This window comes from Triplophysa dalaica, chromosome 15 (assembly GCF_015846415.1).
Source record: "Triplophysa dalaica isolate WHDGS20190420 chromosome 15, ASM1584641v1, whole genome shotgun sequence".
Taxonomy (NCBI): Eukaryota; Metazoa; Chordata; class Actinopteri; order Cypriniformes; family Nemacheilidae; genus Triplophysa; species Triplophysa dalaica.
This window is the reverse complement of record NC_079556.1, coordinates 8,261,712-8,509,456: the sequence shown is the minus strand read 5'-3', so window position 1 is coordinate 8,509,456 and position 247,745 is coordinate 8,261,712. Positions and strand designations below refer to the sequence as shown.

The 247,745-nt window shown below is 38.1% G+C and overlaps 17 protein-coding genes and 2 long non-coding RNA genes across 37 annotated transcripts; 7 read left to right on the top strand and 12 right to left on the bottom strand.

Moving 5' to 3' along the window:
• The first annotated feature begins 1,747 nt into the window (after nucleotides 1-1,747).
• cnksr1 (connector enhancer of kinase suppressor of Ras 1) lies at nucleotides 1,748-30,110 on the top strand. 5 transcript variants are annotated; one of them, XM_056768687.1, is made up of 21 exons: nucleotides 1,748-2,047; nucleotides 4,462-4,619; nucleotides 8,062-8,264; nucleotides 8,398-8,482; nucleotides 13,658-13,699; nucleotides 13,991-14,110; nucleotides 16,196-16,255; nucleotides 16,889-16,957; nucleotides 21,032-21,151; nucleotides 22,446-22,531; nucleotides 23,405-23,517; nucleotides 23,642-23,766; nucleotides 23,925-23,958; nucleotides 24,049-24,224; nucleotides 25,408-25,481; nucleotides 25,880-25,951; nucleotides 27,345-27,418; nucleotides 27,621-27,694; nucleotides 27,833-27,932; nucleotides 28,035-28,213; nucleotides 28,572-30,110. In XM_056768687.1, exons 1-21 carry the CDS (start codon nucleotides 1,996-1,998, stop codon nucleotides 28,899-28,901), a joined length of 2,346 nt encoding a protein of 781 aa, XP_056624665.1. In that variant the 5' UTR covers nucleotides 1,748-1,995; the 3' UTR covers nucleotides 28,902-30,110. The 5 variants fall into 5 exon arrangements, with proteins under 5 accessions (XP_056624665.1, XP_056624664.1, XP_056624666.1 ...); XM_056768686.1 differs by lacking the exon at nucleotides 1,748-2,047 and adding an exon at nucleotides 2,103-2,205; XM_056768688.1 differs by lacking the exons at nucleotides 1,748-2,047; nucleotides 16,196-16,255 and adding an exon at nucleotides 2,103-2,205.
• Nucleotides 30,111-30,463: 353 nt separating this feature from the next.
• cldn23l (claudin 23-like) lies at nucleotides 30,464-33,029 on the bottom strand. The gene is made up of 2 exons (XM_056768375.1): nucleotides 32,786-33,029; nucleotides 30,464-31,719 (listed from the first exon to the last, which is right to left on the bottom strand). The coding sequence occupies exon 2, from the start codon at nucleotides 31,615-31,617 to the stop codon at nucleotides 30,943-30,945; it is 675 nt and encodes a 224-aa protein (XP_056624353.1). The 5' UTR covers nucleotides 31,618-31,719; nucleotides 32,786-33,029; the 3' UTR covers nucleotides 30,464-30,942.
• Nucleotides 33,030-33,967: 938 nt separating this feature from the next.
• grhl3 (grainyhead-like transcription factor 3) lies at nucleotides 33,968-44,336 on the bottom strand. The gene is made up of 15 exons (XM_056767904.1): nucleotides 44,220-44,336; nucleotides 43,041-43,182; nucleotides 42,892-42,956; nucleotides 42,087-42,318; nucleotides 41,825-41,910; nucleotides 41,571-41,721; nucleotides 41,003-41,114; nucleotides 40,631-40,725; nucleotides 39,639-39,797; nucleotides 38,691-38,763; nucleotides 38,239-38,372; nucleotides 37,458-37,584; nucleotides 37,087-37,172; nucleotides 36,917-36,981; nucleotides 33,968-35,039 (listed from the first exon to the last, which is right to left on the bottom strand). The coding sequence occupies exons 1-15, from the start codon at nucleotides 44,234-44,236 to the stop codon at nucleotides 34,922-34,924; spliced, it is 1,662 nt and encodes a 553-aa protein (XP_056623882.1). The 5' UTR covers nucleotides 44,237-44,336; the 3' UTR covers nucleotides 33,968-34,921.
• A 15,416-nt stretch (nucleotides 44,337-59,752) lies between these two features.
• Nucleotides 59,753-64,454, top strand: nipal3 (NIPA like domain containing 3). Its single transcript, XM_056767704.1, has 11 exons — nucleotides 59,753-59,962; nucleotides 60,516-60,584; nucleotides 60,825-60,996; nucleotides 61,125-61,184; nucleotides 61,336-61,481; nucleotides 61,659-61,755; nucleotides 61,994-62,129; nucleotides 62,208-62,296; nucleotides 62,398-62,461; nucleotides 62,698-62,792; nucleotides 63,215-64,454. The coding sequence occupies exons 1-11, from the start codon at nucleotides 59,909-59,911 to the stop codon at nucleotides 63,394-63,396; spliced, it is 1,164 nt and encodes a 387-aa protein (XP_056623682.1). The 5' UTR covers nucleotides 59,753-59,908; the 3' UTR covers nucleotides 63,397-64,454.
• Nucleotides 64,455-67,364: 2,910 nt separating this feature from the next.
• Nucleotides 67,365-87,859, top strand: rcan3 (regulator of calcineurin 3). 5 transcript variants are annotated; one of them, XM_056768224.1, is made up of 6 exons: nucleotides 69,056-69,189; nucleotides 69,501-69,645; nucleotides 70,757-70,854; nucleotides 78,633-78,806; nucleotides 82,691-82,862; nucleotides 85,439-87,859. In XM_056768224.1, exons 2-6 carry the CDS (start codon nucleotides 69,591-69,593, stop codon nucleotides 85,591-85,593), a joined length of 654 nt encoding a protein of 217 aa, XP_056624202.1. In that variant the 5' UTR covers nucleotides 69,056-69,189; nucleotides 69,501-69,590; the 3' UTR covers nucleotides 85,594-87,859. The 5 variants fall into 5 exon arrangements, with proteins under 5 accessions (XP_056624205.1, XP_056624206.1, XP_056624202.1 ...); XM_056768226.1 differs by having other exon boundaries at nucleotides 69,063-69,189; nucleotides 69,501-69,565; XM_056768228.1 differs by lacking the exons at nucleotides 69,501-69,645; nucleotides 70,757-70,854 and adding an exon at nucleotides 67,368-68,960 and having other exon boundaries at nucleotides 69,151-69,189.
• Nucleotides 87,860-94,125: 6,266 nt separating this feature from the next.
• ncmap (non-compact myelin associated protein) lies at nucleotides 94,126-101,651 on the top strand. The gene is made up of 4 exons (XM_056767369.1): nucleotides 94,126-94,393; nucleotides 99,609-99,700; nucleotides 100,048-100,132; nucleotides 100,892-101,651. The coding sequence occupies exons 2-4, from the start codon at nucleotides 99,622-99,624 to the stop codon at nucleotides 101,169-101,171; spliced, it is 444 nt and encodes a 147-aa protein (XP_056623347.1). The 5' UTR covers nucleotides 94,126-94,393; nucleotides 99,609-99,621; the 3' UTR covers nucleotides 101,172-101,651.
• A 40-nt stretch (nucleotides 101,652-101,691) lies between these two features.
• On the bottom strand, nucleotides 101,692-109,530 carry jade1 (jade family PHD finger 1). Of its 4 annotated transcripts, none has more exons than XM_056767363.1 (11): nucleotides 109,395-109,530; nucleotides 107,621-107,704; nucleotides 106,483-106,547; nucleotides 106,179-106,336; nucleotides 105,894-106,078; nucleotides 105,573-105,784; nucleotides 105,313-105,480; nucleotides 105,027-105,143; nucleotides 104,426-104,941; nucleotides 103,948-104,065; nucleotides 101,692-103,866 (listed from the first exon to the last, which is right to left on the bottom strand). In XM_056767363.1, exons 2-11 carry the CDS (start codon nucleotides 107,670-107,672, stop codon nucleotides 102,986-102,988), a joined length of 2,472 nt encoding a protein of 823 aa, XP_056623341.1. In that variant the 5' UTR covers nucleotides 107,673-107,704; nucleotides 109,395-109,530; the 3' UTR covers nucleotides 101,692-102,985. The 4 variants fall into 4 exon arrangements, with proteins under 4 accessions (XP_056623341.1, XP_056623342.1, XP_056623343.1 ...); XM_056767364.1 differs by having other exon boundaries at nucleotides 109,391-109,509; XM_056767365.1 differs by lacking the exon at nucleotides 109,395-109,530 and adding an exon at nucleotides 108,192-109,230.
• A 366-nt stretch (nucleotides 109,531-109,896) lies between these two features.
• asmt2 (acetylserotonin O-methyltransferase 2) lies at nucleotides 109,897-115,079 on the bottom strand. 2 transcript variants are annotated; one of them, XM_056767368.1, is made up of 9 exons: nucleotides 114,719-115,079; nucleotides 114,154-114,251; nucleotides 113,022-113,196; nucleotides 112,734-112,863; nucleotides 112,423-112,491; nucleotides 111,835-111,953; nucleotides 111,542-111,679; nucleotides 111,246-111,368; nucleotides 109,897-110,877 (listed from the first exon to the last, which is right to left on the bottom strand). In XM_056767368.1, exons 2-9 carry the CDS (start codon nucleotides 114,232-114,234, stop codon nucleotides 110,666-110,668), a joined length of 1,047 nt encoding a protein of 348 aa, XP_056623346.1. In that variant the 5' UTR covers nucleotides 114,235-114,251; nucleotides 114,719-115,079; the 3' UTR covers nucleotides 109,897-110,665. The 2 variants fall into 2 exon arrangements, with proteins under 2 accessions (XP_056623346.1, XP_056623345.1); XM_056767367.1 differs by having other exon boundaries at nucleotides 109,899-110,877; nucleotides 114,154-114,254; nucleotides 114,719-115,078.
• Nucleotides 115,080-115,397: 318 nt separating this feature from the next.
• On the bottom strand, nucleotides 115,398-120,837 carry pgrmc2 (progesterone receptor membrane component 2). The gene is made up of 3 exons (XM_056768718.1): nucleotides 120,460-120,837; nucleotides 118,237-118,392; nucleotides 115,398-117,247 (listed from the first exon to the last, which is right to left on the bottom strand). Exons 1-3 carry the CDS (start codon nucleotides 120,809-120,811, stop codon nucleotides 117,150-117,152), a joined length of 606 nt encoding a protein of 201 aa, XP_056624696.1. The 5' UTR covers nucleotides 120,812-120,837; the 3' UTR covers nucleotides 115,398-117,149.
• A 514-nt stretch (nucleotides 120,838-121,351) lies between these two features.
• larp1b (La ribonucleoprotein 1B) lies at nucleotides 121,352-145,392 on the bottom strand. The gene is made up of 18 exons (XM_056767732.1): nucleotides 144,696-145,392; nucleotides 140,371-140,432; nucleotides 138,913-138,972; nucleotides 135,893-136,118; nucleotides 133,444-133,566; nucleotides 133,033-133,195; nucleotides 130,648-130,792; nucleotides 130,362-130,536; nucleotides 129,349-129,587; nucleotides 128,479-128,841; nucleotides 126,632-126,749; nucleotides 126,232-126,389; nucleotides 125,913-126,019; nucleotides 125,668-125,831; nucleotides 125,424-125,568; nucleotides 123,933-124,042; nucleotides 123,223-123,350; nucleotides 121,352-123,119 (listed from the first exon to the last, which is right to left on the bottom strand). The coding sequence occupies exons 1-18, from the start codon at nucleotides 145,051-145,053 to the stop codon at nucleotides 122,778-122,780; spliced, it is 3,186 nt and encodes a 1,061-aa protein (XP_056623710.1). The 5' UTR covers nucleotides 145,054-145,392; the 3' UTR covers nucleotides 121,352-122,777.
• LOC130436785 (uncharacterized) lies at nucleotides 145,274-150,332 on the top strand. The gene is made up of 3 exons (XR_008909110.1): nucleotides 145,274-145,406; nucleotides 149,682-149,823; nucleotides 150,166-150,332. It is a non-coding gene; the product is annotated as an uncharacterized LOC130436785 (long non-coding RNA).
• On the bottom strand, nucleotides 145,757-147,819 carry LOC130436784 (uncharacterized). The gene is made up of 5 exons (XR_008909109.1): nucleotides 147,300-147,819; nucleotides 147,003-147,104; nucleotides 146,728-146,823; nucleotides 146,395-146,466; nucleotides 145,757-146,303 (listed from the first exon to the last, which is right to left on the bottom strand). It is a non-coding gene; the product is annotated as an uncharacterized LOC130436784 (long non-coding RNA).
• Nucleotides 150,333-150,398: 66 nt separating the features above from the next.
• On the bottom strand, nucleotides 150,399-151,624 carry LOC130436721 (phospholipase B1, membrane-associated-like). The gene is made up of 4 exons (XM_056767649.1): nucleotides 151,401-151,624; nucleotides 151,181-151,242; nucleotides 150,776-150,866; nucleotides 150,399-150,529 (listed from the first exon to the last, which is right to left on the bottom strand). The coding sequence occupies exons 1-4, from the start codon at nucleotides 151,453-151,455 to the stop codon at nucleotides 150,399-150,401; spliced, it is 339 nt and encodes a 112-aa protein (XP_056623627.1). The 5' UTR covers nucleotides 151,456-151,624.
• A 1,051-nt stretch (nucleotides 151,625-152,675) lies between these two features.
• On the bottom strand, nucleotides 152,676-165,610 carry nrde2 (NRDE-2, necessary for RNA interference, domain containing). Of its 3 annotated transcripts, none has more exons than XM_056767121.1 (15): nucleotides 164,998-165,610; nucleotides 164,704-164,730; nucleotides 164,483-164,598; nucleotides 163,008-163,116; nucleotides 162,156-162,326; nucleotides 161,115-161,258; nucleotides 159,525-159,984; nucleotides 159,026-159,434; nucleotides 156,926-157,059; nucleotides 156,048-156,171; nucleotides 155,667-155,836; nucleotides 155,133-155,522; nucleotides 153,201-154,229; nucleotides 153,037-153,108; nucleotides 152,676-152,927 (listed from the first exon to the last, which is right to left on the bottom strand). In XM_056767121.1, the coding sequence occupies exons 3-15, from the start codon at nucleotides 164,541-164,543 to the stop codon at nucleotides 152,802-152,804; spliced, it is 3,399 nt and encodes a 1,132-aa protein (XP_056623099.1). In that variant the 5' UTR covers nucleotides 164,544-164,598; nucleotides 164,704-164,730; nucleotides 164,998-165,610; the 3' UTR covers nucleotides 152,676-152,801. The 3 variants fall into 3 exon arrangements, with proteins under 3 accessions (XP_056623099.1, XP_056623098.1, XP_056623100.1); XM_056767120.1 differs by having other exon boundaries at nucleotides 165,029-165,610; XM_056767122.1 differs by lacking the exon at nucleotides 164,704-164,730 and having other exon boundaries at nucleotides 165,029-165,610.
• A 496-nt stretch (nucleotides 165,611-166,106) lies between these two features.
• Nucleotides 166,107-174,582, top strand: calm1a (calmodulin 1a). Its single transcript, XM_056767123.1, has 6 exons — nucleotides 166,107-166,238; nucleotides 170,542-170,572; nucleotides 170,762-170,905; nucleotides 172,660-172,766; nucleotides 173,196-173,331; nucleotides 173,558-174,582. Exons 1-6 carry the CDS (start codon nucleotides 166,236-166,238, stop codon nucleotides 173,584-173,586), a joined length of 450 nt encoding a protein of 149 aa, XP_056623101.1. The 5' UTR covers nucleotides 166,107-166,235; the 3' UTR covers nucleotides 173,587-174,582.
• Nucleotides 174,583-183,332: 8,750 nt separating this feature from the next.
• On the bottom strand, nucleotides 183,333-214,625 carry ttc7b (tetratricopeptide repeat domain 7B). Of its 2 annotated transcripts, XM_056767404.1 has the most exons (21): nucleotides 214,467-214,625; nucleotides 213,387-213,544; nucleotides 212,356-212,524; nucleotides 209,728-209,861; nucleotides 207,673-207,794; nucleotides 206,254-206,332; nucleotides 205,399-205,571; nucleotides 204,786-204,849; nucleotides 204,446-204,583; nucleotides 203,651-203,734; nucleotides 203,323-203,427; nucleotides 203,072-203,189; nucleotides 202,314-202,371; nucleotides 202,147-202,219; nucleotides 201,626-201,786; nucleotides 198,865-198,981; nucleotides 197,687-197,784; nucleotides 192,700-192,750; nucleotides 188,572-188,712; nucleotides 185,970-186,172; nucleotides 183,333-184,793 (listed from the first exon to the last, which is right to left on the bottom strand). In XM_056767404.1, exons 1-21 carry the CDS (start codon nucleotides 214,585-214,587, stop codon nucleotides 184,572-184,574), a joined length of 2,589 nt encoding a protein of 862 aa, XP_056623382.1. In that variant the 5' UTR covers nucleotides 214,588-214,625; the 3' UTR covers nucleotides 183,333-184,571. The 2 variants fall into 2 exon arrangements, with proteins under 2 accessions (XP_056623382.1, XP_056623383.1); XM_056767405.1 differs by lacking the exon at nucleotides 192,700-192,750.
• A 1,653-nt stretch (nucleotides 214,626-216,278) lies between these two features.
• Nucleotides 216,279-224,444, top strand: fam149b1 (family with sequence similarity 149 member B1). 2 transcript variants are annotated; one of them, XM_056768713.1, is made up of 17 exons: nucleotides 216,279-216,458; nucleotides 216,540-216,698; nucleotides 217,014-217,133; nucleotides 217,596-217,713; nucleotides 218,066-218,208; nucleotides 218,303-218,419; nucleotides 218,513-218,671; nucleotides 218,764-218,942; nucleotides 219,020-219,162; nucleotides 219,670-219,738; nucleotides 220,119-220,234; nucleotides 220,373-220,597; nucleotides 220,668-220,791; nucleotides 220,939-221,064; nucleotides 222,346-222,427; nucleotides 222,522-222,659; nucleotides 223,282-224,444. In XM_056768713.1, exons 2-17 carry the CDS (start codon nucleotides 216,652-216,654, stop codon nucleotides 223,335-223,337), a joined length of 1,962 nt encoding a protein of 653 aa, XP_056624691.1. In that variant the 5' UTR covers nucleotides 216,279-216,458; nucleotides 216,540-216,651; the 3' UTR covers nucleotides 223,338-224,444. The 2 variants fall into 2 exon arrangements, with proteins under 2 accessions (XP_056624691.1, XP_056624692.1); XM_056768714.1 differs by lacking the exon at nucleotides 219,670-219,738 and having other exon boundaries at nucleotides 216,279-216,698.
• A 2,119-nt stretch (nucleotides 224,445-226,563) lies between these two features.
• ndnfl (neuron-derived neurotrophic factor, like) lies at nucleotides 226,564-235,157 on the bottom strand. 2 transcript variants are annotated; one of them, XM_056768124.1, is made up of 4 exons: nucleotides 234,956-235,157; nucleotides 232,148-232,339; nucleotides 230,122-230,246; nucleotides 226,564-228,705 (listed from the first exon to the last, which is right to left on the bottom strand). In XM_056768124.1, exons 2-4 carry the CDS (start codon nucleotides 232,312-232,314, stop codon nucleotides 227,261-227,263), a joined length of 1,737 nt encoding a protein of 578 aa, XP_056624102.1. In that variant the 5' UTR covers nucleotides 232,315-232,339; nucleotides 234,956-235,157; the 3' UTR covers nucleotides 226,564-227,260. The 2 variants fall into 2 exon arrangements, with proteins under 2 accessions (XP_056624102.1, XP_056624103.1); XM_056768125.1 differs by lacking the exon at nucleotides 234,956-235,157 and adding an exon at nucleotides 233,460-233,536.
• Nucleotides 235,158-240,925: 5,768 nt separating this feature from the next.
• sparcl2 (SPARC-like 2) lies at nucleotides 240,926-247,527 on the bottom strand. 2 transcript variants are annotated; one of them, XM_056768528.1, is made up of 9 exons: nucleotides 247,413-247,527; nucleotides 246,555-246,651; nucleotides 245,823-245,895; nucleotides 245,413-245,524; nucleotides 244,383-244,501; nucleotides 244,077-244,231; nucleotides 241,690-241,802; nucleotides 241,167-241,261; nucleotides 240,926-241,062 (listed from the first exon to the last, which is right to left on the bottom strand). In XM_056768528.1, the coding sequence occupies exons 1-9, from the start codon at nucleotides 247,430-247,432 to the stop codon at nucleotides 241,010-241,012; spliced, it is 837 nt and encodes a 278-aa protein (XP_056624506.1). In that variant the 5' UTR covers nucleotides 247,433-247,527; the 3' UTR covers nucleotides 240,926-241,009. The 2 variants fall into 2 exon arrangements, 1 of the variants encoding a protein (XP_056624506.1); XR_008909162.1 differs by lacking the exon at nucleotides 240,926-241,062 and adding an exon at nucleotides 242,629-242,696 and having other exon boundaries at nucleotides 241,176-241,261.
• Nucleotides 247,528-247,745: the final 218 nt, after the last annotated feature.

The following is a 247,745-nucleotide window of genomic DNA, read 5'->3' as shown; positions in this document are numbered from 1 at the left end:
TCCCCGTGCCTCGGGGGTTTCCTCCAGGTACTCTGGTTTCCTCCCCTGGTCCAAAGACATGCATGGTAGGTTGATTGGCATCTCTGGAAAAATTGTCCGTAGGGTGTGAGTGCGTGAGTGAATGAGTGAGTGTGTGTGCCCTGCGATGGGTTGGCACTCCATCCAGGGTGTATCCTGCCTTGATGCCCAATGACTCCTGAGATAGGCACAGGCTCCCCGTGACCCGAGGTAGTTCGGATAAGCGGTAGAAAATGGAATGGAATGACATTGTGTATCTCATGAACCCATAGTCCAGATTCAAACAATGGCTTTTGAATTACATTGTAGGTCTGGTCATCCCTGTTCACACAATGTCACCATAACTCAGTGAGACTTTTATCAAAAGGCTTCAAGGATATATTTCATATGGCCACTCAAAGCTCGGCCGCCTCTCCACGCTGGAATAGAATGCAAATCAAATCATGCACTTGGTTTGCTTTTGAAGTGCCCTTTTATGTTTCAACAGTCACTATCTGCTGTTGCATATCTGTTTGTTCTGAATCGTCGTCTCTGGGTTTTGCTAAAAACCAGATGCACTCTGTTTACAAAATGCTGTCTCTGTATGAGAGGCATGAATTATAGAGCTCATTTAAGGCAAGACTGCATGGTGCATTTCAAACATGCCTTATCTGGTTTGGAGACTTTGCACTATGAATAACTCTCATACTCGACCGGTAGGAGGCACTAAAGTGCAGGGCAATGGGGAAATCTCAACTTATTTTAATAAGCACACATGCCCCTCTCTCACAGTTTCTACCCAATTAAATATTTAAGAGCTTGCTTAACTTGAATAATATGCATTTGTTATTAAAAAAGAAAACTATAAATATCATAATCCTTTGTTGTTTTTGCTTGTAATGTCTTTGTCTTTTGTCTTACTTCAAACTATTTAAAGTCAACTTCAGCCCCCCTTTGAAGTTTGTTGAAGCCCCCTAGTGGGCCCCAGGGTTGATAAATGGTTTATATGGAATAGATTGGAATATAAGTCACATTACATTTAAAGGGATATCTGCCAAAAATGAAAATTCTGTCATCGTTTACACGCCTTCGAGTTGTTCCAAATCTGTGAACAGAGAAAGATATTTGGATGAATGCTTATAGCCAGACAGATAACCCCCACATTGACTCCCCCACAATGACTTTAGATCATTTTTTTGTTCTGTTGAACACAAAAGAAGACATTTGGAAGAATGTAGGACAGCAAACAGTTCTGGGGCACTTTTGACTACCATTCTATTTTGTCCTATGGGAAAATCTGTCTGGTTATAAGCATTCTTCCAAATATCTTTGTATGTGTTCATCAGAACCAAGATATTTAAACAGATTTGGAACAACTCGAAGGTGTGCAATGATGACAGAATGTTCATTTTTGGGTGAAGTATAACACCTTTTTATTGAATGGATGAAATAGTTATTAGTTGAGGCCATTACTAAGCTCGTTTACGTGCAAGCCGGAACCACGACTTAAATTTCAATAGCTTTTACGTTTTATTTTACACAAAAATTCAGTCAAATTTTTAAGCTCATATAATATAGGCCTACACAATTTGTTTTCACAATTGCAACAAGAGCTATTCGCAAAGTAAATTATAGCATTGCATCTATTTCAAAGTTCACCACAGTTTTCCACTACTTTAAAGCTACCTTTGAATATTAAGGTGAAGAAAGGGTTAAGGTGATAAAAACACATTGTGTTTGCTGGGGGGGAGTCGGGCCAAACTAATGTGGAATTAGGAAATAAAACAGGCTGTTTAAAACAGTTTCAGACCCCTCCCTGCAAACCGAGAAAGGCGCAGTTTGTAGCTCGCAATCTCGGCCTGACACGCAGCTCCGCACACCATTGGCTGACAGCGCATATCTTACCTGTAGGAAGGTGTGCCAAAGACCAGCAGGATGAACTTTTCTACGCTGTGAACTACGGGACACTTACGGGATTTTAATTCCTGCTCCCAAAATATGGAGCCCGTCGCGTCTTGGAGCACCGAGAGAGTTACCGAATGGCTCAAAGGTAATATCGTGTGTATGGGTTTAGGGCTGTGTTATTAGCGACCGATTGGAAACTTTGTGACGGTGGGGAGGGAGATATGGTCGAAGACAACAGGAAGATAAATCCCCGTGGAAGGGAAGGTGTTACAGGAATGAGGAAGCGCGTTCACGTTTGTTTATGTGAGTTGTGTACAGAACGTTTGCTCGTTTTTTACTCACGGCTGGCGAATAGAAGAGCGAAATTGTTTACAAACAGACATTATGACATTATGTCTTCACGTTTCCTTATGTACAGACTGATAAACAGAATGCTGTCATGCTGCTCAAGTCTGGACTGGCCCACTTCAGTATGTTTTTTACATTAACTCCTGTCCCATGATCAGTTTCATTTTAAAACCCGTAAAGCGTTATTTGAATACACTTTACATAGCTGTTCGTGTAACTGTGTATTGACAGTGTTGTTATAGTGTAATAATAATGAAACATTGTGCGTAATAAATACATATTTAGTTGCGTAGCTGTTTATTACAATTAATGTTTCAGGTGTATGTAGCCTAATAAAAATGTAATGGCTGTAATGTATAGTTTTATATTTGAAATTTTAGATTACGTTAGATTTTGTTGTTGTTGATTTGTTTTTATAAAGTGGCTTTTATTGTGGCCTAACTCCGCACCTATAAACAAGTTTTTGTTCCTGGTTTGTATCTCATGACTTTTTTGTCTTTCACCGATGAATTGTTCATGTCAGTGCTCTACAATGTTGCAAAAAGTTCCTACGAAAATTCCACAGAGTCCTTGCATAATATCAAATCTCCCTGCTTATTTCTTAAGGGATTTGTAAATTTAGCATAGGTTTTCATTGTTTTGACGTCTTATTGAACTGTGATGAAAGTTTCGAGCTTTTTATCTGACTTGTTTATTGTGTTGCTATATAAATGTTCGGTATCAGAATATTATGGTAAGCTAGCCAAAAATTGTCTCAAATTTTGTTACAGGATTGTTACATATTCTCTTATTTTTCATAGCTTTCTAGAAGCTTGTTGTTTGCACTGCTTGCTGTCGGCTTACTTTGAGGTTTATGGAATACTGTGCGTTGTTATGCATCTAGAAAAGTTGTGTAAAAATCACGCGCATAGGAATTTCCTTCAGGGCCCAAAATCCTTGGGTTGTCTCCAGGAATAAGCTTAAACCTGAAATGTAGGGTGGTCTGTTTGAGCCTTGCGGATTTATGTGCATACATCCGGTACTACCCAAGCCTACTCGCCTACAAAATACAAAAATATGCTTAAAAGATTCTTCACAGCGATGTCATAGAAGAACCATTTCAAGGGTTCTATAAAGAACCATCTCTTTCTTACTTTTTTATTATCTGAAGAACATTTTTTGCCACAAAGAACCTTTTGTGAAACAGAAAAGTTCTTCAGATGTTAAAGGTTCTTTATGGAACCATAAGGTTCTTCTATGTTATATCGAATAACCTTTTAAAGCAACTAGTAGAATTAGTTAAAAATGTAAGTAAATGTGTCTTTGTGTTGTGGTCAGAGATTCATAGTAATTTCCTTTTAGTGCATCAAAAAAGTATAAAAAAACGAAATATCCATCCTTTTTTAAAGTAGCATTATTTAGTTTAAGAAAGTTGCTGTGTAACCAGGTTTTGATGTTGGTAATACAGGCATTTAACAAGCCAAGTGGGAGACTGGGACTGAACATAATATGACCAAGGGATAGCAGATAGTTTTTGAATAAAACAGGGCCGAGTACAGAACCTTGGTGAACCCCTTGTGAGAGTAAACAGAGAGAAGATTCAAAATTGTGGAGAGTGATTAAAATGATGGATTATTTAGACTAAATCTCTTGCTAAATGACCTAAACACACTTACATTCTGAGTTGTTTTGAGGTGACATATTTGATGTACGTACGTGGATTCAGACAGTGAGTCTCCTCAGTTCAGTGCTTGCCATATCAGTTGTTTCAACCGTTCATTAAAATGAGTCATTAAGATGCGAATCGGACATTAGCAGATGCACTGTGTGTTAATCACAGCTGTTAGGACAGGTCAAAAGATAGAAGTTAAAACCGAAAACACTTCCTCCCAGGATAAGATTTGTTTAGTTTGTTTATGTCAGTTGTGAAAACTAAAATTCCTTTTTTGCGGCAAACATTTTTTTATATACTGTAGGAAAAACCCTGGCACAAAGAGAATTAAACTCACAACTATTATGAGAGTAAACAGTAAACAGCTCATAGAACAATTAAGAACCACTTAATGTTGTGTAAAATTCAAGAGGCATGCATGTCAAACTGTTTCATAAACAGCAAAACATTTGATTATTTTATATTTGTTAATTTTATATTTATAGCTCAGTAAATCTTGCTACTTGGTAGTATGTTTACTGATGTTGTGATGTATCTTTTTGTTTGTATGGGTGTGACAGGTCTGGATGCTCCACTGCATCAGTATTCATTCTCAGAGTGGCAGCTCTCTGGCTCAGACCTGCTTCATCTCACCTCTGCCAGGCTGGAGAAACTGGGAGTGCATAAAATCGGACATCAGGAGCTTATACTGGAGGCTGTGGAAAAACTATGTGCTTTGGTAGGACTTTCTGTTCTTGTTGGGAACACATTTCTGACAATATCATAACTCTGAAATCTAAAATAACAAATGACATGTTTATACTGTACCATTAAAGGTGTCATGAACTGGCCTTGTTTATTGTTTTATACTGTTGTATGAGGTGACGTTCACATGGTTTTTACATTCGAAAACATCAAATCAATAAGTAATAGGCAATTTTCTACCAGGGTTTTGAGGCCGGCTCGACAAACGCTCGTTTTTTTAATGCCATTAAAGACTTGGAAGTAAATTCCCACTGCTATGATCGGATAGCAGTTTGCGTATTAAACTTTGTTGGAGCCTTCTGTGAATTTGGTTAGGCACGTTATGCTAGGTTAAACATAAACCCTACTCGCACCGGATTAGTATTATTTGGGGACCTTGTGTTATTTAGAAATTTCCTTCCCACATCTGTATGTGGCGCATTTGCATGGGATAAGTGAAGCCTGTGATTTTACTCAAATTTACTGACTTAATTCCTGGATGTTATGGCAAGGCTTTCCGTATAGTTTGTATAGCCTATAGTTGTATGGTGTTTAATGATATATGACCATACCTTTCATTATTTGAGACCCGTGATCGTGAACCGGACAGAAGATTACTGGGTCTCACATGCTAAGAGAGTTTCCATGATAAATAAACAAACAGGAGACTCCAGGCCGGGTAATTTATGGATATGACCCAGCACCCGAAATAATACCAAAACACTTCAAAACAACCTCCATTATTCGCAAACAGTGGATAAAACCTTGAAAAATTTATATATGAGCCCCCCAAATCACAGAGATGCCGATTCGCACAGGACTAATATTATCACAGGACCTCAGTGTTAAAATGTGGTAGGTTATTTGTGGGGGAATTTTTAATTTACAAATTACAGACATGGGCGATTTGCACGGGCTTAAGATCACAGACAACCTCTGCAATTATTACAAATGACTAGAGGTCCCTGGGTTATACTAATCCTGTGTCAATAGGGCTATCAGGACATATCAAGCGATCTCTAACAAACCAATAGTGACGCATAGTACAAAATGTTTTGCTCACATAAAATTGCTGCGCCATTCTTGTCGGATCCAATATTGACAGCACAGCGCTGCTTTTTAATTTTAGTCTCTCCGCATATCCAACTTGGACCTGTGCCTTGTTCACAAAGGAATCTTCGGTGAAATGAAGTCAATAAACACTCAATGTTTTACCCAAATGAGCTGGAACGTCTTTAAAAAAAGACTTCAACCACGCATTCAGAATCTGAAGGAAGGTTAGGCAGCGACTCTGTTCTTCCACAACCAGGCACTGACAGCACAATATTTTGCGATTTAAAAACGGCACGTTTTTTGGCTGGCTTGCTCTATCTGGTTCCGCGCAACTTGTGTTACTTCAGTTCTGTTATGAGCGAACCAGTGGGCGGGGCTAGAGAAGTAGTCGTTGAAATTCTTCTGTGGAGGCAGTGTTCAACCATCTATGACATAGATAGGTTAATTTCAGTACCTTGCATTTGCTGGGCCTGGTGTCAATAACATTTGTAATTTCAGTAAGGGTGTTTTCAATTCTGACACTTACAGGATGTTCGCTTGAACACAATTCCCTCTTATATAACAAAAGCTTGAATTAAAATTGATGTCTTTATTCTTGACTCCTTTAAGGTCAGTGCATTTATTTTAGGCCTCTATTAATATAATTGATAATGTGGAAATCTCAAGAGGATAAAGTTTGTGAGCAATTTCTTGTGTATGTTTGTCTGTGTGTCTCTTTTTGTATGATATACAGTTTACTTTGATATTGAGTGTCTGTTATAGCGTTTGGGACTCACCAAGCTGATTTTAGATCGCTGTTTTTCAGAGGCCCTGTAACAACAACAATATTACTTCATTCAAATGTTCTTCACAGTGCATTGGACTTATTTTAGGGAACCTACACAACATACAATTAATTTCCCCTTTAATGCATAATTATGACAGCCTTCGTGTTTTTATTTTTCTTAGGGCATAAAAAACAAAAGCTAATAATAAAAATATCGAATTATTTACCAACGCAAACAATGGCTCGTTACTAGGCGACAGTGTATAAGATGAAAGGGTTGATGAAGTACTGTGGTATGTATTTGATTGTAAAAATATAGTGCTGTTTCCATTAACAACGTTTATTCTTGTCTGATACCTCTTCAAAGCCACAGATAGTAAGGCTAGAAAAATATTTATAGCATTTGTTGTATAATATATAGCATTTGTTGTATTGACCGTATGCAATGTTTCTTCTATTGCTTCTGCTGCCTTAATGAATGTTTTGGTAAACAGTAATTAGCGGACCCCTTGCAGTTCAGACACCTGGTTGAAGACCCATGCTTTAAATCGTTAATTTTCAGTGTTGTCTCAGACCCCTTTTGGACACCATAGTCATTTCACTTCTTTTCTGATTATATATATGTATTTTTTTTAAAGATTTGTTTTTGGCATTTTGCCTTTAATTGTACAGCTGAGTGGTAGAGAGGACAGGAAGCGAAATGGGAGAGAGAAGGGGGTGGATTCGGGAAAGGACCAGGAGACGGGAATCGAACTCGGGTTCGAACTCGGGCCCGATGCGCAGCCATGCCACAGGTCGGAGCACAGCCCATTAGGCTATTGGCTCAGACATATATATGTTAATTACTGACTGTGAACTTTCACTGACAGTGGATCAACCCCATGTGCTGTAAATGTTTTGCCTGCTTGTAGGATTAATATGGACCTGCTGGTGCCAGGACTCCCTGCATGTGTCATAACATCACAAGCCAGGCTTAGCTTCTTGAAACGAATCTGTTAATTTGCCTTCAAGAAAAAAGTCTATACATTCATTCAGGCATAGTTAGCAGAAATAATTAAGAACCAAAAGTAATTCAGGATTTACAATAAACTTTGAACCTTACTTTCTGCCGGCTTATGACTTGTTTTTTTTATTGTTTCCAATGAGTGGACGCGTTTTTTGAAAACGCGTGCATCTGGAGGTTTTTTTTCGCGCTCAGCTCCGGTGCTCTGCCTTTTTCCCATGTTCAGCGCCGGCGTCGACCGGGGTGCCCAGAGTTGAAAAATGCTCAATTTATGGCAGAATAAATCCTTTCACCCAAGCTTCTTCCGTTTTCAGCAGCGTAAAGCTGTGGACACAGGGGCTAAGGGTGTCTCTTTAAGAGAGAATAAAAAAGAGAAAGAAATGATGGATCAGTAACATACCAGACATTCCAGTGTTGAACAAACGTAACGTAGTATAGGTAATAATGAGTAGTATTTATTATATTTGTGTTGTGAAAAGTTTTATGACATAAGGTGTCTAAATAGTGCTTTGTGTTAGGATGAACTGTGATTTTTATATACTTTTGGAATAGCAGCCTTAAACCAACACATATGTACTTAGAAGCACACTCACATTCTCTGTCCTCTCTGCGCAGACATACAGCATTGGAGGAGAGACTCTGCGCAGTTTGGCAGAGAAACTGAACGCCTTGGCTCACACGCTGCAGATGACCATACAAGGCCGCTGGCGTGTTAATTCCAGTGAGGGACAGAGCGCCACCACTCTGCCACAGCAGATATTGCAGGCTGTGGTGGATGTGATCACAGCAACCAAAGGTCTTATATCTCTGCTCAACAGGTGAGGTGAAATCACAGAGCACCGTGTTTGGGCGTCTGTTGAAAACCCCACTTGGGGGAGAAAATATTTAACAATATATAAAATAATAAGTAAATGGATCTGTTTACAGTTACGGCATGTGTGTCTTTTACAGATATCAGTATTCACAGCAGACTGGAGACAAAGCAAGTGAGAAACTCATCGATCTCTGTAAAGATTTGGACACCACTGTGCATAAGGTGAGTGTTCATATACATTTTATATAAACTTATAGTTCACCTAAAAATGAAAGTGATGTCATAATTTATTCAACCCTTTTGTCATTTCAAACCAGTATGACTTTCTTCTGCAGAACACAAAAGAAGATAATTTTAAAGAATGTTGGTAACCGAACAACAGCAGTACCCATTGACTTGCATTGGGTTTGTTTCCATACAATAGAAGGCAATGGGTACCACCATTGTTCGGTTGAAAACATTCTTCAAAATGTCTTCTTTTGGCTCTAAAGAAGAAAGAAAGTCTTAAAGGTTTTGAAATTACGAAAAGGGGGAGTAAACGATGATATCATTTTCTGTTTGGGTGAACTATCACTTTAAAAAGATTGAGTATGTGTGCGTTCACTGGACTCAGTCAGAGCTGACACTGTCCGAGAGAGAGAGAGAGAGAGAGAGAGAGAGAGGAGGGGCATTTAAAAAGTCAAATAGGAGAAGTGAAAGACATATTAGCGTATGCTATTCACCTGTGGTAAGCGTATGGGACAAGTCACATGAGAATCCCTCCATCAAAAGAACATCTCTCATCTGGACCCGAAACAGTAGGAATTTCTCTTTCACTTTGTTACTTCTTATAGTTTATTTTCTATCTGTAATACCACACTTATTCATATAGCATATATAAAAAACATTGAGTCCTATACATAAAAACAGTATCTTACTTCAATCTCAACGTCTGGTGAATTTAGATACCGTCTATTCAGAGCAGTGTGTTTGTTTGGTTATTTTAAAACCATCTGAAAACAACTCCACCCAACTTTTTATGAAAAACTTATAATAAACACAATTTCTGGTTTAAAATTTTAACATAAGCGACTTAAGTGTACTCACAAAAGACAAAAATATATTTTGCACAGGTGTGTATCTTAAACATAGCTGGAGGTGTGATGTTTCATGTTTTCATGTTTCATGTGAGTTGCTGATGATATGACTCATTTCCACTTTGAGAGAAAACATCGTTGCTAAAGAGGGGAAGGAAAGTGTGTAAATGAGACCAAGCTAAGTGTGTGCAGAAACAATGTGCATTATACACAATAAGAATGTTGCTGTTTGATATTATCAGATCCTTTTTGTCACTGTCGCACACACACTTGTGCTCAGTTACACACATAAAAACACACAGTTTTAATCACCAAGGAGTTGTTCTCTACTGTTTGGTTGTTGTGTCTTTAAGCTTGTTTTCCTAGAGCCGATGGCATCCAATTAAAGTGCATTGTTGTACTTCCTGTTTACAATACAAACAAAATTCTGCTTGTGTTAGGTGTGTAAACGCTTTCCTGTGCAACAGTAAGGGACTCTTCAATTTGACAACAAAAGAAGAGTTAATGTACAAACTGCTGTCATGTTTTTCCCAGTAGCCTTTAGAGTTAATGATACTTCGGAGTTACTGAAATTGTGAGGAAAGCTAATTAAACTGCTTTAAATGACAAACATTTTTGAATTTTTTTGGTAATGCATGTAAGGTTTTTGAATTTTACTTATGCCATTTTTATTACATGTGCACATTGCATTATACACAATACAAATTACAATATATGATCTATAGAAAAAAATTGAAAACTGGGTATTTCAATGGAAAACGTGTGAACGTGCGGAGCTGAGAGAAATCTCCAATACTCTTTAACTGGTTCAGACATTTGATAGCTCACCCAAAAATATAAATTATGTCATCATTTACTCACCCTCTTGTCATTTCAGACCTGCGGGACTTCTTTTCTTTCGCAGAACACAAAAGATATTTTTTCTTAGAATGTTGTTAACTTTCAAATTGTTCACTTGCATTGGTTTTGTGTCCGTACAATAGAGGGAATGGGGGCCAGTGCAGTTAGGTTACCAACTTTCGTCAAAATATATTATTTTGTGTTCTACAGAGGCAAGATAGTCCTTAGGGTTTAAAATGACAAGAGGCTGAGTAAATGATTAACATTTTGGGGTGAACTATCAATTTAAGCAAAATATGGATGATCTTTAATATACTCTTCAGTAGAATAACAGACAGCAGTATGTATGTAAGATAATGTTTATATACCCAAGACATTTTGGAGAAAAGGTCACATCTAAGGTCAGACCGTTCCACTGTCTGTTAATCTTTGCAATGAGACTTTAACCTGAACACAAGACAATGCAAAGGTTTTCTGGAAATAGAGCATGCATTCTCCCTACTTAATAAGCTGTTGACATTTGAGGGAGCGCTCTGCGTCTGAAGGTGTGTTCGGACAGGTGTTCAGAGGTAGTTGGGCCTCTGAATTTCATAGGACACCATCGTCACCTGAAGCCAAAGTTTAACATGCCTGATGATAAACTGGTGTGTGTCATACGCAAATGACTGTGTCTTACAGCTGGTGTTGTGGTTGAAGTTTTGATGAGCATGTGGACAAATATTCTGTGTCCTGAGGGTCAACCCAGATAGGAAGGAAGCTAATGATAAATATAATGCCATGTTTGAAAGGAGTGTTTGTTTGTAATAGTAGCACTACCCTGTGGGGTTTGGAGTCTCAGCAGTCAGCTGATGAAAACACTTGGCAACATGCATAAAAATATTTGTGTGAATTATAAAACATGAATCACTTCATATATAGTTAATTTGTAATGAGGTTATGAAATGAAAATATATTCATTAAAGGTCTTTAGGGATTTAGGGAGACATGAGCGTACAGAGATCAAAGTAACACACATACACACACTGAGTACAGAAATAATATAGTACAGAATATCAAGGAAAAGGTCATGTCGATCAGACAGAGGTGTTGTGTATGATGTTTTTATCTTTCTCCCTACTGTGCCTGAAGTTGCTTTAGCACATTTTACTACAATTATTGCCTTTGTGTATTTTTTAATATCAAACTAAATCATGTTTATTTGAGAATGTAAAAATGCAGATAGGTTTGTGTGATGGTCAGGTTTGGGGGTAGGATAAGGGGTCAGGGATAGAATATACAGTTCGTACACTACAAAATCATTATGCATAAGTCCCCATAAAACATTGAAACCCAACATGTTTGTGTGTTGTTTATAAGAGTATAGCGAGAGGTGTAAATGGATCCACACAGAATGGCGCAGATCTTATTTTAGTATCTTCAGGTCTGCCAAAGGCCCTGTGACCCAGTAACATATCATTTGATTCAACTGTGTGTCTCTGCAGCGACAGTAAGATTAATATGTTTGGCTTGTACCGTTTTTGTTTTGCTGTGGTTTTTGTTTTGTATGCCGCGAAGCAGCAAATTCTTTAGCAAATGAACAGTTAAAGAAAGGTAAATGTCATGCCAGTAACGCACTTAAATTGAAAGAAGAAAGAAGGAAAGGACCAAAATAACAGAGGAACAGAAAACGCAGTACATATGACTGTATGGAAGATTCAGGAGACAACAGTGTTTTGCCGCAGAGAAAGACTCTCTCGTTCTGAAGTGTTGAAAACAGAGGTAATGATCATTGTCAGTATAAAATGAGGACTTTGTTGAGAACTAGATGATAACAAGGTCAAAGCTTTTGAGCTGAAAGGTCTTTTGTGTGAGGAATCAACCTCAATAGAGCAAAAATAGGAGAAAAACAGCAGGACTGGCGACAAAATAAACACCAGGTGTATCACAGAGATCTGCTCTTCTTTCTTTCTTTCTTTCTTTCTTTCTTTCATTCCGTCAAGATTCTCCCTGATTGGAGATCTTTTTATAGCTCACACCTCCTTCAAAGTTTGTTTTAAATCAGCTCTCAGATCAGCAGTATGGAGTAACCTATGCTTGAACCGTGTCATAACGATCTATAAAAAGACAATCTGGCAGTTTTGTCTGACAGGGTGTGAAAATGAAATTAATCACTATAACTGTTATTATCTTGAATCACATATAGAAACAGGAATAATGAGTATGTGTCCTATTTGGCCTCCCGCAGCTTATCATTGCAACTATTTTTACGTTTATATGCTGCATGTGTCCTTGACGGAGGCACATCTTGACTGGACAGGATGTGCATAAAAATTGCATTCTTGAATTGGGTAGAATTTTTTTTTTATTAAAAGCAAAATCCTATCAGGTATCAGCACCAGCTCATATCTCATATTGATTTACTCAAAGTGTTTTATATCTTAGATTTAACATTTCCAGAATAAAGTCTTGGTTGGCATTGTGTTTGGTTGTCAGGGTGTTACTAAGCAGGTGTTAAGTTGATTTGAATTGCCATCTTATTTCCAACTGCAACTGAATTTCAATTCCTCCTGACAGATAAAATTCTTCATAAAATGTCTTGTGTCCGTGTACTATACATGGCCATGTGTATGTGTGCCTTTCTGTTTCAAGAGGAAGTGACACACCTTTTTAAAGTAACGAGAAGTGAGCCATCAAACACAAAAATACAAACCGCCCACAAAATTCTACAAATATTTGCCTGGTTATATTTATGATATCATGTTTTTAAAAAAAATATAAAACACTTTTTCAGTGTATATATAATGTGTGGGTTTTGCGTAGTTAAAGTGATAGGTCACCCAAAGTATGAAATTCTGTCATCATCTACTCACCACCCTCTTGTCATTTCAAACCTGTATGACTTTCTTTCTTCTGAAGAACATAAGAAAATATTATGAAGAATGTTGGTAACTGAACAACGATGGTATTGGTTTTGTGTCCATACAATAGAATCGTATTATCTTATTTTGTGTTCTGTGGAAGACAGAAAATCATACAGGTTTGAAATGACAAGAGGGTAGTAAATGATGACAGAATTTTTATTTTTCTAGTATGGAAATTCTTTCATCATTTGCTCAGGCTCATGTCATTTCAAACACAACTGTTTACATGGTGTTACGTAAGATTTGTCTCACAAGTAAATGTGGGTCAAACCCTCTAATCCTTTAATAAGCTCCCGACTTACATCTTTAGGAAGAGAGTCTTGTGTAGCCTGGTCCTGTTTTGCATATGTTGTAATTCCGTGTGGACTAAACTAGTGGTCTGAGGTTAGTTTGCTAAACGTTAGCAGTATGTGTAGTGTCAGTCTTTTAAAGTGTGTTTAAGAAATAATTCTGAATGAGCTGAATCGTCCCAGGAGTGCGTGGAGTAACACAAACTCCAATTGATCAAGCTTCTCAGTAGGTGGAAGCATGTATGCTTTTAGGAAATGCTCTCATTTCTCTCTTTCTCTCTTCCCTGGTAGGACATCGCTGTGTTTGAAAAGGAGAAGGACGTCATCTCTATAGTAAGTCATTTTGGATCATCACTCTTTGTGTCTTAGTCTATACAACTGTAGATTGTTGGGTCATTTCAGTTTAAAGTAATATTTCAGTCAGCTATTGATTATATTCATTGTTTTATACGAGTTGTATATTATTTGTTGTGCGTTCAGTTTTATTGTCAATATAGTCGTCATATTTACGTCCCCATATTGAATTTCTGTCACCAGTGTGAATATATTGTGCTCATTGCTCTAATTTACCCAATAATTCATAATATACACAGTTAACCTATTGTTTTCTCTTTCTCTCTCTAGTGCCGTCGGTTAGTCGCAGTTTGTGATGAGATTTTGACCGTGAGTCCACAGTCTCTTCTTTCTCACACTGCACAACTGGAAAGTATCGACCTGGTCCCAGTCTCACCGGGAGATCAAGTGGTAATACATCTTCTTACTTATGGCTTCTTTAACACTAATGAATTCTATGTCTGGGTGTCTATTCTATCTTTTCTATTAGGGATACTGGTTTTGGTATCGGGCCCCGATGCTAAGTTCATGTACTCATACTCGGAAAAATGTGCCGATACCTCATGTGACATAACTGAAAGAACTGACTGTAATTTGTGCTTTGAAAGTTTGTGACAAGCACATAGAAATATTATTTTTTCATAATGTGTTTGAGATGGAGTTATTTGTTATTATGAAGATATCTTATTTTATTAGTCTTGGAAAAATTGCCACCTCACAAAAGAAATACAGATACAGGCATCAGCGAGTACTAAAAAAAAAGATTGGTTCATTGTCTTTAAAGGGATACTTCACCCGACAATGAAAATTCTGTCATCATTTAGTCACCTTCGAGTTGTTCCAAATCTGTATACATTTAGTATAAAGTATATTGAAGAATGCTTATAACAAACAGGTCTTGCCCCACATTGACTCCCATAGTAGGAAAAATGACTTCTATTGAAAACAAAATACATTTTGAAGGATGTAGGACAACAAACAGAACTGGGACTCTTTTGACTACCATTGTTTTTTTTCCTACTTTGGTAGTGAATGGGGGACAAAATCTGGTTACAAGCATTCTTACAAATATCTTTCAAACAACAACAGCACTTTGTTTTGTACGCAGCTGATAATTCATACAGAAGACAAGTTATTCTTTAAAGTGTTTGTGTGCTGATTACAATGGCTTATTAGGTTTATATTGGTATTCTTTTTTTCAACACATGAGTCAAAAAGGGACACACCCAGCCTGTAGGGTTGAATTAGCCAAAAGATTGTGCATATCTGACCCAACCACAAATTGAAAACAATCCAGCATTGTTAAGAGTATGCAGAGCACACAATCCAGCATCTGAACATTAATTTTGACATTTCACATAAGTCGCTTTTCCATAAACTATTTTAATGTGACAGTCAAAAGATCAGAAAATTCTGACATTCCTTTTGTAAATCTATGTCAGGATACAGGTGAGACAAGGAACAGAGGACCCATGTGAAGACAGTGGGTATGGGGACTTTAATAAAAATAAATTAAAAAAAACAACGCGGGGTAACATAATAGGACACGGGTAAAATCATGACGGATAAACAGGAACATAGACTAACTACACTAGACAAGACTAAGACATGACTTGATTTAAATTACAAATAACTTGACTGGACTAGTCTAGACTAGACTGGACTGGACTGGTCTGGTCAGGACTGACCTGGACTGAACAAGACACAGCAACTACACCACACAAATCAAAATGAACCAGCAGAGGAGCGAAAACACAGGGGCATTACAAAGGGATCAAAGCAAGAGGGGAACAGGTGCAGGGCATGAAATAATTAACAATCAACAATGAGGAAACGATGGGGCGGGGACAAAGATGAGACCGGAGAGTGTGTATGGACGGACATAAGAGCCATAATAGGCTCTTTTTACACAAAACACGAGGCTCTGTCATGATCCTGCCACTCAATCAAGAGAAACATGTCATGATGAGGCAGAATCATGACAATCTATATTTTGACACACTGCACGCTTGAGAGAATTTGATTGGTAGAGGAATTTTAAATTTCTCAGAGGATCAATTAATGGTTGCAAAACACGGTTGCAAAACACGGCTTATTCAGTTTGTCTAAACTTGAATTATTGTGGTTCATTTTCAGCTGAAGGTCTGCGGGGTGTCTATACTTACAGAACATTTAAAGCAATTTAAATCAATGCTGTTCATGCTCTGTCTTCACTAACATCTGATCCCACCGTTAATTTATTGATCAATGCTGGTTTCCACCGGTTCTTCTCTCCCTTTGAATTACCTTCTATAAGGCACACTGCTTTAGATGGCAGGAGGTCTGAATGTTAGCATGTCATCATAAATATTAAAGTGCAATGTCTATGGAATAATTAGCAATTCAGATTTTCAGCTGCCTTATACAGTATAAGCCCATATCACATCCAGTGCATTGCAGTCTAGCTGCGTTCTAAGATATTCTTGGCTTGATATGCCCATTATTTCTTTCACATAGGGAATTGAAATCACCACCACAGGATCCAGAAATCATTTTGTCTCTGGAACAGCAGCTGAGGTAGGACAGGTTAATGGTACCCCAGTAGTATTATAAAGTATTCTGTTGTTTTCCTGTGGCTCAGTGGTAAGAGCATGGCCCTAGTAACTCCAGAGTCATGGGTTTGATCCCAGGGGATTGCACACACTCAGAAACTGTTTATAGTATATGCAATGTAAGTCGCTTTGGATAAAAGCTTCTGCCAAATGTGTACATGTAAATTGTTTTGTTAATGTGTTTTTTTATATACTATTTATATAGTGAGGCATTTAGTGTTCATTAAATTGCTGGGAGATGTCTGCTTAAAGTCTTAATTTAATATCTTTAGTTAGTTAAACATAGACAAAAATTCATAAAAATGGAGTGAGTTTAAAGCTAACATACAACTCAAAGATGCTTGGGTTAAGGGGTGTCATCTATTCTTTTTTGAGGGGGCGCCAGTGGCAAGCTCACTCATGATTATTTATAAACCAGCCTTAAAATTTTGTTCCATGTGCCATGTGAGTGGAAAGGACATGAAGGTGGGTTGATGATGACCATTTAAAGCAAGTCCATGAAAGGATCAACTTGGTTTAAACGTTCAGCAACAGTGCTTTACCTACTATAATTGTAGAACTTATATGATGGTCTACAATCTTCGATCTTGTCTTACAGTCACCCACAGAGTTTTGTGAGAAGATCTTAGCAGGAGATGAGGTCCTTCAAGTCAACGGTCAGATAGTGGTGAGTGTCAACAGTTCAATGCTAATCATGGTTTACAGATAATAGATAACAACGATTTTATGTTGTGTTATTTACGTAAATACTGTTGTAAGAAAGAAAATTTGATGGGAATCAAATGAGAGATGCCAAACCCCTGCTTAGCACAGCAAGACATATTTGATGACTTGCTCGCTGTTGTTTTTGACCACTGAATTGGATTGTCAATGGTTTGCTGCCCAGTGTCTTACTTTGAACAACAAGTTATTTTAGACAAACAGACTGATCCAAAATGGACTAGATTTTATGTTTCTTGATGTTTTAAATACAACAGGGTTGTAAAAAATATATTTTTATAATGTCAATTTTTTGATACAGTGTGTGATTCAGGGGAGATTCTAGGTTTTCATCATTGGGGGGGCTCAGCCTCCAATGAGGATATATATACATATATACAGTACTACATACTTATTTACTAAAATGAATAATTAAGAAAGAATATGCAGAATAAAGAAAAGTTATTGTTATCAAAATGAATATCACATTAATCTATCAATCTGCAACATTTATAATTCAAAGTGACAACAACAGCGACAAATCCATATAATAAATGTCACAATCCACTGCTATTTAGTAGAAGGAATAACTTGATATGGTGTTTCCATGCCATTCATTCTGATAAGCACGAGTGCTGTCACTACTCTGCATGACTGCGTGTTCATCTATCATATACACAATACTGAAGCGGCTGAAAAACGACAAAGAACTTCTAGGTACACTTCTGTTTACACACAACTCAAAACATAACACAGCCGCTGAAGGCTGAACTAACTCTATCTGCCTGTCGTCTTTCCGGGGCCCTCAAAACTACCGTGAGCTCTCTATAACTAGATGCAGAAAAATAAAACAGCACTTTATCATAAATGACGCATTTCTGTCAGCTACAATTCATCATGATTGTTCTAGTATGCCATCATTGGTGTGAAGTGTGACCAGGGATGAACGCAGCAAAACGTTTTATAGTGGATGAGAAAGGGTCTTGTATCGCTCCTGCATCATATTATGTAAGCTGCATTTATAACAAAGAATTGCAAAGATGCAGACGTCATGTTAAAGGGGTCAAATTTGACGAATACGTGTTTTTATGTGTCTTTGGTGTGTTAGAAGTTGCCCATGCGTGTATTAGACACGTAAAATTGCAAAAATTAAAGTGTCGGAACAAAAGATGCATACTATCTATCCCCTGAATGATCACCCTGACCTGCCTGAAACATCTTGTGTAACCACACCCCCACAAATCTACGTCAGTTCGTGGTTTGATTTGACTAAGACCTCCCAAATGTATACGCAAGTAAGGTCGGGGTACCTTTCAGTACAATTGATTTGAAACCTGATGTTTAAAATATGTTATGAGGCGTTACATTTTCATACACGCTTGCAGTATTTCACCAATCACTACTCACTGGTTAACTGGCCAGTCATAGCATACCTCACTTTTCAGAGAGGTGAGCTTTATAAAAAGAGAGGTAGAGCAAAGAGGAGATACAAACATGCACGGTATGTGGAAAATACAGCGTTATACTAATACTAACCCAACCTTAAATCGTGTATACACATAGCAGTAAATCTAAAACAATTGATAATATTCTTTTTAGCCGTCTCATATGACACCTGGACAATTCCAGCGTTATGGACGTGACATTTTGCGATATGGACGTGACATAAAAATGTTTAGAGAATGAATTAGTTACAATTATATTGAACCATCTGTTTATATTTCACTGAATCCTTGTTGATAGAGAAGATGTCAGTCTATGAAAAATATATAAATTTAAAAAAGGGAAATAAACAGGCGTTTTTTTGGTGTTTTCTGGAAGACGATAAACTTTTTAGGATTTCTGTGAAATAAAATGCACAATTCTGAAGCAATAATACCCAATGAATGGAGAAGGGATGCCTCTTTATCGAACATAAAATAGTTACTTCATATTAATTTTCTTGAGTCCGTTTATAAGGTATATGTTACGTTATGGATGTGACAATCCTGAAAATGGCTCTTGCCTGACTATGAAAAATCATGCACTAAGAATAAAACAATGATTTACAAATTTGCTGGTAAAAACTTATTTTTTTCGTAGTAATGTTGACATTTTCACAGAATTGCCCAGCTACAATGCACACACCTTGTACTCTTCTTTTGACATTGACTCCACTCTGTGCCGCTGTGATCTGAAGAATGCATTAAATATTGCAGCCTGCCGCCGTTTTCATAATAAGGGCTTTAAGGAGAATTTTAAGGAAGTTTTAAGGAGAGTTTTAAGTGATCTCAAATTCCTGTACTTATTAACTACTCACAATTTTTAGGTGGGCTAAGCTAGAAATTTAGGGTAGCTAAAGCCCACCTAAAAAGGGCCAAGTGACTCCACTGGTGTTAACCTCTGTTCTCAGGCACATCATTTACACATCATTTTATGAATTTCAAGTATATGATTTTTTGTATTTATTCAAATGTATCAGTACTAATGCTTTAAATTATGTTTAATATACTGCAATATTAAATGATAAATATAAATACACTGTGATTTTCAGATAAAAATAAATAGATGTTCAGTATACAAAGTGCTTATATGTTTCCTTTAGTCAAAACCATAGAATTCAAACGTGAAATATGTGAATGTAAATCAGTGGTGTTGTCTATGTGATACGGAGCTAAACGCCCCACTAAAAAAAGATCAAGGATTTCCGTATACCTACTTAAAATAGCATGAAGAACTCCTGGCCAGCCTTGTGAAAGTCAGGCTAGAGACACTGCCAGCAATCTATTAGTGCAACGGGTGCTTGATAAAACTGCACAAATGTTCATTGTTGATTATTATAGTTCCCTATCAATGTCAATAATAGACGCAACTTCCACCCCTAAGTGTGACTCGATGTGTGAAAATTAGGTCAAAAATCTAGTTGTTAGTGACAAGCATCAGAGTTTGATTTTAACCATTTATTTCAATATGATTAATAAGCTAAATAAAATAAAATCATTACACTTTCCCAGTATATTCTTTACATTATGTTTGTTGCACTGCTGTTAAAATAAAAGAACCCTGCCCAAAACATAGTAGATGCAGATGGAATCAATAGAATAGCCATTAATGCCCAAGACATATTTATAGTTGTTATATTGTTATAGAAAAAAATGTTTATCATAATGGAATTTTAATGGAAACCACTAGTATTTACAGTATTTAATACTATCTTTTAGCAGGGTGGGTTTATGTAGAAATAGTATATCACAAATAAATGACTTCATAGCTGAGTTTTCACATGGATCACAAATGTCCATCGAAAATTGCCAGCTGATAAAAACCTGTGCTTTAGGGATTGTATACATATGCCATCTAATGCTATATGTATCTCTTAGCTGGCTTAGTTAGATAGTGATTAACAAAACCAGCAAGTCCCCCAAGCTGTCATTCGCTATTGAAATCTTGCTTGCAATAAATCTTTCAGAGTGCTCTATGCATTCGTGAGTGTGGTGGTCCTCATGGTTGTCAATCTGGGACGGGGAGTAGGGAGGAATCAGAGTACACTCACCACAAAAAAACTAGACTAATGTTATACAACTGATGTATATTATCTGCGTTTTTTATGTTTTTAAACATAACAGCTTACATCAATCTTTTATGAAGATAATTTTAATGCTAGATGTGAAAGCAAAGTTCGTTGGTTATTCGCATTGTTTCATCGCATCGCCTGCAATCTGAAAGCCCCATTAGAGTTAGTCACACAATTATTTATTCAGTACATACATTTTTTAGATTGTGGACAATAGTTATATTAGCATTCTTTTATAATACCCATATTTGTTGACCACTAACCTATATACTGTTGACCACTAACCTATATACATCTCCCACTGAGATCTGTCTTAGTTTGTGCATTTTTAAATGAAACAATCCAGTCACAAGGGGCACAGTTTTCTAAATTTAATTTACTCATAAGTTAGTTAAATGCTATGTGGAGCATCAGATCCAAAAATACACATTTTTAAATATAATATAATGTAATTTGTTCATACAATGTACACTGTTCATACAATTTCAGGTTGGCTGGAGTAGAGCAAAGCTTGTTAAAAAACTGGAGGAGAATCCAAATGGAGTCACTCTGGTTTTAAGAAGGCTTCCAGTGTTCCTGAAAGGGAAGGAGAGCCGAGCCAAGTCAGAGGTACAAACTACCATAATGAAAAGAATCAAATCAAATACATACTTGAAAATATATAGAATAATATATTGTTAATATATTAAAATATATACAAAATATTGAATAAAATGTTATGAATTGCTGCTTGCCATGTATTGAAAAATATAAGCACATGATTCCAATACACTGAAATGGATTAATTAAAATATATTGCATTATATTTTCTAGAATATCATGTAATGTTTTGTAAGGGTGTAGACTGTGGATTAGTGATAGAGTTTCTGCTTTTCACCCAAACACATTTTAATTATTTAAGCAAAATAGTTGTTGACATTCTGTGTATATTTTGTTATTTTTAACAATGGTAAAGGATTATTAAGCGTTTTCAACATCAGTTTATTCTAGACTGGCAGGTCAGTTTAGAAATGACAGGGTTGTTATTATAATTAAGTGTAGTGGATTGACAACATTAATGTTGATCAATAGTAGGCTAGAGACGCACATGAGCCTCATATGACACAGATACACTGCCAGCGTTGTACACTGTCGTTTCTTTTAGCAGTTGCTTTGCCACAGATAAATTGTGTCACATGTCGGCACCTCACATGTGGTTGTGTTTTTTTGTTGCACATATTTCCTCTTTGTGACATTAAATGAACAGACTTTATAGACAGTTTCAGCCATGCAATCCAAAAATTTTCAAAAGAAATAGATTCTGATAGATTTTTTTGTCTTTCGTGAGCATTGCCATGACAACACTACACACTTTCTAAAGATCTTCTGTCTCCTTTGACTTCAAACACTTACGTAAATGCATTTATATAAACACATATACCACCCTTTTTTGTCTACATTGTGTTGCTTTTGATCTTTTGTTTGTGTGTGTCTTTTTTACCAGTCGGGCAGTGTCTGATGTAGCAGTCATGTGGCTTTTAAAATTATTGGGTCTGTTGGTTATCCAGAAGGTCCAAGCTTTTTAATTCCCATTGTAGAATTAGAAACATCTATTTTATTTATGAATCATTTTCAAAGTCAGGATCTCCTTACAGGGTATTTTCATATTATTTGGCCTGGATAATAAATATAAAAAAAATATTATTCAACTAAAAATGCCTGGAGATAGTTCTGTCCCCTGGGAACATACAAAAGCAACTAAAAAGCCAGTCATTCACAAATGTGTTCACATACACCGTCAAACACATACACCACAATAAAAACATCCTATTCCCACTGGCCACATGACAATAGTTAGTTTCCATTGTAGTTGTATACTCTAGGGTTTTTCCAAACATGAATCTAAGATCATTCATTCTTTCAGAGGGAAGAGGAGGAGGGAGAGGAAGAGGAAGAGAAAGGCAGACATTCTTTGCTTGGGAGGGTCGCAGCCTCTGTGCGCTCATTCAAGTGAGTTCAATCGTCTCCACTGTATTTCTTTAGAAGCTGTTTCTGAATCTCTTCATTTTTCAACATAAAATATCATTTTATGTTCCGTTTACTGATATTGTCTAGTTAGGAAAAATATGTGAACAGTTTCATGAATTAGGTGTGTTTGTCTTACCTCGTTGTAAATTTTCTACATATATTGCTTTTAATATTTTTTTATATTATACATGATTTGCTTCACAAGTCAATAAACCTTGCTTTAAGAATGGTAATATATATTTTTTTAATGTAAAACAAAACATAAAAACTGATCAAGAAAATAAAATGAAAGTATTCAAGCTTTTTTGGGGGGGGATTATAATACAGTATTTGAAGATTTTATTTGCTCAGAACAACCCATGATGCGACCAGTGAGATGTTAAAAAAAGCATGCTTAGATAAACTAAACTTGGCTTTGTACACTGTAGTAGGCTTTGTGAGAGATGTTTTTATTGCTCTTAGGATAAAAGAGTCTGCTAAATGACTAAATGTAAATGTTTATGATTCATCATTTTCCGTATTTTTCTTTTTTATGCTGTCAACTCGCTGTATAAAAGAAGTGAAAGTTTTCATTTCTCAGGCTATTTGTTTCATAAACTCGATTCTTGTTTCATAACTATTTTCTTTGAGCTGTAGTGAGGACATGCAGGCTTTCTGGTATCTCAGGTCTGTGTTTGTAATACTTAAATGAAGCTGAATGTACAGCTTATAGTATAGAGGTGAATGTTTTAGCTTTTAGATCAATGAAGCTGCATATCACTGCAGTACCCAAAGGCCACTTTGAGTACTGTGTGTGTTTATGTGTTTTTTATTTTTTATAGGTTGCTAAATATTGTATGTTCTTGTGTACCTCAGATCAGGACCAGAGGGCACGCATCGCAGTAGACGGGAGAAATCACCGCTTGCTAGTGATCAAAGTCCAAATGGACATCAGTCAAACACCCTAAAAATCCATCAGTTTGGTACAGGTAAAAGAGTAACTTACTTTAATTCAAAATTATTTTATATAATATTACATGATGTATGTTAACAACTCTGTCTTTAGATGTCTTAGACTATGTAGGGTGTATAAATCTCTCTTCATTGTTGTAGACTCTCAGCGTGCAAGTACGAACAGTTTGGAAGCGAGCTCACCAGGAGACAGGAGCCCGTCCCCACAGAACTTGGAGCTCAACAGAGCCAGAACCAGCTCTTGTTCCGACATGGCTGGACTACGGGTAAGACCTCAAAAAACACAACTGTTATGTGTACTGTTAGTCATTTTGCCTAGGAAAACATCATATTTTGTTAATGCGTCAAATCAGATGATACCAACAGACTATCTTTTGTAAACCATGAGATCTACAGAGCATTGATAAGTTTTCTCTTACCACAGCAAGAAAAGGAGAACAAGAAGATCTCTACTAAAGGTAAGCTATGGATTTATTTATTGTAGAAGATCTTATTTTCAAAATGATGACATTGGTAACCCTAAACTTTGATTCTTGTGTATAATTCAGGAATGAAGACAGCGATGAGCCGCAGGAGGGTGTCCTGTCGAGAGCTCGGTCGTCCGGACTTTGACGGTTGGCTCTGGAAGAAGAGAAAGGATGGGAGCGTGTTCATGACTCAGAAATGGCAGAGATTTTGGTTCGTCCTGAAAGGTCCAACACTGTATTGGTATAACAGTCAACAGGTTAGTACGAGTTTAGCATAGCTAGAGTGACACAGTAGTTAAAGGGATAGTTCATATTTCATCATTTACTCACCCTCAGGTTGTTCCAAATATGTACACATTTCTATGGTCTAGTGAACACAGAGAAATACATTTGGAAGAATTCTTGTAACCAAACAGTTCTGGGGCACCATTGGCTGCCATAAAAGGAGAAACTAGTTTATACATTTCTTTGTTATGTTGAACACAAAGAAGATATTTTGAAGAATGTAGGGACATTGTAATTTTTCCAATTTATGGTTGTCAATTGTCTGTTTGGCTACAAGCATTCTTCCAAATATCTTCTCTATGTTCATCAGAACAAAGAAAATTAAACAGATTTGGAACAACTTGAGGGTGAGCAAATGATGACAGAATTTTCATTTTGAGGTAAACTAAAGGCCATTGCACATTGAGGCCCAAATTTGCGTCCGCAATTTCCACACGTTAAAAATAAATATGACCTCACGTTTACACATTACCTCCGATATATTCATCGAAAAATTTGGACTGGGTATGTTTTTCTGCGTTTTTCACATCCTTAGCAAGTATTTTGAGAGGCGTTTTGACAATTCAGAGACACCTTACAAACTCGAAATATGAAAAAACGCATACGAAATGTTCTGACTGTATGTGTAAAGACCCATTAACTTCAGCCCATAAATGACCATTCTGTCAAACCCTTATGACCTTCTTCTGAGAAATGATTTCTATGTCATAAAAGTGAACAAGGACAGAGGATGTATTATAAGATTTACATAAGAGCTTTATACCATCCACGTTATATAATCTAAGCGCTTTAATCCATATCTTCTCAAGCATACAGTAGGTCTGTGTGAATGACAAAAGAACAGTTGTTCACCACAGAAATTCAAAACATGCATAAAAAAGTTTGAAGTCCCAAAATATAACAGCTTTTGAATAACATAATGGTGTGTGATAATGAAATTTTTATTTTTGAGGGAACTGTAAAATTTTTATTTTTTTCTATTAAATGCATCCAACCATAAAAATCTATGAAAATGTTTAAATGTGTTGTAAGAATATTTTGTAACGTATTTACAGTATTTACTTTATTATCCTGCATATCGAATCAGAATCTGTACAAAGCTTTATGGTTTGAAAGAAAATCAATGGTGATGGTGAAACTCATGTTGTTGTGCAGGAGGAGAAGGCGGAGGGCTTGATCAAGATTGGTAGCTACAGTATTGAAAGCGCAGGGGAACACAAGAGGAAGTTGTGAGTATCCTAATGGAGATGACCGATACAGGTTACCCGCTCATTCCATTAGACAGATGACATTTTAAAAGGAAGTGTCATACTTGGATGGCATAAAGCTCAAACTTAATTGTTTGTGTTCACACTGTTATCAAGAAACAGAAGCAGCAGTGATCCTGGGCTCTGTGTTTGTGTTTGGCTGTGAGAGTGAGATTATCAGATGCAAGAGGGCAGTTAGTTGGGCATGTGTGAACAACAGAATTACACTTTACGCTCCTCAGATCTTCCCCCGCAGTCCTCAAACACAGCGGACCCTGCCAATATGACAAATGAGTTCTCGTTTTTCATTAAGCCGCTAAAGCCATAAATGTAATGGGTATTATCATCTTTATCTCTTTCTCATTTTTGTTTCATTCTAGCGTATTTAAAATGTGCCACATTCGCTTTCACAATTTCATCTTCGCTGCTGAGAATGTGAGCGACATGAGCAGGTGAGTTTGGTTGCACAAACATTTTCTTGAATGGTACGTCTGAAAGCAAAGGTTGCAGACGTTCGGTCCTCCTATTTTACTTTAGAGGCTATTTGGTGAAATGGTTGATGTTGGGTAGCTGTGATGTCACAACCACGCCACGCATCTGTGGTCTCTGTTCATGTACAAATAAATTTAATTTGACCATTCAGTTTAAATGAATGTTTTAGCTGCAACTTTTTGGATTGTGACACATTGTGAAATCCTTTCTTTTGTCTCATTCTGAATTTTATGGCCTGCTATAATTTTTCTACTTTCAAAGCTTGGCACCTCTGCAAATATTCAGGATTGAGCACCTTATGTAAGAGTACTATATATACAGTGTATAGAGTAAATCGGAGTTCTCTATTGCCCTCCACGATTTGGAATAAAACTCCCGAGTGTCCGATACCTTCAAACAGCTGTGTAAACATAGAACTGATGGTATGATGCTCAGAAGAGACCATGGATCGGTTCATGTTAACCCATATTCATTATTTTTCTACATTAGTTAATTAACAGATCAGAAGGAATAGTTGCAACGTTGCATTAGTTATTGCATTAGCTAGAATGAACTGAAAATCAACAGCTTTTAACAAGAGTGAACTAACATAAATAACCGTATATTGACATAACCAAACATAAACAAAGATTAATAAAAGCTAAAATGTATATTGCTCATAGTAAATGTTAGTTAATGCATTTACTAATGTTAACAAAAACAACATAATTGTAAAGTGTTGCTTTTTCTGAACAGATTTGTACAGACTAATGTATATTTTATCTAAGGAGAAAATATTTTCACAAAGTGGTTTTTCTACGAGTAAAGGCTGCACAAAGTGATATTGTTCATCATCTGAACTGTAGTCTCTTAGCAGTTACCAAGCAACACTGCAACTTGCCACATTTATATATATAATGTGTTTATTAACATTTTATGCTTTAATTTTAATGTGGTTATTTAATTTGAATTTTATAGTCTAATCAATCTGTTTTATAGTGACTCTTAATGTCTTTTTAAGTGTTGAGCAGCATTTGTTCAGAGCTACTGTATATTGCATCAATGTCAGACACAGAGAATAACGGTGTTGGTTTGTCTACAATAATGCAGACTGCAGTGAACGTAAATGTAAACAACTAGATTAACCCCCCGAGCTACTCTCTAACTGAAATGTAGTGAAGCAAGCACATGCTCAATCATTTCAGTTCCATTTGGTTTAATGGAATTGAGGTTTTGTCAAAGATGGTCAACTATGCCCCCTATTGACTATCACTTGATACTGCACAATACTAATGAAATTGGAAATGTGAAACTGCTGGGACATTTAGATCACAGATAATTTTTTTCTCTCACATACTGATTTTCTCTTAATAGATGGATTAACTGCTTAATAACTGCCATTCAGAAACACAAGAAATCTCTCCAAAGTCAGCCGGATAGTGAGGAAGGTACGGGAAGAAAACATTTAATGTTTTTTGTGATTCTCTGTGAAGCCATGTGATGCCATTCTAAGCTTTATTAAATTCCTCCAGTTCTGACCCACCTCACTTAATAAAATCTGTATAAATGCACTTGTTTCAGGGTGCATCTGCAGTCAATATGACCATATTTTCATGTTTTGTAATTGTTGAGTGTTGTTTTTGTTGTCAGACTGTTACAGTGAAACTGAATCTGAGGGAGAATCATCTCATTCACCTCTCACTCACCGGAAAAAGCCAGCTGCGGTGAGAATAGCAAACTCTCGAATATAGATAAACACAATCCTCTAATTCTATATACATACAAAACACATCAAACTCAATGCATAAAATAATCTGAATAATCTGAAAAATCTTTATTTTATTGCGTAATCGATAACACAGACTCAGTCAAACACACTCCCACGAACAAAGGCTAAAAAGAACAGGTCATCAACGCCAGAACCAATGACGATTTCACAGGCAGGGGGGCGTAAAATAGCAGGTAAAAAGGCCCTCAAAGGAAATCACAGATCTATATTGGCATTGATGTATTTTTTAACAAACTTCCACCTTCCTTATCTCTCTCTCTTTTTCGCACTCTCAGGGAAGGTAGATGAGATGGATGAAATGTTTCATAGCCTGAAGAAAGGAGGAGTGTCTCTGATTGGTCAGAATCAGCCAAAAACTCATGACCAGCTCCGTAAATCCTTCATCAAACGCAACAAGAACCCTGTCATCAATGAGAAAATTCACACGCTCCGTGCCCTCCAGAGTACACTCAAGGTTAGACATTAATTGATTATAAATAATAATCATTTATCAATTATTGATGATATATTATCAATTACTGTAAAATATGCCAGTAAAATATTACACTACCCCAATACGTTATTCATTTACACTAGCTAGGTACAAAATGTGTACACTGGAAACCTTTAGTTAACCTAAAAAAAAGATATATAAGAATTTTAACATGCATAAAATTGTTCTGAAACATTTATCTTGAGATATCTGGGTTGCTGATATGATATTAATTTATTTTGTTTTATTAAACGAGAAAGTAAAGTAGTGTTTTCTACCCAAAATTGGTCAAGCTCAGCTTCGGTTTCAGCATATCTCATTGGCTGTTTATGTTTTACAGGCAAAGGAGGCGGAGCTATTGCTTATTAATAAGATCTTAAAGGATTCTGAGCTCACACCACAAAATTTTCGTGAGTGGAAGCAGTGTAATGAAGAGCTGCTTCAGGACATTGAGAAAGGAAAGAAGGCAATAGCCATGCCCAGTACAGAGACAGTTTCCAGGAGTGACGACGAGGCAAAGGGACTGAACTTTAGTGATGGTGAACAGCTTGTAGATGCTGAAATATCTGATGATGGAGGCTCCGCCCCTAAAGATGCAACCGTGTTTTTGCAGACACACAGCACAGACATGGACAATACAATCCCTATGGAAAACTACTTTTATATATGAAACACGGGGATAAAGTCACCAAAAATAACCATTTACAGAGACTGACACTTTCCCTGAAATTCATCCCACCTGGGACAGAGCATATGTTTTTTGACATAAGTGAATATCATTTAGGGATTTTTAAAACTGCTGTATATGTACTATAAAGTATCACAGAATTTATGATAAAATGCCTTTACCTGAATGAGGAACAAATCAAACTTAGGCACTTGTTAAAGTACATTGATGATAATGATGTGTATAATTTTACATAAGTATCATGAGAATTATATCATTAGAAGAATTATAATAATAGGATGCATATTTGTTTTTAGTTCAGGTTTGAGTACCCTTGAATTGGCTATGCAAAGTCAGAAAAGGTTCTATGAATGCTTTTGGTATGTCAACACCTGAAAGTGTTTCTTTAATAAGATTTTATTTTTTTATTATGAATTAGATATCTGAATGGCAATATATCTCAGCAGCGATAACATAAACTATTCTTCTTGAAAAGTGATACCTCAGTTTGCATGGATGATTGCGTTTGGATTAAATGCTCAGCATTCTGCAGAATGGCCACACAGTGGCGCTATGCTCTTTATACTCGAGGTGCAGCATTTGCTGGCCACCTGCTCATTTCTATTCTCTATTCTCTTTCTATTTGTTTGCTGTGCTGTTCATTCATTTATATAAAAGCAATGATTAATGTAATGTTGCGTTAAAAATTCTGTTGGGAGCTACGTGTGCATCTTTAATGTCTTTCAATGTCTTGGTCTTCTTAAGATGTAAACACATTTCTACACAGAGAAGGCAGAGTGTTACTTTTTTCAGCAATTTTTGGCGCGCAGAAATTTGTGGTTGGTCTCGCGCTATTTTGGATTAACTGAATACCCCAAGTTTTCAATAATTTTGTAACACGTATTTTTGACGTGTAAAGCTATAAAGTAAAAAAATTGTGTTTATATTTTGTAATGATCGTAACGAAAATAGCTGAAGCGGTCTACTGTCGCTATGGTTACCTTCTCAGGCAAACGCGTGTTCAGGACAGCGCGTGTTTCGCTTGTATTTGACGGGTCAGTAGCCTATACAGATTACAGAAATATTATTTTAATTGCTTTATGTATGCCCAAAATTACTTATTCTGAGGTTATCAAATTTTGTTTGACAATATTTAACTGTACAGCAATTGTGCTCTGCTATTAAACAATAAATCCACTATAAACCAATCAATTAATCTGATGTCTGAATCAGTTTTTAAAAGTAACTAAGACCTATATAATACATTTCTTTTTTCCCTCTCTGTCAGACCTGGCATGGATTTTCAAGCTCATAATTGTATGGTGAAGCAAACTATCTCATCTCTGCATAATATGGAAATTTACAGGTAACTCCAAGACATTGGCGTATTTACCCAGACTAACAGTTCAGTGTAAAATTATTTCACAGATAAAGTAAAATAAATTTAAGCAGTCTGGATATTCACATGACTTGAGAGGAAAGCTGAGAATGAGCCTTTGAAACATATATTCAGAAAAAAGACAGAATAGTCAATACTTACATATATTTACAATGCAAAGATCTATCAAGTTTATTATCCATAAATCTTTAGTGAAAGTATGCGTGACCAGTCATAGAGGTAAAGAGCAAAATGCTTTTGAGCCTTGTGGCATAACCATCAGTGTAAAACACCTTTGGAAATATTTTAGAACAGCATTGTCATGATGTACAAGGAAACTCTGTCATAATACAAACCTTTTATAAGAACCCTCTTTACACACATCTTGCTTAAGGGACTGTTACTCATTAAATATTAAGCTAAAACTTTGAGCTATACTGAAAGCATTGTGTATACTGTGACCTGTTGACAATTATGACAAACAATCCTCACCAAACAAAAATGGCAATTGCACACTTACAGTATAATGTCGCCCCCAATTTTTTTTTCAATAGATCTTGTATTTAGGTTTTTTACGTTGACTGCTGTCAATCCAGTACAAGAGCAATCAATACACTGTTCTCCCATTGTACAAAAGAGTCTGTTCTGTTGTTCTATTTGGTTGATCTAACAGTTCACCTCATACATCTCTGCACTATCTTTGAGTCTCTTTTTGGGACAGGTCGGACACTGCATACTTTTAAACCCAAACAACAAAGCTGCACCTCCCAGCACCTGTACCCAAGCACCCACCCACCCAAAGTACAGCGACCCAGCCGGGTGTAGCGTTAGTCTCAGTGTTTTTTGCATGTTGACTTCCAGGGTCTCAGGTGGAGTTAAATCCACCTCGATCCCCAACTTTGAGAGATTCCGTGTGTAGACCCCTAAAGCAGCCAGACTGAGCACGCCCGCTAGCGCCACCAACAGGCCACCGGCTGCCACTACACTCCTGAGAGGGATATCGGTCCAGCAACGAACCCCCACGCTAGCGAGCACGATCCCCGCGCCACACAGGACGAGCGATGACAGCACCATCTCCTGGACCAGTCGAAGCCGAGCATCCTGTTGATATGAGCCCGACACCGGCCAGCATTCTTTAACCTCAGAGTGCACCACCTGCAGACAGCTTTCCCACAATCCATCTGTTCGAAGTAGGAGGAGCTCCTTTGCTCTGCCCCGCCCTGCCCCACCCACCCGCGCCTGCCCCTCCCTCCACTGGGGCGTGATTGCTGCGGTGAACACCAGCACAAGGCCCAAGGGAGCAAACACCACCCCCATCAGCATGGACGCGGGAGTGTGCATTGCGTGGAAGTCCAATTTGATGTGTAGCTGAGCGGACAGTCGCAAAATACTGTCGGGGCTAAAATGAAGCTGAACCAAATAGCTGTTGCCACCACCAAGGACCTGGTGAGGAAAATGAGATTTACATTAGAATAGATGATAAACATACTCGCATTCGGATAAAAGATTCTAGAAGATTCCCACAAATCATAGCACAGATGAAAATTCAGTCTAACGCCCATTTGGCGGACACAGATTTATGGTCTCTGTCGCTGCTGGATTAGTTGTCTGTTAGATCTAAATGAGAGAGAGAGAGTGTACATGCATGTCTTGTTAGCTGATGACTCTCCTTTGAGCTCTAAGACACATCGTCACTCTTGGCAACCAGCACAGTGGAGGTGAATGCCCGTCTGTTGCTAAGAGACAGTAACCTGGACGATTCCACAGCTGCATCTTTTCTGGTACTGGCTCTAGTTCTATCAGCCACAAGTATTTACAGTATGTCTGTGTGCTGTCGCAATCTGATGTTTTTGTAACCTTTGGTAATGCTTAGACGTTTGTCTTGTTGTGTCGTTGGAAATGAAAGTAGTGGGAGGGTGCGCTTGAAATTGTGTACTGGATAGATTTTGAATTAGTCTGAAGGGCATATAATGCGTCGACGGGAAACCAGACGTCTGGGAGACAGAGCAAGCTGATCCTTCACAGAGACAAGTACCAAAAACTACCCTTCTAAGAAATGTCAACACGTTGGTCATTCATTGTAACATTAGAGCAAATTTGCATCTTTCATCACATTCATTTTCAGCCTCTTTCCTGCTCAAGTCACTTTCGTTGCACGGCAACCCAAAAAACAAACACGTTAAGAAAACATACAGTAATGAAAACAACAGACTCCGCCACACCAGCATAATGTGGCTACTCGCATTCCTTCCGTCACCTATAAATGCAACTGAAAGCACCTGACACCTGTTTTCACTCTGCGCTAGTTATGAAATATCCAGAAAAAACAGCATGACGGTATGATCGGAAGAATGATGGTTTTTCTAAAAGGGTAAGCAGATAAAAATTAATTTTGATCTGCTATCATGACAGATCAACAGGATGAACCACTGCAAACTAGGCATTGACCTGCTCTGCTGACCCTGTTTTGAGATCATCACAACGAACAACACAGCTGTCATCCACTCACCTTCTCTTCTCCTCCACAGAAGAACGAGCAGACTGTTGACACACTTGCTCTCTGTTAATTTTGATGGATCTCCGTCCTCTCCCCGATTCTCTTTTCAGCCGTGTGGATGTGCCTTTCCATACACCCCCGTCCTCTAAACAGCGACACACACCAGAGAACAAACAGTAAACCTGACGTGTGCTGACTACAATATGCAGTCTGCTAGCTCAAGGCAGCAAGTGGATCAAAACAGAGGCACGGAAAGATAGACATGGAGATGGAAGGAGAAAAGGAGAGATGAAATTAAAGGGGCAGACTCATAGCATGCATTAGTCAGAGCCATCATCAAAGGTGTTAGTATAGCAGCTGAGATGACGTACGTGAGTTTTCAAGATGACACACATCGAAAATGGAAATCTAATATGGGCTTCTTTGGTGTTCTTTATATTTCTGATATGAAATATGGGAATCAAATGGTTTTACGGAGGAGAATTTATAAGCTGGGTTGAACAATCAACATACTGGTGGTGGTTTATAGGTCACCTCTTGTGAAGAGCGGTAGATTATTTCAGTGAACTCCAACCATGTCTCCTCTCCATCAAATCTGATGACATTTAAGTAGAGCTCACAAATTGATCGTGAAACGGGGTTTTGAAACATTTTTCACATCTGATCACATGGGTTAGCAGGCATCACGTGTCATGTACCAATGTTTCAACATATCCCTGCTGTCCTTCTGAAACCTTGTATCTTTCGAGATGTTTACTTTTTGCCTCAAATCATTATTATTGTCCTTCATATTTATCACTGGGTTGCAATCATACAACTAATAAAAGTAATATAAAATGCTTGTCAAGTTTAACAACCTAGAATTGAATCATTAAAAAAATCATTAAAAAAAGCTTTCCTGTTGTTCAGTGGTAAGAGCATTGCGTTAACAACGCAAGGTTGTCTGTTCGATCTCAGGGTATAGACATATAGGATAATACAATGTAAGTCGCTTTGGATAGAAGTGTCTGCTAAATGCATAAATGTATGTAAATGTAAAAAACACAGTGTTTTTATTTCCTGAAAAACATTGAACCAAGATTTCAGAAGGACAACAACAGGTTTATTTCCCCCTTTCGTCCCCTCTCTTTTATTTTTATATTGATTATATAATGATAATCTTTATAGTGTTGAAAAACAGATTAGACACATTGGTGTTTTGAATTTTCGATTTTATTTGCCTTATAAAAGCAGAGGCAGTAAAAAAGGAAAACACAGCTTTAGTATATCAATATTGAATGACAGCAATACAAAGCATTTGAAATGTACAAATTTGTGAACTGAAGCAACATCCACAAACTGAAAAGTCACCATTAATTATTTTGATGTTTGGGCAAGTTGTTTAAGCAGTGGTTTCTTTGAACGTCCTTGTCTAAAAGTCGAAGGATAAAGGGTCCGGTTGTCCCAGCAACCGTTCTAGCCACACAGATTAGAAATGTGTGTTTTTATATTGAGTGTCAAAGTCTTGGTGAACGAAACAATGACAGATATTCAGCCCTCTAAGGGTGGAAATGTGCGACTTTGAAGTCTGAAACACTCTCGGATGTGTGAAGCATTTCAGATGTGAAACTAACAGGCTGAAAGTAACAGCACCCTGACTGGAAGTGTACTGAAGTAACATGAGGCAAGATTAAAAAACATGCAAAACACCATTGAAGCATAAAGCGATACAACCACCTCACATCGTCTTCTATAAGTGATGGGCCTATCGTAAGCAGCGTAGAGGCAGCATATCAAAGGCAAGTTTATCGTTGAAAAAATAACATATAACTATAAAATCATGTCGACACACACACATAACATTATCATATTTTCGTCTATTTACAATTCATATTTACAGGCACTTAACCTTGTTGATCACAATTGATCAAGTTATAAAATAATTGTAGATAAAATATTTTTTCCAAAAAGTAAAAAAGAGGTAAATGGTGTTTACACCACAAGTATTGGTATGCGTTGAAACTGAAAACGTTAGAACGTGCAGGTAAGTTCTTTTGTTTCCATGACGACGCCTCTGGCACTGCAGAATCTGGCTCTCAGTTGCTTGTGCTTTTGATTGGAGGGGCAGCGAGAAGCTGCCGGCGGGGGCACACATCGTGATGATGTCCTTTATAACTCCATAAGCGTGACCTGGAAGTGGTTGACCATGACTTCGGAAATCTCGATGAGGAAGGCCGAGTGGTTGCTGTAATGCTCGATGATGTTGTCATCCATGTTCACAAAGATCCTGAGGATGTGAAGAAAGAACGTTAGAGATCAAACTCAATTGCTTTCTTTAAATGTATGCATTTTCCAGACAACTTTCCGTGCCGCTAGTACAATGCTCTACCAATGATATACTTATTAAGCCGTTTTACACGATCTCAAGAAGCCAAGTGACAGTGACTGACGCACTCTAAAAAAAATTGTAATCCGCCGACTGCTGAAAGAAAACCTTAAGCATTCCTTCACAACCTTCCTAGCATTCATCATTTCCTACCTGAGGGCAGACCCTGATTTAGAACCGTACAAAAAAAACCCAACAAACCATATCGAAAACATGTTAATCTCATGACTAACGCAAGTACGCACAATTCTCGACTCCACCAGTTATAGTACATCGGCCAGCATTTGAGTCTAACATAGACTGTATGTGCGTGTCTATGACAGACTAACTGCGAGGCTGTGCCAACTCTCCCAGCCCTGAGGGTGGAGGGAGTACGATAGAAGATCAACGCGAAAGAGAGAGAGAATGCGGCTCGACCTGTCCCTATCCTTCAGCCATATCATCATCTAACGGCCTGAGGAAAATTGAGCTCCGAGTTACACAGCTCAAGGCTATAGGATGATTCAGATAATAGAGTTCTGGACATCTTTCTTTAAGCCTGTCTAGGTCAGAGCTCCTCAAACGCTCCAGCAGTAGTGTGAGGTAGCAGGTGACAGATCGTCTGTTTAATCATGACCAAGAGGGACAATTATGTGCTTTACTTTAATGACATTTATTACACAGCTTCTGATTGGTCAATTGCCGCAGCCGAATAATTTTTTTTAATGATTACTAAACCGTCCCTGGGAACCAGTCAGCTAGACTGTGATTTCGTATAATTTTTGTAATCAATATGTAATGTTCACTTAATTTACAAATTTTGTTAGAAATGCAATCGAGTAATTGTTATTATTTCATTCTATAAGTCACATTGTGGTAAGTTATCCAGGCCAATTATACCCATACATGTTCTGATACAGATGAGTTGACAGCCAAGCACGAATGTCTACACAAAGTCACGGGTGATCACCAAGCAAAGAGATAAATTTGTCTTTCTCATTCAACTGCACGTCATGTCTCTTACAAAAACAGACGCGATGCTGCCTTCCTATCAGTGTCCTGATCTCTTCTGTTCTGTTCCTATTTGACCTTTATAAACCGCAAATAACATACACAGCTAAGATGACTCAACCCATGTTGAAATCTTACTGTCTTCCTCCTTTTGTTTAGCTTTTTATTCACCCTGTTTTTAAAGGGGAGCAGCAATCATCGCATTCCAAACACTACAGATCTCCAGTCAAGCCGGTCTGTCGACTTTTCTTCCAGGCAACTTGTTGAGATGGAGCTCAGATTATAAGAAAAGGGTTTAACAGTCGTTGGTCTCTTGAAAGAGGACATTTCAACATCCCTCTCAGCTCATGACTTCATCACAAAGAAAGTTTTCAAGAAGACACCGGACGAAGTCATAACGACAACTTAAAACGTTAAGTGTTTCTTAATGCAACAAACCGCTTGACGCCAAAGAGACAGAACATACAGAACACTTGGGATAGTTCATAAAAAAAAGAAAATTATGCCATCATTTATTCACTCTCTTTTCATTAGAAACCTGAATGAGTCTCTTTCTTCTGAAGAACACAAATGAAGATATTTTGGGAAGAAAGTTGGTAAACGAACAACAGTTATACCCAATGATTGCATTGTTTGGTTACCAAAATTCTTCAAAATATCTTCTTACAAGGGGTGAGTAATTCACCATTTTCATTTTTGGGTGAACTATCCCCTTAAGATCAAAATCAAAGTGGTCTCTCAAAGGTATCTTTGAGTTTGCCGTGAAACATCATCAATATATCACTCACCCTCTTTTGCATTTCTTGAAGATTTTCCCAATGGTGTCTTCTTGCATACCGTACTTTTCTGAAATCTGATAAGACAAAAGTGACATGAGTCAAGACTCATATACGATTCTTCTCAAGGTTTGAGGTGCGGTCTTCACAAATATGTGTAACGGAAAGAGAAGAAAACTTACCGCTTCTCTCAGGCCCTTAAGGGTTGGCGTGTTTAACATTAGGGCATCAAACACTTCCTCCGTTTCTCGCCTTACATACAGCAGAACTACAAAAACAAAGAATTCATCATCAAAATAGTTTAGAAACAGCAATTGTTGGTCGAAATATATATTATAACATATTATTTGTTTAAAAAACAATTTTATTAGTTTATTGGTTTGGTTTCTCCTGCCACACCATAGGACATATGGGCGGGTATATTGTCAACTACCTAAAAATGTTTTTGTTTAATGTTTGTTGTGTTGTTTGTATGGTTATAAGTGAATGTAGGTACGTATAAGTGTAAAAAAAAATGTAGTAAATTCCTCCCTCCAAAAACAACACATCATACCTCTCTGTTGCTCATCTCGACGTAGTTTTTTGCTTGGTGGGGAACTGGTTTTATCTGCGCTGTCCGTGTAGCAGTTGCCACGTTTCAATGAGTTCCTGTCAGCCTCCTCCACATTAACAGGGGGCACCTGTACAGTCACAAACAGATAAGATCAACATTTAAAAACACGTAATAAAAATTCTGCATCATTCCCTGGCTTCTGCGTGATGATAACCTTGATAGCGTCATTACCATAGGGACGGTATTTTCTCTGAACCTGCCTCCCCACTGTTGGGTTGCAGCTATATGTAAAAATGTCAAGCCACTGACAATATTATGAAATGATAACAGGTGCGAAACGCACAGACACACGGACTGTGGGAAAAAGGCCTGTCTCGACAGCATCCATTCCTCTTCCTCTCACAGTGTAAACATGTCTGAAAAGGATGTCTTTAACACCAGCAGAATAAAAGCGCGTGTGTACGCGTGTGTGTTTAAGATCCCACGGGTTAATCCCGGCGTCAGTCATCGTGGTCGTCCCCCTTTCTCGGGTGAGTTTCGTTTGTCATGTAAACTCAGCAGCGCACCAGTTAGCATGTCTGATCTCGAGATCACTTTCGCTCTTTCTTTTTTCCAGGCCCACTTTTTTCCCACCACATTTTTTCCCACACTTTCCCTCTCTCGCTCCTGTACTCGATGCCCTTGGGGTGTTGGTGAACATGACTCAACAATGCTGCGGTAAGCCGCATATCCAGGGATGTAGGGAAGAGCGTGTGTGTGTGCAAAAGAGTGGAGGACGTACCAGGCCGCAGCGCTGCATGGTGCTGAACTGCATCTCAGGGATGAATAAAACAGGTTGTGTGACGCGATCATCCAGAGTCTTGAAAAATGTGCAGTCCTTTCCAACCGAACTGGAGACCAAAGCCTGTTTAGAAGCTGAGGAGAGCAAAACAGGGTTAACATAAAATGCATGGATATTTATTTTATAGCATGAATGCTGTTCTTAGATTTTCAATGTTGCGGTTGTACGCCTCGTTGACACAAAAAATATCATTTATCCTTAACACACACATATAAATAGTAAATTTAACAATCTAAAATTATTTTTGAGCTGTTTAATGGTTTCAAATGAAGAGTTCTTAGGAATTGGAACTCTACTTTGCATAAGGAAACTAAGATATATATTTATTTGGTTTGCATTGGTGCTAAAAAGTGAACATCTTGGGCTTTAATTATGTAACTGTTGACACATACTATTATCTGCAGTAGTCTTGGTTCTCCTCTTGGATCTCTTCCTCTCCTCGTCTCTCATCTTCCTCTCTGCTCCCTGCAAACAGAACATTGAAACGTTTAGAATCTGAAACAAGTCATAAGTGAATCATCTTGACACATTTTTCTGGAACTAATAATTCCATGCTGAAACGCTAATATATAACGATCCTGTAAACAACCCCGTATCAGTTCATCTCTCAATCCAATGCCAGATGTGTGGTATGCATTCACTCCATCTAGAAAAACCACAGAAATGCTGTGATGTACTCGGTTCACCTGCTGCTGCTAAACCAGTCAAACATGTGTTCAATCAGACCATCCCATCACGCATTTCCCCCCACACGCTGTCAAAACAGCTAATTGCTATGGCCACCATGAAAAACGCAAACTGCCTTTAAGGAGATGAGTGAGATAGAGCAGTCTGGTGTTTATCTCATCTGCTAAACAAAGATTTCAATAGGAATCAGATGATCCAGACAGAGGAAGGGAGGGAAGGACACAGAAAGAGATAGAAAGATAGATAAAAACAAGCAACCACGCAAACCGAAAGCGATCAGAGAAAGCTTTCCTGTAGCTCAGTGGTAAGAGCATTGCGTCAACAATGCAAGGTTGTGGGTTCGATCCCAGGGGATTGCATATAACTAAGTATAAATGTATAGGTTAAAGCAATGTAAGTCGCTTTGGATGAAAGTGTCTGCCAAATGCATAAATGTAAATGCAAAATGTAAATCAGCGGCCAACAGTCAGTGTTAGGTTTGTTTCAAAGCTTCATGGTGAGCCAAACAAGCTACATCACGCTGATAATGAAACATATTCTTTGAATGCCTGTATGAGACTTTTCACGCTACCATGAGATTCGCTTTTGATTGTGAATGATTGGGATGTCAGACCTGCACAGTTAAGATGTTATAATATTGGACAACGACTCACCTTATCGCAGAAGATCTTGACCTGACAAACAGCTCTGTGAATGAGCTGGTTGTTCCCTGAGCTGTAATCGTAAGTGTCGATCTGCAGATTCAGAGGAAGGCCTTTAACCCCCTTTTGGGAGGAGAAATCAGTGCTCAGAGAATTGATGCCGATGTGCACCTGTAAATCATATTAACACGCATATTTTAATCACATGAAATCCATCCGAGTGGTTTTATCACAACATGAGATTTAATAAAGCAAAGTAAAACATGCACGGTTGGAACATGTACAGGCCTGTCATTTATACACTGCTTTAAAAGTCTCTTTACGTCATAACAAAAGGAAGGGTCAGGGATGAGACACATTAGATGTGTCATGCAAAGATGGCGTGAATAATAATTTTGAATTATTTCAAAAGGAAAGGAGTGGCCATAAGGAGGACTGGATGGCAAGAACGGACACGTTTGCATATGGACAAAACCAAAATAATTATCTGTGAAATAATTATAGATAAACTAACTGAATAATTGGGTGAACAGGTGATAAATCGCTATTCTCCAAAAATTCATCCTAGTTCCTTATTGCAGGGAATAAAATTGGCACTTAAATTGGCTGTACATTAGGAATTAGAGGAATAAAGGTTGGAGCAAAGTTTAATACGTTTTTTTATCAAAAGAAAGATGTACATTGGCTTTCTTTCCAAAGAAAGAAAACGTTTCCCCATAACGTTCTCTCTTTTATTTATTTCGCTGCTCCACCTGCTGCGAGTTTCGTTGTCCCACCCATCATTGCCCCAGGGGCATGCTGAAGTTTGCCCTTCTTCCTCGCTTTACTCCCTCCCTCCCTCTCTCCCTTTCTTATTCTCTTTTTATTCCCTATGATGACAGGTGCCTGAGGAGGAGGTCACATACCGCAGATACCTCCGCTTGACACTCCTCTAAATGAGCCTTTCAACTCATCGTTTAACAAAAACAGGTGACAGGTGGATCTGTGTATGTATGCGCTCGTACCTTCGCCTCCTCATTGGTGTTCCAGATGAAGGACAGTGCGTTGAAAGCAACCTCCTCCACATTACTAATTCCACTGAAGACTTCCTTGTAGTCGGCTAGAGTTGATAAAAACAAGTGTTAAAATAACCGGATTATACAAAAAGCTCAGATCAACCACAAACAATAAAAAATCTATGCAAACTTGTTAATAACAGTAGTATATACATTTATTACTGCAATAAAGTAATAATAATCACTCTTTCAAAATGATGAATTTAAGTCTTGTTTTAATTTTGTAAATTATTTAGGGGAAATTTTAGATAAATCATTTTATAAATAATCTAAATATTTCATAAATCATTTCTGAAAAGATTTTGACTGTTTGGTACACACCAATATCTATGACCCTTTGTTTAGCGGTTGGCTGTCGTGCGTGCCAGTGGTTCCAGTATTTCAGTTGCATCTCAGGACTCTTGTCATTCTCAAACACAGCCATGATCACCGTCTGAGAGAGAGAGATAGAGAGAGAGAGAGAGAAATAGAGGAAGTAAAAAAAAAGCATTATTAGAACCTGTCACCTTGTGTTGTGTTAGAGAGTGGAGACTCCCTTAAGGACAAATGCTTGCGTTTACCAAGTGAAGTCATATGTCACCATCCTAATACCCCTTTCTCTCTGCTTTGTCAATAACCATAGCCGTGTGCTTTGCTTTTAAACAATAGTGCCTATCTGTCACACCTTCTTCACCATCTCCAAAGGTTAAGAGCCTTATAATCTGCAGGGGCTGAGTTGCGGGTGGATTTGCATGCATGTCCTGAAGCATCATGGTTAGCAAGCACAAAAATAATCACGGTAAACTACAAAGCCACTTCAAACTAACCCTCAGTAATCTATGGAATGACTTCTTGGAAGAAAACAAGTTAGCATGTCTTAGATTTCATAATATGCCTTTTTGGAACTTACTTTTACTTTGCTGCATGACACTCCCGCAGTGCTGTCCACTCCCTGCAGAGTAATGGGGTAAAACTGACCCTTGTTGAGGTAAACCATGGGTATTTCTGTGGTCTTGTGATGGGAAGCTTGCGGGGAACCAAGAACGAACTGGAAATCATTCCTGTGAACAAGGAATGTTTTTTTTGAGTTGGAGTGTATTTTGGGGAAAGAATACAATGAAAGAGTAAAGTAGAAAGTTTCATTAGGAAGGTTGACAGTCTCACCTGTATCTCTCTGGAGGGGAGTTAGAATAGGAATCTGAATATACAGGGCTTGTCTGTCCCGCAAAGGGAGTGCTGAAGGCGAGCGACTGAACAGAAAACAAACAGATCAAGTGTCAAATAAACTTATGATTATTTTATTGGAGAAAGCAAATATTTTAGGCTTTAAATGTGGTTACACTACAAATTCAAGATATATTATCAGGTCAGAAAATGCTTGAATATTTTTCAAAATTTTCTATCAGAGCGAAAATACTCTGCAAACCTCTTGGTTAGCATCCGCGTACGCCTGATCAGAGTGCCACGGTTTTTGCGCTGAGAGCAGGATTGAGTCGAAGATGTTGTTGATGACTTGCTTATCATAGTTCTCGCCCGAGTAGCTGTCAGTTCCCGGCAGCGCTTGCTTTGATTGACTAATAGAAATGTTATCAGAAAGCAGCTTCATGATTTGAGCGTTCTCCAGCGTAGCCAGTTCAGGAGGAGAGCTGTTCGGCGTCCTAAGAGAGCAAAAATCAGTTTTTACTGGTACTCAATCACATATTCTAAGTAGGTAGTAGCCACCTAAACAACGATCACAAAAAAGTGTCAAAGTCAATAAAAGCTTTGCTCAATCTCGGCATTGTTTATGGAGCTTTCTCTTTATGAAAAGCAAAACCAAACACTCTGGGCGGGAGCTGTTTGCAGACTAATGCTTATTTCTTTCACTGTTTGAGTTTCTCGTCAAGGTTTGACATGGGACAGACCGACGAGCTCTATTTTTCACTTGCACAAAAGGGTGCCGTGTAGTGACTCAGTCTTTTTTGGGATGGGTTGATGAAGAGGATTAACAGTTGAACCAGCTCTGACCTCAAATATTCATAGGCTAAATAACCCAACCTTCCAAAACACTGAAACCATAAAGAGGAAATATAGCAACAATAGCTTTTTACACCTAAACGACACGGCGCTACAGTGAATACATTCATCTCATTCATCTACTCTTCTCCCTCTTTTCCATTCTTCAAGTTGGTTATTATGCTTGCTTACTCTATAAAGCGTTCTGAATCGTAAAATAATAAGTTCAGACATACCTCTCCATGCCTTTATACATGCTGCTTTCACGAGCACACGGTGTCATCTTAACATCCTTTGGCGTCTGTAAATAAATTCGTAAACAAAATCAAATGATGAGGAAAAAAATCAAACAACTACAGGACGCAGAATTGTTTTTTTTTGTTACCTTGCATGTCTCGTAGAGGTTGTTAAGGGCTTCTTCAGTTTTACTTCTGCTGAGGTCGTCCATGTAAGGCCACGAGTCCATGATGTAATTCTCCGACTGTCGCAGATAGCTGAAACTCTCGTTCTGTTGTACCATGAGAGCCCTTGAGGGAGAAAGCGGGCTGGTTTTAACACAGATGAAACATCACACATTCTCAACAAGCATGCATGATTCTGAGTGGAGCAATATTGAGATGTATGGCAATGGTAATCCCAAGACTTTCAGCTGCCGAACCACAGACTTGAATCATGTCAAGGCGCAAGATTTGACGATCTTCATTTAACCTTCAGACAAATAATTCCTATAGCCTATCATGAATATCCACTCTACTATTAAACGTTCAGAAGCAAAGCCACACTGAAGAAACGTAATTTCAATTTAACAAAAGCATAGCAACCGAAAGAGAAGGATTTGGAGAGGATCACAAACTCCTCAAACAGGGAGAGGATGGATTTGTTTTTGGGTCTTTGCCCAACTACTGGGATTAGAACTGTGGTGGTCTGCTGTGGTAAGCTAAAGTGCAAACAGAGCTGTTTAGGCACCTGTGCCCACATCAGGTGAAAGTTTACGGAGCATCTATTATCCCCATAAAATCTTCCTCAGTCTAGACTTTAAAATCTTGGCAAACTTAAAGTGTTTCTTTTGCAACTCAGACGAAATTTAAAACAACTCAAAGTCACTGATTTCTTTTAGCCTATTAAACATTCTTATTATGCAGTTTTAGACACCTGTATGTTTGACATAGAGCCCAAAAAGATTTGCCTTTCCTTCTGTGTTTTGCACTTGGACCCCTGGGATACTAGAATGTCCATGTCTATGAGAGTTTGTGCATTCATTTTTTTCTTATCAGCAGAAAATAAAACAACATAGACCAGTGAAACTCCAGGACATCTTACAAACATTATTTTCCTGAGACGGCAGAATCCAACTGGATGGAAAATTTGAATTGTACAATAATGGCTTATTTCAGAATTTCTAGCCAGTTGCATATTAAATGCAAAAATTTAAACAAATAAATGAATCCATTATTCTTTAAATTAAAATCTTCCATTTTAGTAGGTATAACACATGCTTTTATAAACAGTAAATCCTGAAAGCTTTATAAATATATAAAATCTAATAAAAACCCATGATACTTACTCAATCTCTTTGGTCATGACTCCTCTGACAGGCAATGGAGGTTAAATCCTTAGTTTGCAACCTCTCTGTTCTCTCTCTCTGTGTGTATGTGTTTATATCCTGATGATTGAAGTGGTATGATTTGTAACTACATAGCCCGTACTATTTATCTACCTAGCAGGTTGGCTTCTCCTCACTGATTGGCTGAGAGCCTAAGACAGGTGTGAGATAGTACAGGTGTATCCTCCCTTTAACTCTTTCAGTGTTGGAGAGAAACTTGCATTTGTTTGAGTGTGTTTTGGGTTGGGGGGTGGACATGTCATGGTAGATAATTTGCATCTCATAAAAGCCTGAGAGTGGCCGGCCATAGGTGTGAAATGCATCTTATTTGGTATCAGAAACCAAAGGTGCAGGTGAAAGAGAAAGGTTTTAACATGCAAATCAAAGGTGGTGTTCTCTCAATCTGTTATAGAAGGAAAAGTGGTTTTGGCTGCATTGTTTTTATCCTCTTAGATTTAGAAGCAATTTATAGAGATATTTCATTTAATTCAATTTTCCAGTTTGGAGAGAAATTAATGGTGATTTTTTTCAATGTAAAAATGCAAAATGTTTACTGGAAAGGCTAAGTTCAGAGCTAGGATGAGGGTTAGGGAATAAAATATACTGTATGTACAGCATAAAAGTCCTTAGGCAAGTGCCCACAGTGTACAGAAACCAATAATGTGCATGCATACTATGCATGGTTTGCAATGCTTTGTGTATGCAAGTCAAACATTTTTTTGTCTTCTTCAAAAACGTCAAGATGTGCAGCAAAAAAAACATGTCAGAATGATGTCAAATGATTTGAATTTCAGATGGAAAAAAAACTTGTAGAAACAATAACATGTTTTTATGTCTTATACCTAAAAACATGTTAAGTTGTATAACTGTGATGAGTGAGTGTTTTTTGTATTTAAAAGTGCATGTATTATAAATACAATTACATTTAAAGTTATAGTTGACCCTGAAATAAAAATGTATGCCTTATGCTTTTATATCTTCCACAGAACACAAAATATCATATTTTGAAAAAGTTGGTAACCGGCCCCCATTCACGTCTATTGTTAGGAGGACACAGAACCAATGCAATCGAATGGGGACCAGTTAACAACATTCTTCAAAATATCTTCTTGTGTGTTCTGCGGATGAAAGAAAGTCATCGAAAGTTCGTAATGACAAGAGCTTGAGTAAATGACGACAGTATTTTTATTTTGGGGAGAATAAATCATTAATATCATCAAGGTTCATATGTGCACAATATTGTAGCAAGTTGTGTGAGTATTGCGTACCTCAGTTATGATAAGTTGGTAAATGTAAATGTACCTTAAGGTATCTGTCATTGTGTCACATAGGGTGCGTGCTCTGTGGCCTGCCTTAAAACACCCACACAGTTTCAGACACGCACACACATCAGAGCCCTCAGGGTATCTTGGACTTGAACCAAAAAACTAATTGATCGCAAGAACTGAAGAAGGAAGTAAGGAACGCTGATAACACTTTAGAGGTTTACAGTAAATACATGTGGTTGAGTTCCTGTACAAAATATAGAATTTCTATTATTTACTATGTAATTTAATAAAACTAACATCATTTTACATTCGCATTGTCAGATGCTGTTATCCCCCTCAAAAAAAAGGGGTGAAAAGCATATTGAGATTGCTTTTTTTCATCTGAGGATCTGAACCTGAACCATTACTTTCTTTAACCATTTTTTTTTGTCTTTCGAGAATGTAACAGTCTTGGTTCTTCTGTAAAAAAACAATACACGTTTCTGAGCTCTTAGTCCTATCTTATCTCTCATTATCAGATGACTGCAGTGAGATCCTCAGAATTACACTGATCTTAAACTAATATGGATCTAAGCAGTAGTAGGTGTGAACGGCATCGTTGAGAGGTGCTATCTTCGGCAAGATGTGTGAACGTAAAGAGCTATTAGTTCAAGATGCTTTTCTAAAGGGATTACTTCACCTAGAAACCATGCTGAAAAATCAGAAACCAGACAAAAAAGTGGAATCTTCAGCTCCTTTTATATACGTAACAATTTATTCATGTCCAGATTTTTTATAATAATAGTATAATATATTTATATATTGATAAATTATCCTATTTTAGGATGGAAAGCCGAAGACAAGGGCAAACAACGATTTGTTACATAGATGGGATTTAAAAAGTAAGCCAAATAGCAACGAGATGCATAACATATTATGTATGATATTTTGAAAAGATGTGATGTGTATTGAAAAGAAAGGGTGAAATCTATTATTTATACCATTAGAATAAATAGTGGCGTAGTAAAACCACGTCGTTAAAGGGATAGTTCACCCAAAAAGGAAAATTCTGTAATCATTTATGGCTGAAATACACTACAAGACTTTTGCTCAGATTTTGCCTATATTTTCAGTCTGAAAACTAGTATACTTGTTACAAAAAGTGACAGTCTGGAGATTTGATCAGTTAGTGTTTTTCTATCTGAAACTCTCAAAAAGTCCGAAAGTGTATGATGTCTAGTTCAGAAGTTTTGTAGCGTATTCCAGCCATTACTCACCCTCTTGTCATTTCAAACCTGTAAAACTTTCTTTCTCATGCAGAACACAAAAAATATATACACAAGAATGTTGGTAACCAGCGGCACCCATTGACCTGCATTGGTTTTGTGTCTATACGAGTGAATGGGTACCAGCGTTGAGTGGTTACCTGCATTCTTCAAAATATCTTATTTTATGTTCTGAATGAGAAAGAAAGTCATACAGCTTAAATGATGACATAATCTTCATTTTTGGGTAAAGTTTCACTTTAAATCAAGAACAACCAAATACAAAGAAATGCATAAAGCCATTTTCACTCAGTATAACCCAAATGTACATCCTTTATTTGTCATTTATTTTAGAATGTGTGAGGACTGTGTGTCCGCACAGTCCTGAAACTAAAAACTAAGCAGCATAGAAAGTTAATATACCATAAACCGTACAACTGTTTATGATCCGATAAACTCTTCTTCATCACAGTCAAATCTAATCATCAGAATCAGAGTGTCAGTGCTGGCTGGTGTCAAACGGTCTTTTTCATCGTATTCAGAAGGTGTGCAAAGTCAAGATGAAATGAGTCTGGAAGTTGCAAGAACAGTACAGTGAGCACCTGCTGCTTTATAGTATGATATTTGAGCAATGTCTGTGAAATTGTTGGGAAAACTTAGGAAACGAAGGTAAAACGTTGCATTGTGACTTTTGCAGTCTATATACTTGCCCAAGTTCTCTTTTTTAGCCAGTAAAATCTTGTCTGAAGTGATTGTGAAAAAAACATCTAACAAAGATATATGTTTGAAATATATATTTTTACAGACATCTCTTAAAAAAGTTGGTGTGGTGTATCAAATGAATCAAAATTATATTTTATTAAAAATAAGGATAAAAGTAATATTGTTTTGAAATAAAGCAATAACCACAGAAATGGAATGTAATATAAAGATGGACTTGACTTGATTTTCTTTTAAAGTTGTTATTTTATGACAATACTTACTGTTTATACAGTCAAACCAAAAATGATTCAGATATAATTTGTGATATTTTTTAAACTAGTGGGTGCTGGACATTGTAGTTCATTTATGTTAGTGAGCATAGCAAAATAAAGTGTGACATTATACCCAAACATTCTTCGTACAGTGGTCTGCCAGTTAGATTGATAAAAAAACTGAGACCACATTATTCAGACACTTTTACCTGACCATGTTTTGTATAAAGAGATAGTTCACCCAAGAATGAAAATTCTGTCATCATTTAATTATTCTTAGTTTGTTCCAAACCTCTATACATGTCTTTGTTCTGAAAAACACATATGAAGATATTCGGAAGAATGTCAGTAATCAAACAGATTTCATCCCCCATTTACTGTCGTAGTAGGGAAATAAATACTATGGAAGTCAATGGGGGATGAGATCTGTTTGGTTACTGACATTCTTCCAAATATCTTCCTTTGTGTTTATAAGAACTAAGACATTTATACAGGTTTGGAACAATCTGAGGGTGAGTAAATGATGACAGAATTTTCATTTTTGGGTGAAGTGTTTTTCTTGAATTGCTAGTTCTACCTTTTTACACCACACACTGGACAAAATTATAAGCATTGAATTATAAGCATTACATTGGTATCTAATTCTGTAATTAAATTTACCAGCTGACACTTATTCGACCTAATGCATTACATCCCTTTCTATCAAAGTTACATAACTGACATTATCAAGCTGAACTTGTTCTGACACAGTTTAACTCTGAGTTCTTGAAATTTTTTATTAACATTTTCTTAGCTATAGGGAATACATTTTTATAATGGGAAAATTGAAAGTGTCTGAATAAATTTTGGTTTGACTTTATATTTAGCTATAATAAAATGAGTTTGAGATGTGATTGAAACAAATTAGTCATCAGATTCAGCTAAACTGTGAATGGTGACTACACAGCCCATGACCCAATGAAACTCACAGATGTTGCCAAATATGTGTTTAAAATTTATGACTTGGGGTGAAAACCTCAGATGTTCCACTCTGCATCATTCATGAGGATCAGGACATGCACACATTGTAATGGTAAAATCATAGGCTGTAGAGGCGTGACCCTTAATATCTATTGGTCAGATCTAATCCCAGTTTCATTCTCACACACACACACACACACACACACAGTTTCAATCTAGGAGCAAATCTGTATTTTTTCTCCTTAGGCTACAGAGTGACTGTCGTAACTGAAGGACAACGTGTATGCAAACACAAACTCACACACCTGCAAGATACAATTGTCTCATATTTCCTTGTCAGTACATACATGCTGTTAAAGAAAGACAGAAATGTCAACTAACAATAAATTACTTAAGTAAAATAATACACAGTAAAAGAAGATTCTTTTAACCTTCCCCCCTCCAAAGATCCTTTGTATAATAAATGTATAATCTTCTACTTTACATTTCCACAAGAGCTGTACAATTTTAAATTACAAAATGTTTATTATTACTTTCCCCCAATGTAATAGTGTGTGTGTGTGCTTGTTGATTTCTCCAAAGCTTGTCTAACTGTTTATCTTAAAACATGACAAATGTCAGGGTTTCTTAAAAAATCACCTTTTGAAAAAATAATAAATTATTTAAAGAGTCATAGTCTATGTAGTTTGTGTACTTAAGATCTGTTTAAAAAGCAAATTTACACGGTTTTGTCTCCTGACAGATTCTGTTTAATTTCTGTCAAAGGAGCTTGTGAGGAATAATAGGGAACCTGACAGTTTCTTCTGAGCTCTTTTGATGGTCTGTGGGATTCTTACAGGGAATTGAAAGTAAATTGAGCAGAAGTATGAGAAACCATCCCTCATTACACTAAATAAAAGAGGACGGGAGAGAGGTTTACTTTTTGACTGAGCGATAGTCATCTGCCTCTCTCTTTACATTTTCCCTGGATGGGTTCAGATGTTCCCGTGGGATTGTGAGGTTGCCGTGCTTTCAATGATCTGTTGGGAACAGCCACAGAAACGAAACATGTCAAGACCCCGCATGCTATTGCAAGCGCACATGCTTATTGTAAATAACCTTGGAAACATGTCCAAACCATCACCATCCTTTCCTGTTACCTCTGTAACACACGCGAAGACACCCCCTCACACACACAAACTCATATGCACTGCATCCTTAAAAATCCACCCACACTGAGAAAATAATCCCCAATCTCAGCCCTACTCTCAATGCTCAGATAGAGTGCCTAGTACTTTTGTTCCAACTTTATGAATTGCACACACACCTCACGTATGCAAAACCAAAATCACTCACCTAGTTTCACTCTACAAGTCCTGTCTTGTTAAAGAGAAGAAACGAGAATACAAGACACATAGAGAGAGGGAGAGAGAGAGAGAGAGAGGGAGAGAGAGAGAGAGAGAGAGAGAGAGAGAGAGAGAGAGAGAGAAAGAGAAAGAGATTTGGATTTTCATGAATCAAAATTTGATTTAAATAGATTTTACTAAATTGCTAGACTACGATTACAAGATTTTGATCTGTAAAATTCCAGGAATTTAATTGTAAAGATGATCAATTGTTTTTTTTACAGAATTCAGTTATTGCATAACACAAAAGGTTCAGGCAAAAAAAATCCACTTTTATGTTATTCTAAACCTGTATGATTTTTCTTCGCCAAAACACAAAGTAATATATTTTGAAGAACATTGGTGACCAAATAACATTGGCTTCAATTGTATGACAAAACCACAGAGACGTTTCTCAAATTATTTTCTTTTGTGTTCAAAAGAAGAAAGTATCCTACTGGTTTTAAAGGACATGCGTATGAACATATGATGACCTGTATGAGACATCATGCAAATGTTTCATATTTATATAGCCTGCCACTGTGGAGACCATTCGTAAAATGCTCCTTTTTTGCATTTTTCTACTTGAAAGATTTCTATCAACTACAAATGAAATTATTAGCATAAAAATTTAATACAGATTGTCTTTCTATTTTGTATATGCTCCTTTTGCTTTAATGACAGCATGCACTCGAGCTGGCATGTATTCCACATTTTTGTGCAAAACCTGATGATCCAATCTGAAGCTGCATTAATTGATTTAGGATGAAGAATTATGAATGAAATTTTACATAAAGGACTTAAAATGATTAATCATAATTAACAAATCGTTGTTGTCCTTCTGAAACCTGTCAAATTTGCTGTTTTTCAGGAAAAAAACATTGTACTTTTTAAATGATAAAATACTGTGTTGTCAAAGTTGACAAGCACTTTTTAATACTGTATATTGGTTAGATATTTGCAAAACCAACTTACATGAAAAAGGGTGACTAATAATAATGTTTTATAGCAAAAATAAAGATCACAAAATATGGAGGTATGATGTTTCAGTAGGACAGCATGAAATTTGCTTATTTGTTTAATAAACTAGAATAAGATTTTAAATATTGTTCATTTTGTTTGATGTTATTTTCCTTTTCTTTTTTTACATTTACATTTAGTCATTTGGCAGACGCTTTTATCCAAAGCGACTTACAGTGCACTTATCACAGCAACCAGCAACCTTTGATTTACCAGTTCAGTGGTTTAACCCACTAGACCACCATCTCACATATATGTGAGATCACATATATGCAGGAATCCCTGCATAAAAAGTCCAGCATTTTTAAAAAGTCCAGCATTACATTTAACCTACATTTTTAGCATCGTGGACTCTGAATCTATAAAATCTTGATTGTTACTTTTTTAACTGTATTTAACCCAAAATAATGGGTTAGAATTAGGAAAAAGATTATAATTTTAACAAATTCCATGGATTAACCATTGTAAGTGAGTCAAAGAGTGAAAGAATGCAGAATGCACCTGCTCTACATTACCAGCAGACACCTGCAGAAGAACACAGGTGGGCAGAGAAGAGGCTAAAGACAAATGGCATATGTCATTAGGGCTTTAGTACAGTGTAAAACATGGCAGCAAATGAAAGGATAAGGAGAATGAGGGAAAGGGGTGAAGGTGCAAAGCGGAGGAGGTGGAAGGAAAAGTGCCCACAGTAACACAACAGGTTCAACCTGAACCGAATGCTAACAAAGACTGTGATTACAAGGTGCTGAAAAAATGAAGGAAGAGACAAACAAACAGAAAGAAAATGAAACAGGGCCTTTTGTTAAGGGGCAATGGCTTTCTAAAAAGTCACGTCTCATTGGGAAGAGGTCCTATTCCCTGCGCCCGTGTCTGTATATCTATATGTCCATTTGTCCATCTGGATTAACCTCTCTTCACTGCAAGTCCATACAAACAAACCATTATTGCATTAACACTGACCTGAATCCACATGACATGTCATTGAATGCACACATGTTCGTTTACTTAGCTATTTAAATTAGGACATGCTATTGACTTACAGACTAATGCTTAAACAAACCTGAAACTTTATGCATCGTTTGAATTCATTTAAAGCCATCACTAAATGTACAAAAAATGTGTTTTATATGGGTTCAATAATTCAGTATAGTAATTATAGTAAGTAAATTCACCCAACAACCACAAGTGTGTGTGCATGTGTGCTTATGCAAGCATGCATGTATTGTAACAGAAGAAATAATAGCCTATGTCTTCAGAGGCTGCATTGCAAGTGTGGCATATCCAAATCCAATGTTTGCTACTTTTCATGTTCCCTGCGAGACCTTCATCTGATCAGTTTCTTTAAGCACCAAAGTCGTATCACTCACTGGTTTTGATATCCCACAATCCTGTATAATTCCATGGGGAAGGTGACTGGTCAACTAGGCTGCCCTTCAAAGGCAAAATGCAGTAACTAAACACTGGAACTGAATAAAATGCCTTTAAAGTTTTACTTGAGAATTACTTTAACAGTCACTTAAATGTTTACACTCTTGTTTCTCTGAATAGGAACAAGATTGATTGACTTTGTCACTCAAAGTTTTCTTTCTTTCTGTTTTGTTTTATAATGTCCCATTTATAAAGTTTAACTTTCACTTTTCACAACCTTATTGAATTCCTACCGTGAAATTATACAGTTTCTTATATTTGTTTGGTTGTCATCAAAGCACTCTCTATTTACATTTATAAGAAATATAATTTTGTTACGCTGCCTATGAAGTTTGTCCGGCCTTCATGCAAACTCTACCAGCAATGTCCTCATGTGGAAAGTAATTAGATATTATGATATTTAATTATATAACTATAAAATAAAATGTTTTTTTTATCTCAATCTAAATTATAAAGCCTAAAATCAAAATTTATAAGTGTATAGATTTATTGAAATCTATAATTATAAGCTTTAAAATAATAATTTATAAAGAACTCATATCAGTCAAGGACAGTTATTGTAAATTTGAAAAATGTGTCTATTGTTCTAAATCACTTAAAACTCCTTCTATCCTTTGTTCTATTTGCCATCTTATATATATATCCAGCGATAAATGTTAAAATTAATCTTGAGTAAAAGTCTGTGACCCAAACACTGCAGGTCAAAAATAATTTACAAAGGCAAACCATTCATAAGCATTGCTGCAATGAAAAGCATCCGATAGCAAATAATAATGTCTGCAGACTCCAAAAGGCCATAACAAAATATATTACAGCATGTGTATAAATGAAGCTCATTCAGCATACTCTGAGATATTATATTTGCTATTTGATCGAAAAAAGATATTGCAAAGTTCTGCATTGTGCTTCGACATTTGAATAACAGCATTTAAGGATTCACATCTGTATCAAACCGTGTACTGTTCTGAAGATTACCATATTATTTGTGTGCAAGGCTTTCTAAACCCGAACATTCTTGTCATGAGAACAATTTAATTAGTCTTTTTAAGACGAATGTTATGACACACGAGGAAGGTATGGTTACACCCTGTTATCCCTTTAATGACTGTTTCTAATTCTGATTAAACCAGTCACAGCCACGCTATGCTTCATTGCTCCCTCATGGCTCTGTTCACATTTGGACTGAGGTGTCATTGTCATTGTTGTCTCTTGGATCAATGTTAAAATACCTTCTACTGCATGCCAAGGCAGGTCTGAACTTGTGAAAGTTTTAGGAAAAGCCTGCCTTACCACAACCTTCTAACGAACCTTCATTCCATAAGAGAAAAATCAGGTATCACCAGAAACCTTGCTTCCGGTATAAAACATGAAGGCAAAAAAAAAAGAGTGACAGAGATGCTAGCATGCATCGCTTCTTTGTTGCTACAAACGCTAACGTACGTGCATTCCTTCCTAATGAGAAAGGATGGAGTTTACTCGATATTCAAAACCTGTTTGTCTGTGAGTTTTTATTACCTTTGGTCTGTAACTAACGTTCTTGTGCTGGAGGGGGATTTGAAAGACACACACCCACTCCAAGAAAGGATAAATTATAAGTCTGGAGGTGGTGATATGAATGCAGAACAGGTGACTACGACAAACTCATTAGAATGGCCCCATAACGTCTGCGATGTGCAACATGAAGCATGTCTTTAACGGTGCACCTGCGGGTCATCTGGAACTGTTTTAAAATAAAGGGTTAAAGGGGTCGTATGGTGCAAACAGCTGTTTTTCTGTGTCTTTGGTTTTTATAAGCTGCCCATGGATGTATAAAACACGTAAAATTGCTAAAATTAAAGTGTCGGAAGGAAAAATGCATTCTATCTAAAAGCGAAAGGTCACCCTGACCTGCCTGAACCGCCTTATGTAACCCCCCCCACAAATCCATGTCAGTTCATGTTATGAGATGACTAAGACCGCCCAAATGTATATGCAAGTAAGGTGGGGGTACCTGTCAATAGAATTGCTTTGGAACCTGATGTTCCAAATACGGTAAGAGGCGTTACATATCCGTCACACACTTGTAGTATTCGACCAATCACTAAGCACTGGTTAACTGCCCAAACATAGCACACCATGCTTTCAGCACATTTCAGAGAGGTGGGGCAAAGAGGAGATACAAACATGCAAGATGAGTGGAAAAAACTGCATTTTTTAACCTTAAATCGTGTATACACATTGCATCACATCTAAAACAAATGGTAATATTCGTTTAAGCCGTGTCATACGACCCCTTTAAGCAAAAATCTGAATTACAGAGTCTCCAGTGATCCTTCATAAGCATTTTCTTAAGTAGGTCTAAATCAAAATTTGTCACATATCAAGTTGCACCATCACATATGTGACCCTGGACAACAAAACCAGTCTTGCGGGTCAATTTTTCGAAATTGAGATTTTAACATAATCTCATGAATCTGAGATTGCAAAAAATCTACATATTGTGAAAATGGCCTTTGAAGTTGTAAATCAGGGGCACCTTCTGCTGGCCATCTACTCACAAAAATACAGTTTTTATATATTTAATGTAGGAAATGTACAAAATATCTTCATGGAACATAATCTTACTTTAATATCCTAATGATTTTTGGCATAAAAGAAAAATCTATAATTTTGACCCATACAATGTTTTTTTGTCTTTTACAAAAAAAAATTCACGTGCTACTTCAGACTATTTTTGTGATCCAGGGTCACATAAAATCAATCTAACTTTCTTAATGTTGATTACGTTTTCCACATTTTATAATAACAGTAATTGGTAGGACTACGGAGTCTAAATTTGTATTTTGAGAATGAAAACTGTATAAGGGCAAAGTGTGTAAATGATTAGCCATAATAAATCTGGAAGTCAGTTGTCTGACATACGAAAAAAAATATCAAGTTTTTAGGCATTTTGGCTTTTTAATTTATCTTGTAAAATAAAACTTGAAAGGCTGTTTCTTCTCAAAACATTTGCAGAGTAATGTCTGCAAAGAAAGTCTAAAGTGTCATTAAGGTCTGAGCCTGCAGGTATTCATGAATAACATGAGAGCTATAAGAAAGTGACTGACCCCCTCACTGAGCACTCACAGCGCATCAGAGTAAAGGCAGGTTTTTATGTACATACAGTAAAGAAGAACACGTCATTTATTTATATAACGCGTATTAGTAAACACAACCCACCACAGAATTTTTTTGAGGGTTTTCAAGCAGACCAATCACAGCGATTGCGGTCCGCGTCGCATTTTTGGAGAGGTGCACTTAAGGCTGTGTCCAAATCCCCCACTTGCGTTCTTGGCCACTCGAGAGCACGTGCACGTGACCAGAAGGAAGAGCGCAAGTGTGTCCAATGTCTTAAAAATGCCAAAGGGCAGTGTGCTTAACACACACTAAACCCACACTAGCTTGAATACTGCTTCGAAGCAGTATTAAGGCTAAGCGTATCCCATCATGCATCATGTTCTGTATATGAATCATGAGACTTTTTGCCTGGGTCTCGCGAGATGTTGCGGGAAGCTTTCCAGTGTATGTTATACTACCACTTTTTAAGGTTATATCTTTTTTTATTCTACATTTGGCTAACATGTGTTTTTCTTTTCTTTTTGTTTTTTGATACCTATAAAAAGCCTATAAAAATAAATCTGACTTGACTTTATAATTACATATAATTTTGTAGTAAAACGTAGTGTCACATATTTTATTGGTGAAAAGGTTATATGTTTGCATGCTAACTTAAGTGTGTCCCATCTGGTTAGAAATACTTAATGCCTACTTTGGATCTTCACGCCCACTACAACACTAGGGCCAAAAACAGGAAATACGTCATGAAAGTAGTCAAGTGGTCAAGAGCAAAGACCGCATATGGACGCAGCCATAGTGTTAACGAAGATTAAAAGATGCAGAGGGTAATTTCAGTACCGCAAGATCATTCTGGCTGAACAATAAGCTTTATGTGTACTCATATCAGGAGTATCTTTTCATTCGAGAGTTTAAGAGTGATTTATGGTAAACAAACCACAGAAGAATGCTGTGGGCCTTAGGAATGGTTCACAGAATTAGTTTTGCAGAGAATCCACAGTTGCGAGATGAGGCAACACTTGCAATAGTGTGAGCCATTGACACAGAATTTATTTGGTGATTTGTCACACCTTTTTAATTTGCAAAAATAAATTAAAAAAGAATGAACAGAAAAATGAATCTGATTAATTAACATAATTGATGAGATAATTAGGCAGTATTAATGTAACGGTACATTCTAAGCAAATGTGCTTAAAAGGTTCTTCACAGCGAAGCCATAGAATAACCATTTTTAGTTCCACAAAGAACCATTTACTCAAAGGTTCTTTAAAGAACCTTCTCTTTCTTTTCTTTTTATGATCTGAAGGACCTTTTTTTCCACAAAAAAACTTTTGTAAAACAGAAAGGTTCTTAAGATCTTAAAGGTTCTTTATGGAACTATATCGCTCTACTGCACTACTCGGGTGACAAAATTTGATGCACTTGCTCCCATTCCCAGCATGTTATCTGAAATAGTTCATGAATCACCAATGATAATCATGACTTAAGCCATAATTGCAAGAGTACAATGTCTAGGTAGAATGTGAACATGAATGACCAAGCCTTACAGGAAATAAAGACAAAACATCTTTGAGATGATGTTCACAGCTTCAGGAGGTAACTGTAATACTGCCGGAAGCATCTTCAGTTCATTCTGCTAATGGTCATTCTTCTTAACTTTCAAGATGTGGTTTTCTGTTTTTCTTGAGGGGTGATGTCCTGTGAGATCTAAATCATGATTGTATCATGATATTTATATAGCTTGAGTCGTTAGAAGTTTTCAACAAACAATTTCTCCTGAGCTCAATTTGAATCATAACGGCCCCCCAAAAAATGAGATGGGAAACAATAATAAGCTCAGTATACTTAGCCAGATTTACAAGTAGGAATAGTAATAAAACATTAGTCAAACAATGTAAAATGAATGATTATTTACAAAAAAAAAATCTTCACAAGAGGTTTCACAAGAGGTTGTCACACAGATCTGCAAAATGAATTAAAAACGCTGTATTATGCATGCCAGGCCAGTGGATGGCGATATCACTTTTTAGAGAAACTATGTTTCTGCGCACATAAGCGAACATAGTTATGAAGCAACAATTTCCCCAAAAATGAAAATTCTGTCATCATTTACCCTCCCTCAATTTGTTCCAATGGGTAAAAATGGCTTCATAAATTTCTTTGTTCTGTTGAATACAAAAGATATTTTGAAGAATTTAGGAAACAGTTCTGGGGCTCATTTAAGTACAATTGTATTTTTTTTTACTATGACAGTCAACAGTGGCCAGGAACGGTTTAGTTACAAGCATTCTTACTAATATATTTTATTATACAGCGCTTGTCAGAACAAGGAAATGTATACAGATGTCATGTCATGTAAACGAACTGCCAAAATGCATAAATATAAAACTCATCTACGATCTTGTCAATCACAAAACGTGAAAAAACAGATCTAAGACAATTTCTTATCAGAAAGTTCCCTTACCTGGAAACTTAAGTAGGTGACAGAATTCCACTGGGAGGGTTGGCACCTCTTGAGGACAGCCCTCAATGGAAAGAATGTTACTATCTTTTTAGGGGTTGCTAGGTGTGTTACACCACAGAGGAGGCATTATTTGTCTTTTTTTAATAAGAGGTGAAAGCATCAAGGCAGTTTGAGGTTTCCCCTCACTATCTCATGCGTTTACACTGTGGCATCTCTCCAGAGTTTTGATGCCTGCTAATTACTACACTTGCGAAATGAATGTAATTTTTGCTATTGAGATCTTGCCTCAGGCAAGTCACAACATCAGGTATAATAACATCTCTGAAACTAATAGAGAAATCTGAGACAGACTTTATGGCTGACAGAACAGTTCCTGTTAAAGGATATTGTTACAAAACACAGACATTTAAAAAAAGACACTGACATATAAAGTGGAAAGTGGTTAGAGTTCAAAGGTTATATAGTATGTAATTCGTTCATAATCTTAATAGTTAAAAATAGCTTGTAAATATGCCCAAATGGTTATCATTTTAAAGCCCTTTTGTTGCAGAGTTGTGTGGCCTCAGTCGGTTGTTATTGATAATCACGGTAAAGTACATTCACAATATGATAGGGAAGCATCATTTTCCTCACAGGTCTTCCTCACCACACCCAATGACATATCACCATGCACACAGGGATCACACATTTCTCATAACATCAATAAATATTATGACATGGGCGTTCCAGTTGTTAATAAAAATAACAAAATGGCTATAGATTCTTTTATCCTACTTGGACAAAAGATCACAGGTTTGTTTCACTGTAACCGCACCATAATGCACTTTTCGTCATTGTCTGCAGTATTTTATCTGTCACTAGAGGGTGAAAAATGGTTGTGTGAGTAGAATACATCTTCATTATTCCACCAAAAGGAACAAACAGAGCTAGGGTTGATCTTAAACAACAGAATGAAATATGCGTCATTTCAGCTTCGCCAATACATGACTAATAATCAAAACGTCATAACTTTTAGCACTTGCTGGTGTAAGCATGGTCATGGAAAATAGCTAAATGTTGAGTATTATGACTACTTACAATATTTGTTTGAAATGGATGCTGAAACATTTACATTATATCTACTTATTTGTTTGGATAATCGTCCTTGGCTTCGACCTTGTAGGTCATGATCTGGGTATAGATCTTGGAGGGTCTGGTCTTGAGTCCAGCCACCTGGAGTCACACAACAGCAAGGTCAAACCATCACACATTTTTACCATACGTGAGCTTGGCATGACGTTTGGATTCTGCAGTGTTGAAGGAGAATTGGTGCCATCTACAGTCCATTAGTGTATTTTTTTCCTAGTGTTTGTGTAGGCCTACTTATTCGATTTAATATTGGTTAGTTGGTCTTATTATTACATGCACGTACTGTTTTAAAAAAAATGACATTTTTCAGAAAACATGTTAATAATACAAAACAACGTCGACACGCCACCGCCACAATGTTACATCAAACATAAATTCGTCAGCATTTAATCTTTATAAAATATTGTAGTGAAGATGAATTTGTTCCATAAATTCAAGGCCATAGACGTTAAGTGTCAAGCGCCACAACATCGATAAAGGTTTTATGCGTACCTCATCATCACAATGCTCAGAGACATGGCGTCACACAGAGACATGCGTACAACGTCAATCCTCTTGACAGGTGTACCCGGAAGAAACAGGATTTTGAAAATGGCGATCCACGCAGTTCTCAGCCAAAAGAAAGAAAAATAGAGTTGCTCTTAGTCCATGTCGTAACCAAACCGAGCTGTGACGGATCGTGGAGGACATTGTGATCTGCTGTAAATATGGACCGTTTGGGGATGGCACGGGAGGACGATGGGAAAGAGGACTCCTATACAGTGAGTCTACGCCGTAAAGTCTATTTGGTTAATGTTTTATTAACAACAATCTTAAAAGAAAGCTATCATCATAATATATATCTTAAATATCTTAAATAATTGATGTTGCAACTGTAACGTTTCAAAGATGTGAGTCGTAATTTTGCTCGATAATATTGATTGAAGTTGCCTGAAGTTAGCTTTTTGCTCTCCTGAATAAAACTCTGATTTATTTCAATACAATATCTCGTTTCATAACAAATACCGTTATGAGCCATCAGCTGTTCACCATTGCAAAATGTCTATATGTGGAGTGTTTTGGGTCATTTTTAAGTAGGACATTACATCAACAGAACCCACCACACTACCATCGGAGATCCACTAAGACCACTATAGTTTCCATTAAAACCAATACAATTCCTGTATTTAACCATTAAATACATTTCCGTGATAGTTTCTATTGCTGTTTTTTACTGGTGTAATGTCACTAATGATATTGTCCCCATATGATGTTATACGTAAAATGTATAACAGATATATGTGCATTTAATATACCTTCATGATTTCTACACAGGAAAACCTTATTGGTACACTGTTGGCTATCTTTGGAAACTTGTTGGTCAGCATCTCAGTGAGCATTCAGGTAAGTGTGTGGCGTGTGTGTGTGTGTGTTGACAGTCTGTATTCATTATAATATTCCGGGTCATGTTAAAGGGTGTGTTCAGGTTACGCCCTGCGTAGGTGAAAATGAACTACTGTTACTTCCTGCTGTTCGCACATGGGATTAGCCTTGTTTTATGACCGTTGTTTGTTTTTGTATCTAAGGGAACAATTAATAAGAAAAAGAACAACGCACGTCATAACATCATGTTTTCTCTTGCAGAAACAAAGTCATGTTTCATTAGCAGGAAATAAAGACCCAAGGCAGTACTACCACACTAAAACCTGGTGGTTCGGCCTGATGCTTATGGTTCTAGGAGAGGGTGCAATGTTTGTGTCATATGCATTTGCTCCTCTCTCTCTCATAGCTCCACTTAACGCTGTGTCTGTCATATGTAGGTATTCACAACAACATGGGTGAAGTTTTCATTTTAATGCCATGCATCTTTTAGTTTGCCATTATTGTGTAATTTTATATGTGATATGGCTCTTAACTGGTTGTTTTGTGTTTTGGTCTTTACAGCAAGTTCCATCTTAGGTTTCCTTTTTTTGCGAGAGAAGTGGAAGGCTAAGGAATTCTTGAGTGAGTTTTTCTTGCTTTCCTCGCTAATAATAAAATAAACTCAATAAAATTAACACCAGCTGTATTTAATGAAAACTTTTTAATGCGAACGATTTAAGCCATGTGTTGCTAAACAGTAAAAGTATTATTCATCTGTCTTTTGTATTCACAGAGCGCTACATTTTGACTTTTCTGGGCTGTGCCATGACGGCAGGCGGTACTTACCTCTTTGTGACATTTGGACCGAATTCTCACGAAAAGCTGAACGCAGAAAATATAGTCAAACATGTTATTAGCTGGCCGATCCTCTTATACTTGGTAATGACACACCCACTTATGTTAATAGTGTGTTTATTTTTGTACAGTATCAATTATTTTTGTTGTGTTAAATGCAGTCCACTTCATTTTATATATAAAATATAAACATTTTGCTTTACATGTAAACACATTTTCAGGAATAAGATATCAAGCTGCAAACATGTTTTTTTTTTTCAGCTTCTTGGAATTATTGCATTCTGTCTGATCCTGTATTTCTACAAACAGTGGAATGCAAACTACCTCGTTTTGATTCTTCTATTAGTGGCACTACTTGGTAGGATCATAAAAACAAAAAATCACTTTGCACCATACATTTACATTTTATTCATTTGGCAGACGCTTTTATCCAAAGAGACTTACAAGTAGGAGATCATATAAACATTCTGTCAACACGATAAAAAGTACCGTTAGTTAACAATAAAATAGCTTAATAAATGCATGGATAATGTTAATAGACTAGATCAGAATTTGTGGCGTTTTCATTGCAGTCACCCTTTACCTTTTATTTTTAGGCTCAGTGACTGTGATCACAGTGAAAGCAGTTTCAGGCATGATTGTGCTCAGTGTCAGGGGTCCTCTGCAGCTCTCATACCCCATATTCTACGTCATGTTTGTCTGCATGGTGGCTACTGTTTTTTTCCAAGCATCGTAAGTTGTCCCACAATGATTTGTAATTTAACTTTGAGAAAAAAAATGTGTGTGACTTCACTGTCTTTGTTTATACAGATTTTTAGCACAGGCATCTCATCTGTATGATTCCTCTCTCATCACCTGTGTGAATTACATTTTCTCAACAACATTAGCGATTGTGGCTGGTAGGAATCACAAACTTTTCTGTCCACATTTCAGCACAATGTAACTCATTGAGTATTTATTTGCAGTACAAGTTTCTCATTGTCATCCTGTTTGCAAACAGGTACCATATTTTACCAGGAATTCAACCATGAAGATGTTCTGCACATATGCATGTTTGCATTGGGGTGGGTTTTTATGACACATTCAATCTCTTTTCATGAATAGTTTTACTATGATGCAATTTTACATAGTAGTGTCGCATACATTAACGGGAAATACTCACTATATAACACAACAGTGTCAGAAAGAAAACTGTTTGACCATGACATTCCACAAAAGTTAGCAGTGATGAATAGACTACGGGTGAACCTTTAGAAATCAGAGGTGTGTTAAGAAGTGCATCTTTGTCATTTTTCTTCAGATGTGCTGTATGTTTCCTTGGAGTGTTTCTTATCACCAAAAACAAGAGAAGGGCCAAAGCCTTTGAGCCATATGTCACTATGGATATGGCGAAAGGTATGTATCAAACATTTATTTTCTTGATATTTGTTATCACCCAAAAGTGAAAAAAATATAATTTTCTCATCCACATAATATACCAAACCTATATAACTTTCATAGAACACAAAGGAGAAATTCTGAACACTGCCAGTCACTTCATGTTCCATGCAGTGACACAATAACAAAAATGCATTTTAAGTAGTGAGCTTTCCAGTTTCCACTAATACATCCTTGTTTATTGTAGTTGCACAGAAAAGGTGTAACCGCCACAGTCTTTCTCCTATCAAAAAGAATAACTGAAGAGTCTTGAAGCTAGTAATCTAGTTTAAGATGAAGAGGCTAGCTAGACATTGCCAGACTTATTTAGAAAAAAGCTGACCTTTAAATACCTGTTTTCAAGATAAACATGTTGATGTGCATGTTTTACTGTAACGCAGGTATTCCAACCATTCACGACAAAGGCTGGGCCGTGCAGCCAGATTACAACGGTTCATTTTCCTACGGAGCACTTGAGAACAATGACAACGTTTCTCCTGTGACTCTCCCAGTGGGTCAGGATCAGTCCGTCTCACCTGGTCCTGTTAGCCAGTACCAATCTACAGAGCTGAAGAAGGATTGAGTGGACATTTTACCCAAAAGAACTGTTTGTGTTTAAGCCTTTTCTGTTTGCTTGATGGGAGCAAAATCTAACAGATTGAAAATACTGGACCATTCTATAACTTCTGTATAGCTCTACAACAATATTGTTACTTCTGGGAATTCTAATCCTGTCTCATTGGTGGGGTTGGTTTGAACTTTTTTGCAGGGAGATACTGTCAGGGATACTGGCATGTTATCTTAGAATGAAGATTGTAATTGTAATCAAGCCTTAAATATGTTGATTGACACTTATTCCTCCTGACACCCTCATCAAAGTTGGAAAGTGCTTATAGTTAAACTCAGAACCTATATATACCTCAAAACATTTTTCGATTGTGTTACTGCTTTGTACCAAACATAATGCGACCCCTCCTTTATCACCTAGAGGACTAATGTTCACTAAAAACATCATAACAAACATCCCTGCTTATTACATAGTTTCGGTTTGGTACAAAATCTTGCACACATTTGGTAGCATTTGGACTGGAAAGTGTGCCGTGCTTGTTATTTATTTTCTGTGCAAGTCTAAAACAAAGGAAATTGCTTTTCTTTTCTATGGAATGTGCCAGATACCAAAACACTGGGGGTGGTTATAGATGACTTCTTTACTGCCGTCAGAAACATTGATGGTTATTTATTGTATATATTTTGTTATGCTATGCCTCTAGTATGCAGCTTTTTATATATTAAACATAAGTAATCATTACTGTGTTTTTATTGAGTGTTAACACAAGTTATGTGTAAAGCTGTGCTGAGATAATGCAATTTTATTAAATGTTTGCATATGATTGTTATTCAGTCATTCAATCAAAGTATTTAATAAATGTTTGCATATGATTGCTTTTCACTTAAAGCGATTATGCTGGTGTTTCTGGTAATAGCCATTCTTTAGTGACAATGTATTTCTTGTCTTAGTATTTCACACTGTAATGCAAATCCAATTAAACTGCTTCTGATTGATCTGGTTCAATGCCTTATAAAAATAAAAATTGTAATGCTGTTTTACATGAGCAATGTATTAAAGCCTTACTGTATCTATGGATGTATCATGTTGTTTGTTGTAGAAAAATACGCAACTGGAAAATGTGTTAAAAAAAACAATTAATTCCCCTTTATTTTATTTACAAAAATTACATTGGTAAATTACTCATATTCCCTATTGTTCATGAACACGAATATTTCTCTATTTTTACAATCTATTTATTGTTTAATTAGGTCAACACAAATGCAAGGATACACTTGGCCTTAATGTTGTAGAAAAATGTCCGTGTTTGTTAAGATTAACAGCATATTCACAAACATTATTCATGTTTTAAAAATAGGTTAACAATAATTTATAAAGCTTTACGATGAGATACGAGAAACTACCCTCGTTTAGCCCGACCCTTCGCCAAAGTGCGTCAATAATCCAAACTGTCAATCATACGTGATCTCGAATCCTATTGGCTGATCGTGAAATCGTCATTCCTCACTGTCAGTTCCCATCCCAAACCGACTTATTACTGTTTACATGAAAATAGACGCAAATCTGACGCAAATTGAGCAACGTCCGTCTTTGCGTGAATGTTTAAAGTCACTCATTTAAAAGTGGATGGACTGTCCTACTGGCATCAATTTTGAATAGATTGCAAAGATCACTGGTAAGTGATCGTTAAACTTAAATAATCACGACAATAAGATTTCTCGGATGATTAAATTACAATTCATGTTAAATGAAGTAACTTTAACACGGACCAAGGCCTGTAACTTATTACGACAGTTACGTTGTTAGCATGAGTTTGATCGTGCTAATCGAGCTATTATGAAATCTAGTGTAGCGATATTGCAGGACATCAAATGGCTATTTTAATCTTTTTATAAGAATAAGCATCATAATAAAATGAATTTTTTGTCATTATCAGCAGCGTTAAGGTTTTGCATCCTCTCGAGGTCAGGGAAAGCAGTATTTCTATTTTAAACACACGTTGCTGATAATATTGGATAAGATTACATGTGGTTGCAAGTAACGGCCACTAGATGGCTCTATAACACACAGCCAGTGAGAAATCTGAGGTTATGATTGAGAACGGAATTCAGGTTAATATAGAATTATCAACCTTAACAAACAGTTTACACTTTCAAAGTGTAAAGCTGCATTAATAAACTACTTCACAGATCTGGGTTTAGAATTCTATTTTATTTGATCCTGTTGACTAGAATATATTATGAGAACTGTAGTGAGGTGTTTTTTGCTGTCTCAGCTTTGGTTCATTTGTGTTCAATGCCTCTGCTGGTGGGAAAGGGAAATGATGAGTGAGGTTGGAAACTTGTGGAGCAACAACTCCAAGAAGAGAATGATGAAGATGAGATGCCGTTCGGAGAGAACGAGGAAGACTCTGAAGAGATGATGGACTTGAGTGATCTACCTACATCTCTTTTTGCTTGCAGCGTACATGAGGCTGTGTTTGATGAGTACAGGCAGCAGGTGAGTGTGTGTCTGTGTTTAAATATACTGTTGAGGTCGAAATCTAGAGCACTTTCCTGTTCTAACATATCTAGACAAACATGTCGATTAGCAACTTGTGAGAAAAATTCTGGTGGCCATCACTAGTAAAAATATTCATAATCCTGCCAGATCATGTTTTGCTTTAAATCCATTTATTTCAATTTCCTATAGAAGTGAGAATCCATCATAAAAAAGGGTAGTCGTGGCCTAATGGTTAGAGAGTCGGACTCGTGACCAGAAAATGACTCGAGCAACCTTACCCCTACTTGCTCCCGGGTGCTGCAGTGATAGCTGCCCACTGCTCCAGGTGTACGTGTCTTCACTATTCTTTGGATGGGATAAATGCAGAGGTCACATTACGGGTATGGGTCACTAAATGGGGGATTTATGAATGGGGGACTAATAATACTATATTGGGGTCAAACCAGTGGAAGTCTATGTGATGTATTCACCCTTTATATTTCTTGGTACACTTATAGTCATAATTCAGATAAAAAAACTGTGTTTTTACTGGCCTCCAAATGAGGCTTCATCCTTAAGGGTCTGTGTGAGCTTGAGATGAGGCATTATGGAAAAGAGAGGCTTTCTGGTCCACTGACACACACTTTTGCACTAAGGTCCTCAGGCCTTTTGAGTGCATGCTGGGTTCCTTTATCTTTTTTCACAAACACTAGTTTTTCAAATCTGGCATGCTCCAGGCTAATGGAGGTCTTTTGAGCAGTACATTTTAACCTACATTCAGAAAGCTGACACCCAGAGGACAACATCTGACGTCCATTCTGCGTTGCAATGCCGTTCATGGAATATTTATGGTGCATGTTGAAGCGATAACCTAGTGGCAGGGACAGAGAAGAGCTCTTCTGTGTTAAGGAGATGAGCAGAGATGTGATTTTGCAGAGAGAGAGGGAGAACAACAGAAACACTTGGGGCGTTTCCGAGAAAACCATTTGTACTTCTCTGAAACCCTTAAACTCAAAAACATAATTCTTGGGTCCGGATTCTGTTTTCAAGCCTCAGTGAGAACTAATAAGACATTTTTTATCTTATTTTTGTCTTTATTTTATATTGTTTTTTTGAAGTCTCACAACCTACATTTTATTCCTATACTTTTTCCTGTAGTTTTTTTATAATGATAAAAAAGGTTTTTTTGGAGAAAAAAGAGACTCATTTAAATTTAGATTCAGCTCGGTAGCCATTTTGCGAAAATGCATTATTCTGCATACAGTCCTCCTGTTATTGCATGCATGGCCTTTTTTAGTCAACAATACAATCAATACTAGCAAGAGATTCAGCTGGGTAGCAATATTGCTAAAATGCATTATTCTACATACATTCCTCCTGTTATTGCATGCATGGCCTTTTTTAGTCAACATTACAATCAATACTAGCAAGAGATTCAGCTGGGTAGATATATTGCTAAAATGCATTATTCTACATACATTCCTCCTGTTATTGCATGCATGGCCTTTTTTAGACAACATTACAATCAATACTAGCAAGAGACGACTCTTATTGTTTGCATTTTTTGACCCAGAGTGTGAGTTGTTATATTTAATAAGTCATTATCCCGTGGGGATGGTGTATAAAATAGTGAGAGCTACAGGTTACCCATAATGCCTTTCACTCTGTGATCTTTAGTACTAAAAAAAAACATAAAATCAACCCGTTAAGTTAGACTTTATTTTGACAGCCACTTTGTAATGTGAATTCCACAATTCAGAATCACACCTATTCTATTAAAGAACACTGCGCAGTGTGTGAATTATTGCTCGCACCCCTGAAGACTTTTGAATGGCTCTGTATGAAAAACACAAAATTGCTCATGCTCTTCAGGAGTAATGTTACTGGGTGATAATTGTGGCCTTGGGTGGAACTAAGAGAAACTGGGTAAACAGCTGGCCTTTATTTCTGCTTCAGAACTAGCCTCCCTTGTCCTAAATCTCATTTACTTTATCTGTTCTATTCAACCTGGTGTGAGGCAAAAGAGTAGCCGGTTTTCCCTCTCACACATACACTCGCTTTTATAGGTCTTTCATTTGGTTGTGTCTGTCGGCCTGGCTTTGTTGTTTCATTAAGAATGTTGACCTGCTTTGGTGGCACGTGCCTCGATTCGACTTCCCGTCCCCTTCCGTCTCTGTCCAATGAGCTCTGTCAGGGCTAAAGTCCAAATAAAGGACTCTTCAGATGGGGGTCAAAACAATGGATGTGAGCCATGCCCTTAGATTAGTGTCTATAAATAGTCCCAATCAAGAGACCAGGCTGTGGATGGAGTCCATAAACGTTATATAGTACAGTCAGTCGGTCAAAAAAAGAAACTCTAAGAGGTCATAAAGGATTGCCCTGTCTAGGTTTATTTTGCAAATGTACATTATGCCACTTCTAATCATCAAATAAATAATTGTAATCCATCTATTCTCTATTTAGGGTTTTGGGGCCGATGGCAAGTAAACATTTTGAGTATATAGACAGTATAAAGTACTTGAATTGTTTAGATATATTATGGACGTGATTAATAATGTTTACTTGTTAATAATGAACAAAGAAGGTTACAATGATTTTTCCTATGCTAGTCAATGATGTCCCAGAAATTTCAGTTGCAAACAATTTTCCAAATATCTTTGTGTTCAACAGAACCAAGAAATGTATACAGGTTTGGAACAACATGAGGGTGAGTAAATGATTATTATCAGTTTTAGGTTAACTATCCCTTTCAGAAAAAGTAAAAGGATGAAAAAGAAGATATGAGAGCCGTTGAGAGATAGAGAGTCAACTCAAAGCTCTAGACTCCTGGACACGTTGTCCAGACTCTTTCAATGGCTCTGATATGACCTAAATAATATGTGATATTTCAACTTTTTCTTTAAATCAATGTGATGTCAGATTATACTTGGTCGGTTAAGGAAATTCCACATGACATGGTTTTAAATCACTGCTTCACAACTGGTGAGTTGGGACCCAAAAAAGGGTCACAGGAGTGTTAAAATATTCTGCTACTGTTCAACTTAGGGTCCTAAAGAGAAACCAGTTGATAACCGCTTCTCTAAATGACACATCAGCACGTAAGTTATTATATAATAAGATGCATGAATAGATTCACTGCATTGCTAATTTTAGTGCCCCGGTAAGCAGTCCATGAGCCTGCTGCTGACCCGTTGATGAGACTGAATGACATAGTTAGGAATTCTACTGTTATTATTCAGAATGATGTGGCTCATTTACATATGTGACATTTTTGTGTTGTGTAAACAGATTCCAGTGGAGAAAGCTGAAAACAGTCTTGACTCATTGGTCAGTAGTAACACACTATTAAGTTACGTATACTCTGTGCTTTATTATTTCCTCTTCAGTAATGTAAAATGTTACGTACAATTAATCTATTTTCCATGTTCAGTTTATGAAATGTTCTAAAATGTTCTTGCTTACTTGTTCATACACATCACTGTCACATTTATCTCCTCTCCTGGAACCCATATCTGCTGCATCACCTTCTGCTCCTCCTAGTTCTTGCACTCTTCTGCACCTGAACTCACTTGCTTTTTCTCTCACCCAAATACACTCAGTCTCTCTCTCTCTCATTCTCCTCTCTGTGATATAAATAGCATGCCCTAGTTTGTGATGATAGCTGCAGTGGTGCCAGGGGGTGGTACAGCGATTCATGAGTGAGGTAGACTGTCAGTCTTTACACACGCATGTTTGCTATGATGGTGCCGTGTCAACGTTCATCACAGTGCTGCACGCACGTAGGTATGTTTGCGTGCATGTGTGTTGAAGCTTCACCCAGCTGAGCATTGTGTCTTGTATGCATTGTTATCCAGAATCATCCTTTTCTCAGAAAAGAGAGTATTTATTATGTTGATTTCTTTCTATATTATATTTTGTTTTGTGGGGTTCAATTTCTGTCTGTGAATGAACAATTACACGTTCATGGATTTTCACTTACTGTACTTGTCATCTGCTTGATGATTTTAGTTTAAAAGCAATTTATGTGGCATTAATGGAATGGCCCCTTGAGACCAGCTGGCGTTAAATGTCTTGCTCAAGGACACAATGTTGGTAATACTAAATTGTGATCCCAGTTTATTCTGTAATTGGATGTGGACTTCTAATCTTTACATTACCATCACCAGGAATGGTCCAACATAGAAACGGACCTCCTGATCCCATTGGCCTATTCAGTTTTGACACCCCCGTTATATTTTTTTCACAAAATTGACCAAGATTTTACTAGTTTGACTAAGGATATGTAGCAAAGCCATAAAACCCACAAGTTAACCATTTTCACTAGTAACGTTAGATTAACCAACATATTTGTAGTAAAACTATGGTAGCTAATCAAATAAAAACATATATACTACACTAAAAAACATGGTTAATAATCATCTGGTGAGCACCGGTCCAACACTTTCTGGACACTTTTATTTTCTGTACACATGCATTTCGGTATGTGTGTCTCAACATTTCTATAAGGTGTTTATGAGCTCATGTTGACTATTAATACTTTAAATCTTATTTGAAACTATGTATCGTATCATCAGTAAATCAAATAAACGTTGACGGCATCGTTTGTTGGCAAAAGCAAACCGTTATGATGCAGAGGTCTGTGCGCGCTGCGCGGTCCAACGAAGGAGTCGATGACGTCCATGTGGCGGCCGAGAGCTCTGATTGGTCCGTTCGCCAGAGCCCGAGCAGTCTTCACGCGCTTACAGATAGCATCGCTCTCAGATACAGAGCCGTAGAGTTTGAGTCGGTCAGTCATCTTACCGACAGACTTTAAGCCTCAGAGAAGCACGTGAAAGTGTGAGCGAGAGAGAATAGAAGAATACGAGAAACAGTTTCTCTGTCTGTTTGCAAGCAGCAAAAGAGGGAATGCCATCAATAAACATGAAACTGGAGATGCTGACGCTCATCGCCTGCGATGTAGACACTGATGTGTTTACGTCCGACAAAATGCAGGTAACGCAAGTTTATCTAAAAGTACAAAAATGTGCACGTTCTGTTTATAAGCACTCTGTGGCGCATGGAGCGGTATAACTGCATGCGCGCGCTCATATGTGTGACGTTTCACTCAGTCGGTTCCTTGTTTCTCAGCGTTGGAATTTTTCTCAATGAAACCGCAGTTCACATTAACATTCAGCTGCATGCGCACAGATGGCGTCAATGATCTGAGCTACTGACGCGCGCAGCCTCGATGCGGAGAGGCTCCAGACGGGCTGCGCCACCCGTTTTATGTGATCATGAAGCAGTCGGTGTGGTTTTAAGTTTCATGCTCAAGAATCCCGTATATAGGAATAGACAATTTGGTTATGTTAGTCTAAATGTGATGATATCTAATGTAGACGCAGTGCCAGTTGCCCTTATACACCTGCCACCCAGAATACTGCAGGTGTGTCAGGTAGGACTGCAAGCAACCACTGTTGCTGTGGAAGAGAAGCATGAAGCTGTGACATGATGTTTGCCACAGAAATGTCAGTGGGATTTTGTTTTAAATGAGAGACCGAGGACAATACTGTCAGTTCCTCAGCTGGAATTTGCCTGATGAGGCGTATTCTTAGACATGAGAGCCACTGTGTTTTAGACAGGTATTCCAAGCACTCTTTTTATTACATTCTGGGATGAATCAGGGTGTTTTTTTCCAACATGCAACATTTTTGCATATTGAAATACTGTAATACAATTTTTATTTTATAAATATTTTTTGCAATTTGATTTGATCTTGTTTTATTTGGCTTGATATTGTCTTGCAACTCAATACCCTGCTTACAATAAAACTTTTTTTGCTGAAACTATGAAACATTTGCCTTACACAAGCCAGAAGAAAACAAGTTTTATGGTCTGTAGATTAAATCTTCTATTGTTATAAAACACCCTTTATATATATTGTATATATATACTGTGTTTGTGACAGTCATTTCTGAATTTGACAAAATGTCACATTAAATGAGTAGTTAACCTTCAAAATGAAATGGGCTTTTAACAAAATCTTTCAAAATATCTTCTTTCATGTTCTGTGGAAGAAAGAAAGTCATACAGGTTTGAAATGACGAGAGGGTGAGTAAATGATGACAGAAACAATTTGACGGTGAGCTATTCCTTTAAAGAAAGCTCAAAGAATCAAAAAGAACAATGACAAGAATGCCATTTTTAGGTGACCATCATTTTTGTAAGAAAAAGAAAGAAATGCAAATAAAAGGACAGAAAGACAGGTGTTGGTACTGGAGACTGCAGTGGCTTTGCCTTCTTATACCCTGCAGTATCCTGCCCTGAGCGGGTACCAACTGCAGAGAAAGCAAAAGAACATTCACAAGGAAAACAGGTGGATGAAGGTGCTGGTATGTGTGTATACGTATATGCATTTGTGTTGCTTCTAATCTGGGTTTTTGGCTGGTTTGAGGACACAGGAGATTATAAGGAGCAGCACGTGAGTCATGGTCAGTGACTACACTCATCTCTGCACAACAGCTTGTCTTTTTCTTTTACTCTCTCTGATCAGCTTCATTCATCTACGTGAGTATTTTTCTCATTCTGTGAGAACCAAGATGGTGGATTGTAAAAGAGTTTCTTTATGTTTTATAGACACAGCAGATCATATTCATCAACAGAATGCTGAAATATTTTCTAGATTGTTAAGAAAACAGGAATGGGCTTTTAGTAGCCTTCTGATCGGCAATGTCCACGTTAAAGGTCATCCTGGTCAAGAACTGCCCACCTAGAAGAGACTGTCTAACTGCCATGTTAAGCAAGTTATTGTTCATTCAAAATATATGTTATTATTTGGGAATTGAACCCACAATTCCCAAATAATTTGGGATTGCTATCTTAATGCTTCACCAGTTGACTTGCAGCAATCCCATTTACACAAATGGATAGTGCAATGCATTATATTTAATAGGGAATCATTTTGCTAAACCCGACATAGGCTTGTGGTGTGTGAGAAATGCGAGCCTAGTTGTCCTTGCATCAATACTGTGTTTCGGATTCTGAGAGCAGCTGAGATCTGAGCATGGCCACTGGAACAGGTGTGGCCTGTAGTGTGCGTGTGTGTTCCGTGGAAAATGTTGTGCTATGGAAAATATGCAGACATCAGCACATTGAATCTGAAGGTTATGGGTAGGACTCTTGTCATTCAGATGAGCACACACACACACACACTAATCAGTTAACACGTTGATGCTTGTTTAAATGATAAGGACTAAAGCTTGATAGGCACTTTGTGTATTGCCTTTATTAAACATCCTGGGCTGCATTTCCCAAAAGCATCGTAGCCTTAAGTTGATCTTAGAATCATTGTCACCAATGGAGCTACGATCAATTTAAGGCTACGATGCTTTTGGGAAAAGCAGCCCTGTTTGTGTCAGAAAGCAAGCACAGCCACAGTGATTCCGGTGAATTTCCATCAGCATGTACTGTGTCATTGGATGTGGTGATACTGTTGCAAGACAAGGATTGAAGTTATAATCGCAGTGGTGCATGAACAGGAGATGTATTGATATCTAAATTCTGCTCCATCCATCCATTGTGCCCTTGAGCTAAGCATTTAACTCCAGATGTTCCCTGAGGAGACTTCTCATACAATTAGCACTCTGTAAATCACATTGGCTAAATGACAGCGAACAAAGTTCAATCTTTTAACTGATGAGATTTTTAACGTTGTATTTAAAGCTAGTTTACTGAAAACTAATCCATGAGTTTGGTAGAACTGACTTTGAGCTTTCATTCACTTTCTCTCTTACATACTGTCCTTTTCCGTTACAATGGTGGGCACAAACTCGAAGATGGTGGGGGTTTTGTAACTTGATGTTTGTAACTATAAATTAATTTAGCTACTTTGATAAATACTAATTTGCAAGCTTCTGCATGCAGCTACAGTATTCAGGGGTTGTGTGCTTCTGGTGATGAGAGGATGGGCTAAGTTTGCATGTTGAGTCTACAAACAGTAACTAAACATCTTGACTCTTTGATGCATGATGGCTGTTGAACACATGTTATTTGTTGAAAATGTTATTACATTTTCTAATAAAAAATAGGCAGACTAATCATTCAAAGCAAAGTAATGACTTAAGGTAGATGCCACCTCATATGGTGCCAGAAGAGCGAGTGACAGGTAAAACTGAGGCTAGCATAGGACTGAAGCATATAGATCAGGTTCTACTCAGGTGAGTAATAAGATCTGAGTTTTGGCAGGTGGGTAGACTGAAGCCTGTGGCCTGAGATAGCCCTCCAATGAGCATGCTAAGTTATGCCCATGTGCTTTATCTCTTTCTCTCCTCTTAGATAGACGGATAGATGGATGAAACAGAAAGATGGATGGAAGAGAGATAGATACATCTGTAACCCAAGAGCAAAGCTAGAGCTCAGATGTCACTGTGAGGTTAAAGGCATTCGTAGGTACTTATGACGTTAGACAAAAGGCTTCTGGTCACCCACTTGTGTCCATTTTCCTTTGTGTCGGGTTACCATCCATCATAGCATGCACAGCAAAGATCTTTCCTGCAAACTTGGTTCTCGGGAGGGAGCTGACCTGCTCTGAGAATAACTTACACTGATGTGACAACTGTAGAGAATTATGTAACTTTGGTGTTTTGTTCACATTTTGACATTAGGTAGGGTTGCATTGAATGTAGGGGTTATGAAGGAAGTTTTTCAAGGAGCATTGGTTGAAACCATGTTTACTGGATTTCAGAATAAAATTCTGCATGTAAATTGGTATTAATAGGAAATTACACTGTTGCTGGTATGAACTACTGACATTTTCCCATGGCAAATTGCGAATTGACATGACTAATACCAAATAAATATGGCTCCTTTATAATATATTAAATATTAGACTTTTATGTACTTATTGTAGTACATTATAATAATAATGAATAGAGTTCATTTAAATAAATTAATAACAAATAAATGTTTTTGCATGTCTGCATTAATGAATCAAACATTAGCAGCAGGTATACTGAGCAGATCCTATACACTGATCTGACATTTTGCCAGTTATGTTGAGAATTGAGAAAAACAAAATAAGTTAATTTTGAAGAATGTCGGTTACCGAAAAAAGGTGGTACCCATTCACCAAAACCAATGCAAGTCAATGGGTACAGCTGTTGTTTGGAGACCAACATTATTCAAAATGTCTTACAGAAAAAGTCATACAGGTTTGAAATGATAGGTGAGTAAATGATGACAGAATTTTCATTTTTGGGTGAACTATCCCTGTCAAATAATTTTAAACATTAAACCTTTTCCAGAATCTGAGAAATTGCCTTAACAACAATATCTGTGAACCCTTGAAAATCCCCTTGGGCTTTTTCACCAGGCCTGTTAATTGGATATGTACTCTTCCATTGATTCTAGTACAAAAACCACAACAGAACTGAGTGATGGCACCAATTCCACTGGAGCCAATCAGGATGACAGCATTTGTTATTGTTGTTTAACTGAGTGCTGATAAGAGTGAGGAAAGACCCATTGCCCTCTGCATTTAAAGCACACATGATGAAACGCTTCGGCCACTTTCATTTATTCTTTTCACAGAAGACAGGGATCAGCTTCTTTTGTGCAAAACTGTTTTCTGCCGGGCAAGTTGGCCATGCAGAACAGCTACTTGGCTACTGTACATGAATCATGCGTGACTTTATGATAACATTTAGATTTTTTTTTCTAGCTTGGCCGTCCTGTTTCCAGGCTCTGTTTTGCAGACTTGGATTTGAAGCAGCAAAAATTCACTCATCTGACAGGCCAAACAATGAACTAAGGGGAACTAGTTGTGATATGGAGTTTAGGGAGGAATGTAATAAACTATGTGTGGAGTGATTTTGGTGGTTTGGAACCTGGATGGTTTTATTATTAGACCATTTATTTAGAAAACACCCATCATGTGCAACTGCCTCCTAAACAATTGTTATGTAAAAATAGCTTTTTTAAGATATTCAGAATTAATATGCGTTTTGTTTGTGTATAAATAATAAAGTGTAAAATAAGCCTGAAGCGTCGAAGGGCCCTTGAATGGCAGCTGGTTGTGGTTTTTGTGATTTTAAAAGTTTCTCCTTATTTAACAGATTAATCTTCTTAATCATTTATTAATGGTTGTATTCTCAGCATAAACTCATGACAGAATCCCAGAGTGGCATATGTCCCAGATTCAGCTTTTATGGCTTTTGAGTAATTGAGTAATTTAGTGGAACGACCAATGAACGCCCATTCAAGACTAGATGTTTACACACATGTGAATTTGAAATTTCTTGACCACCATTTGAAATGTTGATTATATCAGACAAATTTATTATTTAACAGGACAAAATGTTTTTCTGTTTTGCATTGAGTGGTGTTTAATGATAATGACTAGAACGCATGAAATGGGTCCATGTTTTGTCTTTATTTAACTGCTATTTCTATGTTCATACACCGTGGGTCCCCTTACATGTAATTCGTCATGTTGTTTCTACAGTATTCCTAAAAGGATAAACCGCTCTACAGAATAGGCTTTTATAAATACGTTATCTTCTTTGGCATTAAGTAGTCCTGTCTTAGCCACCGTAGTGCTTATTTTACAGATTCTTTCTGACCCTCAAAGTGAGAACTCTCAATCTATCTCTTTTGAGTTTCTGTGTCACTTCAGGCTTCAGTCACGTCTGCTCTCTGTCTGTATTTCTATACTGTGTCTTTCTCAGACAGAAATAATTAAAGATTTGTGCAGACAGTCTTACAAAGAAAGATAAAGAATGTCAACTACCCTTATGCATCTTTATGAAAGGTTTTCACTAAACTAAAAGTTTGCATGTCTAATACGGGACTGGACTTGATCTGAGAAACAGTAAGTTTGGTTTATTGCAGTTTAGGGTTGTTCCAATTGACAATACTATGTGTACTATCCTTAAACGATAGTTGGCTGTTGGCCAATATATGTTGCAAATTAATATTACAAACGCGCATTGCGCATTTCTTCGTGCAAGAGATCTTGCAATGCACGCGGTTTAGGTTTTTCCTCACGTCAGAGAGAGTTTATAATGTGTGATGTTTGAGTTTGCCGCGCACGAGAGAGCCTGTTATGAGCGCGGCTCGGGCCTTGCAGGAATTGCTATGCGTGTCAGGGTTTAAAACCAGCGCAAGAATTGTTCCTGTTTGGCAATGAAGTAATAACAGCGAACAAGAGCATCAATGACTCATTTGGAAAAATGATATTGACTTACAGCAAGTTTACTTTCTCTCGTTTAAAAGGTTGCGGCGGGAAGTCACAAGGTTGCAAACTGTTTCCCAAAAGCATCGTAATCGTAAGTTAATCTTTAGAAGAACTATTGTCACCAATGAAGCTACGATCAACGTAGGCTTACGATACTTCTGGGAAACGCAGTCCTGATCTGATTGGTAGTTCTTACAATTTCCGACTGAATTGAGTTTTTTTTTTGCTGGTGATAATTTTCCGTTTGTAGTGATAAACGCTTCTCTCTGTCCTTCATCAAAGTTGACCGCAATGATCTCCTTTGTCGCCACCTGTTCATGCCTGGAAGGTCCATCTGATTGGCAGAGGTCTGAAGTGAGCCAGCGAATACACACCTGTGCTGTTGTATAACAGGCTTAAATAGGCCTTACATCACATCACTGCCCTATACACTGTCCGTAGCCGTCCTTTAAGAAAGGCCCTTTATCCCTTCCAGTGTAAAGTTGGTATCAAGTTAAATAATGAGGTTTTGTTTACTGTTTTTGTGTTCACACCCCTACAGTGCTCTCTCTTCCCTTCCTGTCTTGTCCTCTCTGGCTCATCTTCTCAGATTTCATACTGAACAGTCATTGGAACAGGCTGTACTCTTGTGTAACAAACACAGATTCAGACATTAGAAGAATCACCTGCGCTGGTGTGTTGCATTTCAGATGCTGGAGCCCCCACCGGGGTTAAGTATAGCTCAAAGGAATAGTTTATCCAAAATTAAAAATTCTAAATAATAAATTTAGATAAATTGTCACTTAGTTTGTGGCATATAACAATCATTCAAGTTCATGCTGGTTTGCCTATGAAAAACATGCGGTCCACCAGCACTAACCAGCTTGGGAGTTCAGGCTGATCTGTTCAGCCTCGTCCACATGCAGTTTATTTCACATGGCACTTGCTCTCTCGCTCACACATGAACACATTTAGAGCTGGAGTGTCATTTTGGCGGATGTTCGCTCCTTCCACCCGGGTAGAGTGTGTAAGTCAACACCGCCTGCAGGAAACGCTCTGCGCTGCACATGAATTAGTGATTGACACATCCCCTCCTGTTACACAATATCTGACTTCAAAACACACGCTGTGGTCAGAAATACACAGGCATACACGCATGTCCATGTTGCATGTGAAAAGGAAAAGATGATCATTGTGCCCATATATTGTAGTTTTAATTTATCGGCAGATGAAGGTCAGGTCATAGTTTATTCTTATACTTACATTTCACTTGCGACTGCCACTATCTGTGCTTCCAGATAATGAACAGTATGAACATCAGCAGATAATACATGAGATCTGTTTCAAAACAGAGTGAACGCACACAAATATTAAGGAAAGTAATCGTTTTTTTTATTCAGCTCAGGTCGTTTTTGATGACTACATTTTAGTACACTTTTTTTTTTGTTGATGGCAGTGCTCCCATTGAACTTGTTTTGAGGTCAATATAAATGTTACTTTAATTAATCTGGAGTAGATAATTGAAACGGATTGATGTTTTTAGCAAGTATGAAATGCGTGTTCCCTTTTTTATCGTCCCCAGGAGCGGTTTGAAGCTCTCTTCAGGATCTATGATGATCAGATGTCCTTTCAGATGTTCAAGAGTTTCAGAAGAGTTCGGATCAGCTTCAGCACCCCAGAGGCGGCTGCACGTGCACGTATCGAGCTCCATGAATCCGATTTCAACGGCTCTAAGCTAAAACTCTACTTTGCACAGGTTTGTTTATTAATGTCCTTATTTCGTATGCTTCTTTAACACATCATTGGTCATTTTTGAAAATTGTGTCTCTACGGCTTTGTTCACATTTTAAGTGATGATATCTGATCCTTTTGATTAATTTTCAGTGCATTTACATCAGTTGCATTAAAGGTCTAGTGTGCAAAATATAGCGGCATATAGCGGTCGGGTCTGCAAATTGCAACCAACAGCACTAAGTAGGCCTGTGTCGATAGTCAATTTATTGACTTATCACGATATATATTAGGGATGGGCATTTAAAGCAAAAATAATATTCGAAGATCGATGAGAATTATTCGAAAGTTTGTCGAAATTCGCACCCCTCCCCCACATGCAAGCATTTACAGTAATACATACAAATAAACGGAGAGAGAGTGAGACCATTTACGCTTTAAATCCGTATGACGACACACTGCTTTATGTATTATGGAATAGGCAATCTTACATCGAGCCATACATTAAGATAGCATGCTGAAACATTAATATATTAACAATTAATATATTAACAACTGAATGAAGGCACTTATTAACAGTACGCTGATCAACCTCTCATTATGCTAGTACATTTCCTTGTAAAATATGAGCATGCACATTTAAAGTAAACCAACTAAAAAACTTTGTGATTGATCAAGGAAAATACATTTAAGCTATATAGATTTTAGACCAGACTTTAAACACGTTAAAACATGTTTAATGAATGACGGCATTTATTAACAGTTCGGAGCGATTTCATAAATAAACAGCTCAAAAGGCTTCAGTTTCTATTGTCATGAAAAAGTTTCTCCAGTCTGGCATCGATCGATTTTCTAGACGTAACAGTAAACTCGGGCTGTACAAACTGCATAAGATTTTTAAAACCCTCTCCTTGGACAAAGCTGATCAGAAGCATATCCTTAGCGATCATCTTAGTAATTAAGCCGTTATTTGCTCCGCCCGTCTGGCATCCAAATTGTGTGATCTGACCATAAAACTAGCAACTGATGGCTGACCTGTGGATGGACCTGCTGGGTGCTTCGCCCTCAAATGACTGTGCATCGTAGTTGTTGATCCATGATAACCCAGCTTTGCATTGCAGAGTTTGCACTGCACTTTATTCTCATTCATTTTATTAAAGGACTCCCACACAGAACTCATTTTTGACATCGTCTTGACAGTGTGCGTAACTTCGTCAACAAATCTTGTTTTCAAAAAAAATGTTTTCCTCTACTGTCTCTTCACTGACAGCCTTTAGGTTTAATGAGCGTCTTTATTGTAAGTGCCACCCTTTGGTTACATGAACACGTTACGCATGAAAACATGCAGATCTTTTTAAGATCGCACACACTATTCGAAATTCTATAATTAAATAAACAAATCGAATATTCGAAATTCGTGACTCATCCCTAATATATATAAACTTGACGTCGGTAGTTTTTGGTGATACAATATTTCGCCATTGTGTTTGTATGTGCGTTTGTTTACATAAAAATGAATGACAGTAAAATTGTATCCGATCGCGCTGTCTCTGTTAGCGCTGCCCCTTGTCTGGGTCTCAAAAACGTGGCTCGCACTCACACAGTCGCACACCTGCCAGTTCGGAATACTGTAGTAGGTTCGGAATACTGTAGTAGGCCTAGGCGGCTTGGTGTCAAAGCCAAAGGCAAACCTCCCACCCCAATCCAAAACAAAGGAGCTTGTGAACAAGACGCTCTATTCTTTAAATACGGAGGTAATGAAAACATCAACACAACTGATTCAAACAAAAGCCGCTTTTGGAGCTCGAGAGAGGTCTTATACAGACAGCTAAAGGAGCCAGTCTTTTGCTGTTTTTGAGCCTCTGATTATGTTTGTTGGGTGTTTAACAATGGATGTTCATTTTCCAATTTCAAAAAATGCTTTATATTTCACTTATTTCAAGTCTGTTGTTCCCTCCTGTCCCTCTTCTAACAAAACTACTGGATTTCTTTCGGTCTATATAAATTCCCTCCTTCCGAAACGCTCTGATTGGTAAAGCTAACCCGGTCTGTCGTGATTGGTTCCCCGCTTAGAGTGTGTGTAGATGTCCCACCAATACCATATCAGCGAGCTTCCGCTTCTTAGGCTGTTATGATTGGTCAGTGCCCCTCTCAGTGAACATATATTCATAAACTTTGGCTTTTAGCAATAAACAGTTACAATGGGGTCAACTTCACTTTATCAGTTAAAAACATGCGGATCAATCGAAGTGTAATGGAGGGTGCATGTGAGTCAATCTTTGTTAGAGATCACAAATCTTTTTTCTACTATGGCAAGGGAAATGACACCGGACCGAATGGCATTAGACTGGTTATAATTAACATTATAACAGAAGTGTTAGTTTTGCCTTTTTATATTGGACAAAAGTTGGATAATAAAATAAGCAGATTGACCAGGATACATTTTCAAGCAAGACTTCAAAGGACGTTTAATAGAAGTGTTTTAGAGGTATGTGCACACACATACACACACAATATCAGTGTATTACACAGAACAACTTTCACAGCCGATGTTTAAGTCATGCAAGCTGTTATTTGACCGTTGGTTATCTTAGAATGTGTGTAGCTGAATTCTTATTACAAGCTGTAGGACAGTGATGAAAGTGAACGTAGTTAAGTGCGTAGCTCTGTTCACTAAAGAAGGCCTCTCCCCTTTTTTGGCATATTCCTTTAGCCGGAGGTTATTAAAAGCACTCTGAACAGTGACATCATGTACCCGGGAAGTAGAGGGCTGTAGTCCGATTCCCAGCCGTTCTCTGTAGTCCTTTCTGTTAAAGACAATATCTCGCACTGAACTTTGAGCTTTATCATTTTGCAGGTATTGTTCATGCTCTAATAGCAAAATTACGCACTAAGTTAAGGTTAAAAAATGGGATCGCGGGGAATGGGACCTTGAAGTTAGATATGACATGTCACATGTATGAATATACCTTAGACCAATTTCAAACTGTGTTTTTGTTCGTACCAGATAAAGAGACATTGTTTTTCATTGCTCAATTGGGCAAGTGTATCGCGACAGGCCTAGCACTGAGATGTTGTCACATTTTCGAAGGAGATAATGTATTTACAAAACGCTCTTTAGAGCAGTTTGTCCGATAAGGGCCACTGTAGAAACAACATGGTGAATTCCATGTAAGGGGACCCGTGGTGTATACAGATAGAAATAGCTAATTCAAAGGTAATACAAACATAGCGCTTCATAACGTAAGGTCTTTACACACCGTGCATATTATATTCCATTTCTTTCAATAGATCCTCCAAAAAGTTATACACTGGACCTTTGCAATACCAAGATGAGAAGACTCATTTTCATAATGAAATCTTGCTGCAGTGCTGAACTCACCAGACAGCATACTTGTCAGCATTAGCATGTTTAGAGAAACATGAGATCTTGGGAAGTATTATATAAATGTATTTTTGTGTATTATTATAGTACATTATTATTAACAGGAGACCCAAGGAAAGAACGGGACAGTTTAGTTTCTGGTTTATCTTTTCCTAAAGGTTTTTCAGCTGGGATAACTAAAAGAACATGTAGTTCTCGGCATGGCAACACACGCACACACCTTCATGTATGGCAGATCATTTTTTGATAATTGTATGAATCAGAGGAATATAATTATAGGACCATTGTATAGTAAACGTTGTGGATGCTTTTGACACTTCTTATTGTGCAGTTGCGTGTGGGTGTGTGCAGATAGGATCTAGGACATTGTGTATCTTTAAGATTTTAAGAATAACCTGTTTCCTTTGTGGGATGGTGAGACAACGGTCAGATATCCTGTGTGAAAAAGACTTCAAATCAATTACATCTAAAAAAAATCTAAAACTAAATTTGGTTGCAGTAAAGTTTCATCTCTCTGGCCGCAGGTGCAGAATTCAGGCGAGGATGTGGACAAGACGTACCTGGCCCCACCTCAACCTGTCAAGCAGTTCCTCATCTCTCCACCTGGGTCCCCGCCCGTGGGCTGGAGTCAGAGTGAAGACGCCTCACCTATGATCAACTACGACCTGCTATGTGCTGTGGCCAAACTAGGTCCAGGTAGCATCACATTCACACACACCCAACAGTGTTTATTTCTTACATGGAGAGACATGCTGTATGTGAAACCACACACACAAACTATCAACATACAAGCGTATATGACACAAAAACACATACAAGTGTCTTGTGTGTGTTTGTGTGTTGGGTAGCATATGGTCTAAACCTCTGTGTTTTCTGTACAAAGGCTTTTGAACTTTGTATTTTGACACAGGAATCAGATAATAATGTATGGACATTTTAATTTATGAAAAAAGTATTGTCAATTGCAAAATGTGCTGCTGGCGAACACGTCTTATGTATAAAGATTGAGTCATGTCAAAGATTATTTGTGTTTGTCTTGTGGGCCCTCTGCTGGTTCGTGTTTAAAACTCACACATAAGAAACCTGTTACTATAGCAACGCTCATTTTGTTTCCTATGTGTTAGTACAGTGCTTAGTTGTGGGCTTCCTATTACTTATTCTCAGTTTAGTAAAACACCGGTAGTGTTTCCATAATCTTTTCCATTAAGAAAATTGACCAAAACATTGTAACCAAAGCATTTCGATGGAATAGATATAGTTTCTTCTTTAGTAGTAGATTAGATTTATTGATCAGACACACATTAGCTTAAGAATGTTCAATATTTGTTTTATTGTGTGAGGAACATTAAGGTGAGTAATGTTAGCAGAACAAATATCTGCGTGATCAAAGTACAGTGGCAAGAAAAAGTATTATGAACCTTTTGGAATTTTATGGTTTTCTGAATAAATTTGTCATAAATTGGGATCTGATCTTCATCTTAGTCAAGGGAATTGACCAAAAAAATTCTGATCTTTCATGTCTTTATTGAACACACTCATTCAACATTCAAAACGGCAGTGGAAAAAGTAAGTGAACCCTTAGAATTAATCACTGGTTGACCCCCATTGGCACCAATAACCTCAACAAGACGCTTCCTGTAGTTGTGGATCATACCTGCACATCGTTGAAGAGGAATTTTAGCCCGTTCTTCCTGGCAGAACTGCTTTAGCCCTGTCATATTCTTTGGACGTCTCCTCTTCCAGTCAATCTTTAGCACATCTATTGGGTTGAGGTCTGTGCTCTGACTTGGCGACTCCAAAAGGCGGATTTCGTTTTTCTGAAGCCATACTGTTGTGGACTTGCGCTGGTGTTTTGTGTCTTGTAGAAGGTGTCCTTCACCCACCTTCTACACAGTTTCAGCTGATGTACAGACAGTCTCACAATATCCTGAAGAATTGTCTGATATACTTGGGAATTCATCTTCCCCTCAATGATGCCAAGCTTTCCAGGCCCTGATGCAGCAAAGCAGGCCCAAATCATGATGTTTCCTCCACCATATTTTACAGTTGGGATGATGTTTTCATTATGATATGCCGTGTCGTTTCTACGCCAGATGTAGTGCTGTGTGTTTTTTCCCAAATAGTTCAATCTTAGTTTCATCAGTCCATAATTTTTTTGCCATTACAGCTGTGGAGTGTCAATGATATCTTTTGCCAACTTCAGGCATGCAGCAATGTTCTTTTTAGTAAGGAGTGGCTTCCTTCGTGGTGTCCTGCCATGGATAAAATGCTTGTTCAGTGTTTTACGTATTGTAGACTCATGAACAGAGATGTTAGAAAGTTCCTATGATGCCTTCAAATCTTTGGCTGTTATTCGGGGTGGTTTCTGTACATCACTGATAAGTCTTCGTTGTGCTCTTGGTGTCATTTTGACTGGGCGCCTACTTCTTGGTAGAGTAGCAACAGTCCCAAAGTGTCTCCATTTGTAGGTTGTTTGCCTAACTGTAGACTGGTGAAATTCTAAAGTCTTTGAAATAACTTTGTAACCCTTTCCAGCTTTATGTAAATCAACAATTCTCTGAAACTCTTTTTGGCGAGGCATGGCTCACATAAGTGTGTTCTTCTTGTGCAGAGCAAACTCCAAAAGTTTGAGTTTTTTATCAGTCAAAGAAGCTGTAATCCACACCTCCCAATTTATCATCTTAGCGAGACTCCAGGTGTGCTAAAACCTGACCAATTAGCTTTTTTGAGGTCATTAACTCAAGGTTTCACATACTTTTCCACAAGCACTATGAGTTTTTTTGGTTGTTCTCAAATAAAGACATGAAAGACATTCATAAAGACATTCAAAAAAACTGTTGTGTTATCATTTTAGACGCATTTTATTTGTCATAACCCTTGACTTAGATGAAGATCATATCACATTTTATGACAAATTTATTGAGAAAACCATGAAATTCCAAAAGGTTCACATACTTTTTCTTGCCACTGTACTTCAGTCGTAAACCTCTAGTTCTTAAAGCAGAACTTTAAAACCTTGCAGCTTAACTTTGCTATTTCTGTCAGACCGCACACATGAACTTCTAAATGTGTGTAAGAACTTAACGTCTTACATAGTTCAGTGGCGTGTCGCTTTTCTGGGAGTGTGTGGAAGGAAGTGTAGTCAACGTCCCTGGATGTAATGAAAGCTAAAAACAAACTATTTGTTCTCTTATACACCCTGTGAAATATGGCAACATATGTCCAGCATCATTTTTGTGTTTCTCTAAAAAAACATATATGTCGTCCACCAGGTGAGAAGTATGAACTGCACGCAGGTACAGAGTCTACTCCCAGCGTGGTGGTCCACGTGTGCGACAGCGAAACCGAGGAAGAGGAGGAAGGTCAGCCCAAAATGAAGATTGTGCAGACCAGACGTCCCGAAGCCCCCCCGAAAGTCTACAACTAAATCATTCGCCGCACTGCACACGTTCTTTCTCTCTACCTTTCTCTCATCCAGAGAAAGACACGCTTTATTTCAACGACAAAAGGCTAACAAACGGATGCATTTGAAGGGGTGCTTAACGCATCAGAGGCTTATGGTGTTCTGAACTGAACTAGTGGAATTAACACAGTCTCACCGATGCCTCACCGGGACAGCCAGTGGGGCGATGAGTTTGCAACCTCACCCCCACATTTAAACCACTTTCATTCCCTCATTCCGAGTCTTTATACTGTAGCATTACGGAGCAGTAATTGTATTTAACAGTCGTAGAAATAGGTTACATGTAAACTTTGTTACGGTTTGTCACTTTGATCATCAACCAAAAAAGGGAACTATTTATTTCCTCGGTTTCTCTCTGCTGGCTGCGTCCAAGTTTATCTCCATATCGGTCTGCAGAGGTGCCGGACCTCGCCGGTGTGAGTGTGCGTGTTTGCGTGTGTTTGAACCACACCAGAGCGGCATGAGATTTTCAATGAAAGCATTGAGAACGAAGGGTTCATTTGAAACATTTAAATAATAATATTGTCACGTTTGTTACGATAAACAATGATTGAGAGCGAGGGTGTTAAACATGTTTGTTAACTAGGATGAAAGTGCATTATTCTTACTGTGTATTTGATACCACACCCATTTTTGCATGCTAACTGGTGTATTTTATACTATGTTCAAGATTAAAGCAAGTGCTGTTGAGCATATCTGACCCCTGTCTGTCAGTGAGATGAACTGGCCTGGGAAAGTGAAGAGGTTTGACAAACTGACTGTATTGTACTTGTGGAACTCAATGTTCACGTATGGACCTGATTAAAAAGTAGTGAAAAATGAATCGATGGTGCAGAACAAAAGCAAATTGAGTTGCTCGTCTTTCTTTCCTCCAGTTTCTATTTGGCGCTCTCCTTTAGCTTTTTATGATCAAATTATGATGGGGGCTTTCTGTACTGCTTGCATTGTTAAGCACTTGAAGTTTTGGGGATATTTGCATAGATTTACTAAATCTAGAGTTTCAAGATTACGTGCTTAATATGGGCAGTATCAGAGAATTATTCCCAGCTCAATTATTTTATTCTAGTTTTTTTATGTTCAAAGAGAAATTGTCTTTTAATTTATATGGCATCAAAAACTCTTGACTAACTCTTTGTTATGTGCAGCTACCGGGCCCAGTACTGCTGTGTGAATGTTTCTTTACTGTTCTATGTTGTTAGGTTTGTACTTGGCACTGACAAAAATTGAGATATTTTGTGTCTTGCAAATTATATTTGGTGTATTTTGGCCATAAACATCTACTGTGTTAATTCATACCAAAATTCTTAATACTGAACACCTCCGCAATAATGTGTTGAACCAATATTAGAGCGTAATGGCACTTCAGTTAGCCTCACAAAATCACATTTCAGTGTAAAAAGGGATGAGACCAGTTGATTGTGGTTATATTCAATCTTATTTCCAAATGTGATACCAAAATGTTGCAGACGCTTATGTAAATCACAATAGATATTATGCAAACAAATGACTGTGATGTGACTTTATAATTTGCCTTATTTTCACTGCTCACGTGAAAGTGTTTTGTTTAAAAGCAAATCCTTTAAAGACTCCTTTAACAAATAAAACATCAAATGAAAGATTTGATTTGTTTTGTAATTCTGAATTTTGATTCATGCATGCTGTGACTGGAATAGATGTCATTTACAGTTTTATTTCATGTTGAATGCAGAGCTGTTTTCCTTTCCATCATGTTGTGTTTCAGGTGTTCGATTAGCGCAGCGGGGAGAAAAAAGTTACTGATATTCAGCTTGAACAAATGTTTTCTTTTTCTATTTTTATTTGTGTGCGTTTTTAAGCTCACATTGAAGACAAAAGATACAGAAGAGAAGTGAAATACAGGAACAGATGAAGCAGGGTTGAAGTGAATGGCAGTGTAATGTATTGACATTTTTTTTACTGGTGTGTTGTTGCAGTTGCTTCGTAACGCAGTGAAAATGATCTTGTTCTTTTTTCTATGTGTACAGATGGTCGGTTTTGTCAATGTTGATGTTCTGTTTGGATGTAGATATCTTCTTGTATCGTTCCTGTAGTTCACGACCAGTGACTACAAAGCAATAATTTAGAATTATATATGTCTCTGTCCAGTATGGTATGTATTTATTTGCAGAGTTGATTCTAAGCTTGCTTATGTTTGTGTAAATATGATTGTTATTTGTTTCTCATTAACATATAAATAAAGGTATAGAAACGATTCCATAAAACACAGGTGTTGAATTGTCTTTTGCACACAGATAGTCAGCTAGCAGAAAAGAAACAGAAAAGGGTGCGTCTGATTTACACTGATGTTTAAGATGACCTTTCATATCTCTGTTGAAGCTCAAATACCATATCGGTCAAGTGTTACCATGGTGCTCTTTTACAATAGAACTCTTTTAAAACAGGCAGGAAATATAATAAATAAAAAATAAAGGAATAATATAATAAATAATAAAAAAGCAAAGGAAGTTTAAGCCTGAGAAATAATAATAAACATAGGCTTGTGCTAAAATGAGACTTTTATTGTGTTAGTTAGGTGTTTTTTTTTTTTTTTTTAACAAAACAAAAAACAAACGTAAACAAACAAACAAACAAAACAAACCAACTGCAGTTTGATTGATATTAATTGGAATGCACAATGTTTTTTGAAAACTCTTTGATATAGTTTGGTTCCAAAGTTTTTTATTGTGCATTCCAATCAATAATACTCAAACTGCAGTAGGTTTGTTTGTTTCTACAGCTAGCTTTCATAAAAAAACACAATAAAAACATGATAATATAATATATATATATATATATATATATATATGGGTTGTTGACATGACGTGGCATTTTCACTGTCAAACAATATAAAAATATATTTATATATAACTATATATATAAAATATAATTAGAATGGTCATAAAAATAGATTGTAAACATATAAACATTATTTATTTTGAAAATATATATTTTTTGTCAAATTAAAAATGTATAAAACACAATCAATTTAAATGATACAATATACACTACATGTTTGGAATCAAAAAACTACACTGTTTGATCTATGGAATAACTGACTCTGGTCCTGTATGTGTTTTGTGGACTGAAGTCATCCTCCTGGACTGAAGTCTTCTTCCTCACAGTAAAAGACAAAAGACACCAGAAGCTGCATCGGGCTTATTACACAGACAACCGGGAAGCTCAAATGTGCAGTAACTGTATTTACACCACAACTCCATAATGTTATAAGATTGTAACAAACACTTAATACAAACACTAGACTACAATTACTTGACACGAGGAAACAGGAACTGGGCAAAAAAAGGCATCTACAGACAGCATCAACGTACACAGTGCACAGTGCACAGTACAAGGTCTACACAATGAACGAGCACAGGACAATGATCACGAGGCTGTTTTAAAGGGGAACAAACACAGGATAATTAACAAGGGGCAGGTGTGGGTAATGAAACACTAATGGGAAGGCAACAAGGAAAAGAGATGGCGGGAAAAACTGACGAGACACGAGAAAGAGCATGTCAAGCCAAAAACTATAAACAAAGCCATGTCTTTCTCACACGAAACCCAAGGCAATGCCAGGACTCCATCGCAAGACCAAGAATAAACATGACATGATGGTGTAATCATGACATAAGACACTTTATTCACATTTAATTTTAATCGTAACAGTTGTAACACTTTTAGTTGTATTATTCTAAGGCATTTTCGGGCCTTTAATGTTGAATTTTGAAGGCATTTTTTGCACAAAGCCCCGTAATTCTCAGACATTGGTTGGTGCAGGTTGGGATTCCCCCATTCAGGTACCTGAAAAAAATTATCCGCAATAAAATATTATGTTTGAAGACAAATCTTGGTTTCCTCTCTCAGAAAAGTTTTAACAAAACCCTCAAAGCATTGTTGACCCAGTCCCTCTGCCACTCTTGCTACCCACCCTATCCCTGCTTTCACATTTTTCTTGTACCTATACTCTCTGCCACCCCTTTGTTAACTACGCAGGCCAGCATTGTCCCAACATCTTCTGCCACACTCCAGCCACAGGTAAACACTTGTAAAAAATTGATAAAGGCACTATTTACTGCCCAATTACAGAGACATTGACAAAAGAACAGTGGCTTGAGCCAATTTTAAGGGAAAAGTTATGTTTATACAAAGCTTAATAGTTGTAATACACTTTAATACACACATATACAGTATATTATTATTATTTTGTTAATTCATTCTATATTTTAGGTAATGTTATTTGGAGTAAAAAAATGTAGTTAGGGTTCAACAGTTATATTAAGGTAATCAATTAAAGGGATATTCTCTTTATTAGAAGTAATCATGTTTTATTGTTTTACAATGTTTGCACAAGTATACATTGCCCTTCATGTCATTACTTAATGGATGAACCTTTGGGTGTGTGGACACGTCCCTATCAGATTTGCACACCTGGGCCCTTTTTCCCCCACAATATTCAATATTCTTACACATATTTTGTTCTGAACAAGAAGTTAAGGGATGTCCCCATTTACATCCTCATACCATCTGGATCAGTCATAAGGGCAAACCTTCAGTTATGAATAGACACCCTGCTAGTAAGAATTCTCTCTATCTTTATTTTAACCTTTAAAGATTATCGTAAATTCAGTTTGTGTCAGTTAGTATATATAGATAATAGCTGACATTGCTGTTCTAACAATCTACTTTAAATTTACACACAATTCAAACCTGCACTGTGTGAAAGAAACCATGTGGACAACCAGTTGCCTGTCTCATAAAATGTAAAGCAAATAACCTCTGAAAGTTATATGTTCAGAGGTCATGTTTTATCTGTACTTTTATTAACTTTGTGCCTCTCTTATAATGTTGGCCGGCTCAATGATGTGTTTTTATAATTTTGCTTACAAATGATAGGGGTAGATTCATTTTAACGTTAAAAGTTCAAATAAGTGACAAATATTATTTTCAGTGTCCAAATTGGCCAATAATTGTTACGGCCAAACAAATCGGCTTCTTCACTATGCCTATGATGTGATATCTGCCAATCAGTACACATCAGTCTGTTTCTTGAGAAACTAACAAATACTGATAGTAAAGATAAGAATCAGACACGCTGATGCCATGCTGAGAATCAGTCATTGACAGAAACAACAGGGACCTCCTGAATTTAAATTAATTTGACAATGTTTTAGAAATATATTTGCCTGATCTTTTTAAGTTGTCTGACTTTTCAGTAAACTGGGTGTATATTGAGAATCTGCTCATAACTGCTGCAACCGGAAAAAAAGACTCGTGTAAGCTTGTATCTTATCATGTACCCTCAGAAATTGGTTCAAATTGACTAAATTAAATAGTTAAAGCTGTGCCTTTTTATCGCCATCTTTGTTTGACAAATAAAACTGTAGGTTACTTTGCACACTTCTCTAAAATTCAGAAGTCAAAATCGACGACAAACTTCCATTTTCTGAGGAATCATACCCATCAGATGAACTATTGTGAATTGAGATAAGGAGGCAGTTTAGATTTTCTACGAATTTTTGTTGATTTCCATAACCAAAAGAAAGTTATGGATCGCAGTTGGCATAGTCATCTTTCATCTGATACGAAGATTAATATGTATGTGTATGTCTTTGTGCCTTTCACTTACAAGGAGTACAGAAGCTTAAATATGATTAAGGGGCAAATTAAGAGAGTTAAAACTATGTCAACATTCTAATCTTGAAGCCGGATGTGTAATGACCTCGGGGTTGGTGAGTGATTGCAGGGTTGTGTGTACCTGTGGTCGTCATGTGTTTGCTAATGGCCAATGGAAACACAGACTAGCTTAAGATCTAATCTTTAATACCTGCAAAGCAGATGGTGTATGCAAGAGATTCCATGACCAGCTCACATACCAACTTAAATATTGTTTATGAATTTGTATAATTTCATTAACTGTGTTTCTTTAAGTACGGGCACATTTTGCAGCAGATGCTTTGTTTTATTAAAAAAATCCAATAATCCCCAAAATCATTTAGATTGTTCCAAACATGTATACATTTATTTGTTCCGCTAAACACAAAGAAAGTTATTTGGAAGAATGTCAGTAACTGAGCAGATCTCATCCCCCATTGACTCCCATAGTATTTATTTTTCCTTCTATGGCAGTAAATGGGGGATGAGATTTGTTACGTACATTCTCCCAAATATCACATGTTCATCAAAACAAAGAAATGTACACAGGTTTGGAACAATCTTAGGTTGACTAAATGATGACAGAATTTTCATCTTTAGGTGAACTATCACTTTAAGACCACATATAAAAAATTCTGGACACATTTGTAATACTTTGGTCAGTTAATAATAACAAAACGCAGCTTAATATTATTTATTTGAATGAATGAAAAAGAACGTTTCATGTCTATCTTTGAATCGCTTAACTAATCAAGGTTGATATAGGATTCAGAAAGTAATTAGTAACTAGTAATTAATTACTTTTCAGATTAACTTACCCAACACTGAACATGACTAATGTCACCGTGGTAACCTCAACAAAATGTAAAACAAATCTGTAATATTAACGTGTAAGCTTCAAATCAAGCTATCATTATATCCAAAAATTTTGAGATATAGGTTCATTAAACCCCGGCTATGCAGCCAGCAATGGCATGACACACAACTTCTATCACACCGTCATTTCCATTCCATAATACTATCAAACACAACATGACAAAAAATAACAAAGTGATAGAACTATTTAAGAAAATAAATGTTTATTAATTTTATAAAAGACGACTGGCCCAACCGTGCACATCATCAAGGAAAAATAATTATGAAAATGTGTTTAAGAACAACCATGCACAGATCATTCCATGACTCAACCTTTGTTAAACACCAGTCAATCAATCAAATCACATGACGTAACACGCTCGTGGCGATGGCCATTATTCAGTAGATCAGCTTTGTTTGAACTAGATTGAGGCTGTGGACAATAGAGTTACTTCTGTAAGTCTCTCTCCTCCAGTTGTTTGTGAAAGCCGAGCAGGACCTTTAGAAGAGCTCTTGTTATATAATGATCCCTACTGACAAAAAGCTTCCCACAGAGGAAAAAAGGGAAAGGTGCCAAACACAGGAACCACATTTGCCCACTGGGACCGTCAAGCTTAGTTACACCTTAAAAAAAAAGGAAAGGACATACAAAAGGCAGAAGAAGAGAAAGAAATGTATATACTATACATGATTGTATCTTGATATATAAATAAACAACAATATGTTGCATGTTACAGGATGCTATGAAAAATGAAATGAATCTGAGTCTCTTTTGAAAAGAAAGATAACAAGTTTGCTCTTTACAGGTAACTTGATTCTCATTGTGGCACCTGACCCTGGCTGGCCCACTGGAAATCCCATGAGTGAAACTTTGTCATGAGATCGCTTCGAGGAAGGAATCCCTCAAAAGAACAAATGTCTCCTTTCTGTTATGGATGCGTGTGTGTGTGTGTGTCGGGATGAAATACCCTTTTAATGAGTGCTTTCAAAAACGACACGGTACAAAATAGACCGAAGTAGATGACTCATCTTAACCTACAGTTTTAACTATGCTGTTCTGCTTCATAACTCTACACAAACAATTATTGAATATAATTGCTACATTCTCAGAAGGATTGAACAAACACCCATAAAGGTTTTGACATTTTATTTGAGAAAAAAATCATTACTTGATTAGATTGCTTAAATGTAATGCATAAAAGCAGGATAACAAACACTTTTCAATATATATTAGTTAAAACAGCATTTATAAAGATTTTTATAAAGATTTATAAAGTAACCTAATCACAATTAATCGATTAAAAAATAATGCTTGTGTTTATATACGTATGTATATATATATATATAAATAAATATAAATGTACATAAATATTTACATACATACATATATTTAAATATAATATACAGTATATAAATATATTACTCATATTTCTTAAACATATACACGTATGCTTGTGTATTTATATATACATATAAATATACAAACTACACACACACAAGTTGTATAAACACAAACATTTATTTGGGAATCCTCAGGATTAACCATTAAACTACAATTAAAATGATCCAATATTAATAAATGCTGTAAAATGTTGTTCAAGACATTAACATATGCGCCTCTTCAACTCACATCCACCTATTCAAAACGTATCAATTATTCTGGTATCTGCTTGAATCTAATTGTATCGAGTGTGTGTCAGGAATGCACTGATAGGAAAAGGCTGTCACTCATCCCTTGATTTGCATGGGAACATAACAGGTGGCATTACAATCCTCTGACGATTTTTTACTCTAACATTGTATCACACATAGGCAGAAATTCAATGATAAGTCCTGCTATGTGTGTTTAATGAAAGGTGAGTGTTGACTAAGAATGGAGTGTGTGAATTGTGTTGTGAATGTGGCACGCCTTGTGGGCCAGGCCAGACCTGAAAAACCAGCTACCGCATTAAGTACGGAGCGCTTTGATATGGCACGTCGTGTCTACCTCACTGTCAAGGACTGAAACTATTTTTCCACCTTCACTTTGTTTCCCATTACATCTAAAGTGAATTTTCTTTCATTTTACCCATTCAGATGCAATTTTCAGTCGTGGATTATTCAGTTTTATTTGTTCTAAGTTGTGTGAGTAGGGTTGACTGTGTGGACTATGCTCACCTTAGCCGATTAAAGAAGGGGGAGTGGAGGAATTGATTCTGTGGAGGGTGAAGCTCCACAGCCGACACTGATCGTACAGGTGAGCCACAACTATTGAGGAAATAATACAACCGAGCTTTGCTGGTTTACAACCCTTTTCTTTGTGTGTGTTTGTTTTTAACACCTTTTAGGGGTCTTCCTTGTGTGAGTGACAAAGTGAGTGAGATGGACAGATTTTGAGGAAAGCGAGTTAAATGATTTTTTGTGCTTTTGACATTGAGTACAGCATTGAACAGCTGAAATTGTCGCTAAATTGTAACTTAAATGAACAAACCCAGCTTAAAAAGTCAGTTCAGTTTTCTTCAACCTTTTTTTAGAAAAACATGAAAGGACTATTTGTTACCTTGGGGAGCTATTTTTACATGATCTGTCCTTTTCAAATTGCGTTTGTTTGATCAATTCACACCTATTAAATATTACAAGTATGATTAATGTGATGGCCACAGCACATTCTTATGTTGCCAGACAGAACCCCAAATTCTATGATGCTTTGTGTAGTATATATTGTACCATGATGTCATAATATTAGAATTTCTGATGTTATGTAATCCTAGTCATATTGGTGGCTCATGTGTGATCAAATGATGATAATATTGAATAAAGAAGGTTCTGGATTTTTGTCCGACTAGGTAACTATCACAGGACTGTTTTGATGTCATTGAGAAGACCTAAAAGAGTGTTTCGGTCTTCACATGCGAGAATCTGATAAACAAACAATAACGTATAGCCCCTACCACTTTCTTTCCCAACCTCCTTTGATGTGATTGCCACCTTACCCTGACATTGAACACAAAGCTCTGGCAGGGCTCTGAATGTCTTATTGTTTACTGGCGTTCAGGAACAATACACAGGGTTCCTGTAAACAATCCGTCTAGATCAATTTGATGTTCAGTTCAACTTTTTTTTAAGATCTGTTTTGAGATATGAAGGGGTTTGGCAAGAGAGTGGGCAAAGGATCAAGAATCCATTCTTAGACGAATGCATACCTGTGGCAGAAAATGATGAATGAACGTATTGTTTGAGTAAGGAGAACTGAGGATTTAGGGCAGGGATCAGTATTATTGGATGTATAGACACATTGTGACGTACACGGCAGACGTGTGAGCACACCTGTGATTTACAGGTGGAGCGATTAAATTGCTTTATTAAACATATATATGTTTTTTTTCCATTTAGTCAAATCACATCAGGGAATAACAAAACATACACCAGCAAACTGAAAATGAAAAAAATCCTATATAAGCTGAAAAGTAATAGAAGTTCTGAGCACACATGTACTCTTTCTAGAAACATTCAAACACACCATAAAAGGGTTGTTAAAATATAGAGAACGGGATCACATTTAGTCCTTTCTAACACTGCAGTTGTCATATCATGCCATCACAAATCTGTCCTCTAACAGTCATGATCAAATATTAACATGCATCATTTACATGAGGGCGAATCCCCTTTTTGGTGTTGCTCTTGATAATCGATGTCTTTTCTGAACAGGTTTAACATTACTGCTTTTTTTAAATGAAGCACATATTCAATACAGTCCAATTTAAAATAGAAGTGAGATAATAAAGTAGGTAGTTGCAAGTACTGAGCTTCCCATGAGGAAGTGTTTCTTTACCCATTTAACCAACCCTCTTCTCTGTAGTAATGTAGTGCTCATTTTTTACACAAAAACAATATTGCAATATGTAATATAAGTGTATATTGTTTATTATTATATAATTTGATATTGAGTGTATTGCATTTTAAGTAGGTTTTTGTCCAAATTGTAACACCAGACCAAACATTTCATGAAAAGATGATATTTTCACATTTTTGCACTGACACTTTCGTTATACAGTAAATAGGATTGGGTTGACTTGGTAATCAAGATATTAATAAATAAACACAGAATGTTGTTTTAATGGCTATTATGTGATTGTTTAATAATCATTCACGAGGGCAGAGATTAAAGAAATGTATTAAATAAGTAAATGCCGAACAGATGTTTTGAAGATCATTATTAAACACTCTGAACATCTGATTTTAAACGCTTGATTTTGACTTTTAAGATAATAACAGGAACCCTGGCTCATATTAGCTTTTAATGGGTACTCGTATAAACAACATTAGATAAATTTTAATTTCACAATCTTTTGATCCGGACAGAAAAGTGTTTTGTTTTTAGTAAAACATTTAACTTCTGAGTTGAATATCCAGAAATGAGACTCGGCGAGTACGATATAGTTTGTCTTGTTCTGTCCCAGCTGCCCTGTTTTTCTGAGAGAGTTTAAAGTGGCTATAAATGAAATCAAGTGACTGTACTCACTGTATCAGTGAGTGTATAGTAGCGTTTTATGGCGGTGTGAAACAGAACTCGACACGATATATGATGTTTTATGATTCACCGTGTTGCCCAGGCAACACAATTTACAACTATTTGCTGTTCTTTGGTGGTAGCGGGCTTGTAATTTTCTTTCCATCAACTCTGATTGCTTCTGTCAGAAGTACTCATAAGAGCAAATCTCAAATATAAGGGCCCGTCAGGAACTAAAGAGGTTGTTTTATGAAGTTGTTCAGATTATAACAAAGGTGCACTTGGCAACAGTGCAGATCAATGCAGGCTTTTGTGCCCGGTTTCACAGACAAGGTTTAAAACTAGTCCCAGACTAAAATTATAGTTTGAGCTGTCTTAACTCAAACTAAATGACCCTGACATAGCTTAAAATATAAAATAGCCATTGTTTTGTACCAAGATGCACACCAGTAATATTTTATCAAAGGCTTTTTTAAGGCGATTTAAATATCCTAATTTAACTAAGGCACAGTCCTGGCCTAAAGGGATAGTTCCCCCAAAATTCTGTCAACAGTTACTCATCCTCATGTTATTTCACACTCTCATGAATTTCTTTGTTCTGATGAACAAAGAGAAAGATATTTAAGTATGTTAGTAATTTTCAGTTCAGGACATCTTTGACTACCATAAGAACAATTAAATGGGAGTCAAAGGTGCGCCAGAATTATTTGTTTTCCTAAATTCTTCAACATATCTAATTATGTGTTCCACTAAACAAAAACCCACCATTTATAAATTAATGGTGGTGGAAAATGTACCAGAACTGAGAATAGCAAACATTCTTTCAAATATCTTTTTTGTTCAACAAAAAAAAAGACATTTACACAGGTTTGAAACATCCTCAGGGTTAGTAAATGATGACAGACCTATACTTCACCCTTCAGTGGTACTTTTTTGATGGCATTAGTTGGCCTTCAAAGGCTGAAATATTCTCTGCTGTTGTGTTTGATCTACACTTCTATTATAATATTTTTACCTGCAAATAATCGACAGATTGATAAATAATGTGTCCAAACTGTACACTTTTGAAAAAAGCTGTTAAAAATGGCTATTAGATGCCAAAATTACTTCAACCAAACTGTATTTGGATCTACATTGCAAAATCCATTCTCTAAACCTGCTTGATCTCTGCAGGGTGACAGCAGATGGATCCCAGCATTTCAGGCCACAGGCAAACAAACAATTAATCTAAATAAAAGATGGCCATAATGTTTAAAAGTTCTTTAAAGTTTTAAAGTTTTAGAACTAAAGAAATAAAAAGCAAAAATTATATTTAAAGTCATGAACACTCACATGAGATGAAGACTCCAGTGATATTCTACATGGAGCAGGTCGCCTCACGGAGATCACATGACCAGCTAACTATTAGCTGTTTTATCTTAAAAACCCTCTAAAGCACACATTAACTTGCCAAATTTTTAAATAACAAACTGAGTTTGACACATTGCAGTTTTCTATCATCTGTAACCACAAATGATTGATTTTGCAGAAAGCTTCATCCACACAGCACATATGCTAGTGCCACGTAACCAGAACATTACAAACCACATCTTTTAAAGTGGCACAAAGATTGACAGTCATATTTTTCATTTGCGTCTGACTAAATTATTTCTTGATCCTCTGTCCGCAGGCTGGTGCTTTAAAGACAGCCCTGTCAAAAAACATGAGACGTTATGAAACAAAAAGTTATTCATGTTTTGTAGATGCCGGTCCATTTGAACATAATCAGCAAGAGAATTATAGACGTTGCTTATATGAGCTTTGAAAGACATTAGGCAATGATAGTCATTTGAGACAAATGCACTTTAAACTCAACTGTGTACTTTGAGGGATTGTGGGATTTATGGGTTATTCTGGGTTGTTGTGATACAAATTGAAAGAATTCTCTCTTGGTTTCCAAATTTTAAAAGGCTATGTAAATAGCAGTGGCTGCTCTAACTGTATTGTGGAAGAAACAGTATCACTCAAATAAATAAAAAAACTCAGCTCTATAATTTGAGGTAACAGCTAGCCACTGCAGTCCAGCATCAGGTAATGCACAACAGACAGGGAGTTTATGAAGTACAAAATGCCATAAACAAAATCAAATTAGACCTGTTTTGAACAATACTGGAAAAGACTGGAAGGAAATAGCTGACTGTTTTGAAATCAGACTGAAGACAGGAGATATAAGCAACAATAAGTGTGACATGTTAATATTTCTGGCATGTATATAAAATAATTTAATGTTCAACTGATTCACTTCAATGGGTTTCTGTCAATATGGTACCTATAAGGTGGGCTGACATTAGTGTTCAAAGAATCCTTAAAATCACCCCAAGCTGAATTGAAGGCATAGTTTCTGTAAATTACTCACCCTGTTGTCATTTCAAACCTGTATGATTTTCTTTCTTCTGCAGAACACAAAAGAAGATATTTTGAAAAACGTTATGTTGCATGGACAAAATAACAGTGCAAGTCAATGGGTACCGCCATTGTTGGGTTACTAAAATATCTTCTTTTTTGTTATGCAGAAGAAAGAAGTCACACAGGTTTGAAATGACAAAAGGGTCAGTGAATGTTGACACCATTTTCATTTTTGGAACTTAATAGTCAGAAGTCAGTCTAGATTAGAAACCACGAAGCATTATGGTTTTCAGAGAGCACAATGCATTTGATCTTCAATGATCAACAAAATTAGTCTCTCAGTGAACATGACATATGACGTTAGCAGTGTGGTTAAACTAAATAGTTCCCAAAGAAGCTTTGTTTGTTTTGTATGTGGCAACCAGTTTTTTAACATGCTTGATGATTCACAAAACAGGGGAAAACTTTTAAAAGCTGCGGTGAAATGTGAAAATAAATTCTTTCTTTCTCCGTTTTCAAATGGATTGTAGATTTTATCATCTAAAAGGGAATCAGTGTTTGTTTTGTTTATTTTCAGAACAATTCTAAAGATGCAAAGGAACTCTACGACATCTATGCCCCTGAATACCACAGCAATCACCAAATCGAAGGAACAAATCCTTACCCAGAGTAAGTTTGTGTTTGCTGTGTGTGTGTATGTGAACATACAATACTTTTAGCACACCTTTGGATTAAGAAATTTAAAATGCATCAGCATTGTACTCAGCATCACATCCTGAAACCTGTTCTACAACATGCTTTAATTAAATCACATTACATTAGTGCATTCAAGATTATTGTTTTGCCCGGTTTTGTCTTCAAATGAATGAAGCTTCTAAATATGGTGAAAGTTACAGTGTGCTAAAAATGAAATAAAATGTGATAGATTATGTTCGTAAGCATATATATATATGATCTCACCAAACTCTAACGTTTGAAGCAGACTGGGAGATATCAACTGTTTCTTGTGTTCACAGGCTCCGGAGCCATGATAGCTGTCATCGTCATTGGAATAATCATCATTCTCACATTTTTGCTCATAGTTCTAAAGACGTACAACAGGTATGGCAACATCTTGATGTGAAGCTTTATGATTCAGTCCCATACAATGAGGTGAACACATTGTCTCCTAACAAAAGGAGGATATTTTTAAAGCTGAGGTCTAAAAATAGGACAAAGCTTTGAGTTTTATGCAAATAAATACATCAAATTTGTTCTGTTATATTTTGAATGATAATATTGTACAGTTTATAAATGACTTTAAACATTACATTAACCATTTGGAACCACGCAAAAAATTGTTTAAATCATTCATGCAAATTTATGTCATTTTTGGTTTTGCTAATTTTATGCAACTTTTTGTATTTTTGGGCAGATATCAAATGTGTCCAACCCCTTATTGTTAAATGGGATGTAAACAATTACAAAAAAAGTATATTATAATCTCTATTTTAATAAGACATTTTTTAAATTAGACATTCTTCATGTCATGTATATTTTTAAAGTAGGTTATATGCCCTTTGTTAGTAATATATAAAGAACAGTATCCTATATATACCTAAAGTAGGTAAAGCGTCCCAGTGTTTTTTATCCTAGTCTCGTCTAATCAGATTTCACAATTTCTCATTAAAATCTGATTGAATATAAAAAAGAAAAAAATTAGGAAAAAGGTTTACACGGTGCACACATTTTGGCAGTTAGGCTACAGACCCATTAACAGAATTTTGTATCATTGTTTATTTATGTAAATATATATATAAAATATATATTTTTTTAATTTAAATTTACTAATGTAATAATATATCATGAACTCCATGACAGGAGGACCCATGCAACCAGGATGCTGACAGGAAACTCCTCTAAACCCAGAAAGAAATCTTCTACTATCACAAATACAAACCTGGCCATGAGCAACATGGGGCCAGGTTCAGCCAATGGAAGCATCATGCAGTCTAACTCTAACACACCTTCAGAAAATGGATTTCGCATACCACGGGTGAACCTTAGCAACATGAATCCGAGTAACGGGGAACAATTCAGCACCACAAGTGGTTCAACCATAGTGACGATACATGACATGCCACCAATGGATAACACATAGCAGACATCCTCTGGAGTCACATGTGTAAAAACACTCACACAAACATGAACAAATCTGTGGAACAGTCCCATGGAAAATGAGCCTCGACCCACTGTTGAACATTCACTGCACGACCGGGTCTTGTGGAAGATTGGGGACCTGCCAGATAGGCTTGGAAATAAAGAAAACTTTAAGAGAACCCATATATTATAATGAAGGACATGAGGAATACTAAATTCCAAACACTCGATATGAATATAGTTTAACGCTTCACACTGAATTTGTTGATCAAATATAGTGAAATATATTTTGTAATCTATATTTTCTGCAGTGGGCAGAATTACGATGGACCATGCTTTCCCTCTGAAAGCCAGAATTCAGTCATAATGTCCAGTCCATTTTTGTGTATTATAGCATTTGCACTCTTATAGTAAAGTCCTTGTTGTCCACAAACACATTCAAATGTTTGGCCAAGCTAAATATAACATTTAAATGTAATAACAGTAACTGTTGTTGTTTTTGATCAATTACACACAAAAAGTAACCTCAAGAAAATTTATTCACAATCTGCAACAAAACTAAAGTATCGCAAAAGTATACAAGAACGAAGAAAAATACAGCAGCGTTCCATTTATATAACCATGTTGAAGTTATAGCAAGCTCTCTGTCTAATGTTCTAGTGCAATATTTCAACAAAAAAAACACAAAAACACTCAGGCAAGATAAACTTTTTTGAAGGAGATCAACTCACAAATTGCCTGACGTTTTACAAGCTTTAAAGAAAATATTTCAAAACACATTTTTTTTTTAGTAGTACTCCAAGGCAACCATGTCAAGAAGAATAGTCCTTTCAATGCAACAGTGTGTTTATTAGAACAATGATAGTGTTTTATGTTATTTTGAAATATCGAGTGCAAAAGTGAATTCAAGGTAATGGATGTTGCATGGAAATGAAGTTCCTGATCAAAGCTGCTAATGGTTTCAGTCCTCAAGAATTCATTTTGAAGTGTGGATCAATCTTTTTGAATCTAAAGTGTCCATCTATTGCTGAAGAATATTGTAAGCCTAAAAAGTTTTTATGAATTCCAGGTAAGGTATTACTTCATGACCAAAAAGAGAACATAAGGCATTGACCTGTTACACACTTGGTTCATTTGAAAGAGAGGAAAAAAATCACAAAACATGACACTATAAATTAAAGAACACATACAAGTAGAATTTACCTGAGAAGTAAAAGGTACCAGAACTATGGCACATGTCACGTATGTGACACAAGATGGCCTTTAAAGTTAGCAGAATACTGAGAATTAAATAAAAACAAACTTATCTAACTTTTGTGCACTTTTTGTGGTCAGAAAATTAAGTGCTCAGTTAAGTGCAGTAATTCTAGGGGACTTAAAGGAATAGTTCACCCAAAAATGGTCCCCGCTGACTTGACCATAGTATTTTGATTCCTACAATGGTGAGTGTTTGAATGAACTATTCCTTTAAGACGGTTGGGCCGTACAATATTTTTTTACGCTGGTAATATCTCATAATCAACTATATATTGCCAGTTCTTTTGACCTGATTTAAAGGGTTGAACTCAAAATTAAGAATATATTTATTCTTCATCAGGTCTCTTTGAAACCTCTCCATGTATGCTTTGCACACTAAAGCCAAAGCATTGAAACTATTGGAAAGGGTATACACACAAAAATTGATAGTTTTAGCAATATCAGATATATCACAGATTAGAAAAATAAATATTGTTCCACTAGTTGAAGTGCTGATTTTACTCAAGAGCAAATTAACAAAATTATATATATTTCTTGACACTAAATGTCATATCATTTTCATGACGCAAGAACTCCACGTTGGATGACATCAGAACCGTAACGTCCAGTAATTGGATCATGACTTCGAAGTCTTTGGGTGTGACACCTTTTCCCCTGCTCCGACTGGCCATGCTCAGAGTCTCCCACGTGACTTCGGTTCTCACTGCCTGTCCTTAGTCGGGTTCTAATCGGGGACGAGGAAGAAGTGGGAGTTGCATTAGTTTCCATAAGGGAAGAATTTAGGTCGTCGCTTTCTTCCTGTCCACCGTTACCCCCCGCTGTTCTCTCACTCCTTTTGGGAATTCTGAAACTGCCCCAGTTTTTCAGATGTCTCCCATTTGGCACAAGTTTTCTCTGATGCTGGCTTGGATTTGTCTTTTTTGGCGATCCATTGTATGTTGTTGGTGTGTCATTCATATCGCTTTCCTCCACTTCATTCTTCACTGTATCCTCCAGGAGCTTTGACTGCCTCAGTTTATCTTTCACAGACACCTGCTCCAATAGCTTGTTTCTCCTCCTCCTGTCTTCTAGGGGGCACTCAGTCTCATCTTTTCTATGAGCAACATTCCCTCTCAGCCTGGACTCTGTACGTTTTGCTGTAGCTGATGCTGATGCTGCTGCCTCGTTTTTCGAAACCTTGTAACCTCCAGAGTTGGAATGAATGACTCCCTCAGAATTATAAAACTTGTCTATTACCAAGCCCTCCAGCCTGGTCATATGAACTGAGGCCTGTTTTGATATTCTGTAATGGTTGCTACCCTTCTCGTGAGTCTGAACTGTGGACCCCAGTGCACTGTTCTGCCCGCAGTGTCCTTTCAGAGGTTGGGGGGAAGCTGGCACTGAAGGTGCCGTTCGGAAGTAAAACATAGCCTCCTCCAAACGTCTAGTAGAAGATACACCTGACCAAAAGAGAAAAAAGGATTAAACATACCTGTCATGTCTCATTGGTATCGAAGTCTAGTGTAAGGTGTAATGCTCACCAGCAACCCGCCCCTGCTCGAGCAGTTTAATGTGATGGTGAAAGATCTGCTCCTGTACTCGACACAAGGTTCGTTTTATCCTCTCCCGACGACTGACCATGTATGTTAAATTACGCACCTGAACACAAACATATGTACGTGAGACAATACCTTCTACTGTCTTAACCAAAAAAGCCAGTGTTTGTTTTTAGGCTTCTGGTTGATTCCTGTTAAATAGTGGAAAAAGATTTTCAGATTTAGTTTAGACCTGTTCCTTAATTTGGACTGGTGCTCTTGAAACATTTTCAATTACACACCTTCTCTAGCCAAAAACCTACACTAAAAGGTCCGCAACACACTCTTTATTTGACCAAATTAAAGTAGAAATGGGGCTGGCTGTTTATATCCCGTCTTAAAGTGCTAAATGGTGATTGGCTGCTGTGATTCTCCCTTTACATTTCTTACTGAAGGCGGAGCTACAGGGTTCATCGCTACCTACCCGCTCAAGATCCTGTCGCAAATGGGTGAAAAGGCGAAGTCGTCGCAAAAGCACTTCCTGTTCCCGCCGGGCAAGGCTGTCTTCTTCTTCCTTCTTGGGCATTATCAGTTGCTGGTTAAAGTTTACCTTTCGTTTTAACTTCCAATATTGGAAAAGGAAGTCCACCAGTTCCAGAGGCAACTGCAGATGTTCGGCAACCTCATCAGGGGCGACGAAGCGATAGAACTCATCCTCGAGTTGTTGCACTCGTAGCTTTCGCTCGCTAATTCTCGTCTCTTCTTGGTTTTGGGCGGTTTTGGGTTCGGAAGAGAAATCAAGCCCTTTGTTTTTCTCTCTTTGTTCTTTCAATGGTCTAATTTCATCTCCCTCTTCCTCACTCCAGTCCATGCCCGAGTGCTTAGGACAAAAGGATTTAAACTTGACCTCGTCCGCCTCTGTTAGGATTGTGTTCATCTTTAAACCATAATGTAGACCACAGGTCACGTGGAAAGCCACACGGCAACTTTTGGCAGAACACTGGGTAAGGTAAAGAGAAGGAGATTGTTTTTATTTATAAGATCTACATTTTGAACGTTTACATATAAATATCCAACTGATATACCTGTATACAAGCTCCTGTTTTCTCTTTACACACACAGCAAATTAGCGCCCATCTGTTGCCGGGTATATGAGACACATTAGTGATAGGCTCCATCTTCTCAGGGTTACCAATGCTCACCTAGATAGAGAGATAAAGAGATTGGAACAAAGAACGGTTTAAGCTCATACTATTAATATTCTGACCAGTGGCAACACAACAGTAAAGATAAAAGGTTTATAATCGTTTATAATTATTTGTGTATGCGTGAATGTTTTGTACATGGCTCTGTGAAGTGATCACTCCTTACTTCTGGTATCCAGAGAGCACAGCTGACGTGCACCCACTTGGTTCCGCTGCGGGTGGGTTTCATGGCTCCGCCTTTCTTAGGGCACAGATGGCACTTGGGAAAGATGCCCAGCGCACAAGTACGGCAGAGCCAGCTGCCCTCCGGAACCTTCAGTATACCGTAACATGCCTGTGGGGAGGTACAAGGATATTATTGTCATGCAATACAAATGCATTTGCGCAGCCGCATACATTAATACACTGTTAAATATGCACACACACCTGGTGCACGCATATGTTGCACTTGTCACAGAACACCATCTCGTTGCCGTCCTCGCCGTCAGGTGACTTGCAGACGTCACAGACCACATCCTCATCATATTCGATTCCAAGCCCCTCCTCTGTCTCCATGGCGTGATTCATGTTGTCATAGCAACGCCTTTCAAACTCCTCCATGACCCGCTCCATTGTCAGCTCATCCAGGGTTTGCATACCTACACCCAAACCAGTTTGACTTAGTATTGCATTTGTTCACATTAGTTTACCACCATTTCATAAATTTGTCTTTTTGAAAATGAACATTTTAGATCGCATTTAACTCACCCATCTTACTGAACTCTGCATTAGCAATCTCTAGCCAAGCTACGTCCTCTTCATTCAGATCATATCGACACATGCCCTCAGCTAGAGCCTGAATACCCACATAGCCCAGCATCGATGACTCAGAAGAGCGAATCAGCTTCTTCGGTCTGACGAACAGAGCAGTGGGACATTTCTCAGCTACAGTACTAAGGGAATAAAAATACAAAAAATGAAAGCCATTGAAAGTTAACATCTGACGTCTTCAATATTTAGAATGCAAAAATATAACATGTGATATCTTCCTACCGCACTTTTGGTTGCGGTATGGAGTCAGGACTGACGGGCACTTGAACTCCTTTCTCCCACTCCTGTCGCCAGGGATCAGCCAGCTCATAATAATCTTCTGGATTCAGCTGGCTTGAGTCATGCAACTTCATAGCAGTGATAAGGTCTGTCCTGAACACCTGGATGAGGGGGAAAGGGGGTATGACTATAAGAAAATTCTGTGTTTAGTCTGAAGAGATTCCTCTAAAATAATGTTGATGGTCCACTCCCATATTGACATTTGGGTACGTTACATTTATATGACATTGGAGTGGATGGAACTTACCTCTGAAGGTCTCTTTCCATTCTGTTTCCTGTGCTTGGAGTGCTGAGACCAGGATGTGGAGTTACCTAGAGAAACAGAAACATACGCTACTCTGAAATACAGGGCTAGTTATCACTAATAATTACACTAAGGCTGCACGATATATCGTTTTAGCATCGATATCGCGATGTACGCATGCGCAATAGTCACATTGCACGAGGTGCGACGCAGGGAAAGTTTTTTTTTTCTATATTTGCCTGATATAAAGTAATGAATTTTGATTTATGGGTGCTTTTTTTTTTTTACAAAGCACATGTTGTTGCTTCACGTTTTTGACACGCATCCTCTGCATGCGTGCGCATGGCGAAATGAGCAAGAAACAGGAGAAAAGCACCGAAATGGACGACTTGGTTGCAAAAAGAAGCGCATCGACAATTATTTGGAAATATTTTGGCTACAGAAAGGATGATGTTGACCAAAAACAGGTACTTTGTCGGGAGTGCCGTGCATTAGTTGCCACAACACGCAGAAACACAACTAATTTGTTTGATCATTTAAGTCGGCACCACAGAGCTCTGTATGACGAGTGCAAAGCTTATTTTGTCACTCATGTTAATTCCCTAATGTGATAATTATGTGTCCTCTTTAATGTAGCGCTCTGTTTTTAACCTGGAATACATGCATATAGCATCCCCAATAACTAGATCGCTTCTAGACGCCAGACTGCACTTCTTCATTCACAAATGAGCTCCCTTATTTTAGGGTAAGAAGCAACATTTATTATTAAATAGCAATAAATAAAAAGTCATTTTCAGGGTTTCACATCGTTTACTTTCCATGAACATGCCCACAAAATCACCCCAATAATTCTTGAATCAATTATTTATTTTTGGAGAAATTCAAGACATCTGATGAACAGTTCTGTATTTCTACACATCGCAATATATATCGCAGAAAAAAAATATATCGCAATGTACGTTTTTTTTCACATAAACATTACAACAGTTTGAACTACACCAACTTCCTAACTTGTATAAACTAAGCTTTAGAAACTTGGTATAGCCCTTGATAGTCTTCATTTCAAACATTCAACTGAACTTTTAATAGAAAGATTAAATGAATTGCCTAATTCACACTGGTACTAAGGAAAGGCACTTACTTCCATTGTCTGAATCCTCACTGGTGCTTGGGACACGGCTTCGCTTCATCATCGGCTGCCGTTGTCTTGAGGTGATCAAGAAATCTGCAGAGATAATCAAACAATAAAAGAACATTCCTGAAAACTGACCCTACACACTTCATTGCTGACTGTGCTTTCTGATTCAGCAAGCCAAAACTTGTCAGACTAAAGTCAGCACAACAGGACTGACGCTACACTCACAATAGACTATGATTCTAGAAGAGTTAGGTGAGACTTTACTTTACTCAGTTTATGTTATGTTGCTTTGCTGAGATGAACCCGCCCTGAAACACACATTGTTTTGCTCTATCTATCACAATCTAAAATTCCAGGAATGACTTCATTAAGTAACAATCATTTTCACATTAAGTTACACACACTTAACATTTTTTATGTTAGATTTGTTCGAATGCATATTAAGTAAAACGTCACCGTTGGTAAATAATATAAATCAAGCAGTCAGTTAGAGCTAAATTATGATTAAACTCTGAGTAAACAACGAAACACTGAAACCATAGCGCACACATTGTAATCTTTATCAGTACGTTACCTTTAATTGTATAATCTCAAAACATAATAGTCAAAGAGGGTCGTTTCATACGATCCAGCGTGTACAAAACAACAGACGTTCCGTGACGTCAAAAACAGACGTCTCAAGTTTCACTGAGAGATAAAAGTAGTTTTATTATACATATATTTATTTTAACAGTCTGCACCTTTTTCGAGTCTTAAGAAATGGGTACTAGCCCTCAGCATATGTGCTTCCTAAAAATTTTAAAGTATTTAAGTCATATCAAGACGTCTCTCTTCACATAAACAACAGCTCAAGCGGTGCAAACTCGCCACGCTAGACAGATGACAGACCACGCCCCTTGACGTAACAAGAGTGTTCACTTCAACGCCAGTTCAAAATTGACGAAAATATTATTCATTTTCTCTGTATAACGTGACCACAAAAATACAAGGTTTTTCAAACAATCACTTTTGCATTGACTTATATAACACCGATGTGAGCGAATTTAAAGGACGTATCTAAAGTATATATACAAACGTATACAAATTCTGTTTTGGCCATATGTGTTCGACCACAAAACGAATTAACGTCACAATCGCACGAATAACAAAACTTTGGTGGATTTCGGTTAAAATGTTAAACCCACAAAATTAAAATATCATGCAACCGCTATTTTACAACATCATGACAAAACTAAATCCGGACCAGCCCAGATCGTGACACGCGGAACGTAATTTAGACATCCCTGTATCAACCCTCCATACTTTTAACATTATCTTTAAATAAGTGAGTACTGCAAGATGTGGACACTTGTTTAACGTTATTTACTCTATCAACGTGAATCTACCGTCAGGCCACGAGGTGCGCGCCGAACTTGCGATCTGACGCTCGAGCACACAACACGCATGTACGGTCTGTTTCACATGTATAAACAAGGCCCACATATTTACCGATTCAAAGTTATTACCAAACATAAAACAACAATACCAGGAGCACATATCATTTCATAAAGAAGCCAGATGCATGTAAACATTTATTTATGGCAGCATCTGAAGCTGCTAAACTTAATCTTTTGGCGCCATTTTAATGACGTGCTACATTTGCACCGGATCATCTGCATGGAGAGCTCGCGGAAATCCTGGACAACACTGTAAGCATGTAGGATAATAAACCCGTCTCTGCTTTTAAACGGATCTAACGTTATACCATATCACAGAAAGAAAAATGCAATGTACCTACACAAAATGGACTTGCTGATGCTTCGCTGGCGTTTGTGAGGGCTGATTCTTGCTCACAGTTGTGTAGTCGCTTTCCTCCACCCCACACATACAAACACACGCAGGTTGCGTATGCGTGCCGCTACTGCTGTGTGCCTCATCATCCACCAGGCTGAGGTCGCACTCATAGACGGGCTGCTTTTCATTTTCATACCAAGATAATTATATGTTTTATTAATATTTATTTCTAAAACATTTCAATATGCCAAAAACGCTTTAGGATGACCACGGCACTCTTTCAAGTAGCTATATATTGAGACAACTAGTGTAGGCAGGTCCCGAATAATAGTTTCAATTTATTTCGCAATATTTGTGACGCAATTTTCAATCAAAAGCTCCCTAAAGACACTAGTTTTGTTTGAATTTAAAATGTGGATTTATTTACTTGCTCTTTTAGGCAGGCAATATGAACTTGTAAAATATGGAAAACAAAATTACTGCACAACAAAAACAACTTTGTTTGTTGTTTCCTTTTAATACAAATAAATCTAGGAAAAATATAAATTCGTAGCCCGTGGTCAGGTTGGTCCATGTATTCACTGGAAAGTACACAAACAATTTACAAATAATAGTTTTTCCTGTAAAGGGCTGGGCATTTAGTTAGGAATATTTCACGCCACTCACAATCATTTAATCATACGGTTCAAATGTTAGTTATACAGAAATAGTATGTATGAGTATAGAGTATGTGTAGGAGTAAAAAAACAGCTTTGTTTTAATTTTTGTGTTAAGAAAACAATTATTTGTGTTATTTCAACAAATCACCACTAGGGGTCATCCGAAACCAAGTCTAAAATAGGACTGTGCGGAGGGAGGAGCTTACCTTTGAAAAATGGCCAATGATCAAAGGACCTCTTCAACACTCCCACTTTCTAGAATCTAAAATGTGATCTAGAATTTGAATATACTACATCAAATCCAGAACTAAAAAAGTACTTGTAACCCCTAAAATTGGTAACACAGGGTTGGCATGTTTCATGTTATTAGGGTTAATCAAATAATTAGTGGGGTTTTAGGGATCCGGGGTTCGTATTTGAATATTTATGGGGTCAATAACATGGACTGGGTGAATAACATTTGGATCTGTATGTACGGAGAGAACAATATCACTTCCAGGATACCCAAAACTATGTGAAACAACAGATCACAGTCTAAACTGTGCATCAGTCCAATTACTAACAGGTTTTATCATCTGTAGATGAGGCAGAATACCAAAGGGACTTGTCTGTAAATTCATTTGAGTGCCAGAATAGCATCATATGATTTTCCGGTACGACAAACTTGCACGTCCCTGAATCCAGCCTCAGTGAGCAGATGTGTATAGTAAGAGGGTGGGTGCTCTTTCCCTTCTGTCTGGACCAGCATGTTCAGAGAGAATGTCTGAACCATAGTTGGACCCGGCCGGTTCTCAAACAGCAGTGCCTCTGCAATCAGAACACCTCCACCTAGTATAAGAACATAAGAGATGGTAAAGGGGAAGGTATACGTTTAAAATCCCTAAGATGTTTTGCAAGCAACTAGATCCAAAATGGCATATCAAAAATAATCAAATTTAACATTGAGTAAATCAGAGTTTTTTGGAAAAATTACAACCACTGTTTTGACCGTTTCTATAGAATAGCACAACATTATAACATTAGGTTATAATGTTTGTGCAAAATTCCTACGCAGAACAGGATAAACAAAGCATCAAATTCCAAAGCATCATATATCACAAAAAAATATGAATAGTACTTCATGAATCATAAATCAATAATATATTATAAATAGAGTCCTGCTGATTTTCACCCATCTTTTCCACCCTTTGTCTCACCTTTATTACATGCTGAATATATCTTTTTCAGTAGTTTGATATTTTTATCATCTTTCCAGTCATGAATTATCCGGGCCAGAATGTACAAATCTGCAGAAGGGATTTCTCCATCGAAGAAGTCTCCTTCACGCAAAAACATTTACAGCGCTAGTTTTAGGTTTTCAACTTATCATAGAACTATTAATGGCATTGAAAAATCCTAGTAGAGAGGCTTCCTGCTATTTCAACACATTGAGGCTGGCAGAGACAATACAGAATAACAATCATTAGTAAGGTTCAAAATAATTATTTCCCACCCTCTTGAAAACAAATGGTGTCATTTTGGTGAGCAAAATGTCGCTGAGCGGACTGGATCACTTCTGGAAGATCCAGAACCATGACGGTAGAGGATGGATATTCTTTTGCTATCTCCCGCGCTAATGCACCAGAACAGCCTGAAAAGAGTTTTACATTTACTACATGAAAGAATTTTTTTAATTATTCTTTTAAAAAATGGTTACTGGAGAGAAATCACTGACACAACTACAGAGTAAATATTTATACACATGGAAAGGGAAACACCAGAAACAAAAACGACATTCACACTCACCCCCCAGATCTATGATAGACTTGAAACAGGATAGATCGAACGCTATTGCTATGTCATGGCCATCAATGACCCATGTAGAGTTCATCAGACCCATAAACTTCAGCATCTCTTCTTCTGACCTGAAACAAACACACACACCTGTGTCAACATACGGATAGTTTCCAACTGGATTCACAGAAAATATAAAACAAACAAACCATGATACCAAGCCATCTGCCATTAACACTGCAAATATTATGAGGTTGTGACCCATTAGGGTGACAGACAGAATGATACATTAATAGAAAGTGGTGGAAAATGATTACATATCATTACCGAACCAACTAAAGCAAACTCACAACATCATTGACAACCAAACAATTCCAAGACACACACCTCATGCTTGAATCAAACAACAGCACAGCCTTTCACAAAGCCTCAAATATTTCAGGGCTTAAAGTACATGCCCTAGTATTTCTCAGCCCCAGCGGCTAATCGCTTAAGACTGCATCACTGGAGTTAAATAAAGCGCTTTCAATCCACTGACATTCACCCAAACAGCACTGCTAAAGTTATATAAAACTAGCCTAAAAAAAAATTTGCACAAACCTGTATATGGCAGAGAAGATTTCTTCAGACGGAAGGCCGAAAGTTTTCTCATTCTGGTTTTTTCCTTCCCTGTGAGGTTTTAAATGATGATGATGACATGACATGTTTTTTTTTAAACAGAATATATTCAAATGTCCAGATATCGTTCAGTTTAAAGGAAAGGCTTTTTATTGGGCTTTGATTGATCATTAGCATTTCGAGTCTTTCAAATCTGCATCTAAACAAACTACATCAAGGCATTTATTAGAAAGGGTAAGATAAAATGGACATGCACATACTGAAAATACTAAAATGAAAACATCTACACCCACCTAACAGCATCTACCAGATTGTTCCAGAGCGGATAGATGGTTTGAGAATGATAGATGATTAAACTGTGTAGAGATTTGGGGCTGGATTTAGCCAAGTACAGATTAGCAACATCTGTACTGTTGTAATAAGCTACAAGAAAATAAACAGCAGTGGCTCAGAGACAGGAATCTCAATGCAAGAACATCCATTAGGGTGATTTCAACAACAAGTTCTCTTTAACAAGTTATATTTAATGTCTACATTTTCCGTAGCGAAAATTTATACTGCTGGAATACAAGATACACCACCTGTTCCTTGTAAAGGTTCCACTTCCAAAATCTCAATGGCAACCAGCAGATCCAGTAAACGTTCAATTCCATCTCCACTGGTGCCAAGCTTCTGTGCCACCTCACCTGCAGTCAGGGGCTTTTGGGAGTCTAGCAGAAGGTCAAACACACCTAACTCACACGCTGAGAATATCGCCTGAAAGGGTTCAAAGAAGTGAAAATTATCTTTGCCGAGACATTTATTCACAATTTAAAACCTGGAAAGACACCTTAATACTCTGCAAACTTTTTAGTAGATTTTAAAGTCATTTTGAAATTAACAAAGACTTTTTATAGATTATAAGATACCACGTGTAGTGTTGTAACTACAGGAGATAAAAGCAGGTTCCACAGGTGTAGGTGACCAAGTTATACTGTAGTTTTGGTGTTGAGTAAGGGAATGCCTTGACATCATCATTGAGTCAATCTTTGGCTCGTCGGCATTATATAAACATTAAAGAATGATGTTTGTTAAATTAAGAGAATTAACAGTAAAGGCAGGGTATGCCACACATAACCTTTATCACAAATTATATATTCACAATGTACAGTGTCCCATGTTTAAACACAATGATACTTTTTCTTTTATTCTGTGAACTAGTGACAACATTAGAAGAGTTTGGTTCCAAAAATAGATAAATTCGTTTCTAAACATTTTTATCATGCATTTTATCAAACAAGTTATCATGGTTTTGTTGTGTTAGTGAGCTGGTTGAGTTATTATGGCTTAAATCTAAACAAAGCAACTGCGGTTTGATTGATATTAATTGGAATGCACGATAAAAAACATGATTTTTGAAATATTCTCCAAAACTCTTCATTTCTCCCAAATAAAAATATAGTTTAAACACAATACGAATGTTTAGGTTTATTTTAGGATCAGTTTACAAAGTAATATGTGATGGAATACGGTGTTTTTACAACGTTTGCACTCTCTGTCTTTCACTTTTGTCACTGACGTTTGTTTATGTTGGAATACAATTATTTACATTTTACACAACACATGCAGAAACCCTGCAGACATTGGGAGACCTTTGTGAACATTTTGTGATTAAATTATCTAAAGCCCAATTTATAGAAAGGATAGGGTGTTTATAGAGCATAAAACCCAAACCTTGGAGATCCTGAATCCGTTAAAATATTCCATAAGTTTGAAAGGGTAGTCCAGTTCACTCTGGGATAAATGTTCGGCCATGATGACAAAAATCTCTCCTGCTGAAATCAATTCAAGCACACCATCAATACTCATTGCACACTCGATGTATGTGAAATATTATGGATGTCAGATAACATTCCTGTTCCTGAATTGTGCAGCTGGTATGCATTCCCTCTCTGAAATGTGGGGCCCCTGTTGGGAGAGCCTTGTGCTTTACTTATGCTAACGTTACCCAGCAAAAGTGGAACAATGTATAACCACATAATAATCATCATGCACCTTTCAAGACACACTTCTAGATCTCGATTTAGCGCATGCCAGAGATTTTGCGCCATTTACCTGCGGTCAGAGCGCAGATTAAACAAAATCCTGAACGCAAACGGATGCTTCAAGTGCACGAACGCATTGTATACAAGCGCAAATAACAATAAAAAACAAACAAATACAAGCACAGTATTATAGCGACATAAACAAACGATAGTGTTAAAAATATCCAAAAATGTGTTTTGATCGAGACACTTACCAAACAAAAAGGCTCCAGGTTCTGATATGCAGCTCTGCTCAAGATAACGCTGCTCAGCGATAAAAGCAAAACCTCAAGAAGTGAGATAACGTGTGAAAGTGATCGTGTCTCTGTATCCCTCTATCGGTAAACACACTACCAGCTACACAAACAAACAGGTCGCTCGTTTCCAGTATTGACACGATCTAACCGCGAGATGTCGCTGCAGGGTAAATGGATCGTAAAACTAAACGCCAGATATCACAAAAGCTCGACACGATTGGGAAATCACGTTGAAGACCAATGTTTTCAAAACATATCTTAAAATGCAAATTTTAAAACGGAAGGCTGAAAGAAAGAACCTAGCATCTTTTGCAAATGGATGGTGTCAAATACCTGAACCAACCACAAAATCCCCCCCCCGGTCGCTCCAGCACATCGCTTGCATGTTTTAAATGCGTTGGACTTGCTATAGATGTGAAAATCACTAATACAATACAAAGTGCACTTAATTTACTCTTACAAATGTTATTTGCTTTTATACTAATTTATAAAGGCGAAGTCCACATTATTATTTAACTTAACGATTCGTTTCTTAATATATTTGACATTTGGTAGTAGTCTGCAATTTTACAATTCTTGTATTTTAAAAGAATAATGCACTAAAGTTCAAGAAAATGGGCAAAGAGGATAACAGTCGTTATTAACAAATGAATATTTTATTTCTGCAACAACACAAATCCTTCTCTCCTGAGCTCTCTCTCACACACACACACAGACACACACACACCCACCCTTGCAAACTCCACATTTAAATACATGACGTGAGAGCTATCATAACCTCACTGTTTGCTGCACATGCTTTAATAAAATGATACACATATTTACAGAATCCACAACTTGTTTGGATTTTGCCTCATCCCCCTCCCCCAGCAAAGACAGAATATTAGAATATTGTTCCCCCTCTTCAGAAAAAAAACAACACTTAAAGGTGGCTTTGAAAAATGACCCACATTAAAAATAAATTCAACAGAGGGGAAAAAAAGAGGGGAAACCGAGATGGACACAGGAGCAAGAGCAATGGATCTTTTGGCCAGAACAGCACAGCAGTGCGTGGAGTTTAATAACAGCGCAGATATGGCAGTAACACTGAAATAGCTCAAAGTCTATGTACAAGGTCACAATAACAGCGGTCAAGCCCCTTGTGTCTGGTTCGCTCACAGACAAGATCATGAATCTGTCTTCTGAACAGTGAAAAGATGGGAATGGGAAATCCTCCCGTAATTTGGAAATATGGAAAGGGCAGAGCTGAACACGTATTCTGCATGAATCTGTGCATGTTCTCCCTCTGATTTAATTTTGTCTTTATTTTCCCCACCTATTGACTATTCTGGACCGTCCTGTAGTAGAATTTAACGGAAATAAGGCACAATAACTACACTGACTGCTTTGTTAATAGAGGAAGGGAGAGTTCTGTTGACCAAAGACTCGATCCATTCAAACTGCAGAAGCCATCTTCCCTTTTCATCCCAACCAGCCATTCGGATTCATATAAAATAACACTACCAAATCCACCCACCCCAAACCTTACTCATCCCAAATCACTTTTAAACAACATGTCGAGAATCGCTACACACTAGGGGTGCACACAATACAAAACATTGCTAAAATAGCACCCATCTATCCCGGCCCCCCAGCTTTGGATTGGCTCATTGCGGTCACATTTAATTTTTGGAATTGTTACCATTTCCACTTAACATTTACAATGAGAAAGTTTCAGGCATGACATTTAAATGCTCAAAATGTGTGTCGTGGTATACATTACACAAACAACTTGCAAAATAAAAAGCAACAAAGAGAGACCCCATTGCGATTTTAAACCTGCTGTGTACCGAACTCCCAGATTCTGCCCCTCTATGTCTGACAAAAACATACAATCCTCAACCTTATACAGTGATGCCCCCAAATAAAAGAAAAACTGTGAATAAAAATAAATGTGTATTCAGCGTTTCCTTCTTCCTAATTTTATTAATCTCTCACTTTCACTCTTAACCTGAACACATAAATGTTCATGGTTTGAGAAAAAGAAGTCAATTTTACTTTCTGATGGATGCTGGGTATATATCAGAGTTCAGGGTGTAGAGTATGTGACGGAGGCTTTAGGGTTTTTACTGCATGGCTGACCATTTAGAGTGTAGAACTAATGGAATAGAGTATGTTAGTGCGTTTTTATTTGAGTGTTGTTGAGGTGGTGCTGGACACAGGAGCTGGTTTAAGGAGAAGCAAGATCAAACAGGAATTTTGTTTTTAGGGTTGGTCATACAGTACTGGGGACACTGTAAGATTGGTGTGAAGCCAGGCAGATTCTGAGGGGTATTTCTGCTGGGGGTATCACAATTCTGACGGTGGCCTTCTCAGTCCTGGGCTTTAGCTGCTGTGATGATTCAGCATATTATTCGGCTTTTTGATGATCTTTCAAGTCTTCCTCATCTGTATACTCTGACGGCTCGTCTCCCGGCTTTAACAAGCGTCCAACGTAGTCGTATTTCTCTGAGAGAGAGAGGAAGGATGAAGAAGGTGTGGGGAGGAAAGAAAAATTATTATTTACAGATTATTCTATTGTCATCAGGCCAGTTTTCAATTGACAAAATCCATTATATTTCACGCCAGATTTAACTAACTGAAAAGAGCAGCTTATGACACATTTGATGTCTCACAAAGCAACACAAAAAGTCACGAGGCTGTGCTAGACTCAATCAGTTTAGCTCAAAACATAGTAAAACAACCCTGGAACCTACAGATTTGTGTTTTACAAAACACTTGCTTCATAGTGAATCAGACATAACCGGAAGTGAAACTTCTTTACTGCATTAAAATTAAATCTCACAGAATTGGTAAATTATTATAAAAAAATTGGCATTTCGAGAGATGAAACAACACCCATATCTTTTATAGCTCTTTGATCTTAGAGTTAACGGCACAATAAAGGTTACAGGCCCAGACCACTTTGCAAGACATAAACAACACTGATCCAGAAACATTTTGCTGCCGTCTTTCAGAAACCTTGTGTCTCGCGGTTTTTACTTTTTGGCATAAATCATTATAAATCGTCACCCTTTATGTTAGTCACTGGGTTCTGCAAATATTATAACCAATAAAAATTATAAAAAGTGCTCGTCAACATTGACACCAAAGTATTTAATAATTTAAAAAGAACAGCGTTTTTCCCATTGCCTGAAAAACATCCAATTTGAACATCCTAGGTTTGGGAAGAACTGTGATAATTTTCTGTTTTATTTTTTACAGAATGCTGAAACGCTATACAACCAACAGAGCTTTCATAAGTAATTAAAATCTTGAACCAACATCTTTAAGCCTTAAAATTATGTCTGTACAAGTAAAAGTGCTTCTGGACAAGTGCTGTTTACATCTGATCTCGCTCATGCTTTGTCATACCTTCAAGCTTAAAAGAATAATACTTTCATTCTTTAATACATTTTTAGAAATCCAACTCCTGAATAGTCAAAACATACACTTACCCATGAACTGCATCTCCCATTCCCGAACGCTTTCCATCTGCACTGCGTTCAGGTCTGAGAGATCATCGTACTCATCCGGTAACGCGTCTTTTTCCAAACAGAATGTGGCCAGACCCCGGGAAGCATCACGGCCCGCAAAGATTCCGTAGGGACCCTCTGAAAAGGAGAAGGTATTGTAAGTGCAGATCAGGTATACAGTACAAAGTTCTGACTATGCCACTGCATTATTTGGACTTCTAACACAGCACCCACAAAGTGCCTTGCTGTATTAAAAATAAGAAACGAATGCAAAGAAATTTTTGCAAGAAAAACAACATTACAGTTATATAAGGTTTTGAGGCATGCTTCCCAGCTGAGAGTAGAGTAACAAACATAAATTCCTCATGTACGTAGTAATTGAGCAGGTAGGCCAGACAATCCCAACATGCGAAAACCATATTTTGTGTCTATCTAAGGAATGCAGGTAAACACACACAGGTAACCCAAAACAGATGTGAGGGATTCTTTAAATATTACACTGTTTCGTAAGAAAACTGATGAGGCTCCACAAAATACGTTACACCACACAAACACAAATCAACTCCAGCTGTGTGTTGGTTCAGGCCGCACCTTTTTCCTCAAACCTAGACGTGACAGAAGAACACAATAAACTGACAACTTCAGTCACGTGACAAACATGTGATATCAAACGACGATAAGGAGAGAGATGATGAAAAGAGGCACGTATCACAGACGCCTGATGCATTACAAACAACTAGAGAAAAGGTCTCGGACTAAGGATAATCCTTATTTTAAACCTCAAGCCACGAAACTGTGGTTTGAGAAGAAGTAACAGGCACGTCAAAGCCTCCGAGATCAGGTGACTGGACCTAAGACATTACTTATTACGAACAGAAGTTGGATATTTTCTTGGCTCATCATCTGACCCCCATGTGCAAAAGCAGCTGAACATATTTGCACACAAACACACTGTTTAGCAATTGTGTAATAATAATCCCGAAAGGAACAAATTGGGTCCAGCCAAACGCTGAGCCAAAAGAGCGAGAGTCCACTGATAAGACTATAAACATTTACTTTTGACATGATCTCATCTCGTGATGTAAAAACGAATCAGATTTTCTAATGATATTCTGAATGAGGTCACGTGAGAATGCAGGCGTCTATATGAAGGACGCACTGGTTAGGGTCTGGTCTGCAGACACCCAGGCCAGCACTCACCCATAAACTCCACAGATGGTCAGATAACATATCGCAAATACAAATATAGCTGTGACAGATCTGACTCTTAATCGTAGGCCCATAGTTTAGTCTACAAATAAAGCTTGCACCATAAATGCAATCAAAGTTCACGATTATTCAAAAACAGACTCCAGATGAGAAGAACCTTGATTCACTTCTGAACCGTCTCCCAAATACAGTCTCAAGATGAACACAAGACACAATATTTTAAGTATTTGTGCAGGAAACTGGAGCTGAAGCCAAAGTAAAAAAAAAAACAGCAGGAAGGAGAATGGAAGCTGTAAGACCCTGTGCCTGATTTCTTAACCAGGGCCACTGCTATACTTAGCTGACCTAATATGCATCACTGGCCGATCAATCTACTAACTGTAAACGATTCCAAAAATGAATAAATATTACAGAAAACTACATGAGTCACATGTGAAGTATGTCCGAATTGACATGAGGAGATTTATAAGGAAAAGGAGATGGGTGTGTCAGCACATGGCTTTGACCCCGTTTGTCCACGTCACACGTGGCTCACAGTCAAAAATGCATGTCAAGTTGAAGTCTGGGAAAGCCAAGCAATGGCAAAACACACTGCATATGGGGGAAAATACAGAGTACTGGCATAGCTGGACACAGTTATGAATGAGACAGAAAAAAGTATGATAACATATGTAGTAACTCAAGTTTGCGTTTCAGTTAAACTAAGTTGTGGCATAGCCAAACTGATGAGAGATGAGATCAGATTGTGCGTTATCACATCACTGGCATCACATGTCTGGCGGTTCTGTCCCCAGTCTCTTTAACAGTATGATCAAATCTGTGGATATATTACAGAAACGAATTCACTGAAACCAGCATGGTTACAAAACTGATAAAACAGACCTAATGTTTCTGTAGCTGTTGTATTGATAAGCATAAACAGGCCAGCACGCAGGCTCTTCTCCTGAAGTTAAACAACACCGCTAAATGTGAGCGTGAGCCACAACGCGCCCTTACCACGTCCATAAAACTTTTTGCCGCTGGTCACGTCGAAGACCTTGGTGTTCACTGCCATGAGTATCCGCGGGTTCTGCACGCCGTCGTACTCGCCCAGCTGCTGCAGGGTAAAGTCGCGCCTTCTCATCTTGGGCAGCTGCGAGGCCTCGCTGCTCCGGCCCGATTCCGCTCCCGCCCTCCTCCACCACCGCGCGTAAATCACGTAACACGCGGCGAGTACTAACAACAGAACGCAGAGATTGAGTAACATGCCGCCTATACCGAGACCGGCTCCCAGATCCTGTTCCTCCGTCGTGCCCTGGTCGCCGCTAGTGTCCGCCGCTTTGCTGCTACCGTCCCCATCGTCCGCCATACTGCAACGATAGCGCCTTCCCACAGTGCGCGCGCGCCCGCCCACCTGGCTGGCAGAAACGCGTTTGATTGGCTCTTGGGCGGCGGAAATGAGCGCTGCTGATGGGATTTGTAGTTTTATTCCGGAGCGCCTGTGGCGTTTCGACTCGGTTACGCCTACAAGACCACGAAGCACATGCGTCAAGACAAAAGATTTGGATAATGAAAGGGCGCAGTGTTATATTTACACAGTATTACATTTTTGCACAAAACGTGCACATTGACCAATATATTTTATTTATTTTTATTATTTATTATTATATATTTTTTCCAATATGTTTTACATATGCATGTTTTTTTTTGCTTTGATTTTTGTCTTACCAAATGTAAACAATACTTTACAATTCTAAAATAAAAACATACACATTTATCTCGATTCAGTCTTGTGGACCAAACACAAAATATTTTTAGGTTAAATAAATATGTTTTTGTCTTGACTTTTCTTCCAATCTATCTTAATAACTTCACATAAAACACACAATTGACTCGATATACACAAATATTGGAGTTTTTATAAACGGTTTAATATATTTTATATTTTTTTTACATTTTACAATTTATGATGAAAGAAAAATGGAAACCGACATGCATACAAACACAAGCGCACACAAACAAAAATATCGCAATAAAATGAATCAATAAAAATATTTCAATTATTTGAAATTATAGAGAGCTGCTTCAAATTATTTTTATGTACAGTTTTTCAAGCAAATATGATACAATCAAGACATCATTTCAGTGTCTGATTAATGATCTTAAGTGAGAAAAGAACACTGATTTAATGTAATCATCTAAGATCCATCCTGGAAATAAAGATATAACGCAAATAAATGTGTTTTTTCTGGGCAGCCATGTTTGCAGTCATCTATAATCTCTCACTACTAACAATAAAAAAATATTAAAATCAATTAAGCTTTCACAAGAGAGGAAAAATAAATTATCTAAACTCCAGCAGAATTCAAAGTATTTAAAAGAAAGAATAATTCCTTTCAAAAACAGAACATTTCTTAGAAAACGTCAAATACACAGATGTTTTCCAAATTAAGTCAAAATTTTCGTAAAAGGTCATCAGATGTCATTTCTTCTCTCCCTTGCACCTAAACTAGAGACATTGTCTGACCGTCTCCATAATGTGAATGGCACAATATTTATATTTATAAGCAAGAACAATGTGTAGATATCATTACTTTCACAATCCCTCACCACGCTGTGTCATACTTTTCAAATATTTAGCTCAGACACTCAGCTAATCATAAAAGCCCATAGAACTTAGTATTTCATCACAGTCATATTTTCTATATAAGCTAAAAGAGCAAAACGCAATAGGCTATATAGTGTGTTATTGTGTCTCAACCCTATTCAAGTTAGATTTCGATGAGCTTTTTTTCATTTTTAAAATAAACGTGAAATCTTGTCAGACACACAGACAGGTGTGTCCCTCAAGACAGGCACGTGCACAAATTAAAAATACACAATACAGATAAAAGCCAAGAGATTATAATGAATGTCCAATGAGCTGTATGTTTTTCTGCTTTTGAAATGTAAGGCATTGGCTGAGGTTTAAAAAAAAAGAATGCATATTCTCTTAACCTCACAGTAAAACGAGTTCACCATGCGGGCTGAGGATTTTGCAATGTACTACTTAAGCGGGAAAAACAGAAGAACAAAAACAAAAGATGTTACAGAAATTAACCTATCCAGAAATGTTCTCGTATGACACAAACAAATATGATTTACTCTTCAGTTTGTTACGACAGTTGGTCTTCGCTCTTACGTTTTGACTGTCTCACTTTCAAGGTTACGGTGTAAATCCTTTCATAGCTCTAAAGCAACTCAAATACTGTATAGTGTAGCAGAGGCTTCATTTTTTTGGCTGTTGGCTATCTCTGGTTTTACTTGCGGCTGCATCTCTCATCCGATGAGGTATTTTACTTTACATTCTCTTTGGGAGGGGCTTTCGTACCAGCATCGTTAGACATGTTGCTCTTGGTAGTTGAAGGTGTTGGTTTCTGATTGGCTAAAAATGATTTGGATGACCCTGGCCCCGATGATTGATTAGATGCGACGGCTTTCGTTGTAGTTGTGGCGGTGGTCTGAACAGAGGAGACTGCTTTTTCCACTCCTCCAGCAGCATGTTGATTGTCTGTAGAAGCCTTGGTAACCGAGGTCTGTTTTGAAGATGAGGATGAATTGTGGCGTCGACGTTTTGGCTCATCCCCTGCGGAAGACGAGTATAGTTTTCTTCTCGCTCCTTCCTCTCCCATTGGTGGCTAAGTACAGAGAAATTTCATTTCAAATTTCAAAAGACTAAATATTAACAAAAACTGTTTTAAAATGAATATTTGAACACTTTAAAAAACAACCCACACTCACATCCACTCTGAAATCATCAATGCTTCTGAATTTCTTAAGGTATTCCTGAAGTTTGGGGTCAATGGTCTGATTCTTCATTTGAGAATATTTCAGGAAAGCCCAGAATTTCTCCAATCCATAAAGTTGACCTACATACATCAATCCAAATACAAAGACAGTGATTACAAATTCTACACGGAAAATATAAGGACATGACAAAATGAGCAAAACCTCCAGACACTTATTTTGAAGTAAATTTGAAGCTTGCTTAAATACGACAATAAAAATATATGCAGGGTTCAAAAATATAAGGATTTCTTTCAGGCTGTTAATTTTTATTTGGACTGACAATTTTTCACAAGCCAAAACATAGAAAAAAGTAGTATTGTGTATTATTATAGTATTTTGCAGTTATTCAGTTGGTAGAATTTATAAAGTTGTCCTTATACTTCATAGCAGGTGTTTTCATCATGGCATTTGTTTGAAAACAATAATGATGGCATATGATGCATTGCAAAATACAGGTTTATCAGGGGAAAAAACAACCCTAATTTGAGTCTGAGAGAAGAAATGGCATCAGGATATGACACAGGCCAAACTTTAACAGTCCAGTTTAGCTTTAAACAGTTCAGTTTGGTCAACTGACAATAGGTCAGCGGTCCTTGTTGAGTCCTGCGCATTTTTATTCACCCTCTCTCAAAATTCCCACGTCTATTTATAAAATACCTCACCCTTCTCAAAGTCATTTATGGTCTCCTCCTGGAAATCCTTAAAGATATCCTGTCTGAACCTCCTCTCCAGTCCATAACTGTAGAACCTGAAAAGACACTCCAATCCATACCTGCAACAACAACAAGCAATAGTAAACACTACAGTACTGTTGGTTTATTTTAGGTAACTCTTATCAGTGTAATTATTTGCATATCGAACACATCTGCATACAGAACCTGCACGGCAGAGAGAGATGGTAAAGTGTGCAAATGTACTGGTCTTATGGCCTATTCAGACCAAGTCTAAATGTTTTGCATGTAAATATTGAACATATCTATAACTCCTGTGTCAGAAATATTGCAGAATGACAATGTTTGTTATTTGGAGACTTCAATTTTCTAATAGTTTTCAGAGCCAAACCATTTAATGTATCCAACATTTTACAAAGGGTTATAAAAATCGGTTAAAAGAGAGATGCAGGAGCATTGCTGCAATTTTACCACCCAGAGTTTTTAGAAGCTGATGAGCAAAGCTAAAAACTAATCGTAAATAAAAAAAAATCCAAAGTTATGCTCTTAGTGTCTTTTAACAGATCCTACACTAAGTTCAGCTCCTGACTACTAATACAGAGAACCATGTGTTAGTAAACAGCCTTGAAAATATACATACGCGCATAACACAGAGGACGAGAGGAACCAGATGGACATGAAAAGGTCTGGCTTGAACATTGCGTCCATTTTTGGTATGGGTGTGTTGCAGGGCTTGAATATTCATAGCAGCCTTAAGGCCTGTCCACACTGGGAAGATAATCGTACACACTTATTGCCAGGGTTTTTCTAGACGTTTTTTACCGTTCATACCAAAACAATTTTCACTGGCGATGAACGTGTAAATTCACTCCCGGACGCGTAATGCAAAACAGAAACACTCCGGTACACAAGGTGGCGCTTTATGCTTCTGACACTCGCTTGTCACACAGAAGAATTAATCTTGCTTCCTCTTCGTCAATGTGTGCTCGTTAAGACCGTTTTGTGCTTGAGCGCCACCAAGTCGTGCTATACTACCTAACCGTCGACCATAAATGCGCGCTATTATCGCCCTGGTGTGGACAGGCCTTTACACTGCATTCATGCATCTCCCCGGTCTAAACTTATGCTCGCCTATTATTATAGGTCCAGTTTGAGAAATATTGAGGTATCTAGCGGTGAGTTTGTGAATTGTAGCCAACAGGTCACTTCACCGCTCACTTTCAATGCACTACGGTGGCTGCCACAGGACAAAGATGGCAACCAGACAACCAGGTGCTACTACCGGTTTTGCTGATGGTTTATTTATATTAACCTCAAAGAAACGCTAACGGTGAAATACATTTTGAAAGGGGCACTTAAGACTGATCTCATCCGATACCTTTACGTCTAAAACATACCCTAAAGCGACTGTCCGCCTGTTTGTATTTGTATAATATTCTCAATGCAAAGACAACACACAGAATTCAGCCCAAACACCCTCACCTGTAGTTCTCTTTGCTGTCCTCCAGGGAAAACTGCTTAAACTCCTCATACATCTTTCTGTTGAAGTTGTCTCTGAGGAAGAAGGACCAAAACCTAAAGAGGGTGTTCATCTCTTGAGACTGACCGACCCCCAACCGCTTCCTCTCTGAGTAAAACAAAAACATTGACATGAGAAAACTGGCCTGTTGACGGCAGAATATTTATACAAGGGCTGCTATTACAGAAACCAAAATGATCATTGTACCATTGAGACAGCGGCGACGGTATTTGTGGTAAACTTGCTGGGTGAAGCCGCTTTCTCTGAGAAGCTCATGCGATGGATGCCAAAACTTTGGCAGGGACTGAGGGGTACAGCCGTAACTGCCTGATAAGGCTGGAGCTCCTTCTGATGGAGATGCATTCGAACTGCTATACAGAGGAAGCAGGTGGTGAAGTTAGAGGAAATACAAACATCAGTGATGTAACATCAGCGTTTAGTGAGCCACAAACCTTATGGAGGAAGTGCGGGGTCTGTGTTCACGCGAGTCCATCACCCAGCCTACGTGGCACTCCAGAGGAGGGTTAGAACTGTGTCGAGTTTTCCTCTTTCTGGGTGTCTATGAGGGCAAACAGTGACAGAAAAGTCATAAGAGACATACAGATCACAAACAAAGTATTCTGTGTAGCGACAAACAATTCATATCTGCACTCGATGTGCAATTGTGCAATTCCACTGACACAGTGTAAATGCAATGCTATTAGTATGGGCAAGTGTGTTCACACAAGTGGCCTTCTGACAATCTGGATAACCTAGAATGTGGCAACTTACTTGTCCGTCAAAGTTTCCGCTCTCTTTCATGACAGGGTAGAAACGTGGAGTTTTGGTAGGGTCCTGTCTGCCAGGCGTACGTGGGGTACGAGGGGTCCGGGGCACACTGGAGGCCTCTGGGACATCCGTGGGGACAGAATTAGCCAAGTTACACTCATCTAAAGCAGAAAAAACAGTTTTAGAATGTAAAAGCTTTTTTTTTACATAAACGCATATAACTTATATATAATAAAAACATATAATATATCATACATGCAAATATTATCATAAAATATATATATATATATATAATTATGAAAAAATTTAGGATTTGAATATTTATCTATCAAATAATAATTGTTAAATTGTACACATTAAATATTTCATGATTATTCCATAAAGATGAGATGTGCGCAATCACCTGCTTGAGATGGTGGAGGAGGCGGTACTTCCTGGTTTGGATCAATAGGAACTTTAGGGGTCAGAGTTTCAAATTCGTCTTGGCTGATCATGTTGAGCTTTTTAAAGTTCTCCATATCCTAATAATAGGAATAAGACAGACACGTTGTAAAAGAGATCAAACCTGTTGCTCTATGAGGACTGACAGTATAGAAACTACAACAGAAGAACACACAGAGATGCCAGTTAAGTGATGGTTTTAAGTCTTCTGAATCTTAAGAAAGTTAAATAATCACAACCTTTTCATTTATCGACAAAGCAAGATAATGTCCATTTGGATCAATCCAATCCCAGACTGCAGATGAAATCACAAACCAGCCACTACAGGCTTTTTGTTTCTGCCTCTATAGACAATGAGGTCATCACTACTGTGTCCAGACAGTGACACTTTGAATCCAGGCAGTGCACTTCAGAAGATTTCCCGGCAGTGTTTTAGAAATTACATCTTTATAGTCCATCACTCTGATCATAACCCATTTGGCCATTCATAATGAGGATGCACCTGTCCTGTACCACTCAAATCTTTGATGCCTATCAGGGGTATTAAGTCTCACATGATGTGGTTTATATCAGGAGTTTTTAAAGCATGTAATTTACATTAACAGAGATAAACACCCTGGTGCAGTCTGATGTGTCAAATTGATTTATATAAATGCATTTGGTCACAAGAGAATCGGTTCATCTTATACATAATTTATAGTATGTAGATAATTTCAAGAAATAAACCGCACAAGATCACTACACTTGATTTTAGAATACGAATGATATAGCAATCTTCAAACCATTTTAAGCAAACAACAAGTCAGCATTCCACTATCACTAGCGCAGCTGTTTATCGGGTGTTTGTACTTCAGAAAGCTGAGTGTTATTGCAGACCTTGGCTCAGTTAACACAGGTGTTAAAACTCCCATGCGGGGGTTCAGAAGACATACCCCATACCACAGGTAACACTGTAAAAACATCCTTTGAATTTGTCACGTGCAGTTTGAATTGCAAAGTAACATTTCTAATCTTCATTCGTAATCTTATAAAGAAAATGAATGGTGACCAAGGTTGTCAAATATAACCCCCCTGCATCTACTGTATCAAAATAAGCAAATAAGCTAAATTAGTTTTCCTCAGAGTAAGTCATAAATATTGTGAGCAACATGAGATCTCTTCACTGATTGGCTGCCCATGAAGAGCACATAAAAGTTTATATATATATATATCAATCTACTAATGTTGCACGCAGAAACTGCGTAAACCGTACGTAGTGTACAATTTTTTTTTTTCGATTTACGATTTCTTGGGGATAAAACTCTTAAAAAAATTGTAAGATTCAGTACATATTTCTTTCGTCATTGCACTGTTACATACAAAAGCACAATTTGAGTCTAAATAAACAAGAATACATTTATGTCTCAATGCATTTCCACTTCTGTGATAAAACTTATATATCAAGCATTCAATTCCATTTTATCAGTCTCTCACTTAGTATGGACATTAGTTGAGAAGTCCTCTGACACATCAGCTAGTCATTTAATTTCATCTGAGATTATGATCTCTTACGCAAATCTTTCAGCATATTTCTGTATCCACAGAGCCACTTGTATGTCAAATATTTGCAGTGGAAAATTCCCACATTACTGCTGAGTGCGAGCATCTAACTGAAGCCAACAGCTGCTGAACTTACATCACATTCAGCACAATGTTCTAGACAACAGTTAGACTCGGCCGAAACCAATAAACAGCAAACGTCAGTTTTTTTCAACACTTAAATGGACGAGCCTTTTAGTTAGGATTTGTGCATTTTGCCTCTAATCTCACCTTGGCATTGGTACATTCTTGCGGTCCATCTTCTTTCGTCCAAAGATCCTGCTCATAGTAGAACAATCCATCGTTAATGGCTTTGGCGAGGTCAACTGTAATTTTAGCACGTGACTCGTGGTTTCCTTTCCGATCGCCCCCAGGGTGCTTCCGCAGGTTAGGGGGGGTCTGAGTAACGATCAGGATCTTATTAACGTCTCGGTCGTCGATTTCATCGTCAGAGTCGTCGTCGGACCAATCGGTGAAGTTGTTCTTGCGAGGTGCGGCGAGTCTTTCCATTTCCTCATCAAAAAGGAAGTCCAGTTCCTCCTGGACTGCCTCAGGCTGCTTCTTTGGGCTGGACTGAGCCAATTCTGGACGTTCCTGAAGCAAACATAAAACATTTAGTCTTCTGAAGTCAAGCAGCTAGCCAGTAACATTGTGTTCACATTGCATCCATCAAATTATTTTTGTCTGTGGCTACAAGAGCAGGAAAAATTATCAAAAAGCGAGGAGAATACTCAACTGATGAAGGGAACAGAGGAAGGGGAGGGGAAGAAGAAAGACGACTAAGAAGAAGAGGAGTTATTGAGGTCTGCACACCCACAGGACAATAGATGGAGTAAGGGATGGAGAAAAGGTTTGATGGATGAGTTTATAATTAAGGTTAATAAAGAACACAGAAAAGTGTCCAATTCCTGTGCCAGAAGCGGCACCAAAATAAAGTTAATATCACTCGTTCTGTCTGCTATTGTTCAGACTAGCAGGAAGCCCCCGTCCCAAACTAAACACTAATGGTTACCTTGTTCTGTTACAGCCAAAAAAAGAAGGAGATTACTGATCTGTTTAGGTGCTAGTGGCTCAGAAATTGACATTATTATCCAGACGTACCTTGCTTTTTCCTGAAGAGTTTCGGGGGCGTTTTTCCACCTGTATCCATGGCTGGGCTTCTGGGTCAGGAAGGCTGCCGGAGCACACTTTAGGGCTGCTTGGATCTTCACTAGAGTTACTTTTAAAGGGAGAGGACTCTTTCGACTGAGGTTTGTTTGTGTCTGTGTCAGTGGTGTCGCTAGACTGACCGTTTACCAGAACAAGATCATCTATTTGCTGATTGACTGGTGAGGATGACACTGTAACCACAGAAAATAAGAGGTTGTTTACACAAGACCGTTTTCAACTGAAAACGCGAAAACATTTATGTACTTTGGCCGTCCGTTTACACGGAGACAGCGTTTTAGAGGACGGGTCTCACAGTGCAACTTTTTAAAAACAATGTCGTTTTCATTTCCATGTAAACAAATTTTCTGTAAACGATGATGTCTCGCGCATGGGTAATACGCGCTCAGTCCCCGAATACAGCCAAAACAATATGGCGGTTTCCGGAACTGTGAGCTCCCGCTACTCGACTATTAATGTTTCCCAGCAAAATGTGGATTTGCTTCACCAATAAGACCAGCGGAGACACAACAAACATACTTTGACCAACAGTATTAAAAAGCACTTCTGGCTTTTAACTGTGCATGTGTATGTGCAAATGCACGTCCTGTTTCTTCACATAACAACATCGCTATCCATTGGCCTGGCGTGCATACTACAGCGGTTTTATCCGTTTTCCTGGATCCGTGAAAATGCAGACAGTTTTGATAACTCTGTCATGTGTACGTGAAAGCTTTCAAAAACGCAAAGGAAAAACTTTTCCGTTTTTCATCGTGTAACCGCCTTAAGAGATGTTAACCAAACCCAGTTCTTGACATAAAATTCGTACCTACAGTTAATGAAAACTGGAGGTAAGAAGAAAAAAGACCACTTTCTTGAACAAATAGCACAATAAAAGTATAAATTGCTACAATGGCATTAAAATAGCAACAGAACAAATTAAAGAGCTAAAAAAAAAAAGGCCGAACCTGAGCTGAGAGAAGTGAACGTCTGTCCTGGGATGAACTCTGGGCAATGAATTAGCTGGGTGAAATCTGTGCGTGGAGAGTCCAGAGGAGGAACAGGAATCGGCCAAAATTCTGGATTCTCTTTCCTACGCATTTTCTCATCGACCATTTCCACGATTTCACTGTTCTTTACCGCCTGCATGCACACACAAAACTAGATATAATACAGGCTAAAAAAAACAACAATTTATGTTAACATATGTTGTCTGTGTCCTGAAAGCGGTGTAGTGCAAAGGTCTAAGGTCACCTCCTTAATAAGGTTTATATCAGTGGTGAGGGCCTGGACTCTGTGGAAACTGGCGATCAGAGAGATGGGCAAGAAGCCTTTCGAATCCATCTTCCTCCGCAGGAAAAAGTCTCGCTCCAGGTTTGGGAGGCTAAAGTAGTATTCGCTAAAAACAAACAGAAACAAAAGATGTTATGTTCTGCAGTTTTAAGAAAAACACTGTCTGCAGACATGTTGTGTGATTTTCATGTTTGTGGATTCACGGTGCTAATGGTGTTGCCATGTTTTACATATTAAAACTGTTTATCAAGCTTGTATGGCTCAGGGTCAGAAAGCAACAGTTTATTAAAGTGGACATGTGAGGTTTTTTATGCATTTAGATTCATTTCGGTTTCTTATGGGCTTGGTCTTGTGCGCCGATTCTTCTCGCAAGATCTGGCAAGGCGAGTAAGAAAACGCTCAAACTTCTTTCCCCATGATATGTTCCGGAGTCTATATAAAATGTGGTCTTGGGTGGGTAAACGCGGTTTTCAAAAATTGATGTTTTGATGTCCTCTGACTGGATTGAATCATAGTCTGAAGCTAAAAAGCTGAGTCTGCTGCCATCAAACACGAGGCGAATATCTGTCAAAGCATATCCAGACTGAGTCGTGTCGTCTATTCCAACAAATAGTATTTTTTGAAGTCTTTCCCCAGAGCATTACAGTCTTGCTCTGTAACCACTGTGACTGCTGCATGTACAGTAATTATAATCTACGCAGTTGTGACTGTGATCGGTACCATGGCAACCAAAAAATTCTTACGCCCTAAATGCACTTTCCTCCGAATAAGGTAAGAAACACACACAGGTGTCTCTGGGAGTATTCCAGTGACACAAGGTGTTATAATGACCGGAGTGCAGGTTCACCTGATGTCTAAAAAACATACTTTCACCTTCACTGCTTAATGTCATATTTAAATACTATTCTAATTCTCACGAAAATCTATCAACAAGGCATTTGGCTAAAAAGTTAAAGGTCTCTTAGCATATGCATAATGTTCTTGCAAAACACCTTAAAAGCAGCTAAGGTGTTACATCAGGGACTCGAATGATTGGATGACCCTGTCAAGCGCTTTAACCAATGAGACATCTTTAGTTCAAAACGAACATCCGTTCAACTTTTTTCCCTGTAAATGCCAGTGGGTCCTCCACCCAGAACACACCTCACATTCCAGCAGCTTAAGTCAGACGAGGTTGCGACACCCTGAGTGCAGTACACGATTCTGGGAAGTTTCAGTGGAGGTGTTGTGCAATTTATGCTAACTGGCATGTGTAGGTTTTAAAAAACTGGACTGGGAATACATACAGTAGAAGGAGTTTCAAAATATACAGGTGACATTTGTGGCTATGAACACAAATGATCCTATTTATATTGTATTGAAACTGAAAAAACTTTTTAAAAAAAATCCCCAACAATCATTTCTTATGATTACTAATCGAAATGTTTTCAGAAGTTAGAATTCAGATATTGTCAGCTGCCAGTCGTGAAGTACGTTTAGGTGAACTATGAGAAGAATTAGAGCAGCGGGACACACTCATACAAGTAATATGCAATATGCATATTAAACAAATACATTATCTTAGACTATCTAAGAGACACTTCCACAGTGTCCTGTTCCCTGATCTCACTGAATCCTTCCTCATCAGACAAGCTAAATTAAGGACAGTCAGGCATGCAGTGTCTGCTCCCTCTGCTGGTGGTAATGTGTTAAACACTTTTAAAAAAATCATCTTACTTTAAGGGACGGTTCACCCAAAAATATAAATTCTGTCATCTTTTACTTACCCTCCAATTGCACCAAATATGCATACATTACTTTGTTCCGAATAACATATAGTTAGATGTTTGGAAGAATGCTTGTAACCAAATATTTATTTGCCACCATTGACTACCATAGTGGAAAAATTAAAATGGTAGTCAGAACTGCCCCAGAACTGTTTGATTTCATACATTTCCAACATTGTGTTCAACAAAACAATGGCATTTATAAAGCAATTTTTCCTACTATGGTAGGCAATGGTGGCCAAGAACGGTTTGGTTACAAGCATTCCTCCAAATATCTTTCTCTGAGTTCATCAGAGGAAAGAATTGTATGCAGATTTGGAACAACTCGACAGTGAGTACATGACGAAAAAATTGTGATCTTTGGAGGAACTGTTCCTTTAACTTTCAGTTCAGCACTGTGTAGCATAGTTCACTGTAGCAAGATAAACCTGAAACCTATACATTAGGATCTCACACAGTATTTTGTAATATGTCTATAAAATGGTCCACCAAATGTTTCACAAAAAGTATACAACGAAATGCATGCTGGAAAAGCAACTTTACAATTAAAAATTTAAGTGAAGGGAGAACCTAAACGTACATTTGCCTTTTGATGTATCCTTTAAGCAAGTTCTCCTCAATCGTATACATCTGCACGCGATTACCATCGTCATAGTAATAGACCATGTTACTGCCGAAATCAGCTGGAGCTGAAGACCCATCCTGGTACGAGTCCCGGTAACTGTGGGAATGGTCGTAGCGACCTGAGAAGAGAAAGAATAGAAAAAAGAACAGGGAAAAGGAAGGTATTTTAGTTTGTTAAAGGGCTGTCTAGAATACTCAATTCTGATTGGCTCATCTCACACCCAATTTGCTACACTGTGCTGTGTAGGATTAAATGTGTTAAGGGTAATATTTTTTACTTAAAATCATAAAAGCACTTAAAAGCAATATTTCATGTCCATTTTTGAATACAAATTAGTTTTGTCACAGGTAGGATATTCCTGGGTACCTCGGCCACGACCTCTGCCCCGCCCACGGCCTTTGCCCCGGCCCCTAGGACCTCCACGGACATTACTGCCCTCGCTGCGAATGCTTGCCGTGTCATCAAAGAAATCTCTTTCTCTTCTCCAGCCTGTGAAACAAATAAGTCACAAATAAACAGAGATGTCCAGTGCAATATTAAGTAAGATTCTGCATTGGGATCTGAGAAGACCCTGTCTACAGATATGTGTGACAATTCCAGTCGCATGCTCTGATCTGTAGGCAGTTCCAAATGTAAAAATTGACTTTCTGTACATTTTGTTGGTGATCTGGAAATAATAATAAAATGGCTTCCTTTTGATTTCTTTAATCATAAAACTACCTTTTTTTAAATTCAATTCATACGTGAACTGTATGAGAGATCAGCAGAACAGACTCTTCACATCTAAATGACCTCAGGCGCAGTTCTCAGGAAGAGAAAGAAACCAGACTAGGGGCTTTTAGCAATGCCTTGTGTCCTTGGCACATGACCTGCCATTTTGTTAAGATAATTTACCTCACACAACTGTACATTTAAAAGTACTTAAGGGAACATTAATTATCAACACTGTGAAGTAATTCAATTAAAAAAGGATGGAATGTGACAGAATGTAACAGTATGTGTGGTGGTGTTAAGATTTAAAGCTTTTACGTGTCTGAAACCCGCACAGTCACCATGAGAATTTTGTTAGCGCTCGCCTATCTCTCTTTTGGCTGAAGTTTACTCTTGGTACACGTGTGATCATGCTCAAGTTCACACATTTGTTTCCCAAGGTGTGAGTGTCTTAAAGGTGCAGAACTCATTTTACACGTGAAGAAATGAATAGTAGTAGTGACATATGTTACCAAAAATAAATACAAACAATCATAAGAATGAGGGAGTGGTACAAGAAAGTGGAGAAAAGGCAAGTTGAAGTTACGATATGAGTGTAACACAGGCTGGAGTTTAACTTATGCTTATGAACTTATGCTAAATATTTACACATCAAAAATGCTAGAAACTGTAGCAAGGACCAGTTGTCATTTCTATTAATTACAAGTACTCAACATTGCTGATGAAGGTAGCAATATAACAAAAACCTTTGGAACATTTATCCTCTTCTGTAACAGTTAACCTGAGTTTAGCTCACAATTACATTAGATTTACATTTATCTGTTCGGCAGCTGCTTTTATCCAAAGTGACTAACCAGCCCTCATATTGTATTTGTATGTGTATTTCCTGAGATTCAAACCAATGATCTTGGGAATGCTGACATCATGCTCTATTAATCTCTATTTCTTTCCTAAAACCTCGCTTATGTTCAGCATAGAATACAGGCAGAAGTCAATATCAATATCAATGTGCCTTATTAGGTCCTTTACAATGTAATGGACAATCAAGTAATTTTAGTTGCGATTCTGAACAAACAAACCAACCAACTGGATTTCACATTCCAAATAAAATACAGTGTATGATGTCGCACACTTCTGTTCGTTTCTGACACATCAGCCTCATCCCAATTTGAAGGCGGGATAGTAGGGCCACAGCTATCTAATGTGCAACAATGCCTACTGTTTTTTCTCTCACTATGGGCTTTATTCTGATTATCACATGCAGAAACCAGAAAACAGGTCTCATCCGCATCCGGTCGAAAGTCTTTTTTATGCGCTTCATTTTAGTCAAAGTGCCTTTAAATGAGATACCAAATATGATCAAATCGATGCCCATCACATAAACAGATTGATAAATTATTTTTTATTTTTTTTCTTCTCATAGACATTTGGACATTAAACTAGAATAAAACGCAAAAAATGAGCCACAAACCGCTAGCTAGATTAAATCCATAAATATCGCTGATAGTTTATACAACCGTTAACTCCTTTATTTTTCTTCTCACAGACATTTGCGTATTTAACTATAATAAAACGCAAAAAATGTAAACAGCTAGCTAGGTTAAATCCATAGATAGCGCTGACAGTTAAAACCTGCTGTTAACCGGTTAAGTCACATGACATTCGAGATCTACCCATTTAAAAAAACAGCAGACAGCATATAGTGGGCATCAAATGGTAGAGTTTGTTTGGGTGGGTGTCAATCAGTTTAAAATGGTTCAAAATGTCCACAATGCACCCTAAAAAAATTCAGTGATGCAGTTACAAAAAACTCTAGCGACATTTTGTCATTTAGGTGCGTTTCTTCACTTCTGCTTTCTGGGATAGTGTGTGTATATACTGTAAATCCATGTACAAACTATGTAACAAAATGTAAACAATAATTTCCTAAGAGAACTTTGTTTTTATTTCACATAATTAAGTCTTGAATATGTTTGCAGACATTTGTAATCAGTTCTAAATGTTCTGTTGGCTGTATTTTGCTGTAACGTTTGTTTCAGTGTTAAAAAATAAAAGAGGACATGCTTCATAATGTCATGCAATGTTGAAGGTGAGGCGGTCTCACCTCCTCTCCTGCGGGGGGCACTACTTTGCGTCTCCTCTCCATCCTCTGCTTCCTGATCATTTGGAAGTCCAGTGATTGGATCCGACTGCGCCTCCCTGTTCTCCTTACTGTCACTTCCGTCACTACTGCACTCCTTCTCTCTCTTCTCTCCTCCGGAAACTTTCTTTCTCTCCCTCCGGCCAGACGGTCCCTTCTGCCCGTTTGTATTTATCACATTCTGGTGCTGCTAAGGGACACAATCATATCAATCTGTTAGTAAATTCAGTAGATTTAGAAAGTGGTTCAATAAGTAAAACCCCATAAAGGCCCTTTTTTATTTGAGTCAACTTTTCATGATACTGTATTTTAAAGTGAACTAGAAATCATACATAACCCCCCTCACACATACAGTCCTTACTGGTAAATTGCAGTTAACAGATCCTTTTTGAAAAGGATCTGTCTGGTAAATCCATACTCCCAATTTACCAGTCATAGAAGTTGTAATATTGCCAGCAAATTACCAGTACGAGGCGATGTGTGAGTGAAGAATGAGGATAACCGTTAAGAGCACTTACACCACATGACGCGCAGACCGCTTTGGGCCAATCACAACACTAACGCAGATGACGCGCCACAGATCTTTGATAACGTAAACTCACGAAATTATAATACACTGTTTACACCGCTTGAAAGCTGAATGGCACATTGTACTTGGGTTAAAAGGATAGTTCTTAAAAAAAATAAAATTTCTGTCATTTACTTATGCTCATGTAATTTCATACCTGTATAAATTACTTTGTTCCGATGAACACAAAATAAGTTATTTGGAAGAATATAAGTAATTTGCAGTTCCGGTATGTCATTGACAACCATAGTAGGAATAATTAAATGGTAGTCAAAGGTGTCCAAGAACTATTTGTTTTTCTAAATTCTACAAAATATCTCGTTATGTGTTCAACAGAACAAAACAATTCTATCGTTTTTTTTCGTACTATGGTAGTGGATGATGTCCCAGAACTGAAACTTGTTAACATTTTTTTAATATCTTTCTATGTGTCCATTGGAACAAAGAAGTGTTTACAGGTTTGAAAACCTGATGGTGAGTAAATGATGAAAGATTTTTGATTTTTCGATGAATTGTCATATAAAGAGCGTATGATCCAAACATCAACAACACAGTGTTTGTTGATATTAAATCACACCCCGCCATATTTTCAAACTTAACTCTGGTTGTAATTGCAGCTATTTATATTGAAACTTCCGCTTGATGACATACACCGTGTTTACACCGGATGTGGCCAAGCGCAACGCGACAAGAGACAATAGAACGCATTAGAACCCATTATAATTTAACGTTTTGGCGTAGTGTTGGCCGATATTCTCTATAGTCAGATCGTTCTATCGCCAGCCTGTGGATCGCCGATACATGATAGTATCGAGAGGTGGGGCAATTACACATTTATCCATGACAAGCAGGATTTGTTCACAAAAACAGAAGCTTACGTGTCTAGAAAATGCTCTTGTATGACTGAAATTAGCATTCTATCATAGTTTAAGTTCAGTGCAGTTTGCAAAATCGTTAATTACCACCACAACCTTTCAAACGAGAGAAAGTAAATTATTACTATTGTCAATATTATTCATCCAAATGCATCATTATTATTTCTTGATTGCCAAACGGAAACAATTCGCTGGTTTTAAACGCACATAGCACTTCCTGCAAGAAAAGCCTGAGCCTTGTGTATCGCAAGCTCTCTCTTGCACTGAAAAATCAACATTATAAACTCTCTGGCTTGAGGCAAAGCCCTAGATAAAACTCTCTCTGGCACATCACTAGCCCGCACATTATAAACTCTCTATGGTGCGAGGTAAAGCCTAAGCCGCATTGCAAGCTCTCTTGCATGAAGAAATGTGCAATGCATGTTTGTAATATTGATTTGCAACATATTTAGGCAAACAGCCAACTATCGTTTAGGGAATCATCTATCGTCGATAGGTCTGAGGATCGTCGATACACGATAGTATCGTCAATCACAACACCCCTATTCTGACCCGACAATCCCATTAGAACAAGCCATGTGTCGTGTCGCAGCATGGTCCGGTGAAGACACGGTGATAATATTAATGTTATTTTGAGACAGCTGTGTGAACGCTGAAAAATGCTGTTGCTTGTGTGATCAGTGGGTGGTATACATTTGTATATATACCAGTAATTTACCAGCATTGCTGTAAGAAAAGGGCTATGGCAACATAGTGTAGGCAGCTCATAAAGGGACAGTTCCCCTAAATATTATAAGTGCGATTTCTTATGAAGTCATTGTATGATCTTTGTGTTAGAAATGAAACTGAATTAATTATTTATTTTAATAAATGGATGTGGTGTCACAGATAAAAATAAGCACTTTGGGCCCTATGCAAATAAAAATGTTCTCCTGTGCATCATGGTTTGACCAGTTAGAAGGCAATATTTACATACATTTTGTCCTGGACATTTATGTATGGTGCAAGAGTTTCTTTTGTCATAAATCATTATTATTTATTAGGTCACCCTTTATGCTTTTCGATGGGTTTTGCAAATATTCAACCAATACAAAGTATTAAAATGTCCTTATCAACTTAATCATTGAAAAAGCTGATTTTCAATTTCCTGAAAAACTAGGAATTTTGACATCTTAGGTTTCAAACAGCGACGATATGTTTATGACAAAATAAGGGTAAGTATAACAATGTTGCCTTTATTATTTTTGGTAATGTTTTAGTCATGTTAGACATCCTTCAAACATACTTCTTTAATGATGGATCATTTATAATTGTAAAACACACGATCTTATTAAGCTTAAAGCAGGACTATTATGAAACGTTTGATTATCACACTATCCTCTTTAAGGCAGGTATAATCACAGTAAATCCCTAGTTAGGCACACATCAAAGGAATTAAACAACCAGAAGCAAATTACTTTTTATTTTAAACCAAACTAATTTCAATCAGGTTAAAAATACAAAAAATATATATAATTTAAAATGCTAAAAAAATCCTTCACCTCCTTAGTGGCGATCTCTCCTGGCGTAGGCCAATTTGTGATGTCACTGAAGTCACTCGACTGCAATATAAGCAAAAGAGAAGCAATGTTAAGAATTCAAAAAGAAAGTTATAAATCCTTTCTTCCGCAACAGTTACCATACAACACAGAAACACCTCAAAAATCTCACATTTAACTAGATTTCACATGAATAGTTTGGCAAAACCAAAACTGACCATGTATAAAGTTGAAGAATGATGGCATTAGATCATCACAAACACTCAGTTATTTCACTTACATTCAAAAACAATATAATATTCGAGTCAATTCCTGTGTATAATTTGGCCAAAAAACTAAATTAATATGTAATCTTATTTGAGTGATTTGAAAATAGCATGTTGATACTTATTGAATGCACTAGCTGGTGTCAGGGAGTAAAACACTCCTAAAGTACCGTTTCCACCCTACACTTTTCAACTTTGTAAAGCACAAACACTACCCAAACCCTTTGCAGGAAGTGTGGCCGTCCCTTTCTCAAAGATCATTTCACCTTCTATAACTGGAGGAACGTCAATCATTCCTCACGCCGCAAAGCAACCCAGAATTCCAAGTGTCATATCGGATTCCACCGCCGTCCTGAAATGGGTCCTGGGTGTTCCAGATGCTAAAGCTGGACAGTCAAAGCTCGATTTGTAATGGAGTGTCTTTGAGTTAATGGTGCAGGACACAGGTTGGCCAACTAACCCAAACCCTTTCACATGACCCTCAAAACCACTAATAAATGAGGGACAGAAGACAAGGAGCCTGCTGGTGGTCATAAATGTGCAAGAAACATGCGGAGGGTCATGTAAGTGGAGACAAACGATCATGCCCTGGAGACAGTCATAGGGACGACTCCACTGCCCTGTCAGGACTGAATTTGAGCCCTGTACGTGCTCTCTCTGGAATGTCCTGCTGAGGTAAAAGTCAAAAACTCATGTGCTGACTCTGTTGACCATTTCACCCAGACAAAAGACTGAACAGAGAGGACAAATAACCACTTAAATACAAACACAAGCTAAGCTGCTCTGTGACTGGCTGCCGCTGACCTCTGATCTAGACTCTGTTACACAAACAGACCGGGGGAAAAAATGTGGGTTTACACAAAAATGAGTTTATTTCCATATAAATTACGAAGTTGACGAACGCTTTTATAAGAAAGCAACTTGCAGGGCAGTTGGAGGCAAATTTGAATAGTTCTGGTAATCTGAAATTTAGTTAAACCTCACTGTATGATTTGCAGTTAATATTGCATTGCGTGTTTGGAGGAAAAACTGTTGTATTACCCCATTTGCGACTGTGCTATTACACATATCAACAGTTGTGCTTACCTGTGGCATCCTGCCCACATAAAATAAAAAATTAAGTATTATATTTATTATATAAGGTTAATGGGGTGGTCTTGCCTCCTCTTTATACCAAACAATGAGAGTGCTTTACCTTGCTAGTCTTTCTGGACCTGGGTTTGCTGGCACGGACAACTTTGGCAGGACTCTGGGGATCTGTGGACACAGAACAAAAACACTATGTTTGATGTAGTTCATTACAGAGAGATAGAGAGAGAAAAAGATAAGATGCCTGTTGCATGGAACATTCAGTTAAAGATATGACTACTCTTGACACTTTGGAGACGTTTACATATTAAACCAACTTCTACATGTGTTAGACGGGCATTTGTACAGTAATCGCCTCTTAAAGGTATAGTCATGAGTTGTTTTTGACTACTGTTGGCATTTTTTCTACAATGAGGTCCAAGAACGGTTTGGTTATAGGCATTCTTCCAAATATCCTTCTCTGTGTTCATCAGAACAAAGAAATGTATACAGGATTTGAACAACTCAAAGGTGAGTCAATGACGACAGTATTTTAGGGAGGGGGGTGAACTCTCCCTTTAAATCAACTGACTTATATGTAACATATATTTGTTCTCATCATTCTGTGTTTTTGGGCACACATCAACCCGTTTGAGAGTAAACTCACAAGGCCTAGATTATCCTAAAACACCTCCAGGCAACAAAAACTACATAGCTTTAGTTAATTAATAGCTCCAAGTATGACCATAAACACTGTGTATCTTATTCCTGTGACTCATGAATGAGTTTTGTCCTCTGAAATGAGATTTACCCTTACGGTTGAAAATCGTGATGAAAATCTACCCACAATGCCTCTCTGCCTCCACTGGTCAATTCCAACCGAGTGCCGCGTGTCAATTATTTGAGAACAGCAACATTAAAACAGATTGTAAAGCCACACGCCAGCACCTGCACAGCAAGGTCATGCATCCACATGCGTAAAACATTAACTTCCTTTTAAAGATGGATCAGCAGCAAACAACATTTCACAGAGGGCCGGTGAAAGTGGATTCTTCTGTTGTATTCAGATCCCCTCCAACACAATGACATGGCCCCCATGGGTATTTATGCTGCCGTTCACACATCCAACAAAGCATCTGGCCTTGTTCTGTGATAATAGCGATCTAGAGAGTCACAGAAGCAGTGTTTTAAAACACAGGAAAATTTGTGCTAATCTTGCCTAAGATCAGGATTTCTAAAAGACGTGAAGCTTCATGCCAAAGATCCAAATGATGACGAAACCATTTGTTTGCCTTTTGAAAAAAATTTAACTTGTATCCCTTCACTGCAACATTAGGATCAATTGCACGGTTTAAATTCTTTGTGGTAAAGGAGAAACAACTGAATAACAGTCTGAATTATTTTAATCTTAAATGAACCCATCGAAAACGAAGTTCCTTCAAAGCATTGCCTTAAGGGATATTGCCTATTTTACATTATTATAATTGCTTACAAAACCGGTTTTCATTTTCTAGTTTTTTTTTTTTTTGAGAAAAAAAAAACTGTCAGGATCAAACAGGCAATAGAGAGGGACGCCCATTCCTGGGAGTGTCCTGGGTCCTTTATCATTACTGAAAGGATGGCCTGTATGATAAGGTGCTGGGCGCTTGCTGACAGTGTGGGGTGTGACCAAACACACAAACTCACTGATACTGTCCTGCCAACACCTAACTTTCACTTATTGCCACCCGAGGCAGAATAACCTTATCCAATGTAAATGATCATTTAACTCAAATTAGACATAAAGCCAAAGATGAAGCAAAGCCAGTTACTATTCAAATCATAGGCTAGAATTTGAAATCTATCAACTTTTTTCCACAGGTTATCTTATAGGGATAGTTCACCCGAAAATAAAAATTCTGTCATGATTAACTCAACCCCAAGTTGTTCCAAACCTGTCTTCGTTTTGTTGAAAGAAAAAATATATCTTTAAACCGAACAAAGAAATGTATACAGGCTTGAAAGAGTAAATCTTGACAGAATTTTCATTTTGGGGTAAACTATCCCTTTAAGTTTTTATTGATATCATTGATAAAGTACTTTTTCTCTTGCAGCTCAAGACACCTTAGTTCCTTCCTTCAACATTGGACAGAACACAGCCATAGCTGTCTAACAAAGTAAACATTGCATACTATGCTATATCTATGCTACGTCCGACTCCGAACACAATGCTTTCACAACACAAGCCCCATGGAGCGGCTTTCTATTCTCAACGTCAGCTTACAGGTCATGTGTACATGCGAGTTTCACTGTCATGGTGGCTACAGAGTATGTTAAAATACATCTGTCATTTACCAGTCGGACAAACTTTGGTTTATATTGATTAAGCTGTGCTAATTGTGGTGATTTGGAACCTTTCATGATTGAAAAATTAACGTTTATTTTAGATGCATATTTAGATATTATATACCATTACATTCCAAACTTTCATGATAACGTTCAGGCAGTTCAGCACTATAACAATGTGTAGGAAGTTTTCAGTTATGCTTTATAGGTATTGCCAAAATCCATCGCCACGTCCTATGATTATTCAAAATGCACACATCTATGATTTTCAACACACATCCCCAAAGGATCAACCTGAGAGCCTCTCTCATATGGCTGTCCTATTTGCAAATACTTAGAATCATGACATGTATCCCACTTTGCAGAAAACACAAAGACGTGGCCTAACAATGTCAGTGAGATCTTCAGTGCTGTTCATTCAGCAACAGAGAATCTAAAACAACAATGTGCACAATGCATATGGTATGATAACAACAGCCTTTTCTGGCTTCACGGTCTCTAACCACAATAGGGAAATGTTTAAACATGAGGCTCTAAAGTAGGTAGTCTTTAAAAGACCAAGACACAGAAACTGAAAAGCTATTACACAACATAAAACGTCTTCTCTACTTGACAAGATGCTTAATACCCAAAACTAGATAAAAAGAACAAAAGTACAACCAGTGTGTTTGGGTATCAGGTTCCAAACAGACCCACCCTTTTAACCAAACTAGTGCCGTCTCCTCGGCTATGCACAGAAATGAATGCCAGTGAAAAAGTTTCTGTTCTGATCAGATACTAAAATCAGATTGTCATTGTCATGAACAAAACCTGTGGAGAGGCATCACTGCCTTCAAGTCTTTGAACTGTCGTCCAAGATACTTTCGCTACCAAAAGACAAACATAAAGAATACACATTGACTTAAAAGACACATTATGAACACACTGCCCATTTTTAAGTATGCTCCTAAAGCTGTCATCATGTAAACAAATTCATCACAGGGCCTTATCAGAATAGGCAGCTTAAAATACAGTGTTAGGGAGTGGTCGAAGTGCTTCATAGTTCATAAACTACTATAAAACACCACCATACTAACCCATAAAGTAAACAACAATCAACAGGTGAGCTGTCAATGCTTTATTCCAGCAGGACAAAAAAAACCCACATGAGTTCAGTATGTGTGGGCTTGAGGCATGGAGGGTAAAGGCCTCACATCAGCTCCTACTGGAGTTGCAGTGCTCAGCACTACACGTGCTCCCGTGCAACACGATCAGATGGGGTTAGGAGGGGGGCTATATCTGCCCACATCAGCAAGTCTGTCCAAATACACCCAAATGATCCAGGCACACGTGGGTCTGTAGGTAGAATGATGTGGGAACGGGCGTTTTGATGGGCGTTTATTCCCCCACCACCATATTAGGTCACATCAGTAATGGCAGGAGCTCGAGGCTTCCTGACAACAACAAGACGTTTTTTGACCAAGCACATAGATTGCATCAGCCGAAAGCGAAACAAAACGATATTTGTGTCACACAATAGAAGCCAGAGGATATCATCAGGATCTCGGTTTGATTTATGCGTTATCCAACTTTAACAGCAGCATTTTCAATCAGGCAATCCAGGGCAGCATAACCATATGTTTAGACCACAGGACTCCCCGAAACTAGTTTTTGCTCAAAACACAACGGCTACAGTGACAAACCACGTGTTTCGTTAAAATTCGAGAAGTTTGGTTTTCAAGCCTTTATCCTGTTTAAAGGGATTAAATGAGCCTTCAAGCCGTGAGGTTAGCGCGATGCTACTGCTAACAGGCCACGCCCCCACCTCCGATTGGTCCATTTCTATGACCATGTATGAAAAACACACTTTACGGATATGGGCACAAAGTTTCTGAATTATTATTAAAAGAACATAATGCCCGCCGTTATAATACGTTTCGATTCATGGGTGCACAAGTATATGAAACAGTCCATGAAAGTGATTTGATCGGAGTTTGTGGGCCGCTGCTGGTTGCAGTAGCACACGAGGGCTACCCGAGCACATGTGTGCATGCATGGAAATAAATGCTGCGAGAGATATAAATGTGTCTGTTATGAGCATTAGTGAAATTTCGTACATACACGCGTGGGGTCTCACATGGGCCGTACCTGGTTGTATGGAGCTGTTAGTGGCATTGTTGGCAGGGCAGGCATTCCTCTTCGTCCACGGGTTGACTTTGGGCGGAGGAGCCTCGATCACTTTCATGGCAGTTTCTGTCGCTTTGGGGCTAGATGCATTCTGTTCGTTCTCTTTGTCGTTCGTGCTGTCCGTGCTCTGGCCATCCACTTTGCTTTCCATGACCCCCTGTTTTTGATGTTTGCAGTCGACTTGAGGAGGATCGTGCTGCCCCTCCTCGTGGCTCGCTCGATCAGGTTTCTTGGGTCGATCCGTGTCCGACTTGTTTTGGTTCCCTTCTCCCAAACAACTGACTGTCACGTCCAAGTTACTCGCAACTTCAGTGGCCATGGTTCAAAGGAGCAAACGCCCACACGTTGCTATTTTCCCCTAACCCTTAAAAATACGTTTTAAAGCGCAGATATAGAGAAGTAGTCGATTAAAGCTGTTGCAGCTAGATCGCAGGTTGACAGCCAGCAGCTTGAAACACGACGGAGAGCTGCATCGGACTTTTCCTGGTTTTTAAATGTCAAAATGCTCGATCTCTTAAAGAAGCCATAGCGTTCGTTCACAAGAACTGATCATATCGTAACGCAAAGAAAAGAAACAAACACTAGCAAGGATTTCGACCCCACTTTTCGATTTGGCTGAAAGGCAACTCGGCTAAATAAAAGGAAATACTACCAACGGCCACGAGTCATTGGGTAAGTGTGATGTGTGTGTGAGTGTGTTACGCCTCTCTGTTGCCCCTATCGGTCGGTCAGAGGTACCGCAGGACGGCCGGTTGAACGTGGTTGATCAGAGCCAGTCTGACGTGGCCTTTCCTCCAGTCAACACACCAACACACTGTCACAAAAACCTAAAATCATGCACGGAGTATCACACAGATCTCAAAACCTAATTTGATCCGTTTGCCATTTAAAAAACGAACAAGTTTACATTTGAAGTAGGAGACGTTAGAGGGACTTATTGTTGTTTATTTAAACTATAACAGTACATTAACAACTTCATCATTATTAAACTACTATTACTCATGACCGTACATAATCCTGTTAAGAGAATAAATGTCATTTAATGTGTTTTGCCAGAAAATAAAAAACTTTCAAAACAGTAAAAGGCCACTAGAGAGAGCACTTCCACGTGTAAAATGTGCCCTTTACATGCGAAAAGAAGCTCATTTTTATTTAGCTTGAACTTAAAATATATCACGTCATATGCTTTAATGTTCATATTTTTTAAACAATTTATTATCATCAAAATGTATAATTTTTTTTAAATGCCATCTCATTTTCTGTATAGCAGCCAGCATACATCTTTTTACCATAATTCATTGTAAATATCTATAAAACTATTAAGAAAGTTTTCCACATAAGTTAAAATATCAGAAATGTTATCTTATCAAAACATAAATCTAGTTTTACATTAATGTGGAAAGAATAGCCATTTATTAAGCATATAGATAGGTATTTTTAGATTTACTCATTTATTAACATAATAAGAAAGGTGCTTAGGAACCAAAATGTGCAGAGAACTTGATGACAGCTTGCGGATTACTTTACTTGGCGTTCTTTTTGCGGTCTTGTGTATATGTAAGGGTGATCCTGGAGAAAACAAAGTTTTATTAAATGAACATTTCTTCTGAGTGACATTTAAATAGAAATCAACAAATGAGGAAGATGCATTGTATCTTACTTGGGATGGGCAGATGAGTTCAACTGGATTTGAGAAACTGTCAATCATTGTCTTCTTTTCCTCAGGTTCAAACTTACAGGAAAAGAAAACAAATATATCAATTTTGAAGAGACAAAGTAACAAAGAGTGTTGGCTAAATAAAATGATACAAGTTTCAGATCTGAGATCATACACAGAAAACAACATTTCTGTCTTTATATAAGACTTCTAATTTTTTTAGCTTAAAACTGGTGTCAGCTAAGGGGGTTTCCGTTAGTGGTAAACTGGCTTGAGTTTTGTTTGTTCTGTATGGGAATGGTCAGGATCTAAGCAGCAACAGTGGTTGCTACTAACCATGTTATTCCAAAGTCCTTTAGCCAGCTCCTCATGACCTTTAACAGTGAAGTGAAAACAATCGGCTGTGAAGAAACTCGTGTCGATTTTGCCATCCTGAAAGAGCCAAAAACCACCAGAGAGGTGCTGTTGAGTCCCACTTCATATGACATTATTATGACAACTACAATAACATTCAGTGTAACAAGATTTTTTGCATTTTTTCCAGTCTTGCTATTTGTGCACTGCACAAAGCTACAGAATTGTATAGGAACTTTAAAAAGGCAGTAACTCACAGGAAGTCTAGGTGGCTTGGCGTAGCGCAGGTAGGGCTGAAGAACCACTGCAAAGTCCTCTTTCACGAAACGATCTGAATGTAGAAGTTCCTCCAGCCTCCTCTGAGCAAGTTAATTATATTGAATATAAAATAGGCTTCATTTCAAACAAATAACCTAAATATTTAGACATGTTGCCTAGGAAATAAACTGACAAAAGTGTATGTTGGGGACCTTAAATGGCTGAAAAAATTGACCAGTAAATAGTGAATATCAGAATATGGTCTATTGATGTGGAGCATGTTATACAATGGCCACCTGAAATTCCAGGTTCAACTCCAACAACTCTTGCAGCTCTGGAGAGTTCTCTTCCGGCCGTGTCAGACATGAGCAAAAAAATCTGCAAGGGGAGATAAAAATACTGAAATCTAAATCTGTAACAACCACCAGGGTTTATCCCACTATGAGATTGCTAATTTGCATGTCAATTCCAGGATAGTCTCAGCCTCAAACGTCACGCCCACGATCCATTGGCTGAATGTCTGATGCACATGGCACACTTCTCTGGAAACACTTCAGCACGTTCGAAGTCGTAATCTGATTGGTTGAATTTCACAGGATTTCCGGGAGACACGCGTGTCGCGTTCTTTAACGGTCCGCCTAGAAACATAAAGCCTTCTGATCTAAGAAGTTGACTGTCGTGTTTACAACGGTTGCTATAAGAATTCATCTCGATTGACTAAACGCGCAATTCTTGAAAGTATACTTAGTATAAACTTAAAAGCATCGTTGTTTCTGTTAACTTTGGACACGTTCGTGAATGTACTACATTGGTCTGTTACTGCGGGGACATTTTTACGCCTTTAAACATGACGCTGAACAAAACGAAACGTGATTGGTTGCTTTACCTGTCAGTCATATGGCCTCTTGAACGGGCCAAGAAAGCGGCGAAAAATTCCGCGAGGTAAACGATGGTACACCGCCCCCTGCTGGCCAAAACATTCTACAGGATTCAGGAGTGGAGTTTTTAAGGGATATTACATCTTAACAAAAGTCGTTTAATTTCTGGTTGTAATTCCCTCTGAATCTTTATTTTTATTATTTGTGACCCTGGACAACAAAACAAGTCTTATGGGTACATTTTTCGAAATCAATATTTGTACATATTTTGAAAGCTGAACAATGAAGCTTTTTATTGATGTATAGTTTGTTTGGATATGATAATATCTGCCGGAGATATAACTGTTTAGATCTCTGGAATCTGAGGGTGCAAAGAATCAAAATATTGAGAAAATTGTCTTTGAAGTTGTAGATAAGAGGCTCTGTTACTGGTCATCCACTCACAAAAATAAAGTTTTGATATATTTAGGGCAGGAAATTTACAAAATATCTTCATGGAACATGATCTTTATTTAATATCCTAATGATTTTGGGCATAAAAGAAAAATGTATTATTTTGTATTACATTGTATACCCATACAATATATTTTTGGCTTTAACTTAAAATGTTCCCGTGCTACTTAAGACTGGTTTTGTGATCCAGGGTCACATTTAACATTTTCAAAAAAAATGTGTATAGGTAGGTCTGTACAAGATGAAATGAGGGTAGGAGAAACATCACAAAAACATAGTCACTGTCCTTCCAAACCTCGGATATCCAAAGTTGCTTTTTTTCAAGAAACGGAAAGAACAGTACTTTTGAAATGATTAAATAAAGTGTCTTCAAAGTTGACAAGCCCTTTTTCATACGTATTTATATATAGATATTTGCCAAACCCAGTGACAAACATAAAGGGTGACTTATAATAATGATTTTTAAGGTTATAAAATAAAATCCAGGAAATATGGAGATAAGAGTGAAGGACAGCAGCGATATCACAAATACATTAAACATGTATTTCACATACTTATTTAGCATGCAGCCAATGTTGGGCTTGGCAACCTCTCTGAGCGCCTTCATGGGAAGAATTTGAACAACATTCACAATTAATCTTGGAACCTGAAAAACACAGAGTGAGACAGAAGGGCACGAGTTGAATATTAAAGATATCTCTGCATTATGCTTGTTTCGAGTTAAAATTTCTAACAATTAAATATTCACACTCTACCTCCTGCATCATCATTTCCAGATTCTCTGTCATGTAGTGGATGAAGTTGTCCACAGAAAACAGTGACTACAAAATGACAAGCATTACTTAAATTCATACACATGTGAATCCAAACAACATCACATACACATAAACTACATTTCAGTTTTAATCTGATCATAAGATTTCAAGAATGACTGACTTTGTTTTTACAGTAATCACAAATGTCGTTCATCCCAATCAAAATAGTCAAAAGTTTCCAGTCTTCTTTGTAATTCAGACCCTGTGTAGAAAACACAGTAAATCCACATTAAACGGCCATAAAAAAGACAATCCTTATGTTTTAATGTAAAATAAATAGATTTTTGATGTGATCACAAGAATTTAGAACTTACAGGGTAAGTCTTAAACGTGTCTATCATGTCCCTTGTCTGCCCAGAGAGATTTCTAGAAAACAGTCAATAAATACACTGTAACATAAAAAAATGGATTCATATGGTGAACTGGGCATTCAGATCAACCAGATCCATTTTGCATTATTAAACTGTATAATAATATTATAGTGTGTTTTTATATGCCTTTGATCTTGGTCTTATACTTATGTTGCTTACAGTGTATTGTGTCCAGTAACTGCAAAATTGAATCGGGTCTCATCAATTGTTGTTGGGTGGCCATTTAAGGTCGCCAAAGGGGATGGCCCGAGAACATTGGGGTTGAAAAGTTTCACAATGTCTGGGATGGAATTGTAAGATGAGGTGAGTTTAGATCTTTTTAGTACCAATATCGATAGATTTTTCATTCTATGACCCCATATCTAACATAAAAAAATTCAAATCCTACTCGCAAGAGTAATGACATCCAGATATGATCCATATCCTCCAATACTGCCAACCACACATAGAAAACAAGGACTCAGACATACTGTTATAAAACATCACTATGATAAAATTCAGGTTTTGTTCTTCAGTCTGATCAATCAATGAAGCAATAATCAAATAACCATTAAAGTTAATAAGTAACGATGATAAGCCACCAAGACATTTGGGTGTAATGATAAGAGTATAATCTTTGTATTTGTTTGTGTGTGGTACCTCCAGGAAACTTGACGATACTCAATAGGGATTTCCAAAACAGTGGAACCATTGGCACCTATGGCAGTCTGACAACATGGAAAACAAAAAAATTATGGAAGAGAGCCTCAGTCTAAGTGACATACCAATTTTAAACTTAAAAAGGTTTTTTGGGAAATACTGTGTATGTGCCTTTCAAAATATCACCAATAAATTATTAAAACACGCGCAAGAGATGTAACTTATGTTATCATATATTATTAAAGTATTGATATATTATCAATTTCATGCATTTCTCCTCTTGTAGTTTTTTGAGTTTGAATAAAACTCACAGTAAGTGAATCTCCAAAAGCTGCGATAACCTTAATGTCTGCTGCTTTCACCTTCTCCACTGCAAAGCACATAAAAACCACAAAGACTCTTTCTAAGATAACAACAACAATCTTGTGCAGTTCACTTCATAATTCGTGTAGCTGTGAAATATTTCAATAGTTAAATTAATTATTATTTTCTTAAAATGCTTGTTTCATGTCTAGAGAGTTTGTAACTGTTTGTTAAGATAACAACAAACATCAAAGCAGCAAACAAGTAGATTTACTTTCTCAGATGGTGGCGTGTATGGAAGAGGCCATCGTACCTGAGGTGGGCACCGTGGGTGAAGGAGTCATATCAGGGCAGTGGAAGGGTGCATGCTGAAAACCTTGTGGTCGTGTTTTTTCTTGATGTTTCTGAAAGGGAAAAAACACAATCAAAAAGAGAAAAAGCCATATATGTTATATTAAAAGGTCAAACAAAACCATACAATTTTTTTTATCTTTAGTTGTGCATAGAGATATACACCATAAATGTTCAACATATTCCCCACACTATAGTATTAGAAATGCTGAAATGTATGAAGATTTTATTTTAAGGTTACACAAAAATCCTTATTGAATCAGATGTAAATGGCTTGGAGCTGCTCTATAACAGACAAACCTATATAAATAGATATTACAGTCTGTAATGAAACCACACAGATTTGTGTACAGTAAATGCATTAGACCTTGTGCAGCTCTTCTTTGCTGAGATATTTCAAGGATTTGTGATATTCATTCCACCAGTTTCCTTAAGAACACATAGGATTGGTCATAAAACTCAAATATGCAAAGGGAAAGTTTATGAATGTACAGAAATTTTTTATCATTAAATATCACAAGAATGATTATTAAATATGAGATGAAAAGAATAGTCTTACAGAATTCCCCCCCCCCCCAGGAACTCACCTTTAACACTGCAAAGCAGAAGAACTGTAATAGTAGCGAATTTAAGGAACGTCATACTTTAAGCCTTATAACCAAAACTAAAATAGAAATTTAGATGCTGCTGCAGAGATGATTTGCATTTAATACTTGGTTTTTGGAATGCAGTTTATATGTCTAAACACTCCAATCTTGCTTTCAAAGTCCTTTTTTTAATCTTTTATGACATCTTTGCTCTTCATGTTATAAATGCATAATAGGTATAATATAAGGACATATAATTAAATGCAAACGCACAGCTACAAATGATCACCTTAAGAAAAACAAGGGTGTGACCCTGCTCTAGTAACAGAGTGGCTGAAATAAAAAATATAACAGAAAAAATAGGGATAAAAACTCTGGCCTGAGAGCATTGAGAATGTGTTGTTCTCTTTCTTATCTAATAAATACAGCCAAATTAATATCATGACTTTAACACCCTGTCTGAAATCGGACAGGACTGATGAACAGCTTGCTGACTTGTATAACTTTATCAGAGTTCAGCACGATAATGATACAATTATTGCACTACATTATTATGGAAGATAAGTGTTCTACAAGTCTTAGTCAAAGTTCTACAAGTACAAGTTTATCTAGCAATATTGAGATGTATTTGTTAGGAAACACATACAATTACTACAAAAAAAAAAAAAAAGAGACTATTGTGCTAATTTAATCAGCATTCCTAGTTTTACATTTACATTTATGTATTTGGCAGACACTTTTATCCAAAGCGACTTACACTGCATTATCCTATACATTTATACATAGATATGTGCAATCCCCTGGGATCGAACCCACAACCTTGCGTTGTTCTTACCACTGAGCTACAGGAAAGCTTGATGTATTGTTCCAGTCCAGCGTCTCGTTGAATTTCAACAAATTGAAACCTCAGGAGTGACAAAGTCATCCAACAGCAATGTTAAAGACTGACAGCATGACAAGCTACATAAAACTATGAAAAAAATATTTTTTCCTATTACATAAAATCTTTTTTTTTTTAAACTAAACCTAAATACATGTACAAATATTACAGTTATATTGCTTAAAAGTTAATCTGAACTTGTTTTCTGTGCAGTATTTGAGGTCTGGAAAAACACAGAGCATCTTTTCTGTTATTTTGACCCGTTTCTCCAATTTTGTTATTTGAAATTTAGGAGAAATATAGCTGTTCACAGAATGAAACAAAAACTACTGTTTTACCTAAACACATCCATATGTATCTTAAGAGAGAGAGAGAGAGAGAAAGACCAGACAACGTAATGCTCCAATCTGTATTTATTGTATTCCAAAGTATGGAAAAGTACAATAGAGCTCATAGAGCTCAGTAGGTTATGTAGTATCAGCAACAAGGAGTAAAATGGTGCAGCGCATTATGGGAAGACATTAGTCCTCCAGCAAGATATCCAACTCCTCCATGGGCAGTCTCAATCGAAGCTCCTTTTCAGTCATCAGGTCCAAAAACTCCTGCACGCGTTCTGGAAACAGCTGCACTGCATCCATGTACAAACCCTGTGAGGACACAGACAGAAACATCTTCATCTGAAACATTCCCATGCAGTTTGCACATTGTAACGGGCGAAACGATGGGTTTTCGCTTGCAAAAGGGAAATGACCTTACCTTTACCCATGGCACTTCCTGAAGAGCTTTGTAGAAGACTCCACTGCCCCTCTCAGCATTCCCATCCCACACCTGTGGAAAATACGAAGAGCGTGAGCTCACACCTATGTCCTGTTTTACTGCTGGGTATTTCATGACTCTTGTCTAAGTAGTTTCAACCTCACCATGAAGTTCAAATACATTCTCCACAGCAGAGGACAATGAGCTCCATGTTCTGTTGCCGTAGCAGATTCAAACAGACAGCGGATACGGTTGCTAAGGCCATTCTCCGGCAGGACGGGGAGAATGTCACTAGGAAGACCAGACCTCTGCACCGAGTCTAGCAGCTGTTTAAGTCTTTGCTCTGCGGTGATGGCGAACAGATACGGCACAACACTTTCAGTTGTTTTAGCTACATTGTGGAAAAACCTTCGGCTGCGACCTGCAGTGTGGTAGCGGTTCTCTGCTTGAAGGTAGAGATGCCACAAGGGGGCGCTGGAGGGCAGTAATGAAAGAGCTTCAGAAAGAGCTAGTCTGAGTCGGGAAAGAGGGAACACGTTGGTGTTGGTGTGGTGGCGCATCAAGTCCACATGCTGGACGGCAATAGACTCCAAATCTGATCTTCTGGTTTCTGAATTCATAGCGCAGGAGGTCAGTCTTTGCCTGGCTTGACTGTACACAGCATCTGCTGCATCTATCCCCATTGTCAGGTACTGGAAAAGCCCGAAACACCCAACCAGGCTGGATGTTCGTCTAATTTTACTGCTCCCATTCGGCTCAGGTAAAGAGGTCAAAAGAGCTTGCTCATAAGTCTTACGAGCCTTCAGTATGGCCACTGGGTTGATTTGGCCTGAGAAAGGAGTGTACTCAGCACCTTCTGCTAATTTAGTGAGAATGTATACAGCTGGGGAGGATGTGGGGGCCGAACCACCCTTCAAGGCATACTCTACTTCTAACTGGGCATAGAGAAGGCAGAGGTTGCAGAGGGCGGGGTCATTAAGACCTCTGGACACACCCATCACCAGAGCAGTGTCGAATACTTTGCGAGCCTCTTCCAGATTACCCAGAAGCCACTCCAGATGGGCATACTCTCTCCATAATGCCAGACTGCCCCTGTTCTCAGGCTCCTTTAGCAGCCGCTTGGCAAGACGTTTACTACGCTTCCCCTGAGACTTTACTCGCTTTTTATTCCCGCTGCGTAAACACCTCAGCACCTGCGAGACAAATATAACAGACTATAAATTGAAAAGTGACACAAGCCACGAACTGATGCGTGAAGCATACGACAACTGTTAAGGAAGCTGTCTGGGACAAATGTAATCAAAAAATCTAAAGACAAAATATATTATTTTGTATAAAGAAAATGAAGCTTATTGATATGGCATTTCTTTGCAAGCTTAAACATGTGCATAACTGTCAAGAAAATAATGTAAGAATATAATACCTTCCTAAAATACATTCATATAAAATATGATATAAATGCAACATAAGAATATAGAATCTAAAATAAATGGTTTAAAATATAAATATTATATTCATATAGAAATTTATTATCAAAATATACCCAAACAATATATATATAAACGATAAATATATATGGGTCAATGACGTATAACAACCACTTATCATGTGGTGCGTGCGTCCAGTAACATCAATAATTGAATTAAAAAAGTATATCAAAATTTTATGGCCGAAATATGAATCTCTAATACAGTATGGTCAAGTGAATGGTATTTTTTTTTTAAAATATTTATATCAGTTGTATGTGATTTCCTGGAAAAATTATTTAGTTTATTGAAGACAAAATTACCAAGACTCAAAGAAATGCAAATACTTTGTTTCTAAACAACTAATAATAAATACTTTAATACTAAAGATTTATGAAAAGAATCTTAAGCATGAAGGAAATGAATCAATTTTAAGATACATCATGGCCGTACCACATGACATTTTTGAAGGCTATGGCCAATTCATAGATGATAAAATGTAATCCCCATATATGTTACACACACTCTTATTGTTTGAATAACTGCAATAGAAATTATTAATTCATTGTATTTAAAATATGTATACGTCATTGACCCATTTAAAACAATCCAGAAAATATGATTCTTCACCTTAAGTTTCTCATACTGCAGCCAGCAGAGAGCAACAACAGTTCGGTTAAGTGCAGGGACGAGCGGCAAAATTTGTTCCATAACGTTCCGAAGAAACTCCTCCCCTGCCTTACAAAGCCCCGCCTGCTTCCTACGGTCATTCAGAAATGTCATGTGACCCGCTGAAGAGATCCCAGTAGTGGGAAGGTCATAAAAGGTCAGAGGTCTCTCTGCATCAGGACCCTCCTCAAGTAAAGAGAGATCGTCCAGAAGAACGTTTAAGGAAGTAGAATCAGAGGTCCTTCTAGATACTGGCAGCCCTAGGAACTGCAAGAAGGACAGGATCAACCGCAACTGAAGATCCGGCCTGTCTACCTGGATCAAAGACGGGCCGATATCATCAAACAACACCTGCATGGAAACAGAACATGTTCCAGGTAATAAGTGTGCAATTTCTTTTGTTCAACCTTTGTGCCTTTATTTATATTTTGGCTACTTTGATCAAAGTTTGATTAAATCAATTTCAGTTTCATGGTTTTTATCAATACACCTCACCTGCCTGTCGGGGTCCTCACAGTCTTCTGATTGGCCTGTGGTCTTATCTGGTCTCCATGGCAACCAGTGCTTTGCCTCGCGGGATGCCTCCACATCTAGCCAGATCTTCCACTTAGGCCAGGTTTTATCTTTGATCTCCAAGTCCTCCTGTTCATCATCATCTTCATCATCTGCAGATTTCACAGTAAAGTTAGCTCTTGAAAATCTTTGAAGTTTTTGCATTGGGTCTGAGTTCCTGTTTAAGACTTCACGAGTCACTATATGTGAACCTGTATGTTTTATCCTAGGATAATGCATTTGTTCCCATTAGCTATGAGATATTACACCACTGTCCCATTTTTCTAATTGTGCCATCTACAAACATAGGTGTGTTATGAGCACCTGGCTCAGGTGGAACCACCCATCCTCCTCTCTGCTGCTGAATCATCCATGCTTTCCACCCCCGAGCGCCACGCTCACCCATCCTAGGCTCTTCACTGTCCCAAAATGGCTCAAAAAATTCCACCTAGATGCACAAATAAATACACATTTGTTGACTTGGACATCCTACTCTTTCTTTTCTACATTTAGTAATTTAGCAGATGTTTTATCCAAACAATGGAAGCAATTGGGTCAAACATTAGGACAGCATAAAAAAAAGCATAAGAGCAATAAAATCATCTCTCACAAAGCCTACTACAGTGTACAGAGCCAAGTTTAGTTTATCTAAGCATGTATACATATATATTCTTTTTATTAGATATTGTAGAAAAGATATAGAAATCAGAAACGATCGGTCAGGTGCTGACGTAAGAGATGTGTTTTCAGCCGAGTCTTAAAGATGGCGACAGAATCTGCTGAGAAAAGAGTTCACACTAAACTACTATCTGACAAGGAGCATTTTGACTCTTTAGCTCTTGCTCAGCTGAATGTGTACTTGACTCTTGACATGACAGATATTTCAGCTGTTGAAGAATAATGTTTGTTTTGAAAAGCAACAGCGCATGTGAATGTGCTTCTTCAGCAAACCCTCTAGCCGAAAGAAAAACAGACAGCGGACAGGTTATTATTGTAAGCTGTTTTTCCGGTTAAAGATAAAGTAAGCTACTTAAAAAGTCTAAAATTAAGTATAAAAATGTTCTCCTTGTAAGTGAAGGGATACTTGAGCTTTACTGATGGGGATATGAGGGATACATGAGAGAAACGAGTTGAGAAACACTGTTGTAGTTGTTCGTGTCAAGTTTGTCAGGTTTCCGTTTAACATTGTGTGTGTCTTATACCTGCTGTCTGGTCGGCAGGTCTTTCACACTGTCTGGCTTGAAGAATGTGAAGTCCAGCAGGGCTTGGAAGAGACACACAGCTTTCTCAGTGTGACCGGCCTGCCTCAGAAAATGGCACTGCTGGAGGAAGATCCCTGTCGAAGGAAAGAACACAAACTTCCTGTTAGCGTTTCACTGGAATTCTGGTGTGTAGATACAATTTTAGATTTAAATTTTGATTTAACTCAACCACTGACCACTAGAGGGAAGCACAGAGTCAGAAAACGTATTCAAGGAAGGATTTATCTTAAACACAAACAGGTATCATCATAGAAGAACCTACATGACTTGTACGAAACACAAATTAGCCTGATGTTGACACAGCTCTTGTCTAAACAAAGGAAGCCTACAGTGACAACAGACTCTCATGCATTACAGAAAACCGGTGCATCAACTGGTGAGTCTTCTATAACCACAGAACACCTTTTCCGAGAAACAAAATACAATTCTGTATGGCCACAAAAGACAAAGAAGAACACGGAACATTAAGGGACAGTGTCAACATAAATAAAAAACATGAATTTGACTCGTTCATCTGTGGAACACAAAAGATGATATTTTAAAATATGTCTCGTGTCCATAAAGTAGAACGTTGGAAGCCCAACAAAATTGGCCTCCATCGACTTCTATTGTACGGAAGCTAGACATTTCAAAATATCGTCTTTTGTTTTCTGCAGGTCTGGAATGACATGATGGAGAGTAAATGATGAAATCATTTTTGTGTGAACCATCCCTTTAACATTCCATGGTCACTATTGTAATCTACAAAGAAAGGTCATGCGAGTTTCCAACAACGTGAGGGCCCGTAAATGATGACTGAACAATAATTTTTGGATGAATTATTCCTTTCACGACAAGCCTTCAAACAACTTCAAGTATGCTTGAAGAATTTAACATTCACTCGCATCCATGATAAGTGCGAACAGATTTTTATTTTATCAGTTTTAAATTGTTTATTTAGCATAGTTTATCAAATGTGAACCCATGCAGTGTTGGTTCAAATACTGTGTCCTCTGCACATCAAACCGAGGCTAAGAGAGAGACCCGCACACAAGACGGCCTGCTTCAAAATCTCGCTGTGCATCCACAAACACAGTCACAAAGATTTTATCACCTTTTCATTTCAGTAAATCCCTGCGTGGTGATGCCCGGGATAGTGATGTTTGTATTTTTTAGCCTTGTCAAATTTCAATGTCTGGCTCTCTCTAAACAGACCAGCACAGTACAGCCTCTAAACTAGCTGACAAACAACATGCCAATCCACTTTAAACCCACTATATCATCACCTTTGTGCTGCTGGCTGACAGTTTCAACTCAACTGCTGTCAAAGTAGCAAAAGGGAAGGGAGTGAACAAAAATCACCTAGAGCTACAAATAAAGCTGTAAAAACCTTGTGGCTACCAAAACCCCAAAAGAGAATCAGCTTTTCCTAGCCAAGCCTTTAGACTTAGAATGGGCTTTTAAAAAACTGTTTTCAATTTAAGAGAAAAATAAAGTCTGTGGTCAATATTACTTAAAGATACATTTAGTTCTACAACATAAATTGTGTACTATCATACCACAAACGTGAATTTTGAAACCATTGTGGTCTTTAAGGACATTAAAGGACAAAACAGGGATTTGTTTAGGAGAGAAACACTGCAAAAAGGCAGATCAAAATGGTAAGGCAGATAAAAATTCATGCGAATAAGCAAAATTGCATACGATACTACGATACTACCATTTTAAAAATGGAACGGTATTTTGATGCTTTAAAATCGTAATGCTAGCGTAGCACTGGTTCACTGTGCAGCCCTTTTAATGACTACAAGAACCGGAAGAGTTTTGAGAGGAAATCGACGTCCCTGTTGAATCATGCAACCATTGCGTTAAATATCAACTTCATGTTTAAAGTATGACTGTGTGTACCTGAACGAAAAGTCTTTAAACCAAACTGTGAGGAATTTAACAACATCAATTTTAAACTACATCAACACAAAACTTCAAAAAGTTTAAAACTGAGTTTAAAACTGCTTAGATGTTTGGCAAGTATGTATATTTATCAAGAAAACATAACATTACCCAAAACGTCCTCCTCTGTGCCTGGCAGTTGAGGGTGAGACACCAAACTGCCGTCCTGCACTGCCCCGAGGGTGCTCAGACACTTTCCGAACACAGCGTTGACTTTTGAAACCGAGAAAGTACTGAAATGGCTCTGTTCAAAAAGTAGATACTTCCTCCATAAGGATGCGCTGTTCGGGTGGACGAACACAAGTTTCTTCCATTCTTTTAGCAGGACCGCAGGCTCCCACAGTTCCTTGCACAGGCGGAGTTTCTCCAGTTTTAGGTCTACGTTCCCAGGGTTACTCTCCACCGCCTTGTCCATGATGGACAACTTTTTCTCCAGAACGGCACGATGAGACATCTTCCTTGCGTCGACATCGCTCTCCTTGATTGCAGAAAAAGACCCGGAACCAAAGGCCAGCTCGTCCTTATCAGAAAGAAAAAGGGAAAACAAAAATGAAATAATGAACTGATCTTTCCAAGGAAGGTTAAACCCAAAGATAATTTTTTTCAGTACCTGATACTGTACAAAATCTAGCCACATTTGTATGTCTGTAGGGTTCTCTCGCAGCTTCCTGTTAAACTCCTCCACTCGTGAAGTAAGCTGGGTGCTGCCGGTCCCCTGGGCATCCTGCTGATCTACCTTAACCTCAGGCTGACCCTTGCCCTCCAGCCACATAGAGGTGCCAGCATCATAAATGCCCAGTGGATTGACCCATGATACATGTGCCTGGGTGACAGAATTTTGCTCCTCAGTGCAGGCTGTAAGCCCGATGTAAGGATCCGAGCTGGTTGGGGTGCTCTCGGACAAAGGCAGAACCAACAGGGAATCTGAATGGAGTAGCTGACGCGTCAAAGGTGAAAAATAACGTTCAGGTTTCTTGTCCGCCCGCTTTTTTTCTGGGCCACCATCAACCCAGCTCACGGCCTGCGTCCTGAAGTCCATACCCAGGCACGACTTCCCCTTTCGCTTATATCTGAAGAAAGAAATACGGTTCCATTTCAAACCAGTTCCATTTTTTTCACGAAGTAACGTTTTTACAGATTGTCTCTCCTATGCTTTTCAAACCCGTTTTGAGCACTTTTGAATGAATTAGTCCACAGATCATGTCTGGGCCTGCTGAGAAGGGAAATCAGTACAACCCGAAGCTTGCATGTGACTCTGCGATGATGTAAAATTAGTTAAAGACATCGAAACTGAAGGATTTGTATCCTCTTCCATGTAAAACTTGACCTTCTCATGAAAAGAGAAAAGTCTTCCCACATGACGCGATGGCTTTAGAGGAGTGTGTATGGAGGATCTGTGCGAGGGGGGACGTCGATAGAGACAGAAATCACAAAGTATTGATTGAGGTCTTAAGTTACAGATGGCAGTTCTGACACCAGTTTAAAGATGATAGAAGTTGGAGAACAGCAAGGCGTGAGATTTGTGGCCTCTGATCATCTAATAAACCCATCACTACAGCCTGCTGTGCCACAACACTTGGAGTAGATAAGACCCACAATAACGCATTAAATACAGAGCTGCAGTATTTGCAGATTACTAGATTCACATTTCCAGAAGAAAATACCAGTAGCTGCCATAAAGCAACAGTAAAATTCTGTTCAGCTGGGCATATAGATATAGTTTTTTTATTTTATAAAATAGGACATCACCAGCCTAGTTGTCCTGACAACTAATGAGACGGATAGACGGAGCGGTCCCAGCGCTAAAAGATGCCGGACAATAATCGCACGCAGTGAGTGACACAGGGTCATCATATGTCTGTTTTTTGTTGGCTTGGAAATGCACATGCTTTAGTTACGCAGGAGGTCGTATGTTTGTGGAAATAATCGCACAGCTGTATCTGTCTTTCATAAATGTGATCAAACTAAAGACTCTATGGATATTTGAAATATGCGATACTATTCTGTAAGTACTCAAGATTACTCAAGATGAGATGCAGAAGATTTCAAACACATGCACACTAGTCACAGTATCCCCCTGCATAACACAGCTTCTGGCACCTGCTGCTGAGACAGAATTTGACCTTCAGAGGACCAGAGAGACAGAATGAAAATGGAGAGTATCTGTGAGTGAGAGAGAAAGTGAGTCAAGTAAAGTTACCTGGCTATGTCTCCCCTATAGAGAGATTTGTATTCCCAGTTGGCACGGTCCGCTCTCCTGTCGATACAGAAGGGGGAATCAGTGGGGGACTTGAGGTCATCCAGCCACATAAAAACCCCGCTCAACTGAACCTGAGCTTCCTGCCTGCAGCCAAGGGAATGAAAGACAAGGACGTTAAAACTCAGACACACACACCATCAGCCACCAAGAGTGAGAAGTAAAACTGCACTAAATGGAGTGTCGGAAAAGATTTCTACATTTCATGTTTCATAATGATGTTTTGTTATGAAGTTTATATGTCGAGGCAGTAAAACTAAGAATCACATCAAGCTGGTAAATATTTGGACCGCTGGAAACTTCTGAACATACAGAAGTAAAATTCGTAACTTTTCTAAACGTACCGAGGGTGATTATTACAAATTCAGCACCTCAGTCGTTCTTTACATGGTATCAAAGGCCATTCCTACTCTACTGGTTGGAAGTGTTGAAAAATGTTTCTCATAAACTTTAAAATCTTTTATAGGTTTGTGTTTAGGTAAAATTTTCTTTTTTGTTTCATTCTTTGAACTACTAATAACATTTTTACCAAATTTCAAATAAAAATTTGTTTTCTATTTGCAGAGAAACAGGTCAAAATAACAGGAAAGATGCTCTGTATTTATTCAGACCTCTAATTCTACTCACTAGTTCATACTCACTTTAAGCAATAGAAAGTAATATTTGTACATGTATTTAAGAAAAGTTCTAAAATATGTTTTATGTGATATCGTACTTTTGATCAGTTTTCTTGTGTCTTGCCATGCTGTCAGTCTTCAACATTGTTGTTGGATGACTTTATGTCTTATCTTCATTTTTGGATGAACTATCCTAATGTTTTCTACGGCCTTTTGGGAATGGATGATTAGGACCAAATAGTATGTAGTCATACAATGTAATATTAGTGTACTTTTATAATGCTTATTTTGGAGCCTGAAAACTAAAAATAATATTTAAAATAAATTATCTTTGTGTTGCAAGGAACAAAGTCAAACATGAACAAACCCATCATTGTCTTCTTGTTTTAACAGGTCACTCGGATAGACTGTGTCAGATCCAGAGTCACTTGTCCCAGATTGATCTCTGCTCTTCTTCTCCTTCTTTCGCTTCTTCTTTTTGTCTTTCTTTCGTTTCTTCGATCTGCCATGGCTTTCTTCCCTCTCTAGATTCTGCTGACTGTATAAACACATAAAAACAATGCAGAATCCATTATTACCAAATAAGCCTTTTACAATGATATTAATGTTCTTTAAAGATTTTAACTGGAAACACAAAAAAATGTTGCTAGAAATCACACACACTGCCCGTCCAAAACACTCTAAGATTTTGTTGGACCGCCTTTAGCTTAGATCACGGCACGCATTAGCCGTGGCATCATTTCGATAAGATGTCTGCAACCCGTCCAACATTTATTCCCGTCCAGAGTTGCATTAATTTTTCGGAGAGTCGGACCACTGTGCAAAGTCTTCTCCAGCACATCCCAAAGATTCTCAATGGGGTTGAGGTCTGGACTCTGTGGTGGCCAAGCCATGTGTGAAAATGATGTCCTATGCTCCCTGAACCACTCTTTCACAATTTGAGCCCAATGAATCCTGGGATTGTCATATTGGAATATGCCTGTGCCATCAGGGAAGACAAAACCCATCGATGGAATAACCTGGTCATTCTGTATATTCAGGTAGTCAGCTGACCTCATTCTCTGGGCACATCATGTTGCTGAACCTAGACCCCCAATCCAATGGGAGGGAATTACATATTTGCTGAGTTAAATCGAGTTGGTGACCTTTTTTTGGACGGGCAGTGTGTATATGTAGTGTCAGTAACTGTTATAATTTTGCACTGAGAAGATAAAATAACCTTGTGTATGAGGATTCCTCTGCCTCTGCTAGTGTTCTCTCTGTGGCTCGCTGGTGGGTCTTCAAGGCATCTTCTGTGCTGAAACTCGGATTGCTCAGCCATTCCAAATCTGGAGATGAGAAACACAATTAGCTCTGCTTGCCCTTAAGAACTGAATAAATCAGTATGTCACGGCCTGTCCAAATAAACAAAAAACCTCAGAGAGCATCTTATGTGAAATGCATGCAAAATCACAAGGAAATGGGTCGATTTCCTCAAGCATGCCCCCAAGGACAGAGTCATGATGCTGTGACGGTTTGGGATGGAGCCAGATGCATTGCTGACCTGGCCGATATTCTGCACAAATCCCCCACGGCAGCAGAAGTCATCTGCATGCAAGAGCAGTTTGTTCTTTTCTACTAGGCTTCTTGATGTGAGAACAGACCTTTCCCAATAATTTGATATCGATTAGTTGAAATGTATGTCTTCATCTATCTTATTAAAAGCTCAATGATTGGAACCTTATGAATAGAACATCTGACAGATTGCAGTGTGTTGAAATGCAGCCAATGTCATAAATAAACGCATTGCAGACAACATATCTAGTGCATAAGCACATTTTAATATGCCTATGTGAATGGATGCTGCCATCACAAAACAAAAGACAAAAAATAAACATTTGCCAGTTAGTTGTGAGAGATTTGTATTCCCAGTTGGCAAGGTCCGCTCTCCTGTCGATACACAAGGGGGAATCATTGAGGGACTGGAAGTTTAATCTTGTTGAAATTCAACAAACATTAGACTGAAATGGCCAAAATACATCTAGAAATGCTGATTTGAAATGTAAATTAGCAGTGGTCTCCTAACCTTTTAGGAATGAAAAAGCAGACAATAAGTGTTAGGCATTGATGGGAATTCCTTCAATACTGTTTTAAATGCTTCTGTTTAAAAAGTATTTTGTCAAACACAGAAATATGTAGTCATATATGTAGTCATACAAAGCAATATTTGTTTACTTTTATAATGTTAATATGCTTATGTGAATGGATGCTGACATCACAATACAAAAGATAAAAAGTGAACATTTGCCAGTTAGTTGAACTAGCTAAGAAAGGCGTCACTAATACAATGGCTCACATTTAGGGTTTGGGATCTGAACCCTACAAAGCGTAAATACAGGTAAATTATAACATTTTGGACAATCATAGCAATGTGAAAAGGTATCAATTTTACTCGAAATCAACCTATTAAAATGTCCTATACTGTATTGTAATATCAATCGTTACATGTTTGTTCAGTAAGTTTCAAAGCCATCAATTGTAAGAATTAAAACAAAGCGCGCTTTCAACTTAGGACTTAGTAGAAAAACTAGTTGTCAGTTACCGCACCTGACTTCCAGAGGTCCTATCCAGAGCTCATAGCTAACTGTGGTATCACGATATAAGCAAAAGACACACTTTGTAACTCTTTCAGACGTATAATAAAAACGGATTTACCTTTATCCCCATCAGAGCTATTAGTGTTTGACGTCCCAGCAAATGAAGGAAACAGAGCCATGCCTCATACGAATCAAAACAGACGCGCACTGATGACGTCACACACCGGCGACAACCTGTCAGAACATTGACAGCATGCAGTTCGGAAGTTGAATGTTTGAGGGAAATATCATGGCATCAAATTATTTTATTAAGATGTTTGGCAATATATCCAAGCACACCTTTTGTAGATCGTGGCTTTTTATTCACTGTTAGGAAAACGAACACAGAGATGCGGAAATTCAGATATTACAATAAACTAACTTGATAGTTCTGTAAATGTTCTCTGCAAATAATGAGGTTTAAAAGTGTAGCTTTCAATGCCCACTCATAACAGGCCGATTCTTTACATTGTTTACTTATTTAACGTAAAAATGTCGTAACGTCCATCGTACGTTTCAACCTGCAACTGTTTAAGTAGGTTTATATGTAACTTTAAACAAAAAAACACTACAATCTGTGCATAAAGTTACCACCTGATACTTATAAACTCAATTTAATCTTAACCTCCATGAGTTGAAACAGTCTCGCTGTAAGTTTATAAGAGATCTGATCCCGGGAGAGAAATTTAATCAGCCCTGTCCCGTCTAACCGATGGGCTTGTTGGCCCGTCGGTTCCAGTGCTGCGTTATCCGGGACACGCCGAGCGCAATGGCTTGACGCATTGCAGGTCTAACGTAACCAATAAGAGACGCTGTTACACTCATGAGCGGATTGCAGGTCTCAACTGGCCAATCAGAAAGAGTGTAGCATGATGAGCCGCAATTTCAATAGCGTCGACAGAGACATTGGACTTGATGCAAGTAATCTTCCTCCAAAGGAAAGTAGTGCCTTACTGACAAGTAGTTCCTCATGATGTGAAGTTTTTAAGCCAATGTTTTGGAAATGTGAGTCTAATTAACAATTTTCTACTTACAATTTTTAAACACAATTTTTTTTATTACTTTTTTCCAATATAGTACATAATTAGATATTATTGAAACACGTTAGATCAGATTTTTTTTGAGAGACCACAGATATTACTTTTAGTACAGATATAGGGTATTACTGGATACAAAGCACATGTTTGTTTCAACATTAAATTTGAGATTGTTTAATGAAAGCTCATTTCAGTAGTTATTTTAATTGAATAAAATAAGAGATCATGGGATTGAATGGAATTTTATATTTATTTAAATTTGAATAGTTGATCATTTATAATAGCAATATAGAACATTTACAAGGAAAAATCAGAAAAAATACTACTTTTTTATAATCCAACGGTATTTACCTATAAATAATTCGTTTTTAATAGCTCGGGGGATGAAATGAACACACTCTTTTCTATGTAGGCTACCATCACACATACATATTTTTTAGAAAGCAAAATATCAAAGTGTGACAAAAACAATGTTCAAACTTCATTTTACATTTGTCTTTTTCTCTTATTCCTTTAATAATTTGGGCATCAATATTGATTACATCAGACCTCTGTTTTTGAGGAGTCCACACTCCTGCAGGTACATGAAAATGTAGGTAGGCGGGGCCTACGACAGGAACACGCGGAAGTGAGTGACAGGAGTCCAAACGGCGGAGGACTACACCGATGTATATAGAACCGGATCACCTTTAACACCCTGCGAGCTGCGTTAGTACAGTGGAGCTTTAATTGAGAACAGAGCAGCGTTGCAGTCTAGTGTAGATTTACAAACCTGGTCCACTCTCCACCTCAGACATGGTACGTATAAGCCTTCATCAGATAACCATCAAAAATGCATCACTCATCTTTTACTACATTTGCGCTTAATATACAGATCCGTAAACACTGTTCGTATTTGCTTCGTTTTTGGTACTGCAAGTAGGATTTTATGTGCAGTACGATCGGTTCTGTGTTTCGCAATTGGTGGTTGTATCTGTTGATTATTATAAATGTGTTGCCGTGTTATTGATGTCATAGTGCGGCAGGAAATGTGACATATGCGTTTTGTTATGCTGTGATGATGTGCACAACAGCAGCGGACAGATGATCGGTGCTGATATGCTGTTAAATAAGGACATGAACGCGTTTGGCTCTTGTTTGTAACAATATTTACGCAAGTAATTTATCTTCGTACATAAATCAGTTTCTCTTAAATCAGGCCGTCCTGAACAGTGTGTGAAAACGTGTTTCCAGTGTAATGAAATGAATGAGATGCATTAAGCAGCTGTCATTTGGATTGTGTTGGTTGTAGATAGTCGTTCCTTCATTTGTATTAAGTCGTTAAATGATTATTTCTCTTACCATGTCCTCCATTTCGGTTGTTCGTTTATTGGGCATCAAAATGATGAAATCAAACGTGTCGACGTAACTAGATTAAGACCTTGTAGTGTGGTTTTGCTTTTTTTTAGGATGCCACAAAAGTATTACTTTGTATACATAATTTAAACCCATTGCTGTCATGCTTTTAGTAATTGGTGAATTGTAACTGTAACAGGTGTATTTGTTGGTCTGCATGTGAACGTCTTTATGACAGGTTGCATCATAGATGCATGACAAGACAACAAATGGTAGAAATGAACAAACATTTGTTTAAAAGATGTCTTTTAACTCAAGAAAGGAAACATTGTTCAAGAAACATGGAAAGAATGTCTGAACCAGAGTGAGTTCAATAAAACATGAGTCAATATGGATCGAATGAGTCCATACAAATGTGTCTGGTTCAGCTTTTCCACTTCAACCTGCCAGAAGGTTCAGTTTTACATCGTTTTTTTTCTGGGCGTTATTCAAGACCCTGCTGGGTTTGGTGATATTTATCTCCGTTTGCATAATAAACTGACAGCAAATGGTCTGTGAGGGTGATGATAGTTGCTATATGAGTCCCATTGGTCTGTTTCCTCCCTGGGGTTGGATCTTGTAAAATCTTCATCCTCTGAATTGGTTGAGGCTCTAGTTTCCACGTCCCACCCGTACTGGCAGCCATGCCATGGGATTCAGCAAGCCCTGGTGAGGAAAATAACCCACGTTTTTTTCCGCCATGCAGAACGGTCTAGAAACAGTTTGCTTCTTCATGCGGCCGCCTCTGGGGTTTATCCCAAAAATGATGCTGAGCTGCTATGAAGTTATTAGAATGACCTCACTGTTTTTATGTGAGATTAGTAATTTAATTCTGGATTCGAATATTTTGTCTTAAAAATTATTTGTTACATTTTAGTTGAAACAACTAGATTAGCCAGAAATGTATAGCTGTATTAGAGCGTCACATCTCACAGATGGTTTTGTTCATAAGCTGCCTTCACATTTTGGTCAGGAGTTTATATTCAGTCATCTTCCTGTCTTGGGTGTTAAATGTGGTTATATCTGCGTTTTTTTTTTTTCTGGCAAAAGAGTAATACGCAAACTGTGCAAGGGAGTGACCAGATATGCTTCAACCTGTCCCACCAACATCTTTCTGGCAGCGTGGTGGTTACGGGCCTTGGGGGCTTCCTGTTAACATGGTGTGAAAGTGACAATACCGCACTCATTATCGTGCGCCGCCCATCCAAAGCTCCGTCTCAGTCTCTCAGCTGCAGCTGCTTGGCGACTCCTAAATCAAGGCTAGATTCCAGGCAATGTTACGCAGCATTTTCACATCCAGGCCAAATTCCTGGTGGTGGTGTGTGATGTGTTTGAAACCTTGCTGGATGGCAAGTGGCTTGGAAGACTTCCAGTATTGGTGTAGGATCTCATTCTCCATCCATCAGCTGAAAGAAATCCTTCCCACACATCGAATATGTAATTTAAACACGGAGTTGAGAGTAACGCTCTATTAAGAGCATAAGTGTTTTTGCCAAAATATGTACATATTCATTTCTGTCATTTACTCACCCTCACCCTCATGTCATTTCAAACCTGAATAACTTACTTTCTTCTGCAGAACCAAAAGAAGATATTTTGATGAATGTTGGTAACCGAACAACGGCGGTACCCTTCAATTCAAGTCAATGGTTACCGCCATTGTTCGGTTACCAACATTCTTCAACAGATCTTCTTTTGTGTTCTGTAAGTCATGCAGGTTTGAAATGACATCAAATGATGACAGAATTGTCATTTTTGGGTAAACTATCACATTGTTCTTGTTATACTATCACGCTAATAATGATGGAGATAAGTTAAGGGTTAATGACATTCTCATATTTAGGTTACATTTAGAGAGAGAGCGAGAGCAGTGTTGGAGAGAACGTGCAGTACAATAATTGCTGATAGATTCCCCTTTGAGAAACCTGTGCCGAGATGCACAACAGAACACTCATTATAGGGTGGAAGGGACATTTGCAACTCTCCGGGTCATGGTTTGTCCCTACCTGGATTTGAACTCGCAACCTTTGTGTTAGCAGTCCGGATCTTTAACCCTCAGGCTAACAGCAGCCAAGGGAGGTAAGGTAGAGAAAAATAAACACAATGTGATGGTTACTATGTGACAAGTGAAATAATGCATCTGCACTTGGAAACGTAAAACCATTGTTGGCACATCTAGCAGACACAATGCAATTCATGTAATCAAAGAGACATGAACTCAAATCCACAGCCAGCTGCAAACCGAGATGTTTGCGGGAGCAGGTAAAGTGACCACTACAGTAATGCCCTCCTTTTAATTTACCTGTCAATTGACACGGCGTGTACCCGCTGACCTGCCTCACAATACATCCCAGGATTCTTTGCTATGGTGAGATGATGCAACAGCACCCCCTACACCAATCTCAGATATGGAAACAATAGTTTCTCGTCATTGTAACCACAGCATACTGGTGACAGCCCTGGATTGTGGCACTATGGTGTCAATGGCTTTGGGCTTCTAAAAAATCGTCCCAATTTCTTGGCACATGATACTCGGCACAGCCTTGGTCATGCGGCCCAGGAGGTTGGTACAGTAACACTGGCCTCGGGCATCAGGTTAGCTTTGTTCTCTCCGAGTCCTATTAGCCTGATCAACCAGACACGCTGCTACGCGCAAACGGCAACATCTGCTTGCAAACAGATCAGAATGCCTCCGAAGAGACCTATCATTTACCCTGAGGACAACTCCGTATCGCTCCCCATGGTCTACGACCTTCTCGACCAACAGCAGTTCTATTATAAAGAACTGATTGAGTCCTTTCTGCAGATGCTGGTGGAGTCCACCAACAGCCGCATTGACAGCGTGGTGCGAGATGTTCAAGATTTGAAGAACTTTCTGCACCATTGTCGGACAGAGCTCATAGATGTTAGGCGGCAGGGTGCGCAGAACTTTAAAAGGGCCGAGTGCCTGGCAGAAGGTCTGGTGATGGTCCGGGGAGCAGTTGATGGCCTTACCACTCTGAAAAGCCCCACCGCAGAGGTCAAACCAAGGAAAGCACCAGAGAAGATGGATAACAGGCAAGAAATAATGAAAAGTGATGGTTGGGACAACGAACCCAAGGCGAAGAGGCTGGTTGCTGACTTGACTGCAATTCAGCTGGATGGCATAAAGGTTGTGCTTGTAAAAGTTGAAATATTGTTGTGTATAAATATTGTTGAGGTGGACTTTGAGAGTCTATAGGTATGGGAGGTGCGAGTGTCCCAGACAGGGTGTCTTTTGCTCGAATGGGTCGATTATTTCAGAATGCTTTTTGTAAGGAAATAGCATGGCAGTTTATCATAACAAACTACATAACTATTTCAATTAAAAATCTAATTTGTACGTTTAAGTATGATCAGCGTTCACCTGATGACTCTAGGTTTAGGGGTAGGACTTCATTGTAGTGTACTGTGCACATTGTAAAAATTTGTGTAAATTAGCGACCTCGTACAAGAGTTACGCTCAGATTGGTTTGTTCATACCTATTTTTTTATTGTCATATTGTTTTAGTTGCTTTTCAAAGACTTCGTTTGAATATTCGTATAAAATTCTTGTCGACTCAAATGGCGCGTATGTTGGGATTGCTCAGTTGCACAGTGCTTGGCACAATACAGTAATGACTGCTTCAAGCTTTTACTGACCCACATTTTCTCTCTTTTATCCCCCTACATCTCTCCTTGCATACATACATTTCTTCTCCATCTTCAGGCTGATCAACTTACCGAGGAGCAAATTGCTGGTAAGTCATGTTCCCTTTGTGTGTTTGTAGTGTAAACATGAAATTTACTAGTGTCCAGAATGAAAGACAAGCAACTTTCAGTATAAACTGCTCTCTCTTTAAAAGACATCAGACAAGTGGTTCTTATAAACATAAAATTTCAATCTAAATCTAAAAAAGATCTAAATCATCTGTCATTTGTTTCCTCAGAGTTTAAGGAGGCGTTCTCCTTGTTCGATAAGGATGGGGACGGCACCATCACAACTAAAGAGTTGGGCACAGTGATGCGATCACTCGGGCAGAACCCCACAGAGGCTGAATTGCAGGACATGATCAATGAAGTGGATGCTGACGGTGAGTGTATCGCAACAGGCCTGTCACTGTCACACCTGAGATTTTCAAAGAATATGCATGTTAGTAGTGATGTCGATCAGTCCTTCATTATAGTGTGAATAAAAATAGACTTATATGTCACGCATTATTTATTTGAAGGGATAATTTGCCCAAAATGAAAATTCTGTCGTCATTTACTCACTCTCGGGTTGTTCAAAACCTGTATTAATGACTTTGTCCTGCAGAATACAAAGGAAGATATTTGAAAGAATTCCAGGAACCAAACTGATCTCATCCCCCTTTGACTCCAATAGTATTATTTTCTCTACTATGGCAGTGAATGGGGGATGAATTTTGGGTGAACTATCCCTTACAGTCTTGAATTACTTTATTGTATCATGGTAAGAGAGTATCATGGGTAAGAGAGAATGAGACAAATGACAATAAATTGTAATATTATACTGTGACACAATAAATCACAATTAAAAAAAAACAACGTGTTATGTATGTAATATATATAGAGCTACAGCATATTTAAGCAAAATTACGTCTATTAGTTGAGTCGCCAACATGTGACTTTCATTCATATATTTCATTTTTTAATTCTTTATTTTTACTCTACGAGACCATGAGACTTTTTTCATTGTACTTGTTCATTTTATTGTTACAGACATATTGTTTTTTATTAGTGGGCATACAGAGGGTTCAGTAAAACCTTAAGTGCTGAATTGTTTAAATGTTAATGTTTGGGAACATTCTGATATCTGAATTTCTGATTCAATTTTTTATTCAGTTGAAAATACTGTGATACTCTCCTATCATGAATCCCGTATCACCTGTTCCAAGATCAAATGAAATAGGTCTGATTTAAAGTTTACCCACAAACATTCGTCTAATGATTCTGATCTCGCCAAACATTCTTGGCTCACGAGGAGACCTCGTCGCTTGTCTCACACTGGCACATTTTCTGTTGGAAGCCGTCCTAACCCCATCGAGATTAAACTGTCTCTCCCTGTGATTAAACGGTTATCTTGTTGTGTAATTAGCTGGGGTGCAAGTGAGCTCGCAGATGAATGTAAAAGGCTTGGGACGCTTCTCTTATTACAGAGGTGATGTCATTACCACATGATCCAGTAAGCTATTGTGATATTAGATGAGAGGGGGTTATTGTAACAATGCACAGTGATATCACATGAGACCGCCGAAACATTGTTGGATTATTAGCACTGTCGATTATGCGGAGCGCTTATGAATTTCTGTAATATTGTGATTAGAAAATGTGATCGTGTGGTATAGAGTCGTTTTTGTAGGTCAGGCAGCAGTAAAGCCCATTGAATAACAGTTGGTAATAAAGACCGCATTGAATCCTTTACATAATCCACTTTGGTAGTGACACCAATGGAATCGAGAGAGTGTTTGTGTTTGTTTGCGAAGTACTCGAGTAAGAGGGAAATAAAAAGCGAAGAAACACAAATACGCATATACATGCACTTATACACCCACATTGTCAGATTACACAAGCAATGTGAGCCCTCTGGGAACGAGTCTGGTGATCATTTTCACACACATGTGCACACGGGGGACGTCGTATTTGTCCCGTCTAATGGAAATATTCCACTTTAGCTTGATAAACCTCAGTGGAACCAAAACCACACACAGTTAAACCTGAAAACCCCAGAACAGTGTTGTGTTTTCCTCTACTGAGACCTACGGTTTTATTATTTTCCCTAAATGCATCTGACTAGATCTGTTTATTTTCTCTCTCTCTCTCTCAGGTAATGGAACCATTGACTTTCCCGAGTTTCTGACAATGATGGCCCGTAAAATGAAAGACACAGACAGCGAGGAGGAGATCCGCGAAGCTTTCAGAGTGTTTGACAAGGTCAGGTTTGGAAAAGAGGTATTGTGGGAAGCTGATGTTGTTGTTACTATGGAAACTGTAAAGAGGCAGGAAGAAAACAAACCAATCCTTGGACAAATAGACTACAAGCGCCTGTTCCACATAAATCTGCTGTTGCTTAAAAAAGCACATGACAACAACACACCAATCCACGTAAAGGTTGTTTTCAGTGTTGATGGAGGTTTTACTGGGAATATCGATGAGTTTACTATGTTGTGCAAAATTTGGGTTCTGTTAATATATGCGCAGAATTCTGAATAAAAATTATTAGCTTCTACATGTTTGTCTACAAATAACGATTTGAGCCTCCATAACGTGTCATTAACATTTTCCCCATTGACCGCAATTGATTTCGATTGATTTTTTTTAATGGCATGACTTAATGGATGATTTATTGATCGTCTCTGTTAGGACGGGAACGGCTACATCAGCGCAGCAGAGCTTCGCCATGTTATGACGAACTTGGGCGAGAAGCTGACGGATGAAGAGGTGGATGAGATGATCAGAGAAGCTGACATCGACGGCGACGGTCAGGTCAATTATGAAGGTACGACACAGCTGTGTGCTGGGATTACCTGTGGCGAAACGGGTCACCTGCAGATTAGAAATTACTTTTGACTTCAATTAAAATAATGCAGTTTGGATTACAAAAGGTTATTCAAGCATAAAAAAGAAGAGATAAATTCAAAGGTTTAAATGAATGTGGGTTAATTATTTTTGTGTTTGATATGTTTTGCCCTCATGTTTAATGTCCTCTTTCTTTTTTTCGACAGAATTTGTACAAATGATGACGGCAAAGTGAAGCTCCTCTGTTTTCGCTGACCTCTTTAGAAGACAAAAAATCAAGTCAAATATTTTACTTACCTCTTACGCAAAATATTCATTTATTCATACTGTTTCTGTATAGAAAACCTGAATGTTAAAAATATAAAATGTCCATATATAGAAAAAAAGAATAAAAATATATATACAAAACAAAACAAACAAAAAAAGTAAACAAACATAATTACCTGCATGTACTGGTTAGTGGTCCTGTTCCCAAAGAACTGCTTAGACATCTTCAAAAAGATAACCTAATAATCCTGATATCAAACCTTCAGAAACTAAAGTAAAAGCATCTGGTGAACTGCTTAACTGGTTCCATTTGCTATTGGCGATGTTTGGGCTGGCCAGTCGTCTTCTACTTCCTGTTTCTGTTCTACATGCATGCAGCTTGAGTCTGAAGCCGCCAATGGGCGGAAACCTCAGCAATGTCTGTTGAGCGTTCTAGGGGTTTGGAACCGTCTGAATTAATAAAAGTGGGATAATACAGTTTGGGAACTGGGATTTGGGTGGGTGGGGGAGGGATCGGAATCTGCGTAGAGGACAAATGAATGGGACCTTTTGAGTTTGCTTCAATTACTAAAGAGATATTTTTAAGAAAAAAAATAGCATTTAAGAGATTTTAAACTATGTTTGGCATGTCAGGATATTTGGTGTATTGTTTCTTTGTGCATTGTGCCCGATAGGGGGGCGTTTAGTGGGAGGGAGTGGCTGGGGCGTTCAGGGTGCGACCTTTCACCTCCCGTGAAGGTGCTTATCGGGTGAGGGATCAGTGACTGTACCATAAATGTTTTTATCTTTAGTTTTGCTCTGGGTGCTGACCGCGAGCACGTCGATTTCTCTGGAGAGTGCAGAGGGCTTTTCACCAGGGTTTTCTTTCGACTGCCCACCTTCGGTTCTGTTTTTGTTCATTCCAAGTTGTACATGCTCGTCTTTTAATTTTTTTTCCAATAAAAGAACATGAATCTGACAATGACCATGTTTGTCGTTATTGTCATCAGCGTGCTTTTATACAAATAACCCCCATATATGAACCATTATTTAGGCTTTGCAGCCATCGTACAGAATCACCATGGCAACCACCGTCTTTACCTATGTCTCTGTGTGTATATATATTTATATATATATATATATATATGTCATGTTGCATGAGCGTTGAGCTATCCAAGCAGAGGCTTGAGCGTGTGTGTCCGTGGGGATTTTAAGGGTTGCCTGGCAACCTGGGTCTGTGGCTCTAGTGGATGAGGGGGATATTAAAAGCCATGTGGGAGCCGAAAAAGATACTCTAGAGACTTTAAGTGTGTGTGTGTTTCTACACCTGATTAAACTACAGCAACAGGATCCACCTCGTGTAGTCAGGCAGAGTTTCTACAGTAGATCCTTGTTAAGGTTGTTTTATTGTAATTATTATAACACACATATTCTTGCAGTACTATATATATAGTGCTCACACGTGTCAGCTTCGCACCCATTTTTCAGATGTGCTCCTTAATTTGGAGCTATTTAAAGACCGCGCTCCTATGAGTGCTGTAGTGTGCTCGGTAGGGTGGGTGGGGGTGCATGATAGTGCATCTACTATGTGCTGCTTAGCAATGAAGAACAGGATACAGTGACAGGAGTGTGGGAGGAGAGAATGTTAGCGTGTGCACGGCCCACGTCTATATGCCATTCTGACTGAGAAGCTGCACACGGCTGTGTGTGTATTCATTGCATTACTTGATCCAAGAAGCAGAAAAAGCGAATGGACAAAGGAAAAACTGGAATGTTCCCCTTTCAGAGATGATTTGGACAAAGCTTCTCAGGTTTTGGTAAAAAGCCTCCTGTGTGCCTCTAAGATATGCCACCAGACGGTTCACTCAAACACGTTTTTGCGGTTCATTTGATTGCATACTTTCAGGTTTTATGGGAGGAATCTGAGCAAGAACAGCCAAAACTTCCCACATACAGAGAGCACTTACGTAACCGATTTGAACACCACACAAACATAATGTAGAAACGTGAAATTTGTTTTCATTTTGCCTTCGAAATGTATTAGGTTTGCATTCTTTGCGTTGCATTATTTTTTATTTAAAGGGATAGTTCAACTACAAGTGAAAGTTCTGACTTCATTTAGTAATCCTGTATGACTTTCTTGTGCAGAACACAAAAGATATGTTAAAGAATGTTGGTAACCACAACACTGTCCCTGGTTGGCTTTTACTGTATGGACACAAAACTGAAACATTTCTCAAAATATCTCCTTTTCCTTTCAAAAAAAGAGAGTCATATAGGTTTCAAATGAGAGTGAGTTTGTTTTATACATCCCAGCATTTCAGGCTAAATGGTGCGAACCAGTCAATCCATACACAACGCTGTTTAATTCACGAGTACATCCACACAAGTTGGGGGGTCAATTAGGAATCCTCAATCAGCCTAACCTGCATGTCTTTGGTATGTTGGAGGAGCACCAGGAGGAAACCCACGCTGACACAGGGAGAACATGCACACAGAATGGTTTTCCATCCAGCCAGGCCCGAACCAGAGACTTTCTTGCTATGAGACACCACTGCCCGACATGAGGGCGAGCAAAAGATGACCAAGTTATTATTTTCCTGTGAACTATGATGGTTTTGTCTTTGTAATCTTATTCAGGCTTTTAGTGCAAACAAGTTCAGTTGTGTGGTGATAAAAATTTGAGGAATAAAGTACCAACGCATTTACATAATGCTCAGTCAAGCAGATTGCAGCCACTGTGAAACGCTGTTTCTTTGGTCTCACCCCCTCCTGTGTGTTGCTTTAAACTCTTTCTACACAACCGCACACAATACCCTGTGCTCTGAATCAAGGCCACATGCCTGTCATTCACTCGTTTGCTTTGCATTCACACTGTGCCAATAAGGTCATCTTATCCCGATGGCTCCTTTCTCACCCCGCCCGAGCTGGCATTATCCGGCAGAGATTTTCAATTCACGAGTTCAGCTCCTCTAGATCTCCACTAAATGAGGGGCACTTTAAAAGGTGATGCGAATGAAGCGGTCCAAAAAACGGCTTTAAAACTTTTCACCCCAAATATTTATAGTGCATTTCATCATTACTTTCCCTCATGTGCTTACAAACCTGTATGACTTTCTTTCTTCTACAGAACACGGAAATACATTTTGAAGAAAGTCATTACCCAAACAACAACCACTGAGACATTTCTCTAAATATCTTCTATCTTTGTGTTCCACAAAAGAAAGAATCATATACAGATTTTGACCCACATGATGCTGAGTAAATGATGACAGAATTTGTATTTTTGGCTAAACTATCCCATTAAACACAGCACCTCTTCAATAGGAAGATGCTTTGTGTCATGCGCATGTGGGGAACAGCTCACGTTACAACTAGGCATGAAATGTATCAGGAGCTTTTGTTATCTGTTAACACCCTGACCCTTTTCAACCAGGGCCCCTGGGGGTCCTTACAGAACATTGACACGCAGAAACTTGACATGACATTTGTAACTAATAGTGAAAATACTGCCCGAAGATTAGTTAAATGAACAAAACACTTTCATATTTAAATATACTGTATATGGCTTTGGGAAATTTTTGATTCTTATATAGGTTCTGGTCATTTATGAGGTTTACATATGGGCAGTTCCAGGGTTATGGATGTTACATTTTCAGTCAAAATTTGAAATATAAATTCTCAGAAAATGTATTTATTACCCACCCATGAATCATCTGTTTATATTTGACTAAACGTCTGATATTTTTCTGATGTCCAAACTATTAACAGTCTTTGCTTGAGTTTTCTATTTTAAAAGAGAAAAAAATGCTGTGTTACGGATGTGACAGAAGGACGTACGTTTTTGAGAGACAACATACGTTGTAGGATGTGAATTAACAAATACAATGTGCAAACCAGCAAATAGACAATAGATGGCTCTTTATAGAACATAAAATAGTTTTAATTTTCATTTGTCTATTTATGAGGAATATGAACCATTATGTATTTAACATTTCACTTACCTGACTATGGAAAACTGCTTTAAAAGCAAGAAATGCTTTAAAAACTTTGAGACTTCATATGAGTATTTAAAACACATCTATCAGTATGTTAAAAAACCTTTGGTGAAAATTTTTATCTTACGGTTGACATTTGAATGGAATTGCCCATGTATGACCTCTAAAACTGTATAATTGTTTGCTGTCTTAGGCAATTGATTTTCTACATTTCACGAATCTCATATCACTCCACATTCTCTTTCCTCTCACGAAATAACTTCAAATCAATATTTCATTATGAAGTGTTACCATAACAATCCTTGTATTTTAAAGGTCTAGTGTATGAAATTTAATCAAGCGGTAAGGTTGTGAATTGGAACCAACGCCTCACTCCACCCCTCTCTTTCGAACCACAAGGGTAGCTGACATCATGTTTTCGCTTCTTTGCCGTATAACACATCTGTCTAGAGTAGTTTGTTCATTTAGGGCTACTGTAGAAACAACATGGTGAATTCCATGTAAGGGGACCCGCAATGTATGTAGATAGAAATAGTTAATCCTAAAGTAATAAAACATAAGCTTCATTATGCAAGGTCTTTATTCACCTCTCATGTATATTATTTTGCAATTCTTTCAATAGATCCTCCAAAAAAGTGACACACCTTTAAATTACTCATTGGCTTAGAGTGTGTTTGTGTGTCTGGTCTAGTGTGTGTCAGACACCAAGTGTGTGTGTTTGAGTGTGCACGGATGTGGGAAAGCCCATATGGTGTAAGAAAAATGCCCAGTAGGGGGGAATAAGATATGAGTGTGTGATGAGTGGGCAGTTTAGGAATGCAGCCATCAGCATTTCGACTGTCCCACCTCCCGCTTCACTTTGTATGTGTGTGTGTGTGTGTAAGGGGAAGTGAGTGAGGTCATGCATTCTAAGTATGAGTGGAGGTAGGGGTGGACTTTATTGATTGACAGGTGCTCTCTGCGGTTAAATGATGCTGGAGTGAAACAGTTCATTAATATTTCACAAGCACACACACACACACACACTGCAGGTCAGTGACACATTGGCTACTGAAAGAATACAAGCTTGTGTTACAGTAACATAAGAAACCATCCACATAAACACACACCATCGGGCATTTCAAAGGGGGGGGATAGTTTGCGGTTCACGCTTCGTGAACGTACAGAGAGTAAATAGCTGTGTTGTGGAATGGTCATGTTAAATGCATCCATATTTAGAGCAGCAGCAGTGTTCTGGGATCTCAAAATAACTTGCAGGGTGAGACATTCTGAATGCTCTCTTTGATTGATTTACAATGCCGATATTTTGTACACAAGGCCATGCTTTAGTCAACATTTATTTTAAAGCTGTACATTTCAGCTACAAATGTAGCAAAAATACTTATATAAGAAGTCGAAAACAACTCATTTGCTATATATCAATTTGTGTAAATCATACATTTGAAATGTATTTGAAATCAAATTTGAGGAAATGTAATTCACTGCCATTCTGAAATCTTATTCATGTTTGAGTTCAAATGTAAGACATGAGGCCGAGTACATTTACTGAAGGGTCATTTGGGTACATCAAATTTTAAGGACAGGGGTATAGAAGTACATTCTTAAACTATTTGGAGACGCTGTTATAAGAGCTGTAAATAAAGTGAATTAACTTGAATTTTCATTTTATTAGCATAGTACAGTAAGTTCTGCCCATAGTTAATCCTTTCTATCTCTCTCTCGCTGGGTGTTCCTGCCATGTCCGTCTCTTTCCCCCACTCTCCATCTGTTCCTCGTCCTCCCACGTTTCCAGACGATGGATGAGGAGCGAGTGACGGTTTCAATATATGTATAATCAAACGCAAAGTTTATTGTCACATATTATGATATTATCATATCATTTAAAATGTGTCCATCTATAGGAGCAGTGAGGATTATATTGGGTATTCAGTGTGTATGTTTGTGTGTGTGAGAGAAAGAAAGAAAGGGAGGGACGTGTTGAAAGGACAGTCAGTTGCTGTAACAGTTTGCAGACTGGACACCCCTGTGGGAAATACATAATTTGTACCACATAGTGTCAGCAATTTTGAGCAGCTTATAAGCGGAACAACCATTGGGGTGTGTGTGTGTGTGTTTGAGTTGATTTGTATTCATGAGAGAAGTTTTTGGAGGACAGAAATGAAAATTGAAATGCAATCGCTTAGTTAAAAATCTGTCAAATTACAGAATAAAACAATTTAATGAATTGGGAATCTACTTACTACTAGCCTACTAAAATGTCTAGATCTCTATACCCAAAATCTTCTGTCGTCATTTTTGTCATCATGTTGTTCAAAACTGGTATATGACTCTACTTTGTGGAAGAGAAAATAGGATATTTTGAGAAGAAGGTTTTTTGGGAAATGGTTTTGTGTCAATATGGAAGTCAATAGGGTCCAATGTTGTTTGACTATGATGTTCTTCAAAATATATTTAGGCTATAAAAGGTTTGGAATGACACCAGAAAAATATTTATGAGAAAATATTTATTTTTGGCTGAATATACGATTTCTGCATTGCTTGCAAAACCGTTGAAACAACCATATAAATGCAGAATATGTATTTAAAATACTTATTTTAAAATAATTTTAACCAAACAGTTCTTGGCCACCATTGACCACCAAAGTAGGAAAAATGACAATGGTACTCAAAAGTGCCCCAAAACTGTTTTCTGTCCTACATTCAACAGAACAAAAACATTTTTCCTTATATGGTAGTCAATGGTGGCCAAGAACTGTTTGGTAACAAGCATCCTTCTAAATATCTATCGCTGTTCTATATCATTTTGGGTGAACTGTTCCCTTAAGTCCTGACTACATGGCAAATATTTAGTGAGCCCTGGTTTGAACTTTAATGTAGATCCAAATTACAACTCAAGATCATATAGATCCAGAGGCTTTGTGAAGGGTCACGGTCCCTGAGAATTCTCAGCGTGTGACACTGACACTGATAACTGTTGGGCTTCAAAACAATGAGCCAAATTTCTATGTCCCATCTCTCACACACACACACACACACTAATCTACTGCTGATAGACGACACTTTGCTATCAACACTCTGTGGGTGCTGTAGGAACCAGCGGGGGTCACGGATGAAAGACTCACCTTACACACTCTCACTCACGGACCCACTTTCCTCACACATTTGAAAGCCACTGCAAAGTCTAGCTACATTATCTGCTAGGCTAATGCTGTTGGGACATAAATGACACTGAATGCCCTTGTGCAATGTCAACACACCTCGCCGGGATAATCACCAGTCAACATGTGGACGAGCATGTGAGGAGAGAGCATATGGATCCATGTGTAATCGCTGTCTGATTTTTCTGGGAAAATAGCAAATGAATTTGTCTAGAACATCATTTTGCACCTAAAAATAGGATTATTTAAGAATATAACCATGGAGCCTTAAAGTCGATTTTTTTATTGTTCACTCATGATAAGTTGTATAGACTGTGTTTCTAATATTTAATATTGATTTGCTTTTAATCTGTCCCAGTTCCCATTAGCTTACATTTAATGAGGATCACTCATAACAGCCAGAACATCAGAATTTGTATTATGTATAAGGATTTGTAAAATGAAGGTGAAATCTGCAATAAGAAATTCTTGTAAAACGGTAATACCCCAGAAAAAGTTAAATAAGATTTTTGTTATTATTTTTCATCCTGCTTGTAAATTTGCTGTTTATTTCTGTAATTTTACTTTTTCTGCATATATGTAATTTAAAAAGATTTTGTTGTTTTATTTACAGTGCAGTTGTCATTTTTGAATGAGCTGTTCTTCATGCGCTTCAGCTTGATCTGAAAATCATCTTGAATGCTGCAGACCGACTTTCCCACCAGGGAACGTGAGAATGTGAGCAAACCCTTTCACCCTAAAAAATCAATTTCCCCAGGGTCTCTCTTATTGATCCTGTCCTCTGATGTGAGAACTGAGCTTGGCTGCTTATCGATGACAAGATCCGAGCAATAATACCAATGAAACCAGAGTGACAGAAAGCAAGAGAGAGTGAGATAAGCAGAGACAAGGTCAGTAAAAAGGATTTACGTATAATTTTTATAAAGCATACAAACAGCGCAGTGGTCTGATAAGTAAACACCTGAAACCCTTCAGTCTGATGCCCTACAATCTAGATCATCAAATTATGGTCAAGACTAGTCAAAAGCTTTAATGTAGTGTCTACAGAACTAGTAGAATAATCCTTTACGAAGGCTTCATTAAGGTTGTCTGTGCTCCTGACCTAGATCAATAACCCAGTGAGCGAGTGTTCTGGGCTGTTTACACCGTACGGCTCTCTACAGCTGGAATGAGGGGATGCAAATAACAAACTAGAGGCGTAAACACTTTGGCTGACACTAAAAAACACCTCTTTGGTAACAACCAAACCCTTGTTGCAGCTTTTTCTATGTTCTCGAGAACTTCCTGGAGGCCTCCAGGGAGCGAATCCGTCTTGTTAAGATGCGAGCAGCAAGCTCTCATTAGTTTAAGACAGGCCAGTAAGTGCATTAAATAATTCACTCTCTGCATTTCCCACCTCGCATTCCTTACTCTCCCAAACTCATTTTTTGCCAAGCCACTCCATTCATTTGCTTTTTCAGTGGCGGGTGCCCTAGTCGTGTCTTTTAACTGTATTATATTTTCCGTGCTTGTGAGCTTTTGGACCTTCATCAATCTTTGAATGCTTTAAAAGGTATTCAACCGTGCCTTGAGACAAGAAACAGTCTGCTCATCTAACTTACATGAGCTGTGGTGAAAAGGGAAGTGTGTGTGTATTAGAGAGAGAGAGATAGAGGAAAATAAATTAAACAGGGAATAACAAGGCCTGGATTATACTTGAATTTATGTTTGATCTACTAAGATCCAGTTTTTGTTAAATTATGCTATGTGCACATAACCAATATTAATGGCATTCGTTAAGGCCTGTTCACACCGAAAACCATAACTAGAAAGATATAATTTATAGTTAATAACAAGAACTATATAATCTTTCAAACCAGCATGTGAACAAACCATTTCAACCCTGTATAACTTTCTTCTGCAGAACACAAAAGAAGATATTTTAAAGAGTCAATATTTTGTGATTTTTAAGGTTCTACTTTGGTTCACGGAGCGTCCGGCAACAAGTTTACGTACATACAAGGTGTAAAAACACTTTCATTTTCTAATAATAGGCAGTTTTTATTACTTTACGTCTTGACTGACTCTAAAATGATTCGTTCAGCGATTCATTAGTCTAATCCCCTCTTTTCTGTATACCAACTCTGATTTGATTGGTCAGATGGTCTAGTCTGCTGTGATTGGTCTACTCGCGTGCTGTGTTGGAAATGGAACGTAGGCGGGCATTATACGGAGTGACGCAAATCTGACCTGGAACTGAAATAAGACAGACAACTTTTTTTCCCGAGCCAATTACTGTGTTTTGTTCACTTTCAGCTTTACAACTCTGCAGGCAGCATACATTAACACAGAGCAACATTACACACTGCATGAAATGTAATTTTAAGGACATTTTAATAGTTACTCTTTAAAGTATGTTGGTAACCGAACACATATTATAAAATTACATATATTCTTTCGTGTTATGTGGAAGAAAGTCACACAGGTTTAAAATGACAAGAGGGTGAGTACATTTTTGTGTGAACTATCCATTTAACTACCTTGAATATTACATCCTAAATCACAACAAAGACACAAATGTTTAAAAAAAAACACATATCTCATGTTTCAATCGATCATTTATTGACATCATTAAACAGCTTTTCCAGTTGTGTGATTGGCCACATGAATGACACGCTTGCATACAAGCACACACACACACACACACACACACACAAATAAGCTTCCTGTTTCTGGCTTAAGTCATCCTGTCCGTTATTAAGACAGCTTAGAAATGTGTTCATCTGATACAGTCAACCATCATCCATGTTCTTCACACAAGTTAACACCCACACACATAACAGACATACATGTCTTCACCCGTCCCACACATGGCCACTGTGACACAGATAAATAAACATCTAATATAACATGTCTCTGTTAAACCAACAATATAAATCTGACCTCTGAATAATGACACGTGGAAAAATAAACAATCAAACAAAAACATTCGAAACTATATTCATACTTTCTTAACAATAGAAACAAGGGCAAAATATTTGCTTTTAGAATAACTGTTCTTTTGGCATCCGTTCCATTTGCTCTAGTTGATTTATACATATAATATATAAACAGTACAGTATTGAATTCAAAAGGGGCGTGACGTTTCTTTATGACCCATTGTATGCGTGACATACCAGCCCTCATATACACAGCATACAAACAAAACTTTTATAACGTGTGTGTGTAACGGATCCACTATAACAGTGTGTAGCGTATTATATTAAAACTAATCACACGCACAACGATAGGATGTCCTTTATCATCACATAAAAAGGAAACACAAACTCCTACAGTCCATTTCATTCTTCACCAACACACACAGCACACTTACACACACGACCATCTCCATGTCAGTATTATCATTGGGTCTTATGACAGACATCTACGATGATCTCAGGGATGTGGGTTTCAGAACATGTCTTGGGGGAAAAAGGAAGCACTGACATGGCTGCGTCGATCAATAGACTGACAAGAGCTTTACATGTTTCTAATTGGTCAAACTAACAGTATAGTAGTGTGTAAACAAGGCCAATACAATATCTGTTGAAGTAAACTGAGAAAACACTACTATAGAAGAAAGAAAATGGGAGAACGATAGAGAGACAGAGAGAGAGATTGTAGACGGGGTGTGGTTAGTGCAGCTGTGAAGTCCGTTGGTCACTTCTTCTTCTTGACTGATCCAAAACTGATCAAAAGGGGGAAGAAAGGCATCTCTCTCTGAGGGCTCTCTCCTGGCTGTGTGAGATCTGTAGTTCATGCATGACTATCGGACAGATGTTTTATTGGTGCTGAGTGTCTCAAAGGCTGCGGGGAATGATGGTGAAGGGTAAGATGGGGCAGCTTGCCTCCAGCTCCAGGGCAGTGAGGAAGCATTCTGTTGCGGCGGCGTTGTTGTCCTGTGCTTGCAGAACTTCGCCCAGACTGTTCCAAACGTCATGGGCCGTGCTGTTCACCTGCACCGCGTCACGCAAGATCTTCTCAGCAAGGCTGAACCGTTGCAATTGATGCAATATCAGACCCTTAAGAAATACAAGTTGTATATTCATGATTAGTTTACGACCTCCGCCATGACCTCTACCAAAAAAAGCATGTTGGTACAAGAAAAAGTGCAGTACTTCCTCTTGCTGCTGTCTGCTAAAGAGAGCTCGTTTATGAGACATGACATTTATGCTTACTATGAAGATACACTTGCATGCAAAGCTGGAGACAGCACTTGTTATGCTCATCCGCACGCTTTCTGACAAGTTTCTACATCCTGGACTCATTGTCTGCTTAACACTGAAAATGCATAAGACGTGTGACAATCACACACACACATTTAGATTGGGTATAATTATGAGTGTGTGCATTGACATCGCATGGAGGGCTATGAATCATAACTATGGCTTTTGTTTTTGTTTAAAAAAAGGGATGGGGGGACTAAAAATGACGGGGACAAGAGAGAGAATGGGATTGGGAATTTACATTGTCTGCATACAAGTGCCATTACATAGTGTTGAAGCACATGTGGTGCATGAAGACGAGACAAAAGGCCACGCCTCCAAGCGGACACGGAATGTTTGGGCAATTATTTTGGGACGCTGCGGGTGTGTGTTGGGGGATGGGGTTCCGGTTTTGCCTATTTTGTATGAACCAAGGACAGTAAAAGCGAATAAAAGCATCATTGAGAGGGCCGACCAACAGTGGAGACAACAGTTACATGTCTTGTAAAAAAGCTTGTGTATGTTATCAAAAAATACAATAGATCATTAGGTCAACAAAGAATCAAAAGAGGGTATGCATTGCATTGACGTTACTTTCCCACGTGAACATGTCGGGACACTCCGTGTCTGAGGAGAACAGAAGAAACAAAGAAACTGGACAAAAGCATGCAATTATTTGCTGAAATTACAAGCAGCCGGACTCGCCGGTGATCCGTATGACGTCCTTATGACTTACAATGGAATCAGGTGTTCCTGCACACTGAAATGTTGTGAGGAACTGCATTTCCTGATATTGAAAGCAGGATTATATACCTTTCGGCACACCAATGCAAAAAAATACAAAAATGTGTTGATTAAAAGAATAAAGTATGGCGTTTAATGCTTCGTGCCACCCACATGGTCTAGTGGTAAAGTCGACGACACGTCCATACCCTCTATATCGCTAGAAAGTTTTTGGTATGATAGAAAAACAAAGTATGCAAAATCGCTCACCAGTCTCTGCAAAGTCTTAACGTGGGTTGGGCTGATGGAAAGTGCCTCCTCGTACCAGCGTTTGGCCTCGTCCACGTTTCCCCGCAGCTCTGCCACCTGACCCTTCATAAACAACACGTTATGAGACATTGGGAACAGGTTGGCTGCTTCCTGCGTACACGCTGTCGCCTCGGCCGCCTTTCCCATTCCAATATACACCTCCGCTATAGAGAGAGAGAGAGAGAGAGAGAGAAGAAGAGATAAAAACGAAGAGGTGAGATAAAGAGGAAATGGAGAGGAACTCATTGTTGGGGATGACTTATCGTTGAGTTGTTTATCTGATCTAAGTCACACAGGAAATGAGATCCAGATGTGGATCGGATGCATCATCACACCTCGCTGCGTTAATTGTTTCTCTGGAATTCAGCTCATGAACAGAGAGATAGAGAGACAAACTATTTTCAGGTCTCAGCCAAACTCCATCCACAACAAGGGAAAGTGACTGCTAAATGAACTTCACCCATGCCAGGATCTGCTAGGGTTCCCTTACATTGCTCGGTGACAGTAAAACTGATTAAAGAATTATTAAACAGTTAACCGTTTTATCCTAAGACAACCAATTAAAGCATCCACACAGTATAAACAGTCATCTTCAGACGTACAACTTGTGCATTTAGCAGATGCTTCTTTTTTGTGTTCTCTGGAATTTGAACCTTTACCATGGCCTTCCAAAGTTAAGCTATGAGAATCTTTAGCACCTCGCTTCTGTCCTTCCGAAACCTTATATCTGCATCATTATTATGCCACAGCTTATGTTTGTCACTGAGTTTTGCAAATATCTTACAAAAAAGTGTTAAAAGTTCTTGTCAAATTTTACAACACAGTGTTTAATCATCAAAAAAGTGTTTCCTGTAAAACTGTTAATTTGGACATTCAAGGTTTCAGCAACGATATGGTCAGAACAAAAGTGACCAGGGAAGGGCCAGAAGTGATGAACTACATTTTGGTAAAGAAAAAAATGACATGCTGTCTCATTTGTATGTCATTTTTAAGAATTAAAGTGCTAAATGAATAAATACATGTAAATGTACAATTGGCATCTAAACATTTTTTTTCAAAGGTTGATATTATTATATATATATATTGTAATATTATTAAAGATGTATTAAATACTTTGCATTCATGTTGCATAGCAGTACATAAATAATGTTGGCAATAAAATAGACTCATTACATGTATTTTTGGTGCAGAATGGTTACAAAATAACTATGTGAAAATATAAACAAATATTAATAACAGCTAAATTGAGCTTTTTGTTTATCTATGCATTTCTTTGTATATTTAAATAAGCTCATATTCCCTGATATGCTGTAGTTTGCCAAACAATTTTATCCAATAAAAACATTAAAAGTTTAGAGTTTTGTCTATTTTGCACAATGAACCTTATATTTGATTAAGTGGAGGTAACATGCTATGCCATGCATTTTGACTTCTTAACACTGTTGAACGCGCTGGCTTCTCATGCTTAACATGGTCTACTTGTTTAAAAAAGAGTTGGACGTATGACGTAGTATTTCTGTGCTTGACACACTCCCCCAGCACTCCAACTTGTTTCGGACAGTTTTTTTTAAAGTCTGGATCCCTGTTTTGTAACATGGATCCTATTCCTTTTATTGGGCAATTCTCCTGGAAAAGCACGGCAAGGCGAAAGACAGAGCACGCCCACGAGCCCACCGGCGAGCGAGACTCGCTTGTCAGCAATGCATTAAGATTGGTTCTTTACTCTTGCGATAGTGAAGTTTAGGTGTGTCTGTTTGTTCACAAAATTTCAGTGATGGATGTTTTATAAATGGTGGATATAACGGTGGATTTGGAGATTGTTTGAAACTGATAGATTGTTCGGTCCCAGTGCTAAAAGATAAAGTGGAAACTAAGTAAGTGAAACTAGTGGCGGTAAGTGAAACTAAGTCATATGTCTATGTTTTGTGCGTACGTGCATATTATCTGCTCGTGCAGTATTTCCTTCCCAATGCCAGCCTCCAGCAGCACATGTTTCCAAAATTAATCGCACAGCTGTATCTATCTTTTATAAACACTCTTCGAAGATACGACGAATCCAATACTACTATATAGGTACTCAACATTAAAAGGAGATTGGCAGAAACTGCGTGTGATACCTGATCTTTAATCTACCCTGAGGGAGCTTGAAAAGCAATTATTGTACAAATATGTCCTCCTTCACATCACTTTCAGCTACTATTGTTGTTCTCTGGGTCACCGCATTTCAAGAGCTATCAAATTTGCATGGTGCTGACTGTATACAGAGAACAAACGCATCCCTTGAAGTAATCTGACCCTGCTGGATGTTGTTTTTCTAATTTATTTTCCTCAACAATGTCAGCTATTAATAACCGCATGGGTTCAACTTCACAGTGCGTACAGTGAGTAATATGATGCCTATACAAGGTGTACATTTTCAATTTACAAACTATTTAGATGTTAAATAATTTACACACTGTCTATATTTGGCAAAAATCCTTTGTTTTGCATGTGTAACAATACAATGTGGATGTGGCGTATTTAAATGAGATGCAAATTAGGGGTATGTGCGTGTGGCATGTACCTGCATGTAGCCAGATCTGAGCAAGGGTCATCCACGGATGGAGGGGTCCTTGTTTCGGAGCGCTGCTTTGCAGAGACGAGGCCACCTCGGACAGCGCCTGCTCCACCCGTGATGCTGCTATGGAGGTGGCGTGGACAGAACCTGCAGTCGAAACAGACAGTAAGCAATGATGCTATGCAGGGTTAGGATCCATCTATCCACAACACTCCAGGGATTAGGGGTCAAGCCACTCAGAATACTTATCTAATATCAGGTTTTATCATTCTGAATCATATGAACGCTAGAGAAAAGCTGTGAAGTAATAATATTGATAGTAAATAATGAAGCTTTACATATTTGCTGTTGCTTTGCACAGATGTACGGAAATGCTGCAACATATACATTTCACACCAGAGCAACAGGTCAATAGGAATAAAGCTTGTCTTCCTGTCTGCTCTGTTTGAAAAGGAACGCCTTGTTTTAAAGACACAGTTCACCCAAAACTGAAGTTGAAAATTAAAATGACTGGAGCTTTTGAAATTGGCAAATTATGCAAAAGCACCATGAATGTATGATATGCATTTTGGTCTATTTTCCAGGCTCAAAGTAATAGATCCCCTAAAAAGGCCAATTCTGTCATAATTTATTCAACCTCTTGTTATTACAAACCTGTCTTTCTTCCGCAGAAGACCAAAGAAGATATTTTGAAAACTGTTGGTAACTGACACCCATTCACTTGCATTGGTTTTGTGTAGAAGTAAATGGGTGCCGACGCTGTTCGTTTACCAACATTATTCATAATATCTAATTTTGTGTTCTGCAAAAGAAATTCATACAGGTTTGACAAGAGGTTAAGTAAATGATGAACGAATTTTCATTTTTGGGTGAACTATCCACCTAAACGCTACAGTTGTGTCCCAAGTTAAAACAACAGATGACAAGAAAGTGAGAAAAACAAGTCGTTCAGTTTAAGGTGAACTGTTCCCCTACCAGCTTCAACAATAAACTGTCCAGATTCGGCCTCAGTCCTTTTTCAATTTGCCAGATTCAAGAGATGAACGGCACAGAAAGAACAGAAGACACCACATCAGTCCCCTGAACTGAAACTGCCCCCTGCAGTTCAGCGATCACACAGTCCCTATTTGTCTGGACATGTGGCCGCCCGGCAGAGCTCCGCTCAGGGCACCAGCATGGTCATTATAGTCTCAGTCGGGGTTCAGAGGAACATATTAGGATCCTCAGAGACTCTATGAGTCACATGCCGGACTATATCGACCAAACCAGCGGGACGTAAAACGCATTCAGACTGAAATCGATCCCCTTATATCTCAGTTTCTTTCTTTTTAGCAACAAGCCCGTTGAGTCCAATCCATGGCTGCTGCTCCTATGTTTAGCGTTTCTATGGTGACTGTGGATAAAAGCGTGGATGACTGAACTAAACGCCAAGACCCTGATACCCCCTATGTGAAGAGTTTAAAAGACTTCCAGGGGATCTTTCCAGAACGTCTTATACCGTAGCCTTTGAAACCAAAGCAGAACACAAGAATTAACAGGGCCGAACGCAAAACTGCAGGTTCCTTTAGGGCTAGATTACCTCAAACCACTTTTGAATATAAGTAAATGCATCAGAAAGAGAATATTTACACCGTTCACCCAAAAATGGAAATCCTGTCATAAGTTACTCACCCTCAAGTTGTTCCAACAGAGCAAAATAATTTATAAAGGTTTGAACACAAAGAATGAATGTTAGTTACTAAACAGATCCTCCATTCACTGCCATAGTGAGGAAAATAAATACTTGGGTATTTGCAAATGCCAGTGACAAACATAAAGGGTGACTAATAATAATGATTTATGGCAATTAATACAAATCACGAGATATGGAGATACAAGGTTTCACAAGGACAGCAGTGGTATACATGGATGTGTATGATGTTCCTCACACAATGCTTTCATACGGTTTCAGAAGACACAGACAAAAGCACACAGATTGTATGATCTACTTTATACTGCATGAGAAAACAGTACCAAAATATTGAGTGGAATAAATAAAGTCATAGAGATATAAACAACTTGAGGGTGAATAAATAACCACAGATTTTCAGTTCATTCTTGGGGCACTTTTTCTTAAAGTGTCTATTGAAAACCAAGTGCACACATGACAGTCCACTAAAGTGGAGAAAACCAGCGGGTCAACCGAGCTGGTGTCTGTAAGCTGAGGCTGACAAGTGCATTCTAAGACATCGATTAACAGCTTCACTTCTCTCTTGAGCACATTGGTGTGGCGTGTGCACACGCAAACTCAAACAGACTCTTATGATGCATCAAACCAGGCTGCAGGAATAGCAGGACCAAGCCATATGCGAACAGTGGAAAGGGCTTTAAAGCGTCATCACACGTAGTTGCACGTACACAAAAAGCAGATGTGCATTTAAAGAGACAGTATTATATATCTCTGTTAACTAAAGGGTGAAATCACTTTATCATAGATATTTGGAGCCTTAAGGGTGCTGTGAGTATTTTTTTGGAGGATCTATTGACAGAAATGCAATATAATATACATAACTATCTGTTCTGAGGTGTATAAACACCTAACATAATGAAGCGGTATGTTTTTATTACCTTAGAATGAACTATTTCTATCTACATACACCGTGGTCCTCTACAGTGGCCCTAAGCGGACAAACTGCTCTACAGAGCGCGTTTGGCAAATACGTTATCTCCTTCTGCAGGGAATTGAAAAGGTGATGACATGTAGGGGGTCAAGTTGCTTCAAACGACTGTGTCCATGCAATTCTCCGAAACGCTTCATAGCTCTGTTAACGGAGCTCAGAGGAGTTTGAAAACAGCTGCTTAACACGAGACGCGAAAGGAAATGAGAGCCCGCTGCCTATGGTCTAGTGGTCTGGATGCTATTCTATCAGATATCTCACACCCACTTTATACTGAGTGTCTTTAGTGACTAATCATTAATATTTAAACAATATATTTTCAGGTAATTATAGTAAAATTCCCTTTTCGGCTGGATTTCAGTGAGATTCGTAATATTTGGGACATGAAATGAATCAATGATCCTAAACGGGGATTAGAACTGTGAGTTGATTTCTGATGGAAATTAAAAGAGGTTTATTTTAATTTTGGATTAATGGTAAAAAAATAAAAGCACTTCTAAGGTCAGTGCTCTCGAGGCACTAAATCGGTTTAGATTACTGGATTCAGTTTTAACATCGGAGCCATCACTCAAAAGAGGAGTGACTTGAGTGTTTTTGCTAGGCATTGGTCGTTTTATCTAAATAAATAAATGCAACATCATTCATTTGCGCAGCACAAATGCTGCGAGATGAGTTACATGCCAAAGTTATTTAAAAGATAATATAAAACGATTGTCGAACGATTGATCGTGATTAATCGTATTCAGAATGAAAGTGCATAAAAGTGCATATACATTTTGTATTTATGAACACATACAAATACATGCATATATTCAAGAAAAATATAAACATTTAGATATAATTAAAATGATTGGTAAAAATAAATAAATACATTCAAATATTTTCTGAACACGTATACATGCATGTGAATGTGTTCATAAAAAGAAGATTAATATGCACAGTACACAGACATTATTATTATCTAAACACAAACTTATTCTGGATGTGATTAATTGTTTGACATTTTAAAATCACGAACCACGAGCAACAGCAACAAAGCTGTCATTACACCCTAACAATAAAACTAAAATACTGGTTTACAAACACAACTCTAAGTGGGTTGTGTACGCACTTGTGCCCCTTCATCCAAGTGCCTGGCTTCGGGCAGTCGTGTGCGTTAAACCCTCTTTAAAAGGCCTGGAGGAACAATACTGTCTCTTTAATTATTAAGAACTGAGGCCAATCGAGTGCATTTACATCTCTCTCCAGCACAAAGAGGCCTGGGGACACAACACGCCAGGAGAGGACACACAATCAGAGGACGAAACAAAGGTAAAGTGTCCCCTAAACACATAATACCAGAGTGTGTGAGATTGTCTTCACAAACAGGTGGTGGGTGCACTCTGTCAAGGGAAGGCCAGCAGGGCAATGAAGCAAGTGTGTGTGTGTGTGAGTGTGTGTGTGTAGAGGCAGAGAGGTAACAGCTAGAGCTACTTACAAACCCCAATAAAGGAGTCAAAACCATGAAAGAAAGCATCTGGAAGGTTGCCTTGGAAACCAAAAGAACAACATAAACACAAAAATGAGGCTTTGATTACTCATACAAAATTTAAATGAAAAGCACAACAACAGAAATGAGCACAAAAACACAGAAATAAAATGGAAAAAAGAAGTTGATTTCTGTTGTCTTTACAGCACAAACCATAAGAGATCTGTGTGGATAAAGACAGTACCTGTGATTCCCAATCACTGCTGAACAGGTGTGTGACACCGTCTGTCTGTGAAGTGTCTCCAAATAATCTGGACACTTGTGTCACATTATGAATGTATGACCTCTAGTGAATTAGATACAAAATATCGGACCAAGTGTTGGCACAAAGTGGCGGTTGTCACTTCTGCAGTAACTTGAAGCAAGTTTCAAACAGCACATAAACATTTTTTTGAACAATTTTATACAGATTTCTGAAATTATTTTATTTGCATTTCTGTGTTCACTTGGTTAAATATTTTGTTGATCTAATGTCCTTTTACACTTTTAGATGTGGCCTAGGTTTTCAAATACCTTATAGGATAACCTTGTTTGTAAATATAATGGTTTACAGGCGTGTAAACGATGTACACACACACACACATGCACACGCTCACACACACACTGGATTATAACAGAAATCATATAGGCCTACAGACTACTGAGAAAGAGAATTATAAAACATACATTTTGATAACACAAACAATTACCTTAATAAAGGAAATTGTGTTCTCTACCGTTGACAAACAAAATTGACACAGGAATTAATTATTTATGTATTTTATGGCTTTTTATACTTAAGATAAAGATTCAATTTAAATATTCGGGGAAAAAAACAATTGGATGGTCTACTAGACGTTCCCAAATGACAAAAAATACCTGATTGATAGAATATTCGTGTATAATAAAATTAAAGAAAAAGTAGAAAATAAGAAGTGTCCATGACTGATATTCCTATCCTCCAAAAGACTATTTAAACACACACAAATATTTACGTTGAAGTTTGATTTTATGTAAAAAAAAAACATCATCCGCTAGTACTTTTCAAATGGCTAACAAATTATTTATTTTTTCTAATTATAATCTGCATTAATCTTAATGCTCTTGTCACGCTGTGTACATGACTTTTCCCCTTCTCATCACCGGTACAGAAGTTTTCAACATTTAATATAATATTCTATTAAAATATAATTCTGTCTTATTATATATGATTAATAAAAATCTCATCATGGCTTCGCATGTTTTTAGCAAAACATGCTTGTAAAATTAGCTTGTTATTAAAAATTGTTAAACTGTCAGTAAAAGTTTAGAAATGAATGCCTTTAAACATGTCATACATTGTTTTAAACAAACATAAAGGTAATTTGTTTATAAAAGTGTTTTTAAGAAAATCATGTTTGACATCTTGAAAGCAAGATTTCATGATAATCACCCGTTTACACCTGGTATTAACATCAGTCATAGGTGAACATAACACAAGCTGACAGTGTGTAAAAATGTCACTTATTCACATTCAGAGATAGTAAAAAACAGAAGTGACCACAGTATACAGTAATGGCATAGCGACCTGATGCGGTCGAGGCATCAGTGACTCACCTGTTTTTTTGTGATGATACCTGGAATGATTTTGGAAACACCCACACATAAAGTACATGCACAAGACTTTACAAAGGTCCTAATGATACCTCATATCAACATGCAGTGACATTTACCATATAATGTGAAGCACACACGTTCAAAGTTCCTAAACAACATGCAGCGATACACTGTTATGATTAGTGATATTTGCAGCGGATGTTAATACCAGATGTAATAAAGGATTGAGTGAGAATGTGGAAATACATATGGTAACAAAACCTGGCAAACTGCCGATGAAGCTTACAAACTGTACATATTTCATTCAATCCTAAAAAGTTCTGAAGTTACACTGTAAAACGTTGCACAATTTTTTTTCCAGTAACTTACTGTAGATTTCTACTAAATAATTTCTTTTTAGTGCTGTTTTAATTTGAGTTAAACTTTACTTTAATCAAAATTAAAACACTTTGACTTTTGATATTCAAAATGAGCAGGAAGAGACTTAAACTAAAAAATAAAATTCTTCCTGAGCATTTTTGTTTTGTTTTCTAGTAAAAATATTGAAAACTTCATAAATTACGATACATTTACATAACAAGAAAAGTAACCTCAGATATTTAGCATTGTTTAATAAGAACTATAGTTTATGTTTAAAACTAAATTTTACATTAAATCTACAGTAAGTTACTGGTAAACCTGCTGCATAACTACAGCAAAGTTTCACATTGAAGTTTTCAATTTTATTTAAAAAGTTTCCCCCAAAAGTGATAATTTTTATTCTTAGTAGTGCATTGTGTCAGTAGCTATGTCACATGCTAACGACAAACTCCATTGAAATCAATTGCGGGTTGACATGTGGCCCTCAACGGAAGTTGTTTAGGGTGCATTAGCTTTTGAAACCAGTGATCAAGGTGTAAGATCTACCAGAGTGACACAGGAAGCCGGTTTTCTCTCTTTGAGTGTGGTGGCTCCATTCTGGATATGATCTGGGGTTTTAAAGCTAGTTAAAGCTTTGTTTTCCTGGGAATCTCTCGGTGGAGATTAAGAGCTTAGAGTCAGTGTGACGGGCTACTGGATCCGTGAATCCACACCATCACATCATCCTGTCAAAGGCGTTTAGACCCTTGTAACAATATCGTATTGTGCCCTTTTACAGCTGATCTTAACCTTAACTGGACAATTTATAAAGATGGTTTGAGCTACATTTAAAGTGTATAAACAAGATCATGATACCGGAGCACTTTTTTGAAGTACGCTACACGGTATGTAAAAGTCTGAGAGAGAAGCCATTAAACCAGCCAAAGGATGAACTAACGTTTAACTTTGGACAGTAGCATCCTATCTGATTTTTTGAATGCTTATGTTAAAGTAGCATGTAAACTTGTGGAAAATGTATTAATTTCACCACATTATGAAGCGATCAGTGCTTTAGATCATATTATATTTTGAACGGAGGCCTGCAAAACCACAACACAAATCCAAATTGCACCACTAAGCAAGTCACGAAACACACAACCCATTTCCAAACCAACTGGGCTGGTGGGCGGGGACTCAGGCAGAGTGATGCGGTTAGTGCCAGGGGATTGGCTGTGAGCAGGGAGTCATGCTGAGCTATTGGCCGAAAACACACGCAAGGTGCACAGTGCATTACTTGGATAGGAGAAGCGCCGACGGGGGGCGTGGTCACAGAAAGCATGGCTGCTGTGGATCTTGGTGGATTCGGTATTGGGTGGAGTTGGAGAATAGAAAGATGGAAGGGGAAAGAAAGGAGATACGGGTTCTGTCCCCGAGAGGGATGAAGAGGTGTGAGAGGCTAGAAATAAAAATGAGAGGGTGAAGAAAAAATACAACAAAGAAATAATATGGTCCTGGATAGACTGAGAGGAAATGCATAACCATATATAACCAGAGCTGAACAGTTGGAGAAGGACTGGATGAGACTGTAAAGAAAATGGGTAACCGATGACTCCGAGGTAGGACGACATGTTTACTGTCTGCATGCACAGCACTGAAACTTCCCCCGCTGTGCAAACACTCATTTCAGTCCTTTCATCTGATTACTGACTGCATGAGACACTGGGCAAAATCTATTTGGATATTAATGTCTAAAATGATTCAAAGCAGGTTTTCACAAAGGTTTGATGTAAGTCTACAGTTTGATTGAGAATTAAAGGGCTAACATCATGCATTTTATATTATTTGTTGATGCTTTCTGTAGGAATCTTGTCATATACTTCCTATGACCTCTGGTGAATCAGATGTGTTGGTTACCAATCAGGTAAAATCGATAGTTCTCAGAAAAATGAAAATTCTGATGTAATATCCTCACCCTCTTGTCATTTCAAACCTGTATTTCAACCTCTTGAAATATCAAAAAAATTTAGTCCATTAGGGGTGACCCCGAATAGTCGAAGATTCAATGCTTCGATTGGAGGAGCCTGATTCGACTTCCAATCTCACAATCGAATCTTGGCAGAGGTGTTATGAAATGAAGATCATGCCATTTTGGTTATATAGGCATTATCGTAGCAGACAGGCATGCACCCGCAGATGACTGGCAAATTTATGTTTATAAAACATTAGGTATATAAATATGAATTTACACTTTGTCTGTGAATGCATGTAGTTCGTTACTTAGACTGAACTTTGCGCTGCATAATACAAAAAAATTAAATAATATAACCAAAATCACTGCATATATCAAGCATGGCGCAGACTTTCGGAACTTGTCATTCTCTGCACTGAAAGAGTGCGCAGGAAAAAAAGGTGAAAGAGACTTTTTGACTGATTAAATGGTAAGATGATTGTTCCTTAGTTGATGGCACCCCTAGTGATCATACAAAAGAAGTGAATGGGTACCGCTGTTATTCAATTACCAGCGTTCTTAAATATATATTTTGTGTTTTCTAAAAGAAAGAAAGCCATACAGGTTAGAAATGGCAAGAGGGTGAGTAAATGATGAAAACATTGTCCTTTAATGATAATGTAGTAATCTGTTTCACATACCCAGGCAGTATTTTAAGCTCAGTTTGAATAAATATTGTCTGGAGCCTATAATTTCAAAAGATCAAGAATTGTTACTTTTTTTAAAATGACCCCTTTAAAAGAAAGAATTAAAGCACAGACTGCATCAAAACTATTCATCTCTGCAGCTCCTCAGACTTTAAGCCATTAATTATACTTCTTCTATTTAAGTGTGTACAAGAGACATATGGTGGAATCCCAAAAAAGACAGACATGTCTGTTGTCATGGTAACATACCAAGGTATGCATCCACACAGGCTGCATGAAAGAAACAGCTATCACACACTAACTGTAATGTTACATAGGATGTGATGTGAATTTACACATGTATGTACATGTATGTGTGCCCGCTCACCCGTCTCTGCATCACTGAAGTCAGGCAGTGTCATGGCGTTCAGCTGGCGACGGTCAGCGACTGCTCTGTCTAACAGACTGCTCCCTCTCCCAGAATCACTACACAAACACACACACATGGGGAAAAGAAGGAAAAGACCATTCAAATGAGAGACTAAATCAAGCGCTCAGACAGAAGATATTTGCACATCAATACACACACACAGAGAATGATGAAACCCTTAGAAACTTCACATCTTGCACAGCTAGACAGATCTTAACATAGCGAGGCACACTACTGTATCACACATAAAATGACTTTGCTCATGTAAAGGACCAAATGAATGGGGAAAAAATAAATACTGTAATATATAATATTCTACTCCGTATATATGGCATCCTTTAAAGTCAACGTATTTACGAAACGAAAGAAGACAACGTATTTTCACAACGCATTCTGTAGAGTAGTTTGTCAGTTTAGGGCTACTATAGAACCAACATGACAAATTCCATGTGGTGTATGTAGATAGAAATAGCTCATTCCAAGGTAATAAAAACGGTTCATTATGTAAGGTCTTTATACACCTCTCAAGAGAGGAATATTATATTGCATTTCTGTCTATGTAGAGGAGACGGGACCTCTAGTCCTACTGTGGTGATATTAAGGGCTTAAATTTCTCTCATTTACGAGTGTTATTCTCTGTCTCCACTGCATTGAGTTTAACATCCTCGGACAGACTGGTGAATGTTCGGGTACAAGGACAACCTTGAAAATGTAGCATTGGGGGGACGGAGCTGGAGCGGTCCTGCCACAGCGGCACAACCCTCTGAAAATAGGGGGGTACCACGATATGTGGTGATGGCAAGGTATGGCAACTGTGTCTGGGAGCTAATTGGTCTCTGGTGGGCCGTCACCGGTTACTGACTTCGGGAAAGTTTGACAGGAAGAGCTGGAGGGTTCTGACAGCGGGGGGCTGCTATTTCAGCCATTAGAAGAGCGAGAGAGCGGGAGAGAGATAGCAGGACTGAATCATGGTATGCTGCATTGGTACGAACTGTGCTTTTATTTATTTTTAATGAAGGTGTGGTGAGCTCACAGTCAGAGGCATGCTGTGCCGTCTTACGTGTTGATGGTTCATGCTGACACTTGAGCTTCTAGGATTCACGTGTCAACAGTGTGTATAGTGTTTGTGTGTGTACCTGGGGTTGGTGAGGTTGTAACAGGACTTCCAGATCTGCAGCATGCGTTTGCAAGAGAGCAGCGCCTCCTCGGGTCCTCGACACAACGTCTCCAACTTCACCTTTGTGAATAAAAGGCTGCGGAGAGAGAAAAAGAAGCATAACTTGTCTATTTCCTCTTGTTCACACCTCAGTCTCTTCCTGCCACAGTTCTGTTTTTCTTTCACCCAGTCATCTCTCCTTCCTGAATGTCTAGTGAAGTGTTTTTAAAAACAGAGTGAAGAAAATGCTTAAGTTTACTGAATGCACAGGTCAGGAAGATTATCCTGTATCTTTCTGCCAAAATATTTTCAAATGAACTGACGAACAGACCAACAGTTTAATTAATTCATATGGTGAAGAAAACCCCGGTGTACTTGAGCACATGGTAGAGAGAAGCAGCACGTTACGAATCCGCACGCACCCTTAGATGACTCGCAAATGCCTTAACCGTTTCCAAACATTTGTCACTTCCTGAATGTCTGTGCATATTAACACTTTGTCTGTAAATGCACCTGGTTCGTTACTTGGACTGAACTTGCGATCCATGATACAAAAAATATTAATAAAGTCATGTAACCAAAATCACCGCATATAACAAGCACGGCGCAGACTTTCGGAACTTGTCTTTCTCTGCACTGAAAGCAAGCGTGTGTGTCAGGAGGACGGAGAACGAGTGCGCAGGAAAAAAGACTTTTGACTGTTTAAATATTAAGATGCTTTATTGCATTCTTGCTTTACATGCGGTAAAATAAAGTAACTTTATTGGTAGTTCATTGATAATGAAAGTGCTTTATTCCCAGTTTTTCATGATGAATTATTCATTATTATCGTGTACTTATAAAAATAGTTTTGAAGCGAGATCACATCATTACGTGTGTTTAAGTAAAATGTCCATTTATTTGACTATTTGTGCATTGTGTTTTGAGTCCCCCTGCATTTTAGACATTTTCCCTAAACACATTTATTTTGCACATTGTGACATGAATCTGGCTTATTTTGTTATTTTATTATTATAAATGAATATTCAGTTCTAAACAAATTCTGTAAATTAATATTGGTTTGTTTTTCAATGTTGCGCTCCACTTTGCGCTGTACCCTTATAAACCACCTGGTGTCGTCCCCATATGTGTGCACACACACACGTCTTATATTGTTTGTTGTGTTATTTGTGTCTGTTGAATATAGTGCTGTTTTGTAATGTGTATTTGTGGTATATTGTGTTTTCTACAATGTTTCTGTGTGATGTATTTTGTGTGTTCTATATAGTGTTTGTGGTATAATGCGTGTTGTTAATATGTATGTGTTGTATATTGTGTGTTGTATATAATGTGTTTGTTTTATAATGCATATGTGTGGTATATTGTATATAATGCTTGTGGTGTAATATTTGTTGGTAATGTTTGTGGTATAATGTGTATTTGCAGTATAATTGTTTGTATATACTGTATACTAGTGTTACTATTGTTTCATCTGGTATGTTCGCAAATTGCTTATAATAAGGTTGGTGGTGTATTGTATCTCATCTTGTAAAAACTTCTGGATTTTAAACTCCCATTTCTACAGGAAGCAGATCTCCTCGGGGACACAAGTGTGTGTTGAGTGAGCATCCGACCATCAGTGCCACTGTTGAGAGTGCAGATGGGCATTTCTATAATCAGATATGACAGAGTGTAAGAAGCTCCAGCTGGTGTGTACGGTTAAAGTAGAAACCAACATAACAGCCCCTCCGAAATGCTTCAAGCTAAACGAGACCAGTTTGTGACTGTAATGGGGATGCAGTCTCTGAAGGCTGCACTGATATGAGTTCAGCCGATTGAGAACGCTGACAGCACATTATCATCGGCATTGCTGTATCTCCACGCTACACTGCTAAGACGCCCACACAGCCGCTGAATTAATATTGTGTGTGTATAAAATAAGGAGAGCTGGATGTTCTGGTGCATCTCCTTTCAAGGCAATGAGGCAAAATAAAAGTGATACACTCGCATACATACACAGATGCTGAAATTCACAGTACTGGACAAAACCAAAACCCCCAAGGCATAACATGGTGAAAAAAGAGGGGAAGAAAAAATAGGTTTTCGTTTCCATATTACGTAAGTGGTTGAAATACACAGCCTGCAGACAAAACACACACATAATAACAGAGATGGAAGGAACTTTGATTAAATCAAATGAGATGGGAACTTGGGTGTGTCCAATGCTCTAGACACCACACACACATACACACACACACAGTTCTTGTTCTTCTAATTGAATAGGCCAGCAGTGGACATCTTCCCATCTATCCTAGCTGCTACAGCGAACACAAACATTCTCATTACAGTGGGCACTGTAGCTTGCCTCCTAAACGTCTAAACACTACCTGTCACAGTATGTGTACGTGTGAGAGGGCGTCTTTCAAATGCTGTGTAAAAACCCACCGCCCTATCATCTGCTCAGCTCTGATTGGTTCCCTGATCCAGTGGTCTCCACACATCTCTCTGACTGGCTGTTCAAACCTCGCAAACATGATCTTATGTATGCATCACAAAACAAGCAATCCTCGAATGAAAGCTCGAGAGGTTTGAGAAAATGTGTGATTGCGTCACATTCATGCATTTGGCAGACTTGCAGGGCATTTAAGCTACACATTTTCTTTTCAGTATATGTGTTCCCTTGGGATGAACTCATGATGCTAAAGCAATGGTCCACCAATTTAGCTATAGTGATAGAGACTGAATGTATATGTTGGACTCACACAAAGTTCTCGGGGTACTCGCTGAGGGCCATCTCAATGATGTTGAGTGCATCGTGGTAGTGCTTCTGTGCTGACAGCAACAAGGCCAGCAGATGCAGAGAATGAACATCATCACCCTGCAGCTGTAACGCCTGCCGTACATAACCCAGAGCCTCTGGAATCTACCACACACACAGAAAACAGATTTTTATTATCATTTCTTTGTTTATTATAATTTTCTCTTGAACACATAATAATATATTTTGAAGAATGTAGGGAAGCAAACATCTCTTGGGCATTTGGACTACCATTGTATTTTTTCCTAATGTGGTAGTCAATGGGGGCCAAGAACGGTTGTGGTTTTCTAAATATCTTTCTCGGGTCTCATCATTCTCAGAACCAAGAAGTTTATAAAGATTTGGAACAACTCAGGGGTGGGTAAATGGTGCCAAAAAAAATATTTTGGGGTAAACTGTCCCTTTAAACCTGGTATATGAATAATGGGATGCTTGAATACCTGTGTGTGAGGACTCTTTTCTTACCTGTCGAGACACAGCCAGCTGGAGTGAAAGATAGAAAACAGCCAGATGATCAGTGGGAGATAGACTCTGTGCCCTTAGGATAAGAGAAACAGAGTTTGCATTATTAGAGAGAGAAACAGAGTGAGAGAGAGAGAGAGAGAGAGAGAGAGAGATGGGGAATTTCTCACCTCTGGAAAGCACTCAGTGCTTTTTTCTGATACTCTTCCTGCATTCCTCGAAGTGATGCTGTAAACACAGAACAGTAGTGTGAGAAGATTGTAATGATGATGACAAGATCAAGTTAGAACCAAGTTTTAGATACCCTAAACCTTAAAGTTACAGAAAGTTTTACAAAGGTTAACACATCCTATTAACCAAAGAAATTCTGTCATCATTTTCTCACCCTCAAGTAATTTAAATTTGTTTAAATTTCTTTGTTCTGATGAACACAGAGACATTTTTTGGCAGAACGCTTGGAATGATACAGTTCTTCGCAATACAGTGACTTCGATAGTAGAAAAATTACAATGGTAGTCAAAAGTGTCCCAGAACTGTTGCTTTCCAACATTCTTCAAAATATCTTCTTTTGTGTTCAACAGAGCAAAGAAATTTACAAAAGAAATGTTCACTACTATGACAGGCAATAGTGGCCAAGAACTATTTGTGGACAAGCATTCTTCTAAATATGTTTCTCTGAGTTCATCAGAACAAATAAATTTATACTGATTTGAAAGAACTTGAGGAGGAGTAAATGAAAGAATATTCATTTTTGGGTAAACTGGTCGTTTAAAGTAAGCGACAAAAGGGCATTTGTTGAAGTATTGTAGATATTGTGTTAAACAAGATTACATGGAGGGTACAGAATGTATCAGAGAAAACAAAAAACATCCAGAATTATGAGGGTATACAAAAGGTACAGAACGCATCCTGTTTCAGGTATGCTCACCGTCTGTGGCCTTCAGACTGTAGACAAGCCCGATAGCTAGGTATCCTTTAGCCCTGAATTCAGCTGCCTTCTCACCCATATCAATCACCATTTTAGCAAAGCGCTCACCCTCTTCCAGCTAAAACACACAAACACACACCCCATGTCATCAGCATCTCACTGTTCATGGATTCAACAGTAAAAGTTGTGAACAGGTCAGTGTCAGTTCTCTGGTTGAGTCTGCACGTTTCCCATGATTCTTCTTTTATTACCCAGTGCAGGTTTCCAATGCACAGCTTGACAGCCAGCAGTGGAATGGTGGGATCATCCGGCTTCAGTCTGATACACTCCTTCAGCACCTTTACTGCACGAGCCGACTACACACACACACACACACACACAGAATAGTGTAAATTAACTCATTGTTTGTCTTGTAAGGGTTAAAGTTGAGCTAAGTCAACACCGGGTTTGGGAAAATTCGGAATAAAAAAAGCTTTCAATTCATTTGTGTGAATTTGAATTTAAGAAATTAAATCAGAATTTTAATGGAATTCTCAATTGAATTTTAAATGGAACAGTGGAGCAAAATGAAACACTGACCTTCCCAGCAGCCATCAAAGACAAAGCAAGCTGGAACCAGAGATGAAATTCCTCAAAGGCAAACTTCATGGCTCTCTCGAGACACTAAGTAGAGGGAGAATTAATAAAACTTTAATTACGCCGATGAGGACTGAAAACAATAGCTGTGATGAGCCGCGCACACACACACAGTATAAGAATGGGTCAAACTCGGAGCCTCCTGTTGGAGATTACCAAGAGTGCAGTGGGGCTTCCAGCATGTCTCTGAGGCATTACAGTTAATCACACTTGCAGATATGACATCAATATAACAATAAAAAGCTACACACACAAACACATGACCCCGCAGAGCTACTATGTGCATAAAAATGGGCTTTCTTGGGGAACTGTGCACAAACAATCCCATAATACTTGACTTTGAAGAACCTACATCACAAAGTTATACGGACACCAATATTGGCAGGATCGGCGTCATCACTATCAACAGATTCTAAATGGAAAGAAAAATCTGCCCAGGTACGCCAACTAAAACATCCTACTACAATCCAAATCTCTTCTCTTTGACTGGCTGTTCTTTCTATCAGAGATCTGCAACTTAAAAATTAACCGAGGCGGTTCTCTGAAAATGAAACAAGATGCTTTAGATGTAATGCACAAAAAAAGGTACATATACACTGTGAATAGCACACATACACACTTAAGCACAGATCTGGTCTTGTTACCACAGCGACCACACCAGGACATTTAACTGCTCCTGCTGAAGGAATACTGTGTTCCTGTATGCTCCCATGGAAAGGAGTGTGGGCGGGGCCTCACCTCTGACAGCATTTCGTACTGTCCACGTCGGCCGAGCGCAATGGTCAGCAAGTCATACACTAGCGAGGCGCTCTGCAGACTGATGATTCGGTCATTATTGTGCTCGGGGATTCGGCTCAATACAGCGTCTCTGTTCGCCTGTGACAAATACATTTAAAATCAAATTAACACAACTCTCTTGATGCAGATTAAGATTTAGTTTACGTTAAGTCAACAGAATCTTTGATTTATCTGCTCTTCTGGTGAATACATATTTTAGATCCCGTACCGGTGGTGAAATCATATATAAAACCTCTGAAACCAAAATTCAGTGGGTGACCAAAGTTTTACTGTGACTCACCATAGACTCACTGATTAATAAAAGAAGTAAAGCCTCTTCAGTGTTCTCCTGTGGACAAAACAAGCTAGAGACAGCAAGAGAAAAAAAGAGACAGAAAAAGAGATTAATCCAAATGCAAAATTACTTGCAATAATACTTAAAAAATCTAATTAGTATTTTATTATACAATAAAGACTCGCTTCAAAGGGATACTCCACTTAAAATGACAATTCTGTCATCATTTAATCATTCTCAAGTTGTTCCGAACCTGTAAAAATTATTTTGAACACAAAGAAAGATAATAGGGAAAATGTTATCAACTGACATTTCTGGGACATCTTTGCATACCACAGTAGAAAAAACTTATTGCAAAATCTTTGGTTCTGTTGACTACCATTTAAAATTTTCCTACTTTGGTAGTCACTGATGTACCAGGAATGTCAACTGCTAACATTCTTCCAAATATCTTTCTCTGTGTTCAACAGAACAAAGAAATGTTTTCAGGTTTTAAACAATTTGGGGGGAGTAACTCATGAGATAATTTTGGGAGAAATATTCCTTTTATCTCATCTGAATCTTTTTAGAGTCCCTGAAAAGTAAATTTGGACAAATGAGACAAATTGGTGTGTCCTACTTCTCTCCTGAGTAGATACGTGGGCGGCGGCTGAGGGCGTAGTCCTTAGTGTGGGCGGTGTGTCTGAGTGGATCGTCGAGAGGGGACTGGTGAGGGGGATCTTCCAGTGGGTTCCAATAACTTTGTTCACACATGCCCCTCAGCAAGATCTCTGCAAGCTGCCTGGCAATAGTCTAAACACACACGCACATCATATATTTACTGTTTGTCTAGATTAAACGTGAAAGATTATTATAAAATTTGCTGATTCTAATAATAATAAGAATAATCAGTTGACAATGAATCATGATTGAATCACACATAAGTTTAACACACAAATAGATACATGTCCAAGGTTAGTATATAGACAGTTTCATATTCACAACCCAAAAAAAACATTACTGCGCTTCCGCATTTTTGTGACCCCGCCTGAACTTCCGGTACATATTCACAAACAAAAGAGTGACTGTAGATTATTATGATAACAATCAAAAGAAACCGGGAAAAACAGTTACTTGGCTAAACTTGTCTCTCCATATTTTGATTTTAGACTCCGATACCAAGCTCAACCTCTAGATGTCAATGTACCATTCGGTTTGTTTAAATGCAACCGAAGTGCAAGTCCCATTCAACAAATAGTTTAAAAAAAAAAATGAACATACGACAAAATTCTAAAAAGTTATTTTAATACAGTTATTATACAATAAAATAATAATGAGTGAATATTAATGTAAACTAGATAAAATATAAATAGTTATTATTATTATTAGACACTAGTCAAACACAAACCAGAAGTTAACTGGGAGTAAGGCGCGCAAATCGGATGAAGCATAGCATCGAATGTTTTACAAAGACAAATACGTCAAAATTTCTTACCATACGAAGGTTCTGAGTGGTCCTGGTCTCAACAGCACGGAGAATTTCTCGGAAACGGCCGACACCTCGGGTAAGGTTACTGTAGTATTGGGAAAATGGAGGAAAAGAGGAACATGAGATCCATTGAATCATCTCTAGAGATTCAATTTAACCTGACAGCTGACATCAACAAACCTTACATCAACTCACAAACACAGCCTCTGGCTGGGTCAGAACTCTTCTATGATTTAATGAGCACATGCATTGAGCGCTCAAACTAATACAGTGGCATCTCAACGGACAGGAAGTTTTAGAGCCTTAACAGCAGCCATTAGAACTAACAACTAGATCAGTGGCCAACAAATTGCTTATAGAAAAGTCAATTGTTATTGTGGTAGCTGTGGTATCGTCAATAGCTTGGGGCAATATTTCCATTAGACTGCAGTGTTTCACGGCTTATTCCAAATAATCAGTCTTAAATCTTAAAATGGAAAATATCTAATATTTTATCAATAAAAACAGTTCACAACTAATGTATGATGTTCACGTACACGTAGCACACGAGAGCCGAAGAGTATGCAAATACGTGATCCTGTCAGGTTTGCGTGTGCTGTGAGGTTCGAAGATGCTGCTTTGGTTCACTTACGGCCCTAACAGAAACATTGCCCACAATGCACCACCGCGCTGGTCATATTTCACACAGATGCATAACAAACACAGACAGATAGTCCACTTTTGTAAATATGGAGGTTCCCTACCGCACACTCACCGCATGTATAAAAAATTATGCATAAACACAAGCTTACATTTGCATTTTCATACAATTCACAGGAGAGGTGCCAACCACTACAGTAAGAAAACAAAACAGATGAGTGCCCATCTAGTTAGGGGACATCTGTCAGCACGCGGCAGCCTCTGAATTGGACAACTGGACAGAATGCAGGAACAGGATGAGAGATGGACAGCTTATCTTTTATTCTCTAGTCAGCAACAGGAGGTGCATGGGAAGCTCAAATTTATTTCATTGGAGTCCATATTTACACCTCATTCATTCATTTCCTTTAAAAGCTGCCTATATGTAGACTACTTTGTTTTGGTACAGCAGTATAGGTGTATCTGCTACAAAGCAAATGCACTATTCTAAGAGAAAGAAATTGTGAGATACATACGAATAGTCGTCATACACACAGCTTCATAAGGTACATGCCGCGCGGTGCAAGAGGGAAAGTGTGGTATCAGAATACACATGAATATATGACACACAGATATCTACTATCTGTGAACTACTGAGGTTCACAGGATACCAGTAAGTGGAGTTCATCTCAGAGGGCGGAATAGATGATGAACCAGTGTGAACCAGACCGTTTGCTGTTTAGTCAAAGGTCTGATCATTCAAAACTACAAAGAACATAAACACACCCACATAAGTGAAGCACTCACCCGTTTTTGAAATGGATAACATGTGCCCTCTGAAGTCCAGTTTCCAGGAAGTAGCCAAGTTCCTGTTCATGTGTAACTGGGCCAGGCTTTGGACTGCGGTTCTGAATGCCAGCACTGAGGGCCTGAAAACAATAAGAACTTTTATTACCACCTAATGTCAGTCAGTTCCTAATCGTTGGAGATGTTCCACTTCCTGTTAGTTCTTCATCAAATACAGAGCACATCTTAAAAGGATAGTCTCTTGAAAATAAAAATCTATGTTTGATTTTCTTCCAACTGCAGAACAGAGAAGAAAGTATTTTAAAGAACGCTGGTAACTAAACAACGATGGCCACCATCGACTCCTATGGACACAAAACCATAGACATTTCTCAAAATATCTTCATTTGTGTTCCATAAAAGATAAAGTCATATACACAATTTAAATGACATGAGGATTAATAAATGATGAAATAATTTCTATTTTTGGGTTAACTCTTTCTTTAAAAGAAGTAGAGAGAGATGTCTTTCCTACATGTATTCAGCGATCGGTTTGGACAGGATGGTGGTTTGGGTGGTGAGAGTTTTTTTCCCACCATGAAGATCAAACGTCAAACTTCAGCTGCACTTAAAAAATGCAGCGTCAACACTGCAGTAGAACACAAGCTTTCCTCTCCTGCCATCACTCACTTTCGCTCTCTCCATCTCTTTAATCCCCCCAACACTAAATCACAAGCAGTAAATAAGGAACACCATCCAGGGGAATGAATCTGCACTCTACTCTCCAAAACAGACATTAGTTTAAAATATTATACAGTAGAAAGACATCGGTCTCATTCCGGAAGAGAAAAACCTTTGACTTGTTACAGGCTTTGATTGTAAATTTAAGTGCATGGATAGGACAGGAAGGGATTAGTCAGATGGTTGCCTGCCCATCACTTTGCCCCTCTGCAGCAGTACTGAGTAAATCTGTCCTTGGCAGCAGTTTTTTTTTACATTTCCAATGGTCATCAAAAACGGATAAAAACTTGCCGGAAATTAAATGGGTCAAAAGAAAACATGATCTAAATAGAATAGCAACACAATGCTTAGTAGAATAAACTCACAAATACATTGTAAAATTTTTTTAAACTTCTGAATCAATGCACTCAAATTCACATTAAAGGTGCCGTGTAATTTTATGAAGGATCTTTGGTCGGAAATGCAATATAATACACATGTCTTCAGAGTTGTATAAAGACCTTACTTAAAGGGATAGTTCAGCCAAAAACTCAAATTTGCCATTTATTTATTCACCCTCAGGCCATCAGAGGTGTAGGTAACATTTTTTCTTGAGTAGAACCATAAAGAAGATTGTTTGGTAAATCTGCAGCCCTCTCTGCTTCATATAATGGTAGTCTATGGGGTCCACCTGTCTAAGAGTTCCTTAAGCCCATAATTCCAAAAAGCGGCTCCTGGCGAAACGTTGACGTTTTGGGAAGCGATACACTTGATATTTTCATAAAACTGAACGTCATAAAAACTATCCCTTTAATGAAGCGTTATATTTTTATTACCTTAGAATGAGCTATTTCTATATACAACAACCACAGATCCACTTACATGGAATTTGCCATGTGGTTTCTATAGTAGCCCCAAACGGAAATCTGCTCTACAGGAGGCAAAGAAGTGAAAACATGACGACATCTTGGAGACCATTTATACGAGACCTTTTCAAGTAACAACTTTTTATGCATTTTGGTTGTTCATTTACACTGAAAACACAAACTTTTGGAAACGGGTCTCTGAGTGCAAGCTTTTGAAAACGATGGCATTATCTTTTCCGTGTATTCTTCCAAATATCTTTCTCTGTGTTCATCAGAACAAAGAAATTTAAACACATTTAAAACAGATAGAAGGTGAGACGCTGACAGAATTTTCAATTTTGGGTGAAGTATCACTATTACTAGGATTCTAATGTTTGTTATGCTTGATCTATATGACATGAACATAATGAATAAACCAGATCTTCATATATTTTAATTCAGATCTTCAGTGTCATTGTACTAGTCTAGATCAACAGGAAAGTTGTAATACCTTTTCTACCTCCTGAAGATACAGCAAGCCAATGTCTCCAGACTTCTCATAGCAAGTGAGGATCTCCTGGTCTTTGTCAGCATTACGATTGGACAGTGATGGGGATGCCGCATGCACCTTCTCCAGACAAAGACCTACAAATAAATAACAACCATCAAAAAATCAACCACAGGAAAGGCACTTTATGTTCTAGCATAGTACAAGACTTAGTGGGATGTGTTCGATTTAGTTCTTAATACGATCATTGAAATGAGCTTTCATGAAGAATGGAGTACAACCAAAGAAATACATTGAAAGTTTTTGAGCTACAGATTTTCAGCTTCATGTCTAACATTATTACGTCTCATTTATAGCAGATCAAACAAACTGTTAGCAATTGTGTTTGGAGCCGCAGACATTAAACTCTTCACCTGTAAGGGTCTTGAATACCAATAATGCTAGACATGGCCTAAACTAATCCCGAATTCAGTGTTACTGAGCATAAGGAAAGCTCTGCATGTAGGTTCTCAATATTTTATAATGTAGTGAAATAAATCCCATCTGCACGACCAAAATTCTACATCAATCCTAATTCGTTTGATGAATGAACCACTCCAACCTACTTTTTATGATCTGATCTTCATTTTTAAACATAAATTATTCATTCTCAGATGGTCAAATTGAACGTGAGGTGGTTCTTTTATGCAGTCTCAGTTTGCTTCCTTTGTCGCTGCAGGACAAAGTAAGCGAGACCCTGAAATATACATGTGTGAGAAAATCAAAGACCTCCGACAAACCACGAAAGCCTTAAATGTTTTAGTATCATAGATGTCTGCTCAACTGATGGATGCCTTGTCTGGGTCAGCCGAGAACCAATCAGTTAAGAGAAGACACAAGCATGGCTACATTGAGATATCAGACAAACTGTAGTAAATCAGTAGTAAATCAGCTTAGACATCTAAAGCCACCTCTCAAATGTCTCTTTCCATGGGAAAAACAGGAAAAGGCAGCGCTCAGGTGGCTGGTAAACACGATAAGAGTTGTTTGTTTGGCTGCTGTTAGTATTGGGTTCCAGCTCAGATAAACTTTTCATGACAGTATGGCTTTGTGACAGGAAACCGAAATTGTAGCCCTCCTAACTACTCAAACTGCATTAATAATAGACAACGTAATAAATGGTTTTCACAAGGTGGAGAAACAGTCTGGTATGTTTTAGAATGATTCAGAAAACTGAGCTAAATAATTCATCATTATCAGTGATGTAATAACGACGACCCAGTTGACACTGTTTACGATAACTATGAGCATAACGTTAACAAAAACCACATATTTCCACAGATAAGTTTGTTTACTATAAGCATATTTTAAAAGAGCAAGTTCTTCAAGTTCTTTACTTGCAGGTTTTGTTTTTAAGCTTTTCATCTAAAGGCTTACGCTGTTAAGAGCCAAAAATAATTAAGCAATTTCACTTGGTGTAGCAGAAAAAAATACACATTTCACCTCTAAATAAAAGTTAAATGTCATGACTAAGCAGGGCAGAGGGATTTGCCTTTTTGTTCCACACCGATGCCTACGGGAAAAAATTATCACAAAGTATGTGTGTGTGTGTGTGTGTGTGTGTGTATAGTCTCATTGCCTTATGTGGATCTTTGTAGACAGAAGGTCTGAACTTGGCCTAGAAGCTCAAGAAAAGGTACATACTCTTCCATTCTGACATTCATAACGTTTTCATTAGTCTGCTGTACTCCTCAAATAAATATTCCCCATCCACATTTAAAGACCCATTATACTAGCCAGATCCTAGACAAGCCCTATTACTGCAAGCAGGCTCCTTAATGACCTGTATAACACCAGCAATAAATCTTACGCCCCAGAACAGTCCATCACAGGCATCTCGCAGCAGCAATAGGGACATTGCATTAACCAGCACAAGGGTTTAATATACACAGGAGAAACGCAGAAGTGTCAGTGAGATGAAACACGTGAGTATGTGTGGGGTAGATGATTAGGACCCTCCCCCTTGGCGTTAAGGCAGCTGTCAGTCAAAGAGATGCTACGAGGTGATTGACTGAGACAGGCACCGTGACACCCTGAAGTTTTCCCCCAGAGCATCACAGAACCGCCGACCCAGCGTAACTCTGATCACCTCATGCTGCGGTCCTGACAAACACTTACTGTGCCTGGTACTAAAAATGTGTGCGTTAGCACAGCAAAGATTTAGAAAATCACATCACAAGTCAATGCTGCCACCCAAAGGCCAAAATGTGAACTGCAATAAATGATGCAGAATCTGGCCATGATGATGGTACAGGAGGCAGCTAAAATTGAAACATGTATCTCTGTAAAAAGACAAGTACAGCTTCTTACAGTATAATACAGGAGATGTATGTGAGAGGTTATATTGTAGCTTAAGCAGCAGAAAAACATAAAAACATATTCATGAAGTTCCAAGAAGCTTTCAAAAGCACAACATTGGCCTGGTCAGGGTAGCCAACAAACCGCTAAACAAAGAGATAAAAATCCAGAGCCATGCTGGGGTCTAATCTCTACAATGTTTTTAATAAAATAGCAAGAAGACTACCATTGGTTGTATACACATATTACTGCACTGCTTATGCTTGAATAATATAAAAACAGCTGCTCTCTCACCTTTAGTGGCATAGGCCTCGGCGATCATGGAAAGTCTGTACATCGGAGCCCCAACCAGCTGCAGGTCATCCAGATTCACATAGCCGTTCTGATTCAGTGCATCTCTGTAATCACCCTCTACGTAACATAGTTTAGCCATAATCAGCCTGGCTTCCTGCATGTATTCAGGCTGAGTGAGAGAAGATGGAGTCACAATGAAATAAACACACCAGGCAAAGTACTTCAATTCATAACCTAAGACGGTTTCACTAGCAACAATTAAACAAACTTAACTTCCGGTTAATGTCAGAAAGAATCAATAACTCTTGAGGAGATTTGATTTAATTTAATACAATTAATAAACGATAAAATATTTGTATAATTTAATATTATTATAAATTAAAAATAGAATTAAGTATTATATTGTTACCAAACACAGACCCGAAGTTAACTTCGGGTAAGGTGCATACGTCCGATGAAACCGTCTTTAGTCAGAAATAAAATCACACAGATCTTGTATAAATGTTTAAACACTACCCAGTTAAGCACTCATTCTAAGACGGGTTTCAATCAAATTAAGAAATTTAGGATATAGTAAGGATATAGAAATTAGCACTTCATTACCCATAAAAAGGTTGTATAATTTCTATATACAAAGTCCATGATTCAAAAAGAGGCCTCCAGTAAAACTCCTTATACTTTAATTTTTTTATATATATATACACAATTTTCTCCCATTTGGAAATCAAACTCCATAGGTATATGGTAAAACCAGTTAGTAAAAATCTTAAGCACGATAAGAGAATGTCCCATGAATGTTGGCTGCAATAGTAACAAAAAATGATTTTTAAATGTGCTACAATGTAGAAATGGAGAAACTTGAATGTTTCTAAATGATCACAAATGCTTATCTGGAGTTAGAAATCCACTGCAGTGATTCATTATTCACTCAGTTGCATGTCTGAATAGTAATAATCTTTTTGTTTGACATGACTGTGGATCAGCTATCCTGATAAGGCAAAAAGGAGCATCACTTGCTACACGTCGTATACCTTTAAGTTTCCCCGATCAAGTGCAGCTGTCAGGTGTTTCCGAACCTCCTGAAGTTGTGGTCGGGGCCTGCGAGGACTGGCTCCTCCCTGCTTGATAGGGTTTTCCTTCAAGTACTGCTGGAGTTTTGCCTCCCCCAGAAGAAGTTCCCCAAGATCGTCTACAACACAAGCAAGACGCAGTTCACTATCAATTAACTGTGAAAGATGATACATTATGATAGATCTGAGTTGTTGTCCCTGTGGTCTGTTCTGATAGGGTCATAGAACCTTAATTTAAAATAAACTAGTGTAGTAGAAGGACAGCCCACAGATACAGAAATATACAAAGGAATGGTGATAAGATAAGTATTTCATACCTACTTAAAAGTACCATGAGACAGAAATTACACAAAATATTGTGAAAAGGTCCGTATAAAATATCAATAATAAGGCCTGCTCCAGTAAATGAAAAGCTGCTTTATTCAGAATATTCCATATGCCCGTTTTGTCTTATCATTATGGGATAGAAACCAACAAGGTTTAAGAATGGGGAGCTGTCAAGTGTATATTATGCACAGCCAAATCACATAAATTTAACAGTGCATAATCCAGTGGTGCACATGTAGAACTGAGCACATTCTCACAGGTCACGTGTGCTTGTTTAAGTTGATCCTTTCACGCGCAAGTCTTGCGTCCTCCCTCAGTCTCTGTGCTTCAAACCGTACAACTTTATATCAAAACTGGCAAGGGCAACTGAATTTGCTGGTATTCCTTTTAGTGAATCAACCTCGAACAATTTCCTCTTTAGAAATCTCACAATTATGTTTATTGTTTACCTACTTCCTTGACGTCACAAACTGAGCAAGAGCAATGTCAATGAATGGACACAATTATAACAGAAATCAGGAAGTGTATTCAACTGTGTGACTGAACATTTGCAACAACTAACATCTCATTTTAGACACCTTAAAACAAACCTGTCATTCAATGAATCGTTTAGAAATAGTGATACACTGATATCGATTCTCCCCAGAAGGCCTGACACATACACAGTCCGAGCTAACAGGTTAGCCTATAGAATATGTACAGAAACACACACACCGTTTGAGATTAGTTTCGCAGACAGCTGTCGCACAAGTTCTGGTATCTTGTCCCATTGTGTCTCTGATCGACATCGCTCTATTTCAGTCTCTAACCGCGACCCGGACTTTCTGGCTGTCATCTTTCTACCTTTTCCAAACCAAAACACGACCAGAGCCGCAGCACAGAAACATCACATACCTGGAAAAGTCCACTGAACATGACCTGTGAGACTTCCGGTTTACGACACTTGAACGCTGATTGGTCGGAGTCTTGTCATGTGATTTATGCTGTCTTATATTTTTCGCATTATTTAAAAAAAACATTTGGGGTTTCACTTGCTTTAACTATTTCATGAACAAGCGTAGTCGTTCTGATGGAATAAAACGTCTAAAAACCTTGTTCCCCAAAATTTGGCAGCTTTACTTTTGGGCCGAATAAATGAAGCTGCCCTTCTATGTTTTTTGAAGTTCATCGTTCGGGAGAGCTCGTGCACTGTAGACTCCATTGCTGTAGGTGGCGCTGCATTAAATAAACCGCTAGTATTTTGCAGCAGTGCGTCTTCCTCATGGTGATCTTGGATGTAGAGAGAAGATCATGTAAGTAATGAAGGGTTTTAATGACTATTTTAAATGTTTTTAGCTCTAAACAAATATGTTTATTGACACATAGAATATTTAGAGTTTCGCTGTTGTCCGTTTCGCAAGAGTTTTGTGGGTAACGTTTGCCTATTACCCGTTCACAGAAACATCACTTAGAAAAATAAAGGGACATAATCGGTGTCAGATAAATCTAAAACAAACATACATGCTTGTATATTAACTATACTTATTTTTGGTCTTTTTCATTTAATTGACGATTATCATGGCAAGGTCACATCGGCCTTGTCATATAAAAGTAAATATAGTATACAAAATATCAAATAAAAAAATTGGGTCCAAAAAACCTATTTGATCATGTAATCAATACATAACTGTGAATTTATGTTATCTCACATTCATAACTTATTTTGTTTTTTTACAGAATCTTTCCACAATCCATTTTTGGCTACAGGATGTTTTTGACTTTGGCACTTCTTCGGAAAGGTATCCCAGGGAAGCAGTGGATCGGGAAACACCGCCGACCACGTCAAGTTACCTGGCAGATGAAGTGCAATATGATTAAACGACTGGAGCAGGAAGCAGAGAATGAATACTGGATCAGCCGGCCATACATGACGCTAGAACAAGAGCGAGGTCATGCAGCAGAGAGGCGGGAGTGGATGTGGCATCAAATTAAAGAAACCAGACAAGCCAAGTTCCCTGAACACAAATACATTGCAGACCAACTAAACCATCTGAAAATCACCAAGACCTGGTGATTCCAGTTTATTAAGACAACAAAGACAAATGGTGCAGATTTGAAGGGGAGCAGATGAGCTCCCTTTCAAAGGACATGTTTGATTTGATTGGATATTTGTATCTGTGTATGATATGGGTTGTGTTTATAAATTACTTCTGATCAACAAAAATATTGCTTCTCTCTTTATTGTATTTCATTGTTGCACATGTAATTTTTTAAGGGGTCATTTGACACGGATAAAACAAATATTATCGTTTGTTTTAGATGTAATGCAATGCATATACACGTTTTAAGGTTAAAAAACGCTGTAACTCCCAACATGTTTCATTCTATTGAGAAGAAATATGTCGTTTTTTGTCATAACTAATAAATAAAATATGTATCTAGCTTGTATAATACCTCCCTTACACTAGAGGGAGGTGTAGACGTCCAGGCTGCCACCCATATTTAAAACTACGCTTCCCATCAGACATTGCGCACAAGAGGCTTGGTCTCCATGACATTCATGTTATTGTTGTTCAGTACATAATCATGCATGGATGCAGGATTTGAATGCCTTTGTTTTCATGAAGCAAATACAATAAATCCGTTTTAGACACGCTGGAATTAGGAAGTACTCGTTTTATGGTCGCGGCCTTTTTTCTGTCATCCACGCCGGCTGTAACATATCAGGTTCGGCCCAGGTTGCTGCACACTTGGTTTATCCCTTCAGTCCCTTACGATCCTGTGGGTGGTCTGACTGTGCTTTTGCAGCCGTAGAAGCATGCGAGAGGAGCGGTGTGGCAGTGGCCCTATCCGGACACAGGAGGCTCGGAGAGGCATCGCGGGATTGATGGAGAAGATGCGCATGTAACAGCATCAGAGGATGATTTCACGATACAGCCGTCGGCCTGTATCTCACAGCCTGGAGATGTGCGTGAGACTAACCCGACACGAAACACGCAAGGTCTCAAAACCCGAATGACAGCATGTTTGGGCGCCTTGTCTGTTTGACACTACTTGACTTTTTACGAATACATACATTTTAAACTGGATTTACAATATGTAGACTTGGATTACAATATTTAGACATGGACTTGAATGCATACAACAAATAACATCAGAAATGTGAATGCATCCATGCTTTGTTTAAGCTTGATAAAGCTTCCCTGACATCTTTAACTGTTGTCTGTTTTCTTCATTTTTTTTCTCTCCCTGATGCTGCTGGTGGTCTTGATAAATTTGTAGCCGTGGCTTGTCCCGCAGCTGTTTGGACCATCATCCTCTTCCAGAGGAGACAGACGATGATACTGTTCATCCTCCTAGGCACCTGCATGATCTACAGGAGGATTCGTCTTCATACAGCAGGTGTGTGTCCTATTGACAGCTCAGCTGTACCAGGCTAAATTGCATTTTTAAGACCAGAATTCTATCATTTTGACACTGTTGTTTTATAAGATGTGAAATCAGATCCTTTGTTTAGACAGTGTAGTCGATATCTGGTATTTCTACATTGGTTTCCATAGTAAAGACTTACAGTAGGTATTAGCACAACGGTAGGAGACATACAAGTGGCTTGTAAAAAGGGAGGTGGAACTAAAAAGCTTGCCTATTGTCTTTTGTCATAGACAGCTCATGAGGATGTGTTTATTCATTTTAGTTTACTAAACTATAGATGTGGCAAAAGTGTAGTTTTTGTTGCCTGTCTAAACAAAGCTTTGAATGCCACAAAAGTATTTTCTATTGAGGGATGTAAACTAGACATGTTTCATCATGGCAATTGAATCTGTCTTGTTTTACGTCTGATGATTCCTCTGCTACATCTGTCAGATCAGAATGTCAGACTGTCACCACAGACGACACCACTCAATCCTGGTCCGGTATCCATAGTTACACAGGAACTGGCATCTCCACAGAGCGCAGCTCCGTCTTCTCCTGGGGCTATGATGTGAGTCGTAGAACGATGAGCAAGTGTGATTTTCCTCACAGTTTAACACTGTTTCCTAAACAGGCATGATGTGACGAAATTCCAGCAACAAGATATCAGATATTTTACATAAATTAATAAAACGTCGAATTTCGGACCAGGAATTTGGATAGATGTCCAAGTGGGTCTTGGTTTGGCCGCGTCAAAACAGCAACAAAGAGAACAACATAACTGCTTGGCGCTGTGGCTAAATAGAAACTAAACTCAAGCAACTTCTGGCTTTGATCGTTTCTTGCTTATATTTGTTAAGCAGCATAGATTGTTCAACAAAATATGTCACAGGTTGAACCTTTTTTCCTCTTTACATCTGAAGGAATTTGATAAGGCTGCTTCTAGACAGGTCCAGCATATGTTTGAGGAGATCGACGATCTGTTGTACGAGAGAAAATGTGAAACTCAACTCAAAGGTCTGCAGGATGAATGTCAAGAGTGGGCTTCTCGATTCCCTCATCTACGGTACAAACACTATCATACATACATGCTCAGATTTTAAGCACAATGCATTGTGGGAAGAGTCATTCCTAATCACTCAACCTGTTTTGGGTAACAGGATCCTTGGGACGCAGCTGGTATGTCCTACAGATGAAGGATTCCAGTGGTACGCCACACCGGCACACATGCCCATGTCCTCTAGTGCCGGACAGTGCACGGAGAAGACGGCCAATGAGTGAGAATTCTTGCGTTCCTAAACAGCTTGTGATAAGTTGCAAAAGAGAGCCAATCATTAGATCCATTATTGAAATATTTGTGTGCATGTCAGATTGTGTGTGCAGGGTCGAAGGGCTGTTTTATGTAGGCCGTCTGTGGAGGTGACCCACCCTAGTACCGCATCTAACAGTGACCATGGAGATGAGTTGCCCAGGGTGATCGAGGCAGAGGGCTTGATAGAAGAATATCTCGCATTTGACTGCAGGGACCTGTGAGAGTGTAGTTTCGTATAAATCATTATTTGTCTATTTTTCTTTCCATAGCTTCTTTTCGGTAAATATTTTATGTGTGCGGTGCGTGTAGGGATGAGGAGTGGGAAAGAGAGTATGTGAACAGAAGGCAGAGACACTTCCTTCCCCCTGTCTCGCCCTATCGGTGTCGTCGGGAGGCAGTGCTCGATCTTCTTTTTGATGATGTGTGGCGTAAGCTGATTGGCTGGATGGAAGAGCTCGTTCGCAGGCATTGGGAAGGTTTCATGTCAGGTAGATTTAATTTTCAGTTTTGGTGGATATTCCAAGTAATTCATTTACGTGACCTGGAATGTATCTGTGTCCATAAGACGATGAGAAGAATGCTGTAGCCCTCAGCCCTGCATGTCCTGACTCTCAGAATCCTTTTCTGCTGCTGTCCACCGCCTCAACGGTGCTTCCTCCACTTTTCCAGACCAGAACACAACAGCTTTCATCCAGCCTGCAGGCCCAGGTTAGTCAAATGCTTTGGGGCTCCAGGAGGGTGGTTTGAGGGAAGTTTTAGAGTAATTTCAAGTTTAGGATTGTTTAGCAGATTTCTACATAGTTTTTTACTGTACTGATTCTAAATAATTAAGCAATTTCTATTTTATATATAGGAAGAATGACTAAGTAATATTTACAATCAACATTTCTTTTGACTTTCGTTTTTGGATTTTTTTTCATTGCAATGCATCCTGGGTTTGCTTTCCCTCTGAATGAAACACACCTTAAATTTTGGCATCACTGCTTTATGTCTTCTCTGTCCTCACACAAGCATTCAAAAAAGACACACAAATGCTGTTTTACACTGCTGTCTGTCTTTAGCTTTTTTCCAGGCTTTCAAATCATTAACTTTTTACTTCCTTGTTTCTGTGTTTCCCCGGATCCCTTTTCTGCCTGTCCCATCATCCATCTGTCGTCTATATCCTTTCTCTCTCTTCCTATTTCTATTATTTTCCCCTCCATCTTCTTTCCAAAGAGCTCAAAGTCATGGGGTTCAAAGCACAAGGCAAGAAGGAAATCCAAAAAGCAGAGAAAGTCATCTACTGTATGTAATTCAATGCTTATAACCACATGTAAACTTGGGGAGGATGGATTTGGGGTTTTAGGGGCATGAGAGGTTTTCTGTCTTTGGGCAGGTTTCTTTCTCTTTGTTTTTACTTGCAAACAGATCTTTTGAAACTTTCTGATGTTATGTTAACCTTGTATTTTTTTGGTGTGCTTCCTTGATATAGTTTGTTATATTTCAGTGTTTCACACTTTACTTCATGTTGTACATTGATGGATATAAACTAGACTGTTATCATAAAACGACTAAGATATGCAAACATGCATTATAAAAAAAATTGCCTTTTAAGCTATTCAGTTCATTCAGGGATGTTTATTCCCTGTTTATTTTTATGGCCCTCTTTTTCTGTTTTCCCTCAGACCAGTCGAGTGCCTGTAGGGGCAGCTGTTACCCATCACAATCTCGATGACCTCATCATGATACATGGCATTCCACTGCAGCAAAGGAACATGGGCACTCTGGACCGCATATCTCAGTAAGAACACTATAGGAAAGACAGAAAGGATAAACAAAAATACTGTCTTTAGTTCATATATTTAGCAGCTGCTGAATGCTAAGTTTTAGAATTAAATATTAATTTAATCTGACGTTTTCTCTCTCTCTCTTATTCTAGGGACTCTGAGGAGAAATTGTCTCATCGTCCTGGCTCTAGCATCATTCCGGCCAATAAACCCCGTCCCCGCCGTGCCCTGGAACAGAGCACTTCCTCCCTGACCCGTCCCCCTCAGTCAGCACGACGACGGAACCCACCCCCTCGCACCCTGATGCCACTGACATCCAGCGTAACACAACCCATTACAACCGGTTCTATGGAAGAAGTTGTTAGAGGAACAAGACTGTACGTTTTTTTTTTTTTTTCTATTTATTTCGGTCCCTTTTATGTTGTGATAGAACGTGTGTGTTTTCAGGACGACTGCCAGCGATCGTTTGACTTCACCTCCCATGCCTCTCAGCAGAAATACGCTCTTGCCTCCCATTGGCTCTGGAGACCCAGAGCACCCGCACTCCGGACAACACTCTCGGCTCATACAGGTGCGTTAAACTTAACACGTTCAGCTGTATTTTAGTAACGATTAGCTATTTAAGATCATATCCAGAAATCATGAGACACAAATCATTGCGTCTTTCAGTGTTCCTTTATTAATATTGTGTCTAAGGTCTGTTTGCTTATGTGTGCAGAAACAGAGAGGCTCTTCTAGTCGAGCTCATAGTGCATTAACCGATGAAGCTGTTAGTCTGCAGCCCCGAGACAAACTGCACCTGCTGGATGTGTTTTCCAGACCCAACACTACACACTCTTTCAGGGTAAATCCCTCTCGCACATGTATACATACAAGCCTGAGCCAGCATTTCAAGTGACCTTCAGGCCTTTAAAGCGACAACGAGACATTTTGGTGTATGGTTCCCCCATGTGGTTGATAAGCGCAATTGTCTGTTATAAATGTCGTAAATATTTCCGCTGTATAAGCTTCCATGTGGGCAGCACAATACACATGAATTTGTTGAATACACAGAAACCGCTGTTACCTCATGTCACTTCATAAACTGTGCATGTACAAAAGCTCTTTTGGCTCCCGTGGGTTATACTTCTGGGCTATAATAATAGTTCAAACTAGATTCTGAGATAGCAGTTGGTGGTTAGCCGTTAGCACATAACGTGCTAGCTACATAGCAGCTAACTTGCTAACGTAAGCTACATAACACATATGCGGTCAGCCAAAACACAACGCGTGGACGTGAATGTGTTTAGTTACCAACGCAAGTCATTTTCTCTAGTTATATTTTCGTAAACACACTCGCCAGGCGTTGTGCTTTGTGTAATGGGTGCAATCAATAACTTTCACTCAACTTGCTATGGGAATAGTGCCTAGCACAGTAACTATAGATAAGGAATCAGCAACTTTTGACCAGAAAACATCTATTGTGGTGTGGTAGTCCAAAACAAGCATACTACTAAATTTGTGATGAGGCACGATCATGCTACGTAAGCTATTGAGATCCGCCAACAATACATTATCTCTAGTCTACCATACGGTTATAAATTGTAAACCAGTTACGTTAATGCGCCCAAAAAAAACTGAGCACAGCCAAATTACTAGCAGGAAGGCTAACGTTAGGTCTCCATCCGTTTTGCAACCCGTTGGCTCTTGCAGCTCACATCTCCGAGTGTAAGTCCGTCAGATATTGATCCATGTCCTCTGATCACTCTCTGTCTTTTCCTCTTTGTTTTATTTGCTGGCTGTGCCATGGTGAAGGTTTGGAGACTTGCGTTGATCTAGATCGTTTCGTCTTATTGTTAGCTGTTGGCTAACTTCTCCCAGGCAACAAGTAAAACTATGCCGTACGCCGTAAAGCAGGGGATAGGCGGGGCTTGTACCGGCCCGAACACCAGTTACAAGTGCCATTTTAGCCGATAGGAGGCTGCTTAGGAAACAACGGTAGTAAAATTTGTCCAATTAAAAGTTGTCCTACCACTTAAATAATTATAGAGACATTCATTTAAGGTCAAAAAGTTGGTCTTTATCGCTTTAACAGACGCTCAGCCTGTGCTTGTATGTATATTGTTAATGGTTGTTATTTTTTCAGTCGGATACCCCTTATCGACGTTCATTCACTGGAATAGACACCATTGGGCAGGGTCGACCTGGCAGAGCATCTGTTGGCATAGGTTGGATCATACATGCATACAACTTGAAGATTTACATTGTAGTTGCATAGAGCAATGTTCAAAAACTTCAACCTTGCTTTGTGTGTTTGTGCAGATTCTCTTGGAATTGGTGTGACTGGGATCAGTTTGGGCATCAGCAGCTCCTCCTTCATAGACTCATATTCCCATCATCCTCTAGGTCACTTCCCAGTCGAGCATGAGGAGGAGACAGAGGCAAAAGCTCCACTTCCAGGTGAGCGAGAATTTGTTTTAATAAGCTGATTTAGCCTGAGACCTAAATGAGAATTCATTCAAAGATTTCATTTAAACTATATTTGCATTACAAGTGTTTATAATATTTATGTAGTGGCTTCTCAGATTTTATCTTTTCAAGTTAACTCAGGTCATGAATCTTGCATGATTTTTACTTTAGGAATAGTGATGAGAGGAATGAAATAAAGTTATTTATTATTCTGATTTATTATTAATTGATAAGAAATCTTTTAGTACCATGATCTAAGTGTCAAATGTCGGAGGGTTTTTAATAAGCTGTAGATTTTTTGATCTTGTACAGATATACAACATTACAGAGTTTTTTGATCACATGCAGACTTGCAATACAGTTGCATTTAATGCAGGGGTGCCCCTGCTCCTGGAGATTGGCCGTCATGTAGAGTTTAGCTTCAACCCATAAAACACCTGAACCAGGTCATCAAGGTCACAAGAATAATAACAACAAGACAAATAGCTGGTGTGTTTTATTAGCGTTGTAACTATGATATGCATAGACAGGACATAGTACATCTCCAGGAGCACGATTGGGCACTCACACACAGATTTATTTCCTTACTATTCCATTCTTCCTACTTTTCCAGCACGTTCCCATAACAGAGGTGGTACAACGGCACGAAGTAGCAGACCAGGGCTTTAAAACACACATGCACACATTCACACACACATGGTCTCTTGCGTTTTTGATCGCAACGCACCTCAGCACTGATGCTAAACTTTTCTTAAGTAATGACAGACACTTTACAAATCTGCTGGACTTTTGTATAACATGCGGTTTGGTCATGTACTTTATTTATGAGGACTATTGTTATGATTAATAGCATTATTATTTATGTTGTGCTTTGAAATTTTCTAAAACCGTATTTTTGTATATGGGACTATTCAGCTTCATATGGCTGCCAAATAACTGTCTATCTCTACATCTGCAGATGTACTGTACTGCACATGATGTACTGTATTGAGCAACAACTTTTTGTTTTCCTTATGACGGCTTATTAAGGTCTACGTGGCATTCTTATGCAGGCTCTGCAAAGCATGGCTAGGTTTAGTAGAAACGGTTGAGGGTGCCTGGATGTAATGGAGGTGAATCTAGCTAAAGATAATGCTTTCGATTGGACATGTCTTCATGCAAATTAAAAAAAAGTTTTAACAGCCCTTTTATTATTTTTAAGGGTTGTAATAATTCTTATAACAAGTTTTCCGTGTTAAAATGTCCTTGAACATTTCACATTCAAAACCCTATGTACTGTAGAGCAACGCAAAGTTCACTTATTGTCAGTGTGACATCATAATTGTATCCAGGGTTTTATACCCACGTCCTTTCATAGCTTAAGTCTTGGAACAATGTGACCCTGTTTTTAAGGGTGGAACGGTACGGATCGAAATTCTGGAACTGTGCGGCCATAATGACAGGTCAAAAGAGGACTGAAAATGTAATGTTTCTTATTTTTTATTCAGAAAACAAGCCTTTGTTACTAAGCCTTAGTCTCATGAGCCATACAAAGCATGCAGTGTTTGGCTTGACAAGTGCGAGAAAATTTAAGGATGCTTTACTAATAATATACCTAAAAAATGCAAACAAAAAGAGTTCAGGTTTCATTGAATTAACTGTACTTTAAAAATATTTTTTTTGCCATAAGGTGGAGAGTCATAAACTAATTATTTAATAATTATTTGAACATCCACTAAAATGGTCATTTGGTTTCTGTGGTGCCAGCAAATTCTTAAATACATAACTGTTGAAGCACATTTTTTTCTGCATACAATTTTTGGTAGCTATTGAATGTGACTCTTAAAGGTTTGTAATGTTTATGTGGCAGCTTTATCGTAAATGCATTTTGTTGAAATTGCACCAGTTCTGACAGGCATCGATCCTCTGTACTAACTGAACCTCTTATCAGATTTGATTATTGTGTTGATCTTGGTGAGTGAGTCCTGCTTTTAATACACTTTTTCTATCTGGAGAGTAACCTATCTCAAAGCATTTATAATAAGTGTACAGGCCATGAGATTGATGATGTTTCATGATAAGTCAGATGGATTCCTTAACAGCCATAATGAAGTGATGTCACAGGAAGCTTTCTGTCATCTCTTCATACCGCACCCTAATGCCTCTGAGACGGCTCCACCAATTCTTCACTCAGCTCAGCAAGGACAATCTAAAGTTGCCGAAGTTGTAGCCATGTCTGAGATTTTCTTTCTTGAATTCCAGTTGATATTCTGCTATAGGTATTCGGCTAGATATTCTGATATATCTGTAGACCACAAAACTTTATTGCTGCTGGTTTGAATTGGGCAGATTGGCACTTGTCACGTGCTGCTCTTCAACACGGATGCATACAGTTTTTTGGTGAGATGAATTGTTCAGGAAAGAGTGTTTGGTTTCCTGTGTGGAAATAATATTTTGTAGTGACTCTGATTGAGATTACAGAGCTGGATGTGTGCGTGTGTGGGTATGTGGTGGAGGTGAAATGCCTCTTTTTTTTCTAGGTGTAGCACTGCTGTATGATGATTCCCTCTGAATGTTTACTTCTGTAACAGAATGGCAAATAAAAATGTTACTTGAATAATATTGTTGTTTCTTGTCTTTGACCTCGTAAGTACGTTGAAAATCAGATTTACTGAAAACGCTGTCAGATCCTTATCCTGACAGTGAAAAAACTACCGTGGACATCATTTCTGAAAGATGTTTGTTTGACGTATGGACTGCAGGGGGAGCCACATGAGCAATGTTGGTGTCTGGTTGAAATGGCTTTTTTTTTAAAGTTAAATCTTTTATTATTAATTCAACCTCATGTCTTAACTGATGTGTTAATAAGCCGAAGGTAAAATTTTGTAACATTTTTATACGATAAAATATTAATTAAATAATATATAAAAAGTTAAATTTCTAACCGCTATAACCAGACTGGAAGTTAAAGGGGTCATTTGAGTCGGCAAAGGCGAATATTATTGTTTGCTTTAGATGTAATGTAATGTATATACACGATTTCAGGTTCAAAAACGCTGTATTTTCCACATACCGTGCATGTTTGTATCTCCTCTTTGCTCCGCCTCTCTGAAACGCGCCGATATTTTACAAATCTCATCGCTCTGAAAAGCGAGGTGTGCTACGATTGGCCAGGTGACTAGTGCGTAGTGATTGGTCGAATACTGCAGGGAAATGTAACGCCTCTTACCATATTCGGAACATCAGGCTGCGCAGGCAAAGGTACAATGAGATTTTCAAGACCGCCCACCTTACTTGCATATACATTTGGGCGGTATTAGTCAAATCATACCACGAAGTGACGTACATACGTGGGGGTGTGGTTACACGAGGTGTTTCAGGCAGGTCTGGGTGAGCATTAGCTTTGTGATAGAACGCATCTTTTGTTCCGACAGTTACATTTTTGCAATTTTACATTTCTAGTAAATGCATGGGCAACTTATAACACACCAAAGACACAGAAAAACACGTGTTTCCGCCATATGACCCCTTTAACATCACGTCTGACCCAGGAAACCCTCTATAAATTCAAAATATTGTTTTCTCTCACACACCCATTGTTTTTTTCAGAAGATATTAACTTACTGAGGCTTGGAGTGTTTTAATGATGCTGTTTTTGATGATTTCTACCTATGAAAGCATTGTTGCATTTTGCTTTTCAATTGGGGAATGTAACACCTGAATGTGCTAATTTACATAATAAAGCAATGTATTTAATTTTAAATGCACAAAAAACGAATTTTTTTTTAGGTAAAATATGTGTTTTTTTGGTGCATTGATTATTGTTGGCAAAACCATCATTTTCATATGTGCAGTATCATGAACATTGTCAAACTGAAACAAAATGTCATCACCCGTGATTAAAGTTTGCTTGACACATCTTCAAATCAGTTTATTGTACTTTTATTAGGGCGCCGAAGCGCGGCAAAACGATCACATCAAAGACAATGAATCAGATTGGTAGCTTGTATTTCCCTGCTGCATGCTTTAGCAGAGCATATTTAACACACTGATTTCACACAAATCTTTCGCTCCTACTCCCTCTCCCTCAATCTCTCCCCCCTCTCTGTATATTCTTCTGATACTGGTGGCAGATTGAGAGATCTGATACACAGCTCTGTTTAATACTGGCCCTCAAAGCTCTCTGGCTGCTTCTTTTGCATATTTTGGCACAGTCTTCCTTTATGTATGAGATGAGAGAGTTTCTCTATTTTTCAGACACTCAACACTGTATAACTACCAACAGAGACAGCTTCACACATAACAACAACAACACAAACATTAGTACATCGATATTGTACAGTAAATTACTTTTTGCTGGTGTGAACTTGGTCTCACCTCTCTTTGTATTTTTGTGTGTCTGTGTGTGTTATAGCATAGGTCTCTGTGATCTGAATGATTATGTAGGCTTGCTTGAGTGTGTTTATGTGTGTCAGTGGTCACATTTGACCTCCACCACACCAGATCTTGGCCCCCGACAGTGTCTTCTCTGGCCTCATCTTGGGCTTCACCATGGCTTAATGTTTTAAGTCCTTCTCAACCGAGAGTAGATATCTGTAATGTCCACCCATCACTCAACATTCGCTCCTGGTTCTCACAATCTTGCTATGGTACTTAATTGGCAGTCCCCAGCGTCTCATAAGATAAACATCAAACATGTACAGCGCTCCTGGATCCAGTTCACCAATCACAGCTGTCGTGACCGCTCGGCGTGGATTGAGCTCCTGGAAGTACTTACAAAGGACTCTCTGGTTGGCCGGTCGGGACTCTGGGTCAAGGCAGCGGTCCGTAGAGCTGTGTTTGCCTGAGTCATTTGGAATCTGCCTTTGGTAAACACAGTAGAGACTCCGCTCTTCGGTTCCCATCCAGGCTATTGTAACAGAGTTGCAGGTCCGCAGTTTGTTGAAAGACTTGATCTGGAGCGTGCTAGGAAACACTGGCACCGCTCGGCGATGGTAAGCTGATGATGCCTGCATTCGGAGACAGAATTTGTCAGAAGCGCTTTTAGGTATTGGGAGTGAGGAAGCGTCTGGAACTAAGGCTTGAAGTTGGATGAGGTATGACGGGCCACCATGCAACCATATCTGGGCCACCTGGTGTCCTACCTCCTGAGACGTTAGCTCCTGATCTTTACTGGACACGGTGACCTTGACATTGCTGGTGCCATTGCAAGTGTGCATGGTTAGAAGGCCGTTTTGCTGCCACCCACGAGGTTTAAATCGGAACAACCGTTCCCTCTGTTGGCCGCTTCCGGTACCGCTCAGGGTCACCCATTTGACCTGCCCCTCTCGTAGGGACGTGACGGCCGGACGAGCCTCTTCGTGTGTGCGGGTGAAGGTGCCCGTGTATGCCATGCTCGTGCCATTAACCCTGTCCACTACAAACACATCAAAGTAATACTGGGTATCCGGAAGCAGGTCTGAAACCGTGCACACACTCTCCACGTCCTTGCACACGCATCCAGGGTCCTCAAAGTTGTCTAACAAAGCGGTAGGAGATTCACGGTCCTCGGGGGCAGCAGATCGCTGCCACCACCTGTCTTTAAGTGGTGCCCACACAATCTCCTTGCCTGGTTTTTCCCTCTTCTGCCTCATCTGTTCATCCTTCCTCTCTTTTTTGACTCCCTCACGAAGAGCGCAGAGACTGCGGCGGTTATGTTTGCGGTCAACCAGAACGCAGTATTCGTAATATGGACGGTTACCATGGCGGCTGTCCTTGACAACAATAGAAGAGCTCGGAGCCCATCTTAAAGTGACACTGGTCATGCCTACCCCCAAGGTGTGCACTCTAGGGTCGGACGGCAGCTCCGGAAAAACCCCAGAGGGCCCTGTGCCTTCGTGGAGGTAAGCGGACACCTGGGTGTCGTGCTCGTTCGATTTCAGCCGAAGAACGTAGATGGATGCTGGAGCATGGGCAGGACCAGTATAGGTGTCTACAGCGTTACCGTTGTAGGTGTGAATCTGAACTTCCTTTCCAGAACCTCTCCACCAAAGCTCAGGCATGCTCTTTTTTGAGGTCCCTGCAGAAAAGAAGCATTTCAGAAGATCCTGCCTCAGATCAAGCTTATTCAACAGACAGCTCTAATCAAAAGAAAGCCCAAAACATTGGGCACACACAACCCTGTTTTACATGCGAACCATCATTACTTTAGTCTGCACACTTTTTAGAGGGAATGTTTGGTTATCAAAGTGAATAATTTAAAGGTGTAGATGGGGACCACTGACTTCAAAGTCTAAATGATTTAAATGTCACTTTATGATTCTGCATTGCCTGGTAGACTATCTCTTCATTTTAGAGCATGCGCACCATTACGGAAATGCAGTCACCATAAATCTGTGTGGGTACAGTTTGACACTGAAAGTTAAAAGTGAAATTTGCTTCCTATGTATTATAATAAATTAGTGCCTAAAATATTTGATAGATTCATTATATGTAGATTCAAATTCAAAACATACATCACTTATGTACGGTAATACATTCAAATTTGTACGTTACATTCTTTTTTTTTTTACATCATTTATTTACCCTCATGACTTCAAAACCTACATATGACTGTTACTTCTGTAAAACACAAAGTACAATATTTTGAGAAAGGGATTCAGTGTCCATACAATGACGGTAAATTGTGTCCAGTGTTGTGTGTTTACCAGCATTCTTCAAAATATCTTATTTTGTGCTCTGCAGATGAAAGTCACGCGTGTTTCAATGGACATGAGAGTAGGTAAATGATGAACTAATGCTCTTTTTTGGGCGAACTATGCCTTCAGTGTATGATATTACAAACCACAGTCTACACAGATAAATCTTAGGCAATAATTTCCATCTAAATATTACAGTAATAAGTTATGAAAAATACATTACGTAAGCCACCTCAAAGTGAACTCTTGGTTTTTGGTGATTTGGTTTTACACATAAATAAAAAATGTGATAGAAAATGGATTTATCCATCCAGGATTTTGTAAAAAGAACAAATGAAGAATAAAACATTTATTTATCTAATTAATTTATAACAAGCACTCTTTATAATTAAGCAGACAATGTTTATCCCTCCAGAAGGTGTTCGCATATGTTGTGACTCTGATTCCTTTTGAAAATATTTGTCTTCTTTGTAACAGAGAAACAGCCTGGAGATTTGGAGACGGATAAGAGGAGAATCTTCAGGCCGCCGAGACCCCAAAGCAACACAACAGCAGTTTTACACCTGCTAATTAAATCAGTGAGCCTCAAGCGACTGCTTCAAATCTTCATTAATGTCTCTGGAGGGATATATTACCCTTCTGCCCTTCAAAAAGAAAACCCCTGAGTTGTCTGATAGCCGTGGTCAGGACTGTGCCTGCACACCACACGACTCCAAATATACACACCTGCATGTTTATATGAACATAACATGTGCGAGTGAATCAATGAACAAGCAAACGTACACACACAAACTCACAGTGGGGCTTCTTAGGTGGTTTATCCTTCAGGGTGCGAACAGCCAAGCTCCATTCAATGGGTACTGCACATGGGCTCACAGTAATAGACATCAAATCAGCTTTCTTCTTTAATGTAAAATACAGTCTGAAATACAAACAAATTCAAAGTTTAAGGATTTACATTTCTGCTGCTTCAGATTGATCAAAACTGATGATTGTTTATGACATTAGCAGGGGTCATTTAAAGACAAATGCATTTGTATTAGATCATCTGAAAAGTATATGAATTAAAATAGGCACTGTAAAATATCTATAATAAAATAATGTCATAGAATTTTAAATAAATTAAATACTCCCAGATGGTGTTACAACATGTACCAGAAGTGATTAAACAGGCTATCCTACACAGCCAAACTTTGAACTCCTGATTTGAGGAGGAAATTTAAAGTGATTTGTCAACCATTGGAGTAAATTTCCCCAGCAAATAGTTTGTATTTGAACCAACAATGGGTTAAAACAACCCAGCATTTTGGGTTGTTTTGCGTCATACATTCATGCTTGCTTTGACTCAAATCTTACAGGCACAGCAGCCTTAAGAAAAAAGAAAAGAAAAAAACAGCCCAACACAAACGTTGTGAAAAAAAGTTGTGAATCATAATAAATACATTTTAATGTAGGAAAACAATGTACGGAATAAATATTAAAATGATTTAAAACATAACAGGACCGCTATAAATAACATCTTAGAGCTTTGCTTGTCTGCTGTTGTTTGCACAGCTTTTTCTGATGATGAAGAAGAGGTGAAACAAGAGCAATGACAGATCTCTGATAAACTTCCATCGATCCATCACTGATGTTTAGATATGGATCTACACAAACCCTAATGTTTACAGAACGCCAGGTGCTCCATCGCTGTAGCGCACTCCGCTCCGACAGGAAACACATTCATTCCCCCCTGTGAATAACATCACACATGGGCAGAATCTGGTGAACCTCCCTCGGTGGATTCTGGAAACACCCGCCATTTGGCAGATACCACTTCCTCTGACCTTGAAATCCTGCTTGTGGTCTTTGACATCTGCTCTGTAATTGCTCTTCATTTTATTTGTGAAAGCTTGTGAAAATATTCAGACAGATTTAAGACGCCTTTTTGAAATTTGTCCACGTGGATTTATTTGTTTGACGTGATTTGGATCTCTGATTTGGAAGGGGTTTTTAATTTTGACCTTGAAGAAAGGCTGAGGGATTACTGCCAGTCACTGGCTTTAATCTCTGTTTTATCAAGTGTGTTCATCCCTTGCCCTTTTAATACCGATTTAGTCAGATTTTACTGTGGAAGGTACAGTCTTTTAATTGATTCATTAATTTGATTTATAATCTGAAACTCGTAGCCTGTGGCTGTGCATTCAAATGTGCTCTTTCTCTCTTTTTCTCACACTTAGACTGAATCCTGACACCACCCCGGTTACGGGCGAGAGCAGTCCTGGCTGTGTGATTCTCACTGGCTAATGTTGGTAATGGAAAAAGGCTGCCATTTTTGCTGTTTGATATAGAGCAAACTGGGGAGTTTGTGGTGAGGTTTAAATACCATTAACAAGAAATGAACCAATATGTAGAGAAATGACTTACATCCCGTAAACTGTTTGTGTTATTGCAAGCTAATGGTCTGGACACATCATTCTTCTCAAATAATGTATGGACTCTATGGAAATATTGCACTTTCACATGGAATAGGTTACAACCATTCTTGTGGAACAACCCCCTCGAGGACAGATATTAGTTTACTGTGATTATTTTTTTTACTGTGAGTCTGTTGCCTGCTAAGTGATACTGCAGTATTAGTGGTGTCTCTGGAGATCTGTAATGTTGATTCTCCCACTCTTGTATAGCTTCTCTAGTCCAGTAAGAAGCTTCAAAACACACGCAGAATCAGTTTTTTATTTGTTCCTTCTGGTCGGTTAGCTTGAATGAGTTTTGTCTGTTAGTTTCTCACATCCCTGTTTGCCTGGAGATGTTTAAGTTTACCCGCTCAGATGTGTTATTTACCTGCGTGTGCGTCCTTTAGGTAGATGTACGGATGTGATCTTGTTTTCACTCAGCCACGTCGTGGGGTGTAATGTTACTTCATTTTCAGGTGCGAGGGCGAAGATGGTGGCTGGGCCGGAAAAGAAGGCCACAGCCAGGTAAAGACAGCAGGACAGAGTCATCCTCATTTACGACAAATGGCCAATCACTTGTCTGGAAAAACAGAGAACGAGAGTACTTTTCTTTTACAAGTCTCTTGACAGTATAGATTATTTGAGACTGAAAGAACTCAAATAATGAGAATAAAATAAAATGCTTTTCTTTTTTTTATATTTTTACATTAAAACAACCTTTTGTGCTGGACAATTTTCTCTGACAAAAGCACAACCGTAGAGTATAAATGAGATTTTATAGATGTGGTCTGTTCACCCTTCCCCACAGTGAAAAGCTCTGATTCAACTTGTCATTCAGCCGTAAATCACCATCTATTTAGATTCTAAACGAGCAAACATGCTGGCTATAAAAGCTCAAAGACAAATGAGGACATCTGGATGTTTATAAAGAACTGATAATTCAGCTAAATCTTGTTTTACAAGAGTGAATCCATCCTATCTGAAACATCCCGTCCTTGAAGTAAACTGCGGAGACAAAATTGCTAACTTTAAATGAAGATTCAAATCTAAAACTGTCAAAATGCAACTTTAAAGTGATTTGCAGAGGCATTTAATCTCGTAATTCACAGTAAATCCTAACAAGATCTGCACTGTTCGGCGTTACTTATTTATCTCACAAGGTGCTGACAAACTACTTTGTGCGTTTCTACAGACTATCAGCACAAAGGTTTTTCATTACGGCTGACAAGCGCAGAACACAGCTATCAGTCAATCAGTTGATTCTCACACTCCATCTGTTGTGAGGGCAAGATGAGAGAGATAGAAGCTGTTGAAGAGACGTCAGGAGGGAGAAAAAGTTAGCCCCATCCCAGCTGATGATTCATTGATAGCAGGAAACATTTCTCTTTTACTCAGAGAGAATTATTTATACGAGCAAAGAAAATTTGCTATCCACTAACACTCGGGAATCTTTCAGTGCTCTCTGCTTTGACACTCCGCAGAAAGCGCTCAGACTCGAGTACTTCAGTGATGCATGGCAAACACACTCATTTGAATCTATGTCTCTATTTTTAACAGGAGAGTTCAAATTGGTTTGCCGTGGAAATAGAAAGTTCTCGCTTGTTGAACCCGACTCCTCTCATTATGTACGAATAGCAGGCTTCTTGATTCTTTTTTAACTCGTCACAAAAGAAAAAGAACAAACCCAACCAAAACAGCACCTGGAGGTAATCCAAACACCAAGTGTGGGGGAAGTTGAGGAAGTTTCAAACTCTCGGATGTTCGTGCAGTGTTTATCTGCAGCTGATGGGCCTAGTGATGTGAGTTCACATCCCTGGAGAGACAGAGGCGGCGATCAAAGCCGTCGTGCTGAAAAGTGTCCCCATAACAACACGCACAGTTGTCGCTGGGGAATCGTTGCCCTGTAGATCAGATGACAGGCGGCGATGGAGTGAACGCACCCTGAACAGACCCTTGTTAGAAAAAATAAGAAGAGGATAAGGATGAAGGAGAAAAGAGGACGCAACGAAAGTGCAAAGCGAGATCAGGACGGGAAAATGTCCAGGAAAAAGGAGAGAGGGATTAGGAAAGGTGATAAAACGACAGCGGAGGTGAGAAAGAGAAGATCAGAGGGAAAAAAAGAAGGAGGATCTGAACATGGGCGTAGGAGGTGAGAGAGGAGGAGAAAAATAAAAAAAGTGTAGAGGAAAAATGAATAAATTGATGCGCACATAAATTAAACATTCACACGTCCCCGTAGGAATAAGTTTGTAAGGATCAGACAAGGAAATAAATGTATTCTTGTCTATATCTCTGTGTTTACTCGTGTGACTGTATGCACACTCTCTCGCTCTCTCGACCTGCTTGTTGATGGCGTTGGTGACGGTGTCATGTGACACATGCTCTTTGCAGGGGTCCTGACTGCTCCCAGGGGAACCAGATATAAAGAGAGAAAGAAGAAAAGAGAGAGAGAGAGATGGGAAAGAGAGAAGGAAAGATTGCAAACTTGAATGAAAATTGAGAAGTGATGCAAAGATCTGGGCCGTAGGGGGATTGATAGAAAGAGAGAGAGGAGAAAGAGGGATTAGTGAAAGAATGACGAGGACTATGAATTGAGCATGACAAGAGAGCAGAAATATATTGAACATGGGGTAGTAATAGTTGATTTGAACAAGTCTGATCATTTCAGATTTCAAAGAGGCATAAATATCCAGTACAGCGTAACAGAGTAGTTTTGAAACATATACTGTTCATATTTTGTTAGATAGACAGACAGATAGACATGATACACATATAAGCATGTTTTTCCTTGAGAAAGTTTAGTTTTTACAAAAAAGCAACAAAAAAAAGAAGTCTAAAATTAATCTTTGGCACTTTCTTGCTGCTATTTTTATTTCAATTCAGTTTAACTTTCCTCAGCAGCATCATTAGTTTCCCATCCCTGCTTCAGATTTCTCTGAAACAGATCCACCATCCCAAACCACAGACCATCTCACTCTACATATGGACTCTTTAGTGGTCAAACAAACATGGGATAGAAAGGGAGACACAAAAAGACATATACAACACAATAGAACCCATACGGTGGTGAAGAATTAATACAGAAATTGAACATAAGGATCTCCCAGATTAACGTCAATCTTTTACACTGTAGCAGTAAAACACACTGATTGCTTTCCTGACATTTTATCAAAGCCGCTCAATCACATGTTCCTACCTCAGCATTCGCTCTGGACTTCTCCTCTGAAGAAAGAAGAAGAGAAGTAAACGTCTGATGTCTTTTGCTCTGGAGATCACAGTCCTACAACTCTGCTGGAGTCCTGAGGACCGAAGGGAAGAACACAAATAATAAAAGACCTCCCACTCTTCTCCTTCTCCTCTTTCTTTCCAGTCTCCTCTCTCTTCTCTCGTTTCCTCTGCTTTTCTCTCCCTCCTCTCCCCCGACCCAGATCTGTGCAGTCTGATAGCTGAGGCTCGCTAGTCAAACAGACACATGCGCATGTGGAGTGTGTGTTTGTGTGGAAGAGAGAGAGCGAGTGAGTGAAGGAACAGATAGATGACAGATAGAAGGATGGAGAAAGTCTCTTGGTGAGAGCTGTCGTTGCATGTATGAGGAGACTGGGAGGTCTTGTTAAGGGTGTGTGTGTGAGAGGAGTAAATGCAGAGAGAATTGGGGAGGGTCTTTGTAGACTTGTGTGTGTGTGTGTGTTGAACAGTGCAAATTGATGTGTTAATTACATTAGGGGACACACACTAAACTCAAAGATCATTTCTCATTAATTCTCATAGAAACCTTTATCTTCTATAAACAGATCCAAAGAAAGCGTACATTGGAAAACTGATTTCCTATGTGTGCATAATAAAACACTGACACGCCAGTTGCTTTGTAACCATTACAAGAACTTTTCAAAGTGTAGAACAGATTTGACAGATTTCATATGTCGTGTAAATGAGCTATAGCAGCTATTTATCATGAAAAACACTAAAGGTGCAATGCCTCCTCACCCAACATATGTTTATTTATATATGTTGCTCTGTAGGTCAAGTGCTCTTTTCAGAGAGATTGAATATATACATGCTGTAAGTGTTTTTCCTGAACACGACATTGTGTATCTCTCCTCCACACAATGCTATCTCTCCATCTTCCACCCCTCCCTCATATTCCGTCCATCCTCCACGGCAGATTGAAAAGAGTCATTTGCATTGTGTGTGTTAAGCATGTCTCCTGGGCCTTTTTGAATGTATTCTATGGGTGCTTCAGCCACGCTATTGAAGTAATGAGAACACTTCACCCATCTGGGCGTTGTGCGAGTGTGTGCCTATGCATGTCGGTGACCCCTGTATCAATCACAAGCAAAATCAGAGCTCAAATCTCCTCCAGGACTCTACCTCCAGCATTTTCCTGTTTCCTTGACCATCAGATATATCTGTTGACTGTAAGAAGTGAATATCCATGGCTGGCTGCCATTGGTGGCTTTGGTTCAGATCAGGACAGCAGCTAGGCAGTGACAAAAGGAACCTGATATGACTGACAATCAGTCGGCATCAGTCGGTCCACTCTGTGTTCTCCAAAACACACAAGAGTCCTAATAAATCTAGAATGTTACAGTCGTCCTACAGAAGCTCATCCTACAGACCAATTAGAATGTATTTGATCTGATTATGGTAATATATATTACATACATATTTAGAAACTTTTGGGGTTGATATTTTCTGTGAAACTGTAAGTTTTAATGACTGGTTGTTAGTGTTGAAACATGTAAAGTGACACTTTTTACTTATTAATGGTCTTCTTTCTAGGCAATTTTTGGTAAACATGAGTCTTGCTTGGTAAATGTAAGAAAATGAGACATCAGCTCTATTCCAAAATCTAGTTTACTATAACATAGATTGCATGGTGTAGGCATCTACATAGTAAAAGTGTTGTTGAGCTCCATAAGTGACACATTTTGACTATATTAAATACAAAACAACTCCTATCCCTAAAATCATGCAGGACTCAAAAGAAGATATTTTGAAGAATGTTGTAAACTGAACAATAGCGGTACCCATTCACGTCTATTATATGGACACAAAACCAATGCAAGTGAGTGGGTACCGCCATTGTTTGTTACCTACATTCTTCAAAACATCTTCTTTTGTGTTCTGCAGAAGAAAGAAAGTCATAATGCTTAAGTGTCAAGATGAGTAAAGGATGACAGAATTTTCCCTCCCTTTAAATTACCATTGACAAAAATCTGGAATAAGCATAAAATACAATTTAGTTTTTTTTGCTCAAATAGCAAAAGAAAAACTCCACGATAGTGTTTTCGCTACTTTTCACAAAATAATAAAGGACGGCAGTCATAAGAGAGAATTATGTCAAATTGACCATGACTTCCATAGACGCTGTTTAAGAAACGCCCTTGCATTAACATTAACAATTTTGTTTTAATTTGATGCAAAGGTTATATAATACAAATTATAGTTTTATAAAAGTACATAGATTAAAAAAAAATTGGAGGATTTACAATGTTGATGACTGTTGAATGCATCATCATAGGCTTGTTAAAAAGGTCCATACCGTTGTAGTGTTTCTGTCTAGAATCTCGGACATATACAGTATATCTATTTGTTGAAGATCTCGTCACATTGTTGCATTGCTATTTCCTCGATGTGTTTTAAGCAACACAGCTGTGGTGCGTGGTATTGTTTTCGAATTTTTTTTTTTTGAAACATTTAAAAAATCTCGTAAGCATACCAGGAGCATATCCATGATTATAGGCTATTTAAGTACGGAGTTTACAGATTTCGACCAGCGAAAAAAATAACATTTTTCTTTTCATCTTCAAAATATAACGTATGAATCTGACCAACCTCCCCAAAAGATCTTTATTTGAAAGACTCATGTTTTAACCAGGCAAGTGCTTCATCTTTTGGGTGTTTTGAGGTGGGCCCCATCTCCAGCCCCCTCTGGAAAGCTGGGTGAGTGCTTTAAACGGTTCTGGCCCACTTCAAAAACCCTTTGAACTTCATGAAGTTTGGCTCTCTCTCATACTGCTGGGGTTTTGAAGTTTTGATTTATAACTGATTAACCCTTTGGTTTTGCCAGAATTACTAAACATGATACACACACAAGCATGTACATATGTGTATTAATGCACACATACTGTACATTTAGAATCTGTGACTCTTATAATCTCTCTCTCTCTTCTACTGGTTAGTTTTTTGATCATGCAGTTTTTCTGTTGTGTTCTTAATAATTCATATATTTGCAGAATTTTTCCCACTCCAGTATAACATGCAGGCGTACGCACACACAGGCCTTAGGTACAACATATTTTTATTAATATAACAGAATGTTTTATTGTTTTTAATTATACTACTTTTGAACAAGTGCTTCCATGAGTACAGTAAATAATGACATAATTTTCATAAAATGTCTTTTGAGTTCAAAAGCTGTTTGAGTTGACAATAAGACCTCTGAAGTTAGGGGTAAATGTTTGCACAACACACACCCGAAAAAGAAGAGAGAGAGAGAAAGGACAGAGAGTTGGGAAGACAGTGATCTGAATTTCAACAGCAGATGATACAGTTGACCATCTGCCCATGCAAAACTGTAATGCCCCCTCACAGAGTAACAGAGAAAGAAAAATACAGAAAGAGCAAGAGATGAGATAAGAAGAAAAGAGAAAATAAAATGACCCTTAAATGAATACATGCTGTCATAGTCACTCTGTCTCTTTAACCAATCAACACATGTCACTTTTACCCATAGTTCAGCTTGACCCCGGGGAGTGTGATGTCATGGACACAGCAGGTCATAGAGTGACTATGATGTGTCATCCGGTGAGACTTTAGTGAATGACACATGCAGATGATCTCATCCATACAACTGTTCCATATGGACCATTATTTATGCATCTGCCTCCATTACAATTGCAAGATCTCTGTCTTGAGGGCCTTAGAGAGATAAAAATGTGACCACAAAAGGGGTTGTAAAGTTTAAATGTGTATGCGTGTGTGTGTGCTGTTGTGGGAGTCTAAGGCAGAGTATGACAATGGATCTATTAATGAGGTGGAATGTGTGTGTCTCCCTGAAACAGTTACATCTGATTGGGAAGGAGGTTCCTTTGAGATCTGAGGGGTCTGATTTGACCTCAGGGGTTGTTTCTTTACTAGACCTCATTTCATTTCATTCTTTCTGATAAAAAGGGTCTCTCAATGTTTCTCGCTTAAAGTAATTCATGAGAGAGATGCCAAGTTCAAATATTGGATTGAAAAAAATATATTTTATATTGCTTAATTCATACAGCAGCAGACATACAAATACCTTTAAATTAATATTCCTTGTTTAATAAGTTAACCTTTTACATGTGTATGTATACACAATAAAATTCACAATTCACACTTCAATGGTTGTAATTCTTAAAGACCTGAAGTCGGTCTACAATGAAAGAGGTTATTTTAGAACAATTGCTTTAGCTGGATCATTTATATTGTAACAAACCAATCAAATGTGTATTCTAGAGGCTTGGACATTTCCAGGGATTTGTATTGTTGTGGATGGAATTTACAGTAATTGTGTAATGTTAAAGTACAGTATACTTACACTGTGAGAATCTTTTACAGATTTTTGATGAATATTATCCCAAAAACATTTTCACAGATTTTTGAAACAGTCAAAGACTGTCAAATTACAGATCAAAATTGTCATTTTACGGATCATTTCTTACGGCCCAGCTGACAGAATTTTTTTGTTTTTTTAAGTGTGCAGTAAGTGTTGAATCTGAAGGAACCGTATCATTTAAAATGTTAAGCTGTATTTAGAATATCTGTGACATTTCCAAAAGATTTTGACCAGCCTAATGTAGGCTATTTACAACAGAATTATGTGGAGATGTTATATCATTTTGAAAATCAAGATAATATCTACACTGAATATTCTATACATTTTATAGGATGATTTTTAAAATAGAGTTAAACGTTTTTAAAACGGGCGAGATATTGACTTTAGCTGGGTTTTCGCAGACTGGATCACATTTATTCAGTATTAATATTCGTTAAAGGGACAGTTTTGGAAAAATAAAATGATCATATCATTAAGTCACGTCATTCCAAACCTGTATGAATTACATTCCTCTGCAGACTCAAAAAGAAGTTATTTTGAGAAACGCTGGTATCCAAACAAACTTGGTCCCATCTCCTTTTGCGTTGTGTCATATACACATTACACATGACTGTGAAATGACAATATATATTTTTTAATTTTAAGTGAACTATCCCTTCAAGCCTTTGTGTTTCATTCAGAATCAGCACAAAACACTGTTTCATAACACCCCACCACAAACCCAATGTAGAAAAAGGCATAAAACTGATTCTTCACTGAACTGTCTGCAGGAAACTGATCCTACTTTAAAAGCTACAAATGAAATGAGATCTGATTACTCCACAGCACTTCCTGGAGTCATGTGTACATGCAAAACTCAATCTACTTGTTTTCTAATGTTCTGATTCCATTTTTCACACTTTGTCTGAAACTATTGGAAGCGTGAGACGATGTACTGAAAGTTACTTTGTGGTGGGACACCTTTAGTTAAACTCTCACCTATAGACATACAGTATACCCACTCTCCCTTATGCAACTCTCTCTTTCCCTCATCCCCATCCCCCTATTCTCTCTTTTCCGATCCATTTTTCATGCTTCAATCTATTTTCTCTCATCCATTTGCAATGGTTTACTGTAACTCGCCCATCCCCGCCCCGTTCTCTGAGTGCATTACAATATTCTCTCTCTCTCTTTTCTGTGTCCTTCTCCCTCTCCGCCGTATTATATATTCCTCTCATCCCTGCTCACGTAGTCTTTTATCTCTCTCATGGGTCATCCATCTCTCCCTCCTATTAAACACCACCCCTCAATTAATCTGCTCTCCCTTCCTCTGTTTAAGGTTATAGCCCAATCTCTTCTTCTCCTGCTGTCCCTCTCCGCAGTAATTGCTTGTGTGATCCATGATCCATTGTCCAGTGTCCCTCAGTTTTTGACTATATTGCACCACCGAGTCACGATAAGAGCGCACACACACAAAAGACGCAGAAGGGATGTTTAGACTTTACTGTTATGTTTTACTTTACATATAATGACAAAATAACTATATTTGAAAAACGTTAAGGTTAGAATAATATACGTTTTGGGTGGAATCAAATCATTCAGATTTTGATTGTTGACAGTAATTTCGTCATAACTTTCAGAACAGCTGAATAGACAAAGCACCCAGAAAAACAACAACTGAAATCAAAGGTTATCATTCGGCACAGGACACAGCTTTGGGGAGCCCATCTTGATAGCTAAAGTGTAGAGACAAAGAACAGAAAATAATGAAATCATATGTTTTTGTTAGTGTACATGCTTACACGCAAGATCTAATTGTTGCATGAACACGCATACTTACACATGAAATCTTGATACCAGCGTTCTGACCGGTTAACCAGACAAGACGTCCACTCCCTCAGGGTCACCTTCTTGTTCTTGTTCTTGTCACATGACCTGTGTGCACACACACATTGTCTTGATGAAATCTACAAGTGGGCTCTCTTTGTCTCTCTCTCTATTTCTCCCTCACTTTTGATATGTACATCTCTCTCCATAGCTATCATCCATAGAGGACACAACTCACATTAGAACAGGAGGAAGGGAATAAGTATTCACAGCTCTGAATGAGAGAGAGGGGGATTGAGAGACATTGTAAACAAGAAAAAGGAGAGAGAGAGAGATAGAGAGCGGGGTGGATGACATCCTGAAAGAGGCATGTGTACTGTAATCAGAATGATGTTGGGGGGGTTTGAAGTTATATCTAGCAAATACAAAGAGGTCAGACAGGTGAAAATCTCACAAAACCACATCAGTAAAACGGTTTTGTGTGTGTCTGTGTAGGTACAGATTGGTGTCATTTTCTTTATATGTGATTTTTTAACTGAAAGAATCTTTGTGCGCAGTGCTCCAGTGGCATCCTCTTATAGTGCAGCTTCTTCAAATCTCTCCTGCTCAACTTCCCGTCCCTGTTACGATCCAGAAGCTCAAACCTCCTCTGAAAGAGAAAGCCAAAGATCAAGTCAAGTTTTTTATTGGGGTATTAAGGGTAGTTCAGTAGAGATCATTTTAATGTTCCTTCATAAAGTTCCCATTGATAACCTAAAGCAGTGGTTCTCAACTCCAGTCCTCAGGCCCCACCTGACAGAATATTTTGGATGTCTCCCTATTGAACACATGAACAAGTTAATGAGATAATGAAGTGATGATTGATCAATAATGATGAACAGGTGATGTTAATCGCTGAAGAAAACATCATAAGTTCAAAAACCATAATAATGTTTCCTTTAGTGGGGCTCTTACCCTTGATTTATTTTTTATATCAGCTGTTATAGTGTGTTTCTGAACAGCCATACAAAAGACAAAATTGTTGGAATGAAACCTTCTTAAATTGTTATAAGACAGATACAAATAAGGGGGATTTAATTCTGACAAATGTTGTGACACACCAGAAATCAACCAACATTTGCACAGCTATTACCAACACCAGGACGAAATAATTTTGTCTTTTGTCAGGCTCTTATAAATATGCTTCAGAATCAAACTATTTCTGCTAGCAAAAAATGTAACATAATAAATCAAGGGTAAGAGCCACACTTAATGAAAGCTTAAAACTATTATGGTTTTTATTCTAGTGATTGTGTTTGTTAACATCACCTGTTCATCATTAATGACTCAATCATCACTTCATTATCTCATTAACTTGTTCAGGTGTTCAATAGGGAGACATCCAAAGTATTCTGTCAGGGGGGGCCTGAGGACTGGAGTTGAGAACCACTGACCTAAAGAAATCAATCAGATGACAAATTAAGTTCTATACGTACTTCTCTCGATCATAAAACACAGGTATAAATTTCTCAGCTTGAACATTCGTCAGAAGACGCGCCCGGATCTGGATGAAATGGTTATCTTTATTTCAGTTTTGTATTTCAAAATACGTTTCAGTTCAGTGCAAGTGTGTCATCTATGTTACTGTATGCAGGTTAAGTGTGTTTTCATTTTTAGTAGCCTATGCATGTATGTATGTATGCATGTATGTATGTATCTAAATTATTTGATACATCATGTTTTAAAAGCCCTTAACCTCTCCTTGTCGTCAATATGACCCCAATCAAATTTTCCTTAGTTAAGAAAAATATTCCCTTCATCTTAGTGTAATAAGTTTTTGTGACTTCTCTACATTTCCTATCTATATTCACATGAAAAATTAGGATATATTCGGTTGTTCTGAAGGTATGTAAAAGTAATTAAATTAATCTGTTTTTTGAAAAATGAAATTTTGTAAAACGAACAAAAATATCAATAAATCTTGCATAAATCTGTACATTTTCAAATAGAGATGAAGGCCTGGTACTAGAGCACATATGCTATGTAGAAAAGTTAGTTCACACACACACAGTTGATTATGTGGTTTACGAGGACTCTCCATAGACGTTATGATTTCATACTGTAGCCTACAGAAGATATATTATATTTCCTAAACCTATACCTTAACCTTACCATCACAGAAAACATTAGAATTTTTTTTCTTTTTAAAATATCATCAGTTAGTATGTTTTTTTTGCGATTTAGTTAACGAGGACACAGGAAGTTGATTTATAGTTTATACACATGTCACACACAATTTATTTAATTACTGTAATCCTTCTAGGTTTATCTCTAATTAGCAGATGGCAAAAAAATTGATACATTTTGATAATCAATTAAGTGATTTTTTTCATAAAATTTTTATATTTCACATTCAGGCTAATGATATAGTTGAGGAATGTTGTGATAAGTAGGTAAAAAAAGTACCTCAAATCCCCCACAAATAGCATTAATGTATAGATGAGAAGTAAACAAAAAAAAGATAAATTATATGTATTATTAAAAATGATAATTACCAGTTGTGCCTAAGAGACATACGTACATTTTTTTTGCTTACATGTCATTATATCAACGCTGTCCTTCAGATATCCAAATTCACTGTATTTCATGAAATGTACAAAAACCTGTACTTTTAAAATGATTAAATACTGTATTGTTAAAGCTGACAAGCACTTTTTATTCCTTTTTATTGGTTAGATATTTCCAAATCCCAATGACAAACATAAAGAGTGAATCATAATAACGATTGATGAAAATAAAAGTCATGAAATATGGAAATATGAGGTTTCAGATGGACAGCAGTGATATATGAATTTTGTTTAGTTTGCTACTGCCACACTCACAGGCATAGAGGAGGCTTGTCAAACATGTCCAACAAATTGTACGTCATACATTGATGTGTTACCTGTGCAAGCTGAGTTCGTTGTGTGTGTGTGAGGCAGCTTTGTGAGGGAGCAGCTGGTGTGTATCTCTCTCCCATTCTGCTGAGAAGTAAGAACCAGTCCAACAGACGGTACGGAAACTGCCCCAACTCTTCGTCAGTGCACTGTGACCCGCTCACTGAACATCACAGCAAAGACAACATCATTGGATACAGGCGTGCACACTGAGTTAGAAAACTGCTGATGAATTAATAAACTGTCACAAACAGGAATGAACATGCCTGTCAGTAAATGTTGTCTTAAATTGTGTGTGTGTGTCTTTTTTTTACCCAGACAAACTCCAGTATGTGCTGTGCCTATGCGTCTTTTTTTACGGCAGGCCTCTTTGTGAAGCAGACACTCATTACTGTACATCTTCCCCAGAACGCTGCACACTGGTGCCCCCTGGCTGTACAATACAACAAATACATAGTTGTGACTCAAAAAACATGGTCAGGAAGAACCTCTCATTCCAGTTCTCATCACAGCACATTTTTTCACTTATTCCATCTCTACTATTTCTTTTAACTCTGTTTCAGCTGAATACTGTACTGTATATAATAAACAGAACCACGATGGAATTGTAGTGCAACACATGTAGGCCTAAACTTTTTGCTGTTTGGCTAATTCTGTATTTACAGTAAATGTATGTCAGGTTGTTTCATGTAGTTTTCCTGTTGCTAATGTGTTGAAAAAAATCATGTTGGAAGGGCAATGGGCCTAAACTTTGCCAACAGACATTTGGAAACCAAATGGTCAATGTTATGTTGTTTTTATGAATTATTAATGTATTCATTATGGCCTTCTGCTTTTTGTACGACAAACCGTTGTGATACTTTTACATCACCAAATGTAAACTTGTTATAATACTTTTTATTTGTTTAAACAGTTTTAGATTTTCAACTATTGCCTGTTAAAGTATTGTTAAAATACTCAGCCACGTGTGATGATATTTACTTTTGACTATAATCATCATGTCAGCATCACTTTCCATGTCATGTCTAAAGGAATATTTATATTGTTAAACAGATCTTGAGCGCATATGTTCATTGTCTCTGGGCTTTCTACATCAGAGACTTTGTCTGTGGGCTTTCTACATCATAGACTATGTAGACTTGGACAGAGGTAAAACTTGGTTATGGGCTGCCAGCCATCAGGTTGCAGGTTTGATTCCAGGGAGTCCGTTAGCATAATGTCAAAATTCTGTTCTGAACCCTGACACTCAAGAATACACGGCTCATTCCTTTGGCTCACTATACGCAGCTTGTGATTCAAATAAGCACAGCTGTATTGGGTAGATTTGATTCATTTGTGGCTTACCGAGGACAGGTCTTTGGACACACACACTTCGGGACAAGAAGGCCTCCATCATCCACTACTTGGCACCAGGAACCAACGGGACTGTGACATTTTAACAGCTGACATAGTGATTCTGAAGACAGAAAGAGAGTAGGGGAGCAGTGAGCTTTATGGTCAAAAATTAATTAAGCCATTAAGCCGTTCATGAATCATTGTCTGAAAATGTAGGCTAAACTTTACTTGGCTAAACTTAAATGCGACAGTTATAAGACCCATTCAACAAATTATATTAAAAATGTTTTTTTTTTTATTTAATACAATATTATATAACAAAATATTAATTTATATAAATTAAATAAATGATGCCTGGAAATTTCTTAAGTTACGATGACAGGTCAATGTTACAAGCTCCAGCGTCCAGCCTATCTTACCTGGATCTACTCTGCCCAGATAAGGCCTCAGTTTCTCTTCAGCCTGTCTCTGTTTGCGCAGGGCTCTTCCACCCTTTTACACACGCACACACATACACACACACACACGCACATGCACACACACAATAAAGTGCTTCAATATATTTTCCATTACGAATTTTAAAAATGTTCTCTATCTTGAACTTGAAGAAATTTAGGATTTATTGTATAAAGCTGCAAAATATTAAGACTGAAATATGTATAGGATGTACACAGACATATGTGCTTTGAAGAGAGAGAAAATAAAATAAAAAAAGATAGCGGGAGAACACAGTTTTTATTGCAATCTGTTAGTGATTACAACACAGTAAGTGTGAAATCTTTCTCAAAAATATTCTAGACCTTTAGACTCCTGCTCTCCTTACAAATTTTATCTCTGTTTTAAATGCCTCCCTTTATAATAATAAATAATTATGTAATATATCAAAAACATTCTTTAAATAAATATGTATAATCTTTGTAAATCCTAACGGCCCCCTTTCTTTTAAAACTTTGTCACCATCATGTACCAGTATAGTAAGTTCAGTTGAAAGTAGTAGTTTTGTTTACATCTAGGAGTACACTAACATAAATGTCCTAAGCTGATACACATAGACTTATAGCCAAAAAACTCGTGAATTTATTGAGTCTTTGACAAAACAACATGAGCAAACAATCAATGTGATATCACCATAGCAACAATAAACCACTCACCATGATGACATCAAAGTGAAGAGTCACTGTCAAGAACAGCAGATGAGAGAACAGGTGCATAGCTGCTGGCCGTCTCTTGGAAGAAATGTTTACACGTCTGAAATGCGTATAACATGCATTTTTTAGTGTGTATTCAAATTCAAACTAGAATCCAGTAGAACTCAGACGAACTGAAAATGTAATTTAAGAGTGTGAAGGAAATGAGAAGTGCTTAAAAATGTATAATTTCACTGCAAAAATATATTCCCAAAGGACATCCAGTGGGGAAAAAAGACAGCTTTCATTCTGTCAAGAATGTGTAAAACATGCAAAAAGTCTGTCAAGAGTGCTAACCTGAACTCAATGTTAAAGAGATCATAAATGTAGAAATAATGGTCCTCAAAGCACAAACCTTGATCAAAGCTGATCTTCTTCACTCTCTTCTTCAAGCAAATCAAAGTTGTTCCAGTATTGTGCATAAGCCCCTGAGTGCTCATTAGATGTGTGTGTGTGTAGAACAGAGTGGCCCCATCACTGGGAAGTCATTATGGTATAAAACATCTCAGAGCAGATAGAGTTACTGTATGTTAACAGAGCAGTCGCACACTAACAGAATCCCTCCTTCATTCCTTTGCTATTTCCTTTAATTGGTGTTGAAATTCTTACCAGATCTTCTTCTTTCTTTAGATCTTACTTTCTGGGTCTTTTTCTGTTTTCCCATCTCTCTCTCTCTCTCTCTCCCTTTGATTTCCCTCGCTCTTACACTATCCATCAGTCAGATACTTTCACTTTTCCCATTCATCTTTGGCCCTCCTTCAGGTTTGTCTTTTTTCACCGTCTCTCTTCTCTTAAAAATCTATTTTTACCTTATCCTCTTACCTGGCACTCCACTCCTCCATTTCCTCTTCTACCTTCTTAGGCTTCACCTGAGACGTCCTTAATTAGCAATCCATTAACAGCATGGATGATCACACACAGTCACCTCGACTAACACATGGACTCTGAAAAACATCTAAAGTCACTCTCTCTCTCTCTCTCTCTCTCTCTCTCTCTCGCGCTCCCCTACTCTGTACTGCGTTCCTCCATCTGTTTTTTTTGGCCTGTAAATCTTTTTGTCTAAGAAAAAATGCAGACTTAAATAAGAACCAGAAATCCCTCACTCTTTCTTACACATGAACACACAGAAAGTCAGAGAAGGTTGATGAAACGAGA

Coding starts and splice junctions, on each gene's coding strand:
- calm1a (XM_056767123.1), top strand. Junction 170,573..170,761: donor TACCGAGGAGCAAATTGCTG/GTAAGTCATGTT, acceptor TTGTTTCCTCAG/AGTTTAAGGAGGCGTTCTCC. Junction 172,767..173,195: donor CTTTCAGAGTGTTTGACAAG/GTCAGGTTTGGA, acceptor CGTCTCTGTTAG/GACGGGAACGGCTACATCAG.
- nipal3 (XM_056767704.1), top strand. CDS start 59,909: ATGGACCGTTTGGGGATGGCACGGGAGGACGATGGGAAAGAGGACTCC. Junction 59,963..60,515: donor GGAAAGAGGACTCCTATACA/GTGAGTCTACGC, acceptor ATTTCTACACAG/GAAAACCTTATTGGTACACT. Junction 61,756..61,993: donor TCTATTAGTGGCACTACTTG/GTAGGATCATAA, acceptor TTTTATTTTTAG/GCTCAGTGACTGTGATCACA.
- ncmap (XM_056767369.1), top strand. CDS start 99,622: ATGCAAAGGAACTCTACGACATCTATGCCCCTGAATACCACAGCAATC. Junction 99,701..100,047: donor GGAACAAATCCTTACCCAGA/GTAAGTTTGTGT, acceptor TTGTGTTCACAG/GCTCCGGAGCCATGATAGCT. Junction 100,133..100,891: donor GTTCTAAAGACGTACAACAG/GTATGGCAACAT, acceptor ACTCCATGACAG/GAGGACCCATGCAACCAGGA.
- larp1b (XM_056767732.1), bottom strand. CDS start 145,053: ATGGCCACTGAAGTTGCGAGTAACTTGGACGTGACAGTCAGTTGTTTG. Junction 128,842..129,348: donor ACTCTTCAGGAAAAAGCAAG/GTACGTCTGGAT, acceptor TGTTTGCTTCAG/GAACGTCCAGAATTGGCTCA. Junction 123,351..123,932: donor CATAAATGACTTTGAGAAGG/GTGAGGTATTTT, acceptor TGATGTATGTAG/GTCAACTTTATGGATTGGAG.
- nrde2 (XM_056767121.1), bottom strand. CDS start 164,543: ATGGCTCTGTTTCCTTCATTTGCTGGGACGTCAAACACTAATAGCTCT. Junction 155,837..156,047: donor GGTGGTTCCACCTGAGCCAG/GTGCTCATAACA, acceptor TGAAATCTGCAG/ATGATGAAGATGATGATGAA. Junction 154,230..155,132: donor TGCAGTATGAGAAACTTAAG/GTGAAGAATCAT, acceptor TTTGTCTCGCAG/GTGCTGAGGTGTTTACGCAG.
- LOC130436721 (XM_056767649.1), bottom strand. CDS start 151,455: ATGACGTTCCTTAAATTCGCTACTATTACAGTTCTTCTGCTTTGCAGT. Junction 151,243..151,400: donor TCTGCTTTGCAGTGTTAAAG/GTGAGTTCCTGG, acceptor TGTGTTCTTAAG/GAAACTGGTGGAATGAATAT. Junction 150,867..151,180: donor GCAAAGAAGAGCTGCACAAG/GTCTAATGCATT, acceptor TTTCCCTTTCAG/AAACATCAAGAAAAAACACG.
- grhl3 (XM_056767904.1), bottom strand. Junction 41,722..41,824: donor TCCCCTCCAGAGAGATACAG/GTGAGACTGTCA, acceptor CCTTGTTCACAG/GAATGATTTCCAGTTCGTTC. Junction 35,040..36,916: donor TTCAAGAAATGCAAAAGAGG/GTGAGTGATATA, acceptor TCACATCCTCAG/GATCTTTGTGAACATGGATG.
- cldn23l (XM_056768375.1), bottom strand. CDS start 31,617: ATGCACACTCCCGCGTCCATGCTGATGGGGGTGGTGTTTGCTCCCTTG.
- fam149b1 (XM_056768713.1), top strand. CDS start 216,652: ATGATTTCACGATACAGCCGTCGGCCTGTATCTCACAGCCTGGAGAT. Junction 220,598..220,667: donor GTTGTTAGAGGAACAAGACT/GTACGTTTTTTT, acceptor GTGTGTTTTCAG/GACGACTGCCAGCGATCGTT. Junction 220,792..220,938: donor AACACTCTCGGCTCATACAG/GTGCGTTAAACT, acceptor TTATGTGTGCAG/AAACAGAGAGGCTCTTCTAG.
- asmt2 (XM_056767368.1), bottom strand. CDS start 114,234: ATGGCCGAACATTTATCCCAGAGTGAACTGGACTACCCTTTCAAACTT. Junction 111,680..111,834: donor GTCTATCATAGATCTGGGGG/GTGAGTGTGAAT, acceptor AACTCTTTTCAG/GCTGTTCTGGTGCATTAGCG. Junction 110,878..111,245: donor ATATTCAGCATGTAATAAAG/GTGAGACAAAGG, acceptor TTCTTATACTAG/GTGGAGGTGTTCTGATTGCA.
- rcan3 (XM_056768224.1), top strand. CDS start 69,591: ATGTTTGCTATGATGGTGCCGTGTCAACGTTCATCACAGTGCTGCACG. Junction 70,855..78,632: donor TTACGTCCGACAAAATGCAG/GTAACGCAAGTT, acceptor TATCGTCCCCAG/GAGCGGTTTGAAGCTCTCTT. Junction 78,807..82,690: donor TAAAACTCTACTTTGCACAG/GTTTGTTTATTA, acceptor CTCTGGCCGCAG/GTGCAGAATTCAGGCGAGGA.
- ttc7b (XM_056767404.1), bottom strand. CDS start 214,587: ATGACAGCCAGAAAGTCCGGGTCGCGGTTAGAGACTGAAATAGAGCGA. Junction 203,428..203,650: donor CTTTGATGGCTGCTGGGAAG/GTCAGTGTTTCA, acceptor GTGTGTGTGTAG/TCGGCTCGTGCAGTAAAGGT. Junction 201,787..202,146: donor AGCTGGCTGTGTCTCGACAG/GTAAGAAAAGAG, acceptor TGTGTGTGGTAG/ATTCCAGAGGCTCTGGGTTA.
- jade1 (XM_056767363.1), bottom strand. CDS start 107,672: ATGATGAAGCGAAGCCGTGTCCCAAGCACCAGTGAGGATTCAGACAAT. Junction 104,066..104,425: donor TGCGACAGGATCTTGAGCGG/GTAGGTAGCGAT, acceptor GTTTGTGTTCAG/GTGCGTAATTTAACATACAT. Junction 103,867..103,947: donor CGAGCAGGGGCGGGTTGCTG/GTGAGCATTACA, acceptor TCTTTTGGTCAG/GTGTATCTTCTACTAGACGT.
- sparcl2 (XM_056768528.1), bottom strand. CDS start 247,432: ATGGAGGAGTGGAGTGCCAG. Junction 244,232..244,382: donor ACATACTGGAGTTTGTCTGG/GTAAAAAAAAGA, acceptor TGTGATGTTCAG/TGAGCGGGTCACAGTGCACT. Junction 241,063..241,166: donor CTGGTATCAAGATTTCATGT/GTAAGTATGCGT, acceptor TCTACACTTTAG/CTATCAAGATGGGCTCCCCA.
- cnksr1 (XM_056768686.1), top strand. CDS start 2,124: ATGGTCGAAGACAACAGGAAGATAAATCCCCGTGGAAGGGAAGGTGTT. Junction 25,952..27,344: donor AATGTGAGCGACATGAGCAG/GTGAGTTTGGTT, acceptor TTCTCTTAATAG/ATGGATTAACTGCTTAATAA. Junction 28,214..28,571: donor CCCTCCAGAGTACACTCAAG/GTTAGACATTAA, acceptor TATGTTTTACAG/GCAAAGGAGGCGGAGCTATT.
- ndnfl (XM_056768124.1), bottom strand. CDS start 232,314: ATGAGGATGACTCTGTCCTGCTGTCTTTACCTGGCTGTGGCCTTCTTT. Junction 230,247..232,147: donor CCTAAAGGACGCACACGCAG/GTAAATAACACA, acceptor TTTGTATTTCAG/ACTGTATTTTACATTAAAGA. Junction 228,706..230,121: donor ACCACCTAAGAAGCCCCACT/GTGAGTTTGTGT, acceptor TCTTTTCTGCAG/GGACCTCAAAAAAGAGCATG.
- pgrmc2 (XM_056768718.1), bottom strand. CDS start 120,811: ATGGCGGACGATGGGGACGGTAGCAGCAAAGCGGCGGACACTAGCGGC. Junction 118,393..120,459: donor CAAAAAGTTTTATGGACGTG/GTAAGGGCGCGT, acceptor TCTCCTTTTCAG/AGGGTCCCTACGGAATCTTT. Junction 117,248..118,236: donor ATGGGAGATGCAGTTCATGG/GTAAGTGTATGT, acceptor TCTCTCTCTCAG/AGAAATACGACTACGTTGGA.